Source organism: Hibiscus syriacus, unplaced genomic scaffold (assembly GCF_006381635.1).
Source record: "Hibiscus syriacus cultivar Baekdansim isolate YM2019G1 unplaced genomic scaffold, ASM638163v2 tig00112343_pilon, whole genome shotgun sequence".
In the NCBI taxonomy this organism is placed as follows: Eukaryota; Viridiplantae; Streptophyta; class Magnoliopsida; order Malvales; family Malvaceae; genus Hibiscus; species Hibiscus syriacus.
The window spans coordinates 804285-1065909 of record NW_024063306.1 but is presented as its reverse complement, the minus strand read 5'-3'; the positions used below and the strand labels follow the sequence as shown (position 1 = coordinate 1065909).

Below are 261625 nucleotides of genomic sequence, written 5' to 3'. Positions count from 1 at the left end.
TATAACGTCGACCGGACGCAAGTAGAGCGGTTTCTTGGCGGTCGTGATGAACTTGAGCAGGGTCTTCAGCAGGAAACAGCAGTTCAACTCTCTTCTCTGCCTCAAGCCTCTGTTCCAACAAAGATTCGATTTCCTGCCTGTTTTTTGGCAGCAAAATGGCTTCTACTTCATCGAATGCATAGAACACACGTTTAGCTAAATTTACGGTGCTCCCCAGCTTGTCCTCGATCTCTCTGTTCTGCTCAAAGTCTTTCATGGCCGCCATTGGAAGCAATACTGGATGAGCTAATGGTTGATGTACATGATCAGTTAAGCTTTAGTTGAACTCCTGATTTTATATCGTCTTGTCGGAATGTTCGATACACGTTGGCACAACAAGTGTTTTGTTTCTTTTTTTCAAACATCGCGCGAATATATCGCTGGAATTGAACAACATCCTCAAGGTCTCGCTAGACACGACATGATTGGTCCGAACTTTCCAGGCTACGGTTTTTTTTTTTTGTAGAAAACTTGAACATGAAGATATGTGATGTAGCTTTTGGTTTAGTCAACGTGGTTATTGACTTTAGATTTAAAAAGAAAGAAAGAGTAAACTATATATTTAGTACTTAAACTTATAATTTTTTTAAAACTATAAATAATGTTTAATTTTTGTTTCATTTTACTATCTCACCGTTAAAAACTTAACGCATTTAGTACATAAATTATCAATTTTGATATGTTTTACTATCTAAACTTTTAATTTTTTTTTCAAAAACTTAACGTTAAATTTTGAACAGTGATATTAAAATAAGGTATAATTTTAAAAAAATTAAAATTAATAATTTAAATACTAAATGCATAATTTACCCAAAAAGAAAATACAAAGCGGAGTCACAGTCAGAGACCACCAGCAAAAAGCCGAAAAATTGCGCCACCGAGTGTCAACTGCCGGTCGTGGAGAAGATCGCGCGTTGGAGTAGAAACATCGAGCTTCCCCAACAGAAATATTTGGTGGAAAATTATATTTGTAATTTATGACGTGTAAAATTATAAAATTTAATATAAATTAAATCGTTAGTAAAACATATAAAGAAAAAATTAAATTATAGGAGGATTTAATCGTATTGGATGGTGTGAGTAGTAAAGAAAGTATTGTGCTCGACTCGTACTCGTTAAAAAAAATTATTACTCGACTCGACTCATTGCTCGTTAAACTCGTTAAACTTTTACTCGACTTATATTAGTTAAAAAAATCTCACGGTGGGCAATTCATACTTGTCGGAGGTCTTCCACGGAAGTTGCTCTCAATCTAGTGTTAGGGGCAGCCTATTACTCTACCTCCCCTTACCCCATTACATATGGGAATAAGGTCAGCTAATTTTTTTATGCTAGTTAAAAAAGCTTGTTGTTCGACTCATGTTTGTTAAGCTCACTGAAAATTTTATCTTATTTTTTAACTATAGGTAAAGTCTAATAATAGTATAAATTAATAGATTAGTCATTTATCATGTTTTATTATCTATTAATGAATTAATAATTTTTGAATGAAATATTTTTTTTAAATAACTACTAAAAATTTAACTAGATTCTCGTGAACTTATTAAGTCAAGTTAGACTTTGCTCGATTCAATTCGTTAAGCTCTCGAGTCGAGTTCTAGTTCGATTCGAGTCAACCCGAATCAAGCTTTTATCAAATTTTAACCGAGTTAAATTCGAACTGCTCAACTTATTAAGCATTCCTAATTCTCTTTACAAGTTCGAGCACTTGTTTGCTTTTTGCAAGTGTGTGTTAGGCGTGGACGCACTTAGCCCTCCAAAGATTAAGTGTATACTCATTATTTTAAATAAATAGTTAAATATAGTTGAAACATTAAAAAAAAAAAATAATTTGGACCACCACGTCATTTTCATTCCGATCACCGTCGATCGTCGTAGATGGTGGTCGTTCGGTCCCAAAATGGGATGGGTCGGTTTGTTTGTACCCCTTAGTCCGAATTTAGTGGTTGTTGCACAGGAAACTGTCTCAAACCCCATGAATTTGGACTGAAACATTTTGATTTCTTCACTTTCAATCTCAAATTCGTGGACTTCGGAGCAACTTCCGAAAAAATGGAGGTCGGATTCTAACTCACGATGTCGAGGCGAAACAACCATCCCATTTTGGGACCAAACGACCACCATCTACAGTGGTCGATGGTGGCCAACGATGACATCCGATCATCTTTTATTTTTATATTATGTAACATTTTTATCATTTTAATAATAAGTATTTTTGTCATTTTAATAATATAATATTTTTTTAGATTATGTCATATAGTACAAAATTTATATTGTCTCATTATCAAAACAATTTAAAAAAATACTAGAATCAAGAATCAATATAGACTCGAATAATATTTTATATAGTGACTTCAATAGTTAAAATTAGTGTTATTTTTTTTAAAAGTTCTAAGTTTAAGTAGTTGTATTTGTGAGTATGTGTGCGTTGTCAATAATTAATAAAGATTATTTTATATTAAATAATAATAATAATAAAATGTTTACATCACCATCCATTAAAAAAAATGAGGGAGTAAATAAAATGATTTAATTTATAAAATTAAGTGAGTTTAATAAAAAAATAAAAGTTGAGTTAAGAAAATAAGAAAGATGATAGTTCATTGAAGAACGATATAATTTATACTAAAATTTAAAAATTATTTAGAATAATAATAATAATTTGGGGTATCTTATTAACTCAAAAATAAATCAGATCGGATGTGCTCCAAAATTGCAAATGAAAGAACAAAAACGAGGCAGTGGTATGTGATCCAAGAGAGTTGTCTCTAACAATCGCAGGCAAATTGTGATTGCTAAGTGACTCGGTGCTTACCAACTCACCAACACTCGCGTCCCTTTCTTTTAAGCGCTGACAACCACTTCTCTTTGTATTCTCTTTTTGTATTTTTGTTTTTTCTTTCATCGGACTCGAGATCCACTTGTTCCCCCTCCCAATTCACTCCGCGTCAACCGAGTCGAGATTCTCACCCGGCTTCCAATTTGTGAATACCCCTTAACTATTTCTTCATCCCCTTTTCAAATGTTTTACTCGCCTGGGATTCCAACTTCGCTCTCTTTTAGAGGGTAGAGATCTGATTTTACACCTTCTTTAGGTTTCAAGCTGCTCCAAGTTTGGGTAAATTTTGATGTTTTTTTCTCAGATCAATGAACTCGTTTTTTTAGACCCAGTCCGAGCTCAGACCAAATCGACGATCGTTTCCGAGTTGTGACGACGTAGAATAGAGTTATTTCCCCCTCAGAATTTGGATTCCTTTTCAAGTGTAGGGTTAGAGCATGTCGGCTGTGCGAAGATGGAGCGAGGGAATGTCCTCGGATAATGTTAAGGGTTTGGTTTTAGCCATTTCTTCAAGTTAATTTATTGGGGCAAGCTTCATTGTTAAGAAAAAAGGGTTGAAAAAAGCCGGTGCTTCTGGCGTCAGGGCAGGTACTGCAATTTATAAAAAAAACTTCTTTTTTGATGATTTGATTTCGGATTTCTTTCTTTCTTTTAATTGGAAATATCAATTAGGTTTAAACAACGTGCTGTGATCTGGGATTCTGTAAATAATAGTTCGCTCAATTTCAGACTTTCAGTGAGGTGTAAATGATGGAAATTTATTTGACCTTTGATTCTAATTCATCTATGCGTGAATTAATTGATTTGAGCTCTTGTCAATCTAGTATGTGAACTTGTATTTAGTATATAAGCTGCATGTTCTTTTTCTTCATGAAGTTTACCAGTTCTGTTTATCGAATCCCCTGGTTACTTTCGATTCCATTCATCATATTTTATTATGCATCCTTTTGATCCTGTGTTTATGTCATCCTTGAATGTATGTATCTTAAACTAAATTGTTTACGAAATTCCTCAATCTGGCCAAGTTTGTTTGTGCACAAATTTGCATAATGTTTGAAAGAAAGATATAATAGGTGTTTAGAATGCAATTGGAGTAAATGATATGTTTTCTGTTTTCCAAATTCCAGATGATATTAGGATTTGCATGTATGTTTAGCTGCTATATAACAATTTTGTTTCTATTCATATAATTCTGTTTGTATTGCATAAAATTTTCTGTTTCATTTGTAATTATACATTTTTTTGTTGTATCTCTATTATCTAAAGAACTCATAAATGCATATCATTTAGTGTTTCTTCTCCTTTTTATTCCTTAATGAAGAGTTTTTATTGTTCTTTTGCATTATCAATCCGAATGACATTAGCTTTTCTGTATTTTTAATCAGGAGTCGGAGGGTATTCATATCTGCTTGAGCCACTTTGGTGGGCTGGCATGATAACAAGTGAGTTTTTTGGATTTCTCGTTGATAATTAACTCGAGATCTTATGGGTTTTTTTAATTCCTTTTCTCATTTTTAGCATATTTTCCAAATATTATCCTTAAAAGATGATGTTATAAAAGCTATGTTAAACCAATTAAAAATGAGGTATTCTTGTCAATAATATATCTTGCATCTATAAATATATGATTTTCTTAGTTATATTCCATGCTTACAGCTCAATGCTCCGGAAGTCATCAGACTCTGCTGCCTTTTTAAACATTTAGTGAGATGGTTGAGTTTTTGCTTATGGTTCATGATTCTAGATGAAAAAGTAGTTGATTCTAACTGTTAATCAACTTTGCAACAGTGGTCGTGGGGGAAATTGCTAATTTTGCTGCTTATGCATTTGCACCAGCCATACTTGTCACTCCACTTGGTGCTCTCAGCATCATTATCAGGCATGCAAATTTGTCACTCAAATTTAGCTTTGGCATTTAAGTGTTGGTGTTAATTATCACTTCTCATGCAGTGCGATACTTGCGCATATCATTTTGAGGGAAAGGTTACACACTTTTGGGATTCTTGGTTGTGCTTTGTGTGTTGTGGGCTCAACAACAATTGTATTGCATGCTCCCGCAGAACGTCAGATTGAATCCGTAGCAGAAGTTTGGGCTCTTGCTACAGAGCCAGGTTGCATTTCTTTTGATATTGTTCTTAGCTCTTTATCATTTTTTTTCTTCTCAAAATCGTTGAACTGCAGAAAAGGAAAATGAATGTTTCCTCTTTGATATTTTTGCAGGTTTTTGTTTTACACGGCTCTGGTCTTAACAATTGTCTTTATACTTATATTCCACTTTGTTCCACAATATGGACAGACACACATTATGGTTTACATTGGAGTTTGCTCCCTCGTGGGTTCTATTTCGGTATGCATAAGAACTAGGCTATTGGTTGCTTAATTCTGTGTGCGTTCGATGTTATTGCCCTTTTTTCTCCCTCCAATTGTCATTTTTAATCATGTTCTTTGACAGGTCATGAGCGTTAAGGCACTTGGTATTGCCTTGAAGTTAACCTTTTCGGGAATTAATCAGCTTGTGTATCCACAGACATGGGCCTTTACGTTAGTTGTGGCTACTTGTGTGATTACCCAAATGAATTATTTAAACAAGGTAATGGTTACACATCGTCTTTTCTTCCTTTGGTACCCTTATCTTTCTTTTGATGCCTACATTTATGCATTTCTTTTGATTAATTTTCATGACCCTTCAAAGAAAAGAAGGTGAGAGAAACGTTGGGATGAGTGGAGAAAGATCCCAGAAGAAAATTTTTCATTTTACCTCCAAAATATTTAATATTCCCATAAAATGTTGTTTATGGATATTCTTGTCTGTGGTGTTCATAATAATTAATTTAAACTCTAAATCAGTTGAAATTTATCTTTTTATTATTTTCTTACCCTGTGAATCAAGGTCCCCTTACCTTGGTTTGTGTTGCTGATTTTCGCTAATTTTTTATTTTATCTTCATAATTGCAGGCACTTGATACTTTCAACACAGCCGTTGTTTCTCCTATATACTATGTTATGTTTACGTCTCTGACCATTTTGGCTAGTGTGATCATGTTTAAGGTAATTTCCTCTCATTAATGGTGCCTGAAAGGCTCACAAGTTTATTAATTAAAATTTTTAAAAGATCCTACTTTATACTGTCTGCTATCTCGCGCACAAATGTTTCCGCAGTTAGTTTATCTTCAACATAGAATGAGTTGCTTAATCCTCTATGTATTATATTTTCCCTTTTAAGGGAAAGGGAAGTGTGTGTAGGAGTGTGGACTGTTTGGGCATTCATGATGTTATAACTGTCGATTCCAAGTTGCAATTCCTTGTTTGATTTTAGTGTCCCTGTTCGTGACTGTTATGATATGAAATCGAACTTCTTTTTGGTGCTCTTTAGACTGCTGCTGATCCCTTTGAACCGCTCGCCTTATCTGTTTTGTTCCAATTCGGATTGACCTTGACATTACCTTAATTTTGATATTCTGATATCAGGATTGGGATAGGCAGACTCCAACTCAGATTATAACAGAGATGTGTGGGTTCGTGACCATCCTTTCGGGAACTTTTCTTCTTCACAAAACCAAAGATATGGTCGATGGTATGCTCTCATGAACCTTGAATTGTGAATCGATACTCTCTATCATTCTCCAACATCTATCCTTTTAGCAAAGAAAGAATGTATGGATGTAACTTTTTCGAAGCTCTTTCGGTGTTTCAAACGTTGATAGATTATGCTCAATCAGGCCCGAGTTTGTCGACATCTATGTCCATGCGATCATTAAAGCATGAAGAGGAGGAATTGTTAATTGAAGGCATCCCCTTAAGCGGCAGGATTCATTGAGACGGTTCAAATAGCACCTGTGGAGAAAAACCTCGAGGCCTCGATGATTGTATTTTATTACCAGCCACAGCTTATGCCATCCTATCCATTTTTTGGAGGTCCTTAGAGGAGGTGAGATGATTTTCATGGCATTTTCCCTTTTATTATTATCCCCTTGGCTTCAAGATGAGACTATACATTTCAGCTTTTGCCTGCCTTCGCCTATGCCATAGCTATCCCGGTTGGTCGATACAGGAGATACGACCCAAATGTAACATCTTGAGCACAGGTGGTTAATACGTAGTGTTATGCTTTGCTTTATTGTATCGACGACTCAATTGAGTGGAACACTGAGAATGGAATCAATACATTTTTTTTATCCACTTTGCCAATTGTGTGATGAAATATTATCTTCAAAAAGTTTTAAAATTTAATACCTAAAAATGAAATTCTATGGTTTATTGATAATATGTGCATTTCTTCCAATAACAAAGGCATCTTTTTTTTTTTTTATCTCATACAAATTAAGCTCTTAATCATAATTAAGGATATTATGCGCTTGGGGTGTTCTTTATTAGGTACCCGTATGTTCGGGTACTTGGGGTTTTCAAAGTTCGGTTTTTACTGAATTAACTGATCGAATCAAAGTTTTTTCGGTTAATCGGTTGGTTAATTTTTGTGTCGACTGGTTAAAGGTTAAGATTTTTTTTAAACTTTGAAATCGGTTAATTTAGTTCGAAATCGATTAATTAATTGGATTAATCGAAATTTTAAATATTTACTATATTATATATGTTTATATATTAGGTGTATTTAATATATATATTATTTATAAATTTCAGTTAATTCTATTAACGGAATCGATTAACCATATTTTATTTGGTTCGGTTAAAAATTTTTGAAAAATATTCTGTTCGATTCACGGTTAAGAAGGAAAAAATTTCGGTTAATGAATTTTTAGTAGTTCGATTCGATCGGGTTAACCAAACCGACCGATTGAACACCAACGGGTACTTGATCCTTCAGGTCACAGTTTGGGAACAAATCTGGAATGCTCAAAAGTTCTGGATCGATTCTTCAGGTCATAGTTTGGGAATAAATCTGGAATGCTCAAATTTAAAATGAGTCGTAATTTGAGGATGAAATTGAATATTTAAAAGTTATTGGATTGTTTTAGAACAAGATATATAGTTTGGGGATTATTAATGTAATTAACTCAAATTAATATACAAATCAAACAACTGGTTTAATCAATTTAGTAAATTACTGAAATTATTCCATTTAATCAATTACTTGCCGTCTTCATCAGTTTCCCTTCTTCCCGCTCTCAGTTTAAATCTCTCTGCATCTCTTTTCCGTTTCAACTGATTTTCCAGCATCAAACCCTAGTTTAAAAAGTTGCCAATGGAGCTAAAGGAACGGAGATTCATGCATGGTCAAAGCTTCGAAATGGTTGCGAAGTATCTTCTGTCCCAAACGAATCGATTCCCATCACCGAGCTTCATCTTCCAAGCCACCCCATAAAGACAGACGCCGTTGGAGTTTCCTCGAATCATGCCGTGAAAATGGCTCCTCCGTCGCCCCCGTCATACCCAAAAACAGCAGTAGCAGTTGCGTGGATTCGTCGTCTTTGTACGTTAATCTTCATCAACAACAACAACGACCGAAAGGCTCTGCTGAGGTAGTGGATCCTAACAAGCACGCCATCGTTGAGGCTGTCGAAGCAACCGTGAAAGTGGTGAGACTAACCAGTAGCGGCGGCGGCTGCGTTCTTGAATCCTAACTAGAATTTGCACACCATTACCGACTACACATAGAGATTTCATTTTCGCAGCTAAATTTTGCGTACACTGACTGTGTAAAATTTATCACCGGCTTCGATAGAAAGAGTGACGATATCATTGGTGTTGCATGAATTAAAGAAATTCCTCCACCCAGGACCGCTGATGGTGAACTGACCGCCACCTTCGCTCCTACAGTCGAATTTCCAAGATCTGCCATCTCCATCTCTGACCGGTAGAACACCGAACCTCCGGGAGTGCGCCGCCACGATGGTTAAACTTGAGCCTAGCTCCATCGTTGTTTTCTAAGGTGACCATGAAGATCTCAGCCCATGTTTATGATCAACAAATATTAGCCCTCACAAAGATATCTGAAATTTGATTGCAATGATCTCTGTGACCTGAGGGTTTATATAATGCGAAAGAGGCAGCTCTTATTACTGGATCAAAGTTCAAACAACACGGTGCATGTATCGCAAGCAAAAGGCTTAACTCTTAAGCTACCGATCGACATTGTAAGAGACCGAGAGTTTTCCTAGACATTGTTGGTTATTTATTGCAATAAAACTTGAAGGTTTTACGTTACTTGCATGTTACGTGTATCTTATGGTTTGCATGTAGGACTAGAAATGAGATGAGATACGTCATGAGCTACTCGAGATCGATTCGGTCAAAACTCGATAAATATTCGACTAGATTTCTTAACGAGCCGAAATAAATTACTTGATATTCGACTCAAAAAGCTCGATAACAACTCGAAAATATAATATATTAATATTTTATTTTTAAATAATAAATTATTAACAATATTAATATTTAGGTGTTAATTTTTTTTAGAAAAACGTAGTATAATATTTTCATGTAATTAAGGTTTAAGTTCGAGTTTGAGTTTGAGTTTGAGGCTTTAATCGAGTTAAGTTTAAGATTTTTTCCATTTCGAGTTTTTTCGAGCATCAATTCATGATTTTGAGTTCGAGTCGAGTTTGAAAATTTTAAATTTCCGAGTTTTCGAGTCGAGTTGAATTTCATTTTAGAATTTTTGGGTAGAGTCGAACTCAATAATACTCGAACTCGACTTGGCTCGTTTATATCCTATTTGCATGTAAGGTCAAACACCATAAACGTCACCACTTATCGCGCTACCATTTGTCGTCGGCTCTGAATTGTGACCAGCCTTTTCATTCCAAAATATGTCGAAGCATTTGACCTAATTTATGGTCAAGTCGACCCAGAAAGTTCCATAGTACCAAATAAAATTAGGGTTTCATCACCTTACACCATGCATGATTATATGATTCAGTCTTATATTTTAATTCAGTTCAATCGTTATATTTAAAAAAAATTAAATTTAAATTATCACCCAAATACCGACAAAATATGAATAGTTTCACGAGAATTAAAAATATTAAATTGAACAACGGGTTTGTTAAAGTGGTAAGCAGTTTGATATCGTTTAAATATGTCTTGAGTTCGAGTCCTTGCGTATGTAGAAAATTCCCGCTTGGTGACTCACCCATCAAAATCTGGTGAACGATGCGGGTCGGTCCAAATTAATCAGGATCAGGAGCGGAGCTCTAATGGGCCCCAAAGTTGCCCCGACCCCTGTAAAAAAATTATATATTCGATTGATTTTGATCTAATAGTATTTTGGTTCATGTAATAATAAGCATTCAAATTTAAAAAATATATAAATATTTATTAAATATTTAATCAAATATGAGTCGAACTAAAGAAAGATAATCTCATGTTCTCAATTTTTTTGGTCTAATAACAATTTAGGTTATTTTAAGTTTAAATATTAGACAAATCAAGTATTGTATTATGAATTTTAAGTTTAAATACCTAATAAATATGTATTTTTTTAAAAAACTTTAATATTTCGGTCTCTGCCAATATTTAATCCAGGCTTCATCTCTAATCAGGACGAAACCCTAAAATTGGGTGGCAAAAAAAAGAATATTAAATTGAAGGACATAACTTATAGGTAATAAACAAACGAATAGAAAACACTTTACCTGATTAATTTAATAATTACCGTTTAAATGAGGATCAAAGTTTAAAAGATAAAAAGTATAATTTTTCTAAAAAGATCCTTAAATTCGAGTCGAATAACTCAAAATTTTTAGTAATTTTTATTTGATTTTCAAGTTTGAAGCGAGTCCCTCAATTATGTATGATATATGTATATCACATATAAAAAATGAAGAAATACATACATGTATTATATATGATTATAGAAAACTATTTAAATTATAATCAAGTAATATCATAATATTATAAATATTTATAATTAAATTGAAACAGAAACTACTACGATTTCACTCGACTTAAATTTTATTAATTCGACCACATAAAATTTTAAACAGATTTTGAATCCCAACTAGAATTTGCACACCATTACCGACTACACAGAGAGATTTCATTTTCGCAGCTAAATTTTGCGTACACTGACTGTGTAAAATTTATCACCGGCTTCGATAGAAAGAGTGACGATATCATTGGTGTTGCATGAATTAAAGAAATTCCTCCACCCAGGACCGCTGATGGTGAACTGACCGCCACCTTCGCTCCTACAGTCGAATTTCCAAGATCTGCCATCTCCATCTCTGACCGGTAGAACACTCGAACCGCCGGGGAGTGCGCCGCCACGATGGTTAAACTTGAGCCTAGCTCCATCGTTGTTTCTAAGGGTGACCATGAAGATCTCAGCCATGTTTATGATCAACAAGTATTAGCCCTCACAACGATATCTGAAATTTGATTGCAATGATCTCTGTGACCTGAGGGGTTTATATAATGCGAAAGAGGCAGCTCTTATTACTGGATCAAAGTTCAAACAACACGGTGCATGTATCGCAAGCAAAAGGCTTAACTCTTAAGCTACCGATCGACATTGTAAGAGACCGAGAGTTTTCCTAGACATTGTTGGTTATTTATTGCAATAAAACTTGAAGGTTTTACGTTACTTGCATGTTACGTGTATCTTATGGTTTGCATGTAGGACTAGAAATGAGATGAGATACGTCATGAGCTACTCGAGATCGATTCGGTCAAAACTCGATAAATATTCGACTCGATTTCTTAACGAGCCGAAATAAATTACTTGATATTTGACTCAAAAAGCTCGATAACAACTCGAAAATATAATATAATAATATTTTATTTTTAAATAATAAATTATTAATAATATTAATATTTAGGTGTTATTTTTTTTAGAAAAACGTAGTATAATATTTTCATGTAATTAAGGTTTAAGTTCGAGTTTGAGTTTGAGGCTTTAATCGAGTTAAATTTAAGATTTTTTTTTCTATTTCGAGTTTTTCGAGCTTCAATTCATGATTTTGAGTTCGAGTCGAATTTAAAAATTTTAAGTTTTCGAGTAGAATTAAATTTCATTTTAAAATTTTCGAGTAGAATTGAACCCAACAATAGTCGAGCTCGACTCGTCTCGTTTACATATTTGCACATAAGGACAAACACCATAAACGTCACCAATTGTCGCGCTACCATTTGCCGTTGGCTCTGAATTGTGACCAGCCTTTCATTCCAAAATTGGTCGAAGTATTTGACCTAGTTTTGCCTAATTTATGGTCAAGTCGACCGACCGATTTCCATAGTACCAAATAAAATTAGGGTTTCATCACCTTATACCACGCATGATTATATGATTCTGTCTTATATTTTAGTTCAGTTCAATCGTTATATTTTTAAATTCATTTAAATTTAAATTATCACCCAAATACCGACAAAATATGAATAATTTCACGAGAATTAAAAATATTAAATTTAACAACGGATTAATTAAAGTGCTAAACAACTTGATATCTTTTAAATGTGTTTCGAGTTCGAGTCCTTGCGTATGTAGAAAATTCTCGTTGGGTGACTCACCCATCAAAATCAGGCGGACGATGTGGGTCGGTCCAGATTAATCAAGATGGTTGATTCTTTTTTTGTGTGTGGGAATAATGGCAACTGGATCTTATTAATAATGGAAAGAATCAAAATTACAACACATCGGAATAAAGAGATAAATTTGAAGACAATAGTCACCAAAATACTCAAACAAAACTAAATAATAAATCTAAAAATACGAAGAAAATTAAAACTTTCCATTGAGAATGACGACCAATATCAAAATCCAATAACCTTCATACACACTCTTTGTTTCTGTAGAATGAGACACTTGACGAAGTGATAAAGCAGTGTAGAGCGAACCAAATAATCTGGCAGCCTGTTTCGCTACACAATTCTGATTACATCGGCAAACAACCTTTTATCAAAAGAGGGGATCTGACTATACATAGCCACCGATTAACCGATCAAAAAATAAATGTCATGTTGGTTTTTGTGCGAGAACCAAAATGACCGTAAAGGTATGCGAAAAACGTACCGAAAAATATGAGAATTGTGCCACAAGAGCATAGGAATCGCGCGCTAAAAGAGCAGAGAAAAATCATGTCACAAGGACAAAGATACTTATTCAAAATTAAAAAGACTTAAGAAAAAAAACATAATATGAAAATTAAAAGAACTAATATTTCCCGACGATCGGCAACTAAATTTAAGATTAATATCGTTGTCGACTAAACAAAGATCAAAGAAAAAGAAGAATGTGGCACAAAAATATTAAATAAAATTAGGTTGAGGGAAAAGAGAGGAGGTTAGCTTTTATTAAAGTAATGATTGGTTGATTCTTAATTCAAATAAATATTAAATCAATAATTTTCTTATTCGTGTCAATATCCTTATAACATTTTCTTCACCATTTATCAAATCATATATTAATATTAGGATTAGAACTCACCATGTCACAAGGACAAAGATACTTATTCAAAATTAAAAAGACTTAAGAAAAAACCATAATATAAAAATTAAAAGAACTAATATTTCCCGACGATCGGTAACTAAATTTAAGATTAATATCGCTGTCGACTAAACAAAGATCACAGAAAAGAAGAATGTGGCACAAAAATTAAATAAAATTAGGTGAGGGAAAAGAGAGGAGGTTAGCTTTTATTAAAGTAATGATTGGTTGATTCTTAATTCAAATAAATATTAAATCAATAATTTTCTTATTCGTGTCAATATCCTTATAACATTTTCTTCACCATTTATCAAATCATATATTAATATTAGGATTAGAACTCTCCTACGATCTTAATTATTATAAATATATATATATATATATATTTTAAAAAGGGGTAATAAATTTATTTTTAAAAAATATATTTATGTTTTAAAAATACGAACTTTTAAATTTTCCTTTTAAAAATTATAAGTTAGTACAAGATTCGTGTAATAGTGCACAACCACGTAAGATTACTAGGGTGTAATAGGTATGCCGACCAGCTAGCAGTGTATATTCTTGAGTAGATAGGCGGTAGTGGCAAAAGCATGCTTTGTTTAATGATTCACCCGTAAATCAGCTCAGTTGGTAGAGCATAAAGTTCTTAATCTTGAGATCGTAAGATCGAGTCTCATATGGAGGACATTTCATAATTCGGAGGTCTCCTACGGAAGCTGCTCTCAACCTAGTGTTGGGGGCAGTCTACTATCTTACCTCCCTCTTACCCCATTACATATGGGAACAAGGGACAACCATCTACGATGTTTAAACCTTACTTACATATGTATGATGACGAGTGATGGGTGTAGGATTTTATATTAAAATGACGATTTTAAATTTTAAAATTTAGGAGATATTATTTTTAATAAAAATACATAAAAAATTAAAATATAAGATAATTTTAAAACACTCGTCTCTTCGATCCATCCATGATAATAATCCAAGTAAACCCTATAGATATTATGGAGCCAACAAAAACCTATACTTTTTTTGCTTGGTTTATTTCAAAGCATTAAGAAAAACGTTGGTCCAACAAATTGCAATAATTGAAATTCAAAATAAAATTTAGAAATGAATAAAGCGATATTAGTAGTTGAGGTTTAACAAATTGTTTTTATCTCTTAAAGTTCGAAGTTTGAGAACATAAATGTAGAGAATATGAGCATTTATTATCAAATGATTGAGAGTCTTTCGAACGACAATACATTATATTCACCCTAGACTAGTCAAAAAATCTAGACTAAAATTGAATTTAAAATTTTAAGGTAAACTATAAATTTGATCGCTCAATTTCTTTTCACTCATATTTTAGACAATAAAGTTTAAAAATATTTAACGGTGTTATGATTGGACTTTTGTCTTTTAAAATTGTGAAATAACCCTAAAACTTTCTCTCTTTAGTTTTTGAAAAAAGTGATTGGTTTCAAATTCTCTTTAATTTCTCGACAATGAACTATCTTCTTCTAAAGTTCAATCATGGGAATGTGGAGAAGGAGGAAGCGAATTATACATCTTGATTTCAAACCGATCAGATGCTAGAGATTATATATCAAAGTGATTTGGGTTTTTCATAAATTTTTTTATGTTGACTTTCACGAGTTATAAATTAATTTAGGAGAAATTTAAACTGATAGAGAGTGGTAGGAGATAAGAGTTTATCGACGTCTTAAGTGTTCAGAAAAGACAACAAAAAAATGTGATTTCAAACGTAACGTATTGATGAAATTATAAAACATTCATCTTTAGACGAAGAAGACTTAAAAAAGAAGAAAAATGACGTGGATGACACCTGAATGTTGTGCCAACAAAATGTAGTCTACGTCAGAACATGTCTGTTCAATGTCATTCTTCTATTTCTCGGTTAACGCTCGAGGGATCAAAATATGAAAATAAAGCTGAAGGATGAAATTTTAAAAGTGTCAGAAAACCGATACGTTTAGACATGACATTAGTGGGGTGGGGACCAAGGTAGAGCGGGTCGGCGTGTAACGGAGGCGGAATCCTGTGAATGAATGATGCAGGTGGCTGAAATTCAATAACTGTTGACAAAGTTTGGCTGCTCAAATAATATAAAAATGGATATGAAACCGAAAGGGTTAGGGTTTCAGGGCAGTGGACTCACTCACAGGGACAATGACAAACCAGACCCTTTGTCTTTCCGGTTCACCAAACTCTCACCTGTCACCAGACTTCTGCACAAAGTCTTCCCTCTTTTATTTTTGAATTAGATGTTTTCCTCCTTCATACGCCATGGTATACGCTATATGTAAATACATCATAACGACACTAACAGGGTTGGTTCAAGTGGTAAACAATTTGATATCGCTTAAATAAGGTTTCATGTTCAAGTTCTCGTATATGCACAAAATCCCCGCTATAAGACTCATCCACTAAAACTCGGGTCGGTCCATTAATCAAGACGAAGCATTGGAAATAGAAAAAAAAAATACATCATAATGACGATTTGGTACGTATGTATTAACATGTCATTAGTACTATAATTTTGATGATTTATTACTTTGTTGAAAGTTATTATTCAATCTCTTCAAATTTTCATCTCATTTAAAAAAAATGAAAATAATTTTGAAATCGTAAGTTTTGAATCAAAATTGATTCGAATCCTGAATCGGACTGAATGATAGATGAAAAAGTATTGTATTCGAATCAAACTCGAATAGATACAAAATTTAAGGGTAAGATATACAAATTGTCACTCGAATATAGAGTGTGTTTTGTTGAATCATTTGACTATTAAAAGTTATAAAATGACCCCCATTATAGAACCTGCTTTGTTAAGTCATCGACTGTTATAATTTATAAAATGATCACTCGACTGTTCATATGTTATAAAACGACCATTTTTCGTTAAAAAATTACAGATGTTTAAGCTAGACGTTAACCTGTTGACTAAGATGTGATAAAAACTATATTTTAACGATGTTTATTAACATCGTCATTGTTTTCAAACACTAGCTCAATGACATAATATTTCAAGCATTGGCTCGAAGGCATAATGTAAACATATAATCAATCCACAAAGTAAAACTTAAATGATTATGTGATAAGATTCTATAACATCTCAATTAACATGTTAATGTTCAGCTCAGACAACCACCAAGTTTTTAATAGAAAATGATGAGTTTAGAATAAACGAATCGTCGATAAAAAATGAAATAAAATATTATTAATAAAATAAATAATTAATCGAAAAATATTTATATTTCAGGACAGACACCTGGCCAAAGTCAAACGTGAATCATTTTATTACAACCCTTATCCTCTTATGTAAGGAAGGTTTAAAACACAAACTCTAGGAGCTTGTTTTTCAACATTTGGAATGGTCAATGTCTTCCTAACCATGCAAACATGTAGAAGGTCAAACTTTTAGTCTCGAAACATCGTTTAACATTTCATGTTTACAAATAAATTCTTACAATAAATCATTAAAAATGAAATAAAATTCATTTCTTAGCAGTTGTAAGAGTTTTACGATAATAATTATCTATATATATATATTTTCTCGAATCAAATTAAAAATATTTGCTTAAACTGGATTTTGAATTTAAAATTTAAGATGCATAGAATCTTCTAATTCCACTAATTGAAGTTACCCATCCGTAATGATTACGTATCATCGTCCCCCAGGTGTCGAGAATGCACAGCGTCCGTTACCTACGTCTGTAGATCCCTTCCCATTTATATATATACCCCACCATCCCTTCATTCTTTCCCTCCTAACCAAAAACCAAACCTTTTTCTTTCTAATCTCAAATTTTCTCTTCGGTTTCGTGCAGGAAAATTCTCAATTTTGCTGTTAGTAGATGAGAAACGATAAGGGCGGAACGATTATAATGGAGCAACGAAGCAGCCGACCAAATCTGGGAACTCTCTTCAGACAATCCGAACCTTGTTTGTTCTCTTTTAACAATAACTTCGATTTTGAAGACGAGCTCCCTCATCGGAAAAGCAGTGCGTCTACGGCCAGTCCGAGGTATTCCAACAGCACGATGACGATCGGCGAGGGTTCTCCTTACAATTACACCATGTCTCCGTGGGACGAGGCTTCTCCCTATACTAAATCTCCATGGATCACGGCGTCGGTGCTCGAGACGGATTTTGGCCAGGACGGGCTTATCGCGTCTATTTTAAGAGAAGAAGGTCATGTTTACTCTTTAGCTGCGTATGGAGATTTGCTGTATACGGGCTCCGACAGCAAGAACATCCGTGTGTGGAAGAACTTGAACGAGTTCTCGGGTTTTAAAGCTAGAAGCGGGCTGGTTAAGGCCATTGTTATAGTGGGTGATTTGGTGTTCACCGGTCATCAAGATGGTAAAATCCGGGTCTGGAAGATTTCAACGACGAACGCCGGTGTTCATAAAAGATTCGGTACTCTGCCGACGTGGAAAGACGTTGTTAGAAGCTCGGTTAAACCTAAGAACTACGTTGAAGTTCGGAGAAACCGAAGTGTTCTACGAATAAAACACTTCGACGCGGTCTCATGCTTGAGCTTGAATGAAGAACTGGGCCTGTTATATTCAGGTTCATGGGATAAAACTTTGAAAGTCTGGCGGCTGGCGAACTCGAAGTGTTTGGAATCCATCGACGCCCACGACGATGCGATCAATTCCGTGGTTGCCGGATTCGACGGTTTGGTGTTCACGGGATCGGCGGACGGCACGGTGAAGGTGTGGAAAAGAGAGTTACAAGGAAAAGGGGCGAAGCATTTCTTGGTTCAATCGTTGTTGAAGCAAGAGAACGCGGTGACTGCATTGTCCGTGAACGGAGGATCGGGTGTGGTCTACTGTGGTTCGTCGGACGGTCTCGTCAACTTCTGGGAACGTGAAAAGCACCTTTCGCATGGTGGGATCTTAAGGGGCCATAAAATGGCTGTCCTCTGCTTGGCCACGTCGGCAATTTGGTGTTCAGCGGCTCGGCCGATAGGAGCATATGCGTGTGGAGAAGGCAACAAGGCTGTGTCCACAAGTGCCTCTCGGTTTTAACCGGTCACACGGGTCCCGTAAAATGCCTCGCAGTCGAAAAAGACGATCGGACATCGACCAAGACTGACCGGAAATGGATTGTTTACAGTGGCAGCCTCGATAAGTACGTCAAGTTGTGGCGCGTGTCTGAACACGAGTCGGACATGAAGGAGATTAAACAAGGTTACCTTAACAGTTAAACGTCAAAGTCAAAAAGGTCAGACAAAAGATGGAAGATTCCCAGGCGCAGCCGTGGGGGCTCTGTTGATTAGTGGTCCGGTCCTTTCGTGATTGGTTCGTGAACCAAACCTAACCTTGAAGGCAACTTTTGGTTGGTGTGGACGGTGCCACGTGTAGAAAAAGAGCATTTTTAACCAAAGCCAGCTCAGCAAAAAAAGGATATTTTATAATTTTCGAAAATATGTTTGGATTATTTGATTTGTTCATTACATGTCTTAATGTGTTGTGTAACTTAAATGTTTTATTAAACATCACATGCTTATCCCCCAAGAATGTCTTTTAAAGGGCGTAGGGTCCCCTCCCCTGTTGAAAAATGAATGAAAACACTGTAGCTTGTAACCCAAGGTTAACAAATTAATTGAGCAATTTGACTTTTTGCTTCTTTGTTTCTCATTTCTTGTTAGCTCACGCAGAATATTCGATGAACTGATCGTGAATTATTCAATGTGTTCGGTTCGTTTATAAACTCGTTTATTGATATGTTTATAAGTTCGTTTATTGGGTTTTCTTTTTCTATTCTAATTTTAATATATGATGAATTTTATAGTTTAAACCATGAACCCTAAGTAGTTTAAGGAGCAGTGACATAATTTTACCATTTTTTATTGGCTTGCAAATAAAAGAATAAAAAGATAGCAGTGGCCGTCGAATATTAAACAAACATGTTTGTGAACATTAAACGAATATGTCCACAAACACTAATCACGAATACAATTTTAAAAATTTAAATGAATACGAATCAAACAAGCACAAATGAAACTTTATCTGTTCAAACTCGACTTATTTACAACCTTACAAAAATAGAACGAAATACAAGGCAAATTTATATATTGATGTATTCATTGTATTAACATATCTGTGTGCTTTAAGGTATAGACAAACTCATTATGAATTATGAGACTTCGTCAAAATATAAACTCATCTGTTACATTTTATGATGGATTACTTCAGTTAAACATCCTCAAACTATGGATTCTTAAAAGACTTTTTATCGATGATTGATGGTTCATTTCTTTTGATTAGGGGCGAATCGCAGCTAGTGATTAAACGCTGATCGATTGGTGTCATGATTCTATGTTTCCATGAAGAATGAGAGAGAGAACTTGGTGGAAAATGGCTCTAAATCCTTCTCTTGATTTTGATTAAAAAAATTTATAATGACCCTTGGTGTCGTTGTCAAGTTTAATAACTCCATCACGTGTCTATGACTGACATTAACACTAAGAGTCATGATTACTATAACTACCCATATTTAATTAATCATTTATTAATTTAGTTTAGATATGATTCAAGTTTAATAATTGAATATGTTTTTGATTTGGATCAACTACTAATTTTTATTTGAAAATAAAGAGATTTTAAATCGAACAATTTCCTATACTTAAGTCGGATCAGATAACAAGTAGAGGAGTAAAATATTCAAGTCAACCATACTCGTAACATCGTCTCGTCCTTTAAACTAACTGACAACAAGGGATGGAGCCATTCATTGTAGCTAGGGATGGATATGAGCGGGTCGAGTTTTCGATCAACCCTACTCAACTTGAAAAAAAAAATCTCCTCCACCCGAATCGAAATAAATATATTTATAAAAATTATTAATTTTATTCAATAAAATAAGTATCTAGTATCTTTGAATATAAATAAAATTATATTATTTTTCGGGTTAGGTCGGGTATTTTTTACCATAAAATAATTTTTTAATAGAAAATACATAAAAAATCTAAAATATATAATAATTTTAAAATTTTAAATGCGACTGCCCACACACTCTTTCTATATATATATCCTCAATACCTTGCCCCATTTCATGATCTTTCCTTTCAAACTTAACCTCCCACTAAACTAGAGACTTATTGTTTTTGGTAAAGTACACTTAAGATCACTAAATTATGTTAAAATGATATTTTTAACTAGTGAATTTTCAAAAATTATAAAAATAGTTATTAAACTATCAACTTATTATACAATGATCATTGTGATGTTACAAAATGATCATTAAATTTATTGAATTATTATGAAATGGTCATCAAATTTTATCTGAATGTTGTAGTTTTTAAAAGTTAAAGAGTAAAAAAGATTATACCAATGTAGTTTAGTGACCTTCAGTGTACTTTACCCCATTACTTTCTCCACGATCTTATTGGAAGGTCAAATTTTGGTTTTGGTACCTTCATTGTGCTAAAATTTAATATTTAGTCCCTATGATTTGACATGATTTTCATTATTAGTTAGTCTAGATTTGGGTCTAATTCTGAAATTCATCCTTCTATTTTACAAAAAATTGAGAAGTTAGTCCACTTTGTACTTGATGAAAATCAGGAAGTTTGTTCAATTGTTTGTAAACATATGTTATTTTATACAGTGGGTTAGGATCTACTTACATTATGTAAAACTAATAAATTTTATATTACTTTAGAGTCATTGGATTTAAAAAGATAAATGACTTAGATTTAATTAACATTTATAACTCATAATTAAATATTTCTTTAACTAATGGCAAAATAATATTTTTTTTTTCTTTTTTAGGCTAAGATTTAGGATTTATTTTCAGGATTAAATGGCTATGGTTTGGGGTTTGGGTTTAGGGTTTAGGGTTTAGAGTTTGAGATTTTAGGTTTGGATTTAGAGTTTTAGGGTTTAGGGTTTTAGGATTTGGTATTGAGGTAAAAAAGTTATTGTTTTGCTGGGACTTAAAAAATATTTATTTATGAATTATAAATTTTAATTAAATCTAATGGCTATAAATTAATGTAAAACTTATTAATTTTTAGGATCAAATTATGTGAAATTAAAATAGGACTGAAAAAGTCAAATCTCTTAACAAATAATAGACTCAGCCGTCGCTTTTCTTCCTCTTTATAAATCTCAATGCCACAAATCTTTCATCCACTCTCCTTTCGTCTCTAATCTTCATTCAAAGTTCTCCATCTCTGTTACTCTCTTTGAAGAGAGCACGCTGCAATAATGGGGATTTGTTTACCTTCTCAATACACTGCAATGGGAGACAGTTGCCTGAACCGTCCGCGCCCGCCGCCAAAATAATACACCGAGACGGAAAGCTCGAGGAGTTCAGGCAACCGATCAAAGCCGGCTTTGTTCTCTCCCGGAGTCCAAACTGTTTCCTCTGCAACTCCGAGCTCATGCACGTAAACTCGCGCCTGCCTCACGTGCATGAAGATGAACAACTTCAGCTGGATCAAATCTATTTTCTCATGTCACAGTCGAAACCTGAAGCACCACTTTCCCTTCAAGAACTATGCTCACTCGCCATTAAAGCTAGTACTGCACTATCTCGTGTGAAAAAAGCTCATATATTGCAGCTGGTACTTATCAAAGAGGCTGTACACATACCATTAGATCTGACATCATCCGGTAGTTGATGTTATTTTCTTAAAAAATCAATTATTAATTATATATTAATTTCAAGTAAAAATAAAAGTGTAATCACAGTTGCAATGCAAAGACAATGAAGCACAACATGTGAGCAGGCAAAATGAAGCATTTTATTGGCGCTCAATCTATAAAAGATAAATTCTCATTAGACATAATAAGATGCTCTAATTACATCTGTATGACAAAGAAAAAACACTATGAGATCAATCCTATCAAGAACTTCAGCTGCTGCAACTCAAAGAGCACCTTAACTCTACTTTTTAGGTCGCTTCTGTGATCGATAACCACTGCCTTCCGAACTCCATAAGTTGAAAGGTCGGTCATGTTTGACTGAACCGTAATGTGTCTTTAATAACCTTCGAAGTATATGTGCAAGTGCAAGTGCTCTGCTGTACAAATACTAAAGTATACACATACCACTCGTGCCACAATCGGATGAAACAGATTTCTCAATAGTAGTACCGGCTTCACTGTTCCAACAGACATCAAGCTCGGATGCTTTCTCGATGCCCTCAGATATGTACGGAGCTATATTATGTGTCGCACATTGGAGAGATCCCAATAGTTCATTCTCAATGCATTCATACCTGCAAGCCATAGTCTCATGCTCAGCACATGGATTTGAAAAATTATCTTCAACATCAATTACTACTTCATATATACCAGCTGTACTTACATTTTCTTGCAAAGGAAATCGGTGATGGCGGAAAGATTAATCACTTGCAGTCTTATCTCCATAACTTTATCATCAGCGTATTTATCAAAGGGCTCTTCCAAAATCATTGAGAGTTTCTCAACATTTGCCTCAAGTTGCTGTTGCTGATCCTCAAATAGATTCTGTTTTATTTGCCTTTCCTCATTTGTCATGTCATCCATGAATAATTCTTCCCCAAACATGTAGAATGCAAATGGGTACGAATATGAAAGAATCCGCCTTGATCTGAAAAGTCTGTAGAGTCCATTATTTACCCAGCTGAAATCTCTAAGCCTCCACTCCTTTTCTTCCGAAATCGATATCTTCTCCAACATAGTCTCCCTGAGTTTACCCTCGAGCTTAAAAGAATCTGTATGAGCTTTATAACGGTCATGATAGTGCGTGTATCGATGGAGATCACGCTTCGCTTGTTCAGTCTTCTTTTCTAGGTCTTCTTTGTAGCTACCACAGCTGTGACCATAAATACTTGTCCAATTATGACGCTTCCCAGTAGCTTCCCCACACAGCCAACTGCATTGTTGTGACAACAGAGAATAAATCATGTAAAATGTGACCAAAATAATGCAAAACTTAGAAAAACAATTTCATGTAATTCATGCTCGACATTGTGTAAACCATGTAGAATAAGAAAATACGACAAGTACTTAGTTCGAAGAAAAAAAACCGATGCTCAAGTTGTGCAGGTTCAAGAGCTTTTATTTAAACGAACATCAAGTTCCGGAAACCAACAGCTGATTCTTGAGAAATAATTAGTTATAACAATTACACGATGAAAGCATTTAGAATAATCTGCAGATTGAAATTAGAAAAAGCAAAACTCACCAAAATGCTTGACCGCAGATACAACTCACATGATTACATCCACCATTCTTCTCCACAGGTTTCTCACAGTTTGGGCAGGGTTTTGTATTAACAGTGATCCAATTTACCGTTTCAGACGCATCTAGGCACTTATTAGACCAAAGCTCCCACATCATACACGAACACGGTGAGTGTGGTTCCGATAAGCAACTGAAACAAAACTGCCGACCACAAGAACACTCTACCTCACATAATGCATCATCCTCGATGCGTATTGCATTTCCACAATGAGGAGTACTAGGGCACCATTTAACCATCTTATTATCTTCTATGTAAGACTCGAGAAGAAAACGATTGAATTTCTCTGCTAGATCGGGATGCATTTTACCAACTAGATTTCTCACTACAGCCTCGTCACAAATATCATTGCATTTGTGTGCCATGCACCTAATGCGCCTACTCTGACCTTCATTAATTTTCACAACAAAATGCTCCGTCCAACCTGGAAAACAAAGAGTTCGGAAATCAACTCAAAAGACTTGACATACAAGCTGATACAAATTCAATAGCTTTACGCACACACGAAGAAAAAAAACCCGATGCAGTATGGTGATGCTTCAATAAGAAAATCAAGAATAAGTAGAATGATTACAGCCGTTGCAAAAGCCATGGCCACATTCCATCTTGGTCATCTCGTCAGCAGCTAACTCCTCCATACATATGTCACACGTTGATGTAGATGACAATGACAACGCGGTTCCTGCAACCTCGACAACGGAAACACCTGCCGAGGCAAACAAGTCGGTTTTTCCTTTCTCCACGAGCACGGCAAGTAACTTCTCGACATCCCACCGGTAATGGATTAGTAAAGACCGCGCATGGTGCTCCCTTATAGATAGCATGTCCATCACTCTCCGTAAATCCTCTCCCTAGCCAGAAACCAAAACAATCAATTCGTTCATTGAAACACATAAACAACACATGCATAGGAAACACAAGAAGAATGAAAGAAAATAAATTTTTACCTGCGCAGCTAAAAGTGATTCTTTTGTAATAACCTGCATAATGCCAAAAAAGGGGTCAAAATCTCACAATTAAGTGAACAGAGGCACAAAAAGAAACAAAAAATATAAGACATCATAGACTCCATGAATCCTGATCGTTTTTCCATTAAGATTAAAGCCTGGATTATTCAGGGTAAACGTTTCAATGCACACATTGCCGTTTAGTAATGAAAAGTAGAAAACACAAGCGAGAAGTTATAAACAACAAATAGAACAGGGAAAAGAACCCATAATTTCGACCATTGTCAGCATTACTCTTACCCATCACAACCCAAAAACCCAGAACCATTGTCAGCATTACTCTTACCCATCAAAACCCAGAAAGCGAACAATAAAAAATAAATTATAAAAACCCACAATCGACAGTGATCCGCGACTAATTCAACATCAAAACCCTGTTCTGTTAGAAGGTAAAGCAAAAAGAGAGCACATTTACACTGAAAACGGAACCAAAAAATAATAATCAATTCAGGAAATTGAAACGACAGATTGAACAAAACTTGAACTTTTTAATAATCTCGAAAAGAGAGAGAGAGAGACAAATTTGACCTTGGAAGTGGGACTCTTGGAAGCAGACCCCTGGCAATCGGAGTCTACATTGTCGAGACCGTCGAGGGAGTACTGATCGGACGAACAGTAATAATCCTCACCGTCGCTCAAGTAGTCTTCCATCGACCAATCGATTAATCAAAACGATTCCAATTCTATTTAGTTATTACAATTCTTCTTGTTCAACAAAATAAACTTTTACCAAGCAAAATCAAGCGACGATCATAAACAACTACTTGCAAAAATAATTTCTTGAAACTTTGAATTGATCAATGAAATTCAAAACCCTAGAATTTTACTTTACTTCTTTTGCCGCGAAAATATAGATAGGAGAAGATAAATACAGTAGCAGCAGTAGAGAAGGACTATGAAGAAGATTTGTGCTTGGAGAAAAAGAAAATATATAGAAGTTGACAGCCAATACAATTCCGTGTTCTTATTTGACGTGAAGAAGCAAAACACTAGTGCAAATAAAATTAGGGGTTAATTGCATTATAGGTCACTTAATCATGGTTTAAGTTTTATATTATCGTAATTAAATTCTTAAAGTTTTAATAATCATACCTAATACCACATTTTGATCTTATTTTGGTCATCCGTCATTAAAAAATTAGTGGTGATATTGATGTGTTACAATACAAAATTCATGTTATTAACTTTAAATGCCCTAAAAAGTTATGTTCGAGTCCAATTGCCATTCTAATGATAGTTGAATTTCAAATATTAAACGATTGAGAGTTAAAATTAGACCAAAATGATAAGATTAATAAATATATGTCTTTTTAATGATAACATATCAATACTTTATATGTACTTGGTTGGACTCATATCTAGCTCAATCCAAATTGATCAAAAATTCAAATGTTGACTTAACCTGAAAAAATGAATAATCTGATACCGAATTAGCTCAAAATTAACATGAACCGATAGTGACCTAATCTGATATTTGACTTGATCTGACCTTCATAGACTTGAACTAAATATGAATCAGATAAGATTCGACCAAAATCGAACCTAAATCAAATGTAATCCAAGCCTAAAATGACTCGATCCGAATTGACTCTACCTGAAAAATTAGTCGATTCAATATTGATTCGACCCAAAAATTGACCAATCCAATATGGTCACGATCTGATACTTGATTTGACCTAATTTTTTATACACTAAAATTAAATTTAAACTAATTTCGATCTAACATGTAATTTCTTCAATTACACATTTGTTTTGAATTTATTTTTATAATCACCTAAACTCATCCTAGACGTTACGGTCAAATCTCGGAGATCACACATTTTAAATTATTGGAAGTCATTTGTACTTTTAAATTTACTGTCAAACACCAAAGTTCCAAAACAAAATTCAGTTTATAACTTGTAGTAGTAATAAATTTGTACAACCCAAAAGTAAAGTTCAGGTTCTCATAAAATTTGTATAACTTGTAGTAATAAAATTCACATAACTTTACCTTTCGTCGCAGAAAAAATAGGATGCGGACGTTACTTTTCGAAGAGGTACCCAAATCAAAATACAGAAATCAAGATGGGAATACTGTCCTCCGAAGAAGATCTCAATCAGAAACAAAATCAAAATGGGGATATCTCCGACAAATTACATCAATACATGAATTAAAAGTGATACAATAATAATAATAAAAAAATCAGACATATCACCACTAAACTTATTCGGAATACGAACATACTTACATATAACATCATACAATAAAATGACATGTAAGTATTAAATAAATCATTCGGGTCAATGGGACACTTCTAAATCAACTAATCAATATCGTCTAAGCTTTACGTTTTTCAAGATCGATCGTACTAGGTCCTACCATAGTACTAAATTACATTCGTGGTTGTAATTGCGGTTGCTATCATGGTGTCACAGTTTCAGGTGTTGTAGATGTTACGACATGATTTATTTCTTAAAAATAACTATGATTTTATATTGCGGTTGCACTGTCATGGTGACCTTGAAAAATGTTACGATGCGACCATTATACTACGTTGTGGCTGTAATTTTTTTTAAAAGAGTGCTTTGTATGATTAGAGATAAACTCATAAAACGAAGACGACGAAATAAGTCTCGTTAAAAAACATTCCTAAATTAAAAAAAAATCCATTTCGAAGTTGGAGCAATTATTGGTCCGAGCAAAAATGCAAACCTCAAAACATCAATAAACTCCATAATCAACCCAACAAACAAGACAGCAGATTTAGCGAATCCATTCATTAGCTAACTTCAACCCAAGCTAGGGGGCGAACAAAGCAGCCCACAGTTGTCTGAATACACAATAATACATCAAAACATAAAAAAACTATTAATTCACTAAACAATATTTACACGTATTTCGAGATAACTTGCTAAATCGAATTGAAAATGGTGTGACGAGTTTTAACTCACTGTAGCAAATATCGTAGTTCTCTAAATAATTTGCTTCGTATTATATTGTGCGAAAGAATTAACCCACCTATTATATTGGGCCAATTTTGCCTTGAGAACGGTGTTATGCCACAAGAAATTATGACCAAGAAAATTTTCCCGGAAAATTCTGAGTTGTATACATTATTTTTTTCATTACGACGAAATGGGAAAGTGATTTAACTCTACGATGAAGAGTTACATTATATATTTTGTATTTATTCGGTGGGGTGGTTTAATTCCATATATGTAAACATATAATATAGTATTTAATTAAATTCAAGCAATGCACAGCAGGAATTGTTCACGAAACATGGTAAATTTGGACAGCTCAAGGTGTAGATATCCTGTCCTGTTCGGCGTATAAATACTAATCTCCTCCTTCCCTGTAAATTGCAATTCCAATTCACTGTCTTCTTTCTGCAAATTTCTGGAAATCATGGGGAAGAAGAGCTTAGGCCGTCAAAAGGTTGAGATGGTGAAGATGAAGAACAATAGTAATCTCCAGGTGACCTTCTCGAAACGACGTTCTGGTCTTTTTAAAAAGGCTAGTGAGCTTTGTACTCTGTGCGGTGTCGAAATCGGTATCATCGTTTTTTCTCCGGGGAACAAAGTCTTCTCCTTCGGTCATCCGGAGATCGGTAATGTTATCGACCGGTATGCCAACGGAAACCCTCCGGACAATTCGAGCGCTTTGCATATCATGGAGGCTCATCGTAACGCGCATGTTCGTGAACTCAACATGCAGCTTACTGAGGTCTAGTTACACAATTCCGTGACTAATTTTTTGTTACGTGTGTGTCGGTTTGATTAATACTCGATTTTGTCACAGTTGGTGAACCAAACGGAAGTCGAAAAACAGCGGGGCGAAGAGCTGAGCCGATTGAGAAGATCGAGTCAGGGGCAGTACTGGTGGGAGGCGCCGGTCGAGGAGCTTAGTCCGCCGCACCTCCGGCAGCTGAAATCGGTGTTAGAGGAGTTGAAGAAGAATGTGACAAAGCAAGTGGAAAAGCTTCTTATTCAGACCACCAGTTCCCATCAGTTCTTCATGGGGAGTTCGAGTGCTGGGATGTTTCTGAATAACGTCGATTTCGACCCGAACATGATGCCGCCACCGGGATATAATGCTCCTCCCGATATGATACCCGGAGGATTCAATCCCAATCCCGAAGGATACCATCCTCGTCCTCCTGGATTTGGACATGCATTCTTCTAAGTAATTTGATTCAAGTTGCCTTTGTTTGGACAAAGATTTGTCACAGTGTGTTTGGTCTGCATTTGATTTGGTTTTGGAATTAGTATGGTAATAAGAGCCACATAAAATATGTGATGTGTCTTGTAATATCAACGTGGAATATTTTATCTAAAATGACCCGAAATCCGTAAAAGTGAGTTCGGGCAACGAGATCTTTAGAGTTGTGAACAAAACTCGAGGGAGGAGCCATCGGTGACGTAGAAGTTTTCAAAACAGTTCCTCCTCCATGTCGACCGTGAGCGGCCATGGCACTAGAGCTCCGGCAAGATTCCGGTGAAGCTTTGGCGTTTGGTTTTGAGGGATCATTTGAGAGGACAATGTTGTCTAAGCTGTCCGAATATATTTTGCATGTCCATGACGATGAACTTGCCTTAAATGCTACTAATTCCATCATGTGGCTGAGGTTCATCAATCACGAATCAATGTAATAAGATTTTGTAGCTCCCACGTGAATCATTTTAATCAATGTTCTTTCTATGATCTCCAAAGATCAAACGCATATATTTAGTTGCATGGTGATTATACATAAAGGATGAAGCTTTTGGTAACCTACAAAATCATGGATTAATCATACGGACAAACTTAATTAGTACAATAAAGATAGCTTAGGACAATGACTAGATAAATATTTAATAATATAAATAAACTCAATTTGCTTGTTAAGAATTATAAATCCTCCGTCTGACCCAAAAAAATACATACATTCCATCCGTCGTGAATAGACCCGATTTTTTGAGATAAAATCCGAACCCGACCTGATCCGACTCGAAATAATATATTTATTAAAAAATATTAAGTTTATTTAAGAAAAATAGGAATTTAATTGAAAGAAAATAATAAATAGAAGGGTATTATTGCAATTATCACTAAATATACAAGGTAAAAAATACAATTTTTTTCATGTTGTTTCTGATATTTTTCACCATAAACCCGACCCGAGCATAACCTTAAAAAACCAACTGACCAAAATCAGAATTTTTTAAAAAAAATCCGACCTAATCGAGTCAAGTTGAGTCAAAACTAGGGATGGCAACGGGCTGGGTTCGGGCCAGGTATTGGTCCCCCCGTCCCCGTTTAAAAAACTCGTACCCGTCCCCGCTTAAAAAACCGCTGGGATTTAAACGGGGATCCCCATCGGGTAATCGGGGAAAACCGCGGGGAAACGGGGAAAACTGTTTAGCATAAACGGTTATTTAAACGGGTATCGGGCCGGGTATATATATATTTAAATTAAATATATAAATATATATATATATATTAATTTAAATTAAATTTATTAATATTATATATATATATAATAATTATTTTTAATATTTATCGGGCCGGGTATCGGGCCGGGTAATCGGGTCGGGGATTACTAAACCCGTCCCCGTCCCCGTTTAGCATAAAGTTTTTTCCCCGTCTCCGTTTAATTCGATTTTCGATTTTCCACGTCGGATTCGGGTTTTTTTGCCATCCCTAGTCAAAACCCATCGAGTTCATATCACATGCCCATCCCATTAAATCCGACAAACTTTAACCATTAAAACCCTTTAACTATAAAGAAAACATAAATAATAATATAAGTTATTTAATATGTATGCATGTGATCTAAAGCATAACCAATGCACATTTCACTTGAGAATCAAACGAAAACTAAATGATATTAGACCTAACATATGATTACAATGAGAAGTTAAATATTCACAGGGTCGGAACTAAAAAATTATTATAAAAGGGATTAAAATATTTTTTTTATTTTTTATAAACAATATTTTTTAATTGAGGAGACCCATAAATCTTTTTTTAAAATATATATATTTCTAATATAAATTAATACTTAAAAAATTAATTGGCGAGAAGACTCTCTTGGGCCCTCATGAAATTCCGCCCCAGCTCGTTAAAATGAGGGTAGGGCCTAAGATTCATCAGAAAAGGATATACAAACCCAAAGGGAGATGTCGGTACGAGGCTAAGCTATCCCAAATGTAATGTTTGTATGAGGCTTAAGCCCAAAATACCCACTCACTAACAGTAGTCTAGAAACAGACAAAAATCTTGACAATCTTTTTTTAGTTGTCTTCCTGTTTTCAAGGCTTCCCATTTGATTAATTCGGATCGATCTATGTCGTACATCTAATTTTAGTGTGTGAGTTTTCTAACGAAAATTTTCTACACTCGAGACTTACTTAAACAATATTAAACTAATCATACAATTCCTTTAACATGCCCTCTATAAGATTACATTATGTTGTTCAATTATTGTTTTATGTAAACTAATCATACAATTAACTATAAACGACAAAGATTGGAAGGGGAAAAGGACAAGCGAAATGGCTAGTTTTCGAACATCGATCTCCATCTCCTGCCTGGCAACATTGTTCATCGTATGTACGTGCGCAGTATTAAACTCAGCAATTTCCCTCACCAAGTGGATCTCTGCCCTTTTGTAAGGATCCTGACGGGTAATTTTGCCCTGAAATTCCCACCATCGACGAACACTTCACTGTTCAGGATCCACCCTTCTACTTCTCCATATTTTTGCAGTATTAAACTCAGCAATTTACCTCACCAAGTGGCTACGATCCCGTTTCAGCAAGACGGGAACAGTTCTTCCTCTTTTTCTTCTTTGCAGAAACCGGTGGTGGCTTCTTGTTTTAGTCTTGGTAAGTCTCGGATCGATAGGATCGTGAAGGGTTCATCGTCGTGTAATGTTTCGATCATGGTTTACGCTGGTCCTGATGGGAGCACTTGTGGATTGCCTTGTAAGAAGTTGTTGGGGAAGTTGTTAGTGGCTTCTTCAGAACTGTTCCCGTTGAGATGATACAATGGATGGATTACCATAGGCCGGAATAGAAGCAACAAGGATGGATCATCTCCCCAGTTGAGTTTAACCGTTAGAACCGAACCGGACCCGAGATTAGTGTTCGGTTCGGTGGAGAGCCTGAGTGTAGTCCTCAGGTTTTCCAGGTCCAAGGAATTCTTAAACAGGCAGTTTTTACTTGCAAGTTCGGTTTCAGAAACTCAAGCGACCGGAACATAGGATCAAGGTTTGTCAAATTCTAACATAAAATTTCTAACATAAAGTTTCGTCTCAGAATTGATTTCTAACATAAAATTCTACGGACGTAATGTATTTTTAGGTCATCTTTGTTGGAATCAAAATTTTCGAGGAATTGGATACCTTCTTTGAAATCCGATAAAGATCAGTTCTTAAAGAACGAAAAAGATGGTCGATTACGATCCACAACCTCTCTGGTTCTCCGGTAGCAACGACATCAATGGTGACACCGTTTGTGCCATCTCCTAGATTGGACAGGGTCACCCGATCCAATCCATGAGCATGGCTGATCCACCGTTCCGGATGTGGAACATGGAAGCCATGGGGTCGTCTCGAAGTTTGGCGTGAGCCAGGCTTCACCGACGCCCTCGGATACCGGTTAAATCTCTTCCACGACGATACAGCCGCCACAAAAGCAACCACCACGGTCGCCATTTCCACCATCAGCACCAAACACGGCGGGAAATTAACCATGGACACGACAGCAACAACACCATCGATAACCCCACAAAGCAACGGTGATTTCGGGTCGGGGTCAAGATCGGGATCCGGTCTATATTTTTTCCGTCGATGTATGTGCCTAACGTTACGAATGTTATCATTTTAAGTGTCTCGCGTTGTGGTCACCCAACTATATTTTTAAAATCATACATAATGTTTAGTTTTTGTTTTATTTTGGTCGTTCACCTTTAAAAAATTAAAGGTGATGCCGGCACGTCACCATAAGAAAATGTCGCATCATCATTTGAAAAAAATTAAAAAAAATGTCACGTCAATAGTTGGTTAAATTTTTAATAGTTTGTGTTTAAAATGAAACAAAAACATAATGTTATGCATTATTTTGAGAAAAAAATACTTAGATGACCAAAACAGAATAAAAGAGATAGTTGAGGTACTAAACTTGTAGTTTACTTTACTTTGCTATGTTAATATATAAAGAGAAATTCAAAGTGGCTAAGTCAGGATGGCCGAGTTGGTCTAAGGCGCCAGATCAAGTTCTGGTCCTCGTGAGTGGGCGTGGGTTCAAATCCCAATTCTGACATTTAGTTATAATTTTTATTTATTTTGTGCAATTATTCATGGATAGGTTCAAATTTTCGGTCCAACCGAATTGATTTTTTGAGATAAAATTTGAATCTAACATGAAATAAATTTTTTTTTATTATAATTATTCCTAAATATATAAGGTAAAATTATAAATTATTTCGGGTCGAATATTTTTACTCTAAACCCAAAGTCAGCCCAACTCGAACACAACCTTAAAAAATGACCTAACCCGAACCCTATTTTTTTTAAAAAAAAATCCAACCCGAACAAATTGAGTCGAAACCCATTAAGTTCGGTCCCATGTCCATCCCTAGCCACAACCCATTAATCTGATCTGGGTTGCTATCATGAACTTTCACTAGATTCGATCATGCATTAAAAACCATGTCGGTAAAGGGAAATTGAAGTTGAAGAAAGAAAGGAACTTGCCATAAATTATACAGATTGCATCAACATCATATATAGTCTACATTTCCACTTCCAGGTTGAAACCGTATTCTCTAGAAACACCGTCCGTGTATCAAATTATAGTGCAAACATAGCAAGCTTTAAAGCACTTCACAAGAACTGAACAACCATACAGATCAGATTTTCATTCAGCAACAGTATCTTCATTGTTGCTCCCTTCTGTTGTAATATCTGGTAATGCGCTAAGATCCACAGCAGCATCTTTCTCTTCTTGGGAAAGCGAATTGTCGGTCGAATCAATGGGGTCATTGTGACCTCCATTCACAGTCTCATTAGAGATGGAAGTGTCTGAGCTTTCATCTGCTCCCCTTGATTCATCGTCGCCTTCTTGTTTCTCATTCTGAGTTGAATCTGTGTTCTCCTTAGTCGTGGAAGACTCGGAATTGTGCCCTTTGGCTGTTGCTTTTATCCTGGGGGTATCGTCTGACATGCCAGACTCCGTATCGGTTGAATTTGAGGATTCCGTGGTGATCGAATCTACCAATTCGATTTTGCGTGCATCAACTGTATTGGAACCAGACTGCTGACCATTTGAAGTCGTCTCCCTGGCTCTCTCTTTATATTTTTCTTCAGTAACCATACCATCTTCTGTTGTACCTTGAGCCGAAGTCCCATTCTGCAGTGAACCCGGCATTTCTGTGTTCGCTTTTGAATCCATGTTGCCTGTTTCTTTACTAACTTCTGTAGAGTTACTGCTTGCTTGTTCAACAAAGTCAATTGTGTTTGTTGTATTTGGAAGAAAGACATTCAAGGAATTATCACTTTCGGAGCGTTTACCTTCATCAACCTTCACTTCTGACTTGTTTTCATCATTATTAGAGGAACTACCACCTTCAGAGTGTTTACCTTCATCATCCTTCGCTTCAGACTTGTTTTCATCACCATTGGCTTTCTCGGTAGTATTGGCTTTGCTTTCCTTCTCCAAAACATTCCTTGTTAAGTTGTCACCAGAATTTTCCGTTTCTAATTTATCAGATTCAGAGCTAACAACTTGTGTGTCGTGGGACACTGCACTGGACGCATCATCAGCCTTATAATGCACCTCCCTCGCCTCGTGTGCCTCCCTATCACCTCCATCAAGATTCTGATCATTTGCTGAATGCTCACTTTCGTCTTGACCCTCTTTTTCATCATTTTCTTTTTCCTCATTCTCCTTATCATCACCCTCGGCTTCTCTCTCTTTATCCTCATCCATTAATTCTTCTTCATTGCCAACTTCAGCATCAGCTCTTTCTTGCTCGTTTTCATCAACCTCATCATCTCCATCTCCTTTTCCTTCATCTTCTGCTTCTTCATCCTTAACTTCAGCTTCTTGCTCTTCGTCATCACGCTTGCTGCCTTCGTCTCCCTGCACTTCTTCTGGCTCCTCTTCTTCATTGTGTTTGCTTCCTTCTTCCTGCTGCTCCTCTTCATGTTTACTTCCTTCATCCTGTTCCTCCTCTTCGTGTTTGCCTGTTTCATCCAGCTCCTCTTCTTCGTGTTTGCTTGCTCCTTCATGCTCCTCTTCGCCAAGCCTCTTAGGTTTCTCTTCCTGTTCTTCATCATGCTTATTTTCATCCTCTATTACACTTTCTTCTTCCTCGTCTTCCTCATGCTTGTAGTTCTTAGATGCTTCCTGCACACGAGGAAGGTCTTTCCTGCCAAACTTTACGATCAAATCATCGGATTGTTCTTTCACAGAAACTTTAGCATCTCTCTCATCAAATTCTTTTCTCTTATCATGTGAGTGCTTGACCTGGTAGATTAACCAGAAACAGACCCCAAGTAGCAGACAAATCTGAAGGACATGTTTCGTCCTGATACCCTTCGATCTTTGGTTCCGACTAGACGTCTTCTTGAACATGATGGAAATCAAATGATCCCGAACACGGATTTCCTTTATCTTGTTATATACGTATATATCAAGCGACTGAAAATGATTAAAAGGACTAGTTAACCATTCGAGAAAAACAAATTGCATGTCTACAAAATGGTTGTAACTAAACGTTACACTTTTTCTTCAAAATTTAACTTTCATTCATACTCGAGTGACCAAAATCATACCTGGATGCTGAATTATAAGGTATCCACAAATTCTCAGCAATATCTTAGACATAAAACCAATTCAGAAACACCACAATCTACATTCTACGTCTATATTTTCGAAACCTAAAGACCAGAGTGATGAAAAAAATATGGACTTTGAGACCACAATAACACAACTAGTTGAGATCAATTTGAGGCATGCTCAAAATTCTAATAGGAACAGTGTACCTGCTCTTGAATTAATTGCGAAAATAGGAGTCGAAACAAGTGAGGTCAAACAGACAAACACAACCACATGTCCTGTTTCGGATTTCAATACGATTTCTTAATAATAGAAGTGTGCTCTTCAAAAGTAACACTGCTTAAAACCGGAAACTGGCAGTTTTCGAACCTTATTAACTAGTGATAGAAACACAGAACAAGCATTATGAACCCTACAACTACTCGTGACAGGGGAAGGGTTCACAGTCCCAAGGCTGGAACCCTCGACTTGGTGCCGACAGACTTGAAAATCAGACAAAGTCTTGCCACCAGAGCCAGTTACAGGCTTGCTGGCAACAAGCCATCGCACTTAACAAACGAAGAACCGAAACTAATACCGATTATTTGTTCTTCCCTCATCGTCTTGCTCTTACGCTCTTAGCAATTTGCATGACATTCAATTACATGATCTGGGATCAAACATAAGCCTCCTTTACCGTCCCATATGGTACAAAGAATGCCTTAGCATATGAAAGAAGCTCAACTAGGGGTACATACTTGGGTTGCATAAAACATATAAACTAGCAATTCCACTTCAAATGAAGCAAAACCCATTGTTTCTTTCTATATGTATAAACAAAAACCTAATCCCACCTAATTCAAATCCACATCACAAGCTATATAGCACCCAAAAACTGAAAGGAAACCCCCATGGAAACCCTAAGAAGCAAAATAGCACAGTGAAGCAACAACAACAACAAACCTCAAAATTTAGAGACCCATTCCCCACCCCCCCCACAAAAAAAAAGCAGAAAAAAGAATCTAAAGATGCAAATCATGCTGTAATTACAAACAAGGAAGTTGCTTACAAGATTCAAACAAAAAAACTGAAGAAACAAGCTCAAAGGATGATGGTAAAACAAGTAATAACCTGGAGAAAGAAAAAAGGGCTCTCGAACACTGCCCGCCCTCACAGACGCCCACTGGTCATTGTTTTTTTGGGCTTCGCCGCCAAGATTTGCATTTCAGTCCTTCACGCGGTCACTCCCACGAAAAAATATTTTAGCTTCGGTTTAATTTCATTGTACATCCTTATACTATGAATTATATTTTAAATTAGTCCCTAAACTTTGAAATGTTTTAATTATATCCTCAAAGTATCAGTATTGAATCAATTAAATATTTCCATTAGTTTAGATGCCAACTTGAGAGATTAATGTTAGTTCGGACCTTATGTGAAGCATGTTTAAAGCAAGCAATTTAATTATTTAATACATAATAACAAACTATTCATACAATACATATACACGTCTTTAAACTTTGATTTACAGTGGCGGATGTATATTGAACCTAGGGCGGCGCGTGCTCATTCTGCAATCTAATTTTTTTTAGGTTAGTTGTTCATTTTACTAACTCATACGAAAAATTTTCGTTATTAATGCATATGTGTCTACTCTAAAAAATTTTTCTGAAATCCGAATTTCTTTATATTAATTTATGTACGTGTTTCGTGTCATATTTGAATAGGTATTTAACATAGGTCCGACAACTAAGTTAATAGAATGATATGATTCATATAATACTGATATTTTGATGGCTTAATTAAAATATTTTATAATTTGAGGTCAATTTACAATCTATGTCACTTTCATAAGATGTTTAGTGCAATTAATCTTTTAGTTTCCTTCCTTATTTAATCTTCAAAATGTGTCTTGAAAAATTGCAAGACAATGCCAAAATAAAGTTAGTAAAATGTATTATATCTTTTCAAAAACATTTACTGAAAAATATTTTATGGTGTTTGGAAGATGTTGTGTAAACCATTTTTCACAAGTTGATAAATTTTTTAGAAATTATTTATTGCAAATATAAAATATAATAAATAATATTATTTATTATAAAAACTTAATATTATTATTTTAAAAATATTAGAATAATTTATTTAATACTATTTATGCCAATATTATTATTAAAATATTATTTCTATAATTTTATAAATAAAAATATTAACTATTGTATATTCTATTAAAATAAAAATATGATAAATTATATTGAATATCTATAAAAATATAAATATTATATTATATTTTAAAATTATTAATAAATATATTTTAAGGAATTTTTATAATATTATTAGACTATTATATTAATATTAAATACATAAATAAAAGTATTCACTATTAAAAATTCAATAATATTATTTTTAAGAAATTCATAAATAATATAACTTTTATTAATAATTTATTATATATTATTAAAATAAGAATATAATAGTATCATATATTATTATAATATTGTTGAGTTAATCGATCGATGGAAGCGACCAAGAGGGGGTGAATTGGCAATTAAAATTTTGGTGGAAACTTTTGCAGAAAATTGAAAGTAATTGCACAACGATTTAGAGTGGTTCGACTTTCTCAATCAAAGTCTACGTCCACTACCTTAGCTATCCACACTAAGGATTTTCCAACAAATTCACTAATTTGTTCTTTCTTTTGAGGCCAAAGAGATAACCTTACAACTCCCTCAAGAATATACCTCAATTCTTGAGAACACTCTTTCTCAAAGAGAATATTACAAATTTGCAAACTTACAAGGAAATCCTCACAAGGTAGAATGTTTGCACAATTCTAGAACAAAGAAAAGAACACTAAAAAATTAATACAATTGAGTACAAGTAGTGTTCTTGAAAGCAAAATGAATATTGAATGAAAAATAAGCTTGGAATGCTCAAACTTGAGGTTTGATGCTTTCTCTTTGATTCTCTCTTGATTCTAGTTGATTATTGTTTCTTGTTTTTGATCAATGGCTTCTAAGCTTGTTTAAATACACCTTCAAATGATTCTGAACGTTGGGGATGCTTAGTGGAGTCAATAGAGCCGTTTAAGTGTGAAAATAATTAATATTAGTGGTTGGGAGCGTCTCATGCATCGATGCATACCCTAGGTGCATCGGTGCATCAAGTGTAAAATTCAAATATTTTGACCATTGGACTCTCGGTGCATCGATGTATAAAATGCATTCGATGTTTTGAAATAGCCTGAGTGCATCGATGCATGGTCTTGTGCATCGATGCATGGTACGTGCATCGATTCATAAAATACATTAGATGTTCAATTAATTCCATGGTGCATCGATGCATGGATTGGTGCATCACTTTGAAAATTTGATTTTAGGCTTGATTTTGGTTCAAAAGACTTTGTGAAAATTGTTTCAAAAATAGTTTAAGTATAAAACACAATTTTACACATTTAGTAAGGTTTGAAATGATCTTGAAAGACTTGGAGTAATAATTTGATATTCGATTAATTGAATCGAATATACTTTAGAAAATCATTTGTAAATTCTTAAAATTCATTTAAACTTAGTTTGTTATATCGAAATATCAAAATATTTTCAACAATCTCCCCTTTTTTTATATAACAAAACTCTTGAGTAATTTTAAGATTTTCTTTGAAAATAAGTTTTGAAATCAATTTTGAAATTACTCCCCCTTACTATAACACTTAAAACTTCTCCCCTTTTTTGTTAAATCAAAAATACTCAAAAACTGAGTGAAAGAAGGCTTTGAAAAATATATCCAATTGATTAAACATTTTAATTGAATATAGCTTAAGCTGCTAAGATCAAAGATCAAAAGAGAGGTTAGCCATTAGTGTTCATAATCAATATTCAAATCAAATGTGAAATGGTAAATTGGTCATAATGCAACTAAGATATCAATAATACAAAATAAATAAAAAGTTCAAACATCCAACATTAGTTAAACAATTCAAAAACAACAAAATGTTTTAACAATCCAAGTTTTAAGTTTTAATCCCAAATACAATCAAAATAAAATAAGTATAGTCATTCATAGAAGGATCGGGAGGCGGAGGAGGAAATCGGGCTTGCATCTCAAGAGAGAGAGCATCCATGCGTGCAAGCATCTCCCTTTGAAACTCCATATGACGAGCTTCCAAAGTGTCTAAGCGTTGATTTACTGCTTCATGAGTAGCAGTCAAGTGAGATTCGATGGAAGCATACCGTATATCAAATGTCTCCAAAAACGAACGAAAATATGGAGGCATTTGATCCTCTTGTGGAGCTGGTTCCGGTGCAGGCTCGTCATTGGGTACGTGATCATCGATGTCTTGCATAAGCTGTTGAAATTCAGGATCATCATCAGTAGCCGGAGCCGGAGGAGGAGGAGAAGGAGCTAGGAGCAGCTCGTGAGGAACTAGCTCCCAGAGTTTGCTTACCGGGTCTAAAAACCCATTGACTAATTACCTCGTCTTGTTTCCAATCCACTTTCTTCAAGGATGTGAGATTGATTGGGTTTTGGAGAGGAATAGGATTGTCAAGAGAGACATCCAGACCGAGTTTGATAAAGAGATTGCTAAGAAGACAACCATAAACTAATATTTCAACATGTTTGGATGGGATAATGTTTACGGTATCGACTAGCACACTAAAGATAATATGTGGAAGATTTATTTTGATCTTATTCTTAATACAATATATCCACCATAAATCCCTAGCACGAAGAGTGGAGTACCTACCAGCGGATGGTCAAAACCATCACGAGATCATTAAATGAAGAAAACGATCGTGATGAGATCGAAGGGTACTAATACTAGTGTTTGGGAGATATGGATATTCCACAGTTTCTTTTTCGTCATATACACCATTGTCATCTAACCCAAATTTTGAAGCTATAGTTGCAGAATCAATAAGAATATATTGTCCTAAAAGGTAGGATCTAATTCCTATAGTTCCATATTGAGTTTTGTTTTGAATACAGACCACATTAGAATAGAAAATACGAACTAATTGATGAAAGACGACAGGTCTAAGAGAAAACAGTTTATCAAACTTCCATGTTCTAAGAATCGGGAGGTATTCAAATTTAAAGTCTATCATAGCTTGTAGAGATGAAATACGTTCTTCCCTAATTCTATAAGATTAGAAAGAATCCATGTACCTATGGTACAATTCTTCTCTCTGACATTCAGGCATATTAAAACATGTACTAATTATGGTCTTTTGAGGATTGTTTGGATTTTGTGGTGGAGGAACGGGAGGATGATTTTGGTTTGACCGACTCGAAGAGGACCTAGGAAGTTTGAGATTTGACATGATTTAAAGATTGGAAAAAGGAAAGAAATAGATAACCTGCAAATTGAAAAACATGTATGCACAATAATCAATCCCAAAACTCAATTGAGTCTGCAATAATCAAGGTTCTCTAAAACAATCCTAATGGGCAAAGTTTTGAAAACTATTTGAAAATATCATTGGAAATATTGCAATACATATAGTTTTCATAAAAACAATATAATGAAGTCAAAAACATCAATGATTTTCGAAAATATTTTTTTTAATTTCGAATTTCAAAGAAAATTTTGAAAAATTGTGTGTTTTTGATGAAATTTGTTGTAAAATCTAGTTTAGAATCATCATATAACCAATGCCCGATATAATGTTCATCCTAGAACTAATCAAAACTAGCCCTAAGATCGAAAATTGATAAAAATGAGTTTTTAGAAAAGTTTACCTTGAAATTTCAGATTGAGAAGGGTGTATTGATGTATTGAAGCAGGATTAGGAGTTGAAAATATCGAAGATTCTGATAAAAAACCAAGGATTTGGAGCAATTTTGAGAGTAGGAAAGAGAGAGGAGGCGAACGGCTAAGAGAGCTTAGTTTTAGGTTTTGAAACAAATGAGAAAATAAGCCTTTTTAACCTAAAACCCAACGGATGCATCGATGCATGACCCTGTGCATCGATGCACATTCAAGGCGTGCATCGGCAAGATGAATCGATGCACATTCAAAGGGATGCATCGATACACTGTTAAGTGAATCGATGAATTAAGCACAAAAATGTCAAAAATCCGTTTTAAACACTCAAAATGCTAAATTAATTAGCTCTAGTGGTTTTGGTAACTCATATATTGAAAATTAATTATGTTCAATCAATCAAATTATTCCTTAAACTACATTTGAACATAAAATTAATTTTCACCAAATAACATAAACTCCCCCTAACTAATAGCATAGAATGCAATAAAAAATTATTATTATAAGCATTTTTCATTTATTCTTAAAAGTGCTAAAATTATTTTAAACACTAAGTGAAGATAGGTTGGTTAAACCTAATTCTCTCCTAAGTGTCCAAAATATTTCCTTGTCTAAAGGTTTTGTAAAAATATCCGCTAATTGGTGCAAAGTATCAACAAATTCTAGAACTACATCTTCCTTAGTGACATGGTCTCTAATGAAGTGATGTCTTATTTCAATGTGCTTAGTTCTAGAGTGTTGGATGAGATTTTTAGTAAGAAAAATAGCACTAGTATTGTCACACTTGATAGGAATGGTACCTACTTCAATTCCATAATCAAAAAGTTGTTGTTTCATTTATAAAACTTGTGCACAACAACTACCGGCTGAAATATATTCCGCTTCAGTGGTAGATAATGAAACACAATTGTGTTTCTTTGAAAACCAAGAAATCAACCTATTTCTAAGGAATTGGCAAGTACCGGAGGTGCTTTTCCTATCTAATTTGCATCCTCCATAATCCGCATCAGAAAAGGCATGCAAGCTAAAGCTAGAGTCTCTAGGATACCAAAGTCCTAAACTAGGAGTGTCCTTAAGGTATCTAAAGATTCTCTTAACAGCTAGTAAATGTGATTCCTTAGGGCATGATTGAAATCTAGCACATAAGCAAACACTAAACATAATGTCCGGTCTACTTGCAGTTAGATAGAGCAAAGAACCAATCATTGACCTATATAATTTAACATCCACACATTTACCTCCTTCATCCAAATCAAGCTTTGTAGAAGAGCTCATTGGAGTGTCATGAGGTTTCCCATTTTCCAGTCCAAACTTTTTGAGCATATCTTTGACGTATTTAGCTTGATTGATGAAGATGTCGTCTTTTCTTTGCTTGATTTGGAGTCCCAAGAAAAATGAGAGCTCCCCCATCATGCTCATCTCGAATTCGCCTTGCATTAGCTTAGAAAATTCTTGGCAAAGAACATCATTAGTAGAACCAAATATTATATCATCAACATAAATTTGAACTACTAATAAATCTTTACCTTTATGCTTTAAAAACAATGTAGTGTCAACCTTCCCTTTTGAAAAACCTTTTTCAATTAAAAAGTTTGACAATCTTTCATACCAAGCTCTAGGATCTTGTTTTAAACCATAAAGTGCTTTTGTCAATTTAAAAACATGATCCGGAAATTTTGAATCTTCAAAACCTAGAGGTTGTTCCACATACACTTATTCTTTAATAAAACCATTTAAAAATGTACTTTTAACATCCATTTGATATAATTTAAATTCATGAAAACATGCAAATGCTAATAACATTCTAATTACTTCCATCCTAGCTACTGGAGCGTATGTTTCATCATAGTCTATGCCCTCTTCTTGAGTATACCCTTGAGCAACAAGTCTAGCCTTGTTTCTCACTATATTACCACTCTCATCAAGCTTATTCCTAAATACCCATCTAGTGTCCAAATATTCTTAGGTTCATCAAGTCTAGCTACAATAGATTTATTACTAGGCCTTTCAACTAGTGTCCAAACTTTACTTCTCTCAAATTGATTTAACTCTTCTTGCATAGCCATAATCTAATGTTCATCATTTAATGCTTCTTTAATATTCTTAGGTTCTATGCATGAGATAAATGCAACATAATTACAAATATTTCTAAGAGAAGATCGAGTTGTTACCCCTTTGGATGGATCACCTATGATTTCACCATCCTTGACATAGTTGTACTCTCTTGGGTAAGATACTTCCCTTTCTTCAATGGTTGGATTTTAGAGAGGATCATGAGTTTCCTCATCTTTCATTTCTTCATTTGATGATGATTCTCCAACGTCATGTCTAACGTCATTTGTGTTTATAATACATATATCATCATTCAAACAAGAATCCTTCCTCGGAAGGAGATTATCATCGAAAACAACATGTATAGACTCTTCTACAACTAAAGTTCTTTTATTAAATACTCGATAAGCTTTAGAACTTAAGGAATAACCCAGAAAAATTCCTTCATCACTTTTAGCATCAAATTTGTCAAGATTGTCTTTACCGTTCTTTAAAACAAAACATTTACATCCAAAATGATGAAAATAGCTAATGTTAGGCTTTTTATTTTTAAAAAGTTCATATGGAGTTTTCTTCAAAATATGCCTAATCATTACTCGATTAATAACATAACAAATAGTATTTGTGGCTTCCGTCCAAAAATATTGGCAAATTGTTTTCACAAAGCATGGTTCTAGCCATTTATTCTAAAGTCTTGGTGCTGAAAAATTATGACTAATACCATTAGAATTACAAAATTCAGTAAATCCAAGATTTTCAAATTCAGTTTCATGATCGCTCCTAACACTAGTTATAGAGTAACCTTTTTCGTTTTGGATTACTTTTGAAAACGTGATGAATTTTTCTAATGCTTCATCTTTAGTACTTAAGAATAGAACCCAAGTATATCTAGAATAGTCATCTACCAAGACAAATGCATATTGGTTTCCACCCAAGCTACTAGTTCTACCAAAAAGATCTAAATGGATCAATTGCAATACTCTACTAGTTGATACATCATTAATGGATTTAAAAGAAACTCGCTTTTGTTTTCCTTTAGCACAAGCATCACAAATTTTATCATTATCAAATTTCAGTTTAGGCAGCCCTTTTACTAAGTCTCCTTGAATTAACCGTTGCAAAACACTCATACTAGCATGTCCTAGTCTCCTATACCATAACCAACTATCATGCTCATCCTTAGCAACTAGGCATAAATTAGTCATATCAATAGAGTCTAAATGCACCATGTATATGTTTCATATTCTATGACCAACAAGCATAATTCGATTAGATGCAATGTCAATAACTTTACAACCATTGGTTTCAAACATGACATTGAATCATTTATCACATAATTGACTAATACTCAAAAGATTATGCTTTAATCCATTCACATATAAAACATTCTTAATTTGTATGGAAGAGGTATTATCTATAGTGCCTATACCTTCAATGTGACATTTTGAGTTATCACCAAAAATCACTTCTCCTCCATTTTTGGCGTTAAGCTCAATAAACCGGCTTTTGTCCCCGGTCATGTGTCTCGAGCATCCACTATCAAGGTACCATGAATTTGAATTTGTTTTCCGTGCCTTGTAGCAATTCTCCTTTTCCTACAAACATAGATTAATTTCTAATTTTTGGTACCCAAATTCTTTTGGGTCCATATTCATTAGTTTCCAGAATCCTAGTCCCCTTAGGTATCCATTTGTGTAGGATATCTTTATCTTTAGTAGTAATGAGTCCTTTAGGAACCCATATACTTCTAACGATTTTTCCATTAGAGGTTCTTCGGGGACCTCTATGTTTGTAGTTTTTAAAACTTTTTCTAACAAAGTTGGATTTTGAATTTTCTCCTTTTTCAAAACGTTTTATTCCAACTTTATCAAAATAAGCTTTAAGATCATCAATTTTCTTTTGATGATCATCATTGACCTTTGAAAGTAAATTTTGCAAATCCGAATTTTTCTTTTCAAACTCTTCTAGTTTTATTTGCAAATCTTTGATTTTACTTTCAAGATCGTTGTTGGTTTTGGAAATGAGTTTATTTTCATTTTTCAATTTTGAAACATCATTTTTATATTTTAAAAACAATTTCTCATAATCCGAAGCCACCCATTATATTCCTCTAATAGATTATCATAAGATAAATCATCAAATTCAGATGAGTTAGAGGTTACCTTAGAATCTTCCCCAAATGCCATCAAGCACAAGTTTGCTACTTCTTGTTCCTCTTCATCGAAACCCTCTTCATCGCTCCATGTAGCCACATGAGCCTTGTGCTTGTTCTTGTGGGCAATCATATTTGACATGCCCTGACTTTTTGCATTCATAGCAAATGATCTATAACACCCTCAACCCGTATCCGACCCGAATACGAGTCTGGGGTGTCACATTGACTTTTCAAACTTTGACTCTTGACAAAATTCAAAGAAAATTTAAAACTTTCATTAAAATAAGAACTGTTTATTTACATAAATTGACCAAAATAACCAAAATTGATCAGAGCATATTCAGCTCAATCAATTAGTACATGCCAACTATGTTCAGATTAACCAAACACATTTAAATCATTTATTTTCTGATCTGAAACTTTGTAAGGAAAATGTTGACCTGTCTTGCTCCTCTAAACTTCTCTTCTTGCTTTCCAGAACCTACGTGTGAAACACTCACACGCTAAGTCTATGACTTAGTGAGGCATTAAACACATTAAAGTAACTTTAACTACTTAATCATGCATGAACATATCATATCATGCTATCATACAAAACAATATAGCATTTCATGTAATCAAATGTACACATATACACATCATCATATCAATCATATAATACAATTCATATCACAAAAGAATATACTTTACATGTAATATATATGTTTATTATTATCTCTTTGTTAGCCCATGTACATCTGTGAGAACTGTAGATATGTGAGTCTATTGAGGTTGTGCACTATGCTGTCACCACAGCTCGTATGGGGACCCACTAGGGGATATGAGATTTGTCCCAAATGACCTATGTATTGTATTTGTCCCGAAGGACCACTCTTTAAGAACCATATACATATTTCAATGTATCACATATGTGTCTCATAAGACCCTGTAAATATTCCAAAGAATACATATATGTCCCGAAGGACCACGTAGAACCCTCGACTCTTGGCATGCCAACTATGCCTCTAGCTCTCTTTACACATAACATGTGCATTAACAATCTATCATGTCACATATTCACATGTACACTTTCATATCACGTCATATAAGCTCATAGCTTCTTTTCATATTCTCATAAGATTACATAGCTTATATCTTATACTTTGTTTTCTCATGTTCATATATATCCTGTCATATGGCTCATATATATACATCACATAGCACATACTTCTCATATCATTACATTCAAAAGCATGTTAACACATATAATCATGCATACATATAATTTATGTCATGCATATATGTATAATCATATATTCATGCATTCAACATAGGAAATAGACTTGTCACAAGTCTTGTTTCCATTTAGCACCATAAACGAATTAATATGCACTCACCTGAGCCTCACTAAGTTCCAATCCACTTTTGTGATTTTTTTCCTTTCTTTCGATCGAATCTTAACTTGATGATCGTTCCGGAACTTGTTCGTGTTCGATATCTACATAATCACATATTGATACATATCAGTATCCAATTGATATACTCTAATCTATCATTTCTTAGACTAAAAGAAATGTCTATTTCAATTTCCCCTTGAAGTGCAGCGATGCATTCTTTAACATGTGCATCGATGCACTACCCATGCATCGATACACAAATTACCTTCAATGTTTTCATTTTAAGGGGATGCATCGATGCACTCCTTATGCATCGATGCACCAATTGCATTCAATGTTTCTTCTTTAAAGAGTGCATCGATGCACATTGAATATGCATCGATACACCTTGCCCAGAATTTGCATTTTAGCACGAAAATCATCAACTCTTCCCTTAATTCTTCTATTTTAAGCCTATAATATGTCATTAAACTCAACTACCATTACTTAAACCAACTTGTATCCATGTAAATCATCTTTAACCTCAAAATCATATCTTCCTTATTAAATTCAATAATCATACTCAATTTCTAACATGTTCCAAATTCGATTCAATTGCTTCTAACTTCTTAATTAGACCCTTGACAAGTCAAATCCAACTTTAGAACTTCAAAAACCTTTCTATAACAAAAGTCCATTTCTATACCCTTCATATAATTTACTTTTTAATTCTCTATTCTTGATGTTTAAAGCTTATATAAGCTTTCCTTAAGCTTATATAATACTCAAAGAATCAAAATCAACTTATAAATCCAAGAATTAAACAGCTGAAATTAAACTCACCTTTGCTCAGCACGTTGGAGAAGAAGAAAGCAAGAAGAAGAAGAGTTTTCCAGATACTCCTTCCCCTCCCACGTGTTTATCTCTTCTTAAAGAGATAAAAAAAATATCTTTTATGACAAATGACCACTTTGCCCTTAATTCCTTTAATAATTACTAACAACTTTCTGGAAATATTCACAAATATTCTTCTACTTTAGTCACCAAATCCTGAAACTTTACAATCTAATCACTAACCCGGTATTGAGGATGTTACATGATCGGGTCCTTCTCTTTTGGTTCATTTTTAGGCCTTCATTTCGTTTGAATTTTCTTCCTCGGTAAGGTCTCATCATTTTTCTGAACCGTTTGGCAAACAATGCCATTTCCTCGTCATCGTCATCTTCATCCGAATCACTCTCTTCTTTTGTGGATTTGAGAGCAACTCCAATGTTTTTCTTCTTCTCCTTCTCATTTGGTGTCTCTTCAATCTTATCGAGGTCCACCTCATCTTCAAGCATCATTTCATGAGTGAGGAGGGAACCGATTAGCTCTTCAAGAGTTAAGGACTTTAGGTTCTTAGCCTCGATGATTGCAGTCTTCTTGGATTGCCATGATTTTGGAAGTGAGTAAACTAACTTCCTCACAAGCTTTTCGTTTGGAATGGTCTCTCCATATGATTTGAGACCATTGACAACCGTTGAGAATCTATCCGTCATAGCTTTGATATCTTCATTTGGTTTCATCCTGAAATTTTCATAGCTATATGTTAGAAGACTAATTTTAGATTCTTTTACCTCGTCGGTGCCTTCATGAGTGACTTGTAGTTTATCCCATATTTCTTTGGCGGTTGTACAAGATGAAACTCTTCCATATTCATCTGGTCCAAGAGCACAAAATATGATATGGATGGCTTTGGAGTTGAGCTGGAACATTCTTGTCTCTCCTTCACTCCACAATCTTGGATGAGTGAGAGGCTTGATATATCCGTCTTCTACAACATTTCATGCTCCCATATCACTGGCTTGAATGAAATACATCATACTATTCTTCCAATAGGCATAGTTAGCTCCATTGAAGAAAGGAGGCTTGTTGACGGGCATCGAATCGAGACCGGAGTCGACGTTTGAAGTGGAGGCCATTAATGACTTTGATTATCGATGTAACTCTTCCCGAATCGACTCAAGAGGTGATTAAACCTTTAAATGAGTTAGGCTCTGATGCCAATTGTTGAGTTAATCGATCGATAGAAGCGGTCAAGAGGGGGTGAATTGGTAATTCAAATTTTGGTGGAAGCTTTTGCAGAAAATTGAAAGTGATTGCACAGGGATTTAGAGTGGTTCGACTTTCTTAATCAAAGTCTACGTCCACTACCTTAGCTATCCACACTAAGGATTTTCCAACAAATTCACTAATTTGTTCTTTCTTTTGAGGCCAAAGAGATAACCTTACAACTCCCTCAAGAATATACCCCAATTCTTGAGAACACTCTTTCTCAAAGAGAATATTACAAATTTGCAAACTTACAAGGAAATCCTCACAAGGTAGAATATTTGCACAATTCTAGAACAAAGAAAAGAACACTAAAAAATGAATACAATTGAGTACAAGTAGTGTTCTTGAAAGAAAAATGAATATTGAATGAAAAATAGGCTTGAAATGCTCAAACTTGAGGTTTGATGCTTTCTCTTTGATTCTCTCTTGATTCTAGTTTATTGTTGTTTCTTGTTTTTTATCAATGGCTTCTAAGCTTGTTTAAATACACCTTCAAATGATTCTGAATGTTGGGGATGTTTAGTGGAGTCAATAGAGCCATTTAAGTGTGAAAACAATTAATATTAGTGGTTGGGAGCGTCTCATGCATCGATGCATACCCTAGGTGCATCGGTGCATCAAGTGTAAAATTCAAATATTTTGACCGTTAGACTCTCAGTGCATCGGTGCACTAAGAGTGCATCGATGCATAAAATGCATTCGATGTTTTGAAATAGCCTGAGTGCATCGATGCATAAAATGCATTCGATGTTCAATTAATTCCATGGTGCATCGATGCATGGATTGGTGCAGCGGTGCATCACTTTGAAAATTTGATTTTAGGCTTATTTTGGTTCAAAAATACTTTGTGAAAATTGTTTAAAAAATAGTTTAAGTATAAAACACAATTTTACACATTTAGTAAGGTTTGAAATGATCTTGAAAGACTTGGAGTAATAATTTGATATTCGATTAATTGAATCGAATATACTTTAGAAAATCATTTGTAGAATCTTAAAATTCATTTAAACTTAGTTTGTTATATCGAAATATCAAAATGTTTTCAACAAATATAATTGAGTATATTATTGTAATAATATGATTATTATATTATACTATTAAAAATATTAATAAATATGTTAACAATTAATATTTTTTTTAAATGATACAAAAATATCATATTATTATTAAATTTATAAAATAATATTATTTTGAGTATTTATGCTTTGAAGTGAAAAGTTTGGAAAATGACTTACGGAAAATTAAGCCGTAAGTCATTTTCCATAAAACGCAAAGGAAATTTTTGTTGAGTAGGAAAATGTTTTACATTGACCAATATGTTTTCCTCCAACCAAACACTGAAAAGTGAGGAAAACGTTTTCTGAAAAATATTTTACGTGAAACAAACGGACGAACTTTTGTTTCATGGAAAACAGATTTCGAAAAATGAATTCCATAAAATAAATTACATTTTCTGAAAAACATTTTCTAAAAATCATTTTATGGTGTTTAGATAAGGTTGTGTAATTCATTTTCATTGGTTCGTAAAATATTTAATTTTTTTTATTATAACATCAAATACAATAAATAATATTATTTATTAATAAAATAATAATAATAATTATAAAATATTAAAATAATTTATTTAATATTATTTATGCCAATATTATTATTAAAATATTATATCTATAATTTTATAAATAAAAATATTAAGATTATTATATTTTCTTAAAAATAAAATTACTATAATTTATATTAATTTATTTTTAAAATAAGAATAATATATTATTAATTATATTAATTACTTATTAAAATAATCATATTATTAAAATATTAAAAATTATAATATGAAAATAAAATATTTTATTTTATTTTAAGGAGTATATTTTAAATAGTCAATAATTCTATAATATTATTTCTATGAAATTAATAACTAAAATTAATTTTATTAATAATTAATTATATTATTAAAATAAAAGTATAATATTGCATTATTAAAATTATCAATAAATATAATTTAATAATTAATAATTTTATTAAAATGATATTAAATAATATATTAATATTAAATATATAAAATAAAAATATTTTGAGTGTTTATGCTTTGAAGTGAAAAGTTCGTAAAATGACTTACGAAAAATCATATCGTAAGTCATTTTCCAGAAAATACAAAGGAAATTCAGTTGACCAGGAAGATAAATTACATTGACCATCTATTTTCCGTGAACCAAACACTGGAAAATGACATAAACATTTTCCAAAAAATCAATTACAGGGAAACAAACACACCCTTAATTATAAATAGATAAATGGGTAAAGTATACAATAGTCCCTCGACTATAGGATATTACTTTGTTAAGTCTCTCGACTATTAAAAGTTAAAAAAATAGTCCTTTGACTATAGAGTGTTATTTTGTTAAGTCCCTCGACTATTAAAAGTTGCAAAATGGTCACCCAACTATTCATTATGTTCCAAACTCGTCATTTTTCGTTAAAAATTGACAGTTGATATGATAAAATTTGATCCTAAAATCTCAAACGACTATCATATCTCAATCATCATGTTAATGTCAAACTTAGACAATAATCAATTTTTTAACGAAAAAGGACGAGTTTAACACATAATAAATAGTCGTATGACTATTTTGTAACTTTTAATAGTCAAAGGATATAATAAAACAACAATATATAGTCAGATGATCATTTTGTAACTTTTAATAGTTGATGGACTAAATAAAGCAATATACTATATAGTTAATGATAACTACATTTATAAAACACGTTAATCAGATTTAGAGATAGTCGTAGGTCAAATTGGTCGAGTTTTTGGTTCATTTGAATTTGACTTAAGTATAATATTTTTTAACCCTCAATTAATCTGATTTGGATTTAGAGAAAATTCACTCAACCTAATTTATGAGATAAAAATTATCGCTCGATATGTTCCGATCTAGAGATATAAAACACTATCAATTTTATTAAGTAAAATAGAAAACTAATTTAAAAAATATAGAGAGAAATTATATAACAATTATCTAAATATATAAAAATTAATTATGTTATTATTTTCGATTAGATTAGGTTAAGCTTTTTTTTATAAACTCAATTTAACCTAACTCGATCTGAATTTAATTTTTTAAAATAATATTATACAATTATATCAAATCAAAACATGTCCGAATCAAATGTCTATTGATGGAAGTATAATAGTGACTAACATGATTAGTTAATCATTGTTCTAATGATTTCGTGCAAAATTAAGCAAAAATGATTTCAACGTGGATCTTGCTTTCCGTGTATATTATGCCCATTGAATAATATTAAAACACGCAAATATATTTTTTACGTAAACTACATATACAATATTTAAACTATCCGTTTTTGTTTGTTTTAACATTTAAATTTTTGATTTTTTTAAAATCATATGTTATGCTTAGTTTTCATTTTATTTTAGTACCTAATGTTAAAAATTTAACATGTTTAATACTTAAACAATCAGTTTTGATTCATTTTAGTACCTAAGCTAAAAATTGTAATCACATGTACTAAAATAAAATAAAATAAAATAAAGATTTTGATTTTTTTAAAAAGTTTTAATACTAAAACGGATAAACTGATAGTTTATATACTAAATGTGTAATTTATCCCAATTTTTACAAGCTGTCACCTTTGATCATCCATTTGGCGTTTGAGAAGAAACAGAAGGCAAATTAATCAATGTGATAATCAGAGATGATAGTTTTAAATGAACTTTTTTAGGGTAAATTATGTTGTTAGGACTTAAATTTTCAGTTTTAGTTTGTTTTAGTACCTAAACTTTTAATTATTTTCAAAATCATATCTAAAGTTTAATTTTTGTTACATTTTAATACCATTGTTCAAAATTTAACATTAATTTTTTAAAAGATTGTAGGTACCAAAATAGACCAGAACTGATAGTTTAGGTATTAAATAAACACATTAAATTTTTAACGACAGATACTAAAATAAAACAAAAACTAAACGTTAGGTATAGTTTTAAAAAAAATGAAAGTTTATGTATACTAAAACTGATAGTTTATAGACTAACTATATCAATAAATTTTTTAGTGAAATTTTAAAATCGGGTTGTGATCAAACTTGGATCAAAAACCATACGTCATAACTAATTTATTCATGAAAATGCTTTTTCTTGTTTTATAATATTTTTATACAATATATTTAATTACTTTTTATATTTTTTAAAGAATTAAAAGAAAATATTTTTAATTCATTAAAATTTCAAAATCAAATTAAACCTCATTAAAAAGTTAAAATCAAAATATTCATAAATCCAACTTATTGAACTCTTGAAATGATTTCAATGATAATTTTTTTTTTATTTTATTGTTGTTCTTAGAGGTTATGAATTCGAATATATGCATTAATGTGATTGAGCGTTCATTATCAAACGATTAAAAATATTTAGAACATATATTATTTTATAAGCACGTTAACTTAATCAAAAATAAATCAAAGGATAAGGCCTACGAGGAAATGTACAAGAGATTAGACACCAAAGAATGACAAAACGACATCTTCAGGCTTGCAAAATACATGGAGAATAGTAAAAAAGATCTAGGTAACATTAGGTTTATTAAGGACAACAATAATGTTCTTTTAGTGAAAGATCATGATATTAAGAGGGTTTGGGGTAGTTACTTATTTGGCTTATTTAATAACGGTGACTCTCCCTGCAGAGATAGTAACGTTGATGGGTCAGCCGACCATCATACTACGACCAATGACTGTCCTACAAGTAGGATTGGGATTGAGGAAGTCAAAATGGCCCTTAGAAAGATGGGGAGGGACAAAGTTGTCGGTCCAGATCAAATTCCTATCACTGTGTGGTTGACCCTAGGAGAAGAGGGAGTTAAGTGGTTGACCAACATCTTTAATATTATTTTAGAGTCTGCCAAGATGCCAGAGGAGTGGAAAGAGTCTACGGTGATACCAATCTATAAGAATAAAGGAGATCCCCAACGTTGTGGTAACTACAGAGGTATTAAACTAATCATTCGTACAATGAAGCTATGGGAAAGAGTGATAGAGGCTAGGTTGAGACAGGTTACTAGGGTTTCGAAAAACCAATTTGGCTTTATGTCAGACAGGTCTACTACGGAGGCGATTCATCTACTTCGACGGCTTATAGAGAAATATAGGGGGAAAATAGAGATCTTCACATGGCGTTCATTGACCTTGAGAAGGAGTATGATAGCGTACCCCGCGATACGATCTGGAAGACCTTGGAAACGAGACGAATCCCAACTGCTTATATCCGGGCGATTCATGATATGTACTGTAGATCTACTACATACATCAGGACTACAATTGGCGACACCGAGGCTTTCCCAGTGGAAATCGGACTCCACCAGGGGTCGGCTTCTAGCCCTTACATCTTCGCCTTGATTAAGGACTACATCTATTGTGCGACACCAAACGGTGTTCCATGGTGTATGCTTTTCGCTGACGACATTGTCCTAGTTGCTAAAATAAAAAATGAGTTGAATAGTAGACTTGCTACCTGGAAGACTTCTTTGGAAGAAAAAAGTCTGAGGATCAATATTGAAAAGACAGAGTATTTATGTTCAAACTTCAGTGTGAACCAAAACGATGAAGATGTAGAAGTATGCATCGAAGGACACGTTCTCCCCTCAAAGGATTGTTTCAAGTACCTAGGGTCTATGATATATAAATATGGGGTTGTAGATGATGACGTTATGCACCGCATAAAGGCGAGATGGCTAAAGTGGAGGGCTGCTACTGGAGTTTTGTGTGACAAGAAGGTGCCTCTAAAACTCAAGGGAAAATTTTATAGAATGGCAATAAGATCAGCACTGCTATATGGATCAGAATTTTGGGCAATCAAGAAGGATCACGTAAGGAGGGCGGAGGCCGCAGAAATGAGAATGCTTTGATTTGCATGTGGTAGGACTCTGTGGGACATGAAACTAAACTCTGCTATTAGGATGTCCTTGGGGGTGGTGCATGTATCCGAAAAATTGAGGGAGGGAAGACTACGGTGGTTTGGGCATGTCCTTACGCGACAACCATCGAATGCGGTCAGGAAGGTTGGTCGATTACAGTCGATGGTGCCAGAAGGGGAAGACGACCAAGGAGGAAGTGGGTAGACTGCTTGAGATCTGATTTGAAGGATTTATCCCTTACCGAGGACATGACCTCTGATAGGAAAGTATGGAGACTTAAGACCAGGGTAGCCGAGTAGTGTGGGTCAACAGCTATAGAGTGTAGCATCTCTGTCTTCTTTTTAATTGTCTTTGTAGTAATTTCCATGGCCTCTACTTTTTATACGTTTCTATCATTGGAATTTATAAAGGCTTAGAACTAAGGTAGCGGAGTAGTGTTGCCTTAGTTTAGGTTTTAATCCATTTTGACTTTATTCCTTCTCGTAGCCTGCTATCGCTGACTTCTGTGTATCATTCTCTTCATGTTTCCTCTTTTTTAATTTAGTCGGGACTTGTGTTTCTGTCTATATGCAGAGATTTTTAGGCAGGGATTTATTTGCAGGGATTACTTCCCATTACAGACGCACATATGAATGACTGCATATGAAGACTGTTCAACTATGTATTTATTTATTTATTTATACATGCATTGTATTTTATCTTTATTTTTAATTTTCTGACAGCCAGAGGTCTTTCACAGAAGCTGCTCTCAACCTGGTGTTGGGTGCAGCCTACTAACCTACCTCCCCTTACCCCATTGCATATGTGAATAGGGTTTTGTTGTTATTGTTGTTTGTTGTTGTCAAATTCCATTTGTTAATGGCAATAATAATATCGTTATCCATTCAAAATATAAACTTTTTACATACTGCATCACATATGGCGTTGTTATCAAATGCCTTTTGAAGTGCAATACATTCTTTCATATATGCTTCCCTTCATCATCAGGGGCGTGGCTGGGGCGGCGCGAACTACGCGACCACGCAGGGCCCCCAAAAAATGGGGTCCCAAAAAAGTATATATATAGTGGCGTTTTTCCAATAAACGCCACTATAGATGGACCTATTGCGACGTTTTTTCAAAAAACGCCACTATTATTGTGCAGGCCCCAAAAAAAATGCCCAAAAAAAATATATATAGTGGCGCTTTTCCAATAAACACCACTATAGATAGACCTATTGCGACGTTTTTTCAAAAAAAACGCCACTATTGTTGCCCTAAAATCGAATATATCTAAAAAATAGGGCCCTTTATAAGAATTTGTACAGGGCCCCCGAAAACCTAGCCACGACCCTGTTCATCGTAACTTTCAGATTTATGATCCTTCTGTTGGACCTTTATTAGGCTGGAAAAGGTGGAGAACTGGCGCATGATGAGACAACAATTATAGCTGGAGCACTTGAGCTCACTGAGAAAGAAGCTAAAGATGCCATGACTCCAATATCTGAAACATTTTCAATTGATATTAATGACAAGATTGACAGGTTTGATTTTCTGTAAATTATCAAGAAAGAGGGCTTTTGCATTTCTGTTTCAACTCGCATTAGATGTTATAAATTGCCATTACATGCTTGCTATGGACAGGGAATTGATGAGTTTAGTTTTGGAGAAAGGATATAGCAGAGTTCCAGTTTATTATGAGCACCCTACAAACACTATCGGACTTATTCTGGTAATCATTTTTCTTCGGCTAAAACTAATATCATTTACAGTTTGCTGAGTGTTATCATGTAATTGTTTCCTACTTATCTTTTCACTCTCCTTCAAACTGCTCCCTTTTATGCCATATGAAATGACGGGCTTTCAGTTAGCCCCTGCTAAATTTTACATGAATCATTAATGCATCCCACCACCTTTGTACCCCATTTCTCTATAGATTTCCCCTCAAGTGCTTATTATCTGATGGTATATTTAGAACGAGTCCCCTTCTGAACATTTAAAATTTTCTTACTTTTTTTTTATCTTTCCCAAATCCTTAGGTTTTTACGTTAAAATGTTTTTGGGTGTTAATTGTGTTTTTATTAAACACCGTTTATCTTTTAATCTTACAGGTCAAGAATTTATTGACTGTTCACCCTATAGATGAATTGCCTATGAAGAGTGTCACCTTACGAAAAATTCCGAGGTATCTTACAGTAAATCAACTCTAAAAGAAATGGACAACTCGTATCTGTGTGTTGCTCTGCAAATAATTAACTGTCCACACTACACTCATTGGTTGAGCCTATATATATGTGCTTGTTACAGGGTTCAAGAAACATTGCCATTGTATGATATATTAAATGAATTCCAAACACGTCATAGCCATATGGCTGTTGTTGTAAGACGGTTCAAAATGACGGAGCAGCCACCTTTTAAGGAGGCGTCGATGGGTGAGTAATACCCTCTATTTATGCCTGTCTGCCATTTTGATATTTATTGCTTAATATTTTTCTCTTTATCTGCTTGTTTCTGTCTTAAAATAGGCCCTTTTCCGGAAGTGAAGGTCGACATTGATGGTGAGAAACAGAAACAAGATAATGCTTTATGACGTAAACGTTCACTGAGAAAGTGGAAGAGCTTTCCTGCTACACCTAATTCTTTTAAAAGTGGTCCTCGGAGCAGGAAGTGGTCAAAGGATATGAATTCAGACATCCTACATCTAAATGGCAATCCACCCCCAACACACCCCGAAGAAGAAGATTCTGTTGGCATAATAACTATGGAAGATGTCATTGAAGAGCTTTTACAGGTACCTAGTACCCATTACTAATGTCAGTATGCTTCTTAATTTTCATTTTTGCCGACCATTTCTCACACATTTGCCTTATACGTGACCTTGGCCAGGAGGAGATCTTCGACGAGACAGACCATCATTACGAGGACTCATGATATTCGACTTGCCTTGTTGTGAACATTTTTCACGTTAGTGAGTGATTATTTACGATTCTTTGTTTGGCACGTAGAATTTTAGGCACACTTGAGGCTGAATTGAGTTGTATGCGAAATGCATTAGATAGTTGAGTGAGGAACATATTTTTGTAAGTACGACAAAAACAAGCAGTTCGTTTATAAATGTATGGTTATTTAAAAACCTGAAGTTATGTCCACGTAGACCATACAAGCACTGAACTGAAAGGATTTCATTAGTAATCAAATTAGTGTCTATAAATTCACAAATTCTTTGGTCCAAACGCTCATTTTCATCATAGAACAAGGAACGACCCGTTTTTACATGCTACAACCGATCATTGATTATTGCCAAATAGTACATAGATTGATTTGATAAAACTAACTTCTGTAAATCCTTTGCATAACTCACTTGCCATGTTTGCTTCTTTTCTCCTCCTTCCTCTTCTTTTTCTTATCTTTTGGTTTTTCTTTAGATCTGTGCTTCCGTCTGTGCTTTTTATCTGAGCTTTTAGAGAGTTCCTTTTCTTTCTTCCATCTATGTTCTCCATCAGAAGATTCATCCCATCTCAATGAAGAAGGCTTCCCAAGGCCCAATGTGACACGATGGTCCCTTGCAACAAAGTTTGTTGATGCCATTTTCGGGGAATCAAAGTTTGCTGGTAGGTATGGTCCTGTCTCATCCATCCTTGAACCTATAGAACCTCGACCACGCTTTACCCTGTCATCATAAAACGTGTTCATGCCAGTCCAAACCATTAACTCTTCACACAGTTTTTTAATATAAGCATAGCTGGTTGAAGTTACAAACCTTGACTGAAGAAATTGCTCAATCTCTTCATCCCTTAGACCTCCATCTTCCCTTGAATAAGAACTCTCAGTCATCCTCTTACTTGATGAGCATGAAGCACTAAAATCGCTGTCATGCTTCTCACTGGTCATTCTGGAGGAACTGCAACTGTCCCCAGGACTCTTGCGGTGTCTGGTGTCGTTTTTTGATCTTCCTTTTAGCCTATCATTTAGCTCCAACTCCTTCTGTCGAACTCGCCACATTTCATTCACTTCAACAACTCGATTAGCTAATGAGAAAGAGGGGAAAGAAACATACACAGACAACACACATTAGCAACAAAAATCTGAAAGGGAACAATAATTTACAGGATAAACATTTAACTAAGTTCCACAAGAATATCAATAGATTTTATTTCTTGTTCAAAATTATCAGATTACAATATACAGAAAAACACAGGGCAAGGGGGCAATTGAAAGATTGCCATTTTATTTTCAACTATTTTATATGATTCATTCCATGCTCATAGCACCAAATTGCGACCGCATTGTAATGGTTTTCAAGGTCGTCACGACACCACAACTACATCCACAATTTAGAATCATAATCTTTTTAAATCACGCCATAACATCCACAACCGCATCCCATAGTACTAAATGGCATGCCCTGTACCATAATTATACTTTCGAAGAGCACCTAAGCAGAACACTAATTTGTTTTAGGCATGTGAAAGCACTCTCAGTTCTTCTCTCATACGTTCATACAGGAATTTATAGAACTAGTCAATGTTGTTAGTAAAATCTAGCCTCGCTCTAGAATTTGACAGCAAGTAAAGAAAGTGAGAACCTAACATCAATAACAAAGCACTTAAACCTAAGAGCATACAACAGAAAACGCAAGCTTGCTAAAGCTACAGGACGACTAACCTTGCTGTACACCAAGAACAGTTGCAGTGAGGAACCGTGAATTCGGCCGACCCCTTACTATAGGCTGCCGAAGATAAACATGAACACCTTCTCTGTCAGCTTGTCGTCTCAATTCTGCCGCCTCTTTTTAAGAGAATAGAAGCTATTCTGTTTTCGGTTTCCAGATCCATCTAAGCTGTAAGATCATATTCAAACCCAGCTGAGTCAACAGATTTCCCATTGAGAACACAGATGATCTAAAATCACCAAAAGAAAATCTTACTTATAAAACCCAACAGGAATTTATCCATGACAAAACTAATGTACACAAATTTGAACAAAAAAGCGCTGAAACCAAACAAGATCCATTCCAAAGCTATTAGAAACATTTGAACTTATCCACACGCATCGGCACATAGGAAAAACTATACCTTTTCGTTAACATCACACTCCAAGGAAAACCCAGCAGTTCAAATCGAAAAAGTACTCAAAAAAGATATTAGAAACTCGTTTTCTCACGGACAGCATCGACAATAAGGTTTCTCCGCAAAATAAACATCAAGAACAAGAAAAAAGAGAAATCTTACACAACCGATGAACGGACTGATGCAATTCCAAAATGAAAATTCGAATCAATTGTAGCAACCGCTGCGATTCTCCTTCGAGATCGGAAACCCTAATCCTGAGTTTATTCTAATCGAGAGAGCCTTTTTCGCTTCTAATAGTATTTATTTGAAGGGTAAACCTTTTAATTTAATATTAAATTTAATTTTAATATATTTCCTAACGTTTTTAGTTGTAAGTATTAAAAAAATAATATTTTCGATTTAATCGAAATGTTAGAAAGAGTATAATATTTTATATTTTGTTCAACCGAAAATGTTATATTTTTTATCACGTTTATTTTACCATTTTTTTACATTAAATTAGATTGTTGTTTTCTAAACTTTTTCGAATTAAACTCTTAAATTATTTTGTGAATTTCAGTATGAATATCTTTAGAAATTTTTAACATTTAAATTTTACTTTGCTTATAAGTCTTATTTTTATTAAAAAAAATCTTTTTTATCTATCATTGTTCACAACAATATTAATATTAGGGTAAATTACACGGTTCCTCACTCTACTTTACTATCTTTCCTATTTTGCTCACCGAATTTTTAATTTTTCTAATTTGTTCACTGAACTTTACATAGTTAATCATTTTGCTCACTCTGTCGTTAACTTTTTAATGGCGTTATGACACGGCACAGGAATCAAAACGACGTCGTTTTGAAAAACTCAAATATACTCTAAAACGACGTCGTTTTGGTGAGTAAAAATATGAGATAGAGTAAAGTTTAATGACTCATCTGGTGGTTGTTTCACCGGAAAAATATCCCAAAAACTTGTGAATTTAGATTAAAATGTTTCGGTTTCCTCACTTTCAATCTTAAATTCGTGGACTTCGAATTAATTTCCGACAAAATAGAGATCGGATCCGAACTCACGACGTTGAGGCGAAGCGATCCATCCCATTTTGAGACCAAACGACCACCATCTATGGTCGTCAACGATGGCCCGACAGTGGCATCCAACCACCTTCTATTTTTTTTTTATATTAAATAACCAAAAAACAGCTTTTAGAGAGAAAACAGAGAGTGAGCAAAATTATTCAATTTATAAAGTTTAATAAGCAAATTAGAAAAATTGAAAGTTTGGTGAGCAAAATAGGAGAGAATAAAGTAGCATGAGAAACGATATTATTTACCCTTAATATTAAAACATTTACAGTTTTTTTTCTTTTTTTTTCTATTATATTGATTTTTTTATAAAGCTTATTTAAAAAGTAGTGAAAATTATTTAAAAAAATTGACGTTTTTAAAGCTTCAAATTTATTTGAAGATCATCTGATAAGATTAATTTTAAGTATGTTATTTGTCATTTCAAAATAATACTTATTATTGTTTTATTTTCGAATAAATATCTCAACTCCTTAAAATATTAAAAAAAATCTAAATTTAAAAAATAATAGCTTTCTTTTGTTTATTAAATGATTTTAAAATAAATTTTTTAACAAAACTAAGTCGATCAAATATAGAAATAGTAAAATAAATTCGTCGATACTTAGTTTGGTCATAAAATATGTAAGGGAATGATAATTTTTTTACGACAATTAAAAATGAATGAAAACTCTAATTTAGATGAAAAAAATATGAATTGAAATAAAAAATATATTTTTTATTATACATCGGCATCAAAACTATTATATCATTTTACTATTAATAATTTAAGGATTAGTTTTAATTGAATCTAAAATTAAAATCGAATCAATTTAAATTTTACGATAAAATTGATAAAATTAAGATTTTTTTTTTACAAAATATAAACCTTATGGGGGTGTTCGGTTCACGGAAAAAATCATTATCAAAGGAAATGATATTTTTCAGAATTGTATTCTCACGTTTGATTCACGAAAAATATCATTATCAGGTAATAATTTATCACCAATAATAACATTTTTGGGTTAAAATGGTGGAAATGTCAATACCTCCAATTTCTTAGGTAATGAATAATTTCTACCATTGGACAAAAATACCCTTGAAATACTATTTTTTCTTCATAGATCCTTTTCAATTTTTATCTTTGTGCTTTACTCTAGATTATAAACTTAAGAATAACATACAAAGAGTTTAATTTAATAAAATATTAATAGTTTGAATAGTTAAAATTATTTTATATTTTATATTTTAATATTTAATATATTAAATATTTTATAATTTTATGAGATGAAAATATTATTATCGTAGAAATATCAATATTTAAAATAATATTTAATTTTGAATTATTAAAAAATAGATCTTATGCATTAAAAATAATATATTTATCTACTAGATATCATAATAATATTTTTCATGTTATATTATATTTTTTATAAGTAAATATGTTACTTATGAAAATTATTTAAAATTATAAGGTGTATAGGAATTATATTAATTATATTTAAATGTATTTTTTTAAAATGTAGTGTAATAATTAAAATTTTTAAAAAAAAAATTCATTCATATTTTATAATTTAATATTAAGTTTTATTTGTTCGACGTTGAGGCGAAGCGATCCATCCCATTTTGAGACCAAACGACCACCATCTATGGTCGTCAACGATGGCCCGACAGTGGCATCCAACCACCTTCTATTTTTTTTTTATATTAAATAACCAAAAAACAGCTTTTAGAGAGAAAACAGAGAGTGAGCAAAATTATTCAATTTATAAAGTTTAATAAGCAAATTAGAAAAATTGAAAGTTTGGTGAGCAAAATAGGAGAGAATAAAGTAGCATGAGAAACGATATTATTTACCCTTAATATTAAAACATTTACAGTTTTTTTTCTTTTTTTTTCTATTATATTGATTTTTTTATAAAGCTTATTTAAAAAGTAGTGAAAATTATTTAAAAAAATTGACGTTTTTAAAGCTTCAAATTTATTTGAAGATCATCTGATAAGATTAATTTTAAGTATGTTATTTGTCATTTCAAAATAATACTTATTATTGTTTTATTTTCGAATAAATATCTCAACTCCTTAAAATATTAAAAAAAATCTAAATTTAAAAAATAATAGCTTTCTTTTGTTTATTAAATGATTTTAAAATAAATTTTTTAACAAAACTAAGTCGATCAAATATAGAAATAGTAAAATAAATTCGTCGATACTTAGTTTGGTCATAAAATATGTAAGGGAATGATAATTTTTTTACGACAATTAAAAATGAATGAAAACTCTAATTTAGATGAAAAAAATATGAATTGAAATAAAAAATATATTTTTTATTATACATCGGCATCAAAACTATTATATCATTTTACTATTAATAATTTAAGGATTAGTTTTAATTGAATCTAAAATTAAAATCGAATCAATTTAAATTTTACGATAAAATTGATATAAATTAAAGATTTTTTTTTACAAAATATAAACCTTATGGGGGTGTTCGGTTCACGGAAAAAATCATTATCAAAGGAAATGATATTTTTCAGAATTGTATTCTCACGTTTGATTCACGAAAAATATCATTATCAGGTAATAATTTATCACCAATAATAACATTTTTGGGTTAAAATGGTGGAAATGTCAATACCTCCAATTTCTTAGGTAATGAATAATTTCTACCATTTGGACAAAAATACCCTTGAAATACTATTTTTTTCTTCATATAGATCCTTTTCAATTTTTATTCTTTGTGCTTTACTCTAGATTATAAACTTAATAATAATAACATACAAAGAGTTTAATTTAATAAAATATTAATAAGTTTGAATAGTTAAAATTATTTTATATTTTATATTTTAATATTTAATATATTAAATATTTTATAATTTTATGAGATGAAAATATTATTATCGTAGAAATATCAATATTTAAAATAATATTTAATTTTGAATTATTAAAAAATAGATCTTATGCATTAAAAATAATATATTTATCTACTAGATATCATAATAATATTTTTCATGTTATATTATATTTTTTATAAGTAAATATGTTACTTATGAAAATTATTTAAAATTATAAGTTTGGTATAGGAATTATATTAATTATATTTTAAATGTATTTTTTTTAAATTATGTAGTGTAATAATTAAAATTTTTAAAAAAAAAATTCATTCAAATATTTATAATTTAATATTAAAGTTTTATTTGTTAAAAAATATTTATCACAAGGACAATTTGGTAAAACATGCATCCAAGTAATATTATATTCATTTAACCAAACATTGTAATTTACATTCATGCTAAACAAACCAAACAATGTAATACAATATTCCCAGAGTAATGTTACATTTCGGTAATTATATTCCCAAAGATAATCTTACATTCCGTGAACCAAACGTACCGTAATGTTAAGTAACAATTAGCGTAGTTTTTCTTATTAAAAGTTAAGGGTTATTTACTAGATTGATTACTTTTGTTTATGTTTTGTCCACGTTTCCTTAATGATTTTCAAAAAAATAATATTTGACTACTTTCTTTTTCATTTGATTAAGATATAGTCACCGAAGGTTAATTACCGTTAGACCTTTAATTGATTGATGATGTGACACGATAGTAAAAGGATTTAATTTTTATTTTAATCCTTTAATTTTAAATAAAATATTAATTATGGGCCTTTTTGTAACTCAAAGTAATTTAGAGACAAAAAAAATTAATTTAACCATTTTTATCATGTTTTTCTTTTCAATCCCTAGCTTCTTGGTGTTCATCTTCCCGATGTGTTCACCTTCTTCGATAAAAATTAATCCTAACCCATAAATACTTCCAAATGAATAAGAATCATATACCTTTCTAAAAAGGCTACTAAAAGAGCAAACCCCATAGCTATAATTAATATTTTATTTAAAATTAAGACATCAAAGTAAAAATTAAATATTTTTACTAACGTACGTCAATAATTCGTTAAAAATCTAATAATAATTAATTTTCAGTTATCATATCTTAATTAAATAAAAATAAAAAGACCAAATATTATTATTTTGAAATCGATGAAATTTTTTTTACAAAAACATAAACAAAAGTAATTAATTATATAATTAATCCTAAAATTATCATATAATAACTCTTAAATATTTGACATTTAACTCTTCCTCCTTATATTTATCTGGAGACCTAGACTAGCAACAATTATTCCACCGCTCGTTTGATTCATGCCTGGATCACGTGCGTGCCAGGTCGGATAAAAACAAGACAAAGAAATAGGGTCCCACATGACGTGGCACAAGGTGACTGAGAGAATATTTTTTGACCACAATTGACCGGAGGAGCGAATGCCAGGGCAAGGCGGGTAGAGTTTGAATAATCTCTGGTTCGGCCTAGAACCGAAAAGCCGTCACTTTTTTTTTTTTTGTAGTTTTGGCCTCATAAAAAGGTAGCAACTTTTTCCAGTATTTTTGGAGGAGAAAAAAAGGGGGTGAAAATCTGAAAGATGTCTCTGATGAACAATCTATCAAATTCAATGATTTATTCGTCTTCCTCTGCTTTCTTGGCTCCAACCAGTTTCAATTCAAGGTACTATATTTTTGATGTTCTACTTTTGATTTTCTTGTTTCCGTTTGGTTTCTGAGAAAACAAAATGCCACTTCTCTTTCTTTTGATCATATCAATCGTTGCATTTTATTGGGGTTTTTCTTCTTCGTTGGGATAATGCTGCAGAACCCATAATGTTTCGGTTCCGCTGAAAAGCCCCCGTATAGTTAAATGTATAGCCACTCCTCAAGAAGAACAGACTGGTGATTTTCTTATTCTTTTTTTAAAACTATTATTGCAATTTTTTGGTCATGTAGAAACTTGAAATTTGTTGCTTCAAAGCTAATGCCGAGTAGTTGAGCTGGTGATTATACTAAGAGCAACAGCTCATGAGTAGTAGCAGAAATGACTTGGTGATGACATTTATATTCTGTAATTACTTCTAAATTTGAATATGACTAAATGGAGCTATTTGTTTTGAAGCTTACAAGACAAAGGTTTCTCGCAATGCGAACATAGCCAAGCTTCAAGCTGGTTACCTGTTTCCAGAGGTCTGTGGTCCTTCTCATTAGTCTAATCGGTTTCTTTGTTGCCGTCGGTGTTGTGAATAGAGTTTTCCCTCGAGATACATTTATGTTTTTCGTGTTCTGTTTCCCAAAATGCTCTGTTTTGATTGTGTTCTTATCTTTTTAAATAAGAAGATTTATTTGTTTGCCTTTGAGAGTAGTTCTTTTGAATGTTTATCGTGACAGGTTGCTAGAAGAAGGGCTGCACACTTGCTAAAGTACCCGAACGCACAAGTGATTAGCCTTGGAATCGGTGAAACAACTGAACCTATTCCAGATGTTATTACTTCTGCAATGGCTAAGGTGATTGTTCCTTGTTTTTGCCGTTTTTTGGGGTTGAATCTCTATTTCATTCCAATATTTCTCGCAACCATCGTCGATATCTGTTCAAGCATATGTAGTAGGAACTCTGGTGCAAAGAATTTATGTTTCCAAGTAGTGCCTGACTCAATGGACGAATGTATAAGAGATTAAGCTGATATCCATCTGTATTATTTTGTATTTGGCAGAGATCTCATGCACTGTCTACGCTGGAGGGTTACAGTGGTTATGGAGCTGAACAAGGTGAAAAAGTATGTCATTTTGAGTCTTTAGTATAATTATTCCTGACTTCAAAAATGAAGCTCATTAATAATGTTGTAATTTAGTTCTTTTAGTAGTAGATACATAATTTTTTTGGGGAGGAATTTTGTAATGCTAGACGTGGATACTAAGTTTCAAGTCACAACTTTAATGTTAGTTTCTGCAGGCATTGAGAGCTGCGCTCGCTTCAACATTTTATGGCAACCTTGGCATTGAGGAGGAGGATATAGTTGTCTCAGATGGTGCTAAATGTGACATATCTCGCCTTCAGGTTTTATTTAATTATTCTCTGAAAGTAATTTACCTCAGTCGATGACTGATTTAATCTTGATCTTGTCGGTTTTGATTTCACCCGGGGCCAGATTGTTTTTGGATCTAATGTTACAATGGCAGTGCAAGATCCATCATACCCGGTAAGGCGGTAACTTTCCTTTGTTGTTTTATTGTGACATTCTTTTTCAATTTATCATATTCATATGTCAAACTATCATGTTTGGTTGGTCTGGTCCTCTGCTGTATGAAGCTTCAATGAACAAACTTCTAATTTGTTTATTTGAAAGGGAGGTGAACTTGTGAAATTCTGATATAGATATTCCTGTCACACTCTTTATTAAGACAAGGATCACTCAGCTTTTTCCATATTTGCACTTGTTATGTCGGGCCTGGATCTCTTACAAGACTTGAGTTTTTGTCTTTCTAAGTTTTGCTATTCTGTGCAGGCTTATGTAGATTCCAGTGTTATCATGGGCCAGACTGGGCACTTTCTAAAGGACGTTGAGAGGTTTGCAAATATCGAGTATATGAGGTGTACGCCAGAGAACGGGTTCTTTCCTAATTTATCCAATGTTGCCAGAACCGATATTATATTCTTCTGTTCACCAAACAATCCTACTGGAGCTCCTGCAACAAGAGAGCAATTGACTCGATTGGTTCAGTTTGCAAAGGACAACGGGTCTATCATTGTATATGATTCTGCATATGCCCTGTATATATCAGATGAAAACCCACGTTCTATCTTTGAAATTCCCGGAGCAAAAGAGGTAACTCTGGAGTTAACAATGTTTTCTTACTCGTGCTCGTTATCTAGTGTGGCAATTCTGGAGTTGACTATATGTTTGACGTGTAAATTTCCTTATCGGTATTCTAGGTTGCAATTGAAACAGCTTCCTTTAGTAAGTATGCTGGATTTACCGGAGTTCGTCTCGGTTGGACTGTTGTTCCAAAACAGCTTCTTTTCTCGGATGGTTTTCGTGTTGCCAAGGACTTCAACCGTATTGTTTGCACTTGCTTTAATGGTGCGTCTAACATTTCCCAAGCTGGTGGCTTGGCTTGCCTTTCACCTGAAGGGCTTGAGGTTAGTGTCCTTGCCTGGCTTTATTGTTAAAACATATTCTGTGAATGCTGTCATCCTGATTTTGGATTTTCGTTTCTCGTCAGGCAATGCAAGAGGTGATTGGTTTTTACAAAGAAAATACCAAGATTATAGTAGAGACATTTAACTCGCTCGGGTTTAAAGTGTATGGAGGACAGAATGCACCATATGTGTGGGTCCACTTTCCTGGCCGCAACTCGTGGGATGTGTTCACCGAGATACTCAAGAAGACCCACATTGTCACTACACCTGGAAGTGGTTTTGGACCCGGCGGTGAAGGTTCCATTAGGGTCAGCGCATTTGGTCACCGGGAGAATGTCTTGGAAGCCTGCCGAAGATTCAAGCATCTTTACAATTGAATCAAATAGCATTTGACCTGTTGCCTCGATTTTAGTCCCGAAATGAAATGCCATCTGGTTTATGATTTAGTCTCTGTTCTGTTAGTAGCATTACTCGTTATATCGTATCGGATTCTATGCCGAGAATGGAGAGCATTTGTGCTGTAACATTCACTGAATCTGGTTTTTCAGATACATAAATAAGTGCTTGCATTTTATAGGAATTTATAGTTTAGTTTCTTGTTTCTTAGCTAGAAAAAGTAACAAAAGTGGCTGATTATCCAACTCTGTGTTTGGTAGCGAGGAAAATGAAACTGCAAATACAAATTCTTTTGCTTGTAAAAACAATTGGCTTGTTCTTAATTTTCATACTTCCATCCATTTAATCAACCAGAGGAGCTCTGTAATATGCTGGCACAGTTGCAGGGAAAAACATTTGTCTAATTCCTTCTGCCCTGATAATAGGGAAAATAATGCCCGAGACACCCTGGAAATATAAACGAAAAAACAGTCAGTAAAGGAAACGAAAACGAGGTCATATAAAACGACAAGGTTTAGAAGATAAGATACAGACCGAAATCAGTCGAACCCCCGTCCAGATGCGTGCTGGGGAAGGAAATGGAAGTAACCAACGGCCAACACCATATATTGCCACGGAAAGGAAATGTATCACTAGGCTTATGGGATGGGGACCTATATCAGAGAGTAGAGATATAGGTCCGGTTGAAAATGAGCCTCCGAGGCTCAAGTAGACGAAACATGCTTCCCGCATCTCCTCCATTGCTGCATCAGGCGAGACACTAAAGACCTTCTTGTATAGGGCACCAGCCAATGTGTTTATGGTGGATGCCACTGGCTGCAGATCATAAACCAATGCCATTCAGTATGTGGTCTTAGAAGATCTCTTAGGAGAACAATATCAGATAGTGCAACAGTCATCCCTCCTCCGGTCAAAGGATGTTGCATATTGAACGCGTCCCCCATTAAAAGTGCACCGGGAGTCGGCAGCGGAGCTGCAGGCATGCTTCTTATGTTCCCCTTATTGACTGCTGTGATAAAAGCAGTGTACAGTTCAGAAGGTATCTGATATGCATAATCCACTTGGTTAGAAGTCAGACCAGAATTGAACACTATGATTCGGCTCGTAACAGATAAACCGAAGTGATAAGCGAGAGGCACGAGTACCTGAGGAGCCACTGTAGTTTTCTAGTAATGCGCCATCTCACCGTTCGGAACGGATGGTACTTTTTGGCCAGGTACATCGACCAAGCAACGAACCTCTGTGCTGCTAATAGGAAAACAAGATAGGTGAAGGGTCTGCCAATATAACATGTCCATGATTCCCATGTGGAAGCTCACAGTTCTCCAGAATCAAACCGACAAAACACGAAGGGACATTGACCTAAATCGAAAAACAAACATCTTTATGTAGTCAACCAGACACCCTTCCTTAACGCAAGATTCCGATGAGGGATTCCTCACCTTGGGGTTGCAAAGAGCATGCCGCAGATTCGAGAAACCGCCGTCACACACAATAGTAAGGGGAGCATAGGCTGAGAACTCTTCACCACCCTTAGTTTTGTACTGAACTCCTTTGACGGTCCCTTTTTCTTCTAACAGAGATGTGACCGATCCTTGCTCTAGACTCACTGTGAAATGGGAACGAATACAAAAACACGTCGAATACGAATATTTTACGAAAAAAATAAGAGGGTCAGATAACAACATACACAAAAGAAGTAACAGACATCATTACTTCGGAAGATTAGCAGCTTTGTGCCGCATCCTTTGAATGAAACGTCCATTATGAAAGGTTCTTCCTGCAACATCGGATCGAAAGTTTTCGAGTGGATACGACAACTTCGCGTTCTTTCCAACTTTGAACAAAGCGTAACCGTAAACTCGTTGAGCATCAATCGTTTCTACACAATCTGAAAGAACAAGAAAAACAATGTCAAAAAACCTTTAAAAAGATAACATGGATCAGATGAACAAGTGTCTTTCGGTACCTTCAAGTCCCAATTCAATCAACTTAAGATATCCCCCTGGTTGCAGAAGCTCACCAACGACCCTGTCAGGCTCATTCAAGTCCCTCTCGATCACACGCACTCGCCGTCCATCCTGAATCTGAAAAAAAAAACATGTTATCAGTAGAAAATACAAAGAAAATAATCGAAAGTTTTATAAAAGAAAAGACGTAATCAAGGGAACATGAGTGATGCAGGGACCTTTCCAAGTGTATAAGCAAGCGCAGCACCGGCAACTCCGGAACCGAAAATGATAACGTCGGTCGTATTCCCGGCATCAACCTCCACATTTCCGGTTAACTCTACACAGTTTTCCTCTCCAAACACGGAAGAAGAAGCTTTTTCCTTGCCGCTGGTTATTCTCTTGTACAAAAAGGCAAACCCCAGTAAAGAAACTATCACTGCAACTACATACTGGTAAGCCATAATACGAAGATCAGTGGAGAAGAAAGAACAATGTGTGAATGATTGGTTTGGGAAATAAGGCAGCTTAGGGTAGTTTATATATAATGAAGAGGACTTGTGTTTTAAGTTCCTGAAAGGTTCTGTTTTCTGTTTTCATTGTGATTTTAAAACGCCATTACTGCCAAACTTTGAGACCTCTTAAACTCGGTTTGGCAGGCGTCCATAGTTTAGTGATTCTGGTAAAGGTTCATAACTTTGTCATTAGCTTCATTTCATTATTCTTGGTTCGTTTGAAGTTTGATTTCTAGTTTTGGTCCAAATATGTTATCTGTCCCTGTTCTTTATCAAAGTCTGAGATTTAATGTTAGAGATGGTCAAAATACTAGAAGCCGACGGCTTCCGACCGACCTTAGAGGGACGAGTTTTTTTTAATTTGGGGTTTAGGGTGGGACGAGGTCATGTTTAAGGTGAAAAATACTTATCCGACCCGACCCGACCCGACCCGACCAAGTTATATTATGTTATCAGTCCCTTTTAGTTTTAAGGTCATTGGGTCCCATTCTTTGGCAATTTCGGCTCATTGTTTTAATGTTTTTCAACGTTTCCTTCCGATAATACCCCAATCAATCATATCAAAACCCAATCTCTAAGCTGTAGTTGGAAAGAACCCTAGAAAAATAATGGACTCAATAGTTCAATGTGGCATTTGATTTTGACTAAGAGTCTAGGTTGGCAAAAAAACTCGAACCCGATGGGGAAAATCGAATTAAACGGGTCGGGTTCGGGGATGATAAACGGGGACGGGAACGGGGACGGGGAAAACTCATTTATTTTAAACGGGGACGGGTTTGGTAATCCCCGCCCCGATTACCCGATTACCCAACCCGATAAATATTAAAAATAATTATATATATATATAATATTAATAAATTTAATTTAAATAAAAAATATATACTTAATTTAAATATATATATATACCCGGCCCGATTCCCAGCCCAATACCGACCCAATACCCGACCCAATACCTGGCCCAATACCCGTTTAAATAATCGTTTGTGCTAAACGGGGATACCCGTTTCCCTGCGGTTTTCCCCGATTACCCGAAGGGGGATCCCCGTTTAAATCCCCGCGGTTTTTTAAACGGGGACGGGGACAGAGGGATCAATACCCGGCCCGAACCCGGTCCGTTGCCATCCCTAACTAAGACCAATCCATTTCCCACAATTAATGGAATAGATATCTATACAGGGACGGATTTATAAAATTTCAGAAGGAAAAAATAAATTTTCAATATAAAATATATAAAAAAATTAAAATATATAATAATTTTAAAGTTTTAGAGGACGACTACCTCTCCATCATCCCAATATCTATATATGAATTACATTGACTCAAAAGATTTTAGCATATGAATTTAGCCAACCCCTTGTTGGGTATAAATAGAACAATGGGAGTAAGATAGTTGTAAATATGTAACTAGAGGCATACACATAATTTTTTTGTTAAGGGGTAAATTCATAAAATTTTAGAAGGGACGGACTTATAATGTTTTGAGAAAGACAAAAAAAAATTTATCAATAGAAAATATAAAAAAATATCTAAAATACATGAGAATTTAAATTTTTTAAGGGAGATAATATTTCAATTCTTAAGATTATTACATATATAAATGTAACTCATTAAAAAGTAAATAAAAATTTAATTGAATAAAGTGGATAACGAATTCAGATACTTGAATTCAATACGAATCCATTATCCATAACGGAAACGGTTGTTGTCTCAATTATTCGATATTTACAAAAACACCCTTGTAATGCAAACTATATTACGATCATGTCCATAACGGCTAGTTCCAGATACTGCAACAAATTTTAAAAAAAATCGGCTCAGGGGAACGTCTTCCAATGAACAAAAGAGATAATACTAAGTGCCAAACTCACTCTACCGGCTAGTTTACGCTCCTCTTAATCGGATCTTCTACCTACGGTAACCGCAAAATGGACGAATTTCAGATCAACGATGCCGGCGGTGAAGAAGTAATTGGCGACGATTTCTACGAGGAGATTGAAGCTCCGAAGTTCGTGGACTTCTCCGCACCTGATTGTTGCCACACCGAACACGATGATCGTTACTGGTTCTGCCTCCGTGTCGGTGAGTTTTGTGTTTGATTGAAGCTATAATCGTTTTTTAAATAAGATAAAGCTAGAATTTGTGTTCGGGTTTAATAACTTTTTGGTTGAAACAAACAAGTGTTCGTTGTTATGCCCCAATGATTGTTTCTTCTTGTTCCTCAGGGTGTGATCAAAAGCACGAAGAAGAAATGGACTCTGAAGCAATTTATAAGAATTTTGTACTTAGGGTTAGTACATACTTTGCCCCCTTTTCCCCCTTCATATGAATCGCATCTCATCATATTTTCAAGTGATTGCTGAACTTAAACAGTTGAATCTTTCAGGTTATGGCAGCTAGAAGTCCAAGTGTTGGGCTTCGGAAAGCTCTTTGCAAAAGAGATTCGAGGTATATTCATGGAAATCTTTTTCTGTTTTTCTTCATTGAGACTTGCATTTTTGTTTTCTTCATTGATTTGTTTTTTTTTGTGGTTTTAGGTCGAAATTGGAATGCCCCCGTACAGTTCCTGCTAAGTCTTCAAAGTCTAGAGTGTCAAAATTGGCTATGATCTCATCCATTTCACAAAAGATGGGGGAAGCCAAAGTGAAAGTCAGACATGTTCCTAAGCAGAGTTCAACTACCCCAAATGTGAAGGCTGTAAAGCAGTCATCTACTAAGGCCTTGACTACACCAAGGAACCGAAAAGGGCTTTTGAATCCCGGTACTTTTCGAAGTGTTCGGAACCCGAAACTAACTACAATTGAGGTACCAAAGGATAGAGTGGTGGCAAAGGCTTTGGTGTTTCACTCTCCAAAGAAGGTAGTGAAGTTGAAGAAGTCTGTAGAATGGAGTAGTTCGTTAAGGAAGGCATGTGCAGGGATGAAGAAGCTTGAGATTAATGTTGGAAGTAAGAAGAATGCATTGGGGTGTAATAATAAACCTTTAGATGTTCCAAGGAAACAGTTGAGAGGCAGAGAGATTAAAAGCCGAGTGTACGATTCTTTGCATTGCCGGAAGCAGAAGAATGAAGAAGCTAAATCTGTAAAACCTTTGAACAAGAAGAACAGCAACAAAGACTTTCCGTTGTCCAAGGCTCCTATGCATCGAAAACCACATGAAAAAGACTCGGTTGAGAGTCCTTCAGATAGCTTGAAGCAAGCAGTTAGCGAGAATATCAAAATTTCATCTCCCACTAGCAGTAAGATGGCCTCCATTTCAGAGTCTGAAGGGGACAATGAAATTAATGAGAGGAGCATCCATGAAGAGAACATTGAAACATGTTCTGACAACATTGAAATCCCCGAAGAAACAGTGAATGATGAGAAAGAAAATGCTTTGGCAACTAACATCCGAGTAAGTGAAAACAATAAGGAAAATAAAACTGCTTCTGATGAAAATAGGTATGAAATTCATGACTTGTTCTTTTTTCCCCATGATTTTGTTTATTATTATTCACTTGCATTCACCATTGAATTTTCACTACAATTAATTGCAGACAATTGAATTGTGCCAAGGGAAAGCCGGTGCAAAAGGATGTTCTTGGGAGGGGCAAGACTTCTAAAAACATTCAGAAGGTAGTTTATTAAATAAAGTCATATTCTTTGTAAGTGTAACGTCTGTTTCTTGACATTTTGTGCGTCGCCATTTGACTTTATAATATTCATGATTATGCAGGGTGCTAAAGTAATGAATAAGACAATGAAAGAAAACTCCACAGCTGATAAAGGTGCTCTAGGGATGAAGTACAGAAAACCAAAGCTTACAAATCCCAAGCCTTTTCGTCTTAGAACTGATGTATGCATTGTTTATGGAGTAGATACTATTGAAATGATGAAAAGAGGTTTAAATTTTTTCCATGTTATCTGATAATTTTCTTGCTGTTCAGGAAAGAGGAATCTTAAAGGAAGCGAACTTGGAGAAGAAGCATCTTCAAGCACCATTGAAAGAAACAGCCACCTTTCCAGGATCCCAAGGTGGAATTTCATTGAGGAAACATCAGAATGTCAAAGTGAGTGCTTTGAGCTTAGACTCATATACCATGCCCTGGACTAATGGATTTCCCCCCTTGATTACAGATAAATGAGAACAGTGACAATGGACCAGATACAGTAACACTTCAAGATCAACCGGTAAGTTGGTTTTCTCTTTGCTTTCCGTATCTGTCCATTGGTCATCTAGGTAATTTAACAAGTACTCTTATGGCACTATACTTTGTAGCAAACCATCAAGACCTCTAGCTTGAAGAAACCACAAGTATTGGCGAAAACAAAGATTTCTTATGGTACTCCACAAAAACGTATTGTTCCTATGCATCAGAAGATGACATTCCCATCACTGATGGAAAAAGGCCAAGACAAGGCAGCTCAAAAATCCGAGGGCAGATTAGAGAAAACTAAATCACCAATCGTCGAACAACTAGTGAGACCACGAGGGTAATTAGCAATCCGGAAACACCCTTTGCTTTGTCATCAATGAAGATTAATCTAAATGTTCTGTAAAGTTATAAATCATATTCCCAATTCTTACAGGGTAGCATCAAGTAGGAAGAAGCCTGCTCAAATCAGTGCAAATAAGGAAGATGCCCTGATCATAATGAGAAAGGAACTTGCTTAGCCAAGAAGGCATCATCTCAGCGAAGCATACAACCATTCCAAAAGAGCCAAACTTTCATAGCCTTCATGCACCGAAAAGCTGCCAAAGAGAGTAGCATAATGCACGTGTATCATAATCGTCTCAATCATTAGCCACCCTTTTTCTTTAAACATTTTTTATTTACATGCTTGAATTAGTTTAATAGCAGTGTTGAGGGAATTCCAAGTTCCTTTCTAAGTTATTGTATTTAAGCTGTAACATTTGTGCCATTAGAATGATACATGATGAATTCATTTACAAGACGCAAATTTTCAAGATTTTGTCTGAATTCATTTACCGTGGTGAATGTTTTTGATTCTCTTAAAATGCTGCTGCTGCCAAGAACTTGGAAACATGGTTTCCTGCATCTCGGATTTATAGAGAATTGGTGCCGTGCTCGAATAGTACAGATGACCAATCGAGGCAACTCGAATTTGTCTTGTTACACTCGAAGAAAGTTCTATGCCACAATGCCAACAGAAGAGTGAACATGTATGCTATACGTTTTTTAGTCAAAATTAGGGTTAGTTTCACGATGTTAATTTATGTATGTGTTTTGTCTATTTTTATCATTGATTTAAAAAAATAAAATACACTCATTTTCGTTTTTATTTAATTAAGTGGTCACCCCGAGTTAATTGTCATCAACAACAGTTAAATATTTTGATATAATCACACGTTTGGACATTATTATTTACATATTCTCTCAATTTACTCATACTTTTAATAAATTAAAATAAATTTAATCCTCCAATCGAGTGATGCCATATGTCATGCAGTGTCACCATTCGGTTTGAGGACTAACTTTATATTAATTTAATATATTTGTTTCCATCAATAAAAGAGTGACACGTGTCACCCTCTGGTTGAAAGAAAACAAAGGAAATCAAATTGGAACAAAAAAATTCAAACCTTGGTAACTTAGAAAACAAAACATGTATCTAACCATTAAGCCAATATCATTGTTTGGTTTAAAGTAGACCAAATGATGTGTATATTTTGTATCTTAGTGTGTAAATACTTAAATTCATAATTTTTAAATATATATTAACTTAAAAAATATTTTTTATATGAACTTATTAAATATATTTTATTATTAACTAAATTTAAAAATATTTATTTATATTAAAATTTATTTAAAAATATAAATAAATTGAGAGTTTATGTAAATAACAGAAACCAAATGTGTGATTATACACACTATTATATCGCATATTCTGTTAAATGTTAATGACAATTAACCCGTGATGACCACATCTTAATTAAATAAAAACGAAAATGATCATATCTTAATTAAATAAAAACGAAAGTGACCATATCTTATGTTTTTTTGAAATCAGTGACCAAAAGCAAACAAAATACAAACATAAGTGATCATCCGTATATTTAACCCTAAAATTTAAGTTAAATTCTATTACAATTCTCCTCGTTAAAGATCATTTGATTTATAAATTCTTATAAAATAAAAATTCTTTATAATTAAATATTTAACTTTATAGATAAAGACCATATCTATTCTCGTTTATGAGATTTTGGTGGTCCGAGATGAATTTAAAAATTGGTCCCTAATAATAAATGTAACACCTCAAATTTTCGGCTAGTAGTTTCGAATTTACCCAAGAGGTAAGTGAACCCTGTAGAAATTTTAAATTAAATCGTTGAGTTTAATTGGGTTTGAGTCGAACCCAATTACCCATTTAAAGGAGATTTTTGAACAATGGAAAAATGGGAAGTACCGATTGAGTAATTTTCCCTTCCTAAAGAGATGAAAGGCTTTTTGTTTCTCTTCACCATTTTCTTCTCTTCATTTTTTCCTATTTTCCCATTTTCATCTCTTTCTTCCTCTCCCAAAATTTCCATTACACAAAGGTAAGTTATTAAGCCCATTTCATACTTCAATTTTGTTTTCAATCCTTCCAACAACATTATTTCATTGAATCAAAGTCTTGAATTCTTTCTAGTTAAGGAAAAAGGTGTGGATTTCATCCAAATCACCAAGAAATGTAGGTGGTTAAGCATGTAGCTTCATTTCGGGATCCTAGCATCAAGGTGGTGTATTTCTAATGCATAGGAATATTATAGTCGCATTTAGATAATGCACAACAATTACAGTCATTAGGGTTACAGACCCTTTAGAGGTGTACTCATAACGAGGTCCATAGCAGAGGACTAAGGGAAGCTTGAAACTCCTACTTTAGCGACAGAACAGTAAAACCTTAAGTAAGTAGCTCTTGATCTAGATCATGCATGTACCTACTGTTTAGTACTATGTCTTCAGCATGCTTGTGTTTATTCTTATGCTACTCTAGATTAACGATTATACTGCTGGGCTTTGTAAGTTCAGCCTTTGGATGTTTTCCGTTGGTAGGTCAGTAACTTGAGCAGTTTGTGGAGCACCGTCACAGCAGGACTCCTAGCATCTCCTTCAGAGTACTGTATTGTAATTTAGTGGGCATATGCATTCATGGAACCTTACTCGTGTATTCGATTTATTAAACTCAAAGTTTGTATTATTTTGGTTTTAAATTATATGTTACTAAGTTCTAGTTTTGTAAAATGTTTTACAACAATTATTTATGTTAAATTATGATATCATTTGGTATGTTTGAAAAGGAAATGAACATGTTCTGAAAATCATGAGTTACCCCGTAGCCCAATGTGACACTTTAGGCTTAATAAAACATAGGGTGTTACAATAAATATTAAAAAAAATTTAAGAATATAAAAACAATTTCTACGACCACTTGAATCGTCGTCGTTGAAGTTTTACCTCACTTTTAAATAAATTAATCAACCACAAATTACAAATATACAAAAATGGGTATTTCAGTGGGGTGTTTTACAAGGTTTTAGGGGAAGAACAGTCTGTGGGTTTTTCAGTTGGTTTGTTTCGGGTATTTTCAAGAACAAACATGTTGGCGGGGCTGACTTTATCCAATTAATAAGGGTAAATTACAGTATTAGTCATTTTTGTTTTAAGGGTAAATTACAAATCCCATAACTTAGTTTTACTCTCTCAACTGTTTTGCTGACTGAACTTTAAAATAAACTTAATATGTTGGATTTTGGTTTACTAAACTTTACTCTTACTCCTATTCCAGCTACTCCGTCGTTAAATAGTTAATTGCGTTAAAAACGATGTCGTTTAGTAAAACAAAATTTTCATCAAAACAACGACGTTTGCATCTATATAGCAGCCCATTTTAACGTCGTTAACTATTTAATGACCGAGTAATAAAAAACCCAATATATTAAGTTCAGTGAGGAAATTGAAAAAATTTAAGTACACTAAGTGAAATAAGAGAGAGTAAAGCTCAGTTATCAAATTTATAATTTAGTCTTGTTTTAATTCTATTATATTTTTTCATTAAATTTAAAAAATATAATATTAAATTATGTTTATTTTTATTAATTAATATATAATCGCTTTTATTTACTTTTTACTTTTTCACTTATGATATTTGAAATTTAAGTGATTAAACATTTAAAATTTGATAAGTGATTACATTTTAATTAAATAAAAAATATAATTATACTTTAATTAATATACTATTTTAATTAACATTAGGGACTAATCTTAACATCACGCCAATATATTTACTTATAAACGTATTGTTCTAAATATTCTTAGACGGTTGGAGTGAGTTTATCTTAAATTAAGTTCAAATTTTGACTTTTTCTTTTATAAAATTCGACTCGACTCGTTTCGAATCGGCTTTTAGAAAGATTATCTTATAACATCAAGTCAAAACCAATCGATTTCGATTTTTTATTTAATCCAGTCGTGCTTCTCTGACCATGAAACAATGTTCTAAATGATGAAAATGTAAATGTACAAAAAGAATAATTGCTCCTTGTGCATTATATTGATAGAGTACACATGGAGGTGGGGGTGTGATTTCAGAAAACTGAACATGAGCAAAACTTTTCAAGCTTTGTTGTTTCTAATGTCCGTCACAAGGTGTTGACTGTATTTCCGACTTCGTCGCCGTGATGTTTTCGGAACGACGTTCCCTCTTATCTATTTTCACCGTACAACACGGATTCCGGGTTCTCGGACCGATTAAGTATGCCGTCGTTCTTTTCTAGATCCACTTCGGCCACTTGAAACAGGGGTACTTTAGTTAAATCCGTCAGGTTTTTTCCCGATGATTCGCCTTCGGACGAGGTTAACAAGTCATCCGTCCGATCACCACCGCCTTCAAGCCTGGAAACCTGAACTCCATCTATCAGGCTTTTCATAGTGAAGCTATCGTCGGATGCGATCGGTGATGTCAACACTTCGGCCTTGGCCATTTTCGCCTATGCAAAGTTAAATTCATCAAGTTCATCAATTGCCCGATGATGGTTAAAAAATGAACCACATCTATCAAACTGTATATGTAAAAGCATTCTGCGTACCTGCAGTGGCTTCATAATATCCGGCTCTCGATCATCGCTTCTGCTGAGTTCTTCTTTGGCTTGTAACTCCATGGAATCTCGAAAAATCTGACGCAGAAACGTCACGTCATCGGACATGACACCGAATCCTTTCAAAAGCTTGGATCCAAGTTGTAAGCTCGTCTGCATGGGGTAAATACGATGTAAGGGAGCTGAAGCATGGCAGTTGAACCTTGTCATAATAATGCAATGCAGGGGGAAGCAGAATTTGTAGGTACCTCTGTATTCTCTAAAATCGCATCGGTTGCACCGGCTTTTTTCAAGTCTAAGAGATGTTTGAGGTCTTGAGCCCTTGCGTAGATCGGAACCTTCTCAAAAGCACGTTTTAGCCGAAGATTAGTAGTCCAGCCAGGGGACAAAGTTTCGTTCTCTTTCAAAACAAGAGTAGAGAACAAGTTGGAGAAGGAGCAACTAGTAGTGAGCCTACTCGAGGTACGAATTTCAGGTGAACGTGAAATAAAGCGTGAAGCGACCGACAACGGCCAATGAACCGTTGTTACAGACAAATGAATATATATATATATATATGTGTGTGTGTGTGCGCATTTACAGATCACAAAGCCGGTGGGAACAAGGAAGAGAGGCATTACCGAAGGGAAGGCAAGCCGAAGCCTTTGAACAGCTTCAACTGTCCTCTTTTTTCCTCGGTACATAATCATGACAGCTTTCGGGGACTTGATACCAGCAGATTGCAGAACACCCGGACGTGACCCGTCTCCGTAGAGAATCGGGAAACCAAGTTTTCTAGATGCCTGCAAATGCAGTAACATATCTTTTCAATACCATGACCAGTCGGCAAAGATGTAGTATATACTCGGTTTACACAATAAAATTTGGATACCTTTACAACAGAAAGATTGAGGTCGAAAGCGATATAACGTAATCCCATGAAGTCACCATCTACTCCAGCAATGAGCGGAGTCGACAAAAAATTTGCGAGTACCTGCAAGTAAAAACTATATTAGTCGCAGCCACATGCTCATAGTTGCTGTTACTGCGTCATAACGGATGTACCTGTCCCATTTGCCCAAAGCCAATGATAACAACTGGTTCACTTGCATCGAAATTCACCGTCTCATCTTCATCACCCTGTGAAAAATTCTTCTTTAAGTTCACAGATAAAATCGTATTTGAAGCGAGATGATGAATACAAAAAATAGCCATCAATGAAACCAAAACGAAATACTATCATGAACATACATCTTTGTTGAACTTGTCTTCGACGAAATCAGCAGCCCTTCTTCCGACTTCGTTAAGCAGTGGGGTTAACGCCATCGAGAGTACCACGACAATGATAAGAAGCTTATTAAGCTCAAGCGGTAGGACTCCAAGGCTGCTCGAGAATGGCAGAAGACTTTATAAGCATAAAACAAGTGTTGGTAAAGAGATTAGTTACTCCATTGATTTGAGCTCCGATGAACCTGTTAGCTAGAGAGAAGACGACAAACGCAAACTCGCCTCCTTGTGATAAAAGAAATCCCACTCTTACACTTTCCTGCAAGGTGAGTCCAACACGAGGACCTATTGCTGTAATGATCAATGTTTTGATGACAATCAAACCAGACAAGAGCGCAAGGATACTCGGCCACTCTCGGTAAAGAAGCTGCAAAAGAAGCAAATATGAACTGCATTAAATCAAACAACAGGAAGCATCAATACTGCACACATTACTTATGGTGATAGCTGCATTTACACATTCGAAGGTAAAACCACATAAATTCATGTGGTCGAATCTTTCTAGAAAGCATAGTTGCTTGAAATGGTTACTATACCATACCTGCAAGTCAATCGAAGTTCCGGTAGTCACAAAAAATAACCCAAGTAGCAAGCCTCTAAATGGTCGTATATCAGCTTCGATCTGTGTCCGGAAATTTGTTTCTGCCAGTAATGCTCCAGCCAGAAATGCTCCAAGCTGCATAACGAAATCGAATGTAGTTTGATACAAGGCTTGAAATGCATCAATCAACATTATCAGCTATAGAGAATACATATCAAACCGTATCACTGAAGCCCAACTGTTGGGTCATAAGGGAAGTCCCGGCAACTGTTAGCAAGCAGAGAGCAACAAAGGCCTCGGAGCTCCTTGTTTCGGCAACAACCTGAAAGCTTAAGAAACCAAGGTTAGTTGTTATACAGGAAACGAAAAGTGTGGTCTTTTTGTTCTTTTTTCTCACTTTAGTAATAAACTCGACAAACCTCGAAAACTCTCCTAAGAATGTATTTTCCTCCAAGAGAAAGCACACCAAGCCCGAGTAGCGCCTTTAAACTTTCTTGAATTAGCATTGGCAAAATACTGCCCTCTGTTATATTCTGCAAAGTTGAAAAAGATACTGAAAATGGTCAAGTCTCAAAGACAACAGTGCCTCCCAGATATATCTGATGATCACATACAAAATATCATAATCGCTTTGAAGCCGAGCAAATAAACGAGAAAAAAAGAGACTGTTAACCATCACAATGGTTAAAAGGTTTCCCCTAACGAAAACTTGTTCCAAGAATGATATTTCTGGACTTATTCTCATCCAAGTATCATAATACCGGTATCTGATGTTTTCATAATATCAATTCTTTAATCATGCACATGAAATGAGAAAAAAGAACTCAACTAAAGGAGAAACGATGCCTGTCTAGACAAATGAAAGAAATAAATAGACGTTAGCGACCGAAAACCAGGGAGAAAAGAAAAAGACTCCTCTATACCTGGCTCTCGAGAACTGGAAGTATGACTAAGAGAGGGACAACGGCTATGTCCTGCAAATATCATGAAAAAGTGTCCAAAAGAGGTTACTGGCATCCTATTTCGATGTCTACTTCGCGTTGAGTCTAGAAAAAGCCCACAAAATGGAACAAATGAGGCAAGCATGTTGACTGTAGGCAAGAACCTGTAGTAGTAGTATCCCCAGAGTTGCTGAGCCAAATCTTGTTGGCAGCTCACCCTTCTCTGCAAGAAGCTGTATCTTATGATCGTAAGCTTTACAATGCTCTATCAGGCAAGTATATTTCACATATCAGTGGAAGGAAACAATTGACATCTAAAAGCACCGCAAAGCGAGGAACATTTTCGACAAGTAGCAAATCTAAATTTATACATATCCATTAATAATGAAAGAAGTTGCAAAACAAACCAACCACCTTAGATATCGACAATAAGAATACCTGTAGAACAAAAGCTGAAGAAGATAGAGATAGAGCAGCTCCAATCACTATCGCTTCATCAACGCTTCTGATATTAACCTACAAAAAGGAAAATTAAGCTAAAAGGGATGACTCTAATATGTTGTTAATAGATTGTTTCCAATATATAAACTGCTGTCTAAAACATTCACATTATAAACATCACTACTAACTAATTCTGAATTAGCTAATGAAATCAAGCAATCGATTTCCCAACCGAAAACAACATGGAAAACGGAAAGAATAAAGTATGAAACCGATCATAAGTAGCAGAGAATGATTAAAGCATTAGGCAAATAAAGGTGGGTACAAGAAGGATTAAACAGCCTGTGATGAAGTGTTCTCACCAGGTCTGATCCAGAGTGAAATAGGAACTGCAAAATTTTGGTTCCAACCGCCCCATTAGGTGGAAGTTCAAATGCAGTGAACGCAAGGGTGGAAAAGAAGACCTGTAACATGTAGAAAGAGGAAAAGAAAGTATCATTCACCTAGCATCCGAAGGGAAAACATAAAATAAAAGTGCTTCCATGCTGTAAGAAAGATGGAATAACGGCTTTTATTAAATCACAATGCCAGTCAAAATGGTCCATAACTGAACCTTACTGGTACACCCTAAATATAGTGATCTTATATCTGTAGCCATAGAGTAGTATTATTCCAAGGAACTTGTCAGTGTCCTTCAAACAATTGAAAGAACGAAAACAGATACAGATTCCACAACATAAATTTGATTGCTCCTCCAAGCACTATTGCTAAAGAAGTAAAAAACTCATCCGAAATTAGTTCGGAGAAGTATTTCACTTAAAACGTAGACCATGACCTGCATGTTCTAACAATTTAACTCATTCTCTGTCATTTCCATTGTATCATTGCTTGGTAGTTTTACAAATGTGATTTATACGCAATGCGAAATTTCCGACCCCGATGTACTATTGGATTAAAATAACAGTTCCACAAATATGATTTATACCTGAGTCAACCCCATGCCAAAAGCAAATTTAGCAAGAGCTTTCAGGCGCGCAAGTGAAAGCTCTAACCCCATTTCAAACAGCTAAAAAGGAAAATGTATTAGACCAAAATTACCAGAAATAAAGCAAAGAAAAATGACATCTTACCTAGTTAAGCAATTGAACTTACCAGAAAAAGTATCCCCCATTCAGACAGGACTTTGACATCTGTAATATTTCTAATCAATGCAAACCGATTCAGTACAACCCCGGCAAAGAAGAAGCCAAGTATCTGGAAGCAATTTAGAATTTACATTTTGTTATTACTAGGGGTCGAAGACTATCAATCGATAAGAACAGCATCTATAGTTTCTTCCATTTTGAATAAATATTTAAAGATTCCTCAAGTAACTAATGAGACATCGTGCTTTACAAGTATATAAGTTTTCCCTTGGATTAAACCTAAGCACATATCTACATTCTTATAGATGTAGGAGGAACTTGTATGTGATGCCGGTCCGTGAAATCGCAACGGGGAGGGAAAAAAAGAATAGTTTGTGACACTAATGCTACTCGAATTGTGTAGTCTTACAGGGCTTGATCTAAATATCTTGAATGTAGGAACAACCAAGACGGTCACAGCCAAGAATGTCAGAGTATCCAGTCCTAAATCATTGATGACATCAAGAGCACTTGCAACCTCAACTGTCGCATGGATTCGTGACCTTCTCCGGCGGAGCAGTCTATCATGGCAGAAATTGAGTCCTCTCAAATTAGATGGTACCAAAGGAGGAGAAGGCGTGCCACCGAATACATGCTTTAAATCATGAGTGCAATTGTTCGTTCCGACTTTTACAGATAATGATCGAGAACAGAAGAGCGTGCTATTGACATACGGTGCGTAAGAAGAATGCCCGGAAAACCACGATATAGCTTGAGAGTATGTGCCACCGCGGCTCTTTCGTTTAACAAAGTCATAACCCTGCAATTGGGATGAAAATGATGAATCAAATAATAAATTAAAAGGTTTAACCATGAGCTAACACGAAACTCATTAAGTAGAATCGTGTACTTCTATTGAACTAGTGTTCTACAGAATCAAGTTCTCAACACATTTTGGCAGCAAAAACTGATTTCCAAACAACTACTACAGCTCTAAAAAAATTATAGAAATAGCTGAAGTTATGTCCTTGAAATACCAATAGATCACACTGAATCCAAATAAAAGACGTTTTAACCAACATAATCAGCATAATATCCAGAACTTCAAACCAGATATGCAAAGCCTGGCCTTGGAAAACTTGGCAAAAGGCTCAAAAGAGGGCACAAAACATACATGTGAACCATAAGCTCAAATCTTTCTTGAAAAGAAACTTAAAGCAAGAACAACCATGGCTTGGCACGTAAATCGTTCAAGAAAAACATAAACAAAATATCAACGACAAGAGATTGCATACCTTGGGGCTGTGGCAACAAGATACCGACTCCAACATGGTGCTAAAAGGGTTCAAAGATTGAAGGCTCAAGACCCTGAAGCAGACAAATTCGAAGGCATTTCCCTGGTTCCTTGAGAAACACTAAAGATTCAAGCTAAGAATTGTTAACCTCGAAAACAGAAGGAAAAAATGAACTTTGGGTTTTTTTTAATATATCCATTAGTTAATGTTTCTTGCGTGTATTTTAAGGGGATGAAGAAGAGAGGATGGAAAGCGGCCACGACATGGCTGAAAGCTGTGTTCTTTGAGCTCTTGTTAAATCTCGTGGAAAGAATTGAGCTTTCTCGACCAGTAGTTTGTGTTTTGAGGACTAATAGGAATCTGTTCGGTTAAAGACAAGTAGGAAGTGGCATCCGTTTGGACTGCTGAATGGTGGGGCAGTGTTTGTACACGTGGCGGATACTGGTAAGACCCGAAGAGAAAACAAACTTGTACGTTGGAGGATAAGGTTCAGATTTTTATCATCAAAACCTAGTGTACTTCAGCTCCTCCATATATCTTCCCAATCAAACGTGATTTCAGTGAGTTGTGTTCTAAGGATTTTTCTTTAGTATGTGTAGTTGAATATGAAAATTTTAGGTTAATCAAAATGTTAATTGTGTGATAATATGGCATTTCTTACTGATGTCATCGCTCATCATCAATCATCATTCATAATAAAATTGGTACAAAAATATTACATTTTACTATTCTATCTTCTCACATTGTTTTTTTCACGAAACTCACTTAAGACCGATAAAAAATCATCTAAAAAACGCTCTAATGCTTTGATATCCTCCGACAATCATTCCATGAGACTAGTTTCCAAGTATTTAGTTTGTATTCTCAAAGAAAAAAAATACTTACCATCTTTCTGATATTTGAATAAACATCTCGTACTCCTCAAATCCCAAAAACAATAAATTGTATGTTTAACTTTGTGAATTTTAAAGATATTTTGAAAAAATTCAAATCGTTAAAATTGTGGAGGACATTGAGACAAATTTATCGGTACTTAGGGTGGTCACGAAAGACAGACAAGATAAACCAAAAGTTTAATGACTAATGTAATAATTTACCCAAAGATTTAGAGAGAAAAAAATGTCGTCAGATGGCCCTTGAGCAGGCAAGCCATTGGCAGAGGGCCGAGCAAAGCCTTCCTCTTGCCCTCAGGTGGACGAAAGCATGACAAAACCTTCTTGATCCAAGTAATTTTCGATGAACGAAAGATTATGTATAGTGAAATTAAACATATTTAAATTGAATTATCAAACAATTAAAAGGAAGAGGAAAGGATAGACATATATGATACTCATCTGAGTTCTGAAACCAGGTACCATCTGAAACAGCACGGCAAAGTAAACCATATCCATGAAGTTCATCTTTACAGACTCCAAAACGCCCGGGATGTCATCTCCCTCCCGGTGACCATATCTAACTCAACGACGAAACTCGGAAAACATTTTGCATGGCAATGCAAGAAACCATGAAGTAATACAAATACAAAAGTATAATTCAATCCAGAATTCACATCAGTTCTTATTAGAACAAGTTAACATCTAAAACATCCCCACCACGGCCATGTTCTTATACAGAATGAATAGCATCAACATGATTAACTACCCAGAATTTGCAGGAACAAACTTGAGTGATATGCTATTGACACAATGGCGCTCGTCCGTGGGCGTCGGAAACCTTTCACCTTTAAATACATGGCCTAAATGTCCGCCACAAGCTGCACAAGTGATCTCTGTCCTCATTCCATCAGGGTCCGGCTGGTTAAACATCACACTCACATCATTAGTAAATTTTACATGAAAGATACACCGGTATTACGATGACACGGAGAAACACCGGATTATATAGAAGAAAACAAGCAAGAGAGGGCGAAAAAGGAGGAAGGAAGCTCACATTGCAATTAATGGCTCCAGGGAGACCGTCATAGAAAGCAGGCCAACCACACCCAGAATTGAATTTTGTAGTAGATTTATAGAGAGGACTGCCACATCCGGCACAGTTATAAACACCCTCCTCAATGAACTTGTCATATTCTCCAGTGCCTGGATACCTATACAGCATGAAAACATGGACCGATGCAGAATTTTATTTCATGTCAGAGGATAAAATTAGATCATCAATAGAAAATATAAAGAAAATAACAAGTAAATCATATTAAATATCGCTATGTCGCTCGTGTAAAAACTTTGAATGAACTTCCTAGAAGTTATTCCATGAACAAGACAGCTAAACGAACAGATTTTTGCACATCGAAAGCTCAAAATGATCCCAAAAATGATGTTAATCCTCCATGTAATTTATTATATTACAAACTTTAATTGATCCGAAAACAACAAAAGCCCAAAATTATACAATTTCCCCTAGAAGGGTTCTAATTCAACGGTGTCAGTAGCTTAAAATGAAAACTTACTCGGTGCCCTTTTGTCTCAAAATTCGAAACTGCTCAGGGGAGAGAATAGCACGCCACTCCTCCTCAGATTTCTGCAGCGACCCAGAAGCAGCCATGGCGACGACCACGCTCCCACGGTACCTGCGCTTGCTCTGGTGAAGGAACCCACCGGACCCAGATGAAGAAACGGAGCAGCTAATGGCCTTCGGCGAAGAAAATGGAAATCTCAAGCGAGAATTACACGGAAGAACAGGATCAGAAGAATTTATCGAACAAGAACTGATACATCTAGCGAAAGTGGCCGGTTTCACATTGGTAAGGAGTAGAGCTTTGGAGAAAGAAGAAGAAGAAGGAAATGGTGTCATTTTGAGGATATTAAGGCCCATAAGAGAATGATTTCGAGTTTCTTCGCGAATAAACAGGTAGATAATGCAAAGCAAAAATGGCAAAATCTTTGATACAAGTAATTTATTAGGGAAAAATTGGCCCAATATCCAGACGGATGAAAAAATTAACCTTTAAAATTAATTTAAAAAATTAACCTTTAAAATTAATTTGGGATCTACGATAAATATTATAATACAAGATAAACTAGTTACAATGAGTTTATTCAAATAATATTTTTTATTTAAATTTATCAAATCGAGGTAAGAAATTATAATAAAATATAATTTTTATTAAAATTTTATCGTGTCAAAATGATAAATTCTAATAAAAAAATATACTTTATTAAAATTTATCACTTCGTGATAAATTCTAAATCATTTTAGTAAATATTATAGTTCTAAAAAAATTAATCCGTATTGGATTAAATAATTAACCCGCGTACAGTATTAGGTCAAAATGACCATTTATTAGACCAAGAGGCTACTGCAACAAAACGGTAGTCTAAGGGCCTGTTTCTTTTTGGGCCTAGGTCCCTTTGTTTAGGCTCCCGGAGTGTGGTTGCCCTTATTGGAAAGGTCCTTTTCAAGATTTGAACATGAGTAATCTTTTTAAGAGTAATAATCTCTTGTAGCTGCATCCAACATTCTATGTGTGTGGGTGTAAACGAACATAGCGTTTGATGAATTATTGTGAGTTTTACGTGAATTATTCGTTTATTAAATTAAATAAATGAATACGAACAAAATTTTTATGTTCATTTAATAAATGAATGAACACAAACAAATAGTTTGTTTGATCCGCTTATATTGAAAACTCATTTGTTGGATCATTTATAAGTTCATTTATCAACTCACTTATAAGTTCGTTTACATGACTTTCCATTTCCTCTTTTTATATTTTAAATATTAGTAAAGTTAGGGACTAAATTAAATATATGGTAAATTTTGGAGTTTAAACTGTGAAGCCTAAGAAGATTAAGGACTAGTGATGTAATCTCACTATTTTCTGAATATATAAACAGAACATAATGATGAACATATTAATGAACGTTAAATGAATGAAATACAAGCAACTTCAAAAATAAACAAACAGATACGAACCATTTCAAGGCCCGGGTCTTCAAATCTTCTCCTATTAACCCATTAGGTTATCTCGAAAAATAAGTTGGAATCCACGATAAATATTACAGTATATGGTCGTCACGTTCATACAATGAGTTATTCAAATAATATTTTTTTTATTTAAATTCATCACGTCAAAGTGATAAGTTTTAATAAAAATATATTTTTTTATTAGTCACGTCAGAATGATAAATTCTAATAAAATATATACTTTTCACTTCGACATGACGAGTTCCAAATCACTATAACAAATAATGTAGTTCTCAAAATAAAAAAATCTGATAACACGTTGGAATAAATAATTAGACTGCGTACGACATTGGATCAAAATTACTCTCATCAACTACTTGTTGGGTCACTGGTTCAATGACCTTAAGTTTACCAAAATGACTCATTCGATTGATAATGAGTTTGAATCTTAAGGTTAATTTAATCTTTATTATTAACACAAACTAAACAATCTTAGTAATAAAAAATTTATTGTTATTCCTCGAAATTATGAGTTCGAGCACCAAGAACGTCAAGTGTATGAGCGTTTAATGTGAAATGATTGAGAATTATCTTTGAACATATACGACTTTATACTTACCATATATTAATAAAAAAAATCTTTATTAAATTTATGAGTTCTAATCTTCAACATACAAGGAAAAATTACCTATGGAAACGGATCTTCGACTTTGTATACAAACAGGGGCGGATCCAAGCCTAGGCCATGCCCCCCCTCATGCCAAAAAAGGGGAAACTACTTATTGAGTCACTTATAAATTATTTACTTTTATTTTAGTCATATAACTATTATTTATTTTAAATCACGCTTAATTTACATTTTAGTTCTGTTTTGGTCACTTATCTTTGAAAATTTAGCAGTGAAGGTAGCGTGTCATCATAAGATAATGACATATCATGATTGAAAAATAATAAAAAAATGGCATGTTAACATCGTTAAATTTTTTAATGGTGAGTGATCAAAATAGAACCAAAATGTAAGGTTAGCTATGATTTTAAAAAAAAATAATAGTTAAGTAACCAAAACATAAATTAAGTAATAGACGGACGACCAAATAGTTAGTTTACCCTAGATAAAAAATTTGTATGAATTATGTTAGATAAAAATTTTATTATGTTTATATTGGCATAGTCTATAAATTTTTTTAGATTCGCCACTGTATCCAAACATTTTGAATATCGAAAAAAATCTTATAAGAATTATTCAAAAGATTTTTTATTAAAAGAAATTAAATTATAATCCGATCTGGCTGCTTGTTTGATTCTTCCCTATAGCGAAGCTTTATTCTACTAAAAACGTCTAGATTTACTTGAATAATCCACGTAAAAAGTTTGTGCATTATCATTTCGTTAAATCAACTAATCAAAGATGTTGAAAAAGATGTGATAAATTAGGAATTTTTTAGGTATATTTTCTAAGAGTAAGGTGAAGATTCGAATAATCAATTTATTGATTCATATTTCATTCCACGAGATCTTTAGAACGACATCTCATATGCTCAAAATGATTGAGTGATGAATGAAAAATTGATGCTCGAAATAGGGTACACGTGAATTATGTTGTGTTCATATATTTCATCCCCAAATCTTTATCTCTTTCCTACATGTACATAAGGAGTGAGCGGTTATTCAGAAATTACTTTAAGATTGATGAATCTTATTGGTTGAGACTATGGATGATGTGGTGAGTCGAGTCCATCAGATAATATCTCCGTATAATAATATATTTCCTTTTCCTTTATGAAGTTATAATTTATATGTTCTTAAAATCATTCATTATAAATATTTATTATTAATTAATTAATTAACTCGAATATAATTTGCACAAGTAAAACTTCAACAAGAACCTTCGAGAATATCTACATAATGCACGTGTGTTTGTTGTTGGCAAAATTCACAAATAATTTTTTTTATAGAAACAATTAATTTTATTGAAAATAAAAAATATTTCAGATTACAATAAAGATTTACAATCATAATCGTAATTTAAACAAATAATTAGGAAAATTTCCTATAATCGTTGAAACAAAACTAATAACTTAAGATCGCATAAAGGCCATACAAAGAAAGATTAAATTTAACTGATAAACTTAAACTAAGATATATACAAACAGATCTGATCCCATCGGTAAACGAATCACAAAAGGGGATCAAACTATTGAAAAATGACAAACCGCAAATCAGACTCGGGCGACGTCTAAAACTATCCACGAATGCAAATCGGGTATCCAAATCCAATATGAGGGTCCAAAACAGGGTATATCACAAGATATTAGATAAGCGTCATCTGAATCAGTCGTGACGATATCAAATCAATCATTAGAAAAAAGATAAATAAAAAACGGCTAAAGAAGCGAAAAACATGCCAAAAAAATAAGAAAGCGTGCCATAAAGGCAAATAAAAACATGCAACATAGGCAGACTTACTGAATATAAAAAACAAAAAAAATAAAGATACGATATAAAAAAAATAAAAAATAAAAAATACCGGCGATAGACCATTAACATTAAAGTTGATGTCGCCGTCAATCAACAAAGACGAAAAAGAAAAGAGTTGAGCAGTACACCAATGAGAAAAAAACTAACTAATAATAATTTTAACATTCAACTATATAAAACTAATCAATATGAATATGTAATTTTATTCATGTTACTTTATATTCTATTATAACTATTTTATTGATATAAATATTATATTTTTATTTAATAATTAAATAAATTAAACTTTTAAAGAAGATGTTTTTATCAATTATTTTATTTTAAATTAAAATTATTTTGATATCATTCACTTGCATATTTTTAAGATCGAACATTTTTTTAAATTATTTAATTGTATATAATAAATAATTATAGAAAGAAAATATTAAAAATTCAACTAAACAAATTAGATAAGTTATATCGTTGATTTTAGATAAATACTATCAACACTAATAATGATATATATAATACTGATAGTTCGTTGATAAATTGACATTACCATAATTTAACCGATTATCAAATTTTAATTGAAACTATCCTATATTTTTATTAATCTAGGGTAAGTATAAGACAATATATTTTAAAATATAATTCTTAACAATTTAACATTAAAAGTTCACACCCTTCTCTTCAAGCTCTAGTAGAGAAATACTCTGGGACCATTCTCACGATAGCATGGAGAATTCAAAGGGCGGATTGTTCACCGTCGATGACTTACATGACAATTTCCAAGCAGGAAGAAAGCTAGAAATTTTCTTCCCTAACAAAGACCCAGCAATATCACCGTTTTTGCCTAAGAAAGTAGCAGATTCCATCCCTTTCTCATCAACAAAACTCTCAGAAATCCTCCGGCTCTTCTCCATCTCCTCCGGTTCTCCCCTGGCCAAATCCATGGAAGATACACTTTCGAAATGCGAATACGCACCAGCTCAAGGAAAGACCAAAACCTACGCCACTTCCTTAGAATCCATGGTTGATTTCGTTAGCGGCGCTTTTAAAGTGACGCCGGGAGATGCGAATTGTTGATAAAATAGACTGGTGTAAAACGAGGTATTAGCACTGACATGAAAGATATATATTGAAATATATAAATAAAGAACTGATTAATCGTGTCGTGGTATTAACCACTGCCTTAGAAATGAATTCCCCCCAATGTGTGTAATAGCTGCAGTAGGCGGACCGTCCCCTGAGGTTAACATGGTCGCTCCGAATTCCGTACACTCGAAATCGGAGTGGACTTCTGGTGGTATTGCACTTCTGATCGGAAAGCACGGAGAGAACAACTTTCGAAAACACTTGGAGAGTGAATTCTAATTGTAGAGAGTGTGTGTTGAAAAGCTGAATTTAGCATCTATTTATAGGCTAGAAGTAAGGGTAAATCTGTCCAACAAGAAAATCAAATTAAATTTGATTTTAATTCTAAATTTAAACCCTTTTTGTAACTCCTCTTGATGAATCTGGCTCAAAAAAGAGTCCATGTTCATTGCATAAAAATTAAACAGTTATAACTCCTGAAATTAAATCATATAACTCATGTAACTCCTGATATTAACAGTTTGTCTCTCCCATGAACAAAGCTAGAAATCAGTCCAGATACATCTTAAATTATGATTTAATTTAGAAAAATAACTGTTTAATTTATTTAATTTCAGACAACTAATAATCAGTTGTTATCATCTTAAATATTTAAACTTTAACAGTCTCAGTAGCCTATAAATATCAGATGAATCTTTCACATTTTTCATTTAATCTTTCAAAGAAAAATTCCTTATGAATTTTCTCTAAAAATATAATATCTATGTGAATGTGTCAAAGACACGTATTACCACACTTTGTTCTCTATCACTCAACAAGTAATAGAGAATGTAAACCTTAAATACCATTCTCACTAGTATTTCTAACTCTATGTGAGATTGAGCATTACCAACACGAAGTTCGTCATCACAGCCCAGCCGACAATGCATTCTTCTTCGTTACAAAAGTATAGGGTTTTGGAAGCTCCGAAAGAGATCGAATCGTCGAGGAAAGTGGCTTGTCACCCCATGCCTTATCCTTACGCGGTGTTCTTCTGTCACTACGACGATGATTCGAGTGAGACCAGAGTTTGTAAGGTTTCGATCGGAGAGAATACTAAAGATAGAGTGGATGCTGCTGCTGCTTGCCACATGGACTCGGCTAGTGCCGCCCTTCTTAGCCTCACCAACAAGCAAGGCAAATCTCCGATGTGCCATTTCTTCTCCGCCGGCGACCTGATCTGGGTTCAGTGATCGATGATTGCTTCCCTGTCTTGTCGTGCATGAAGATGTTGTGTGATATTACAAGCGTTATGATCCCCAAGTGTTAAACTGAAACCCTACTATATATTTGGTATTTGTGTGTGTATGTATATGTATGTATTCATGCTTGCATGTATGATGTAATAAAATCTGATGGGTATTCTTGAATCCTTACGTACAAGGAATTGAAGGAGATGCTCAGACTGTAGAGGCTTGCAGTGTGAATCATCTTTGTTCCCCCTTTTATATATCTATTATATATATTATAAAAGAGGATGCTTCAAAGTTTATTTTGTATCTTATGGTCGATTTTAATTGGGTTTTTTCTCAGTAAAATAAATTTTTATTTAAAAAATAACTTCAACTGTATGTCTTGTTAAAAACCTTTTAATTTTAAACGAATGTCCGACTAATAATATTATTAATTGAGACCACAAAGAAAGTAAGAAGTCGGACCGTCTAATAATTTTTCTATCATACGACTCCATGGAGTAAGATTTAACTCTTATGTAGTGATTGGTTTTAGGTTTGTTTGTTTCACTATAAACGAATTTCTCAAAATTTATTATAAAAATTATTTCTTTAATTTCTCAAAATTTATTTCATCAAAACAAACGAATTTTTATTGTGTTATATAAATTACAACTTCATCGCTTGGTTAGGCTTAGTTATGCAGGCCTATATTAGTGGCTCAGTTGGGGTCACTTTGAATCACCACCAAAATCTCGACAAAATTGGGCCAACTTCGTAGGCGGGTTAATTACCTAGCTCAATACGGCACCGAATTTTTTATTTTATAAATTACGGTATTTATTATAGTGATTTGGAACTTATCATAATTATGAGACGAGTTTCAATAAAATATATTTTTTTATTAAAACTTGTCATTTTAATATCACAAAATCTAATAAAAAAATTATATTTTATTGAAACTTGTCACTTCAACGAGACGAGTTTAAATAAAAAATATTATTTAAACAAACTCGTCATGTTGGCGTGACGAGTTTGTCTTAGAAGCAGATCTTCCCTATAGTGAAGCTTCATTCTAATAAAAACGACTAGATTTATTTGAGTAACCCACTTGAAAAGTTTGTAGATTTGATCTTGAATGGGTGAAGTTCACTCCAAAGATTTTAATCTTTTATTTACTATAATTTATTTTATATCGTACACTATCGTTACAATGGACTCACCCGAACCTGTTGGTTCAATCAACTAATCAAAGATGTTGAAAGTTTGTGAAAAATTGAGAATTTTGAGATATATTTTCGAAGAGTAAATGTGAAGATTCGAATAATAAATTTATTGATTCATATTTTATTCCATGAGATTTTTACAATGGTATCTCATATGCTCAAAATGATTGAGTGATGAATGAGAAATTGATGCTCAAAATAGGGCGCGTGTGAATTGTGTTGTGTAAGGAAAATGAAAAAAACTCGTACCCCACATTGGTGGGATAGCAAGCATGAGAATGATTCATATACATTAACCCACTTGCTAATTATTTAATGACTTAGGTTGAGAATGTGTCTCACGTGTAGTTGTAGGGGGTGTAAATCCAAGTTTGTCAAATCTATCGGGATTGGGGTGCATCAGCAAGACTTGGGCAGCGCGAATGTTCGAATTAATTGGGTCCTTCAAAGTCGCCATTATAAATATTTTCGACCAAAATCAGAACTCATGTCTCACTGCTTTGGTTTTTCTTATGCTTCTCAACTACACAAACACCAATTTTATTGTTATACTTCCGGAGATATATCGAAAAATCTCTCATTCTATCAAATATTTCGATCGAGAAATCTCTCCTTCTATCACATATTCCGATTAACTTATATCTCCTAAATACATACTATTAGTAAACTACAATGCATAAATAAGCCCTTTATATCTCCTAAAAACACATTCTATTAGTCAACTACAGTGCATAAATAAGCTCTTTGACAAGTTTACGTGATGCACAAAAACAAAACCTAAGATCTGAATATCAAATCTTTCTAGTCTAATCAACCTATCAATAATCATCATTATCCTTTGGTCAACACGCGTGCTAAAGACCACTATAAATATTTTTGACCAAAAACAGGAAAAAGGGATAAACTACCTATAACTTGTAACACCCTAACCAGAAGATCTATGGATTACGATGCCACACGGAACCATCAAAATGGTCAATCCAAAAATTTCTTTGAAAATAATTGTTAACATCAAAATAAATCACACTTGCAATGGAAATCAAATCCAATGTTTACAAAATATAGGAGTCCTCCAAAATACGTACAACATAACCATAGAGTTTAAAAAACCAAAATAGAGTTATGACATGATTATACAAGGTCTATACTGAATACATGCCCTCTAAAATAAATTCAAGTCATACTCTACTAATTTTCTGGTTCGTAATGTACGAATTCGAAAGCCTCCTCTACGATCCCTTATACTAACCTGAGCACGGAAATACATTCCATACACTGAGCTTACAAGCTCGGTGCCACAAAAATTACTAAACGATACTACATGCATTCACTACATGAACATGTTGGTATGCATAGTCATAAACATGCATAAGTACATATCAAACATGATATAGGCCAAGTAATGTGGTCAGAGGAATTACGTACATCTCGGATAACACACTAGCCTATCTAGAACGTGATAGCTTCGTGGTGAGAACTGGAATTTACATGCATTGATACTTAAAGCCCTTAGTCTACCTAGGATCCTCGAGAGGTCAGGGGAGGTCCAGAATTTACGTGCATCGGAAGCTCATATCCCATTCCTAATCGAGCATAAAGTACAATTCCAGAATTTACATGCATAGGAATTTGTACCGGTACGACACGAAATTTAATTACATCGGATGCATACCCAAAAAAAAGATATTCAGATATCAACATAACATAACAGATAAACATCATAATGCTAGAGTAACTCAGGTGTCCTAGTCGTTTCCCGAGTATCGAACAAAGGCTAGTTTTATGTCACTTTATTTCATATTAAGGGTTATTCATTAAGGGTTTAAGTATTTAAGCAAATCAATTTATGGACCAAATTGAACTCATTCAAACATGTTGAGGTTAAGACCACATTTCTCAATACTTCAGACCCCTAAAGAATACAATTTCACCCTTTTTCATCGAGCAAAACAACGAAGGGATTGATCTTTTTTCCCCGAGGGATCGATCCTATGCACAACAGAAAGTTTGGGATCGATCCTTTGGTCGAGAGATCGATCCTTTTTCCTGAGTGATCGATCCTTTTGAAAAGGGATCGATCTTTTGTTGGACATTAACTTTGGGATCGATCCCTTTGGTCGAGGGATCGATCCTTTTTTTGGGAATGACTTACTTAAGCCCAGGAACACCCAAAAAATCAACCCAACAATTCCCCTAAGACTAGCAAACATGCTTAACGTCTTATCTAGTGTCTTAGAGGTTAAAAGGTACTAATTTTCATGCTTGCAACACACAAATACGAATCTTGCCCTGAAAATTACTCTAGCATACTTCATGAACTAAACAAACCATAATGCACATACAATGAACTACATGTGGTATGGACAAGTCAGAATCGTGTTACCTTGAGTTTAGATGATTGAAAACACCCTTGAATCACCCAAAGGGTAAGCTTTTCCTTGCCTCTAGCCTTGGATGTCTCTCCTTGCTCTTGAACTAATCAAAACAAGTTTAATGAGTTGTTAGCTAATTTTTTAACCTTAGGGGGAAGCCAAGAACATTTTCTTACCAATCAAAACCCACAAAACAAACCAAAACTTAGAATCTCATAAACCCTCACTAAACCCATTTTTGTGAAACTTGGCCAAAACTTACCAAAGTGGGTTTGAATGAAAGCTTGAAGGATGAAGATGATGAATCTTACCTTAGAATTAACTTAGGAGGCTTGAATTTCTTAAATATCCTAACTTTGTTTGGTTCTTGAAGAGAAAAAGTAAATAGTAGAGAGAAATAAGACAAAACAATGGTGAAGATTATTATTAGTTCAAACAGCCTATGATGTGGTGGTGGTGTCGCTCTTATGCTTTGTTTTCCTGTGATGGTTTTGCCTTGATAGGCGTTATCTGGAGTTGCTTTTAGATACTGCTTATATGCCCGCTACTGTGTTTGTTCTTTTGCATTTTGTGTTCCTTGATGGCATTCCGACAGGTGATGGAGCGATGAATATAGCGTTTTCGTTGATGGTTTGAATCCTAGGTTGCAGGAGGTTTCTGCTGCAGTTGCTGGTTTTGAGTTCTAGTAGTGGTTATGAGGTGGTTGTCGGTTTTAGTTAGTGTCGTTTGATGGGTCGTATAGTCATTGTCTGAGATTTTTTGGTGTTTCTGTTATTTAGGGTTTATTTTTTTTAGAAGTCCAACAATTTAATGATGGACTTTAGGTGGTTGGTAGAGCGTGGCATGCAGTCATCGATGTTACGGCGGTTGCTTTTGGGTTCGTAGTGGCTTGTGCAGAACATGTCCCGAGAAAGATGGTATGGGGGTGTGCAGCTCTAGGCGTTAGGCCAGAGGAATCTTTTCAATAGTGGATTGTTGGCAGCTAGTTTGGTGCTTGAAGTTTATTGTGTTTCATTAGAGAGGCAGCATGGTATGGGGTTTAAACGGGAGCTCGGCCTGGTTGGCATTGCAAGTGGTGGGCCTCTGGCGTTTAGTAAAGCTACCGCACATGTTTTTGTAATGGTTTGACAGCTAGTTATGGAGCTAGTGGATTGTGAGGTGGAAAGGAGGGTTGTTGTTAATGAGAATAAGCTTGATTCTCTTATCTTTGATTCTGTTGGACATTATTTTCAGGTTGGTGTCGCACGTGGTGGGCCTCAGACGTTTATTTAGCAGTGGGCGGAGGACTTTGCAGTAAAAACATGCATGGTGGAATTAGTGCAATCCCAGCAGTCCTACCTGGTTTATTGTGATTGGAGTTTGTTGCTGATTGGTCGGAGATAGAATAATGAAGCGAGGGCAATGCTTCGCGTTTTTTGTTTGTTGCATGGTTTTGTTCTTTGTTTTGGATGTGTTGTTCATTTTTGGTTTTCATTCAGGGGTAGTGTGTAGCTACAATGTTGTAGTCTGTTTCGAGCTGTTCTAGTGGTGTTGTTCCCGGTTGTTGCTGCTGTTCTTGTTCCTGGGTTCATGTTGGACCTTCTTTCATCCCAAAGTTTACTCTTTTTCCTCTTCTTAGGATTAGAGAGGTTTTTTAATGAGGTCCTTGGGGTGGTGTACTTTGTGAATTCTAATGCAAAGTAACCATTTTTCAAAAAGAAAAAAGAAAAAGAGATAGCATAAATATCAGACGTGAGATCATTCACAATTAATTGGATTCAACCTTTGTTTTAAAAATTGGGTTAATTACTTCCCTAGTTCTCCTTCATTTGATGCATGATTAAAATCATCCCTTTTCAAGCTTGTTGGGCTCATCCCAAGCCCAAATCAAATCTACTTGGGTCCAACACTTCATATACTACATGAAAATTAATCTAAAGCCCATTCGCATAACCCGAAACTCTTAACCCGTATTTCGGGGCGTTATAGAATTGGACGACCCTCATTTGTCTCCTTCGTGATAAATTTTCTCTCTCTCTCTTTTCGACTCATGGTCGCATTCTCTCATCGATCACCATTCTCTGTCCAAATTTGAAAAAAAAAATCAAACTTAATTCCATCAACAATTATATTTCTAACTTCCATTGAAATAATGTACTTTTAACCCTGTTTCAACGGTCAGGTGTCGGTCGAATTGTTTATGTTCGGCATTGTCTGGCCTGTTGGCTATATTCTACACCAGATGTAAGTAATCCTCAGAAAAACCACTTTCCACAAAGTGAGCTAAGCAAACATGGCTTAACCTAACTTAACTAGGGTTAAATTGTGAGCTAAGCAAAAAAAAAAAGTTCAAATCTGCAGAATAGTTGACTATCAACAGTGGAGTGCCCTAGTGCAGAACGTACCTTGTCATGTACACAATGAACATATGCATGAACATTGTTCATTTCTTCACTGCAATGATCAAAGATTGAACAAGGGAGCTGATGGTCCATTGAAAATTCTTATGGAGGAGATTCATTTCTCTTTGATATTTCACGAATAACGTATCCGATAATATCGTATTAAGTTACAGATGTTGATATTCGAATTCGGGGTTAAATATTAAACTATATATGCACAGTTTTTGCACATTACATAATATAATATCATCCACATAACATGGAAACTGGACTTCTTTTTCTCCTTTGCCTAAAGTTGACAATGTGAACGATTGACCTTTCTTTAGACTGATGAAAGTGATTCCATAGCTCCACAGCATAAAAGCGACCAATAGAACTTTGACTGATGTGTTTAAGGGAAACTTCGGGGAAATCCCCATTTCTTTTCCTTCATTAAAGGTCACACTGCTTTAAACCTTTTGCTTTACTTAGTTTTTTTATATTAGGATTACAAAGTAGTATCTATTCTAAATACTTTCAATTATTTGAAAATGAACGTTCAATCATACTGCTGCAGTCATTGATGCTCGGACCCGTAATCTCTAGGAACAACAAGGATTCCTTTAATCACTGAGCTGGTAGGTTGGTTCGTGCAGTTTTCTCTTTTCTTAATAATGAAGCAATCAAAATATCAGAGATTCCAAACATGTAACACGGATATGAAAGATAAAAACGAATTATTTTTGTAATTAATATAGAAAAATAGAAGGAAAAAAATTCAAAAGGTGCAATCAAGCTTACATATTTGATATGTAAATGAAGTTGAATTTGGCATATGAGGCCAAGACAGTGATCATGTGCCCAGCAAATCATGGCATAAGTAGCCATAATAAAAATGTTAAAGATTAGACCAAACTATATGAGAATAAAAATAAAGATGCTGTGTGCATGAACCAAATGGGAACCAGAAAAAGAACAACTAGACAAAGTCTTTGATAAGCTCAAAATAGACAATTGTGTATGAAGTTGACTTTAGCCATGGAAAGAGCCAACTTAGAGTTGTAGTGGGGTCTCAAGTGGAGTGATTATTCGAATCGAGTGAAATTACCCTTTTTAATCGAGTTTATAAAATTTGAGTCAAGTCAAATCAAATATTATTATTCAGTTTTTGATTATAATGTTATGATACTGATCATTTTCAAGTTAAGAGATTATTGTTAATCATATACTATATATTTACTAATACTCTTTTTCATATGTATAAGTAAGACCTAAGATTTATAATGTTATTTATTAAATTTGAAATTATAGATTATATTCATAATGATATTTTTTTAAAGAAGATACTCAAGGACAAAGAATTTATGAAAGCATAAATGAGTCAAGTAATTAATGAGAAGAAAGAATTTGCAAAGAATTACAGTCAAAGGACCGAATCGAATAAAATTAAAAGTTGAGGGGCTTAGTTGAAAAAATAGGAATTTTGTTGTAAAAAAATTAAAGTTGTACATTTATTCTACATTGATTCGGGAGATTATCGTTCAAATTTGGTTAGAATGGACTTAAACAAAGGAGGAATCAAAGAAACAAGAAAACTAGAACCAAATCACAAAACAATTAAATTACTTAGCTAAACCCAAAGATAAAAAATGATTATAATTATAATATTCAATTTTTCGATTATTCAAACTCGATTCGAACTCGAAATTTAGACTACTAATCCGAGTCATCTCAGATAATTCGAATAAACCAAACCAATCAATCGAAGTTTACTCATCCTTAATCTGAAGATTCTCTATGTATGTAACCTTCAAAATTTCTCCCCATCTGTAAAGTCTCGTCCACTTCTTAGTGCACTTAGAAAGCTTAATTGTTTTTGCTCAGCTGATAATCAACAACAGGATCATGCAAAAGTATATGAATATATATATATATATATATAGGCCCATCTCCATGATTGAAATAGGAACATATCACTAAAAACAAGATGTACAAGTCTTTGAATTGAAACCTTTTTTTATACTGTATCTTACCAAATTATATATGCATATCGCTATAATCCTGATAAAACATACTGGTTAGGCTATGTTTCACATGTTGATAGGCATTAAATGAGTGAAGGTAATGTTTTAATTAAGGTTGTAATAATCATAATGGAAGGTCAACTTTCAACAGAAGCTTATATATTAAGTTTTCTCATGGTGTGTAAGCATGACTTTGCAATCGCATCATTGCCGAGTATCTTCATTTGAGAGTCAACTTAAGACCAAATGATCTTTGAATTTGTTCTATACATTACGTACATACATACATGTGTGTGTGTGTATATGCTGTTCTCCAGTGTGTCTCTATAAGTGCATGAAAAGGACATTAACATCAACTGTTCACCAGAAAGGAGAAAAACGTAACCTGCTTGCTCTAGCATTAGCCATTAGATGATGAAATGATCAATCTGTTTAAGTCAACAAATCACTAAATGCTGCATGATAGGATAAAGTTCCACTCAGAAATCCTTTTCTAATTTGCAACAAAGTACAGAGATTGCAGATATCGCTTAATTTAATCAACAAGCCTGAAAATACATCAAGTTCAAAATTGGAGACTTGAGGTCTTCAATAAAACAGTGGAAACACACAGTATAATAATCTCTTGCTTGTCCTTTCGTTAGTTAATAATCTCTTTCTTGTCCTTTCGTTAGTGGCCTATAAATGGTTGGTCAGTCTTGAGCAGCTTACAATATACAGAATAGCAAAAAACTAACCCTTGTTTTTCAACTGCCTAGATATGAAGACTTTCTTCTCTTTCATCATCTTCTGCTTTCTGCTCCTGGTAAGCAAAATCAATAATTCATCCGTTTCTCTCTTCCTATAGGGTGATAATTGACTTGAGCAGCCCGAATGTGATTGATGTTCGATTCGAGTTGGCTTGACTCAAACTCGAGATCGATTCGAGACCTTAATGAGTTGAGTCGAGTAAGGTCCAACACGACTCGATAGGATCATGAGCAGCTCGTTAATTTCTTTAGGGTTGATTACGTATTGTTAAAATTCTTTTTTATTTCAAGAATGGTTGTAATATGTTGGTTTGGTGTATTTGTGGAATGTTAATTTAAATTTTAGAATTTGAAATTGATTTCTACACTATTTTGATAAATTTTTCTATCAAAATTGTTAATTTATGTTTACATTAAGCTCTATATAGTATTATTAGATTTTATGTATATTTTATAAACTGAAGTAAGAATTCTGGTGAGCTTAACGAGCAAAAAGTTAAGTAATGAGTCGAATAACGAACACGAGTTGAGTAAAATTCTATTGAACTTGTTGAGTGTCGAGTTAAGTCGAGCCCGAGTCAAACAATTTCCAAGTTAAGTCGAATATTTTTCTGACTTGCTCGATAAGAACCCTACTTCCTATACATCAATTATTTTAATCTGGTGTTTTTCTTTTCTGCAGTTTGTGAATCTCAGCCATGCAAGAAAAGAACCAGGGGAGTACTGGAGAAGCGTGATGAAAGATGAACCAATGCCCGAAGCAATCAAAGGGCTAATACATGAAGATCCGAAAGGCTCGGCCATGGATTCCGGCAAGAAAATGAAACAGTTCGTCAGAGATTTCGACAGTCGGCATAGCCTTATAATATACCACAACAGCCCCGAGTCCAAGCAACAAGGCAAGACATTTGCCGTGACATCTGATATAAAGAACTAGACAGCACAAGTATTTGTCTGATCCAGCTGGTAGTCTGCTTGGTTGTTGTGATTAGAAACACCAGCTGTTTCTATGGGGGACTAAACATGGATCTTTCCATAGTTATTTTTCAACCTTTCGTCTTCACCTAGTTTCACTGTTGAAGGAGTTTTTTTTTTTCTTCCTTATCTTAACCGTAATTAACTAAATATCGATTAAGTATTAACTCGGCGTCAAAGCTCTTGTAAATTCTTAGATATTCTATGTTCGAGTGTGTTTACTTATTCTAATGTCATCATTGAGTGAATATAATAATTAGTTAAGTGTTTGAATTAAAATTAAGTCCAAGTTGCACCAACCAAGCGACCTTAGTGGTAAATAAATTGTCGTTATTTCTTGAGGTTTCTAGTTCAAGCATCAGGAATGTCAGAGGTGTGAACGTTCGACCTTGTACTTATCCTAGATTAATAAAAAAAATTAACTCTAAGGTTTTTTTACAGGAGTCGCTAATTTTATTAAAAATATAAAATATCCAAATTACAATCACAATCGTAAATTAAACACATAATAAAGATATTTTACTAAACACGAGAAAACTAATCACTTAAGATCACAATGATCATACAAGGAAAATGTTAAAAAACTAACCAAATAAATTCGGATAAAAGGTAGATACAAAAATATATAACCTCATCGGCAAACGAACCATAAAAGGGGTGAAGTTATTGGAAGGCCACTGACAAATTGCAACTTAAAATTGAGCGACGTGAAAATATTATCCACGAATGCAAATCATGTATCCAAATACAATCTGATGGTCCTAGCATGGTAACAAATAATGTCCATCTTGATCAGTCGAAGCGATATCAAACCCTAGAAAAAAGAATAAACAAAAATCCTAGCATGGTAACAAATAATGTCCATCTTGATCAGTCGAAGCGATATCAAACCCTAAAAAAAAGAATAAACAAAAATAGCAACCAAATGATCGAAAACATGTCGTAATTTTTTATCGAACATAAAAAGCAAATTTTGGCCCATGTAGGTCTCAAATATGTCATAAAGATAGAGAAAAACGTGTTATAAAGATGGAAGGAGAAGAAAGGCAGAATTGTTAAAAATAAAAAAATAAAAAAATAAAGATACAATATAATAAATAAAAGAAAAAAATAATGAATACCAACAGTCGACGATCAGCACCAAGACTGATGCTGCCACCGATCATAAAGATAAAGAAGAAAAGAGACTATCAACATCTAAGGAAAAAAGAGAAAAAAATAGAGCAAACATGTATATAAAAATAAAATAGGTAAATTACACGCTTACTCGTTAAACTTTACTCTCTTTCATATTTCACTTACCGTACTTTCAATTTTTTTCAATTTAATCACTGAACTTTAGACATTGAACCTTTTTTTATCACTTCGTCGTTAAATTTGTAATATCATTATGATGCGGCTCAATTAAAAGATTTTTGATCTTTAAAACACGGGTCAAGGGTCAAAATGCTCACACATAAGAGCTTTCAAGGGAAAAAAAACAAATACTAAAATGGAAAACTCTTTCTTTCTTGTTCTTTCTTTCTCTATCGTCGAGCAGGGAAAAATATAGAGTGCCTTTCTCTTTCTATAACTTCATATGTTTTCACCCTTCAAATCACCATTGATAGAAACAACAAGCCTTTACACCTCGCTTATCTTTCTCTTTCTTTGTTTTCCTTATGTGTAATGATCATAATGGTGAAGGATCATTAGGAATTAAATGGAAAGGTTGATATTAATTCTAAGAAGAATTCATAATTAGTAAATTGAATGCAAAGTTTGTAAAAGTTGAAGGGGATTAATTATGAAAATAAATATGTATGGATTTGAATGAGTATTTTGGGAAATCTGAAATTATGGCAGACTTATGATTTAGATTATGTATCGATTTAGTATCGATCACGTTTATAGAATTTATATTTTCATCAGAGTTAGGTTATGTTAGTAGAATACTAACATATAGTTTGGAAATGATGTATATATGTGATGTCGCACATACTACGTCAAATCTTCTAATTTTAGTGATTCAAAAGAGAAGGACAAAGTACGCGAAAAAGAGAGAGAGCATCATAGGAAAGGTTTAGTAGCGAGGCAAAGGTGAATGTAGCTTATTCATATAATTATTCTGATGGAGGGAGACTTGCGATAAGTCAACGTCGTATGATTTTTAAAGTGTGATTTAATTCTAATTATGGGATAATTCCATAATGTTTTTATAAAGGTTTTACAATTGATTTATGATTTAATTTGGGTATGAATTACCCAATATGTTTTTATATGAAATTTTCTAAAAAGTTGTTTGAATGAATTATCAGAAATGATTTTCGGGTATGAACTGCCTAAATTACCAATTTTTATAATGATGAATAAAGAATGATTATAGTTGGAAATACTGATGTGTTTTAAATGAATATAATATGGTTTGAAAAGCCCATTGTATGTTCCATTGAGAGTCGTAAGTAAAATTGGCATGCCACGAGGTGGAGTGATTATGATTATGATTTAGTACATTTGTGTACATTATGTGTAGCACCGTTGGTGCAAATGATATGAATGCACTTGGAGTGGATATTCTGATTACGATTATAGCACTGAAGTACTAATTGAGCACACTCATCTGAATCGCGTACATTGCATTCTCTTACATATACATTGCATTCTCTTACATATACATTGGGCTAAAAATATGAAAGATAAAAGCTTTGAAATGTATTTAAATGAAATCTGAAAGCGAAAGTTCTGGAACGTGTCTTAATGTAAATGTGTCTGAGGGACAAAAATCTGAAATATTGATTACTATGATTCTCATAAAATTATGAGATTATGATTTTCATGTTTCTAAGGAACAAAAGCGACTTGAATAAGTCGGTTTGGAATTTCAAAAAATTCATTGAGTTTAATTTTAATGTTTTGAATTGTTATTATGATATTTTTATTTTAAACTCACCTTAAGTAGTTATATTGTCTCGCTAAGTTTTTATTAGCGTGTGATGATTTTTAGGCATAGGTTTAGATAAAGGAAAGAACGTGAAGCGAGGAGCCTTCTGATGCATCTTTGCAGAAATCGACCTACCTACAGTATCAGTAAGAAATATTAGGTATTGATTCGATTTTAGTGGCATGTATAAGTTATCTAGTTAGTAGCTCTGATAAATTTCTATTTCAAATGGCCTATAATAATAAAGTAGGGTTGTTTTATTTTATTTAGCATAATTATATCCGATAATATGATCGAATAGTACTATATCATAAAATGTTTTAAAGAGGAAGAATCTAGGGGTGTTCAAACGGGTAATTCAGTTAACCGACTGAATCGAATTACCCAAATTCCATTAACCGATTTTTTTCTCCATTAAGCGTTAACCGAACCGAATTTTTTTCTAAAAAAATTTAACATAACCGAACTAAGTTCGATTAATTGATCGGTTAACCGAGTTAACTAAAATTTATAAATAATATATATTATATATTTAATATTTTTTGGTTTATTCGGTTAATTTGGTCGGTTAATTTAGTAAAAATCGAGTTCAAACACCCTTAAAGCTAAATAATATATATAATAATAATATATTAAATATGTAATAATTTCGATCAATTCGGTTATTTAACCAATTTCGAACCGAATTAACCGAAACTTAATTTTTTTTAAAAAAAATCCATTAATCGTTAACTGTCCGAACCCAAAATTAATCGACCCGATTAACCGACCAAAATTTTGGTTCGGTCGGTTAGTTCGGTTTTAACCGAACAGTGAACACCCCTAGAAAAATCCAATGATTTTAAAGTTAGCAACATTTAGACTGTTTCATAAGTGTAGTGAAACAACACTACATTGCTTAATTGTTGTCTAAAACCGGTTTTGATTTGAATAATAGATTATTAATTTACAACATTACTCGACTATCGAGACTGATATAATTTATTAAGCTGAGTTTTTAAAATAGATCAAAATTTTAAGAATTTCAATTCAAAGAAAGTAGGAATGTTTAATGTGACATCTATAACTCGTATTTAGAGAAGTATATGGATTATGGGTGTTACATTCTTTCTTCTTCTTCTTCAGATGACAATGTTGATAATAGTAACAGTGAGATAAACAAACAAACCACGAAACATCTTCTCCGGCCGATCACATTCACCAAATTACCACATAAATTCTAAGACAAGCAGAGCAAGCATAACATCAGGCAACGTCTCGTCTAGAAATGGAATTAGGAAAACCCCATTATTGCAAAAAGCTTGAAATCTAAGAGGTCAACTTGTAACCATTTCGTTCTCTAATGGCAGCCATATCCTGATTGTCCATGGATAGTTTTCCTTGATTGCAGAGAGGCGATGAAGAATTGATGACCATGGGTAGTTTTCCTTCACATTTAGAAGAAGACAATGGGTTATAATTTTTAATAAATATAAATCTTACGTGGCTGATTTTAATATTAAAATAAGCCCATAATCAAACCGTTATTGAGTAAACGATCGAGTGAGCAAAACTTCAATATCTAAAGTTCAATGATAAATTGAAAAAATTAAAGTACGATGAGTGAAATAGGAGAGAGAGTAGAGTTCAGTGAGTAAGCTTGTAATTTACCCAAATAAAATAAATTAACTCCAAGTTAATTACTTTAGCATCCAAATTAGGACATATTTTAACACTTCGACAACTGTAAATAATAATAAAACGGGAATCAGGTCTTAATTATTAAGCTTCAATTTAAAATTTAAACACAGGAATGGAATGGACCAATTTGTCTAATTTTGAAATTTGTAGGGATGTAAGAATTAATTTCAAATCATTAAGATCTCAGAAGTGTTTAAATAAAGAAAACTAAAAATATGATTTATTTCTATCATTTCAAAATTACAATGACCTAAAGAGAAATTGTACCCTTTTTATTTTCAAATCAATCAAATATTTTAGTTTGTTTAGTTATATAGTGTAGAATATATTAAAAATACGCAAATAAAATGTTAAAAATGTACGTATTCACCATGTGAATTATTTAAATTTATTGTGTATGTACAATACGTTTAACCCTTATGTTAACATTAGAATGATAAAAAAAATTGATAAGATATCGATAGTTTGAGAGTTTAATTAAAATATTTTAAAATTTAAAGATCGATATAAAATTCGAATCGTAGTCTGATAATGTTTATTAAATTAACCCTAAGAATCCACATTGATTTTATCGGGCCACATAAACAAATTGTTGGGCTAGGTTGGGCCACACAATGAATGTACCATGAACCAGTAGTGGGCCATGCAAGTCAATGCTCCTTTTGAGTCTGTCACGCTCGACGAGCATCGGTAAACACTACTAACGTTGAGCACCACTTAACACCATTAAATTAATTTGTAAAAATTTAAAATTCTAAAGGGCTAAACATATAATTATAAATTAGTTAAAGATTTAAAGGTAAATTGTTTAAAATAAAATATTTAGAGTTTTTTTAATTTAGGGGTTGGTATTCAATCCAATTATTGTTTAAAAAGTATGAAAAATAATATAATTTATATTTTATTTTAAATTATTTACCTTTAAATTTTTAACTAATTTATAAGTATATGTTTTGGCATGTGTAATTCTATTGTACTTACCCTATTATAAATCACATAACCTAACCTCAACTATTTTATATATATATATATATATATATATGGACTCTCTTCTTTTATATTTTTATGCAAGAATTAGAGAACCCTCCATCTTAACTATTATTAAACCTTAAACCTCAAATATACACGTAATATTATACCATTATCATTTGACAATGAACGTTCAATCACCATACTGTGGTCGTTTGTGCTTAAACTCATGACTTCTTCTAAAAATAATAACCATTCATTTAACCACTGAGGTAGTTTGGTTCGTACATATTACATGTGATTGTTTATGCATTAATGAATCAAATATAAATCTAATATATAAGGTTTTATAAGATTATTTTCTTTTCCTTTTTCAAGTACTAGCATGACTTAAGGTTGATAAGAAAGATTATTTTATTTTCTTCACTATGCTAGGGAGATCAAATGGAATGGAGAAATGAAGAAACAAGCTGAATGCTTTCTTTTACATTTACATACACACATATACATACGTGCAAGGACCAACTTACTTCAGTTGTCAAAAGAATCGTTGTTTTTCATAGCGGTCACGGGTTAGAGCATTAACGGGTCACTACAGCAAAAGTGTTCTGTAGCGACGTTTTCAGCGGCGTTTTATGATAAAACGCCACAAAAGTATTACATATAGCAGCGTTTTCATTTCAAACGCCACAAATTGAGACTTTCGCGGCGTTTTTTGTGAAAACGCTGCAAAATAGTATAAATATAACGGCGTTTTTGTGAAAAACGCCGCCATAGGATGGTATATAGTGGCATTTTTTCAACAAACGCCGCAATTAATAATAGTTTTTACGTCGTTTTTAGACAAACGCCACAGAAAGGTTAAACAATAACGGCGTTTATAGTAAAACGCCGCAATATAGTAGACATTTAGCGGTATTTTAGCTAAAAACGCCGCAATATAGTGTAATATAGCGACGCTTATTGTATAAACGCCGCAAAAATATGTGATATAGTGGCATTTTGTAAAAACGCCGCAAAATGTTAAATATATTATCCTCCATTTTCTCCCACCCAAACCCTAAAATCATTTCAACTCTTCTTCCCTCACAGTTTCTTCTCTGGTACAACAACAACCCTCACACGATTCCAAGCGACGTCGTCTTTTGTCTATCCCGGCGACCAAATCGGCCCTCTCACCGACGAACTATAACACAATTCCACGGTTTGATCCCTCTTATCTTAGCTCCTGGTCTTTTTCAATTTTGTTTTGGTTGGTATTCTGAAAATGGGGAAAACCCAGAAAGCTAACATATTTGAGAAAAAAAGAGCAGGTCTTGCCTTGAGTAAGAGAAATTATCGTCGGAATGTTTACGTGGCGTCTTTGCTCTGACGATGGATCAAATTATCGCTGGGAGGCTATCGGTCCGGTTTCGCCGTCGAAACTCGATGATGACTCGACAAGAACTCATATTGCTCCATACCCTTCCATGGCCGATCTCCTACTTGAAGGTAAAATTCTATGAATCTTTATGCCGCTATATTTCCTTTTTTGTACGGTCACTCAAATTTCATAGATCGTACGCATGTAGGATCTTCGAAGGGTATTGAGAATGATGATAGAGAAATGGAAAAATACCTTATGTTTAGAACCGAATTTGGTAACTCTGTGGCGTTGAAAGAATCTTCAATTGCAAAAGCAGTATCGATCCTCAATGAAGACGATGTTGCCTCTACTGTTACTCCAAGTAAACATTTATATCATCTATTTAAATATATTTTAATGTTTGATTCAATTCCCAAGCACCTCCAATCAAGTTTTATACTGTAGGTGGATGGTCGTTATCTATTTCAAGTGAAGCACTGAAGCGCGCAAAGAGTCTTCTTGGTGAACCGGAGGTAGGAGATTTATTTGGTGAAATGGATGAAGAGTTTCTCCATATAGAATTTACACGGAGGAAAAACTTAACGATGCGTCGTCAAACAAGGAAAACAGCTTTCCTACGTCCTTTTCCCACGAAAGAGCAATGAAGACTAAATTGTACTGAACAATATGGTGAAGACTGTTTATGCATAAGTACTTTAATGTTTCTAAATTATAATGTATTTTGTTTTTAAGTAGTTTTATGCATAAGTACTTTAATGTTTCTAAATTATAATGTATTTTGTTGTTATAAGTAGTTTTATGCATAAGTACTTTAATGTTTCTAAATTATAATGTATTTTGTTGTTAAGTAGTTTTATGCATAAGTACTTCTGTTTTAATTAAAATGTATGGTTGTAACTTTAGGTTATGTATAGAAGAAATGAAATATTTAAAATATGTTAATCTAATATAAATAAAGGTATTTAGCGGCGTTTGTATCCAAAACCGCCGCTATATATTAAACATTTTGCGGCATTTTTAGATATAAACGCCGCTAATGAGTATTACAATAGCGGCGGCTTTTTACAAACGCTGCAATAGGTGTATTATATAGTGGCGTTTTTATAAAAAAAGGCCGCAAAATATTTATATTTTAGTGGCGTTTGTATGAAAACGCCGCTACGTCCTTTCCTACTTTAGTGGCGTTCGTATGAAAACGCCGCTATAGCCTCGTACTTTAGTGGCGTTTTCGTAGAAACGCCGCAAAGTATTAGTAATTTAGCAGTATTTTTCTAACAAACGCCGCAAATGATGCGTACTTTAGTTGCGTTTTTAATTAAAAACGCCGTAATTGGTTACCCTTCAGTGGCGTTTGTATATTTAAACGCCGCAAAGTCCGTTTTAATTCTCCTCTAGCCCTAGCCCTCTTTTCCATCACTATTATCCGTTCCCTCACGCCAATTACAGAAGCCATCTCCTTCACTGCGCCCAGCTTCCTTCGCCTCCAACGTCGTCGCAAGTAGTACACCATTCTTCGGTCGATAAGTAAAATCCCAAATCCAACCCAGCATTTCTTAACCCTTCTTCCCTTGTTTCCCTTCGATTTCTCTCTGATTTCAGACTCGGAACAAAAATTACGCGACGAAAATGAGAAGCTTTTCGCGATACCCAGGTTAGGCTTTCTTTCTCTTAGTAGTTGATTCAACGTGAGATGCGCATTAGCATGTATTATGGACTAAACTGAGTTAACTTTTCTAATGGGGTTGCTATTGTCAGATTTACCTTGATTTTGCAGTTCTTGTTGAAGCAGAAGGAGAAATTTTAGACAACATCGATAGTCAGGTTTGTTCATATTCTCAAATCTCTTAGAATGGGTGGTTTACCAAGTATTTATTAGTATGCATATTAGGTCGAGTGGTGTGTTTTTGCTTGGCATTGTGCGTTAATGAAATCTTGTTCAGGTTTCAACTACAGTCAGTAATGTCCAGTCAGGGACGGTTGTCCTTCAAAAAGCAAAGAATCGACAGAAGAGTACACGAAAGAGGATGTGCATCGCCATTTTGATTCTCCTAATCATAGTTGCTGTTATAGTTGTTGGAGTCCTTAAACCTTGGAAGAGCAGCTAAGGTACTTACTTGCCTTCGTTCCTCTTTATCCTTTAAATCAAGTGAACACTGGGGGGAAAAGGAAACTGATGGTCTTCTTTATCGCCATAGAACATTATATTATGTTTCATGAGTATGTGACTATGATGTGTGTGATATGAAATCTTGAAATAAATAAATTTCGTATGTAGTATGAAATAAAATATGTTATAATAAATTCTATGTGTTCATAATGTGTACTACGCAAGCATGCATTATGTGAAGCTTTAATGTTATGTTAGTCGTAAGAATGAAAATAACATAATATGTGTTAATTTCAGTGGTGAAAATACATTTTATGACATGTTCTTTGAAAATAAGGTAAATTGTGCTGAAAATCCATGAATAAAAACTATGTGAATGATAAGGAGTTAATGCTCAACTATGTTACTAGGTAAGCCAAGATAAGAAACCATGTGAATGATAAAGAGCTAAGGCTCAACTATGTTACTTGGTACGCCAAGATAAAATTCGTATGTGACAAGTTTAAAAAGAATATGTCCTTGGATGTTAAGTTAGTTTGGATAAATTGGCATGACATAGAGTCCATTTGAGCTTATGATAGGGTTGGATTACGATTCATGGATTATGATCCTTACTTGGCGACAATAAGAGGGATATGTTGTTAGTCATTGGCAATAATTTAAAGGGATAAATAATTCTATGTTATTTAGTGACAGTTTGGGTGGGGATTCGTGTGTCCATAGTTACTTATAATCCAATAGGCTAAATAATGACTCTAAATGATATAAATCTTACTATGAAATCCAATCGGTTAAGTTAATGAATTAATACAATTATTATACCATGAAAAGAAAATTAAACTATGATTTGATTATGATTTTCCATAACTTAAGCTATCGCTAGGCATATTATATAAGTCCATGTCATGGAAGTTCATGCTATGATACATGTAAGGTCCAAATATTAAAAAACTTAAAGGGTTTTACCCTAGAAGTCAAACTCTCCTAATCATAACACATAGCAACCAAACAATTATTAGAATCCCAAGGAGCTTTGAATTCCATATAAGAATTAGTAAAATGGTCAAACTAGTAAGCATTCACTAAGACCCTCTTAAGTTTCATAACAAGAAAGTTTGTATCATACTTGTTTTACCAAGTCCTTAAACTAGTAAGCTAAGGTCCTTAAATCAAGTGAACACTGGGGGGAAAAGGAAACTGATGGTCTTCTTTATCCTTTATTAGCAACTTCCAAGTTCCTTGTTAATGTCTACATGGTTAGTTTGAGGAGTTTTGAGATGTATTTTCGCTTGATCAAACAGATGACACTATAAACAATGTTAGAACGTTTATAGATTCTGCCGGTTGTGCTTCTTTAAGACCTCCATGTCTGCTTGAACACGTTTATCTACATATCTATTTTTCTTGAACCTGTCTGACATGGAACAAAGGTAATGAACTCCGTTGTAAGTTCTTCATGCCTCTATCTTGACCATTGAAACATGAGTTTGTTTAGATATAAATGCTTGATTTCGATGAAACATCTGTGAAAATGATTAGTTCTATACTATGCAGTTTTATATATTCACCCTTATATTTTTTATAAAATAACATAGATACACTTGCTCCCATACAATTTTAGTAATTTAAAATTTCATAATGTAGGAGTGATTATTTCTATATTCATCTTAATATTATTATGCACTAAATAGGAAGTTCAAAGCTTATGTTTAGGTTCTATTTGTTCTGTATAATATTAGCATAACATTTGTAATTGAAACTCCAGAAAGACGAAATGGGTTCGGGAGGACGTTGATGAAGATATTTATGACAACTGACATTACATAAGACTGTTGTACGATTTTATATCTTCATTTATTTATTTATAATGTTATTAGCTTTAACATGTTATCTTTCAATATATTCATTAATTAAATCATTTTTTATTACTCATGTTTGTTTATTACAGATATAATGCCGAGGAGAAAAATAACTGATTTGCGGGTTGTTCGAGCTTCTGAAGACCATGAAGAAATAAATAATGAGGAATCAAATGCACCTAAGTCTTCTCAAGTTCCTGAAACTGTTGAAGAAGTAGACATTCAAGGTAATATTCGAAACTTTATTTACTACTTTGTTCATTTTCAACACTAACATTTAATAATTTCTTATATAGTTGAAAATGCTGGAACGCGCAAGACTCGGGGACGTACAACTTTGAAGGAATTATACCAACTTCCTCCTGGGCATCGTGTCAAAGTTTCAAGAAATGATGTCGGTCAACCTATTGGCCCAGAATCACGTCTTCTAGCAGGTTACTTAGGCATAGTTGGACGTAATGCGAATATGTTACCGATCAATTATGAGTCATGGCGCGAAATGCCTAATAGTAACAAAAATCAAGCATTGGATTTTGTTAAGGTAATAATGTCATTATAATAGATACTCTATAGAAATTCAATATTAATTTATACTTACGGTGCAAACTTATTTTATGTATAGGAGAAATTTTTTTTAGAGGTCTCTGACGATTATGTGAAGCAAGCGTTAGGGAAGAGATGGAGGGACCACAAGAGCTCCTTAAAGAAGAAATACTTCAAGAATGATCTCAGCCTTGAAGAGAAGTTGCAAACAGTCCCACCAGGAATGCTCAGGTACCAATGGGAAGATGCAGTCAGATTTTGGAGTTCCCAAAAAGGACAGGTATGATGTATTTTTTCGTAAATAGTTGTCACGAAATTTAAATCATCATTAAAAGTGGTTGTTTGACATTGTAGGACCGAGAGCATGTTGGTGTTGCTAGCAGACAACAACAAAAGTTTACGCACACGGCTGGATCGAAGAGCTTTGCTTGTATAGCTCATGAGGAGGTATTATAGATTATTGAAATTATTTTATTTATTCCATGTACATACTACCTCATAGTAATTACATTATGATACATTGTAGGAAAATACATCCGGTTCTAAAGTTGGTCGAATCCAACTCTTCGACATGACACATACGAAGAAGGATGGCACTCCTATGACTGCTGACGCTGCAGAAATTATGGTACGTTTATTGGGTAGATGTTTTAAATTTACCTTACTTATTTATATTTGTACCATGACATTTTTATTTTAATTAATTATTCACTTTATTATTAGGAAAAATTGAGGGAGAAAAGGGCGGAGTATCATATTACTACTTCGAGTCAAGGTATTGCTAATGATGATTACATTGAAAACCAAGCTATTAATGACGTTTTGGGTCCTGAAAGATATGGTCGGGTGCGCTGTCAAGGATCATTTGTTACTCCCACCAAATATTTTGGATCTAGTTCATCACAGTACATGTCATCACAGTCTCGATCTTCCCAATTAGAAGTTGGTCGTTTAAAAGAAAAGTTGGCTGAGATGGATCAACAAATGGCTAACTTGAAAGCGGAAAATGAAGCAAGGGAAGCAGAGAGAGCAGCAGCGGAAGCAGCCAGAGCAGCAGCGGAAGCAGAGAGAGAAACAGTGGCAGCACAAAGAGAGGCAGCGACAGCACAAAGAGAGGCAGCGGCAGCACAAAGAGAAGTAACATATCAGCAGAGATGTGAAGAATTTGAAAAACGACTCAATGATATGATGCTGATGATACAGAAAACGCAACCTCAGAATCCACTATCGTAGACTCATTTATGTTATGAGCATTATGTTAATGTTACTGGACCGTGTTTCACTGAACTTATATTATGTTAATGAAAACTTTTATTTATTATATTGGATTTGATGTTGCTTGTTATGGATATAGATTTTGATGTTATTGTTGTTTTGTTTGTTGGATAATGGAACAGGTTGAAAAAACAGATTTGGGGCATTCAGCATAATTTTTAGAACTGTTAAATTATGTGTAATTTAGCGGCGTTTGTATTCTAAAACGCCGCTATATATCGATCTTTAGCGGCGTTTGTATTAAAGACGCCGCCAAATCAAACACATATTGCGGCGTTTAAGCTAAAAAACGCCGCTAAACCTTAACACTTATTGCAGCGTTTGTGATAAAAACGCCACTAAAAATCAACACCTACTGCGGCGTTTCTGAGAAAAACGCTGCTATAAATCGAAACCTACTGTGGCGTTTGTCTTCCAAATGCCGCTAAATATCAACATCTATTGCGGCGTTTGTCTTCCAAACGCCGCTAAATATCAACACCTATTGTGGCATTTGTCTATCAAACGCCGCTAAATATCAACACCTATTGCGGCGTTTTTTCTTGAAAAACGCCGCAAACTTTAGCGACGCTATTTTCAGCGACGCTTTTAGCGGCGCTTGTAAAAACGCCGCATGTGTTTTTAGCGACGCGTAAAAATGCCGCTATAGGTAAAAAAACGCCGCAACAAGCCAATTTTGCTGTAGTGGGTGCAACAGGGTGACTCAACGTTTATTATCAAATGGTTTACCGTATTTAGAACATTTACTACCTTTGTAATGTCTTAGTTTAATCAAATATATATAACAGTTATACAGACTGAACATGCACATTCAACTGCGTACACACATACCACATACGTACATGTGAAGGTGAATTAATTATTAATTATGTATACTTATGACCACAGATTTATCATTTATGTTTGGAAGATTTGCAATGAAACAAAGGGAGAAAAAAAAGACAAATTAAAGGTCCACAAAAAAGAGGAGGCAAAATTAAAACCAAGTCAATGACATCTTTTGATCTTTGTCCGTTAGCATTTCCGACAAGTGGGTCAAACGGATTCCATGCAACAACAACAGCATCTCCTGACAGGAACAGGTCGGAGGAAGTGTTTGGTTGACGGGAATGAAGCCTGGTCCGAGATCATATAGGGCTAAACATATGTATCCAGAAACTTTCCCGGAAAATAAAAAGTAAATCCAAGAAAATCTCATGGAAATACAAAGATCGTCAACCTAGATGACCTCGAGCCAAACAACATTCCCATCAACCGTTTCTCCTTGATTTTCTTCTTTGATCATCGCTCGAATTCTCCGGCGGAGCCGTGAGGAATGAAGCCTGGTCCGATACCTTCACTTTGATCATTTCAAAACCCAAAGCTCAAAGCCCTAGCATCGAGCCAGCCAACATTCCTCTCAAAGACAACCCATTTCCATCAACTTTCTTGCTTTATTAACCACTAAAAAGAAAACCCTAAAAGGTTTCTTCTAGAAAAATTCCGGGGCAAGAATTAAAGAAAACGGGTCAAAGCAAGGAAAAACACAGAGCTCTTGTTCTGTTTGTCCAGCTAGAAGAAAACCCTAGACTGCTTTGATTTATAGAGAGAAATTAGAGGTTAAACAATACGTTCTGTGCTGACATGTCTCTACACTCTTGAAAATAAGCTCCCACTCATCGTATAGCGCGTTTCTCCACGCTCTTAGTTGGTTTTTTAAATTATTAAAATATATATTTGGACCACCTTACGAATAGGTTATTATAGCATAATTAAAGTTTTGAGTTCGAGCATCAGCTTCTATTAAATGTTCTTATAAAATGGTTGAGGGTATTTAGAAAATATATTGTTATACAATCCGAGACGAAAATAAAAAAACAAATTTTATTAATAAAGTAGAAGAAATAGTTTAGAGTAAAGAACCCGAATAATAACAAGATATCGAACTCGAATCAGGTTGAGGCATGCAACAACGCAATTTCCTTAAGATAGATTTTCGACCACTCCTTGGTGCTCAAGATATCTTGGTCGTTTGTTTCCCATGATACAACAACAATATGATCAGCGCACAATAACACAACTTGCAAGATCACTAACCAAATCTTGCTAGAGACTATCACCGAAAACGAGAGAGAAAAAATAGATTTTTTGAACCGTGTTTAACCTAGTGGGTTAGCATGGTATTTATAGTGTTTCACAAAGGGAGACGAATTGGAAATAATATATTCGGGCTATTAATTGTGTCCGAATAAATCAGAAACAATCAATTAATAATGCCATAAATAAAATTCGGCTATTTAATTAGCATCTGAATAAAATAAAAAATAATCCATTGACACCGTATTATATCGAATATATTTTTGAATTGCAAGTCCTACCATATTTATTATTTAAATTGAAAAGAAACCTCATAATATTCTTTTTTTTATTCAGAATACTCAAAAAAATTGAACTTAAATTCTTTACTTAAAGAATGTAATTTATATTATTATTATATACAAAAAATATATTGACAGATAGATTTGTTTAACTTTATAAATAAAAATTATATTCTTTAATAAATAATTAAACGTTTCTTAAGTAAAATTTTAAAGCCAAAAAAGGGTTCAGTGGATTTTAACGTTATAACCAAACCATAATAATTATGAAAACAACTATGATTAAATCATGTCAAATCATTAAGATCAATAAATACTAGATTTACGGAAGTATATCTATATTAATTGACGAGTTAAAATCTTTAAGCCTTTATTTGGTTGTGATCTTTCAAGAAGATAGAGTTCATTTAAGTATAAACTCTCTGACGGTGATAAGAGTAAATACGAGAGGATCTATTTATTGAGGACCATAACCCTTTTATATAGTTGATTGAATTATAAATACAACTTTAATAGTATCTATATTTTTATTTCCATGACATTTCTAATATCTTATGACTTTATAACATAATTAATCACTTAATTTATTCATATTTTATAATAATAATAATAAACATTATAAATATATGCACATAATTATGAATTTTAATCCAACTTTTATCTCCATATGTAATTGAAAGTTATGTAGGCAATGGACACTTCGGGTTTAGATATTAGAGAGGGTATAGAAACACTTAAGCGACTAAAATAAATTTAATACTTGATTTATAATTAAATAAATTCCATATACATTTTAATATGTAGCTCATGTGACATTAGTTTAAATTTTTTTATATTTTTACATTAAGAAGTTAAATAATTTTATCGGCAAAATTAAAAGAATAATGATCAAATTAAAATTATTAATAGTTCATTGATCAATAGTTTAATTTAGGTTAAAATTAATCAGAATAAAATATATTCAGAATATAAATGAAGCACATTAAAGTTTAATATATACGAAAGTAAAGTTGTTTTACACCCTAAACATTTGACATGTAAATCATTACAGTTTTTAACAAGTGTCATCTTGATCAGTCGCAGCGTCGTCTAATCTTATCTTGAGCAAACATAAAAAAAAGAGATGTCAAACGACCGATAAGTCAGAGATAAACGTACCACAAAGATAGAGATAAGCATGCCATAAAGGCATAGATAAACTACCATAAAGGTAGAATTGTTTTTATTAAAACAAAAAAAACAAAGGGAAAAGAGAATTGGAGGTCAGCAACCAGCATTAAAACAAATGTCGCCATCAACTAAATAAAATCGAAGAAGAAAAAGCTGGTATGATATATAACAAACGATACAAACTAAAAAAAATCGAAAAAGAAAAGAGAAAGGAAAGGGAGAGCGACTTGGGTTAAGTATTATAAAAGTTGTATTGTAACTTAACCCTATATTTTTAAGATTCTTTATTAAATATTATTTTTCAACAAATACTTAATTTTTTTTATTAAATTAAGGTAATTATAAATTAATATATATTTTAAATATTTTTAATTATTTAATACTAAATGTTAAATCACTCATACTATAATCTTTGATGCTCGAACACTAAAAAAAAAATTAGTTATTAGTCTGAAAGGTTATTTGAATTCGTGGAATGGGACGAGTTTGTCAGAACAAGCAATTGGAAATAGCCCGAGCAACGAGGGACCGAATTTAATCGCCGACGTCGACGTTTCAAAATATACCTAACCTCCCCCTCTCCACGCTCTCGCCATGGCGCGTGAGTGTGGGCCACCAAAAAGAAGGAGATAAAACCATCTTGAAGAGCTGGAACACGTGTCACCGTATGATTAGACTGAAATTCTAGTGAAGGCCCCACTCGGTCCCCACACACTGTCCCCTTAGCTTTGAGGAGGCAATTATGCGTTAATGATGAAGATAGCGAGAGAAAAATGAACCGAAAAGACGTTTCAGTCAGATTTGACAGTGTCTGAATTGAATCGCTCAGTTGACTCGATTCCCACAGGGATTAACTCAAGTAAAATGCCTCAAACCATAACTTAATTTTAAATTGGTACCAAAACTTCAAAATCTTCCAATTGAGACTTCAAATTAATATCAATAAAATCCTTATGAGATATATATATATATATATATAGATGTTAAATTATGTATACGAGTGTACGTACTACATCAATAACTTAAGTTTCATATAAGTTGAACATACACTATATCATATTCAAATTGATACTCATTCCGTCTCATTATTTGTGTTTAATATTGGCTATACACATAGTTTTAGAAGATATATTTAATTAAAATAAATGACAAAATTATCCCTAAAATATTATTGATATATTTGACAGATTTGTTTTGATAGTCATAAAATAGCGAGATATAATGGTAAAAAAGAAAATATAAATATTGTTATTTGTTGACTCTCCTAATAAGACACTTTGAACGAGATAACTTTAAAAATCAAAAGAGACACATTTAATGGGATCGATGGAGTATTTAATACATAAATTGATTGTCAGGCTTACGAGGGCATCTATTTAATACTATTTTTATGACATAATTGGAATATTTTTAAAGTTTAAAATCATATTCAAATACGAGTAATAGTTTAGAAATATTTTATGTAATTGATCTTTACTGCTATTTGTAAATAAAGTACCCACAATGATTTCTCCATTCCCGCCTATTTTACTTCACATGCCTTATTTACGGCAGGGGCCCTACCCCATTTAATGAACCTATTTATTTAAGTACAAGATGATATTTATTTAAGGATAACTCTCGATTATTGTATATTAAACGTTTACACTCTTAACATGTCTAATGCTCGAGCCCGAGATTAGATTTCAGAAAATAACAATTCTTTTATCATCGAGGTCGCTTGGTTCGTGTAAAGTTTTGAATCCTAATTTGCTCCGTACAGCTACTATTATTATCTTCTTCATTTGTGCTCACCAACCTTTCATCTATCGTTACATAGACCCATCAAAGGCATATTTAATTATTTATTGAGTACGATAACACATAAAATATGAGTACTACAATTCATTATAAAAGTAGATGTCATGTTTGTGTGTTAAAATAATCAACTAATAGCTTAATAATATATAATTAATCACAGTAAATAACTCTAAATTATAACCCATTTTTGATTAATTTTTAAATTCTAATACATTTTAATTAAGTTAAAAATTATTAATATTGAATCAATATTAGTGAATTAGTATCCTCTGCTCTATATGCAATTAAAATATGTTCCAAGTCCCTCAATTTTCATTTTTTTAGAATTTAATTACCATACACTTTAGATTTAAAAAATTATTAGTAGTATTATAAGTCATAAATATATATTTTTTTAAAATCATACCTAATACTATGTTTTGGTTATATTTTGTTTATTTTTCGTTAAAAAATCAACGATGATTGTATTATATCACCATAAGATAATATTACATCATCATTAAAAAAATTATCAAGTCAGTGGTATTATTTTATTTAATGGCATGTGACCAAAACGTAACAAAAATATAATGCTAGATATAATTTTAAAAATAGTTTAATGATCAAAACTGAACTATGAGAACAGATAGGTGACTAAATACATAGTTTACCCTATATTTTAGCAAATGCATGCTCTCGGTTGGGCCGTCGGTAGTCTACCTGCAAGTAAGTCAGAGACGAGGACTTTCATTAATTACTCATTCATGTCACGTCCTTGATAATAAGACAATAATTCTTCTGTGATCCATTATATTGTATTAAAATTCAATTCAGTCCAACTGTTTAGCATGCGAATCCACACCCAACGCACTATTTAGTTTGAACCATCTACAGGCTTTTAGATGATAGAATCTATGGCTATAGCTATTGCTCCCAGCTTCTTCCTCATTCGCTCGCCTATCTTAAAGTAATATATTTATCTCTTTGGTTCAAGGATGGTGGGATTCTCACATGGGATCAGAATCCCACATTCTCATATTTGGTTGGCCGGGAATCTTATTTCCGGTAATGTTTTATTATTAATAGTAGATTTTTTGGGGTATATTACCGGGAATGTCATTACCTCCCTTCTCTTATCTATTGTAACATTACCGGCGTTTTGGACTAAAATGCCCTTAAATTTTTATTTTTTTTCAAAAATATCATTCTTCTGTTATTGAATAATAAAAATTCTACGAAAGTTAAATTACAAATTTATCCTTAAATTATTTTAGATTTACAAAAAAAATCTATAATTAAAATTTTATATAAAGTTCAGGGGTTAAAATTTTTTTACCCTTTCATTAAACCTTTTTTATATTTTTAATTTTGTAAAAAAATTTATATAAATATTATGAATTTAATTTTTTAAAGAAAATATATAAATATTTTACAATTTGTAATATTATACAAATATATAATAAGAACAATTTGGTCAAATATACATTCCAATAATATTTTATTCTTTTAACCAAACACTGTAATCTTACATTCTTGCTAAACCAACCAAACACAAAATACAACATTCCCAGTAATCCTATTCCCTGGTAATCTTTTATTCCCACTGGTAATCTTACATTCCGTGAACCAAACGCACACTTATTATGTTATTATATCACTATAAGATAATATCACATCATCATTAAAAAAAATTATCAAGTCAGTGGTATTATTTTATTTAATGGCATGTGGCCAAAACGTAACAAAAATATAATGCTAGGTATTAAAAAACACTATTTTTTATTACTTTATTAAGAAAATACCTTAAATATAATTACAAGAGAATAAATATTAAAAAAATTGAAGACTAATATTTGATAAATTGAAGACTAATATTTGAAAAAAGAGAAAAACAAGATTAAATTAAAATTGAATGAATTAATAAGAGAACGAAAAGAGGGTAAAAACAAAACAATTTATGAAATTATAGAAAAAATAGGGCTAAAGAGGGTTGGATTGGGCCATAGGCTTAAGGAAAAAGAAAGGGTTACTAAATTTCCAACTATATTTTAAAAGTGATTGTATGATTTTTTTTTTTTTTTGAAATAAAGCTTTCAATTCATCCAATAAGAAGGAGAAGAGTTGATCATGGGCCCAAGGAGCCATGAGAGACACGCTTAGGTGATTTTGGGCTTTGATAGGAGTTATTGAGCAACAGCTACAGAATTTTGGGACACTAGTAGCTGCACAAACTAAGAATGAAGAGCACTCACTGTCCATCAGGAATCCAGGATGAACATAAATGGATATGATGTTGATGGTTTCATAGAACAAGTCAAGCAATCCACCATTAACTTTATTGGAATAATTCAGCAGCACTTAGTAATCCATACTCAAAGAAGTCAAGGCAATGCACTAACCAACCTATCTAAGTGGTTAAAGGAATCGTTGTTGCTCCTAGAGGTCACGGATTCGAGCACAAGGGACCGCAGCATGGTGTTGAAAGTACAAAGACATGGTTGAAAAACCATGCAAAATACTCCATAGTGTTTCTTGTTAAGTCGAAGGAGCACCAAAAGATACACAAATAAGCATCATCTTTAACACCAGAGGAAAAGAACTAAGACTTGGTTGCATTCAACTGAACCCCGAAAACTGGTAAAAAACTTTAAGAAACCCTCAAACACTTAAAATAGAACACTAACAGTGTCATTGGAGAAAACCAGCAGGTCATCGGCAAAGCAGAGGTTAGTAAGCTAAATCCTATGGCACTTTGGGTGATACCGGATAGCACCATGCTCCGTTGCTTTATCCAGCAAATTCGATAAGAAATTCATAGTGATCACAGAAAGGTAAGGGGACAAGGAGTCTCCTACTTCACCCCTTTAAAAAAACCAACCAATCTGCCGTTGAGGGTAGCAAGTTCTATAATCGTATGGGCTAATTCATAAATTTTTTGAAAATTTTATACTTCTTTAAAAGATTATATTCAGTATTCAAGTCAGGCAGATTCCAATCTCAGCTCATATTGAACTCAGTGAAAACCAAAGAACCCTAAACAAATAGATGAATTCAGTAAATCGGTAACTGCTAAAGTTTCGCGGTTGCAACTATTTTTTTCATTGTTCGCCGACGGTTTTACTGCGATATTACCCGTAATCACGGTAAACGCAACACATGAAAAACTTGAAACCCAGTTCATGGATTACAAAACAGAATTCATAGAAACCCCCGTAAGGTCCCTTTTAAATCATACACGTAAATCACAGAAGAAAACAACATAAATAGGTTTTTTTTCATGAAGGATGGACCTTGTTGGTGGAAAGCCCCTTGAAAGCAGATTTCATGGAAGCAGTAGCAGAGTTCATAGCCGCCTCAACGTATAATTTAGAGGCAATAGTCGCTCCTTTCTCCATCAAATTCCCCATCTTCCTAGCCTTCTCCGCCGCATCTTCTAGGCCGTCGGCTTCGTCCTTCGAATCGCGTTCCATTTCCTCCTCGAACCGCCTGAACTCGTCCATCGCCGTCTCCATCACCGAGTCGAGGTAGTCCTCGGCTTCCTGCATGGTTATCTCGGCTTGTTTTAGTTGCTCTTCCTGTTCCAGCTCCATGGCCGTCCATGCCTGGTAAGTCTCGATCTCGAAGAGCTTCATTAGGTCTTCAATGGCCGATGGATCGAAGTTCTTGTCCTGTAAAGCTTGATCTGATAGGAAGGTGAATTGGGAAAGGAGAGCTTCCATTTTCTTTGCTGTAGAAAGAAAGCTTTGAACTCGAACGCAGATCTACCGTATGAACAATAATTTGCTTCGATGAAGATAAAGGAAGTTAGTGGGTGAAGAGTCATATAATGTATGCCTACTTAAAAAATATTATATCGACCCGACTCACCCGGTTATCCGTAGTCCTAATTAAAAAGGGGTGGACAAATATTTAGAAGTTATGTTAAAATTAATAGATATGATTCAAAGAAAATCACGAATGATATAGTAAACCGAGTTCATAAAATAAATTATTTTATATTTTAGTAAGAAATAGATGGACCGAAAAACTTAACCCGAGTCGACCGATAAACATTCTTACGTAAAACTGATATTTAAATTAATATAAATCCACATTTTCTAAAATATATCAACCAAAATAAGATTTGATCAAAATCTTAATTAAATTTACTTTTTTATCCAAATCGGTGGTTTGAGGAAAGTGGAGGAGTGGATGGCGTTGGTTCCTTATCCCTATCAAAGGACGGGAATCTTTAACATAGTGAGAAAGGTAGGCCATGGCCATTTGATAATGTCAAGCATCTAAATTGAGAAAAAGTGTAGGGCTTTTAATGTTACCAATAATGTAAATTTAGGCCATGATTTTTGTGGGGGAAAGGGTCTGATTTTATATCAAAACGGATCGAAATCCGACCCAACTAAAAAATATATATCTTTTACTTGAAATTCAACTTAATGAGTTTAGGAATAATTACATTTAACTCAAACCTGAATTGATTTTTTTATATAAAACTTGAATTCGATATGACTTGACCCGAAATAAATAAATAAATATATATATTGAGAGAGTTATTGTTGCAATTATTTCTAAATATATAAGATAAATTTAATTTTTTTTAGGTTGAGTTCGAGTTTAGGGTGAAAAATATATAGAGGGTTATTATTGTAATTATTCCTAAATATATAAAGTAAATTTAAAAATTTTTCAGGTCGTCTATTTTTCACTTCAAACCCGAACTCGAACCCGATCCAACCAGACATATCCTCTAAAGAACCCGAATAGATCCGACCCGAACCCATTTTTTTTAAAAAAAAAATCCGACCTATTCAGATCAAGTTAAAATGTTTGAATGTGTATTTTGACTCCAAAACAAATCTAGTTAAAATTTAATTGATGATATTATAATTATGACTTCTTACTCATTTTTTATTAGACCAAGTCGATGGTGTTATATTTAAAGCGAACAATGTTTTTTAGTTTTTTTTAAAATCAAAATCAACTATTATTATATGTATTATATGCGATTTTCATATTTAATTTTAATTCTCTGATTTGATCATTTTAAATCGAAGTCAACTATTATTTGGATTATAACTAAGATTTTAAAATGCAAATAAACAAACAAACAAATAAATAAAAATAAAGGAGTGTAATTGATCAAGTTAGATTTTAGGACAATCAATAATTTATTTACAATATAGGGACTAATTGTATAATTTGACCTAAATTAAACTTAGAATTTAGGGCAAACTACGCATTTAGTATCTAAACTACTAGTTTTGGTCCTTTTTAGTGCTTAAACTTTGAATTTCTTCAAAATCATACCTAATTTTTAAATTTTATTTTATTTTAGTACCTCGTCGTTAAAAACTTAACATGTTTTTTAATTTATCATTTTAATTGATTGCAAAGTACATCCTTGGCTTACCATTGGTCCGCGTGTGTTGTTTCTATTGGTCAGCCTGTTCTCTCCCCCACTAAATAAAAAAAAAAGAAAATTAAATTAAAAATGATTATATAGAAAATAAAAATAAAAGGAAGTTGAAAGATATGTACCGTCTACCAGGCAAGTGAGTGGGGTGACCCTTTTGTATATGTTTCTAATGTCAATTGCCACGTTGCTTATAATTCTAATTTATTAAATTATTACAAGTTAAGATTAATTTAATAAAATGCGTAAAAATTTTAATTTTACAATTTTTAAGATCGTTAGATGAGTGAAATCAAAAACTGAGATTAACTCCTTATTTTTTCAGTAAATATCATATTATTTTTTACTATTAATCTTAACTTTTAATTTTCTATCATCCAAGATCCTAAAATAATAAAAAAGTTTTAAATTTTCTCTCACCTTGATTCACGTGACATCTATTAAAAATAAGAGTAGAGTACACAAATGGTCATTTGACTATAAAATATTACTTTTTTTAAATGTCTCGACTATTAAAAGTTAAAAAATAATCCTCCGATTATATGGAGTTGGTTTTTTAGTCATTTGACTATTAAAAGTTATAAAATTGTTAATCGATTATTCCTTATGTTCCAAATTCACCCTTTTTCATTAAAACTTTGACGGCAGACTGAGTTGTACGTTAACTTGTTGACTGAGAAATATTAAAATATGAACTCATAATCTCAAACGACTATTATATCTAAGTTAGTATGCTTACGTCCAACTCAGATGTCCATTAATTTTTAACGAATAAGAACGAGTTTGGAACAGAATGAATAATTGATTTACCCTTTTATAACTTTTAATGGTCATGAGACTCAATAAAGTAACTCCCTATAGTTGAGAGAACATTTTGTAACTTTTAATAGTCAATGTGCTTAATAAAATGAGAAAATAACTTCAGTGATCGAAAGTGTCTTATAATATACGATTTTAACCATCTTTTTTTGGATTTGCGAAAATAACCAACAAATTCGCAACGCGAACTCCAATTTCGCAACATAGTTTCCAAATTCGCAACTCAGTTTCTGCAATCGCAACGCGATATCCAAATTCACAACACGGAATTTCAAATTCGCAACTCGATTTCTGAATTCGCAACGCGAATTTCTTTTTCGCAATACAAGTTTCCTTTTAGCAACAAGATTTTCTAAATCGCAACACGAATTTTGTTTTCGCAACTTGATTTTTGAATTCGCAACACAAATTTTAATTTTGCAACAACTTTTATTTTCGCAACACAAATGTTTTGGGTATATAAACTACGCAGCAGCAACAACTCATAACTAAAATCCCTAAATCGCAACTCATTCCATCTCCATCTCCCACTCTCTCCGGCGACATCCGTTCCTATATCTAACAATATCCTTTCTCATATCTAATTTTTTTTTTACATAATTTATTTCTATATAATTTTTTAATGATTTCTCTCTCAAACTATCAACTATCAACACAAATGTTTTGGATATATAAACTACGCAACAGCAACAACTCATAACCAAAATCCCTAAATCGCAACTCATTCCATCTCCATCTCCCACTCTCTCCGGCGACATCCGTTCCTATATCCAACGACATCCTTTCCCATCTCTAATTTTTTTTACATAATTTTATTTCTATATAATTTTTCAATGATTTCTCTCCCAAATTATCAACTATCAACTTAATAAAGGTATGTTTTTCTCTAAGTTAGTGATGATATCTAGTTTATAGCTCATTTGTTTAGTAAATTAATTTACAATTTGTAGAATGAAATCATCTATTGTTGATCATGTTTGGATAGATTTGTGTTTTGGAGGGTCATGGGAGAATGTTAATGGTGTTTTACAATATATGCCTTTAGCTATGAATCTTCAACTCAAACTGTCATTAAGAAAGTTAACTTATGAAACTCTAATGTTACGTGTTGTGAATTTGGAAAATCGCGTTGCGGAAAAGAAATTCGAGTTGCGAATCTGGGAAATTCGCGTTGCGAATTTGGAAACTGTGTTGCGAAATTAGAGTTCGCGTTGCGAATTTGTTGGTTATTTTCGCAAATCCAAAAAAAATTGGTTAAAATCGTATATTATAAAGTATTTTCGGTCACTGAAGTTATTTTCTTTAATAAAATATCCTATAGTCAGCGGACTATTTGTGTACTTTACCCTAAAATAAATGATAAAATTATAATTGATTTAAAATTTTCAAATGATATATTTTGATATGTTTAACATTTTATAATATCATTAATTATTTAATAAAAAAAATGTAAATAAAAAATTTTAAAATTAGAAACATCTGATATTTAAAATTAACATAAACAAAAAATAAATTTAGAATCAAATTGAAAGAACTATAAAATTTGAGAATTAAATTCTATTTTCACTCCAATAATTTACATTTGACTTAAAACTTGGAGTCCAAACTCCAAACTCTAAAAAGTCGGTGGTGCATCAATTTTAATAGAAAAATTAATTAAAGATAAAAATAAAAACTACACTTCAAATGCAAAAATTCGTACCTTTTTAAAAATTTTAAATACAAGTAAACAAAAATGGCAAGACGAGTGTTAGAGATAGCAAATAAAAGGGTATTGTCAAAATTGAAGATAATTACACGGGTTACCACCGACTATGGTCATAAATCATTTTGAGCACTAAGGTTGGAAATGATCAAATAGATCACTCAACTATTTAAATGGTTCATTCAAGTCACTTTTGTTAATTTTTAACAGATGTGATGATGTGATAATTAATAAAATTGACATAATTATATATTTGGTTCTTAATATTCACATATTTTATCAATTTAGTCATTATTTTAATTCAATTAAATAAATTTAATCCTCTAATTCGAAGGTGCCACGTGTCACTATGTGATTATAAGTTAAATTTAATTAATTTAATATATATGTAAAATACAATTTATTTATTATATTTTTTTAATTAATTTAATATATATGTGTGTGTGAAATACTATTAGCTTGGCCTTGTGGCAAAGGCTTGCCCAGGGAATCGAATCCCTCCCCACCCCATAAGCTGCTTTGTGTGTTAAATTCTGGCATTGGTCATACTATTAGTATATGTATTATTGTATATCTCTTAACACAAACGATGGTGTTAGCTTAGTGACTCCACCCTGTATCTTTCATTTGCGTGACTCAGGTTTGAGTTTGCCCAAGACCCAAATTTTACTTCTTTGTAACTTAATTTTCTTCTAATTAGGAGGTGACATGTGTCACCAATAACACATATCATGATCATGTGTTAACACATGTCAGATCCTGATTAAATGATTAATTTATTAAATTTTATTTAATTTAGGACCAAATTGATAGTATATATAAATAATTAGGTGGTAACACGTGTCACCAATGACACGTGTCATGATCATGTGCTAACACATGTCAGATCCTAATTAAATGATTAATTTATTAAAATTTTTTTAATTTAGGACCAAATTGATTATATAAATAATAAAGACAGAATGTATAATAATGCCAATTCCTTTTAACTGCCACATCATCATTTTTATTAATTGGTAACGACTAGTGGCTTAGTTGAAACAATTAAATAATTATGTGGTATGATTGTTAAATTTAAAAGATCGATGACAAAAGTAAAAAGGGCTAGATAGTTAAGTTATCAATCGAGTAGTTTACACTTTTATTTATACGTCAAAATAACATTTTATAAATTTAAAATTCGAATTATTTTCAACATCTTCTATATCCTAACTACTTTTTTTAATTAAAAAATTTCTTCAACAGATAAGAATTATACTATTATATTTATATAAAAAAATATGTATCACATGAAATAAGATAAAATTAAATAATAATAAATTTGACATAATTGAATTTAATTTAAGTATTTTGGAATTTAGGGTTTAGAATAAAATTGAATTACTTTGGAAATTGGGGTTTAGAATGAAATTGATGACTGTTTTGCAAGTTTTAAAAGTTAGGGGACCTAAATTCAAGTGACTGAAAAGTTCAATGACCATTTATATAATTTATCCTAATTTTCTAACTGTGGTTTAAGTGGGGGACCATATTGTAAACGGAATAAATGTTGGGAGACTGTATTGCAAGTTTTAAATGTTGGGGGATCTAAATGCAAGCTTCAGAAATGTTCAGTGACCATTACTATACTTTACCCAAATTTTAAATACAAGTAAACAAAAATGGCAAGACGAGTGTTAGAGATAGCAAATAAAAGGGTATTGTCAAAATTGAAGATAATTACACGGGTGACCACCGATTATGGTCATAAATCATTTTGAGCACTAAGGTTGGAAATGATCAAATAGATTACTCAACTATTTAAATGGTTCATTCAAGTCACTTTTGTTAATTTTTAACAGATGTGATGATGTGATAATTAATAAAATTGACATAATTATATATTTGGTTCTTAATATTCACATATTTTATCAATTTAGTCATTATTTTAATTCAATTAAATAAATTTAATCCTCTAATTCGAAGGTGCCACATGTCACTATGTGATTAGAAGTTAAATTTAATTAATTTAATATATATGTAAAATACAATTTATTTATTATATTTTTTTAATTAATTTAATATATATGTGTGTGTGAAATACTATTAGCTTGGCCTTGTGGCAAAGGCTTGCCCAGGGAATCGAATCCCTCCCCACCCCATAAGCTGCTTTGTGTGTTTAATTTGTTTTCCCTTTACACAGGTGGTGAACATGTCACCACCTGATTCGTGGGAAAATTATTTAATTAAAATATTAAAATAAATTAAATTCAATCTCCAATCGTATAATGACATGTGACACATCCAGATTGGATGATTAAATTTATTTAATCAAATTAATATAGTGACTAAATTGATAGAATATGTGAATATAAAAGATAAAATATATAATTATGCCAATTTTATTAACTGTCACGTACCACTTCTATTAAAAATTAACGTATAGTGGCTTGAATGAACCATTTAAATAGTTGAGTGGTCTGTTTGATTGTTTCTAAACGTTGGTTGTCAAAATGATTTATGACAATAGTTTGGTGGTAACTCGTGTAATTTACCCCAGTGGTTAATACAGAGAGAGAGAGAGAGGGGCACATGCATTGCCCACCATTAACGCTCGTCTCTCAATCCACACCCTCTCTTCCCACAATCCTCTGCAAAGTTACTCCTTGTTGTTGTTGTTGGTGTTGTAGGTGAGTGGAGATTTCCAGAGAGAGGAAGTGAAAAAAGAAAAAGTAAAGAACCCAAGGCAATCAGACAGAAAGAGAGAGGTAGAAATATTGTTGGGTATTTTCCCTTTTTTTCCCCAGATGCACTTTCAATGGGGAAAAATGAGGACCGAAGTCTGCAGCAACAAAGAGAGCAGGGTCTTGAATCAGGGAACAATGAAGGGCACTTATGTGGGAGATGTTGGCGGGTATTGTCGAGCCTTTCTAATGAGTTCAGTTTCAGATGTGTTTTTGTCTTGTTCCTCAGCTTGTCGGTTTTGTTGCCTGGGATCTTCTGGATCCTTCCTATACGATCAGTGAATTCTGGGTTCGATGCTAAGCAAGCTATTAAGCTTAGTAGTAAGGCTTCTTTTCAAACTTAGTTTTTCATCTTCTTCGTGTAATTAGGGCTTAATTCTGGGTTTGTCTGATGTCTCTGGTAAATAGATTTTTTGTTTTTTCATTGCATTTTTTTGCTTAATTTAGATCCTCGATTGTTTAGAGCTATTGGGTATTTCCCTGATTGATCTATTATTTACCTTGTAATTATATTGCAATCAGGATTCTTTGATGGCCCTTGTTGTAAATTGATACCTGATACTTTGTTTACCCTTTGGAGCTTGTGAATTCATAGATTCAAAATTTATTTTAAATTTGGAATTTTGGTGTTTTAGAATGACATTCAGGTGGGGAAATTGCTGTATTTATGATAAAATGTGGTTCCAATTATAATTGTATCATAGGAAGTGATTGTTTTCCTATAGTTAGAGTATTTCTCTTTTTAGCAAAAGAAGTGAACACTTAATGGTTTGATTCAATGCTTTCCTCCCCCTTATTTCTTGTAAATAAAGATGTCAAATTTGTGAGACAAGGGCTATGTTTTATTGTTTTTCATACTTTAAATTGATAACCGGTTGATCGGCTTAGTAACTGGTCATTTGATTTGTTTCTTAATTGATTCCAACCGTCTTCCATGACTTGCGATAATTTCCCGTAAGTTATTGATTCCAAGCTTCTTCTCAAGTAATTTTCCTTGTTTCTTGCTTATATATTCATTTACTCTTTGCAGCTCCGATTCATGCATGTTTTACCCTTCAGAAACCAGTTTCGGAGCTTGTTCAGCATATTGAACAGTTAGAGTATGATATCTATGAAGAAATCTGTGTTCCGCAAACCAAGGTTCTACTCTCAACTTCTTCTATCACATTACTTATTTACCTCTATATATTATTGAAAATTTGATCTAAAAGCTACTCATTTGACAGATAGCTATCCTATCCATTCACCATTCGGGTGTTAACTCTACTAAAGTGGTATTTGGTGTTTTATCTGATCCCGTAAAGAGTCCGATAAGTCCAGTACACCTTAGTGTGCTGAAATCGTCGTTGGTTGAGCTGTTCCTTCGACAATCCAATCTGACTTTGACGACATCAATTTTTGGGCATCCTTCTGATTTTGAGATCTTGAAGTTTCCCGGGGACATCACTGTAATCCCTGTACAATCTGCTTCCATCTTTCAGATAACCCAGTTTCTGTTTAATTTTACTTTGTATAACTCGATATCTGAAATAGATGACAAATGCGTTGAGTTGAAGGATCAGCTTAAGTATGGACTACGCCTGAGGTCTTATGAGGTACGACTTAAGCTGTATAACAATTTCACCAATGCTTTTGTTTTTGGGTGAATCTATGGTAGCCTTATAACCCTAGTTTAGGAAATTAGGGCCTTGAAGTTTCATCATCGCATTGGAATGGAAATTCTGGGTTGTGGGTTGAGGGAATAGTAGGTTATTTGCCGTATGGATTTGTATCCTTTGACGCCTTGAAATTTGGTTCCTATTTGTTGGTTGTGTTTATAATTATTTTGAGTTGTTCGTTGCAGAATTTGTTTGTGCAATTAACAAACCAAAATGGCTCCACTACGTCGTCACCAGTCATAGTTCAGGCTTCAGTGATTTCTGATAATTATGGTAACCTTCTGCCTCAGAGATTAAAGCAGTTGGCTCAAATCATTACTAACTCTCCTGCAAGGAATCTTGGTCTCAATAACTCGGTCTTCGGTAAAGTTAAAAGCATTAGTTTATCATCTTGTTTGAAGGGTACACTTCACGGTACCCCTCCTACTCCTTCACCGGTTTTGGCTCCAGGGCCATCGATTTCACCGCGTTCCAAGGCTGTACCACCTCAGGTGCCAGCATTGTCACCCAATATTCATCATTTTCCACCCTGTCCTAATTGCAATGCTGTTTCTCCATCTGCTCATAGTCCCCTGCATTCACTGGATCCTAGAACCGTCCCGTCTCTTCCCCCTTCAATTTCACCTGCATCCTCTAGTGTAGTGACTCCTGCCCCGCCCCCTTGTCCGTATTCTCGTCCTGCAAGCCCTCCATTAAGATCTCATTCCAACGTAATTCCTAAGCACCCACCAGTAATTAGTAGTCCCCAGTCACAGTTTCCCCCAAGTCTACCACCATTAGCTTCAGTGTCTTATGGATCCCGTCCCGGCCAAGGTATGGAGCGTACAAAAGGACCAGTTTCTGCACCAGTAGCTAAGCCTCCATCTGCGCAATCTCCGTCATGTAAGCATCTATGATAAGCAAACTATGTTATGCTGCTTAAGCTCTGTTTTCCGTTTTATAAAGAATTGTATTACTTAATACATATTTGTTCAAGCTTGAAGGTCGTATTGCCGTATCAAAGTTTTCAGCATTCATCAACATTCTTCCAGCTTGCATCTATATATAGCTTGTTAATGGTGGTTTCAACCATAGAAATGCCAATTGGACATGCTCACATGCATTTGTTTTTATCATTCTTCAATTATAGCTAATTGTAACGATTGTTTTTGTGATCGTTGTCCTGCAGCCATAGCAGTACGTGTTTTCCCCGAGGGATTCTGTTTACTAGGAGTTTCGGGATTCTTAATCTTCCATCTCCTTTTATGATCGAATAGATCCATCGTGCCATACCACCCCGAGTTCCAAAAAGACTGCCAGGTGATGTTCATTTCCAATTTTGATATGGCAAGGACAGTAGAACCACCTGTGAATAACACACCAAAAAGCGTCCGAGTTTTTCATTTTCCTTCAGTCTATGCAATCAATATATACATATTCGAACAAGATAGAAAGATGAACTGCTGGTCAAAGCCAGAAAGTTGGCAGGCCATTCATCTTGCTTCGGATACGATGTCATCACGCAAGAGAAACGTGGGATGTTTTTCCCCAAGGGAATAACTCCTAGAGATGGTTTGACTACTTAAGAAGCCGGCATACCGTCTCCGATATCGATTTAAGTGTAAAGATTATGAAGTTTCATTTTGAGCAACTACAATGTAGGCGAAATGTAAAAGACTAGTGTTTTATAATAACGAGGGATAGATAAGAGAGAGAGTATATACTTGTATTGAATTGAGCATGTTGATTTGATTCTTGTAATGAATGGAATTCTTAAATGGGAGGATCAAATTACAAGTCGATGAACCTAGAATGTATGGTTCAGGTCAATGCTGGCCTTAGCTTAATATTTCCAGACAGGTCCATGCAGCCAGGACACAGGTGTAAATGAACTGAACTTAGATTGACTGAATAAAGTTGTGTTTGTGTCCGTTTTATTTATTTTTAAATGTGTTAATGTTCGTTCATTTAATGATTGTGAACATGTTTGTTTAACGTTCGTGAATATGTTCATCTAATGTTCGGCAACCAACATTTTTTATATCTTTTAATTTGCCAGCCAAAGGAAAATGGTGAAATTACTTCACTAGTTCTCAAGTTTTTTAGGCTTTACAATTTAAAATCTAAAGTCTACCTTATATTTAATTGGCTTAATTATAAAATAAAATTATACTGTTTTTCCTCAATTAGTGCCCAAATTTTTTTTAAACATTAAGGTGTCTTATAAATGTTATCACTTTAAGTGTCTCGGTCCTAACAGCCGTTAAAAAAGCTCGATAAGTGACACATGTCATTATCTAGTAATTTTGAAAATTTTATTCTTTAAAAAAAGTTTAAAATGTTTTATTTTCGAAAAAACCTCAATTCTATCTAAAATACTGAAAAAGCCCCAATTTTCAAAAATGCCCCCAAAAAAACCCCAATGGTTCATTGGAGTTCACCGACGGCTACAAGGAGACGACATTGACAATGGGTGGCCGAACAACAAACACCCAGATCGGCGACAAAGGGTGAGAATCTGTAGCAAAGGGCAATGCCGTCACCGTCACTTCTCCTTTGTGTTTCTCTTGCATCGTGGCAACATCGGCCATGACCTTTGTCGCATTATCGAAGCCCATCCATCAATCATCAAATTTCAGTTCCGGCCAACCCTTTGTCACCTACGAAATAGGAAATTGGGTTTTTGGTGACGTTTGGTTAGTTGGAATGTTTATAAGAGAATTAAAATCTGTAAAGGAATTAGAATATGTAGGAATTGAAATCCAATTCCATATTATGTTTGGTTCGCAGACATATCAGATGAATTTGATTTCAGTAATGTAAAATAATATATTTGTCATTCTTATTTTTCTCTCTTTATTTTAGATTATTTTACAATTTACATGTAATAATATATTATAAAAAATTAAAAAAATATTAAATTTTTATTTTATTGATTGATTATTCATTTCAATAAATTATAAAAATCATGTTAATAAAAATTATAAGTTAAAATCATCGCAATTAAAATATGTTAATAAGTTACCAAAAGATAGAGCAATATTTCGATACATTCCAATCGGAGTATGTTAATTAGTTAAAAAAATACCAAAAAATATTTTTATTCAATAATTAGTTACCAAAAAATATACCAAAAACTATTTTTATTCAATATATGAATTAGAAACTCGACCCGACACGACTCAAAATAATAAAAAAATTATTTTTATTCAATAAAAACATTGACTTAATTGAAAAAAATTATATATAGAGGGGTATTATTATAATTATTCCTAAATATATAAGGTAAAATTATATATTTTTTTCGGGTCGGTCCGGTTTTTTTCACCCTAAACCCGACCCGACCTGACCCGAATATCACACTTAAAAAAACCCGATCCGACTCGACCCGAATATCACACTTAAAAAACCCGACCTGAACAAAATAAAGTTTCATCCGACCCGACCCTAATATATGAATTAGAAATCCGACCCGACCCAAAATAATAAAAAATTATTTTTATTTAATAAAAATAGTGACTTAATCCGACCCGAACCGAATTATATATTTTCGGGTCGGTCCGGTTGTTTTCACCCTAAACCCGACCCGAATATCACTCTTAAAAAACCCGACCTGAACAAAATAAAGTTTCATCCGACCCGACCAGAATATATGAATTAGAAATCCGACCCAACCCGACCCGAAATAATAAAAAAATATTTTTATTTAATAAAAACAGTGATTTAATCTGACCCGACCCGAATTATATATATTTTCGAGTCGGTCCGGTTTTTTTCACCCTAAACCCGACCCGTCCCGAATATCACACTTAAAAAAACCCGACCCGACTCGACCCGAATATCACACTTAAAAACCCGACCCGACCCGAACAAAATAAAGTTTCATCCGACCCGACCCGAAATAATAAAAAAATATTTTTATTTAATAAAAACAGTGACTTAATCCGACCTGATCTGAATTATATATATTTTCGGGTCGGTCCGATTTTTTTCACCCTAAACCCGAACCCGACCCGACCCGAATATCACACTTAAAAAAACCCGATCCGACCTGACCAAAATAAAGTTTCACCAGACTCGACCCGAATATATGAATTAGAAACCCGACCCGAAATAATAAAAAAATATTTTTATTTAATATATGAATAAGTTACCAAATGATTGATGAGGGTAGTATGATCAAATTTCAATTCTCTCCAACAAATGAATTGAATTCCATCTATTTTTGGATGAAATTCACTTTCCCTCATTTGATGGAATTAAATTCCACCAGGGATTCCAATTCCCTTGCAAAACTTGAACCAAACATGGAAAAGTGGTGGAATTGAATTCCAATTCCCACCAATTCCAAGTGATTACATCTAACCAAACGCCATCTTAGAGTTTTTATGAATTGTGGGGTATTTTTGTAAAATAGAAAAGTTTAAGTTTTTTTTAAATATAACAATATTTTAAAGTTATTTTAAATTAAAATTTTCAAATTTACTAGATTATGATACATGTCGCCGTTACGTCCTTAGCACATAAAATGATAATATTTGTAGTGTTAGACACCTCGATGATTCAAAAAAAAAAGTTTAGATATCTATTTAGAAAAAATGATATAGTTTGAACATTTATTTTATAATTAAGCCTATCTACTTTAATCTCAACTTTCACCGATATTTAAAACGTAAAATAAAATAAAATAAAAGGAAAATCAAGTAAATGAACTTATAAAAGATCTCATAAACGAGTTGATAAACTAACTAGTTTATGAACATAAACGAACTAAACAGTTATATTTATGTTCATTTATTTACTAAACGAATATAAGTTTTCTGTTTGTATAAACGAAAGTTATATTTTCTGTTTATATTCTTTTATACAAACTGTTGGTCGAATGTTAGGTTTATTTACACCCGTACAAGCAAGCAACAGACAGCACAGCTTCCCTTGTGTTATCAGCTAACTGTGTGCATCAAAAAGCCTGCAGATCAGCATAAGTTAGTCTTTGAAGCTAGGCAGTTTACACTGATAATTGAGGGTTCCTTGTGGGAGGAGCGGAGGAGGAACCCTATGGCCGAGCCGGCGGCGTAGAGAAGCTGCCGGGTACTTTGTGAATAAATACATGAATATATCAGTTGTGTGTTCTATGAAACTATGATTAAACACGAAACCATGAATATTTACATGAACATAACACCCATTTTGTCTTCATGTGGTGAGAAAACTGCAGATACATAAACACAAGTAAGAAATTTGCTAGCAACAACAAGAATGATGAAACCATGAAACAACTTGATCTCCAATGGAATTTTGTTTTTTTCTTTGCCGAAGGTGAATTGGAACATGTTGCAGAACAGACACGAAAGGAAAAGAACAGTAACAACATACCTGACAAGGCTCCAATATATTGTCATTTTCCCATAAATATTTTTTCTTGAAAGTATAACATATACATACCTGCCATCCAAAGTGTTGGAAAACATTACCAGCGGTTGAAGGCGGGTGATTTCTTGACAGAAGCTATAGAATGAGCCAAGATGGCCACCAGGAGCTAGCTGTGGTAAAATCATAGCAGCTGTGTTACAGAATTGCTATATAAATGTATGTATGTGTGCATGCATGGATTAATTACTCATAAATGTTAATAGTATACATTCATGCATATATACATATATATATATATATATGTATGTAAACCATAAGCAAGGAGAAGATTAAGCTCTGGCGATATATCCTACCCCCGCGGGAGAGATACCGGTATGTCCAATGAGAGAATGCCTGAAGTGGCCCCGAAGAGAGGAACCGAGCTCGTAACCGGGTCAGTCCATTGGCAAGATCGTCGACAACGAAACCGATGTCCCGGAAAAACATTTCAACGGTTTGATCATTGTTGTTGTATGCGGCGGCAGTGTCAACCGTGTCATTATCGTCATTGATCTCGGAGCGACAAACGGGGCAGGTGTTGTGAATGCTCAGCCAAGGCACAATGCAATCAGAGTGATACAAATGGTTGCACGGCAGCTCTTTTGCTTCGCCATCGACCACGAATTCCTCCTTGCAAACGGGACAATGCGCCGCATGGATCAGATGGTTTTCCGTGATTTTCACCATCGGCAATGCCTCGATGGCCGAAGCAGCTGCCGGTGGAGGCACTGGCCTGTCTGTCTCGAAGCCATCTAACTCATTGCCTGTATCTTCAAGTGCATCAACAGCACTCGGCTGCTGTCGAGGTCGTTCGACGAGAGTGATAATCATAAAAGGGTCGAGGCCATGATCGGCTCGAAGCCTAGGCCTTATGACATCAAGCTCGTGACTAAGTTGACGACAACAATGGGAACAAAAACTTCCAAAAGGGTTTGAATCGGTGAACCTTATGGTTCGTTGGCAACGGAGACACCTGAAGTAATGATAAGTTCTCATCGTTAGGACTCCACTGACATTAACACGAGGACGAAGATGGCTGCTTAAAGACATGTTTTTTTTTTATGAAAATGGGGATTAATTGTGTGTTTTTAGAAATGCTTTTTTATTTTCCTCTTCAGATCATGGAAGAAGAATTCACAGCTTATTATATACGTGAAAAGGAGAGAAGAGAATAGCTTTGAGACATAAAATGATAACATTTGTAGTGTTAGACACCTCGATGATTCAAAAAAAAAAGTTTAGGTACCTATTTAGAAAAAACGATATAGTTTGAGCATTTATTTTATAATTAAGCCTATCTACTTTAATCTCAACTTTCACCAATATTTAAAACGTAAAAAAAATAAAAATAAAATGAGAATCAAGTAAATGAACTTATAAAAGATCTCATAAATGAGATGATAAACTAGCTAGTTCATGAACATAAACGAACTAAACAGTTATACTTATGTTCATTTATTTACTAAACGAATATAAGTTTTCTGTTTGTATAAACGAAAGTTATATTTTCTGTTTATATTCTTTTATACAAACTGTTGGTCGAATGTTAGGTTTATTTACACCCCTACAAGCAAGCAACAGACAGCACAGCTTCCCTTGTGTTATCAGCTAGCTGTGTGCATCAAAAAGCCTGCAGATCAGCATAAGTTAGTCTTTGAAGCTAGGCAGTTTACACTGATAATTGAGGGTTCCTTGTGGGAGGAGCGGAGGAGGAACCCTATGGCTGAGCCGGCGGCGTAGAGAATCTGCCGGGTACTTTGTGAATAAATACATGAATATATCAGTTGTGTGTTCTATGAAACTATGATTAAACACGAAACCATGAATATTTACATGAACATAACACCCATTTTGTCTTCATGTGGTGAGAAAACTGCAGATACATAAGAACACAAGTAAGAAAATTTGCTAGCAACAACAAGAATGATGAAACCATGAAACAACTTGATCTCCAATGGAATTTTGTTTTTTTCTTTGCCGAAGGTGAATTGGAACATGTTGCAGAACAGACACGAAAGGAAAAGAACAGTAACAACATACCTGACAAGGCTCCAATATATTGTAATTTTCCCATAAATATTTTTTCTTGAAAGTATAACATATACATACCTGCCTTCCAAAGTGTTGGAAAACATTACCAGCGGTTGCAGGCGGGTGATTTCTTGACAGAAGCTATAGAATGAGCCAAGATGGCCACCAGGAGCTAGCTGTGGTAAAAATCATAGCAGCTGTGTTACAGAATTGCTATATAAATGTATGTATGTGTGCATGCATGGATTAATTACTCATAAATGTTAATAGTATACATTCATGCATATATACATATATATATATGTATGTAAACCATAAACAAGGAGAAGATTAAGCTCTGGCGATATATCCTACCCCCGCGGGAGAGATACCGGTATGTCCAATGAGAGAATGCCTGAAGAGGCCCCGAAGAGAGGAACCGAGCTCGTAACCGGGTCAGTCCATTGGCAAGATCGTCGACAACGAAACCGATGTCCCGGAAAAACATTTCAACGGTTTGATCATTGTTGTTGTATGCGGCGGCAGTGTCAACCGTGTCATTATCGTCATTGATCTCGGAGCGACAAACGGGGCAGGTGTTGTGAATGCTCAGCCAAGGCACAATGCAATCAGAGTGATACAAATGGTTGCACGGCAGCTCTTTTGCTTCGCCATCGACCACGAATTCCTCCTTGCAAACGGGGCAATGCGCCGCATGGATCAGATGGTTTTCCGTGATTTTCACCATCGGCAATGCCTCGATGGCCGAAGCAGCTGCCGGTGGAGGCACTGGCCTGTCTGTCTCGAAGCCATCTAACTCATTGCCTGTATCTTCAAGTGCATCAACAGCACTCGGCTGCTGTCGAGGTCGTTCGACGAGAGTGATAATCATAAAAGGGTCGAGGCCATGATCGGCTCGAAGCCTAGGCCTTATGACATCAAGCTCGTGACTAAGTTGACGACAACAATGGGAACAAAAACTTCCAAAAGGGTTTGAATCGGTGAACCTTATGGTTCGTTGGCAACGGAGACACCTGAAGTAATGATAAGTTCTCATCGTTAGGACTCCACTGACATTAACACGAGGACGAAGATGGCTGCTTAAAGACATGTTTTTTTTATGAAAATGGGGATTAATTGTGTGTTTTTAGAAATGCTTTTTTATTTTCCTCTTCAGATCATGGAAGAAGAATTCACAGCTTATTATATACGTGAAAAGGAGAGAAGAGAATAGCTTTGAGACATGCAGCAAGGGATTCCATTTCTCATCTAACATGTTTCTGTCCTTTCCTGGATATGTGTTCTTAATTTCCCCAGTTTTTATCATATCTTGTAGGGAAAGCAAAGGATGAATTGAATTAATGGGTTTCTATATATATATAGAAATAACTAATTTTATTTAAACAGTAAACTACTTCAATTACCACTCACTTTTAAGCTCGGGTTTATTTATTCAATTTTATCAATTTTAACACTGACGTTTAAGTTTAATTGTAATTATGTCACCCTGCCGTTAATGGCTTAACGGCATGATGACATGGCATCTCCGTGCCGTGTTGTTGTTGACGTGACTCCCTCACTAAAATAACGTTGTTCTGACGTAACTGTTTTGATACTCAAATGAAAAATTGCTTTTTATAAGATTCGAATTGAGGTTTTTCATGAACAAAAATAAAAAAAACCCAACCACCAAACTAACTTGTGAACTTATTATATTCTTAACAAATCTAATATAAAACTTCCCAGCCAAACAATATCTTTCAAACAATAACGTCGAGTATCAACTGATCGAGTCGGGATAGGAGCTTGTTCACCCATAGCAACAGCCAAGAATTTACATTGAAACAGAGCAACCATCTTTCTTCTTCCTTGTTCACCCATTGCTAAAAGCTCGAGTTTCCCAGTAAAGCAAAGAGACTAAAGAACAAAAAGTGGATACTTTCTAGTTGACAAAGGTGGGATTAGGGATGGCAAACAGGCGGGGTGAGTGTGGATATCTCTTTCCCAACCTCATATCCACATAATATTTTTGTACTCACTACCTACTCATTACCCAAGACGGGTAAAAATTTTAAATTCATATCCGCCCACACTAATACATTATCAAATCCATCGCTACACCCATTACCCAACTAGATACCGACTATCCATCTCGTACCTGTCTGTACCTAGGGATGTTTAAATTTTCGAACTAATTCGGTTAACCGACCGAACCAAGTTAGTTCGGTTAACGGTTAAGAAAATTTTTAGAATTCGGTTAAAGGTTAATTCGGTTTGAAATCGGTTAATTAACTGAATTAACCCTTAAATATTTTTTATTATTTTTTTCACCCCATAATATGCTGCCTCCCACTTCCTGCTATTCGGTTACCAATTATTTTATGTCTTGATTTGTGTAAGGTATGGGCACGTGCATGGGCAGGTGGAGCACGCGTTTGACATCATAGGAACTTACAACCATTTCTTGAATGTGTAATTCATTAATCTAAACTTTCTGATCTTCCCATCATGCATAGTAGATATATTTGCATATAATTTCCCTAATGCATCCAAAAGATCAAATAGTGAATGATAGTAGTTCTTAGAATTTCTCTGAAGTGGGAAAGATAAAAGATACAGTGCTACAAACATTTCCAACCAGCAGCAGAGTGAACCTTCCTCACCAACCTTGCCACTGCATTAGCCTAATCTCGGTCGCCACCCAGATTTATGCCATCTCCGATCACAACTTTCTTGCCTTCATCATCCACTTCATGTTCAAGAGGCTTGTGCAGTAAGTCCTGCACAAAGGAGCTAGCTATCTTCCTGATTGTAGCATAAAAAAAATCAAGCATTTCATCTAGCAATACTGCAATAGTAGCTGTCGAGTTGCAGTTAGCACAACCTTCATGCACCATTTATTTTGTAGAATTTCAAATTTGTTGGTTTGTTTGAACTAAATTGATAGATATAAATATCTTATTTTAATATAATGTTTAAATCAAATTAATTAGATATTGTAAACTGTTTTTTAATTAAAAAAATATTAAATTCGAAAATTCTAAAAAATTTCGGTTAATTCGAAAATTAACCGAAATTTATTCGGTTCGGTTAATATTTTCGAAAAAAAGTTCGGTTCGGTTAACGATTAAAGAAAAAAAAGTTCGGTTAATTCGATTAATGGTAGTTCGGTCGGTTCGGCCATCGAATTAACCGAATGAACAACCCTATCTGTACCCGCTCATACCCACCTGACAGCTACCTTACGAACTACATAAGCAACAAAATATAAAACAAACACGTCCATTAAAAACATAATAAAATAAACCAATGATTATCTGAGTTAAGGATTAACATAGATTTTAAAATAAACTAAAGTCTTAAACATAAAACACCGTAAATAAAAGACATAATTAAAGTTTAGAAACATAAGTGACAAACACACAATATTTTTGTTCTTTGGCACAACATTCTCAAATTTCAGGAAATATTTGTCACGTCTGTTACTTCAATATAACAATCATCATTTTCTATGTCCTTCAATTGAGAACGCTCCAATTAAATTCACCAGTACCTACATTGAAAACCCAGAATTTAGATGAAAAAATATATACAGATTTAGAAGGAAAAAAATGTATATCTTTTGTTTTATTTGAAGGAATGTGATGTACTTTAAATTTACTTTAAAATGAATATGCGAAGAAAAACTTACAAGAGAAGACAAAGGTAGAAAGAAAAGCACGAACGGAGGCGACAATCACTAGTCCGATAAAGAAAAATTGATTCTAAAGATGAAAAACTGACTTTAAAATAATGTATACATTTGGTTAAATAATAAGTCATATTCTATAAAATTTTAAGATTTATTAATTTGTCTATGAAATTATACCTAAATTCATAATGGTCTAAAATTTATACAGTAGGTAATTAATCGGGCGAGCGGATTCGAGACAGGAGGATGCGGGGCAGATAAGGTCTTAAATCTATCACCTACTCACTACCGACGGTGGGTATGACTTTTACATCCACACCTGCCCACTACCCACTAAACTCATACCCATCTTTGTCCCAATTGAAATAGGTACGGTACAAAATTCACGAAATTATACTCATCTACCCTCCTAGGTGAGATTTTCGTGGGACACAAATCGTGAAAGCTTTTAATGGCGAAAGTATCAGTGTCAAAGATTTATATATAAAAAAATGAAATCAATAGTTTGATTTGAAAAAGAAGAAAAAGATCGGAAAGAAAGATAAAAGACTTATTGGATTCTTGTTTCTAAATCCACTTTCTTTTATTGCTTGCTTCTCTGTGTTTCTCTCGTTGATGATGGGGTTTACTTTTTCATCATTTTGGCTTGTAAGGAAGTTTTATCATATATATTAATTTTGTTAAAAATATAATAAGTTATTAAGTAATTTTTCAATCAAATAACTAACAAAACGATATTGTTTTGGGTTTTTTGAGCATCAAAATAGTTGTGTCGAAATGATGTTGTTTTAGTGAGGGAACCACGTCAGCAACATCACCATGTCATCATATCGTTAAGTCATTAACGGTAGGATGACATAATTGTAGTTAAACTTAAACGTCAGAGTTAAAATTGACAAAATTAAAACGTCAGTGGCATAAAAGAGCCTAAACTTAGATGTAAATGGTATTTGAAGTAGTTTACCCTTATTTAAAATAAGAAATATCCTAAATTATAATAAAAATTTATAATAATAATAATAATAATAATAATAATAATAATAGTAAATTAAGTATATAATTAAGATAATTTCTTATAATAATTGAAACAAAACTAGCAACTTAAAATCATATAAGGATCATACAAGGAAATAATTAAACCTAACTAAGAAACTCAAACAAAGATAGTTATAAACAGATTTGACCGCATTGACAAATGAACCACAAAAGAGGACCAAGCTATTGAAGGACCATCGAAAAACCGTAAATCAGATTCGAGTGACGTGAAAAACTATCGGCCACGACCGCATAACTGGTATCGAAATTCATTCCTAGGGTCCAAAGCAGGGAAGATTAACAATATAACAAATAAGCAAGATTTTGATTAGTCGTGACGATGTCAAATCAATCATTAGAAAAAGATAAGTGAAAAAACGGTTAATCGATCGAAAATGAGACAAAAGACAAATGAAAACATGTTGTGCTGATGAAACATAGTGTATCTCTTATCTTCTTTGGAAGTAAAAAAGGGATAATTTTATCTCAAATGTTTTTTTTTTTAATTTTATACGGTTTGAATACATATATTATTTATACACGTTTTCTAATAAAATAAGTTCCAAATTAATAGTAGAAAATAAATATTAAAGTATACATTGGAACATATTTTATATCATCATTTTCAACATAAAATATCGTTACATTTTTATTTATTTATACATGGTGTTAATATTATATTAACACTTTAGCATATAAAATATGATATGCCACCGATAAATATTAATTATTAATTAATTAATAATTTTTATATAATAAAGAGATTATCTTTATCTAAAATAAAATGTTCATATCTAAAATACTTAAAAAATAAGAACAAAAATATTATCGGTCTAGTATTATTTTAAAATATAACGTTAAATATGATTTTAAAAACAAAAAATAATTGAACGACCAAAACAGAACTACAAAAATATACGAGTGACTAAATACATAGTTCATCATTTTATTTATTACATTAGATCAAATGATGTGATTATCAATAAAAATGAAATAATTTATTTTACATTTTCCATTGCGTGTTTCAATAAAATTACAGTTCTCAGCGATTAAAGAAGTCGTTATTGTTCGTGACACTGTTTTATAACAAAAAGTAAATATAATTTTAAAGAAAAAAAATACATGTGACACCACACAAAAGTATCTCTGTGTCAATGATATCTTTGTATGGTATCACAAGATAATAAAATTATACATAGAATTGATGTGTGACAACACAACAATGTCACGCGACATTTTTATGTGACATTATTTGTCAATAAAAAATAAATATTTTGATAAAGCTAAAAGTCAGACCATCAGCAAATTATATAACATAAGGTGCAGGGGTACTTACAAGTAGGTTTTTTCCTTTCAAAATATGATGTCGGTTTGTTTAGATTGAGCTTTGATGTCTTTCAGTTTCTTCAAAATGTTGGTGAAGTAATCCTGCAGATACTTCTCCAGTGTAACTATATCCTTCGAGTCGACACCGAGGAGATTGTACGTCTCCGTCATCGGTGCCGAGAAAACCGTGTCGCTCGTGAGAACCTGACAATGTGCACGGCATTAGTATCCTTGAAAAGGATCTAGAGAACGATGATGACAAGTATAACCATCTGACACCGGGATAATGCCGAGCAGACTAGAGAAGAGACCACTTATTTACCTCTGAAAATGCCAACCGATCAGCGACGTCGTTCGTCCACTCGAATAACCGAGTCAGCTGCCGTGTGAATCTTAAGATGGTGACCGGAACCGTGGTAACGTTTGCATCTTGCCCTGCGAGCCTCTCGCATAATGCTATCACCTTAAGTATAGGAAAATTTAACACACAATAAATCAGTGGCTCCTTTTTCCGAGAGTTCCATATGAGCTCTTAGGAATGGCAATATGTTAACATGATAAGTCAATATCCCAAGGATATTAATGATATGAAAGCTAAAGCTGCACTATCTTTGAGAATAATCGCCCGAATCGTCACCGGTGGCGAACGAGCAGCCACAATACACGCTTACATACCTCTTGGGTTGTCCAAGCACGAGGACCAGCAAACGTGAGAAGCTTGCCGGTAACTTTCTCGTTGCGCAAAGCTATAAACGTCAACCGAGCAATATCCTAAAACCAAAAGAAAACCAGAATAAATACAGAAATCCCACGATTGATAGCAACAATCATGCCATATATACACGAAACCAATCCGAAAAACAATTTAAGCATGTGCAACCTGTGTGTCCATGTAGGCAATTCTAGTCGGAGCATCTGTCCCCCATACGGACTTCTCTTCCAGTATAGGTACTGCATATTGGCCGATAAGCCCCTGACAAATTGGCAACAACCATTTACAACAACACAGCTTAAATACGAAAAACAAACGACTTTCAAACTTCAAACACATACATTAACTCAATCATACTGGTTCTTCCAAGATATCATGTTCACTAGCAACATTTTTGCTAATGATTTTGGAAACATGTATATATACACATACAAATACATACTATCGGCAAAGATCGAGTTTTAGATGACATTTACTTGCATGAAACCGCAAAGCCGGATCGTGATGTGGGGTAAGCCGGAGTCCTGAAGGAACTTTTCGGTGCAATACTTGATCTCCATTAGTGGAACTTCGGGATGCTTATCACAATTGTGAATGGAAAAGAACACATATTTCTGAATCCCCATTGCTTTTGCACATTGTATAAGAGCAACTTTTCCTTCCCAATCTACCTAAACACAACACATGAAAATTAGATAACCTTAGATTTTAGCAACAACAAAAGAAAAAAAAAACACAGCAAGATTAAGCATAATTATTCAACAATACCGTCTTGATAGGCTCTTCAGGACGGCCCGTGGCACAATCGATAACAGTATGGACACCGACCAATGTTGCAGGTATTGTCTCTGGTTTACCAAGGTCTGCCTGTTCAAAAGTATACAATGAAGGGCAAGTCTTAGAAAGGGTGAAAGCAATAAATTTGGGTAAATTGAAGTATAAATTTTCGAAGAGCATTGGACAACTGACATGTGAATTTACTATACGTTGTAATTTTCAGAAACAACAGAAAATTTTCACATGATTACTTGAACAGAAACTAGTAATGTCATCAATTTGGAGCTCCTAATAGGGTTATAGATTATAAAATGGAGAGACTAAATTATGAGAGATTAAAGTACATGGACTAAATTTATAATTTCAAAATAATAGAGGGATTAAAAGCATAATTAGAACGAGATCCTACGTTGACAACAGTGGCGCCCCAGTCACGGAGGAAGTCGGCAGGAGCGGGTCTCGGCCGAACAAGGCATCTAACGTCGTACCCTTCGTCGAGCGCGCGTCTTACGATTTGTCTCCCGAGAGTTCCAGTGGAGCCAACGACTAGTATGCTGGTCGGCCTGACGGGAGTCCCCGGAGACAAATTCACAGCCTGAACACTTCCACTAGCACTGCAAGTCACCATTTGTTGCACATGCGATTTCTCTGCCGGAGGAAAAAAGAAGAAGAAATCAATACGAAATATAGTTTGATTTGAAGCAAAATGAAGAACACGAGGTGCTTACTGGTGGTTAGAGAGGTGGAGGAGGAGGGGATTAGTAGAGCGTCCGGCGTTAGAGTCCACCGCCATGAAAGCACGGTGGTTGTTGCGGTTCTGGAGTTGTTGTTGTGGTGGTGGTGGTGTAATGTGCCACGTGTCGCCAGCTGAGTGGGGAGTCCCAACGCCATTGCTGTGTTTTACTTTGCTGGTTGTGTGAATGTGTATTGATTTTGCTCTGCTCCTTTTTCTCTGCTGAGAGAGAGAGAGAAGGAAAACCAAGGATGTGATGTGAATATTGCCACGTATACTTTCACTAGCCGTTCTATCATATTGCTACTTGCAACGATGTCGTTTCATGCCAAACGAATAGATTGATTTAATTAAATATTAAATACATCATTTTAATTTTTAAAATATATTTATACCATACAATAACTGTATAAAGTACATTATTTTTAAAAAAATTATTTTAAGTTCAAACAAGTGTGTATTTGTAAGATATCTGTATTCATTATCGATTAACTAAAAAATATTTTAAATAAATATTATTGTATAATAATATTAAACGAATAATTTTTTTAATTAAAATTAAATGACAACATGTTTTATGATTTTAATTTTGTAATTATATTTAGGGTAAAGTACATTAATAGTCCCTTGACTATTGAACATTGTTTTATTAAATCATCTGATTATTAAAATTTATACAATGATCACTCGACTATGGGGAATTGTTTAGTTGCGTTCTTTGACTATTAAAAGTTATAAAACAGTCATTTGACTATTCAATATGTTCCAAACTCATTCTTTTTTGTTAAAAATTTGACGATAGTCTAAGTTGTACGTTAACTTACTAATTGAGATATGATAAAATTTAATCTCATAATCTCAAACGACAATCATATCTAAATCAACATGTTAAAGTCTAACTCAACCGTTAATTTTTTTTGCCAAAAAAACGAGTTTGGAATATAATGAATAATCGAGTGATCATTTTGTAACTTTTAATAGTCGAATGACTCAACAAAAAACTCTTTATAGTCAAGGGACCATTTTATAACTTTTAATAGTCAATAGACTGAAAAATCTTATAATCTGGGACTCATTTATATACTTTTCTGTTGACTTTATGGCCAAATTATCATCTTCCTCATATACCTCCACAACAGTCTTCTTAGATCCGTCACCGGGAATTGACTCTTTTCTTCAGAGGGACATTCTTGGTCCTCCTTGTATTAGAACTTAATCTTTGTACTGGCTTTTAGCCTGTTTTCCATTCAAAAACATATACATGCATCGAAGTTCTTGAGATTCAAACATTATTTCAGTTGAAAATCAGTAAAAATATATTTAATTTAAATGAAAGGAAAATATACATGTATGTTGCCCCCTAAGTTGATGTGATTTTATTGAGATCATATTTCGTTTTTCTAAATCATAATATGTTATATTGAGATTAAAAATTTAAAGCGTTATATATAAATAATTTAGATAAGATTAGGGATGGGTATGAGATCCGACCTCGACGGGTTTCGACCCGACCCAACTCGATTAGGTAGGGTTTTTAAAAAAAAAATCATATTCGGGTCTTTTTTTAATGTGATGTTCGGGTCGGGTTTAGGGTGAAAAATACCCGACCCGACCCGAAAAATATATAATTTTACCTTATATATTTAGAAATAATTACAATAATACCCCTCTATATATTATTTTTTTCAATTAAGTCACTGTTTTTATTGAATAAAAATATTTTTCTTATTATTTCGGGTCGGGTCAGGTCGGGTTTTTAAGTTATATATCGGGTCAGGTTTAGGTCGAGTGAAAACTTGTTTTGGTCGGTCGAGTCTCAAGTGGAGGACTCATTGTTCTCGGGTTGGGTAGGGTTTAGGGTTTAGGGTCGGGTCGAGTGGACCAAAAACCCGACCCATGTCCATCCCTATATAAGATATGTTTAAAAGAAGAAAAAAAAGAAATAACCATATTATATTAATGACTTATTTTACTTTTTAATATGATATATTTAAATTATTCTTGTAATATATATATATAGATATATTTTTAAAAATTAATACATATGCATTTAAAAATTATTAAATTTGAGATAACAATAAATGCTCGAATAAATGATACGCAAGAAAAAATATTAATAAAATCAAAATAGTTGTTGGATGAATTAAATAAAATATATAAAACTTTGGACCAAATAAAATTTAAACAATAATTTCGCTTATGATGCAATTATATTTTAATAAAAATATATATTATAAATTTTGTTAAAATTAGGAGAAAATATATTTTAATAAAATTTTAGGATATTTGAATATTATAATTTGATTAATTTGATCACAATGTACTTATTATATTCTAATAGAATCCCAAATTACTTGTGGAGACTGGAGACGGATGTTCAGAATTACACGCAACTACAATAACTAAAGGTTCCCTTAAGGTGGTTAAATTATATTACCAGTCCCTAAACTAAACGTAAATTAAAATTTAATCTTTATGTAAATATCAGTCATAAAATTTGTTAAGTTGAATTATTTAATTTATTTAATGTATTACACTTGAGTTCTAGATATAATTTTTATTCTCTAGTTTTATATCCTTAGTCATTTTTATTTAATTATATTATTCTTGTAGTTAAGACAGGAATTTTGAAATTGAAACTAAATTAAAATATAAGAATCAAATCCACATATCTGGTACAGTACAGGGACTAATAACAAAATTTGATACCTTAGACGTAGATCCTTGTTTCTAAAGGGGCAATAAAGTAATCTAGCCCATTAACGGATGAAAAACACAGATCAACGGGCAGCGTATGTGTCGGAGCCTTTAACATTTCGTTCTGACTCCGAGTCCAAGCTAGTTTTCTTCAAAATTTCCCCAATTTAAAATCCTCAATTTTTGAATCAAACAAGAATTGGTGGTGATCTTCGGTTGATTTTGATATTTTTTTCAAGAAAAATAACTTTGGAAGCGGAAAACTAATTATGCTGATTATCTTCAAAGTAAAAGGAAAAGAGTAGCAGCTGATGAAGATTACAGATTATTTATCGAGCTATTCGCCTCCTCTTTGGGCGACTTCGATAGCCGGAGTGATTTTAGTCATAACGCTTTCGCTTTCAGTATATCTTATCTTCGAGCACCTCGCTTCTTACAAAAATCCTGAGGTAAGTTTTTTTTTTTGGTTAGAGATTTTAGTCATTTTTAGCTTGTTTAAGGCTTTTGTTGACTTTTCTTTTCGGTTTTGGACTGACAGGAGCAAAAGTTTTTGATCGGAGTTATTCTGATGGTTCCTTGCTATTCCGTAGAATCAGTGAGTTTTTTTATCGGCTTTGACTTTTTTCTTAGTTAGGTGGAAGCTTTGAATCATAAAGCTCGATTTTTTTGTGTAGTTCGGATCTTGCAGGTCTTCGACATTAATTTTTAAGTTTGATGAAAATTAGTGTTTATGATAAATGCTGGAAAATTTTGCTTCTAAAGGTGCTTGCCGTGGGAAATTTCTGTTGTTAAACTTCTTAAAATGAAATACCATGCTTGACTTTTGAAAATTTTAAGTAAAACATTTGGTGTTGGAAACTTTAAGTTTAAATTGCTTGATTTATATATCAAAATCATGTAAAATCTTTGTCATGAATCTTGAATGGTGTTGTCTGATATTGTTGATAGGCTTGCATTAAAGGTGTGGTAGTTTGTTTTTATTTAATTCTAATTAATGTGTTCATATGGAATTTTCCTTATATTCGGCTTCAGATAAAATTTAAATTTAGCGTGCCTTCGAGTCTGTGGAACTTTTAGCATTTTAGGTATAACTTTCACACTGTATTCTACATGTTCCTTTTTTTTGCAGGATATATCTTGTGAAATATATTTTTAATGTCCGTCTTGCTAACCCACATTCCTTTAACAGTTTGTATCACTGGTGAATCCATCAATTAGTGTTGATTGTTCGATACTACGTGATTGCTATGAATCATTTGCCATGTATTGCTTTGGAAGATACCTTGTTGCTTGCTTAGGTATGTCTACCTCAAGAGCCTTGAAGTTCAAATAAATATCTCATCTCTTGATTCTGAATCTCCCTCCCTTCATTACATTACACTTTCTATAATGGCATCTTCTTTTTGTTTGCCATTATCTAATCTGTTGATGACTTATATAAATCATACTGACATGCATGCACAAAGTAAAATGGAAGTTCACCAAATAGGTACTAAATGAGATTGGACTATTCTGCCAAACTGTATACATGCTAGATTTCATCCATTTGACATTATGGACCTAAAATTCTAACCATTTCTTTCAAAATATTCTGAAAGTAAAAGCCTCTGCATTGCATATGCACGTCTGGTTTGTACAGTTTGCAAAGGTCCATTATACATTATAAAATTTCAGAGTACAACACTAGGTTTTGTGCTCGACAACCCTCATTAAATGTTTCATTTTGCATTTCTCTTCTATATATTTTATAGTGGTTTTCATTTTTCAAAGTTGGCTGCTATTTATTTTTATGGCTGATATTGAGAAATTTTATTTTCTTTATTACAACTTTCTTCCGATTTCTGCTTTTAAGGTGGCGAAGAGAGGACTATTCAATTCATGGAAAGACTAGGGTATGCAAGTTCTTTAGCTCCACTATTGGAACTTGATTGTGAAAAGGGAACTGTTAAGCACCCTTTTCCTATGAATTATATCTTAAAACCATGGAAACTTGGTCAATGGTTTTACCAAGTTGTCAAGTTCGGCATTGTCCAATATGTAGGTTCTCTTCAGCTTGTTTTAATGAATTATAAATTTTGCCTGTCATTGGTTCCTATTTTAACACAGTTTTATGCTTTGTTGGCAGATGATAATTAAATTATTGACTGCACTTTTAGCAGTAATTCTTGAAGCTTTTGGTGTATACTGTGAAGGAGAATTCAAATGGGGATGTGGGTAAGATGATCTTAATGTAGAATGGTACTTATAATTGTAAAGATTTTCTTTGGGTTATCAGTAGGAAGCCTTTCTCTAAGTTCGAAGAAATTAGTTTTGAAATTGTGATTCATATTAATGCCTCTATTAGTTCTTCACCTGCTTAGCAACAAACTCCAAATATCAGAAGATATGATTTCACTAGTGAAACAAGATTTTGTAAATGACCCATCTAAAGAAGTTTCCCTTTTCTTGGCTTTGTTCCTGATTTTCAGGTATCCTTATATGGCTGTGGTTCTCAATTTCAGTCAATCATGGGCTTTGTACTGTTTAATTCAATTTTATACTGTCACAAAGGATGAACTGGCACACATACAGCCATTGGCCAAGTTTTTGACTTTTAAATCCATTGTGTTTTTAACTTGGTGGCAAGGTGTGGCCATCGCCCTTTTTTACTCTCTCGGTTTGTTCAGAAGTCCAATTGCTGAAAGCTTGCAGCTTAAGTCAAGTGTCCAAGACTTCATCATTTGTATAGAGGTAGATGTCTTGAATCACCAATGTATTTCTTCTTGGTAGTTGTCTTATTTACTATAGGTATGTGGATGTGTAGCAATTAGGCAACCGATTTACCTAATGGTATGTAAGCTGGAATTCTGTCATCTAAATTCAAAAAACTTGTAAATTCTACGAGTCTTCTTCTGATATAAAGTATGAAAGTTTGACATGTCATGGTATTCCTCCAGCGCAGATGGGCATTGCTTCTGTCGTTCATCTATATGTTTTCCCTTCCAAACCTTATGAACTAATGGGAGATCGCATTCCCGGAAGTGTTTCAGTCCTTGGAGACTATGCATCTGTTGATTCCCCTCTGGATCCTGATGAGGTTAGGGACAGTGAGAGACCGGCAAAAATACGCCTGCCGCAACCTGACATAGAGGAGGCTAGAGGTGGAATGACTACCATCAAAGAAAGTATGAAGGATGTATTCATTGGCGGTGGTGAATATGTAAGTCTTCAGTTTTATAGCAATAGAGCAGTTTAGTGCATGATTGGAGATTAATAGCTCCCTAAAAGTTCTCCGTGGTTGCATCCCTTGAGGTGGATGGAATTCATTAAGTTGCTAATTAGTTTTCACCATATAATAAAAAACCTGAAAGTATGATGCATATTGTCTCCCCCATGTTCGAAATTCATAAACCTTTGATTTTTACTCTTCCTGCCTATAAAGTCAAATCTTCCTAACATCAGAATCTTTTATTATTATTATTATTATTATTACTGAATCTGCTCTTTTTGCCTGTTCAGATTGTAAACGATGTAAAATTTACGGTAAACCAGGCAGTTGAGCCCGTTGAGAAGGGAATCAACAAATTCAATGAGAAACTGCATAAGATCTCTCAAAACATAAAGAGGCATGGCAAAGACAAGAGAAAGACAAAGGATGATAGTTGTTATTCTGCATCTCCGCGGAGGGTAATTCATGGTATAGATGATCCCCTCTTAAATGACAGTTTTAGTGATAGTGCAGTTGCAAGGGGAAAGAAACATCGTGGAAAATCAGGATATACCCGGACAAAATCAGGGCATACCAGCGGGGAAAGTGGAGGAGAAAGCAGCAGTGATCCAAGCTATGGTGGATATCAGATTAGGGGCAATAGATGGATTACAAAGGATTAAAGCTCGGATGAATAATCATTACTATATGAACTTAAGACACTTGTGAGAGATTTGGGGAGAAATCACCCATCCATCGGTAGCTTGTTCGTTTCTACATAATTCAGCTCAGGTTTCTTTCGAATTTACCGATGTTGGTATAATATCATCAACCGAGCTGGTTGCTTATACAAGGCACTTGTGGAAACTAGAGATGTAGTGTAATAGATGTCATGTTGTATAATGTTTATTTAGGGCTTGACCATCTCATACAATTAAGAACTGAGTTGCATGATTGGGACATCTTTGCTCATTTTTTTGAGTTGATGTCCTCATTTTAAATGTTTTAAGGTCGAACCGAGCTCGGCTATGTCCATAATCATTGCCCAGAAAGTTTTGAACAGTGAATTGCTAATGTATTATTGCCCTGAATATATATGCACGGCACTTGAAATGATAATTATTCATGTTATTTACTGGCCTTATTGATCCATGTTTTCTGCAGAAACACGGCGCTACCCTCTACTTATCGACAAGGTTTGAAAACCTATCCTTGATGTCCCGCCCGTGTATTATTCTTGGCTGCTTCTGACAAGACTTTAAATTCGGATTTGTTCTGTAGGATTTCAAAGGTTCGTTTGTGACGGATCGGAAAGTTCAGGGATAGTTTGTTGTCGAAGAACAAGGTGGAGCTTTTGCGAGCTCATTTTGGAGTCCGTATTTGTGTATCCTCGACCGGAATTTCGAGTTCTCAGCTGGGATACACCGTGACTTTTTAGGCGTCGTCGGCTTGCACATGTTATTCTTGGGTCGAAGCTCTCTGTATGTATGTGTTCCCAAACTACTTTTTGGAACAAGGAAGGCCACAACATGAGCAGTGTTGCAAAGTGAAATTGCTACATTTTGGTATAATTAAGAAAAAGCATGGGGGCCAAAGGCCTAATGTATGTATCTGTTCTAAATACTTTCAGCATGATGATGTTCAATTCAACTTATTGCAGTGTTAGTGTTTGAACCCGTGACCTCTAAGAACAATAATGATTCCTTTAACCGGCTAAAATCCAACTCCTCTCATCCATCCTTTCAACAATTCTGGAAGCAGTAACAAACCGGCAACTTGAGCTGGCAACATTAATTGACTCTTCCACTTGACCAACAAGAATCACATTCTTACTATTCCTTCACATATTCCTCTGCATTGAAACCAACTTTTATTTCATTATTTTCTTTTTATTCAAGAATATTTAGATTGAAGTTTTCTTGTGTCTTTATGAAGATGAAATTAAATTGGACACTAGGTTTTGAGATCAAATCGGGATCGTTGATAGATCAATGAGAGATGAGGTGGTAAATTCTAGAGAAATTAACTAATTTCTTTTATTATTAATCGAGTTTTATTATTTCATGATATAAACCGACTATGGGGTTCAATGTTTGCTTTATCCCCCAAATTGTAATTCAGTTGTTCATTCTTTAACTTCCTAGGCTCTTTGATCCGGGTCTTTTGTTTTGATTCGATTTGTTCCGAGTTTATTGTTCATGATGTAAACAACAATGTTGGTTATTCGTAATAAGACACTTTTTCCCCCTTATAGGCCTTAGAAAGAGTTTTTAACGAAGCTCATTTTTTTCGGAAGAAGAAAAAGAGTAGAAATATTTCAGCATCAAACACAAAAATCCCTAATGTCCCCTAACCTAAAAACAAAAGCAAAAACGGGTGGGTACTAATTTTACCAAAATAGATACAAGAATTGCATGTGAAACGGGGTCGTTTTGTCAGAAAAGGGGTAAATTGCGTGTTTAGTACTTAAACGATCAGTTTTGATCCGTTTTAGTATTTAAACTTTTAATTTTTTTCAAAATCATAATTAATATTTAGTTTTTGTTTAGTATCCCACTATTAAAAATTTAACGTGTTTAGTACCTAAGCTTTCAATTGTTTTCAAAATTTTACGTTAAATTTTGAATAGGTGTATTAAAATGAAACAAAAATTAAAGTTTAGGCATAGTTTTGAAAAAATTAAAAATTTAGATACTAAAACGGATTAAAACTGATAATTTAGATACTAATGTGTAATTTACCCTAAAAAATCCGCGTGAAGCGCATAACAGTTTTTCAAATTTTACTTTCGGTTTGTCTCCTTTCCACTCTCAGTAAACCGGAAACCCCGCGAACTAACCGTTATTATAACACCAGCCCGTATGAAACCGCCAAATTATTAAAAAATAAAAAAAATCAATCATCATGTTCATAGATACTTTATTTTATTAATAAATTCATCAGTGGATGACCCCCTCCATTATTTCCTTCTGCCTTTTTACGTTTTTTTGTTTGTTTTCAGTGAAAGAATAGAAAGGATTTTCGGGTATCTTTTCAAGAGTTGAACTTTTCGGTGGTCGCCGATGGAGAGGCAGACGATTCCGGCGGTTTCGGGTTCGCCCGAAGTCGGAGAAGAGAGTGAAGTGGTGGTTAGGGAGTTGATTGAAGTGATACGGACCGTTGGATCTTATGATGGATTTAGGAAGACTCAAAGGAAGGATTGCTTGAAGTTGGCGAGGCGGTTGAAGCTTTTGGTTCCACTCTTGGAGGAGATCAGGGATCAGCTTGGTAACCCATCAAATGTCTCCGGTTCGGGTTCGAATTATCTGGTTGGTTTGAAGAAAGCATTGGTTGGAGCCAAGAAGTTGTTGAAGAACTGTAACCATGGAAGCAAGATATATCTGGTATTCACATGGTTTTCAATTCCCCACTTTGCTTTGTTTTGCTGTCTTGTGTACTGACTGCAGATTATGTGTTCGACAAAATTAGGCAATGGAAAGTGAAGCAGTGATGAGCAGATTCCACGCTGTTTATGACAAATTAAACCAGGCCCTTGATGGCATACGTTATGATGAGCTTGGAGTTTCAGTTGAAGTGAAAGAACAAGTAATTTTTTTTCCACCTTTCATTTCCAATCTGATTTCATAAATTGGCTTTAGAAATCCAACATTTTAAGCTTGGATTAACAAACGTTCTTAGATTTTGTTCTTGAAGCATCTTGAGGTCTTGAACAACAGTTCGGCCGAGTGTTTCTGAAACAGATAAGTTCTTCAAAAGGTCAAATTTTGGTTTTGGTCCTTCGACGTTTCTTGAATTTGGGATTTAGTCATTATACTTTAATTTGGCATAATTTGATTCTTTTGCTTTTATGATCCCATTAGTTAACCAAAAAGGTAACACACTTAACTATTCAAGACAAAATGTTGACTTGAATTTTTCTTTTAACTTCTTATTTGGCTGACATTGTTAACCATTTGGACTAACTAATCACATTATAAAAGTAGAGGGATCAACTTATTGTTATGCAAATTAAAGCACGAGGACTAAATCTTGAAGTTTGAATATAATAGAAGGACCAAAATTATAATTTGATTTTCGTGTGAAAGTATCCGAAATTCCCAGTTTTTAGCTTAGAGTGTTCTTTGGCCTTAGGTTGAACTAATGAGAATGCAACTTCAAAGAGCAAAGGGACGAACCGATACACAAGATATGGAACTGGCAATGGATATGATGGTCGTTTTCTCGAAAAATGAGGATCGGAATGCAGACATTGCTATATTTGAAAGACTTGCTAACAAGCTCGAACTGCATACGATTGCCGATTTGAAAGCCGAAACTGCAGCTATCCGGAAACTCGAGAAACGTAGAGGTGGACATAGTGACACCATGAAGCGAATCTTTGATCTTCTGGGGAAGTTTAAACAAATTGCAGGGATCGATGAAACTGTTTCGCTTGACGGTCCGATTTCGACGAGAACTCTTCAGAGGTGTCAATCTTCATTAATACCTAATGAATTTCTCTGCCCCATCGCATTAGAGATCATGACAGATCCTGTTATTGTGGCAACTGGACAGGTAATCTTACAGTAATCTCTGTATTGAATGTATGCTTGATTGAAACTGAGATGTTTATTCTCTTTTTGAAGACTTATGAAAGGGAAAGCATTACTAAGTGGTTAAACTCGAATCATCGGACATGTCCGAAGACCGGACAAACCTTGGATCACTTGTCTTTAGCACCGAATTTCGCGCTACGCAACCTTATTCTGCAATGGTGTGAGAAGAACAATTTCGAATTGCCAAAGAAGGATAGCTATGCATCTTGTGAGAGCTGTTCATCTGAACTCATGGAAGAAATCTCTTCATTGGTTCGAGACCTATCTTCGAGTCAGCCAAATGCGAGACGAGATGCTGTCGTGAAGATCCGAATGCTGTCAAAAGAAAACCCAGAGAACCGAATTCTCATTGCCAACAACGGAGGAATCCCGGGTTTAGTTCAGTTATTGTACTATCCAGACTCCAAGATCCAAGAACACACTGTCACTGCACTATTGAACTTGTCAATCGATGAGACAAACAAAAGGCTAATAGCCAGAGAAGGAGCCATTCCAGCCATTATTGAGATACTGCAAAACGGGACCGATGAAGCAAGAGAAAACTCGGCTGCAGCCTTGTTTAGCTTATCGATGCTCGACGAGAACAAAACTCTCGTCGGAAACTTCAATGGGATCCCACCATTAGTGAACCTCCTACAACACGGTACCACCAGAGGTAAAAAAGATGCTGCAACTGCACTCTTTAACTTGTCTTCAAATCAATCCAACAAGTCCAAAGCCATTAAAGCCGGTATTATACCCCCTTTGCTTCGTTTACTCGACGATAAAACTCTGGGTATGATCGACGAGGCACTCTCGATCTTGTTACATCTTGCATCGCATCCCGAGGGACGGAACGAGATAGGCCGGCTGTCGGTCATCGAGACTCTGGTGGAAATCATCAGGAACGGGACTCCGAAAAACAAGGAATGCGCCGTATCGGTTCTTTTGGAGTTGGGGTTGAATAATTCGGCTCTTGCTTTGGCTGCACTTCAGTTTGGTGTTTACGAACCACTGAAAGAGATCACCATAACCGGGACGAACCGAGCTCAAAGAAAAGCTAATTCATTGTTGCAGCATATGAGTAAGTGTGAACATATTCCTTGAGCTTCCCTCCAATGGTTACTAATTTATCTGTAAGTTCATGCCTTGTAATATTATTGGCTGTATGAATATAATGTGCATTCGTCCAAACTTTATCAGTTTTAAGTCTCGATTATATCAGAAATCAAGTTAATTTTGACACAAAATGAAATGAAAATTTGTTAACATTTTCTTATCATCGAAAGAAATATCAATTTTTTTTTGACACTCAAATTTGGAAAACATTGGCCTCACGCACAAAAGAGAAAGGCAACAGCAACATTATATAATTTTCTTGATGTCAGGGGGGAACATATAAATATCCAAAAGGCTAGGGGGGCATCATGTAATATTCCCCTGAAAACTATAAATTAAAAAAGCTCAAAGGTCAAACGGTAAATAAAACTACTTCGTCGGAGGCGAAGTTCCTTGGCTCTTGATACCGGCCTTTTCGCTCTTATTTTTCTTTATTTCTCCGCGTTTTAAATGAGCTAAGGTAGATGTGTTGTCTTCCTTTTGGTTTGATTCAAGGCTTTCTTCCCCCTTGTTTTTCTTTTTGCAGCAGTTATATTTTTCCTTAATCGTTGCCTTTTCGTTTAATTTGTTAGGTAGGCTTGAGTGTTTTGAATATGATCAAACTTTGATAGCATTGCACTCATATTTCGTTTTTTTTTCTGCTGATTTCTGCATTTTGATTCAATGGGTATTGTTCCTTTAATGCATTTTTAGAACCCATGTCCCGAAAAGTTGATTAATTTGTGTTAAATGAAGCACCCTGCAAACCGGGTCTTTGTATTTTCTGCAATTTGTCATGCCTTTGTGTTCTTTGTTTTTTTTTAATTGGTATGATCTTTAAATTCCTGTTTTTATTGAGTTAGAATGTTTTTTGTTTGATTTCTAGTGAACTTAACCTAATCTGTTTTACTTTGTATTGCCAAATTTGTATCTTGTTTCCTCGAAAGCTAAAATTATAACTTAAAGTGCATGGAGGATGTATGTAGTTGATCACATTGCTTTCCCTAGTTCTTAGTATACCTAGGTAATGTTTAATGAATTCCTCGAAATCTTATGGAGCTTATTGAAAATCTATAGTTAGCTTTGTTTAGAATTGAGATATATATGTATATATATTGATTCTAAACACGAGGATTCATTTGTAAATGTATTTAAGTGTAAACTTTATTTTCAAACGATACTATATCCGTTTCCGATGACTTTAATTTGGTGATTACGACCCTAGCAATAACTTCTCCGTATGTGGTGGTTGTTAATAATCAGATATAACTATTTCAAATTTGACAGTGGTGAGGGCGGCATCTTGATATTGTTAGCAAAATAAGTTCCGGTTCTGCTAAGGTAGTAATTAGCATAGCATGCATTTTGTTCCGATCATTTTCCTTATTTATCTTCCCTGTCGGAAACAATGTGTAATCTGGAAAGAAACTATTGTGGGTTTTATTTGCACTAATTGGGGTGGAAACACAGCCTGAGACCGTCATTTTACGGAACATAGGTAGTTTCCCTTGATCCTTAGTATTGAATTGTTATGACTTATGATATTCGGCCATAACCACAAACTCGAAGAGATTTCAAAAACTGTCGGTTATTCACTTCCCTTGAGACATGTTCTGCCTATGGTCGAACTCCTTGCATGAAAACACTTCAGCTTGTGAAAATCATCCATATACTCTCTTCTTTTGTAATGTTTTAAATGCCTGTTGTGTATTATGGTTATCCCGAATGCTGTATATGATAAACAAAACTTGATCACGTTCGTAAAATTTCAATTGATGGAACTATCCTATTCAGTCTCTATAGAATTTGGTTTGTAGGATTGTTTTACTTACAAATTTGGAACATTTATGACGATATTATCGAATAATATAGAGACAGTATAAGTGGTGGTCACACGCGGTGGTCGTATGACCGCCTATTCATGTGTGAATTAATGGCTGACAAAAATATGCATATCTTATCAATAGTGTTTATGCCATAGTTTGCCTGGCTTGCATGAGTCCGATCAAGTTTCATTTGTGATCTACTATCCGGTACTGATTACTGCTTTAGGTTGCTTAGTTTTATTTAGTAGTTGTTTTCGGTTTAAGCCGAATGCTAAGCTTATATACTTAGTGTTCTTAGCTCTACCTGGTCAATTATCGAAACCAGTATGCATTAGATTCCACAGAAAAAGATATATTTGGTGATTCGGGTTGGAAATTTTTTATCTCCAACAATCTCGGTTTCCTTCTTTATTTTGAGAACCATGCCATTTGTTTTAATTTGATTTCTGTTATCATGATCTAGTCTTCTTGTTACCAGAATAAAAAATCATCAGTGAATACGGACTGCGGAATCCCGAAAATAACTCGCCAACTTGTGATAAGCAACCTCCAGTTGGTGCAAAGAAGACACAATTGAGAGATCTGCAGAACGAAAATAGAACCGTGCCTTACACTACGGGAAGCTCTTCAATTTCGGAAGAAAGAGTACCAGATAGTGATCCTACTATGGTTTCTGGAACTAAGAGACCATCCCCTGAATGCCCAGTGAGCCCTTCGTACTGCCAATCTCCGAGCACTAGTTCTATAAACGGGCATCTTTTCTATGTACGTAGAAAACCCGAAGCTGAATTAGGGAAGAACTGTACTTTTGACTGTATCAGCACGAGTAATTGCCAACAGCCGAGGCATGCTGGTCAAGTAGAGGGAATTAGACAACAAAATCCAGAAATAAAGGAGCCTAAAGTTTCTTGTCTCCCAGCATTTTCACCAGTCCCGATGACATCCTCGACAAGTTCGTCTGCCAAAGCTTCTGTGCCTTTACATTCCGGAAAGCCTGCTATGAGATTACCATCGTTAGAATCCAATCAACATCCAGTCGTTTCTGCTGCCTCTGGATTGGATAGTCCAAGGGGAACTAAAAAGCTTCACTGGGAAGAACGGTATTATCAATTGCAGATGCTATTGAAAAAGTTGGACCAGTCCGACCTAGAGGATTACGCTCGGAGTATGTGCATGTGTTTCGTGAATCAGTTTTACCATATCTACTCTCTCTACCGTAACGATATTATAATACTGATAAAGTTGTTTGATGTTATGTTGTCAGTGCTTCGGTCGCTTTCTGCAGTTGAACTCAGTAAACATGCTGTTGAACTCGAGAAAAGATCAATTCAGCTATCACTGGAGGAAGGTAATTTATCCGTGTGTTTTTTCTTTTCCGCCCGGGGGAGGCTTTTCCCTTGTGGTTCTATCCATATGCACACATAGATGAACTATGTTTATGAATAATAACATTCCGTCACCGGAGAGCTGCTAATTTACAAGACTCCGGGAATTTAACTCTAACAATTTTCTCCTTCCCGGTTGTTGCAGCGAAAGAGTTGCAGCGTGCTGCTGCGTTTTAAATGTGCTGGGAAAAACTATGAAGATGGCTAGAGCACCCTCCAATCAACCGGACCAATCATACAAAGAGGATCGCAAGGTATCTTGTGTTGTAAGTTGTGATAGAAAGCCGTCGCAAAAACGTGCACGCTTTGTTCAGATCTTCCTCTCTCCCTAGTTCCTCTGCATTCGCCGGCTAATATGATAATTTACTGTAGTTTTCGAACTCGAAATTCCGTGTACTTTGCGCCAGGTGAAAAGCTATGGACAGTATCAACTTTAAACTGTATTCTCTACAAATGCAATACTTCCACCACTTTGTACACTTTCTTTTTGCTCCTTCGGTTCTTCATTGTCTCTTCTGTTTTTATCCCGAAAATGACTGAAAACGTCGGTTCCGATGATCCCGGCTTCCGATTCCCTTCTTCTCCTACCCTACCTAACACCCTTGACTTGCCTTCTTCGTCAAGTAATGCTGTGAAATATGATCCGGACGGTCTAAATTAACGAAGATCGACACTGGTCAGTTCCCATCACGTCCAACTCCCATTGCCGGGCCTAAATATACCAAAAAAACCAGTCCCCGCTGCACCGATGATCATGCCGCCGTGTAATACTCTTTGGAAACATATCATTGTTCGAGATCAGATTCGAAATCTAATGTGAACTCAGTTAACTTATTGATAAGAAAATAGGAAAATAAGAAATTAAAAAAAAAAAAATCAACGTCAGCAGCCAATTATCCAACAATTTGAAACCCTAAGAATATCAATTTCAACTATAAATAAAATTCCTGAAGCTATTATATTAAATAATTGAACGTTTTAAAAGTACAGACACTATATCAATAAATTAGACAAATTTCCAAAGCATTCGTGTCATTATCCCTTAAATTTATTAACTTTTAAAAGCAATTTGTATGGGCGTGTAAGCACCCTTAAAAGGCAGTTTTTTAGTGGCTGAAATCAGCATTTAGAATTTTTGGACGGCGGCCATAGGTTTGGCTAATAGAATTAACATTTTATTTCTATTTCAATGACTAATCATGATCATTGATGCTATATTCTAAATCAACTATATGTCATTGTAGTAGTTGTCGTCGTCTTCGTAACCTACGTCAGATATCACTAAATTTTAAGAGTTGTAGCGTTTTAGGTACTTAATGAATTGAGCATCTTAAATTCGATTCGATCAAAGCTCGGTAAAAACTCGACTCGACTTAAACTAGAGACTTTAACGAGTTGAGTCGAGTAAAGTCCAACTCGACTCGACAAGTTCGTGAGTAACTCTTTAATTTTTTTTTTATAACTTTTTAGTAGTTATCTTAAAAAATTATTTCATTAAAAATTTACTAATTTACTAATAGATAATAAAATAGATGATAAATTACTAATCTATTAATTTTCTAATAAATAATTAAAAAAACTAAGTTAATAATTAATAATAATTATTTTATTACACCCAAAAATCAAACACTAATTATTATTTTAATATATTTATAGATTGTTATTTTGGTGTTTAGACTTTGAATTTGTTTCGTACGCTCTTTTAATAAATTTTTGGTTAAAATTTTTAATTTATGTTTATATTAAGTTATATATAGTATTAATAGATTTTTATTTATAGTTAAAAAAATAAAATAAAAATCCGGTGAGCTTAACGAGTATAGTTAAAAAAGTAAAATAAAAAATCTGGTGAGCTTAAGTTAACGAGCAGTGAGCTTAATGAGCAGCGAGTCGAATAACAAATTTTCTTAACGAGCACGATTCGAATAAAATTTTAATGAGCTTAACGAGCAAAGAGTTTAGCAACAAATTTTCTTAACGAGCACAAGTTGAGCAAAATTTTAATGAGCTTAACGAGCAACAAAATTTTTTAACGAGCACGAGTCGAGTACTTCCCAACTCACGATCGACTCGCTTGATAAGCACCCCTAATTTATACGACTGAATTTTTAATTTTGTCAATTATAGAGCTGAACTTTGATTTCCGTTTTGATTATGTCACTTAACCATTGAATCGTTAACGACACAATCACGTGGTTGATTGCTACCGACGTAGACATCTCGCCAAAAAAACGTCATTTTGATCCGACCGTTAATGATTTAATGATCTAGTGATATAATTGAAACAAAAACCAGAACTCAATGCTATAATTGACAAAATTAAAAATTCAATGGAGATATCCGACGTAGTTTACCCATTATTATTATTTTGTTATTGTTCCTTGAGAAAGCAACAAGTTGTAGGGCCGGCCTGTTTTCCTCAATAAACCAGGTGAAGGATTCCACGTTTAAACCCTAAACGTGTACTTTAATTGTTTAATCAGACGATTAGTTAATAATGAATGGTTAAATTTCTAATACAGTTCATCGTACGCGGCGACTCGAGCGAAAAAAAACACAAGACAAAGAGAGCTCGGCCATGGCAGGAGAAGCCATGGCCTCCCAAGATCTTGAGAGCCACTTTGCAAAAGAGCTTCAACTGTTTTCTTCATGAATTCCAAGATTCTTCGACTCACAACCAAAGAACCAAAGCTGGGTTTTCTTTTTCTCAAAGATTCTTTGTAAAGTGAATAGCTTTCATTTTCTTCATGAGTGAGCAAATGTCCCTACTAGGGGTGGCACAACCATATAATTTCATGGATTTCACATCGTATTCACTTCGAAACGCAGATAAATATAAGTTTAGTGGGTAGTTGGTAGATGTAAAAAGTCATACCCACGCTAGATAGTGTTTAAGTGATGAGTTTAAGACCTTACCCGTCCCGCATCCGCACGTCCACTAACTTCTTACCACGTAAATTTTGGATTATTATGAATTTAAATATAATTTCAGAGATTATTATGTAAATCTTAAGATTTTATAAGAAATGATTTGTAATTTAACAAAATATTAGGGTATAAACACTTTTAGAGTTGGAGATCGTCGTTTTTCTTATTTCAAATTAGTGAGTATGAACGGGTACAGACATATACGAGATGGTGGTGGGTATCTAGTAGGTAGTGGGTGTGGAGATGAATTTGAGAATTTTTTCGCGTAAATGAGTGTAAATTTAAAAATTTTATCTGTCGTGAGTGGTAGATACAAAAATATTAAATAGGTATAAAGATAAAAGAAAGAGTATATGCACCTATGCCTACCCATCCCTAGAGATAGGCATAGGTCGGGTTTTGGGTCCACCCAGCCCAACCCGAAAACAAGGAGTCTTCCACCCAATAATCGACCTGACCAAAACAAGTTTTTACCCGACCCGATATATAACTTAAAAATCTGACCCGATCCAAAATAATAATAAAATATTTTTATTCAATAAAAACAATGACTTAAATAGAAAAAATAATATATAGAGGGGTATTATTGTAATTATTCTTAAATATTTAAAGTAAAATTATTTTTCGGATCAAATATTTTTCACCATAAATTCGAACCCGACCCAAATCTAATTTTTTTAAAAAAAAAATCTGACCCAATCAAATCGAGTCAAAACTTGTCAGGTTCGGATTCCATGCACATCTTTCTCCATCCCACTCTCCCGTTTGTGATCCGTAGTCCCGAGTTTTTCTTTTTCAATTTTCTTCATTTTTATAATGATTACTCTGTTGCATGCGTTATTTGGTAATTGACTTTTCATTTTTCAGAAAAGGAAACTAAATATACATAAAAAAAAACCTTTGAGAAGAGCCAATGGTCATGCATTTGTTTATTATGTTACTCATTTGTCACATAATGAGACCTGCTCTTTCCTCATATTCTGGTTTAAATAGAGCGCATTTTTTTAGCAGGCCGTTGATCCAAGGAGCTCCCATTGCTTCATACTCCACCTAGTGTTGAGGTTAAAGTGGATGCCGACGATCCGACGAGGTTTCCGCCTTGGATTCCGCTTGCTTCGTGGCCGATGAAGGTCTTTGGGGCTTCGTAGAGGCGTGCTCCGAACGTCACCTGTTCGGCTAAGACGAATTGTCCCGCTACGAAGCACGTTTACTTGATTGGTTGCGGTCCTTTTGGAATTATTCTTATCGAGATATTGTCGTGACGGCGGAGCACAAAGGCTTATGCTGAACACGTTGTCCTGTTTACACAACTGGCTTGCCGGAGCTTGAGGAAGAAGTGATGCTTTCCAGTTAAGGAAATGGTAGTTAGTTCGGGTTCAAGATCAGACCAATTTAGGATTGCTTCGTCGGAAAATAACTCTCCGGTGGAGTCATCATGGATTGCGCAAATGATGGAGGCCCAACAGAAGGGAAAAGGTGTTCAAATACCGAAAGAAGAATTCAAGGTGACAACCTATTGGGAAGAGACACGGCTAGAGTTACACAATAAGAAGGTACTTTTGGATTTCGGACATGTTCACCGGAATTCCGGAACCGAAGCTAGTGTCGAAGGAGGTGGTGGCGACTCTTCTTCCGGCGGGCACCGAGTTTTAGCCGGTAAAAAAGCAGGTGAGAAGAGACGAAAGAAGACAATCAGCTTGCAGGATCTCCGGCAGTACTTTGCAGGGAGTCTTAAAGATGCTGCTAAGAGTATTGGTGGTATGCAAACAGTTCATTATAGTTACAAGCCTTGTATTCTTGTCTTCATTTTCATTTAAGGAAAACATTTTTCGGAAAACCAAATAGCTCGAGTAAACGATCGGAAAACATTGACAGAGTACCGAGTCCGTTCGAGTCGCTTACCGAGTTTATTCTATTGCAGTGTGCCCGACTACTTTGAAAAGGATATGCAGACAACATGGGATCAATCGATGGCCGTCTCGAAAAATTAAGAAGGTAGGCCACTCTTTAAGAAAGCTCCAAGCTGTTATTGATTCGGTTCATGGTGCTGAGGGAGCCATTCGAATAGACTCGTTCTATTCAAGCTTCCTGGAACTTAGCTCGCCAAACTTGACATCAGAACCTCAACTGGACAGCGGCATGTTCATCCGAGGAGCTGCTTCTTCGAAATCTAGATCGTCTTCATCGAGTCAAAGCTCCGGTTCGAGTACTTGTAGCTCCACAAGAGCTAAACAGCAGAGTACCAGTACCAATGCAGTGGAAGATCCTGGTGGAACACTAAACAGCGTTCTCGGTTATGCTGAATCGCACTCCCCGAGCCGTAAAACAATAGGTGAGCATCCTAATTTCGAGACTCGACCTCGGTTCCTGAAATCGTTTGGCCGGAATTTATCGACCGGGGGCGCCTTGAGAGTGAAAGCTATGTTCGGAGAAGCTAAGATACAGTTCGTCCTGCAACCAAGTTGGGGTTTCATAGACTTGCAACAAGAGATCATGAAGCGTTTTAACATCGAAGATACCGGCAAAATCGATCTCAAGTACTTGGATGACGACGTCGAATGGGTTCTCTTGACGTGCGACGCCGACCTCGAGGAGTGCATAGATATATACAAATCAGCTCAGTGCCACACCATCCGAATCTCCCTTCATCAAGCATCTAATCCGAGTCTCCGGCAGCAGTGTCACCATCAATTATGCTCCTTCTGGTAAGAGGCATCCGCCACCTCAAAGGTGTCGTTTTATGGCCGAATCTTATCGAACGGAGCTGTAGAAGATGAGATGGAACCGAGATGCATGAATCGCATAGATTCTGTATACAATATAATAAAAGCGTGAGGACGATGGCAGAAGATGACCGAGAGAGGACTGAGAATAATATTTGATGCCATGGCTTTGCTTATCATATGTTTGTATTTTAGGTTTAGTGTAAAAAAGAAAACGATTCATTGAAGATTTGGAAGCAGTTTAATCCATGCTATGTTTGTCTCTTCTTGTTTAAACGTTTGTGTAAATGGATTAAGATTCGGATGCGATTTTGATTCATCGTCTTTAAATCAAATATTTATCATATGAACACTCTTCACCGATTTTGATTCATCGTCTTTAAATCGAAAAATTATTACATGAACACTCTTCACTGTACCGTTTATAATCTCAACCATTAAAGTATATCCACTTCACTCATTTTTCACTTGACTCATCGTGTCATTTTTTAAAGGTTTAATACCAAAATAAGTGTCTAAACTATATTGTTTTTCTTAAATAGGTGTCTAAACTATTTTTTGACTCATCCATGTGCCTAAAGTTACAAACGTTACCCATTTAGGTTTCTGGGCCATCAACCGCGTTAATTTCAACCTTTAAGTGACACGTGTCATAATCGGATGAAAAACTCCAATTTCTCTTAAATTATAAAATAGCCCTCAAATCCCTAAAATCCCCAAATCTTAACCTTAACCTGTTGTTGTTGCCTTATCCGACCACAACAACCGCCGTCGACGTAGCCTCTGCCATCATCCTAGTCATACGCCGTCGTAATTGCCGTCGAAATCACGAGGGATTGTGATTTTCAACCTAGGGTTCGCAGAGTATAAAACATCAATTCATCGTTGAACGACCGTCGATCGGTCACGATTTCATAAGGGTTTTGGTCTGCAATTGGAGAGGAGGTCGGGTGGAGCTTCTTCGACGACTGGCTTAGGTTTAGGGGTTGAAATGAAGGTTTTCAAAGTTTTTGGTTTATTTCAAATTTTGTGTTTTCTTTTTTAAATAAATAAATAAATATATATATATATATTATTTTATTTTTTTAATTTTAAATAAAAATTGAGTGTGACATGTGTCGCTTAACGGGAAAATTAACACCGTTGAAGGTCCGGGCACCTAAATGGGTAACGTTTGTAACGTTAGACACCTGTATGAGTCAAAAAATAGTTTAGGCACCTATTTAAGAAAAAACATTATAGTTTGGGCACTTGTTTTGGTATTAAACCTTTTTTTGAATGATGAACCTTACTTCTTTAAATATGAAACTAAGTGATTTTTAGAGAATTAATGGCATGAAAAAAAAGGTGATTACGAGTGAATTAATGGCATAAAAACAAAGTAAGTCATTGACTCTTTGAAATAATTTCTGTCCAACCATCCTAACTTTTACCCGACATGATGATATGACGTCAACCCATTGGGTCTTTGAAAGTCCACGTCATCAAATGACGTCATCTAATTATACTCCGTTTTGATTCTTTGAATTGGATTTTTGGACGGCACGATAGCACGTTGTATGGACTTCGGATACCCAAATCCACGAAAACACCTAATTTTCTCGGCAACCAAACAAGGACTTTGGATTTGGGTTGAAATTTATTCTAGATGTAAAAAGCCGCTGCAAACTGACATTGCTCGGCGTTTTTTGTTTAAACAAGGTGATACAAGACAAGAGGCTGATATTCGAAGAGCAACATGCATTATCCGAGAATTGATCAAAGCATTCAAGATGACCAGTTGTATGCAAATTCCCAGAACCCTGTTTGTCCGTTCAGTCCATTCTTCGGCCGAAACCAGACATGAACATTGGCTCTCGCATCGAGCAAAGTCCCTCTGAAAGGAATACGAGTCGAAATGATATTGCTGCACCTCGTCCCACCCAATATCACAGTAAAACAGCGTACTACCCCACACATTGACGGTGGAATCCCATCCGAATTCGCTCCCGTCGCCGGCATTGCTGTGCTTTCCTTTCCAGCTTTCCCTGTGCACAAAATGAGAGAAGATGACATTTCCATGATGACAAAGCTAGTACATCTTGTTGACGCCAAGGCATAGTGGTTGAAGTCTCCAATGCCTAATAGAAGGTTGTCTTTGTTGTTCTCCATCTGACCCATAATTCAAATCCATAATTTAATCATTTCTCAACAAAGTTGACTCGTGACACCAACTCAGTCAGAGAGTTTATATATAGTATGGATAAGCTATTTAAATAGCAATACAAAATGGCATTAAAATGATCTGGTAAATGAAGAAGGATATACGATGCACATATTCAAATCATCGGTATCTAGGAAGATGAACCCTAATGTTGTAGTGCAACAGCAATACTTCCTTGATCTAAATTTATCACAAAAGTACCTTATAACGAAAAATCGCACGAATTTCTGAATTAAATATGAGACAATTGTCAGAATTATTGACTCGTTGACGGAATTGTTGTATTAATTTATAAGTTGAGAGGAGAGATGTGAGGAGATGTGAGGAACTTAACCGGGGGAGAAGGGTATTTATAGCCGAGAAAAGTTGTTATAATTATACAAGGCGCGATACATGTATTGCGCCTTATATAATTATATCAGTTAAAGGTATGGCACGGCCCCTGCCCCGCGCTATATATAATTATGTCAGAGAATTAAAGGTAAGGCGTAGCCCCTGACCCGCGCTATACCCTACGTGGCATAAGACGCGCTCCAAGGGCCGCGCTGCAGTAAAAGATATTCTATGATATTGTACTTCAAAACTCCTATAAATTAGACATGGAAATGGCATTTAAGCAGAGTTAGCAATGCTCCCATGCAGGAATGGACCTAGGCGAGGGCGGGTCGAGACTGTATCCCCCTAAAAATCTAAAACTACAATATATTTTAAATCTTTTTCTATATATTTTCTATTGAATATTTATTTTCGTCTCCTAAAATTTTATAAGTTCAAATTTATCTCTCTAACATAAAATTCTGCAATAAAATTATGCGTGTTCAGATGAGTGCATAGCTTCCAAAGCTGCTAAATGAAACCTACCATCTGCCACCAAAATCGCCACGAAAACCCACCATCTGCTAAACTTCACCACCTCAATTATTTATTATTTAAATTTATTTTATTTTTAAAAATAATATATTTAAGTTTAAATGTTTATTATTTGAATCTATTTTTAAAATAATAGATCCGGATTTAAAATATCCACGTCCTTTAAAAAAATTAAATAAAAAATATTTTTATCGGATCATACCAGAATCTGTTACATCCAAATTAAATTATCATCTCTAATCATGTTAAATTTGAGTTACGATTAACTCTCAACGGAATTTTATCTTATGTAAGATTTTGTATTATTTTTATATTACTTATACCAAAATATCACGTAACTTAATAGGTTAACTTTTAACGTCGGTAAAACTGTGGTGATTATATCTTTAATAAGTAAAAATAAAAGTTATCATATTTTAATTAAATAAAAACGAAGTTGATCATATCTTATGTATTTTGAAATTAGTGACTGAAAGTGAAAAAAAACCAATATAAGTTATCATTTAACCCTAATAATTATTTATCGAAATAAGATTCAATAATCGAATCTGACATTATTATTATTTATTTAATGTGGCCTAAATCACAGCATAATGGGAGCAGTGCTGATTGTGGTGGGACTATATGGTGTGCTGTGGGGAAAGGACAAAGAGATGAAGACGATGAATGAATTAGTTTCTTCCAACAATGGAGCTATTCAGATTACTGTTGCTTCATGTGATGATACCATTACCGATATTAGTAACAACGATGATATTGAATTCTAAATAAAATTATGATTTAATTTAGGGACGAAACTAAAAATTTTAAGGGTTTGTTTATTTTTCTGTAATTGATTTTTTTAAAAATGTTTTTCTTATTTTTCAATATTTAGTTGTCGAAAAATAGATGGTCTAATCAATTAAAATTTCTTTGTATTTTTTGAAAAATAACTTATCGTCTGATTTTCTATAATTCATTTTACGAATTTTTCACTTCAAAGTAAAAACACTGAAAATATTATTATTTTGTATATTTAATATTAATATATTATTTTAATATATTTTAGTAAAAATATTAATTATTAAATTATATTTATAGATGACAATTCTTTTACACCGAACGGGTAAATACGTTGACGTGGCCAGTAACATGCGTCCCACTTTCATTAAAGTCAATAACCAACCGCAACCATCAGATGTGATCTACCGATTGCGATTTGACATTATTTAAAGTGGAAGCGTTGAAAATACGACGCACCGGATCCAGTCAAATCCTATGGCTGTGTTGCTTACTACCATACATTCGCATACACCCTATAATTACTCTAATATAATTTTTTTTTTATTTTCTCTTGATTTCGAGTTTTTTTTTTATTTTTGGGCAAACTACATATTTAGTAATTAAACTATCAGTTTTAGTCCGTTTTAATATATAAACTTTCAATTTTTTTAAAATCATACCTAAATCATAGTTTTTGTTTCATTTGTGTTAGATCAGTTATAGGCCTGGCCTACCACACCTCAAACTTCAGTTTCTCAATAGGACTTGCACATGGGTAAAAATCTAGATCAAGCTTGAAACTTGGTTTCAAGCTTATTTTTGGGTTTTTGATTTCATCTCTCATACCCCACTTCAGTTTCAGCTTGGTTCTTGCAGTTATTTCCCATAGCTTCAATAATGGACACACCATTGACAAGAAAAAAGATTAGGAGCAGCTGCCAAACATTTACCATTCCATAGAATGAACACGTTTTATTACACGACGTGGTCTTTGCTTCTCCACGACGGGGATCAAGTTCTCCTTCAACTGAATTTGATATAAACCACAGCAAGGTGTCGGAACTGGATACCAGCATTATCATCATCATTCAAGCAAAGAGGACAATCATTACTAGGTTTTACCAATAGCACATTCTCGAATACAAATCATTATTATGGCGACACAGTCATCAACTCATCATAGTGACGAGCTCTTAACTCATGAGTATGATGTAAAGAAATCTACTGCAAAGTGAAAATGTATTTCAGTATTTAGTCGATGTTTGCTGTGCCTGTGTGTTCTTTTACTAGCAAATAATTGATCACCATATTAACGATGGGATTTTTAAGAATTCGTGATTCGTAGAATAAGTTGAAGAAGTATTGAAACATCTGAAGCACATAGTGCAGTAGAATTGAAAGATTAAACAAAGCTACATACCTGCTTAAACCTCTCCTTGTTCAGCTCAGCCTGCAATGGATGTTCAGAAATCAAAACGGAACAAAAACGTTCATCGATATTAACAATGTTCAGAAATCAGCGAGGAGAGCGGAGAGCATGGGGATGGATTCGTCTGTGACGTGGTCGTAATCACCTTAGAAGACGCCATGACACCCCCGAATTTTCAGTTGTATTTTCTCCTCCTCTTTGCTCACTTGTCCTTTCTTTTTTTTTTCCTTTCCGCTGATTGGGTGAGAGGAAATTTTTTATTTCAGAAACGCAGAGCAGATCAAAACAAGCAAATCAAAGACCTGAGAGAGAGAGAGAGAGAGAGAGGACGAAATAAAGTGGAACCTCAACCTGCGCTGCAACTGCAAGAGAAGAGATACATAACGTGTTATTCCCGGCTATAGCAGTCATTTAGTCACACTGGTAATAAAACATAGGCTCAATATTATCATTTCGTTTCTAAATATAAATCATCAAGCTCCCCTTACTTTTTAAAATAAATAAATAAATGTAGTATTCGTATTATTTTTTTCTCAACGTGTTATAGGTGAAGTAGAGGAAATGGAGGGGAAATGGAGGAGTTATCGAGTTTAAGGGGCTGTTTGTTTATTTCAGAATGATTAAGCGTTGAATGATTCAAATGCTGAATGATTCAGAGGCTCTGTATGAATTAGTTCTGAATGTGACATGCTGCTTGATAATAGCTCTGAATCATTCAGAATGTACTTCTGTGTTGAATCATTCAGTACTGTTTTACTGAATCATTCAAAGATGCAAAACAAAAACGCTGAATGTTGAACACTGAATGATTTTATTTTGAATCAAACAAACAGCCCTAAATATAGTTAGCCAACCTATAGAATTGGGCCAGTTTTACCAAAAACCCCGTTTCCCAGCAAGCCCACAAGGCCACGACCCAAGGGAAAAAACCGGCTACTGGGACCTAACCAGAAACTAGTATCCACGATCCGAGCTCCAGTAGTTCCGAAGCGCAGTGATAGTCGCTGCTTAAACCTTCCCCTTTGTTAAACCCTCTTTATCTCCTCCTAAGCCTGTCCACTCTTCACTAAGTCTCTGAAACGGAAGAGTGAAAAAGCCATGGCCGTGGACAAGGACAAGCTTCAAGAAGAAGCCTTCATTGTCCGTTTCTGTAAAATTATTCTTGGCTGGGACTATTTTCGCCTCCTCAAATTATCTAACGTACGTTTTTCTCTTATTTTTCTCCTTATCAAATTTTCAATTTCCTTTTGGATTTGTTTTTTATTTATTTTTTTAATTTTGGATTTGGAATCAGAAAAAAGGCGAAGACAAGGCAAAGTCGGCTCTAAAAGAAGTGAAGGATAAGTACAATGATGTCGATGATTACTTGGCCACTTTCGAGCCGCTTTTATTCGAGGAAGTTAAAGCTCAGATCGTTCAGAGAAAAGATGAGGAGGAAGGTAAGCGTTTCGCTCTGTTTTGTTCTCGAGTATTTTTTTTTTTTGCCTAAACAAAACCTTTCTCTCTTTCTCATGTTTTGTCATTAAGCATTGCAGTGACTGATTGGAAGCTGAGGTTGGTCATGGAATTCAATGAGGCCGATGGATTTTACTTACCTGCCATTACTTACGAAGCAGGGGAGGAAGAATCAATATCGCAGAATGACCTTTTGCTGCTTTCAAAAGAGGAGGTAATTAAGCTTCAGTTGCTATCTAAAAAAGGGTTCTATGAAATTGAGACAATAAATTGATAAAAATAAACAAATTAACTACTAGTTGTTCGTTGCAAAAGTAAAACATGCATTTTTTCTTCTCAAAATGGTTCGATTATCAAAAGAAACTATCAAGAAGAATAAAAATGATGTATTTTGTTATGGTTCCGTTATGGTGCTATAATTGTTTAGACCCCTCTTTTAGGTATACAATTTCCTTTCATTGTTATTGGTGCATTGCTGACTTGAATTTATTCAGTTAACTTAGTATAATAATGGTAGATAGTTATAATCTTAGCCATGTTATTGGTTTTTCTTATTCATGATCTTTTCCTGTTATTTGGCGACCAAAGGGATTTTTATTTCTGTAATAAGGGAAACATGTTGAGTCTGATGAATTTGTTAGATTCTTGATTAGGCTTTTACTGTTTTAGTTTAAAGTAGGTAGCAAAAAACTCCCAACAACATATGCATTTGCATTGGTGGAGCATAGACAAAAGAATACGCTTAGACTCAGAATGTATTTAGCTGGAGAGTTCACACAAGTAAATCCTGATGTTGAAAAAAGTTCTGCAAGGTTGATGCGTATGCAGGCTCTTATCACTTCTACTGCTACTGCAGTGGAGAAACGTTTGTTCAGCATAAAGGTAATAAGCTGTGTCTTACCTGCTTTGACCATGTACGGGTTTCGCTTCTGCCCTTTATGCATCAAATACATCACATTGATGGATGGAGGTGCAACTGAATCCACTGGCTGCTGAGACATATGGTTAATGTGTTTGTCTCTGCAGGTTTGTAGTTTATCAACTATTGCGCGAGAATATATAGCTCTGTGTTCAGTTGGTTTTCTCCCTTTCAAGGATTTAATACTTAAAGCTGCGGAAAGAGATTCTGGTTCTGAAGACCAAGCCTGGAAAATATCTGAATCCCTTCATGATTATTTTAAGGAGAATCTCAACAACTCTCAACAGGAAGCTATACATGTAAGTCTCTAGTTAATTTATTAAACTAGTTATTGACCTGGTGATTCTCTCCTTATTTTTATGATAGTTCATGCAGTTTTAGCTTAAGCAACTATTGGTTTGGATCTACCTTGTTATTGACCCACTCATAACCAAAGAGTTATTTCATCCTCTCTGTTGCAGGCGGGTCTATCTCGTAAAGCATTTGTCTTGATACAGGTTTAGCATCTCACTTGGTTTCTTCTATTTGTTTATTGGCTATTTTCTAAAAAAAAAAGAACTCTTTCTTTCTGTTAGCTGACCATGTAGTTTTTTCTAGGGGCCACCTGGAACAGGGAAGACACAGACCATCCTTGGTCTCCTGAGTGCTATTTTGCATGCAACTCCAGGAAGAATGCACTCTAAGTATGATTTTTTTCTTTATTTCCTTAGATCTTGGGCAATGTGCCACTTGTAGAAATAAACCTACAATAGCATATATTTACGTTCACAGGGGTGGATTGCTTGAACTAAAGTGTGGACCAGAACTACCCATTGAAGAAAAGTATGTGCTGAATCCATCTTTCATCCCTGCATCGAATCACAATTGACCATGGATGTCTTGAATTGCTTTATCATCTCGCATACATTTTCAGTTGGAGTTTGTGTAGAAAGGTTTTATGTTTTCTCAAATGGCCATTGATCTTCAAATGATAATGCACCTGAAAGCTACCCTTATATGCTCCCCTAAAGCTTTTCTTTGTCAAATACATATTTTAAAAACTATTCCATTTCTAAGTCAATATAAATAGTTCAGTTGCAATGACAATCTTAAGTTTACATTTTTATTTTCATAGAGTGGCTGTTTTCAAGATGCTAGTGTTTTGTGCCTAAAATAGCATCATACAATCGAGTCTGACATGCATATTTTCTGTTGACCTATTGGACCCTAATTATTATGTGTTATGCAGATACAAGCATTGGGGACGAGCTTCTCCATGGTTAATGAGTGGCAATCCCAGGGATCTTATCATGCCTATTGATGGTGATGATGGTTTCTTTCCCACCACTGGAAATGAGATGGTATGCTTAAGTCTTGATGTTGGTTTGTTAGCTTTGAACAATTTGATCAATTATTATCTTCCATCTTTAACTGCTGTGCAGAAACCAGAAGTTGTTAATTCCAGTCGGAAATACCGGTTAAGGGTGCTGGTATGTGCACCGTCGAATTCTGCTCTTGATGAGATTGTTTTTCGCCTTTTAAAAACTGGTATGACTTTTGCTCACTCTCTTTTACTTCTTTAGAGAAAAATAGCTGGTATAAGTCATAGATTGTACTAGTTAACATTTTTCAACATTCTTTGGTGGTTCCTTTTTTCTATTCTATTGTACTAGACATAATGATCAATTTTTGTGTGGAATGGATATTGTAGTTTAAAGCATATTATTGTTCATGAAACATGAACACCAGAAGCTTATTTATTACTGTTGTTCATTAACAACTTAATCCAGCATTTAGCTTGATTTATGTCTCTCTAGTAAACTTGATTTAATATATATATATATATTATTGCATGTTCAATCTTTTTCTCTATATTAAGTTCTTCAAACTAAAATGAAAAGGTGACAATACTAAAGAAGCATTCATCTGAAAGTAGTAAATGAAACCAGTTAAATTGACTTTGACTTTGAGTTTTCTACATATTATTGTTGGTTTGTAAGTTGTCTGAAATGTTTTAAAGTCTACGTGCTTTTATCTGGCCATCATTCTTGATATAGTTATACTTTATATTTTTCTATTTCATACAGGTGTTCGGGATGAAAATGTTCGTGCATATACTCCTAAAATTGTTCGCATTGGTCTTAAACCACACCATTCTGTAGAGGCAGTCTCTCTGGATTACCTTGTATGTATTGTAGTTTAACCTTTGGAACTTCGGTTATTATTGGCACGGAGAGTGTACTCCTAAAATTGTTCACAGTGGTCTTAAACCACATCATACTGTCGAGGCAGTTTCCATGGATTACCTTGCTTACATTTACTTTAACCTTTGGAACTTAATTTATTTTTGGTAATGAGCATGATCAATCTGCACAAGTGTTAGGTTGAAGTTCTTCCAAGTGGACCTTCAATAATTATGACTTATGAGGCAAGAACTGTCAAAACCATCAAAGCATATAAAATTCTATCAATTCTATTATAACTTAAATGACACGATGATTTAATTGGCTAAGGAAGAAGTATATCCTGAAAGGTATCTTGATAATTCCAATTCAATAATGATGATAAGGGAAATTTCCTTTGCAGGTTAATCAAAAGCGGGATTTGGTTGACGATAATAAGCAGAAACAATCTTCCTCGGCAAGGGAGGATCTAGACAGTATTCGTGCTGCAGTTTTAGATGAGGCTGTTATTGTATGTTAATCTAATTTCTCTCAACTTTTAAGTCCAACCTGTGTTTAAAGCTTAACTGCATCTTTGTAATCTTGGTAGGTGTTCTCCACTCTCAGCTTCAGTGGTTCAGCATTGCTTTCTAAACGGAATTCCGGTTTCGATGTTGTTATAATAGATGAAGCCGCTCAAGCTGTAAGAGTCTAAAATTACTTTTATTCTTGTAGGACCTTGAATAATCTACAGCAGTTAATCCTTAATCTGTTTTATGCTAGTTTTTCAAATTTTGGGAAGAGACTGCTTTAAGTTCTCTGAATATTTTCTCACGGGTATTGGACATTGTTTTTCTGTTTTTCAAAGGCATCGGAGGAGCTTTCCTTTTTCAAAAAAGCTCTTGCTAGCCGGTCACAACTTTCTACTTGGGAATTTTGTGTCCCTTGAATACATTTGCTAGTGATTTATATGATACAATTCTACCCCTTTATTCTCATATTGTGCTGTCATTATTATCTAATTGTATGTTCTTGAACAGGTAGAAGCTGCTACTCTTCTTCCTTTGTCCAGTGGCTGCAAACAAGTATTTCTGGTAAAATTCTGATTCTTTTGTGTGGCTTTCTATTCTCTAGTGTCTATATTTATGTTTTAAAATCATTGAATAATAATTGTTGTATTTCTCAAAGATGCTGTAGATACTTCTAATATTTCTCTTCATCTAACAGTTTCTTGATAGGATGTAGCTATCAAGTAATTATAACCTGAAATTTGTAATTTATCATCATTTTACTTGAGCATATTGAAAAAACAATGAAATTATACGGTGGTTGAGTTGAGTGTTGCAGTGGAAATGGTGTGGTATAAAATCATTAAAATAGTAGTTCTGGTGAATGGTGATGGTGGTAATAACCTGCCTTAAAGATGAGGGTTGGATTATGTAAAGGGAGTGTTTATGTGTTGTTGTTAAACATTATGTATATTGTGGTTTTTAATGAATCCTAAGGCACTCTTTTCCTCCTTCCGCTGATTGAGAAGCACTTAGTGTTCCATTAATCATGAAGGGGGTTTTTAACGAGGCCTACATTCCTATAAAAAAAAAATAACCTGCCTTAAAGATGAGGGTAGAAAATTTTTGGCCGGTGTAATGGTAATTTAGACTGGTGCTCTAGATTCTGCTGTTCTCCATAGTGGCAAATTTTTGTGATTGTGATGATCATACAGGAATTGAACATGTTAGGATCATAGGGAGACATTGATGTAGAAATGCCCATAATTTCTGAATGACAGATTCTATGTCGATTTTCAACTTGCAAGATACATTTCTAGTTTGCACTCATGCAAATTTGATGTCTAACATAAAGAAAATAGCCATTTGAAACTTGTAAATCTATCCTCGGTTTAAAATCCTTTTGTAAAGACCTTCATTCTACAATGTCTAGAAAACCTTCACTTCTCATGAACCAACTGTTTGATATTAACATTATTTACCATTGCATTTACTTGGGAAATGCCATTAGTGAAGTTCTTTAATTTACTAATTTTCCTTAGATAGGTGATCCAGTTCAATTACCAGCTACTGTAATTTCGCCTGTTGCTGAGAAACATGGGTAAAACACTTAATAATGTACTTAAGTAACTTCCTTTATCTTCTATCCCTGTATTTTTGTCTCATACACTTCTTAATTTTGAAGCTATGGCACAAGCTTGTTCAAGAGATTTCAGAGGGCTGGTTATCCTGTAAAGATGCTGAAGACCCAGTATCGTATGCATCCTGAGGTAAGAAAATAAATGAATATTGATATTACTGATCCAAAGGAATAAAATCATATAAGTTATGTTAACTAATTATTTGTGGAGCTATAATTCCTTTTAACTAGTAAAATATCGGTGATATTAAAGATGTCAATGGATATGTGATAGCGGTAGAGATACCCTATTTGGTGCAATGAGACGGCAGATTATAGATAATTGGATATGCCGTGCTGAACTGCATCAACTTATTTAGCAGCTTTATGTTTTAAAAGATTGTTAGTGTTTATTAATGGTTCCAGCTCTTATTAATAATGCTTCGTTTGCATCATGTGGCTGTATGTTAAGGATTAAGACAGTTACATAATCCGGCTGCGACTTAGCTTTTATGAGTTGCTTTGTACAATGTGTTGTCTTCGATTAGATAATCTATTTGTGGAACAGATAAGAAGTTTCCCTTCAAAGGAGTTCTATGATGAGGCATTAGAAGATGGCTCAGATGTTCAAGATCGAACTACTCGTGAATGGCACAAATACCGCTGCTTTGGACCATTTTGCTTTTTTGATATACATGAAGGGAAAGAGTCGCAACCCTCAGGAAGTGGGTCCTGGGTAAATAATGATGAGATTGAATTTGTTCTTGCTATGTATAGTAAGTTGATAACCATGTACCCAGCACTTAAGTCAAGCTCTCAATTTGCAATTATAAGCCCTTATAGACATCAAGTGAAGCTTTTGCAAGAGAAATTTCAGGAAACGTTTGGGGTTGATTCGAAAAAGGTTGTGGATATCGGTACCATTGATGGTTTCCAGGTAATAGTCTTGTTCTCTTATTTAAGTAGAAAAGCTTTTCATGCACTTACGTCCGGTTTCCAGGTAATATTTAACATACTAGATCTAAGATAAATGCATTCTCTGTTTTTCCTTTCAGGGACGGGAAAAGGATGTTGTAATATTTTCTTGTGTTAGGGCAAGCAAAGATAGAGGCATAGGCTTTGTGGCTGATTTTCGGCGAATGAACGTTGGGATCACCCGAGCAAAGTCTTCTGTACTGGTACTATGATATAACAAATCTAGTTGAATTTGATGTTTGGATGAATCATGTACTTAACAGATTTGGTTGTTTCTGCAGGTTGTAGGTTCAGCATCAACACTGAAGAGGGATGAGCATTGGAGCAACCTAGTAGAAAGTGCCGAGAAGCGAGACTGTCTCTTTAAGGTGGTAGTCTTTTTAATGACCTACTTAACCGACGATGTATCAGTTCGGTTAGTTCATTTAAGTCCCAAGTTAGTAGTCAGATAGTCGGATAAAGTAGGGGTTGGTTTGGTAAGCGGATTTTTTCAATCATTTATCCGAACCGACTGGTTGGTCTCCCTATTGGGGCAAATGGTTAGGTTGAAATGAATGCATTTGAATATAATGCTAAGAAACACCCTGTGCAGGTAGGGAAGCCATATGCATCATTCTTGAATGATGAATATCTGGAGTCGATGAAGGCTGTTACCAAGGATGCACAAATGGTGGATGAAATGGACGATGAGGAAACTAATGTGCCCTACAATACGGGCGGAGCCGATCAAGCACCGGTGGAAGACAATGACTATGGAGAAGGATACGGAGATGGAGACGTGGGGGGTTATGATGATGACTAAACACAACTTTCGGGGGGGGGGGGGGAAATGGTAAGCTTTTTGTTGGCCCATAGAAATTTAAATCAGAGACTGTAATTTATTTGTTATACAAAGCTAATTTGGGTCTCTCCTTCCATTGCATGGTTGGCCATATTAAATGATACTATAAATCTTATTGTACGATTGTGAAAAAAGAATATATATATATATATATGAGTTATGATGCACTTACATTTAGGGGACGTTTGGTTCACAAAGAAAATTATTATTAAGGGGAATAATTTTTTTTCTAAATTACTTTCACATGTGATATTACCTCTACATTATTAAATAAAATTTAAGCAATAAAATATTATTTATATATTCAATGTTTACTTCTTATATTTACATATGCATATCTTCTCTTGTCTCGACATTTGCGTTGTACTGCATCTTGGACCGGGATTAAAAATAGAGTTAATCAGTTTTATTTTTTTAGTATTTAAACTTTTAATTTTTTCAACAAAATTGTACCTCATGTTTAATTTTTATTTTATTTTAGTATCTGTCGTTAAAAACTTAACGCATTTAGTATATAAAATATCAGTTTTGATTCATTCTAATATATGTCACTTACTTTTTTCAAAGTTTAACATTAAATTTTGAACAGTGTACTAAAATAAAGCAAAAATTAAATTTTATGTATAATTTTAAAAAATTGAAAGTTTAGACATTAAAATGAGTTCAAACTAAAAGTTTAGGTGTTAAACGTGTAATTTACCCTTAGAAATATAGTATATGTCCTTGTTGGTCAATAAAAATAAATAAATAAAGCACGTAATTTTTTTAATCTCATCCTGAAAATTAAAGCTTTTATGAACATGTGGGAGTTGTGAAGAAGCGCTGTGATAGTTATCAGATTTCCAGAACAGGGGAATGGGTTCCCAAGCCTTTAATACAGCATGGCAAGAATACCACATAGAACCACGGAATGAGAGAGAGAGAGATACTTTTGCCAGTTGGATTAATATCAGGAACAGCCCACTGCACATGCTGACTTTACAATTTCCCCTTCCTTCAAACCGAAGAAACCAACACACACACACACACTAAGAGCAAAAACCCTGGGGTTGTGAGGGGACACCAAAATTTGATCCCTTTTTTCTTTTCCCATTCAGAATCTTCTCATCATCTTCTTTGCCTGAGCTTTTACTTGCAATACTCAAACCATGTGTTCCTCTGCCCCTCTCTCTCTCTCTCTCTCTCCCCCCCCATGAATCCCGTCTTCCCCCCCCCCTTTTACAATGATTTTTTTTAAAACTCAGATCCATTTGTGGATGAGAGGATGGAGAACAATGAAAGATAATTAAATACCCCTTTTTTTTCCAACCAATGTGAATATATTAAAAAAAACTTGGGAGTTTTAGGGTTTTAAACGCTCAATCCATCAAACCCACATTGATTGTAAGTGAGTGATTGCTTCCTTGGACCGATCACTATTGCACAATCCACCGATACCGGCCCATTCCAGCACAAGATTAATTCAGCATAATGAAGATCACGACGCATATATCATCATCAATGTAGTAATCCGACAAAAAACGATTGAACGTCCAAAGATTTTGTCATGAACATGATGCTATGCTTCCCCACCGGAGTGCATGTGGAGAGATCACATGGCAATTATCGGAGTATAGATTTGAGGTCCATGAACATGGGTCCCTATACCATACGTGAGGTAGAAAAAACACCTGCATCGTGGCTAAGCAACGTCATGTGAGATTCCAAGAAGGTTCCATAATGCATACTTATGTTACCCGAGATCTTCGAGCGCATATTCAAACATGAATAGAATGATATAATTCGGTTTAAGACCCGATTTCAGGTATCCATAAGGGGATTGATTACGCCCGACTCAAGTCGGGTTAAACCCCGATTTGGGGAGAAATTCACTCGATATCGTTTTCCATCCACAAGGCTTATCACTAGATATATAACTTAATCTCGACTACCATAGATATGATAAGACGAGATTTTCGAGCCCTAGTGAAATTTGGAAGAGAAACCCAGGGTTAAAAGTTAAAAAAAAAAAAACTTGTGGATCACACAATAAAATAAATTCACGGGCGGTGGATCCCACGGTTGCAGAGAAGGGAGTAAAGTGGGTCCAAGTGATAGCCCACCATTTACCCAAAATCACATGGCTTGAAACCAGCGACAAAACAAAAATGCCTTTCTCATCTCTAACCCCATTAAATAACTAAAGGGTAAAGCACATTATAGCCCACCGAATTATAATCAAATGATCGTTTTGGTCACTAAAATTTTAAAAGCTACATAATAGTTATTAAATTTATCAAATTGTTACTAAACGATCATTGCAACTTTACATAAGTGTAAAACGTTGATAAATCTAATGAACATTTTATAATTTTTAAAAGTTCAATGAACAAAATGAAGACTTGAATATAATTCGCTAATACCTGATGTACTTTGCCCTTAAAATTAAACCACATTTATTATATATATTTTATTCAGTTTTATGCCACTACTACAGCAACAACACCATCATGCTCCTACAATTTAAAAATTCCAAAAAAGAATAATCCTAAATCCGAAATGAAAAATAAATAAATCCCAGAAACCAAAGGATTGATTTGTTTAATTTTAAGAAATATATCGAATAATTAGACCGATTGACCGAGCGCGGTGGTGGGGATGGCGGTGGCTATAAGCCAGCCACTGCCCACCGATTGACCGAGCACCACCTCTTGCGGTGCTTTCAAACAGGTTTAAAATGTAATTCTAAACTTAACGGAGGACAATGCTGTAATTAGAAGTGGGGTTAAATTGTTTCGAAAAGAAGAGAAGTCGAAGACGTGACCTGAACGCCGGGGGAATCGAAGTCCATCACACGGATCTTGGCGCCAACATCACCCAAAACCCGGAGCTCGACACGGTCGTTAAGCGAAGCATCTCTGATCAAATCAGCTGCATCGGCTTGCATCAAGTTAGCTCGATCGACGGCGATGGTTGCATCCACGGTTTTGGCGCTGTGAGCTTCTTGGTAAAACCCGGGGACAGAAGCTTTCCCCAAAGGAATCCCGCGGTACGTGACGGTGAACCGGGATTCCCCGTACTTGATCCCTACTTTATTGGGATTCACCGCCGTGAAAATCATGCGGATGGTCAGAGACAAAGAGGCGGTAGTCGGGGTGGTCGAGACGGCGGTGGCGGTGGCGGTGCCGTCGAAGGAGGAAGTATTGGACGTGGAAATGCCCATGTATTGAACAACTACTTGTTGGAGATCGAACTGGGGCTTCTTGGGTTTAACGGCGAGGACGATTACGAGGACGACGGCGAGCACTAGAAGGGCTAAGAAGGAAAAGAGAAGGAAGATGCAGCAACAACAACCTTTGAAAGAGGCGGAGGTGAGGAAGAACGGTGAGGGTAGTAAGTGTAGTCGCGTTGGAGAGGTGGGGCGGTGATGGAGTTGCGGTGGTCGCCGTTGGCGGTGGATGAACGCCTTTCAGGGGCATGGTTTCGATGGGCGTTAGGTGGCATTTTTGTGCTGCTTTTCAAAGGGAAGAAGAAGAAGCCTCCCTCTCTCACTTACTAACTCGGTATCTCTCTCGATAGCTCTATGGAGCTACAGTGGTTTATTACTTTTGAAGGAGACAGAGAGAGATGGAACCCAAGAAAATTCGGTGCCTTTTTCTTCCCTTCATTTTTAGTGACTTCGCATGCTGTGAGAGCGACTCCGGTGTGTGTGACTACAAAAGTAAAAACAAAAAATAAAATAAAATAAATTTTAAATCAAATCATCTTATTTTAATAATAAAAAAATTATTGTTATATTTAAATTTAGTCGAGTTTTACATTTCTATTTATATGCAGATATTTTTACGCAATGATTTATTTGTAGGGATTACTTCCCATTCAGACGTGCATATGAAGACTATTCAACTATTATTTATTTATTTATACATGCATTATATTTTATCTTTATTTTTAATTTTCTGACTGTCGGAGGTCTTCCACAGAAGCTGCTCTCAACCTGACGTTGGGGACAGTCTACTATCCTACCTCCCCTTACCCTATTGCATATGAGAATAGAGTTTTGTTGTTGTTGTGTTTATATTTAAAAATTGAATATTAGTAAATATTAGATATGTAATCATTTAATGTTAAATGACTGAGAATTGTCCCTCGACATATGTTAACTTATATTTATTTAAAATTAATATAAAAAAAATCAAATTGCAAACTATAACATTGTGAATTGACTTCCATTAAATTTATTAATTTTTTTATAAATATATGTAAATATAAGTTAATATATGTTTCAAAAATTATCAATCAATTGATAAAGAACGCCCATACATTTTTCCGTAAAACTCAAAAATTTTGAAAATAATAAGTCTATTAATCATTATGATGTTTTGATTCATACTTAAATAGATAATATTATAGAGTTTAAAATTATAATTAAAACATTAAAGTTGAAGTTCACGACACATTTAAAATATAGTTGAAGTCAATTAACAAATTTATAAATTCCACATTTAAAATATAGTTGAAGTCAATTAACAAATTTATAAATTCAATTTTAATTTTTAATAAACTAATTGTAGGATTGACTACAAGATTGATTATTTATATTTATATTTTATTTACTTTTAATTAATTTAAAAAAACATAATATATGATTATTTTAGTTTTTATTTAATTAAGAATTAGTCAACACAAGTTAACTTTTGTTAATTATTAATAAATTAGGTTACGTGGTCTTTAAATATTTTGGTATAATCACACTTTGATATATGATATTTATATATTCTCTCAATTTAGTATTAGTTTTAATAAATTAAAATAAATTTAATCATTTAATCAAAGAGAAAATAACCCCAGTGACCAAAAATGTCTTATAATATACGATTTTAACCAACTTTTTTTGGATTTACCAAAATGACCAACAAAATCGCAATGCGAAATAAAAATCGCAACGCGATCTCTAGAATCGCAAATCAGTTCCCAGAATCGCAACGCGATTATGAAGAACCGCAATGCGATAGTACAAATTAGCATTGCGATTTTCCAAAATCGCAACGCGAATATGAAAATCGCAACGCGAACATATAAATCGCAACGCGATTCTGACTATCGCAACAAGTATCCGTAAAATCGCAACGCGTATCCGTAAATCGCAACGACAATACGTAAAATCGCAACGCATATCCGTAAATCGCAACGAGATTCTGACTATCGCAATACTGAATTTCAAATTCGCAACTCGATTTCTGAATTCGCAACAGGTTTTAATTTCGCAACACAAATGTTTTGGGTATATAACTACGCAGCAGCAGCAACTCATAACCTAAATCCCTAAATCGTAACTCATTCCATCTCCATCTATCACTCTCTCTGACGACATCCGTTCCTATATCCAACGACATCCTTCCCCATCCGGCAACAGGTTTTAGTTTCGCAGCTCGTTTGTTTAGTAAATTAATTTACAATAATGAAATCATCTAATATTGATCATGTTTGGATAGATTTGTGTTTTGGAGGGTCATGGGAGAATGTTCATGGTGTTTTACAATATATGCCTTTACCCATGAATCTTCAACTAAAACTGTCATTAAAAAAGTTAACTTATGAAACTCTAATATTACGTGTTGCAAATAAATTGAATTTAGAGCCCCTAAGTGGATTTAGGCTATCTTATCAGAGAAATGGTAAAGTTTATTTGTTAACCTACAATGAAGATGTTGAACGATTAATTGCTTACATTAGTGTTTCAAGTGATGATGTTACATTGTATGTTGTTAAACCTAGAAGTAGTGAAGTTTGGTCAGTAACGGGTAGTAATCAACTAAGTTTTTCAACCCCAGTTTATTGTGCTCAAAATTTAATGGTTCCACCACAATTTCATCACCAAGCAAATATTGTTTCACCACATTTCCAATACCAAACACAATCTCAAAACCCACAACCTTTCCCTAATCCAAATCCCAATCAACTTTCAGCACCAAATTTCGGTTTTCGTATTGACCAGTTAGACGATGATGAGCCAACAGAAAAAATTGTGAGTACTAGTCAGTATTCGAAATTTGATCTTGGTCAATACTCGGACTTTGATCTTGGTCAATACTCGGATTTTGATGATTTTTCAGAAGAAGAAACAGACCCTGCGTGTAATGATTTTGATATTGGTCAATACCCGAATTTTGATGATGAAACAGCCGTTGCCGAGGAAGATGTTGTTGATGATAATGAGGAGGAAGTTACGACTGTAAATGAACATGTTGAACATCCATTCTATAATTCATATAACACTGAAGAAGAAAAAGAAGAAGAAGAAAAAGAATAAGAAGAAAAAGAAGAAGAAGAAAAAGAAGAAGAAGAAATCCCCAAAGAAAAGTCCCCGAAGAAAATGCCATGGGAGTATAACTGGAATATGCCAGAATTACTTCAGATACCGGAAGAAGAGTTGGTAAAGTTAGTACTTTTATTGATAAACATATATGTTCAAGAACCCAAGTTTTTCCTCACCATAGACAGGCAAACAAAAAGGTGTTGGGTGGTTTTCTGGCTGAGTTAATGTTTTTTGAATGGTAGGGTATATCGGTGACATGAATGCTCGGTTCAAGATTAGTATCTCATATTCTCAAGCTTGGAGAGCCAAATGTTATGCCTTGGAATTGTTGAGGGGGTCTCCAGAAGCATCGTTTGCCCAACTTCTGGCTTATTGTCACAATTTAAAGTTGAAAAATCATGGGTTGGTAACTCATATCAAAACAGATAGAGATGGACGCTTTGAGTTGCTGTTTATCGCCATTGGTGCTGCGGTTAGTAAATCAATATAATTTTGTTGACTCATTTTTGTTAGTTACATGCATTTCACATTTAAATGATTATATTTCTTGTGTATATGATTTTGTAGATTCGTTCGTTTATTAATTGCATGCGCCCAGTTATTATAGTTGACAGAGCACATTTTAAAAGGTCGATACCTTGGAGTAAACTTATTAGCAGTAGCCATGGATGCTAACAATGGGATACTGCCAATAGCTTACGGGGTTGGCAAATCTGAAACCTCTGATTCATGGACATGGTTTATGGGGCATCTTAGGGATTGCATAGGTCCTATTAGCAATCTGACAATCATATCCGATAGGGCAAACTCAATTGACAACGTTGTTAGAAGGTGTTTCCCAGACGTTTTTCATGGACTTTGTGGTGTTCATTTGTATAGAAATCTAAAATCAAGGTCTGCTGGTATAAAAAATCACAAATGGACATACTGGAAGGCTGTAAAAGCTTATCGGGAAGTGGATTTTAATAATAATATAAACTGTTTAAGACGTATTTTGCCTCAGTGTGCTCAAACACTAGAAGATGTCGGGTTTGAAAGATGGTCAAGAGTACATCAACTTGGAGCAAGATATGGTTTCATGACGTCTAATAGTGCAGAATCAATCAACGCTCTAATTCGTCATTCCCGAGAATTACCCATTACTATGTTAATAGAGTTTTTTCGAGCCTCTATTCAACAGTGGTACTACAAGAAAAGAAACCATGCATGTATTATTTCTTTAAATTCGTAACTTATCATATATTTTACTAAGTATTATTTATTTAAATTTACAGGAACATTGGAACATCGTGTTACACCATGGACAGAAAAAAAGATAACGAAACGTGTTGTGAAGTCAACGTCATGGAGAGTTGAACCATGCTCAAACACTTTGTTTGAAGTACTGGATAATAACTTAAATGGGTTTGTCGATCTAAATGCAAAGACGTGTAGTTGTATGAAATGGCAAACATCTGGTTATCCGTGTGGCCATGTTATAAAAGTTTCTCTTCATCTAAACCAAGATGATTTAAGCGCATACGCTATGGATTGCTACACTACAGAAGTATATCGACAGACTTATGGCGAGATTGTCTACCCTATTCCACATCCTTCTGAGTGGGACATACCAGATGACTTACAAACAGTTTTTCCACCAGCCATTGACAGAAGGCTACCTGGCCGACCAAAAAGTCACGATCGTATACCGTCTAAGGGTGAAGAGAAGAAGAGATCGACATGTAGTCGGTGCAAGGAAAGTGGTCATACAAGGTTGACATGTGGATCACCAGTGCCATCACAATCATCTTTTCCTCTACAAAAATATGGATCCTCATCAAAATTCAAATCTCATATAGTGTCAAGCAAAAGGCAATCAAAATCGTAATCATCTTTAAAATCCCAATAATAACCGGCTTCACCTTTTGGGACTGTTAACTTAGGTGATTTTTAAATGCAAACGTTGTATTATGTGGATTTTATGTGTGAACTTTTAACATTTTTAGTTAGGCATGTATTAGTAACTTGAGTTTGAAAATTGCTATGATCTGTTCAGTTGTTATCACTTATTAGGCATTCATTTGACTATCGCAACACGGAAATGACGTTCGCAATCATCTTAATGTCTATCGCAACGCGGAAATTATTATCGCAATGAGATAATCGCAATGCGAAATGAAAATCGTAACGTGAAAATCGCAACGCGAATATGAATATCGCAACGCAGAAATGACTATCGCAATGCGAAATGAAAATCGCAACGAGAGAATCGCAAAGCGAAATGAAAATCACAACGCGAATTTAGTTTCGCATTGCGATTTTCATTTCGCATTGCGATTCTCTCGTTGCGATTTTCATTTCGCATTGCGATAGTCATTTTTGCCTTCAACATAATGCAGATTGAAATCAACAAAATCAACCATTACATTTCAATCAATTAAACAAGAACAAATAAGAATTATGTTCACATCAATTAAACAAATTCACTTTTACAAATCATCTTTTACAAATCAATTAAACAATAAAAAAAATAAGCAATAATTCTTATTTCCTCATCTACTATTGAATCAATTTTTGCAGCCATACATCATTTTCACGCAGGTCACTTCTGAGATTAACCTGCAGAAACCAAACATTTGCTCAAACAACACTTTCTACACATCTAAAACCTACAAACAACAAATTATTGAATTCTAGGTACTTAACCAAACATTTTCAAAACAAAAGCCTATAAACTTACCAATTGTTTATGGACATTTTTATAACGCGGATGCAGGTAGGCAGCATCTCATATATATATCGATCTAGCCATATAATGCCGAAACCACAAGCCTACTGCAGCTCTATCTCTATCGGTGGGAGGTACATACTTTATACTTCCTGTGATCAAACGCTCCAACGCCAAGCATACGAGAGGACCACAATCCCCTCTGGCTCCTTCCGTTTGTTGTGGTGCGGTCTCATCTCTGCTAACTGTAATATTGATCTTCTTTGGCTTCTTGTTTCCAGAACGAGTCCAATAATTTATCGCATCCAAGAATTTAGCCAAATGAGAGCTCCATCCCTTAATAATATCTCTTAAATCAGCCAATGATACGTAATTTATCATGCTGTCATATACTATTGCCTTAAGGGATGGGAGTTGAAGCTCGACGAGAAGCAAATGTTTACGTTCCAAAACAGGGATAAACACCTGCAATCATAAGTAATAATTCATTCATTTGCGCACTTATTTATGAATACCTTTAAACTCAATCTAAAATAAATACTAACCTTATCGACCTCCCACCATGCAGGATAAAGTTTAGCTTGTCCATTGCCCAAAGCAACTGATTCATCTCATTGATTCTTCAAGTGAACGGCGTTAAAAGACGTCGGTATAATTGTATATCGTGTATTTCTTTTATTTTTCTTAAGTTTCCTAATTATTAGAATACGTGACACCCACGCATCGATATGCTGTTTTACAAAAAAAAGACATATATTAGTGACTTACATAAATTTAAAAAAAAAAATAATCAAATTGAAATATAAGAAAAATATAAGACTTACCCCTCCATTGAAATAGCCATTGTCTTCGACCCCTAATTATACGCCCCACCAAGACCGATCAAGCAACAAATAGATATCATCGTTGAGCTTGCATATGTCAGTGAAACACCCCTGGCTCCGCTCATGTAGATAAAAATCAACTGCGGTCTTAGCCCAAAGGGTGTTATCCAGAATTGTGTCCGGTAGTTGTCTCCTCTCCACTTCAGATACCGGAATGGTACTGGCCGGTAACTCATACGAGAGCCAACTCTCATCCATCATGTCCGGCACGTCAGAGGGTTTCTCAAGAATCTTACATATGACGCCATGTGAATCGGGCTCTTGAATGGTGGGAGGGACCTCTTCAACGATGACAGTGGCCTCTTGAATGGTGGGAGGGGACTCTCGAGGAATGATAGGGGCCTCTTCAACGATAGGAGTGGACTCTTGAGGGATGACAGGCAAGTCGGGCTTCTTCTTGCGGTGTCTTCGCACTATTGGGGTGTACGAAGACTTAATAGCAGGTGCACACCGTCTGATGCGTGAACTCCGTCGTGCAAGAAAAACCCGACGTAAAGCATCCACCTTATCGGGTCGCTAAATAATTAAATACAAAAATCAGTAAATAAACAGACATGATATTTAAACAGTGAAAACAAAGACAAATATGTTTCAAACTTGCATTGTATTCACCCAAGTCATTATTCTATCATAGTTCACAAAATGCATCAGATAACAAAGACAAATATGTTTCAAACTTGCAACACTGTCAAGTTAGTATTTGTCTTTGTCTATTGGTTGAAGTAATGCAATTCATTCAAGTTTCAATTTGCAGAAGAAGAATAGTTTCTGGAACTTAAAATCGTAACGTGAAAAATGACTATCGCAACGAGAGAATCGCAATGCGAAATGAAAATCGCAACGCGATTTTTATTTCGCGTTGCGATTCTCTCGTTTCGATTTTCATTTTGCGTTGCGATTTTCATTTTGCGTTGCGATTTTCATTTCGCGTTGCGATTTTCATTTCGCGTTGCGATTTTCATTTCGCGTTGCGATTTTCATTTTGCGTTGCGATAGTCATTTTTCACGTTGCGGTTTTAAGTTTCGTGTTGTGAAAATACTATTTCTTCTTCTGCAAATTGAAACTTGAATGGATTGTATTACTTCAACCAAAAGATAAAACAAAGACAAATACTAACTTCATAGTATTAAAGAATACATAGTTTAGCAGAATTGACAGCAACTGAACAAATTTACTTTCAACCAAAAGACTAAACAAAGACAAATACTAACTTCACAGGGTTAAAGAATACACAGTTTAGCAGAATTGGCAGCAATCGAACAAATTTACTTTCAACCAAAAGACAAAACAAAGACAAATACTAACTTCACAGTGTTAAAGAATACACGGTTTAGCAGAATTGGCAGCAACCAAATAAATTTACTTCAACCAAAAGACAAAACAAAAGACAAATACTAACTTCACAGTGTTAAAGAATAAACAGTTTAGCAGTATTGACAGCAACCGAATAAATTTACTAAGCAATCTAAGTGAAATTACGAGTAAATTTATCATCAAGTTAAATATGGAAAATCTTAAACTTACCTCGTTGCGTAGAGTATGAACCTCATTCTGCAACGATACTACCATCTCACGTAGAGTGGCAACCTCACCACGTAAAGTAGACACCTCGACACGCCATGCACCATCGTTATCGCGTAGAGTACCGATCTCCTCACGCAAGGCATTGACCTCATCACGTAACTCCCTTGACTCATCCCGTGGAGGTGGAGAACGGGGAGATAGAAGTTGTGGCATCTTTGCCGGTCGCCTATCATGAGGTGATGGTGGAGAAGAAGCTTGATGATGTGACGGGATAGGTGATGGCTCTCGTTGTAGAGGTGTATAGTCGGGTCGATCAGGTGATGGCTCTGGGTGAGGTGATGGCTCTCGAAGTGGAGGAAGTGGAGGCTGCTCATCATTCGTGCCATCAAAAAAACGCTGACTAGCTTGCCACCAATCAGTGGCAAGCTCAGCCTCCGTGGGTGTCAGTCTCTGTAATAGAGTGTTGGCCTCCTAAAAATATAAAAACTCAAACAAAGTTAAACGTCTACTATTAATAACTTGTTTATATATGATAGTATTTGTGTTAACTTACATTATTTATTGTCGCATATGGTATTAAGTCTTCCCAATCCAACAGACGTTTCCTCTTCCAGGAAATAGCCCTAGGAATATCATTTGAAGTTTTTAATGCATATATCTGCATGCTGGGGAAAGCCTCGAATATCCAAATCTACAAACAATATAATAACAAACATTAGTAATTGTTAAATAATTAATTATAATTTTGAAAACATTATATAGAAATTCTTACCTTAAAGGCCCAAACAAAGCCTGACAAAGTGTATTTCGACCCATCGCCACGCAAACGTTTGCGGTCATCAAAGGCAGACGACAACTTAGTCCAGGTAGCTTTCCATATATACGAACCCCACGGAAACAGATTACATGCATTTAGGTCCTCTACCAATAATATTAGCTCATGAGGAATAGGTTGTCTGGCATCTCTGCCTAAAAAGTCGGCATACAAAAATACTAGAAGGCATACTCGGACAACATCGACGTCATTCATCCGAGTAAAACCATCTTTCGTATTAAACAATTTCTTCAGGTCATCGACGTGTAAGTTCGACTTCTCTATTGACTCATCAGGAAAAACCCGGGATAACCATGATGGGCGGGTGATATGACGAGTATACCGGCCTACATCATCGTGTCCGAATCGTAGACCAGTGATTAAGCAGAACTCCTTCCGCCCAAAACAAGTATACGCCGGTGGAAAATGAAACCATATCTCTTCCTCACCACGTTGTATACTGTCGGGTAGATCGCTAGTCATGGTCTGAAGCCACAAATGGGTCAAATTAGCATCTCCACCCAGATGTTGTACTCTCAACCATGGCCCGAAGCAGGTTTCCTCAAACAATTTTCTTTGTGCAGGTGAAAGCTTCGAAGCAATTGTAGTGGCTAGGCTAACTTTATTCCTTAATGTCAATGAAGCCGAAAAAAATTTCTACAAAAACAATAAACATACTAAGTTAGATATACCAAAAACTACACTGTGAAGATATACCAAAAACAATAAACATAAAGTGTAGTAGTTTATTCTTGAAACTAAAATTTGCAACACTGTTCTGTCTTTTGGTTGAAATGAAAATCGCAACGAGAGAATGACTATCGCAACGTGGAAATGACTATCGCAACGCGAAATTAAAATCGCAACGAGAGAATCGCAACGCGAAATGAAAATCGCAATGCGATTTTGGTTTCGCGTTGCGATTATCTCGTTGCAATTTTCATTTCGCGTTGCGATTTTCATTTCTCTCGTTGCGATAGTCATTTTCGTGTTGCGATTTTCATTTTCATGTTGCGATTTTAAGTTTAGAAACTATTCTTCTTCTGCAAATTGAAACTTTAATGGATTGCATTACTTCAACCAAAAGACAAAACAAAGACAAATACTAACTTCACAGGGTTAAAGACTAAACAGTTTAGTAGTATTGGCAGCAATCGAATTAATTTAATAAGAAATCTAAGTGAAATGGTTAATCTATTATTGAAATTACCAGTAAACTTATCATCAATTTCAATATGAAAAACCTAAAATAATGCAAAATTTTCAAAATAAAAATAATTAAAAAAACTAACACTCGGAGGTTGATTTTCCATTTCTGAATGATTGTGAGGGATTTCTGATCGTGAATGGTTGTGAGGGATTTCGTCGGAGATGGGGACGGAAATCTTCGGAGATGTGGACGGATTTCGCCGTAGAGAGTGAGAGATGGAGATGGGACTGAGTTGTGATTTTAGGTTTTAGGTTATGAGTTGCGATTACGGGATATACTGTGGACGGTTCAGTGTTACGATAATTAATATTCGTGTTTGGAATTTGAAAATAAAATACGCGTAGCGATTCTAATGGCGCTTTAAAAATCGCATTGTGATTTTACGTATTGTCGTTGCGATTTACGGATACGCATTGCGATTTACGTATTCTCGTTGCGATTTACAGATACGCGTTGCGATTTACGTATTATTGTTGCAATTTATGGATACGCGTTGCGATTTTACGTATTGTCGTTGCGATTTACGGATACGCGTTGCGATTTTACGAATACTCGTTGCGATAGTCAGAATCGCGTTACGATTTATATGTTCGCGTTGCAATTTTCATATTCGCATTGCGATTCTGGAAAATCGCAATGCTAATTTGTACTATCGCATTGCGATTCTTCATAATCGCGTTGCGATTCTGGGAACTGATTTGCAATTTTGGAGATCGCGTTGCGATTTTTATTTCGCATTGCGATTTTGTTGGTCATTTTGGCAAATCCAAAAAAAGTTGGTTAAAATCGTATATTATAAGGCATTTTTGGTCACTGAGGTTATTTTCTCTTTAATCAAATAATGTCACGTGTCATTGGTATCACGTGTCATGTGTCACTATTTGATTAGAATACTAACTTTATTCTAATTTAATATATTTATTTTAATTGAAAGAAAAGAAAACAAAACAAGTTGGAGCCAAAGGAATTTGAAACCTAGGTATTTGGACCCAACTATTGAATTAAGACCAATACTTAATCTAAAATAGATAACATAATATATATATATATCTTAGTGTATAAATACTTAACTTAATTTATAATATTTTATATATATTAACTTTTAAAAATATTTTTATGTTAACATATTAAATATATTTTATTATTAACTTAATTTGTAAAATATTTTTATTTTTATTTTATTTTAATTATATGTTTTATTTTACAATATTTTGAAGTTGCAATGAGAATAAAATATATTTATTAATTTAAAGTAATAATATGAATATTTAGTAAATTAAGATAAAATATATATTTTCTAAAGTTAAAATAATAATAAAATATATTTTTAAAAATTTAGATAAGAATAAAATATATATTTTTAAATTTAAATTAAAATAAAATATTTTAAAATTAAGTTAATAATAAAATACATAATAAGTATAAAAGAAAATATTTTTTAAAGTTAATATATATATATATATATAATATTATGAATTTAAGTTAAATATTTATATACTAAGATACATAATATATACATCATGTTATCTATTTTGGACCAAGCATTGGTATGGACTTAATTTGGTATATGCTTGGTTTTTCAAGAGGCCCAAATTCGAATCCCTTTAGTCCCGATTTGTTTTGCCTTATTTTCTTTCAACAAAAGTGTCACCCTCTAATTGGTGGAAAATAAATATTTTAAATTAAAATAAAGTTAGTCATCAAATCAAATGGTGACATATGGCACGACATGTGACATTGATGTCACTTAGTATCATTCGATTAGAGGATTAAATTTATTTAATTTATTAAATGTGTGACTAAATTGAGAGAATATGTAAATAACAAGGAGTAAATGTATGATTATATCCAAATATTTAATTGCCATATCACCTAATATGTTAATTGTTAATGATAGTTAACCCGTGGTGACCACGCCTCAATTAAATTAAAATGAAAGTGATCATATCTTAACTAAATAAAAATAAAAGTGATCATATCTTAATTAAATAAAATGAAAGTGATAATATATTATGTTTATTGAAACCAGTGGGGAAAAGTGGATAAAACACAAACATGAGTGATCAATATATAGTTAACCTTAATTGTATCATGTCTTTAAATTATGATTCTCATTTTAAATTGATCTCTAAGTTTTTAAATATTTTGATTTTATTACCAAGCTATGACTCTTGTTCTAAATTAGTCTTAAAATAACATTCTAATTCCATACTCAAATTATGATCATCATTTTAAATTGATCTCTAAACTTTTGAACATTTTAATTTCATTCCAAACTACTGCTATATACTAATCACATTCATAAAATAGTTGGGTGAAGCTATATTATTAAATGTTTGAAAAAATAGATTAAAAATGTTGGAAACTAGTTACATACTCGGGTGAATTTGATGATAAAATTTGAAGATTCGATAGTTTGGGACTAATTTAGAATGATAGTTATAGTTTGAGAATGAAATTATAATATTTAAAAATTTAAAAATTAATTTAGTATAGAGTCATAGCTTGAGACTAATATTGGAATACTAAAAATTAAAATAATCAATTTAAAAGAAAACATAATTTGAGTACGTGCTATACAATTAATTTATTTTCAAATTAGTAATTATATAAACAAAATTTACAGAATTAAAGTCCAATTTCACTTTATTTTAAAACTTTAAAGAATTCAGGGACCAGTGACAGGTCATAAATGAATAATGCATAAAACAAAGGGATCTATAAAATTTTCTTTTTTCTTTCTTTGGCTAACATATACTCACTATTCACGACGGCTAAAAATTTTAAATCCACAATCGCCCACATAAATACATACTCAAATCTATCCCTACACTCACTATCCAATTAGATACTCACCACCCATCACGTACCCGTCTATATTCATCTATACCTACCAATTTGAAATAGAAGAAACACGGATCTTTAACTATAAAAATGTTTATAGTCTAATATTTGATTAAATTACAAGTCATGTCCAATAAAATCTTAAGATTTACAGAGTAATCTCTAAAATTATACTTAAATTCATAATGATCCAAAAATTTATATGGTGGGCAGTTAGTAAACAGGCTGATGTGGGGCGAGCAGGTAAGGTCTCAAACCCATCATCTATCCACTATCCATAGTGTATATGATTTTTTCCATCTATATCCGCACACTACCCATTAAATTTATACACATCTCCGTACTAATTGAAATGAATACGGTACGAAATCTACGAAATTGTACCCGTACGTCGTCTCTATATATCATTACTCATTGATTGGTTGTCAAATATAAAATATGGAGTGTATTTTGTGGCCACTTATGAACTTGTGGACCGCACAAGAATATCCTAAACAAAACTTTAAGATGAGGAATGAATTGAATTCATATTAATAAAAGGTTAAAATTGGTAATCAAAATCAAGGATATGCATCATTACACTATTAGATCATACATAGTAAGATGCATTTAGGCTTTTACTTTAATTCAACCTCTTAATTAATTACAAGATTATCTTTATAATTATTATTACTGACTTGGGCATCCCCGCCCGATGGTTATTAATTATACTTTCTTAAACTATTACTTTCATCTTATCATTAGTCCTCAAATTTTTTAATGATCCAATTTCATCCCCAAACTCATGAATGGTTTTAGTAGACATTAGGTTGTTAATAATTTTGGGAATCAATTTGGAGGAATAGTCACAATTTAGGGACGAATTTAGGATGTTAAAAAGTTTAAAATCAATTTAGGATAAAGATCTCTCTCAACTCAATGTAAAATGTCAATTATTTTAGGAAATAATTAATTTTCTATGAATTTAATAACTGTTGTTAATAAATATTCTTTAATTTATATTTTCTTAGAACAGAACTCCTTCATTATAAGGAAACTAACTACTTCAATTCATGGATAATTTTTTTTTTAAAAAAATGTTCTTTATATTTCTAAATAATTTAATTAAATATTTACCACTAAAACAAAATGTAATTTAATTTTTTGATTGTAGTTAATTTTAATCGACTTAATTTTATATATTTTGCAAATTTTCAAAGTTTAAATCGATTTTGATATCTTCTTATGTAATTACATTTTTTTATAAAGCTAAGATGATTATAAAATAGTATATGTTCTAAATATTTTTAACTATTTGACAATAAACGCTTAATCAACTCACTTCAGCTATTGGTGCTCGAACCCGTGACCTCTAAGAACAACAACGATTCATTGAACTAACGAGGTAAGTTGATTCGTGCTCTTATATAATTACAACTAATTATAATTAAAGGGAAAATGAGATGTTTTATTGGATAAATGGAATACATAGTAAAAACCAGGAAATGCTGGAGTTCATCATTTACCTATAACTCCATGCAAGGAGGGGGGAATGGAAGAACATACGATGAACATTTCCTGTAAATAGTTCCGAACATGTCGAAAACGCTGCCTGATCACATGTCGGATATAAGAGAAAGTGCTTAGCAAGCCTGGCCTTTTTTGCAGCCAAGTACGCCGGAATCCTTTGTGAGTAACGGCGTCATTTTACCAGGCTGGTAAGAGAGCATTACGTCGCTGCCGTATTTCTTGCTGACCCACGAACTGCCGGACTCGACGAAGAAGGCACCATTGTCGAACTGATCACCTTGGGATATCCAGTTCCAGTTCTTCCACTCTGATTCTGGGGCGTAATCCCTCTTGGTCACTTCTTTGTTTACTTTTTCCGATGAGGCGGAGTATCGGTTTCCCTGGCTGACATAGGTAGGGTGGCTGCTGCCGCCGATGGCGTACATCAGCCAGTGAGTGTAGTCGTTGTTTACGACATGGATGAAACCGAACCGGCTTCTCGGCATTCTCTGTACTAACCCTTTACCGAAATGGTTCAAAGCGACGGTGATCTGCATTTTCTCGTCAAGGTCGTACGAGTCGTGTGCTCCGAACAACATCACGTCGTTGTGATCGGTGAAATGACAGTTGGAAATGGTGATGGCGGTGGAGCCCTGGATAGCGTCGATGAGACCGTCGGAGCATCGGTACATGGAGAGATGGTCGATCCAAATGTTGGTCGATCCGAAGATAGAGATCCCATCGCCGTCACTCTTCGTCCTAATCCCGGCGTGTTCTTCACCGTCCTTGATCGTACCACCTTCACACGCCACCGTGTCGTGGATACGAAGGTTATGAATAATAATATTCTTCGCGAACTGGATAGTAATACCGGCGCCGTAAGCGATGTGCACTTTAACCCCCCTTCCGTCGATGGTTTTATCATTGGTCATAATAAGAAGCTCATGTTCCGGCGTGATCACCATCGAATGCTGGAAGATGATCCAAAGCGGCCTCGTCTGGATGACGGCGTGGCGAAGGGTTCCGGGCTTCGGGTCAAGAACATCATCGGAAGAATCGGTGACGACATAAAACTCGCCGCCTTTTCCACCGGTGGTGCCATGGCCGAATCCGAGGGCGCAATCGGCAAGCTTCATCCTATTAATCTCCCAATATTCATCGCACCGCCAACACTGATCGATGGGGTTAGACGCCTCGCAAGGACCACCATTCTTCTTCTTCCCCCTCATATCGCGCCTCGTGGAATTCAATCCCATCAAAGTCTTGGCCGCATGGTCGTTGTAGTGATTAACAATCTCCTCCGGTGCAGGACGGTAAGCCTTTTCCAGGTTCTCTTTCGCCATTAACTCTCTTTCCCTCAAGTAATCATCGTATTCCCCGATGTGAGCTTGCAGGGTTTGCATTAAAACGAAAAACGACCACCAGAATCCGAGGATGCTACAACTACTATATCTGCTGGAATCACCCATCGTCGTGCGTTATTCAGCCAAACCCAGCAAGTTGAGCTCAAGCTCGTTGGTGACTAAAACTGGGATTAATTTTATTCGAGTTGACCATCATGATGGGGGGAATGCATCGCTCTTTTATACTACACGATACACACTATTTTTAGTCATACCAAGGAGAGGAGATCCTCAAATTGTTAACAACCAATTTCCTCAAATGTCTCTTTTCATCCATACATGTTTGCTTATAATAAAACCCGCGACTAAATTTATAACACTATCACGTCTCTTTTAATTATATTATAAATATAGACATGTCTCCCAAATAACGATGAACACCGCTAAGCACTATTAATCTAATTTATAGAAATTTAAAATTTAAAATTAGTTAAAATTGTAATGGTAAATTATTTACAATAAAATGCTAATTATATTTTTATATCTTTTAATAATAATTGGATCACGTATCAACTCCTAAATTAAAAAATCGTAAATATTTTTTCTTCCCATTGAAGCCGCCGCTATTAACCTCTCCCGTCGGCGAGATAATCATGTTCGTCACTCCTTGCATGGTTGTCGTTCCCCATCGTTCGCGCAACCAATCCGGTAATGTAAACTTTCTTTAGTTTTATTTGGTTTCGAACTTGGGCGACCGTCCAAGCCGTCACCGGCGGTTAGCGCCTTCAACGGCAATGGCTGCTGCTGGCCGTGTGCGACGGCCACCATCGATTTTAATCTTCCCCTAAACACCTAATCCCCAAACCCTAACCTCAACCATAACCCTAATTTTCTAATTAGGCTAATTGGAGATCCCTAATTCCCAAATTAAGTATTGTAATTCTCAAAATAGAACACAATTTCCAAACTTGAACTCTAATTTTTATATTAGAACAGTAATTTTCAAATCCAATTTCAAATTCCTAAATTAAAACCCTCAACCGTACCGTACATTGTTTCAGTTGTATTTTTATATAAATATTTAATACTATATGAACATAGGAATGAGTATTAATCCAGTCAGATTGGAGTTTTGACTCACTTGAATTCAACCCAAGTATTATATCATTTCATGCAACATCCGACCTAACTTGAACTTAGGGAGTTTCACTCGATCTAAAATTTGATTGAATTTTATTAGGCAAAATAAGAATTAATTTGAAAATAATATAGAGAGATAAGTATTATTATAATTATCCCTAAATATTTAAGGAATAATTATATTATTATCTTAGGTTAAGTCAAATATTTTTCATGCTGAATCCGAACTTGACCCGACAGAGTCCAAATTTTCAACAATAAAAAATCAATCTTGTAGTCAGGTCAAATCGAAATCCATGAGATTTAAATCAAATATCCATCCCAATATGAACAAGGATTACATATAAAGCACAAGCAAAAAAAATAAATCAAACATTTGATCAACCCAAAACCTTTACATAAAAGGACAAAAAATGCAATTTAAAACAAATAACAGTGTGCTTTATGTGAATCAGCTGCGAGAAGCAACCTAGTTGTTTGAGCAGAAAGAGAAAAGACTAACCTTAATCATAAGATCACAGATTATCAGTTTCTTACCACTACCTTGCACTGGCACCACCACTGATCTGTACTGGTAAGGAACCCTTATAAGCCTCCGATACCACGGCAGCAGTTTCGGAGAGACTAATCCTCATCTCCGAAATTTTCGATTCAACATGTTCTTTATATTTAGACACCGAATCAACCACCATAAAGAGTTGACGTGCATGCATCTGGATTTCCTCTTCAGTTTGTTGAATTGTTTCTTGCAACCTCAGTTGGGAAGCCTTCATTAAAGGAAAAATAGAAATTTTGATTACTGAAGTCTATTTATTTATAGCCAATGAAGCAAAATATCAATAAAAAGGCCTACCTTTCGGATCTCTGCTGCTTCTCTTTCTGCGATATCTAAATTATGAGCTTCAAACTGGACATCGTCGACCATTTTCTTGGCTTCTGCATTATTTCTATGATCACTTTCCTGCATTTCCTTCTTGCATAAATTTATTTGGGCTTCGACCTGACAAGAACGATTAATATAGGAGGTTAATTTAAAAAAATGACCCTTTACAATATATAGGTTTGAGCATTACTTGCAAGTTTTATTTGTATTTTCAGCATTAGCACCAATGAAATAGAATGCAAACAAATATTAGTGATAAAAAGGGTAAAAATATAAGAGATTAATCTGGGAATGAAGGTTAATGGAAGAACAAAATTAAGGTCAAGATGGAATAGAGTCACCCTGAAAGTTCTGTTTCAAGATTGAGAAATTCTTGGATCTGGGATATTCAGTGGTCAGTTGCCTTTTGAGGAATGCAACAAGAATTTCCAAGAAAGCTATAGTTTTTTCTTGTGTTCATCGTATTTTCCACAAGAACTGAACATTTTAGCCCAATTAAACAACATAAACGGGTTGTGGAAACTAATACAGGCATCATCTTGCACTGCTGACATGCTTAGATACCTCAAAGTAGCAAAATAAAGATCTGGATCATCACGCTACTGTCGGGGATAATTTAAGTGATTTATATATCAAGAGAGAGGAGACTGAGCCATCAAGCATAACTTTAAGCATGAAGTTATATGGCTATTTGCCCCAAAATGTATGGCTATAGAATTTCAATCTTCGTAAAGGTCAAATTGAACAAAGGCTTTGGAGTGAGGAAGAAAACTTGGTGCAGGGGTCAAAATCCTGACATATATACAAGCTAGTCATGATATGCACCAAAAAGGAGTCAAACAAAAAAATCATATCGGTAGACTGGTAAAATGCTACTGTACTAAGCAGACCTGATTTAAAATTACTTACTCCATCAGTACGGGATTGAAGTGCAGCAATAGTGGTTTGCTTGTCCTCAATTGTGGCAGCCATTTCTTTTGATTGTTGTTGAAGGACGATCAAGTCTTCAAACTTTCTCTTAGAACTCTCCCTTATTTTATCAGCATAGCTTTCGAGCTCAGGCTTAAGTGTAGTTTTGTAGTCAAACCCCATCACCTCAGCAGGTGATGAACCTTTGGCGTTCAGCTCATACTGAAAATCATTACCAATCTTCAACCTAAAACCACAAAGAAAAATGAGAGCCTCACTATTAATTGTTTACCAACTCACAAGCGGAAAACGTACTTAAAATAACAAATCCAGGCATACCAAAACAATGCACAATACAGCAAACACAAATTCAGAAACTTAACATAGACTTCACAGAACAGAGTCAAAGACAAGATCTAGAGCAGAGCGGGGGGGAGAAACTCATCCAAAACCCATGGGCAAAAGAGCATAAAAGCTCTTAAAACAAGTTCATTGAGTTCTTAAACCCCAAAATAAAATTTCGCAATACACTGAAACTCAGTTTCCATTACCTTAACTTTCAGCAGATATGACTAAAACTATTGCATCTAAATTCCACTTTTAACCACAAGAAAGGATTCACTAATCCATAGTTTGAACTTATTAGTAGTAGAAAACCAAAGTCCAGATCAAATGCATAAGCAAGACGTCAAAAAAATCATGAGAAATGTAAATATAAAACACAGGATAAAGAAAGCAAACTAAAAGCTCAGGAAACCTCCTAATTGCTTGGTTGCATTCCATTGCAAGCGTCGTAAGCTCCTTAAGCTTCTGCCCTATAGCACAATCAAGATCCCAAGACTTATCCTCCCACAAATTTCTCGCAACCTCTGCGTCCACAATTTCCTTCTCCACTGCATCTCCCTCTTCATCCTCTCCACATCTCTAGCGTTAAAAGTTTGCAACTCCACTCTATTCTTAAGCTCCTCGTTCTCCTCACAAATCCGATTCCTCTCCTCTTCCTTTGCATTCAATTCTTTCTGCTTCTCCTCCAACATCTTCTCCAATGCAGCAACCCTTGCTGTAAACTCAGCAATCATTGCCTGAAACTTCTTTACATCTTCTTCCAACACATTCTTTTCCTTCTCCAACGTTTCCCTCTCCGTTGGCCCGGTCCTTAACCCCTCGGCTTGAGCTTCCAGTTCTCCAACACTCTTCTCCAAAGCCCTGCAATTCTGTATCACATGTTCCTTCTCTTTCTCAAGCTTCTCCACGAACTCCTTATCCAAAACCTCCACTATATCATCCTCCCTTCGTAAAAAACGTGTATAGCATTCCAAAGCATATTCAATCATACTATTGTTTTGAGCAAAGGAAGTAGTGTTGCTCTGAGATAAAATTTCATTGTGGATTGAAAGCTGGACCAGCCAGTGAATGGTACCAAGCCAATTAGGCCAATAGTGGGGGGTATTAGGGGCACGTAGAGAAGATTTGTTGAAATTTAAGGGGCAATTAAGAGATTTCAGTAGTAAACCTAGGCGTCTTCGAGTTTGGTGCAAAGGAAACCGAGAAGAGAAAGACGGGAGGTGAGGATATTCGAGAGGTCTTTAGCGGAAGCTGCCAGAGATGGTTTGGTGGAGATGGGTGGAATTGAATGGGAAGAGAAGAAGGCGTTAATATAACGGATTGTCGCCTCTTGGAAGGCGCGGTCGGCGTAGAGTTCGACGGCGGAGATGGCGCGTCCCGCAGTGACGGAAGAGGGCCGGCTGCTGGCAAAGCCGGCATCAGAATCACGGGACTTCTGTGCTAGTGGCGGGTCGAAGGAATCATTGTTACGGCCGCGTCCGGTGGCCCTCATTTTCCTCCGTCACCTTTCTTCTCTAAAAAAGATGATCGTGATTTGTGAGGAATACACACTTCTTCAGCTTTTCATTTTCCCGCTGGATAGCGGCGTAGGGATCCCAACTCGAATGTTTTTTTTTTTGGTTATTATAACTTTTGGTACCTCCTTTTAGCATTGATGTACAATGTGGTCCTCAATATTTTTTGTATACATAGTATTTTTTTTAATGATGATCTTAAGTAATTACTAAATTTTTTTAGTGCAACTAATAAGCATCCAACTTCATTTTTTTTTATAGAAAAACGTTAATTTTATTAAATAGAAAATATCCAAAATTTCAATGAAGATTTATAAGTATAACATAAACGTAAATAAAATTATAATTAATACATTCTCCTATAACTATTGACACAAAAACTAGTAAACTAGATTATACAATGACCAAAAAAAGAAAATATTAAAAAGTCTAACCAATACTCGAACAAAATAACGATACAAACAAATATGACTGTATCGATAAACGAATCACAAATGGGAATGAAGCTATTAAAGGCAACCGAAAATTTGTAAATCAGAGTCAATTGACATGGAAAACTATCCACAAACGCAAAACGTGTATCCAAATCAATCCGATGGTCCAAAGCAAGGAAGATCATCATGATAACAAATAAGTGTCATCTTAATCAGTCGTGACGAAGTCAAATCCAACCCTGAGATAAAAGATAAACGAAAACAACGACAAAAAATCGTAAGCTACCAAAAGAGAAAGAAAAATGTGTCACAAAGACAGAAATAAACGTGTTATAAAGACAAATAAAATGTCACAAAGACATAATTATTCTTATTAAAAACTAAAAAATAAATAAAAAAATAATTTACGGGCGACAACCAATATCAAAATCAATGTTAAACAAAATTAAAGGAAAAAATTAAATTAATAAATCGACACAAGTTGTAAACACAATTAAAAAAAAGTTAGATTAACCATCCAACTTCAACAGTTATATATATATATATATATTATATTTCATGATAATCAAACTTGGAAATTTAACGCTCAACTTTAAAATATGTGACAAGTATTAATCTTCTAACTAAATGAAATTAAAATTATAAATATGAATCAACTAGAACTGCGCATATGCAATTAATTGCATCAAGTATTTCATCGGTGTATCGCTAAATTTTTTTTTATCTTTGTTGATCGACGGTGACATTAATTTTAGTGTTGGTTACCGATTATCGGTATTCTTTATTATTTTTTCTTCTTTGTATTGTATCTTTATTTTCTTTTGTTTTTTCATTTTCAATAAGTCTGTCTGTATTGCACGTTTTCTTATGTGTTTTGACATGTTTTCGGTTCTTTTGTTGTTTTTTCATTATTTTTTCTAAGGATTGATTTGACACTGCCACAACTAATAAGATGACGCTTATCTGATATCTTGTTGATCTTCCTGCTTTAGACCCTATGGTTGGATTTGAATACCCGATTTGCGTTCGTAGATAGCTTTTATGTTGCTCGAGTCTGATTTACGATTTGTCGGTGATCTTTCAATAGATTAATCCCTTTTTGTAGTTCGTTTGCAAATACCATCAGATATGTTTGTATCTATCTTTACTCAAATTTCTTAGTTAGATTTAATATTTCTTTGTATGATCTTTTATGTGATCTTAATTTGCTAGTTTTGTTTTAAATATTATAGAAAATTTTCCTAATTATATGCTTAAATCTTTATTGTAATTTGAGAAATTTCCTATTTTAAATACCAAAATTCTAAATATACCATCTTAACCTTACAGGTAAAAAGAGAAAAATCAAAAGGGCCCATTCCATTGACCCCAAAAGTACAATTAAATGTTTACTTGCATTTGAAGACTTCTCAATCTGTGCATAGTCTTCCCTGCATCCCCATCCTGTGAAAAGGCCTGGGGTTTATTTTTTTGACAATACAAGTCTATATACAAAAGATAGATGATCAGCAGAAGTTTAAATGAACAAATTACATGCTTTCCAACTAAACATAAGGAATTATGAATACACCCAAATGATTACAGAACAACAAATGATGAATTCAAGGTCTATTCTTGTGTTTTTACCTTTTCTTTTGCCTAACACAATGAGGATGTGTAACCTTTCTTGTTTCCCCTCCTTTTTTAGGTATAAGTTTTCTTCTATAATTGGCCTCCGGTGGCTTCTCTTCGTCTACGTCTCCTACCTGATCGTCCTAAAAGAAGTCTGCCATGCTGGCGAAGGCGGCTAACCAAAGAAGTATCGCCGCCATCATCCTCGTCATCTTCTTGACCAGAGGAACCCGGATCCTCAACAGGAGAGGTGTAGCGAATATCGACAGCATCCTCATCTGCTGCTTGTGTGGGTTGCGTTGGTTGTCTAGCAAGGTCATTATTACCTGATGGCCCGAATGCATGCAGCAGAAGAAAGAAGTTTACGAGATTACTACTATCTAAGCCTACTTCAAAACTCGCATTCCTTTCTGCAGGATCTGCATCAAGACCATCCTCTTCATCTGTCTCAAAGCGACGATGATTTCCTTCTATAACATAATCCCCAAAAACCACTGCCCCTGGCATAGCTGACCTTATTGTGCTGATGACATCCTCTCTCTCACGCTCTCGTTCAAGCCTTCTCCATTTCTGTTCAAGAGAAGGGTCCACTTCGCGTGGCCTAGCACAAGGATGATCTGCTTTCATGTGTTTCCTTAGTTCCTTAAAAGTCCCAACAAAGGTGCAGTCATCCTGCATGCAGCTTCTCCGTTTGGCATTTAAATATTCCCTTGCAGGTTCCACCACGGTCCATCCTTTCACTTGACCCCTGCAAAGTGGACATGCAAGTTCTGTCATTTCACACTTCTCAACCCCTGGTGCTAGAACTGGATTGCCAATAGAACTATGCAAAGATTCTTCATGATTGGAAGGGACTACTTTAGTGTAGAACTTCTTGTACTGGTCAAGGCAGTTTGAGTATCGGAAGCTAGTTCCGCACATGTAGGGACGGCAGCCCTTGTCATGCGATGAACAGAGAAGAAGAACAGCATTGTGAGGACACTCTATGCAAACAGAACATGTTACATCTTCCCAATCTTTCTTATCCAAAAGTTTGGAAAATTTTTTGTGGTACAAATCCCCGGAGATCCCTTGACGATGTGAGGACAATGGGTATGGGGTTGGCCTGATTTGCCGAAAAGCAGTTCTACGCCGTCCTTTGCTTCCTTTTGCCATTTGCAAACTACACCTCAAAAAAATATTGCGCGATCAAAAAATCTCATGACAGTAGAAATAATCTTAAATCGACATATACTGGTAAAAACATATTTTTTTATTAAGAAGGGTAACAAATAACACCACCTCAAGGACCTCATTAAAAAACCTCCCTAATCCTAAATGGAGGAAAAAGAGTGTACCTTAAGGTGGTCATGATCAAATACACATAACACTATTACATGGTTCAAACCAAACCCCCGCCCTACCACAAGCCCCAATCCAACACATAACTAACACAGGCAAGCCGACAATATACATAGAGAACACACTGAGAACCATACACAAACAGCTAAGCCCAAGGTAAGAACCTAATGGCACTAATAAAACACCAGGACAAACCCCACATACTAAACTTGGATCAAACCATATAAAATAACTTAGCTTTTTGCCAAAAGTGGGAACACCACCCATGCCTCCCATGCTAGTACTACAGCCAAACAAAACCACCCATACTTCCACTAACTCTCCACTCCCTACTCCACTCTAACGCCCATACCATGCTCACCCTAAACCAATAAAAAATCCTTGAGGCATCGAAAGAGCTACCAATCACCCGACAACCACTTTAATTCCACCAAAAGGATCAACATGCGGGAATCTGCATGTCATAACACCAACTTCACGCCTCTTACTACGTGTAACATTGAAACTTCCTACATTAAAGACAACCTCGAAACCAACAACTGCAATGGAAACCACCTGCAACCCAGGAAACCTCTCATCACCGTCAACTGCTGTATTCACCGCTCCACCACCAGCCAAAGTGACATCCAATGAACACTCTTTCTTCTTCATGAACCACCGAAAGAGTTTTGAAGGAACAACCCTACCATTAATGATAACAGAACATTACTCCGGTACCACCGAAGCACACTGCACATCCAGAAGCAATCTGGCTTCATCAGAATTAACTCTATTACTTGTTTCTTTAAGGATTGAAAGAAACGACCCCCACAACGATCCAGAACAAACTGAACTGCTGAAGAGCACACGGAAAACTAAGACAGTGAACAACTGAATAACACATAGAAAACTGACATAGTGACCTGCTGAAGAACACAACCCAAACCATAGAACACTAAGTAAGAGTTTGCCTTGAAGGAGCAGAAATTATCGAACCAAGAAGCTGATTCCCCCAAAAGAAGTTGAGAAAAGATCCATCACCCAGAATAAAACCTATATCTTGGTTTTGTACTTTGATCACGTCTTCCCCAACTCTAGTAAAACGCACGTCTTTGAGCCTTTTTTGGATCTGCGCTTCTCCTTGCTTTGTTGGATTGATGAAAATATGACATGCTTTGAAGAGCATGGAACGGACATGCGATGAAAATAAAAGAGTGGGAACAAAGATGGCGAAGGAGAAGATAACCAAACAAAGGAACACTATCTAAGCTGTTTTGTTGTGGCTTAGCCTAGTTGAAAGGAGGGAGTCAGGCCATGATGATTTAGCCCAAAAAACCGTAGTTTCTGTTATGGTTTAGAAAAAAGCCCTCTGTGTGTCATTTCAGTTGTTTTATTTTCACATCGGGCTATTCTGTTTGAAGATATCCAAGATAGTTGTGAAACAGATCATGCGTGTTCACAGTAATCTCTTCCTCTCTCTCTTATAAACTCACTACCAGCAATGACCTAAAAGAACAGTGAGATACTATGATTATTGAGGCAACAGACACCCAGAGTTCTCTTTCTCGCATAAAAACACAGACAGGCACATTTCTTTCTTGTTCTCTCTTTTTTGTACCCAAACCACACAATGTTTATCAAAACTAAAGGAGGAATTGGGATAAGAGGAGACTTAACATTCCCAAACTTGATAGAACAGGCTATCTAAAGATACATCGAAGGTGGCATGCAACCTTGATCAATATAAAAACTCTGAATTACTTGCAAGTAACCTTTTGGCTGCTAAATTGAGCACAGAAACTGATAATTAACAGACAACAAACGATATCCAGCTGTTAACACTAAGTACCTCGTGTCGCACGACAGAAAGAATATACAATAGTAACCCCATTCTAATCTCGAAATGCCAAGTACGAGCGAACTTTGACAAATCTATAAAAAAAATTAGCTACATTATACCCCAATCCCCCTTATTTATTACACTGAATGCAATAGATGTTTGTAAATGAGACACAAATTTCTAACATTGAAGGAACTAAATCATGGCGACTATGACGGCTGTAAACCAATATTTCCAAACCACAAGCTATTCTCACACCATCAGGAAACAAAACCTCCCTGCGCCTAGCCAATTACTCTGACCAAATCTATCAAAAAGTACTTTAGCTACATTATTATACCCTAAGCCACCTCTTTATTACACTGATACGCCCTTTTCTAATAATGAAATGTTTGTAATTGAGCTTTCTAACATTTAACAAACAAAACCGAAGCTAGGGAGGACTGTAAATTCTCGTTTCCAAACCACAAGATATTCTCACACCATCGGGGAACAAGACCTCCCTGTGCTCACTATGCTTGAAAATTGCTAAAGAGCAATCCACCAATGACTTGATATTAAAGTTAAAGATTAAAGCAAAGTCTAAAAATGCGAAAATTCAAGATCCATAAACCGTAGGCATAACAAAAACCCAGCATGCACCTTATCCTTGATAAAATTCACATCCCACGTTCTCATCATACAAGTGAATTAAATCATCTACCATAAAAAATTAACAAATCAATCAAATCAGCAACAGAAAAGAAATCCCTTGATATAATTGACATCTATGTTCCTTCATCCACGTGAATTAGATCATCCTTCATTGAATTTCGAAAAATGAACGACCCTAATCAATGTCCAACCCAAATACGACGGGAAAATTCATAATTCAGAAGGATGGATTTCAAGGAATCTCACCTGTTTTCGCGCCGCGGGGTGGGGGTGGGGGACTGTGCAAATCTAGATCGAGATGACGGGTTAGTTGAAGATACAAAGTCTCATCTGATAACAGAACACCCAGAGTTAATATATTTCTTTATATAGATAGATAAACTTAAATGAATCGAAACAACGTGCTTTAGCAATAGATTCACACGATAATACAGTTAATTATCTGATTAAATAATCAGAGGAGAACATGAAACTACAATTTATCCACATGGGGCTTTTAGACTTGATCCATCTAAGATCTGCAATTACCGAATTCAATATTTAATTTAAAAATTAAAAGACTAAAAAAGGAGGAACTTGGAAGTATTTAAGATTAAAATAATTTTATTTAAAAAGTAGGAAAAATCCAAAACAAATCTTCAAAACTTTAAAAGTAAAAATGAAGCTTCCTACATTATTTTCTTCTCCGGTGAAGCTAATTAAAAGCTCGAAAATACGACGGGAAAAGCAAAGATAAAGCGGCGGACGTACCGGGGAAATGGATTTGAGGAATTTGAAATAAAATTAGGGTCAGAAACAGAGAGCGATATGAGTTTAAGGATTTTTTTTAGCAACGAAACCAGAAGAATTAGCGACGAAATCGATGGAATGAAATGAAAGAGGGAGCGATAAGCGCCAAAGGAAGATTTTTCAGAGAAAAGGAAAAGAGTAGCGTGGAAATGACTCGAGGAATCCGAATTCGGGCCGGGTCAATGGGCATTTTACACGTGTTGTTAAGAGGCGGTAGAATCCACGCTCCAATTCGTTTTTTCCCCCAAAAAAATAGATTTGCGGGATTAGGTTTAGGCGCTTGGATGGTCTGTAGATCACGCTTTCGCGGGATTTCGGTGCGGTTTACGCGAATCATGCGGAGGTTGTTGAAAGACGCGCCGTTTATTGGTGGCTCGGTGGGTTGGAGTGTATATGACGTCAGCCTCGTTGGCGATTCACGCGCTACCATGAAAAAAGGGATTGTTAACGGTTTACGTGCCTATAACAGTTGAGTAAAGGGGCGGCTTTATGCTGCGCTGTCTGTCGTGGCTGCTTTTCTTTATTTGAAAGGGCAAATTATACTCTTCCCCTAATAAATTTTACTTTCTTATTTTACTAATCGTATTTTTAATATTTTTACTTTACATATTAAATTATCTTATTTACTCTATCGTTAACTTTTAACGGTATTATGACATAACACAAGCATCAAAATAACATCATTTTGAAGAAAAAAAATATATATCAAAACAATGTCAGTTCGAATTATCTTCTTTTTCCCATTATCTCTCTATTTTACAAATAAGGTGACTGGTTGTCATCGCCTAACCACCACTTCATTTTTCATTTCGACCACCGTCTATTGTTGTTGAGAGTGGTTGTTTGGTCTCAAAATTCATGGGTTGGTTCGTCTTGACCCACTGAGTCCGAATTTAGTGGTTGTCTCACCAAAAAATATCCCAAAATCCGTGAATCTTGATTTAAACGTTTCGACTTCATCGCTTTTAATCTCCAATTTGTGGATTTCAGAGCAAGTTTCGATAAAATAAAATTGGGACCCATGAAATATGGAGGTCGGATTCAGACTTAAGGTGTCGAGGCGAAACGACCCATGAAATTTGGAACCGAACGACCACCGTCTACTGTGGTCGACGTAGAGTAAAATAAGAGAGGGAGTAAAATTCAATGAGGAACGATGTAAATTAGCTGACCCTTATTCCCATATGTAATGGGATAAGTGGGAGGTAAGATAGTAGGCTGCCTCAACACCGGTTGAGAGCAGCTTCCGTGGGATACCTCCAAATTATGAAATATCTTCCGTGTGACTCGATCCCACGACCTCAAGGTTAAGAACCTTGTGTTCTACCAACTGAGCTGGATGGTCCCTAAACTATACTTCGATTCTGATATTCGTCCTTAAATTTTCTAGTTTGTATTATCTCTAAACAAACAATTTGATACTAGCTTATCCAATTAAAACATAAAAGCCAATAAGAACGTAATGCGTAGCATGTCTTTACTGGATTTCACTCGCTTTCGAGTAAAATTAGATAAAGAAGATAGATATTACCAAGATGAAAATGGATTATTGTTTATTACTTTGATGATAAATTACTTTATCAACGCTTCGACCAAAAATGGACCAAATTTTAACAAAATGTCCATTTTACAATAGGGATCAAAATGCAATAGAACGTAATGTATAGGAACTGTTATGTTAGTTTTACCCATATCTAATGCAAGTTTGTCACAATTTGGGGTATAATGGAATGATAGGCGAATTATGCTGATAAAACTACTAATCTAAGTTGGCAAACGTACAGGTTTTAAAGCCGGCGGTTTGTATAGGGGAATGTGAAATTTTCAGGAAATATATTCTCCTGTTTGGTTTGGTCGGAAATGTCATTCACGGTAATATTTTATTATCAATAGTTAATTTTTTTGAGTATATTATCGGGAATAAAATTATCTCCATTCCTTTAGGTATTATAATATTACCGTCGTTTTGGATTAAAATGCCTTTAAATTTTTTTCTCAAAAATATCATTCTTCTGTCATTGAATAATATAAATTCTACGAATGTTAAATTACAAATTTATTCTTAAATTATTTTAGATTTACAAAAAAACCTAATTAAAATTTTATATAAAGTTTAGGGGTTAAAATAAAATTTTACCATTTCATTAAACCTTTTTTATATTTTTAATTTTGTAAAAAAATATATAAATTTTATGAAATTCAAATTTTTTAAAGAAAATATATAAATATTTTTCAACTTGTAATATTATACAAATATATATAATAAGGATAATTTAGTCAAATATACATTCTAATAATCTTTTATTCTTTTAACCATACACGGTAATCTTATATTCTTGCTAAACCAACCAAACACAAAATACAATATTCTCTGCAATCTTATTCCCTAATAATCTTTTATTCCTACTGATAATCTTACATTTCGTGAGTCAAACTTACATTTCGTGAGTCAAACTTACATTTCGTGAGTCAAACGCACCCAAAGATAATACTTAAATATGGCGATATGCAGGAATCCGAATTCGAAGTGTCACTTTTAAAACAAATTCTCCGATTATAATATATACACGTGATTGAAAGTAAAATATATACACGTGAATTGTTACCATCATCTAATCAACTTATTAACGAAAAATTATGGATAATCAACTAATTTTCGTCTCATCCATACGCCTAACGTTACAAATATTACCCATTTAAGTGTCTGGGCTAGTAACGTTCCGTTAAATGACGTGTCATAACATGGTAATTTTAAAATTTTTATTTAAAATTAAATATATATATATATATATATATATTAAGAAACATAAAACAAAAATTTTGAAATAAACCCAAAACTTTGAAAACCTTCATTTCAACCCCTAAACCCACGTTGGTCGCCACCTTTTATCATCGACGAGCCTCCACCCGACCTCCCCTCCCCCCGCCGACCAAAAGTCCCATGAAATCGTGGTTGATCGACGGTCAATCGACGACGAATCAGCGTTTTAAACCGCTCGAATCCTAGGATTAAAATCACGATCCCACGTGATTTCGACGGTCAATTGAAGGAAAATATGATAACATATGAGTAGGAGGATGGTATGGAATACGTCGGTGGCGGTGGTCGTGGCTGGAAAGGCGGCGACGATGGATTAAGGTTTGGATTTGAGATTTTAGGGCTATTTTATAATATAAGAAAAGTTAGTGTTTTTTATATAAATATCATAATATTTTTAATATTTAAAAATATAAATTTCAAAATCACCAGAGTGTGCCACGTGTTACTTAATGACAGAAATTAACTCATTTGATGGTCCGGACACCTAAATGGGTAATAGTTGTAACATTAGATACCTGGATGAGATGAAAATTAGTTTAGGCACCTATTTGGGTTTTAGGATATAATTTAGGCACTTGTTTTGGTTCTAAGCCTAATATAAATGAAAACTTGAATTTAGAAATAAAAATAATAAAAATGTATTTGATATCTATTTTTTAAAAAAATAAATGAATAAATAATTATTAAACAATTAATTTAAACTATAATCATTAAAGAAAATTCATTACATTAATTTAACATGTTAGTTATGCAAATATAAAACAATAAAGTTGATAAAAAATTTCATAACACAAAAATTATTTTAGTTTATAATAAAAATATAATATTAATTCATATTGGACATCAATTAAATTTTAAAAAATACACAAAAAAATATTGTTGTAATTAAAAGAACACAAAAGTGTTATTAAAATGAAAAATATATTTAGTGGTAATTGAAGCCCTCAAACTATTGGAGAAAAAACTAATTTAGTCCCTAAACATTACTTTTAAACTAAGTAAAAATTAATCTAATAATTTGACCAATCTCGACGCCGCTTACATGGCAGTTCGCGAAGCTTACATGGCAATCTATAATATAGATGTAACAATTCACAATTTTGTTGTGACAATACACATTGTATGATAATGTGGTAGATATGCTTAATTGGACATAATTTATTTTTTAGAAAATTTGAAGAATTATTTAATTTATTTAAAAAATAAAAAAATCAATTTAAAATATATAATATATTCAATATATTAAATATAAAAATGTGACAAAATCAAATTATTAAAAAAATCACTTTAATATTAAATTAAGTATAAAAAAAGGTTCAAGGACCACATTTTTTTTTGCAAAATTTTAAGAGTTTAAGATACCATTAAATCAAAAAAATAATAATATTAGAAGGATTTGAACTCGTGTAAGTTAAGTTAAAAATTTAGATATCATATGTTCCTATTTTTCAAATTTTCAAAATAATTTTAATGAAAATACTGAAAACATATTTTTTTGTTTTCATATTTCCACTTATTTTTGTTTTAATTTTCTAATTTTACAACCAAACACGTTTTCTATTTTCTAAGAAAATGAAAAAAACAAATATTTCTAGAACCAAACAGACACTAATTTTTTAATAAAAACTTTAAAACTTTAAATATCATTAAACCAAGAAAAATATTAAGAGGATATTATTTAAAACTCTTATTATTATATGAATAAAGCGATTTCAGTGATTAAAGAATTTGTTGTTATCCTTTGAGGGTTCGGGTTCAAACATTTTGTATACAATAATATGAACGTTCATTGTCAAATGGTTGAGATTATTATAAAAAATGTCTTATTATCACGTTTTTTTTATTAAGCTAAGGTGACTACCAAGTAGTATCTGTTCTAAATAGTCTTGAACCATTTGACAATGAACGCTCAGTCATTCTGCTGCAGCCGCTGGTGTTCGAACCCGTGACCTCTAGAAAAGACAATTATTTCTTTAATCACTAAATTAAGTTGGTTCGTGTCTTAGTATCACGTTAATATATAAAAAGGTTTGTTATTATAAAAAAATATTAAGCATATGCTCAGGGTCGGCTCTGAGTAGGGGCAGAAGGGGCGCCCGCCCAGGACCCATAAAATTTTATAATTTTTATACTATATATTTTTTAAGCATAGGACCCATAAAAGTTTTATAATTTTTATACTACATATTTTTTAAGCATAGACACATCAACATCGCCATTTGAAAGAGGAACGGAACCCTGGGTCGGGGCAAAATGGTTGCTATTATTTGTTTATTTTAATAAAAAAATATCAATTTTATACTATATATTTTTTATAATTTTTTAAAATTAGGGTCTCATTTCTTTTATTTTACCCCCGGGCCAAAAAATACCCAGGGCCGACCCTGCATATGCTAAGCAGCACGAGGCTGTGCTTGAAAAATATTGAGGGCGAAATATGAAGGCAGACGATGGGGACGAGTCATGTGCGGAACGTGCAGCATCATGCAACCCATGCAGATAGCAATAGGTAGCCCCTCTTCTATCACCCCTGAAAATGACTGCCAAACATTTTTCACATGATCAATCTATTTTGATAAATAACTTATAATATTACATTATATTACACTACTGACTTGGGTAACATAAATATTTTATATTTAAAATTACATTTATGAAAAATATTTACTAAATAAATATAAATAGACACGTAATTTTAGTACCTAAACTATCAGTTTCAATTCATTTTAGTACATAGACTTTCAATTATTGGAAATTATACCTAAAGTTTAGATTTTTGTTTCATTTCAGTATATCTGTTCAAAATTTAAGATTAAGTTTTGAAAAAAAATCGAAAGTTTAGGTACTAAAACGGATAAAATCGAAAGTTTAGGTATTAAAACGGATAAAATCTGATAGTTTAGGTACTAAACGCGTTAGGTTTTTAAGGGCGGGAACTAACATGAAATAAAAATAAAAAAATTAAGTATGATTTTGAAAAAAATAGAAAGTTTAATTACAAAAACAGATCAAAATTAATAACTTAGATACTAAATACATAGTTTATCCAAAATTATATTATAGGACTGATATAAAACTAAAAAAATATTAGTAAGTTAATTTTTATTTTAGTTTTTTTAGTTTTGAAGGGGCTAAAACTAAAGAATTCAATTTATTTAAAGATTAAAAAGGATTAGATTGAATTTTTAAAGTTTAAAATAAGACTAAAACTGCAATTGTTCCATTTAATCAGTTTACAATTAGATAAATGCTTAATCTTTTAGGTGCTTAAACTATACCATAAATTAATTTTTAGTGTTTAAATTTTTTTTCGCTAAAAGTGTCTAATTTTTTTATGTTATATTTTTAGGTGCATATTGTTAAAAAATATTAAACGACATATGTCATATATATTTTTTAAATAAAATATTATTTAAAAAAATATATTTTTAAAATATCTAAACGTGATATATGTTTTTTAACTATAAAAATTTAAAAATATAACAAAAAAATATATTAAATACCTATTTTTAACTAAAACTGTCTAAACACTTAAAATTAATTTAAAATACAATTTTTGCACCTAAAAATGTATTATCCCTCGGATAAAAAGCGGGTAATGCAGCAAGCAATTGCCAACTCCCAGCATGAAAGAAAGCCCGCGCATTTATCTGTCTTGTCCGTTGATGAAGGTTCCCGAATCCTGACTCAGTGGGGACTCAGCCTTCTATTCTCTTCTTTTAACCTCTTCCTATCTCCCACAACGCGCGTGCGCCTCACATCCTCTCCCTTCCTCCATTTTTAACGGTTCTTACTTCCTTTTTTTCTCCGCAGGGACCTCCACTTCTTTTGCGCTCTTCAGACTCCATTTGGTAAGCAAGAATCCCCACCTTTTTCAATGTGTTATTCCATGGGAGTTTCAAAGAGGAAGAGTAGTTTCACATGATGGGTTCTTGTTCTTAATGGAGCCGTAATTACATTTTCTTTTCTGGGGTTGAAATATTTGTTTGTTTCGTTCATGAAGTGTTCGTATAAATGCATGCATGTGTTATGTCGTCTTGAGTTATTCGGAAGAAGAAAAGGGGTTATTTTTTCTTCACTGTTTAGCTGAATAACTTGTTTTTGTTGCAAGATATTGGTTTTACTCGTTTACAGTTGTGTTTATTAGTCTCCCATAGTTAACCTTGCTGCTGGTTTTTGCTCATGAATTCTTGATCAGCTATTGAAAGATATTATTGAGGGTTTTTAGATTTAATTCTTGCTAAGAAGAAAGATTCAAAGGTTGTACACTATGTGTAAATCAAAAGTAGGTAGCTTAATCATCATATAGAGAATTATTCAGTTCAAAGAATCCGAGTGTACGAGTTTTTTTAAATAATCTTAGATGATTACAAGTATTTGTTCAAAATTTTTCTTAGCCTATTGACAACGTGAACACATCCTACCCAGCTGCTCGAATCAGGTCCTCTAGGGAGAACAACATTCCATTTTACAACCAAGGTCACTCCATGAGTTCGAGTGTATAAGGTTAGGTGCACTGAATGCAGAGATATCCCATGTTGGCCCTCATATTATATATGGTTGTTGGAACGTTTTATTGTAGTAATTAAAGCACACGGATCGTTTTTGTTTAATTCCTCAAAGATTGGGCATATAGATGATATTCATTGTTTACCTACTGATAACTAAGCTTCTTTTGCCTGCATTTTTTTGGATTGTGAATTAGGCTTTGAATTGTTTCTTGAAATAAGAAAATTCACCAATCTTTTCATTCAATACTGTGATCTAGGAATAGGTTTCATATAAACAGAAGTTTCAGGAAAATTTGTTGGGAAACTCATCATGGCAGACGCTACTGGCCCATTCCCGAGTGTATATAAAGTTTCTGGTCCCCGAGTTAATCAACTAAATCAGAAAGCGGCAGACTTAGCTTCTGCAAAGGATGGTGACAAGGGGAACACAAGGGAGTCCAAAAACAGAGTTGCTGTGAATTCTGGGTTTCATCAGGATTCTACATCTAATGCATGGGGACATCCAAATGTGATTCAGAAACTTAGGATGCAAAGTAATAGTGGTTCCCAGAAGGGTACTGCCAATGCTGGGTCAACTCAGAGTGCTTCTTCTTTGAGTTCCTGCAGACTTGGTAGTGCATTGACCCGACTAGGTGAAGGAGCCTGTCCAGCTCAAGCTGATTTCACTTTGTCTGATAGTTCACTGGATAGTCGAGTTAAAACAGAGCACCAAGTTGGTGAAAATTTGGATTATGATAATGTAGTTAATGAATATGACAATAATGATCCTGATGTTGTGTACGATAGCGATGATTTTGATGACTATGGTTTTGGTTCGGATGAAGATGAGAACAGTCATGAAGCTCGTAAGAAGAGCAAGTGGTTTAATTCATTTTTCCAAAGATTAGAGAAACTAACTGTTGAGGAGATTATTTCACCGGTTCAGCAGTGGCACTGCCCTGCGTGTCAAGTTGGACCAGGAGCCATTGACTGGTATCGAGGTGTGCAGCCCCTACTGACTCATTCCATGACCAAAACAACGCGGAGAGTTAAGATGCATCGAGTATTTGCAGAACTTTTGGTTGAGGAGATGCGCAAGAGAGGAACTTTCATTAAACCAGATAAAGATGCCTTTGGCCGGTGGGAAGGGCTTAATGATAGAGTAGCAGATCATGAAATAGTTTGGCCACCAATGGTTATCATTATGAATACAAAATACGAACAAGATGAAAACGGAATGGTACTTTACTGCATATTTTCTGTTAGAAAAAATAATGCCAAAGAAAATCCTACGTAGTATATTTTTACCTTTCTTTAGTAAAACACCTATTTTATTAATATACTGCTGATTGCTTAGTACTTACTGTTATTTCATCAGTGGACTGGAATGGGAAATCAAGAGCTTCTCAATTACTTCAGCTCATATGCTGCAGTAAAAGCGAGACACTCTTATGGTCCACAAGGGCACCGTGGGATGAGTGTTTTGATCTTTGAGAGCTCAGCAGCTGGGTATTTAGAGGCTGCACGCTTGCATAAGCATTTCAAAGAGCAAGGGAGGGATAGAGATGCTTGGGATAGCTCACGGGTTCCATTCTGTCCTGGTGGGAAGCGCCAACTCTACGGCTACATTGCCATAAAAGAAGACATGGATGTATTTAACCGACACTCTCAAGGTCTAATCGCTCTTTCTCTCCCTCCCTCTTATCCCACGTAATGTTGTGTCAATTTATGTACATGAGTGGAAGCATGTAGAAATGTTCATAAGACGGTAAATGTGGCTTGTGAGGACAACAGGGTGAATAAATAAGCTCCAATATAAGGTTTATTGAGAAGCAAAATGGCAAAGGAACAAATTATTAAACTGAAACTTTGACTACTTATGATTGCTTTGCAAATATTACTTTTGTTAATTCATTGTTTTCAAACTCTTAGAGGCGTGCCACAATTGGAAGAGATGATTTATAATTCCTTTTTTTTTTACTTTTCTCTTCATCTTCATTCGAAAAATTTTATGACTTTGATAGCCGTAACCTCACTTGAGCAATGATTAAAGAGTTATTTCTAAGATTATGCTTTTAATTTTTGGATGATCAACTGATATGATGCTTCTTTAATTCACAATAAAATTTAAATCTTTTGCATGAGTGCTGGTGGAAGGTGAATAATTTCCTCTTTAGCGGCAATATAACTTTCTCATGTACGATACCCTATATGATCAAGCAGGAAAGTCGAAGCTGAAATTTGCGATGAGATCGTACCAAGAGATGGTTGAGAGCCAGATAAAGAAGATAAATGACGATAGTCAGCAGCTCACCCGGCTTAAAAAGAAGGTTGCTCAAGAACAGCAGCAGTCACAAGTCCTTGCAGAGTCTCTAGGTCGACTGAGTTCCGAGCTCCACCAGACAACAAAGGAAAGCTGTACCATGATGCAGAAAAGTAGATTTCAGCATGAGCAGAACAAAAAGAAGGTAGCATTTTTTAACTTTATCTTCCCCTACTTCTATTTCCAATCAAGGCTACGCAAGTTAGAAAATAGATGCTGGGACCCCATTTTCTGCGTTTAACTAGAACAAATTGATCATCACACGCGGTGGATGGTATTGCAAATTGATGATCATAGCTGATTACTCTTCTTGTAGCTCGCTGGTATACTTGACATTGAGTTTTTTTGAGTTGTTGCAATGCAATGATTTTCTAGTTGGCTGCTAAAGAAAAATACATTAAGGAGAAAATCAACAACATATACCAATCCATAGACACCAAGGAAGATAACTTCGAGAATGTACAGAGGGCAGCGATGGAGAAACTTGAGCGGTCAAATACAAATTCGACAAATAATGAAGATGAGTTCAGGTAACAGATATCTCTACTTTATACTGTAATGAGGGTTTTTTCTTTAGAAGTCATATACATTCTTATTTACCTTGAGAAGGTAATGTCAATCCTTGTTTATGCTGATCTGCTGCCTAACAAGCCGCTTGCATTTGTATCTTATGTAGTCGAAAGTGAAACTTGTTGATTTTGAACTATAGCAGTAAGCTGACAGGGTTTTTTTAACATTTCTCGAACATTCAGAGCTATAGGGACGGATGAAAATGCGAGTTCCATAACAATTCAAGAGAAAAAGATGAAGGAATTCGAAGTAGAGAGGGAGAAGCTGATGAAAAGTCGTCAAGACAGAAGGCTGGCCATCACACAGCGGTATTGGGAGGAGCTGGTGGAGCTAGAGAAAGGGTTCGAAAACGAATTGACACTGCTCATGGAGAAGTACACCCCAGATTGCCTAGAAGTAGAGACCACTAAATACAATCTTGAATAACAAGACGACAGAAACAAGAGATGAGGGAATGTAAGACACAAAAACACCACCATTGACAAAGTGAAAGAAACAAAACAATCTTGTCTCATAGGTAAAGCATAAACCAGTTTTGTTTTATTTGGTCCGATTCCGTGTCCGGTAATCACTAGGGGTTGTTAATGAGTTAAACAGCTCGTGAGCAGTTCGAACTCGACTCTGTCAAAGCTCATTAAAAACTAGACTCTGATTGACTCGACTCGAGACCTTAATGAGTTGAGTCGAGCAAATTCCAACTCGACTCAATAAGTTCGCGAACAGTTCGTTAATTTTTTAATATATTTTTTTGTAGTTATCTACAAAAATTATTTCATGCACTCAAAAAATTAAACTTTATTTATTATTTTAATATATCTTTGGATTGTTATTTTGAAGATTAGACTTTAAAATTATTTCATACACACTTATGATAAATTATTTTTGTTAAATTTATTAATTTATGTTTATATTAAGTTCTATATAGTATTAATAGATTTTACAGGGAAACGTTTTGGTGAGCTTAACGAACAACGAGGCTAGCAATGAGCATCAAGCTTAACGAGTAACGAGCTTAATGAGCAACAAGTTTAACAAGCAATGAGTCGAGCAACAAGTTTTCTTAACGAGCATGAGTCGAGCAAAAAAAGTTTTTAACGAGCACGAGTCGAGCATTACCCAACTCGTGATCGACTTGTTCGATAAACATCTCTAGTAATCACGTGAGTTTCGAATATATTCATAGTCAAGTCGGGTCACACTTCGAAACGGGAGGCAAAGCTCACCCAACGTTGTTCTCACTATGAAAACACTTCAATAAGTTAATGGTGATGTCAAAAGAGAATATTTTGTGATGTCAAAATCCTAAAAATTAAGGTGAATATTGATTTTCTAGGGATGCGACAGTATGACTGATTTATTTACTTACCTAAACAAGCTATTCGCCAGTTCAGTGCCATATTTTCTGGGGTAAAATTAATTTGCCTCAAAATCAGTGTCTTCTTTCCCCAAATGGAGGGCCCCAGAGTTCACTGTTTACTCTATAAATTTCACATGCATAGTAGAAAAAAAAAGTAACTCGTAGAAGTAACGAAAATGGCAACAACAATCCTCCCAGCAGCAATATTGGCCATCATCATATTGCTTCAGTTTCAGGCCATAGATTCGAGTCCAGTCACTTATCATGTTGGCGATGAATTTGGCTGGGACCTGGTCATCGACATGCAAAGCTGGGCTCGAGGAAAAAAATTTCATGCCGGCGATTTTCTCGGTAATATAGTTTAGATGTTTTCTTTGTAATATTTATATTGTGATTGTTGTTGTTGTTGCTGTAGTTTTTTTAATACGATGATTGTTGCTGTTGGTGTAGTTTTTGAATACGATGATCAGAGGTACGATGTGGCGTTGGTGAATGAAGAAGGGTTCAATACTTGCACCGTTAACGACGGGGCTAAAGTGTTGGATTCGGGGAGCGATAAAGTCCAACTGGCCTTCGGAGCTAATTATTTCATCGATAGCGTTGCTGATGTATGTGCCGGCGGTATGAAGATGGCCATCAACGCCACTGCACCGCCACCCTTGTTTTAGAAACCCTAAACATACATGCATGCATGCAGTTTTACTTTGTTTCCTCGGGCATTAACATCTGCAGGAATTTAGATTTGTTTCAATAATAGAAAATCAATAACTTCGATTCGAAATAATTGAAAAAAATAACTCGAACCTAAAGTGATTCCTAAAATAATTTGGACATATAATGACTTGACTCAAACATGCGCGACCTCGTTCCAAATAAAACCTCAAACATGCATGTGATAAATCAACTTGAATCTGAAATTGTCTTACTATTTAATTGATGAGCCAAATCTTCGATAAGGGGTTCTTCTTATAATCCGAGTTTGGTGGAAGAAGGAAGAAGGATCTAGCCAACTTTGTACTCAATATTAGGGGTGTTTAAATCTGGTACCCGCATTTCGGGTATCCTAAATTACATGAACTGATATGTTGATCAAGAGCCTTCAACGTACTTGAAACGTGCACCCAGAATTAAACTGCTTCATAGTGGACTCAAATTCCACCTTGCCTTCGATAAATCTTAAGCTCAACATTCCATGATTACCAAATGCTTTCAACATCATGTGAGATCAGATTAATTGAGTACCGAACTTACGATCCACTGCTGCAAGACACCAAGCTTTGGGGAATTCTGGTCTCGACATCCCGATAACTAACAACCATTCTGCTATTGACCTTATCCACCACCGCACTTGAAGAAACCGAGCAAAATCAACAACAGTGTTTTAGCCACGGCTGAATCTAGATGAAACCACACAACACACCAGAACACAAAATTGCATAGCACATAAACAAATGATCTCTAACCCATCAAACCAACAAGACTAATTAACCAAAGCCACTTCCAACCTTTGCTGCTATTATAGCAATGCCAATTGGAATTCTGCTCCTGCGAAGCAATATACATCACCTTGTAGTACCAAGCGTCAATATCTTTAACCACTGGACTTCGACAACTTAAAACTGCCCTTATAACTACCGCTTGAAAGGAATTTTATGAAAATCAAAGAAACACGACAAAGCTCATTAATCATCATCTAAGGATCAATAAATTTTCAATTCCTAAATGCAAACCCCACGGTAAAGGAAACTCAACCATCTCAAAATCATCAGCTATGTATAATCCATATGGATCTTCTAAATGACAATACAAACAACCTCATGCAATCTTGATACTTTTTAAAATGCCTTAAAACCCACAACAGGTAGCTACACCATGGAGCTGTAACCGGAATTTGAACCTAAGTAACCAAAACTTCCGACTGAACTTGTTGAAACGAAGACAAATACGATAACATGCCAACTCCTCCTCGTGGCTTCTTCACTCATCGATTCCAAATACTCTTCTTGAAAAACATAATAGGACAACCTGAGGGAAAAAAGGAACTACTTTTCACAGTGCCGAATCCTTCACGAGACAAAACGATTAACTTTACTGAGCTGCTATCCACACCCTTCATGCAACTATCACCGGTCAGACCAACTTCAATTCATTTCTAGTAATGCTAATTTATTCACCACCTGTAGCTCATCTCCTATTATTTGGATTCTTAAACTTTTTCCCAAAGCCAAAGTTTTCTCAGCTTCTTTCTTTGCTGCAAACCATCGTCAATATCCTCTAAACCCTAGCCGCTCTCTCCTTTGTTTTCCTTTTTTTTCCTTTGAGTTTGTATCGTTTTTCATAGATCAAATCAACTTTTTCTTCTTCGGTTTTTTTAGCAGACGGCAACATCGATTTTAATGTTGATTGTCGACTGTCGATTCTCTTTTTCTTTATTTTTTCTTTATTTTTTAATAAGAATAATTATGTATGTGTTGCAAGTTTATTTTGCTTTTGTGGCACATTTTTCAGTTTTTTCTAAGTCATTTGTCCGTTTTTTACTTATTTGAAATCTTGTTGATCTTCCATACTATGGACTTTTGGATTGAATTTGGATGCATGATTTTACATTTGTGGATAATTTCTCACGACGCTCGGCTCTGATTTGCAGTTATCGGTGGTCTTTCAATAGTTTAATTATATTTTGTGATTCGTTTGTCGATACAATCAGATTTGTTCCTATATATTTTTGTTCAAGTATTTTTGTTGGATTTTTAACCTTTTGCATGTATGGTCTTTATATGATCTAAAATGACTAGTTTTAATGTTATAAGAAAAATACAAATTATATATTTAGTTTACTATGATAATTATAAATTCTTATTATAAATTTGAATATTTTCACTTTTTTAATAATACAAGCTGATTATATTAAGAAAACAATTTTACTCTTAATCCTATCGACACAAACAATTTCATTCACTACTACTCAATAGGGTGGCTATGCTTACATCGAGGCACAATGGTCTGGGATCATGACAAAGTATTAAGTAGGGATGTTCATAGTTCGGTTAAAATCGAATTAATCGGTTGAATAGAAATTTCTGTCGGTTAATTAGTCGATCGATTAACGGTTAATATTTTTTTTAAACTTCATTTTTGGTTAATTTGGTTAGAAATCTATTAATTAACCGAAATTATTAAATATTTAATATTATATATATATTATTTAGCTTTAGGGGTGTTTAAACTTCGTTTTCTTTTATCGAATTAACTTAATAAATAAAAAATATTTAATATATAATATATCATTTATAAATTTCAGTTAATTCGATTAACCAATCACTTAACAAAACTTAATTCAGTTCGGTTAACGGTTAAAAAATCGATTAATGAAATTTAGATAATTCGGTTCAAACGGTAAACCAGATTAACCGTTCGGACACCCCTACTTATACTCTCCTCTTTGCTCCATAATAACCTACCACATGATAAACATTTCCCACTTTTTATGATTGGGCAAAGTAAAGTTGTCTTTCTGCCTGGCATCAAATTTGCAAATTTCCATTAAAATAAAACACCAAAAGTTACATCAGACAAATCAGTCAGATGTAAACATTTATGCAAAACAAAAATTGATTTTGATTAGCAGAACCGGCAAATGCTTCCCAAAGCTTGAAGCTATAAAAACACTCATCCTCCTAGTCTCAAGCTACAACAACAAACTAAACAAGAGGAAGATACACATAATATCAGGGACCTAAAGCCATATTTACACAACATCAAGGGGGTCTAAATCAATTAGTCCTTTCATCACCGTGACTAGAAATGCAAGATGTTGGCATAAGTTGTGAGATTCTGAAACAAGGGGCTGTTGAACTGAGCCCAGAACTGATCCTGCGTCCAGTCACTGAGCATTTTGGGCAGTTGAAGCTCTGGTAATCTCTCACTACCCAATGGAAATTGCAGAGATGCGGCAGAAGATGGTTTCTTCTCTGCTGCTCTCTCTTCTTCCATTTCTTTCTTGAAGAACACTTGGGGTACAATTGATGGCAATAAACCATCCTTTGGTCTGCAGAAAGAAATTGTTTCCATTGAAGACGACGATGGAGATGTGTTGCTGTTCTTCGTTGATTTCATCTCTTCCTCCATTGCTGCTCTTTGTTCCAGAACTTTCAAGGAAGTTGCCTTCCTGTATACTTTGCACAAAACTACATCCTGGATAGTAAAAAAATGTATTTAAACTTATAAATTGGGAAATTTATTTTATATGTACAATAATGTATAATTTTAAATTTGGTCCCCTCGCTTTAATACTGAAATTTTCTTATTCTTTTGTACTCTTGTCTCCTTAATTAAGATTAATTATATTTGTAATATGAAATTTTTTGAATGTTGATTAAAATTTTCTCATTCTTAATGTTAATATTAATTATGTTTATATAACTATTTTAGAAGTTTTGGGGTTTTTTTCTTCAAATTTTGACCCTAAAATCAAAGTTTTTCAAACTTGATCACTAGTGCACATTAAGAAAGATTGTGATGGATTTTATTTAAAAAATAATATTGAAGTCAAAAGTCAAGTCTTTTTAGTTTGGCAATGTGTTTTGTAGGTATAATTACGCCTCATGTCCCTATAATTTATGGGCTTTTGAAATTTATTATACCTTTGGCAAGGAGCAACCGTCCGGGAGACGATACTCGTTCATCACCCAATCGGTCTTGTTTCCTCGTGGAGCTCTCCCTTTATAGAAAACAAGAGTCTTTTTCAGGCCGATGAAGCGCTTTGGCTCCGACAGACTCACGATTTTCCGGTCGGAGCCAGTGGCTTTCCAGAACCCGTTCTCGGTTGTCCGGTTAGGCCTCCCACCGCTCCCATGCTTCCTATCTCGTGGCACGAAGAAATACCATTCCCTCTCTCCGATCTTCGACAACCCTACGAACGGAACACAGAAACAACAATGTAATCGTCTTCCCATCTCTGTCGAACAACGAAACAAAACCGTACGCACGTGTTTTTTCACTTACCAGGCAAGTCCCAGGGATCATGGCGGTAGATGTTGAGGAATCCGATCACATCGTGATGGAACTTGTTGTCGTAGATCATGTTTCTGAGGTAAAATTCGAGGAGTTCTTCCTCTGTCGGATGGAACCGGAAGCCTGGAAGCTCGATCTTTGAGGTGTTTTCATCCATACTGGATTGGCTGCTCATTGTGATCCTATAGAATATAAGACAGAAAATATGAGAAATGTTTGCTGCATGCAAAGGACACAATGGTTGGTGCATAAGCATCTGCTTATTTATAAATGTTTATAAACTGGAAGCGTTTACCAAGTCAAGTTTGTTTCGTGATAAAAAAAGATATCATCGAAATCGAATAGGTATAATGATAAAATTAACAACCCAACTTTTGTTCAAATGATAATTTTGTTTCCTAATCCTTTTTTAAGCAATTTACCCCCAAACATTTATATTTTTAATCAAAATAATCCATGCCGGATGAGAATCACTAGTTAATTAACGGTCTACATATGTTATTGACGTGACATTTTTAAATATGTTTAATCGATGACACGGTATATACCATGTGATCACTTTGGGTGACATGTCACATGTTATGTTATTATGGATGACAATGGGTTGAGTTAGGGTTGGGTTTTTGATCAACCTGACTCGACCCGAAAATATGTATCATCCACCCGACCCTAAAATTTTATATCGTCCACCCGATCCGATAAATATATATCTTCCACTAGACTCTGACCCGACCCAAATTTTTAGAGTATAAATCTAAACCGACCCGGTATAAAATAAGAATTTAATTAAAAGTAATAATAAATTTTTAAGAAATTTTTTTTAATGATAAAATTAACAACCCAACTTTTGTTCAAATGATAATTTTGTTTCCTAATCCTTTTTTAAGCAATTTACCCCAAACATTTATATTTTTAATCAAAATAATCCACTTTGGGTGACATGTCAAATGTTATGTTATTTATGGATGACAATGGGTTGGGTTAGGGTTGGGTTTTTGATCAACCTGACCCGACCCGAAAATATGTATCATCCACCCGACCCTAAAATTTTATATCATCCACCCGACCCGATAAATATATATCATCTACTCTACTCTGACCCGACCCAAATTTTTAGAGTATAAATCCGAACCGAGCCGATATAAAATAAGGATTTAATTAAAAGTAATAATAAATTTTTTAAGAAAATTACAATATTATCCTCAGGTCGGGTCGGTCAAAGTTTTTTCACCCTCCACCTGAACCCGACTCAACCTTGCCCCTTAAAAAATTGACCCGAACCCAATTTTTTTTTTAAAAAATATGACACTATTGAATCGGGCCGAACCGGTCATATTCAAGTTAAATTTTCATTCCTACATGTTATTACTTTGAGTGATGTGGCACATACCATATCATTATAACGAATGACATTTGACATATTATGAATTAAGCACATAAAAAGATATCATGTTAGTAATATACACTGATCATTAGACAATTAATGATTTTTATCTGAGATGAATTATTTTGATCAAAAATTAAAATGTTAACGAGTTAAAAAAATTAAGAATCAAACTGATTATTTAAACAAACATCGAGGTTTAATCTTGCCAATTAAATAATACATGTACCTTTTACGTAATTTCAGCCAACAAAACCTAGAAACAGAAGCCTGTGTAAGAAATGAGGGGACTGATACTGTGAAGTCATCGTTCTTGAATGGTGGAACCCACGCGCTTATAGCACAATAAAGTCACCAGTGAGAAGGGTAGACGTGGTTGTTTTCTTCGCTTGACTCCTTTACAGCTAGCTTTTGCTGGGAAATTCCTGGGGATTGCTAGCAAGCAATATTTGTTTTCCGAGAAAATCTTGTGCCATGCACATAGTTTGATCTTTGAACGACTGAGCCAAGAGATAGTAGATGAGCCATCTAGTCGTTCCAAACTTTTGTGATTTAGCTTTCTTTGAATTGGTCTCATAGGTTACTATTATTTGTTAATCTCACTTATACCGTGTAAAACTTTTTTCTTACGCACCTTAATATATATATATATATTTATTTATACCGTGTAAAACTTTTTTAGAGAATATCTTTACATTTTCTACTGTTAATCTCAGCCGTTAATTCTTCTAATCTAATAATCTTAAAAAAGTGTAAAACTAAAAGAGTTTTACACTGGAATTGGATCATGTCCGGTATATATAAATAAAATCTTTTTTAAAAGAAATTCTTGGGTTTTGATTGAATCATTTTTTTGGAATGATAAAACTATTAGATTCGAGTTTAAGGTAAAAAATATATAACCCGAAAATAATTATATAGTTGATATTTATATATTTAGGAATAATTGCTAAATTACTTAGCTTTATCTCTATATATTTCAATCTCGTCCTTATTTTACCTAATAAAAATTAGAATTATATAGATGAATATATATTTTTGTCGGGCATAAATCTTCACCTCAAAAATCGAATTCGGTCTTGGGTCAAATGGAATTTCCTTAAACCTAGATCGAGTCAAGTGACGGGCAAGAGTGTTATACTTGGATCGAATGGGCCAAAAACTTGGCTCGATCCAACTTTATATTAATATAGAATTAGACTCAAGGATAGGCATGCAATATGAATGTAATTAATTTCGATATGACCTTATAGGATCTGATTTTTTTAAAACGAGTCTGACTTTTTAAAAAAATTATAAAATCTTACCTATAATTAAGGATGATTGTAATAATACATCTCTATATTTTTCAATTAGATCGTATTTCATTTAATAAAATATATATATAGAGAGAGAGAGAGAAAGTCACTTGTTAAAGGAAGTCTTATTTTTTTTTTCCAAAATAGATCTCAAAAGAAATTTGAAGTGGTCAAGCCGTAATTTCGGAGATTGATATATTATATAATACGGAACCAGATAACATGTGTGTGAACATGTTACTTGAAGCACTACTAAACTGTTGACTCGACGACTCCACTCAATATCAAAAAGGGTATATTACAAATTTGACAATTGTACTTTACTCTTTCCTCGATTTTCACTCGTTATACTTTAAATCCTTTTAATTTTCTCACTAAACTTAATACATTAAATTTTTTTGTCACTCGGCCGTTAAATAGTTAACGGCGTTAAAATGAGATGTTATATAGATATAAAACGATATCTTTTTGGTGAAACTTTTGTTTTTATAAAACAACATCGTTTTTAACGCCGTTAACTATTTAACGACTGTGTGACTAAAATAGGATAGAAAGAGAGAGTAAAGTTCAGTGACAAAAAAACTCAATGTATCAAGTCGGTGAGTAAATTAAAAACTTATAACGTTCAGTGATAAATTCGTAGTTTACCCATATTAAAATGGGATTATTTCTTAAAGATGCTTGTGGGAAACTAATAAACAAACCAATATCACAATTAATCAATTAATTAAATGTAGTGCTTCTTAGTAGGAAAGTAATTAGTGGTGGGTCAATCAATTTCTTTTTATAAAATATGATGCCCCATAATGACTCATACTCTAAATTAATTTTAAAATTTACATTCTAAAATTTTAATATGTTTTTATATCATTCTTCAAATTTTATTTTATTTCAAACTATATTTTAATTTTTTAAAATATTTTATATCAATTCTAAATTATTAACATCATTCTATTTTGATTATTCCTTAGTGTATTATTAATTTGAATATTTAAAAAAATTTAATCTTTTTTTGAAGCTCATCTGAACTGAATATGTGACCTTCTAAAATAATTAAGAACTTCGAAAATAGATTAATCTTTCAAAATTAATTTTTTTTAGAAAACCAAATATTCAATTACATGACCTTCAAAAATTAATAGAACTAAAAACATTTTTATAGAATGTTGAAATGAAATAATATTGATAGTTTGAAAATTAAAATATAATACTTTAAAATTTATAGACTAATTTAAAATAAGATCAAAATTTAAGGGTTAATATAAAATATTTTAACTTTAAAAATTTATTTAAAATAAATATCATTATTTAGGTACATTCTATGTAATTAAATCTTATATAAATAAAGACTTTCATATTTGTAATTTGTCTTTTTTTTTGGGGTAAAGTACGTAAATAGTCATTCAACTATAAAGTATTGCTTTATTGAGGGACTATTAAAAGTTATAAAATGGTTCTCTGACTATAGTCTATTGCTTTATTAAGTCCCCCAACTATTAGAAATTATAAAATAGTCATCTAACTATTCATTGTGTTCCAAAATTGTTATTTTTCATTAAAAATTGGCAGTTGCCTAAGTTGAACATTAACATGATGACTAAGATATAATAGTCGTTTGAGATTCTAGGATCATATTTTATCATATTACAGTTAGCAGGTTAACGTTCAGCTCAGAATACCATTAACTTTTTACCAGAAAATGACGAGTTTAAAACCTAATGAATAGTCAGATGATTTGTAACTTTTAGTAGTCGAGAGAGTCATTAAAGTAACATTCTATAGTCGGATGATCATTTAATAACTTTTAATAATCGATGGACTTAATAAATCAATAACCTATAGTCGGAGATCATTTGTCTACTTTACCATTTTTTTCAAGATGTCAATTAAAAATAGAAAAGAAGCACCCCGCGTTCTTAGCATAAATTGTCTCAAATATACCACTACTTGTTACAAATTTAATTACTATTTCGTAGCATGTCGTTGTCATGTTTTTTTTCTTATTCTTGTTTTTTTTGTACAATATCTTTCGAATTAAATCATATTAATGATTAACATCGTTTTTCTATTTTTTTTTTGCTAATACGGTAACAAGAAATTGCTTAAAAAAAGTTAGTGGGGATGTTTAAGGTACGTCAACTTTAATATATGGTTAAGGAAAGACGTTACCGGAAATGTTAATATATTTTTTAACATTTTCGGTAAAACGCTACCTAAAACATTATTTTTCTACTGGAAATGTTAATATTGGGCGCTACTTAAAATGTTTAACATTTCCGAAAAAACGCTACCTAAAACATTATTTTTTCTACCGGAAATGTTAATATTGGACGCTACCTAAAATGTTATTTTTTCCAAATTCTAACATACAATTAACAAATTAAAGTATAATAATTAACTTTTCAATTTTCATAAAATCAAAACAGAAAGCTAATTATTAAACATAAAAAATGGTGGAAGCAATGAAGGTAGCTTTCCTGCAATTTCCCAGAATTGGCTTGCTGTCACTGGGGAAAGATCGAATCTGATTAGTACACAACACGGTTTCATTTTTCTTTACCAATGCTTTTAAACTGTCGTCGTATATTTTCAATCAATATTTATTACACATAATAATAGATTATGGTTGTTTTTAGAAGTTTATAATCGATATATCGAATAATAATTTTTAGGGTAAAGTACATAAATGATCCCGACTATAGTTACAACATGATCATTTGATTTTTCATATGTTTCAAACTCGTTCTTTTCTGCTAAAATTTGACGGTCGTCTGAACTGAATGTTAATATGTTGAGTGAGATATGATAAAATCTAATATCAGAATCTTAACCTATTAACATTGCACACATCTTATAAACAGAACTACAAAAAAAAAATTCTTTTTACCATTAAAGTCGTATCGTAATTCGGAGAGCGACTATTTCTAATTATATAAACCAATATCACATTCATATATATCAAACCATAATTGCGATGCATATTTCCACGTAGAATAATCTTTTGAATATTGGAGTCGACCATAATTATGAAATTAACTTAGTCGGTCTTTGCATTAAGGACTTGGTGAACAACGACCCTTGATTTTGAACCTTGAAAATTGACCGTTAGGAGATTTTTTTTTTCTTCCATTAGGTGTAAATACAACGAATTTTTAATGTTTTTATTCTTGTTTTTCTATGGCATATGATGACTTCAAATTAACTCACATGATTTTTTTTAACTCTTAAATTCATAACTTGTATCAATATTATTCTTTAATCGGTAGAACGTACGTACGTTGATTGTTATGTATAATAATTTACAATATTAACGTAATGGTTCATGACATTAATACACTTATAAATTTATCGAAAAAACAATAAAATTTCTCTGTCACGATATCATTTTCAAATGAATCGTCATATGAATAAAATTAAAAACGACAAATAATATTATTGATTTTAATTGTAAGAATAAAATTGATCCTTAAACTTTGTCGAAACTATAAATAAGTATTATTGATTTTAATGGTCCATTCCACTTGCATCTAAGTATTATTGTGATAATTACTAATTAGTAGTAAAATTTGTTATTTTTAATTTGTTTCATATTCTTTGCTCTATATAAAGGCCAAGTCCCTTGTTTAAATCGGTTGCTACCAATAAAGACATAGTTTTATGATATAGTTTTAGGGATGAGCATGGGTCGGGTCATGTTTTTAGTCCATCTGACCCTACCCAATAAAAAAATCTTCCACCCGAGACCCGACCCGACCAAAATAAAATTTCACCCGACCCGACCCGACATATAATTTAGAAACCTGACTCAACCCGACCCAGCCTGAAATAATAATAAAAATATTATTTTTACTCAATAAAAATAGTGACTTAATTGAAAAAAATATATATAGAAGGGTATTATTATAATTATTCTTAAATATATAAGATAAAATTATATATTTTTTCAGGTCAGGTTGGGTCGGGTATTTTTCACCCTAAACCCGGCCCGACCCGAATATCATATTTAAAAAAATCCGACCGACCCGACCTGAATCCGAATTTTTTTAAAAAAAAATCTGACTCGATCGGAACCCGTCGGGTTCGGGTACAATGCCCATCCCTATATAGTTTCCCTAACATGATTTTATCTGAAATGGTATAATTTCTTTATAGGTCCCTGTACTATAATGTATAATGCGTTTTAATCCTTATACTTCTAAAACGATTAAAATATCCCATAAAAAATTAATGTCTAGCACATGTGGCATACACTATCACCACAAAATTTGAGATGATCTCAACGCATAAACAAATGCATTGAACATTTAGATTATTTTATTAAGAATTTATTACAAATATTTATAGCATACCCATAGCGCAAGGCATGCAATTATTTAGATATTATTCAAACCATGCATAAGAAGGTGATTCTTTTCTTTCATCTTCATCTTTTTAATCACCAAGTCCCATAATCACAAGGAGAGCAATTCTCCTGTGCAATGTCAGTGATTTGAACTCCAGTATCATATTAGGACATATTATTTGTTAATTTAATTATATGTTTGTTAGGTTAACTGTTTGTTTGTTTTTCCTGTTAGCTTTGATAGTTGTTAGCTCATAGTGCTTGTATATAAATAGCTTGGTATATCACTTTTCATAAATGAAAGATGAGAATTTCATTCTTTCATTGCTTTCTTGATTCTTATATGGTATCAGAAGTTTTGTCTCTTTTTCAAGCTTCATCATGGCTACTTCGTTGAGTGATAGCTTCGACAAGGGGAGTAATCCCTATTATTTGCATCTGATAATCCCGGTGTTGTTTTGGTAACTCAACTGCTATCCAACGACAACTTCCATAGCTGGAAACGTTCGATGGTGCTTGTTATCTCTGCCAAGAACAAACTCGGATTTGTTGATGGTTCCATTGCAACTCCTGATCCGTCCATGGTAGATCTGTTGAATGCTTGGACTCAAGCCAATAATTTGGTGAACTCTTGGATTCTGAATTCAGTTTCCAAAGATATTATTGTCAGCTTGCTTTATCACACTACAACGGCAAAGAATTGATTGATCGTTATAAAGCCGACTAGTCGCCAAGGGTTTTACGCAGGTTGAAGGGATTGATTACATGGATATGTTTTCGCCCGTTGCTAAAATAACTTCTTTTAGGATGTTGCTTGCTCTTGTGGCAGTACGAGGGTGGCATTTGCTCCAATCAGATGTCAACACCGCTTTTCTAAATGGGGTTCTCTATGAGGAGGTTACATGAAATCGCCTCTTGGGTACAGGCCTGACCTCAAGGGTGGCAACATGGTCTGTAAACTTCACAAGTCTATCTACGGGCTCAAACATGCATCCCAACAGTGGTTCAATGCTTTTTCGAGTGTCGTTCTCAAGCTTGGTTTTCAACAATCACCTGTTGAACATTCCTTGTTCACTAAAGGATCTGGTGACGCTTTTGTTGCTCTCTTGATTTTTGTGGATCACATTGTAATTGCTGGTACATATTTGCAGTTGCTCTATAGGATTCAAAGTCTTCTACAACAAAATTTTAAGCTAAAGGAGTTGGGCACTTTACACTATTTTCTTGGGTTTGAGGTAGCTCGAAGTGCATCTAGAATTTCTTTATCTCAGCGAAAGTATGCTTTGCAGTTGCTCGAGGATGCAGGATGTTTGGGTGTGAAACAAGTTGATTCTCCCACGGTTCATTCCTTGAAGTTGAAAGCTGATGAAGGAGAACCATTGCCTGATTCTCAAGAATATTGCCGGTTGATAAGTCGAATTCTCTACTTAACTAACACCAAGCCTGACATTGTTCATATGGTGCATTTGCTAAGCCAATTTGTATCTTTTCCTCGTCTACCTCACACGACAGCTTTGAAACATCTTCTCGTTTGTATAAAATAGTCGCCTGGGCTTGGATTGCTTTTTCCAGTTCACTCTAGTATTCAGTTGAGTATTTTTGTTGATTCATATTATGGTTCTTTCTCGGATACTCTACGTTCTACATCAGGGTTTTGTGTGTGTGTGTGTTTTTTGTGATAGCCTTGTCTCTTGGAAATAAAAAAAGCAAGCCATTGTTAGTCGATATTCCTGTGAAGCAGAATATTGGGCTATGGCAGTAGCCACTTGTGAGCTGGTTTGACTTACTTCTTTGCTGTCCTCTTTTCATATCTTCATCGATTTTGTACGTTTGTATTGTGATAACCAAGCTGCAATTAATTTGGCAACTAACCAAGTTTTTCACGAACGAACTAAACACATTGAAGTTGATTGCCACTTTCTACGCGACAAGGTCAAGACTGGTTTTTTGAAGTTCTTCCACGTTCGTTCTTCAGATCAGCTAGCTGACGTGTTTACAAAGACTCTTTGGGCTCCCATGCATCGTGATTTTATTACCAAGCTGTGTATTCTTAATATCCATGCAGTCCCATCTTGAAGGGGTATTAGGATATATTATTTGTTAAGTTAACCATCTCCTTCCATACCCAGAAAAGTGCACCATTGGGGAACCTGCTTGAATCCCAAACTGCCCCATAGTTCCTATTCATGGAGCTCCATCTCGAAGAAGACCCGACCCGAGCTACATAAATGGCTACATCCTCAGTCTGACTGCCTTGGTACAGCAGTTTAAGTTGCAGGTAGTATGGTTTATGGCTTGATTCTTCGACCCTAACAGCTAAGTTCTGGTTTTTGTATTCACAAGGCATCCTTTTGTATTCGACGTCCACGATACCAGCTTTCAGAATGTCTTGAGCCTTGCCCTCGTTAGGCATGGCCATGAAAGATTTGTTGCTAAGAACAAAGTCGGTTCGGTTATCGTAATTGCATTAAGGACTTGGTGAACAACCACCCTTGATTTTGAACCTTGAAAATTAACCATCCGGAGAATTTTTTTTCTCCCATTAGGTGTAAATACAACGAATTTTTAATGTTTTTCTTCTTATTTTTTCTATGACACATGATGGCTTCAAATTACGTCACATGATTTTTTTTAAATCTTAAATCTATAACTTTATCAATATTATTCTTTAATCGGTAGAAAGTACGTTGATTGTTACGTAATAATAATTTTCAATATTAATATAATGGTTCATGATGTTAATACACTTATAAATTTATCGAAAAATCAATTAAATTTCTCTGTCACGATATCATTTTCAAATGAATCGTCATATAAATAAAATTAAAAACGACAAATAATATTATTGATTTTAATTGTAAGAATAAAATTGTTCCTTAAATTTTGTCGAAACTATAAATAAGTATTATAGATTTTAATGGTCCATTCCACTTGCATGTAAGTATTATAGATGTAGTTTTATGATATAGTTTCCCCAACATGCTTTTATCTGAAACGGTATAATTTCTCTATAGGTCCCTGTACTATAATGTATAATGCGTTTTAATCCTTATACTTCTAAAACGATTAAAATATCCCATAAAAAAAAATTAATGTCTAGCACATGTGGCATACACTATCACCACAAAATTTGAGATGATCTACACGCATGAACAAATGCATTAAACATTTAGATTATTTTATTAAGAATTTATTACGAATCATGGATACAAATATTTATAGCATACCCATAGCGCAAGGCATGCAATTATTTAGATATTATACAAACCATCCATAAGAAGGTGATTCTTTTCTTTCATCTTCATCTTTTTAATCACCAAGTCCCATAATCACAAGGAGAGCAATTCTCCTGTGCAATGTCAGTGATTTGAACTCCAGTATCATAAACAACTCCATTTTTCCAGTCAGCTGGAAGCACATACTTTGCCCAAATCCACCTCTTTCCATACCCAGAAATGACCTTGAATCTGAATTGCAGTGCGCCATTGGGGAACCTGCTTGAATCCCAAACTGCCCCATAGTTCCTATTCATGGAGCTCCAGCTCGAAGAAGACCCGACCCGAGCTACATAAATGGCTACAACCTCTGTCTGACCACCTTGGTACAGCAGTTTAAGTTGCAGGTAATATGGTTTCTGGCTTGATTCTTCGACCCTAACTGCTAAGTTCTGGTTTTTGTATTCACAAGGTATCCTTTTGTATTCGACGTCCACGATACCAGCTTTCAGAATGTCTTGAGCCTTGCCCTTGTTAGCCATGGCCATGAAAGCCTTGCTGCTAAGAACAAAGTCGGTTCGGTTATCGTAATTGCGATCAGTTAGTGTCACCTTTGTCCCTTTACCGTTGCACAGGTATGGATTCTTACATCTTATCTGCAAAAAAACCATGTTAAAAGCATTCAAAACTCTGATATTTTACACTATAATAACAATCAAGAAACAATGAAAATCAAACCTACAATACAAACCTGAAAGCAGGCACCACAACCAGCTCCGTTTTTGAAGAGGGGAGAACCACTACCTGCGAGGAATCCATTGCCGAGGCTTAGTGCCAAGGATCCATATCCACAAGCTCCGGCTGCACATATATATCAAACCCATAAAACAACTGTTACCCGCCAAATATTTCTGAAAACTATTATCTGCTGGGTATTATTAATGAAGATTGAACCAGGAAAGGTAATTACATGAGAGTGCCTCGACCGAGGAGACAAATGTAGCCTTGGATTGATGCACGCATCGATCACAAGCCGTGGCAAAAGAAACGAGAAGGAAAAGCAACCAAACAAAGTGAGCCATTTTTTTACTGTTTTGTTGAGTTGAGAAATGTTAAGGGAATTTAGCTTAGAGATAGGGTTTATTTATACATGAAGATTAGTATGGACAACTGTTAAGCATTGGAAACCCATGGATTGAGAATATGATGGAGTCGACATGAATATTTCGACAGGAACAACTTCCGGCTATGTCAGTATTTGGTTGTTATAGTCAAATCCCAGATTCATTGCTATAAATTTTAATGGAAACTTTGAACATGTTAGCAACCACGGACTGTTTCTGCGTCAAGTTTCAGGCAGCTGGATAAAAGCACAAATGGTGTGCCCACGTCAGAATCCGTTGACCCAAGTTTTGATGCCAAAACTTGATTAATTTGACTTTATCAGAACATATGACTCTTAAAAGTGCCCCTAAATGTTTTTGAAATTAAAAATGAAGCCCCTATAGTGTTGAGACTTTGACTCTGTAACACCTTACACCGATACGACACACAGTCGATCGATTTAAGGTGTTACACGGAACCATCGAAGTGACTAACCAACTTTAAACTTACATGTTTTAAAACGACCATAAAATAAACTAAAATATAATAAAAATATTTTCATTGAGGAGCTCCAAAATAAAATATTTACACTTGAAAAATATAACAGTCCAACTTGACTGAATGTACGACTCAATTGGACAATAACGCTTACAAATATACATGTCCAATAAAAACGTTGAGACATACATCTGATCTGCATTGGACTGATCTAAACTTTGGTTTATCTACTGCTTCCCAACTGCTTGATCTACTAACTTGCCCACGGAAACATCTGAAGGCTGAGTTAACTAGCTCAACTCCACACTAACGACTAAAATATACTAATTGTAATTCACCTAAAGGCTTAAACATTCAAGTTTATTGCTTTTCAATCTGGTCTACTGATCTGTTATGTACTGCTTTAGTGAGTATACTTGTATACTCACAATCTACTCTATGGTAGACATCATGGTGCGGCTAAGGGTTATGCATCTCGGAGCTCACACACCCCTCTAGTCTACCGAGAATGTGATCCCTGGAATCTCTGCATCGGACACCACACTCTCGACTAGCCCACTGAGTGTCGGACCTTGCGCCCAAACCAGTCAGCTCACTACAGCAAAAATGGTTTTTAGCGGCGGATGTAGCGGCGTTTTTGAACAAACGCCGCAAAATACTATACTTTAGTGGCGTTTGTATAAAAACGCCGCTAAAGAATCGTAATGTAGTGGCGTTTTTATACAAACGCCGCTATAAACTAGTATTTTAGTGGCGTTTTTACACAAACGCCGCTATAGACATGTACTTTTGTGGCGTTTTAATACCAAACGCCGCTATAGACTCGTACTTTAGTGACATTTTTACACAAACGCCGCTATAGACACGTACTTTTGTGGCGTTTTAATACCAAACGCCGCTATAGACTCGTAATTTGATTGTTTACTTCAGAACGCACCGTTTCTTTTTGCTTGGACTTGGGAGCATTTTACTTCGCCTAAACCCTTCACGTTCTCATATTCTTCAAGCTCTAATGGCAACTCGCGCCTTTTTAAAATCAAAGTTTCCAATTTTAACGGCGATCCTCCTTCAGAACCTCACAAAAAACGGCATAACGAGATCTCTGTTTCTTCTAAAACCTCAAATTTCACCTCTACTACCCGTTATCCATAAACCAATTTCAGGGTTTAAGCAATATCATGATGGGAGACCAAGAGGTCCCCTTTGGAGAGGTAAAAAGCTGATAGGGAAAGAAGCCCTTTTCGTAATATTAGGTTTAAAGAGATTTAAGGATGATGAAGATAAACTTAAAAAATTTATTAAAACCCATGTTTTAAGGCTGTTGAAGATGGATTTGATTGCGGTTCTTTCAGAGCTTGAAGGCCAAGAGGAGACTTCTCTGGCTGTGAAGGTACTCGTATTTTTCACTTCTATTGATTTTTTTAAATTTTTCTTATTTGGATTGTATCTTAAATCTGTCGGATTCGTAATTTTTTTTTGAGTTTAAGTGAATTGAGATTGCTTTTATTCTGTTCGATCAAATGCTCGAAAAAGATTTTGATATAGTTTTTAAGTGAAATGATATTTTCTTTACCTTTATGATTGCAGCCCCCTTTGCCTATTTTGTTACCAGCATCAACTGGACAAGGTTTGCAAATCAGTGCACAGTTAACACGACAAGATGATCAAATATTTTACAGCTTGCTGTTTGAGAATAACACACAGATCGCTCTTGATGGGTTCATGATTCAGTTTAACAAGAATTCGTTCAGTCTGGCAGCTGCGGGACCTCTTCAGGTAATCACAATTTGTGTGATCTTTACACTTTTGTTAGTTTATTGTTGCATTTTCGGGATATAACTGGTACTGTCTGTTAGGGGTGCGGTGCAGTGCATGTCCGTTTTAGTTCCTGTTAGTTCTTAACTCAATTGTCCCAGGGTCGTTTCCTACTTTTATGCCAAAGTTTCTTGTTGAGAGGAGAGGTAATGGTTAGATCTAGCTAGTTTCGAGTCTGTTTTGGCCGGGATGCATCGTTGTCTGTTTTTTAGGTGCATTGGTGAGAGTTCGATTTGTGTTTTTTTGGGGTGGTTTGTGCTATATGTGTGAAGTTTGGCCCCGGTTTGTTTAATTGGGATTTTGGATTCGGTTGTTTGCTTTTACGGTGTAATTTTTGGTTGTAAAAAGTTTAATCGGAAGTAAAAAGTTCCCAGGTGCTAATCTATATGTTTAATTAAAAAAAGCAAGTTGCAAAGGAGAAAGAAGAAATTTTTGTTATGTGCTAGTTTCATAGCAGAGTTCACTGTATATTTAACTTTCGTTGGTGATTCACAACTTCATTGATATAAAAAATGCTTAAACATATTTATCCTTGTATGTATTATCTGATTTGGTCATTTCCATCTTGATCAAAATATAACTTCTTGTGCTTCACTGGAATGTTTCACTCATTTGTTGTTATTATGTTATGATGTTATTTTGGTCTGTACTGGTGAAACCAGAATTACTGCTTTCTTCATTTTAAATATGATTGTCTTCATTGCAATGCGGAGTTAGTTCATGCTTTTTCCATGTTTATTGTTCTTTAATTGTTGGTTTTGTTTTGTTCACTTTCTCTCATATAAATGTATTTTTCAGTATAAATGCTTGTAAATGTTCTCTTTATTTCTGACTCATGTATTCTTAATTAAATTTTCACAGTACCATTATATGATTATATTACGAATACTTGTTGGCTTGTAGCCTTTATGCGGTTTTGCTATGATCATTTCCTTTTAATACAGAAGCATCATTTTTCTATGTTGTAACGTGAAACTGAGAAACTTCCACTCTCCCCTGATTTTGTAAAGCCTTCTTGATCCTTGAATGTTTACTTCTTGATCCTTGAATGTTTACTTTTTGTAAAGCCATTGCAATATATTTAAACTAATTAGATCTAACAACATTTGTCTATGTACCTTGTTTCAAGTAAAGAATATTGATACTGATCGAGTATATTCAAAACGAAGAAGAAATAACAGTTAAAATGCTCGAAACTTTGCTAAGATAGCCAATTGACTATGATGCGTGGACTGTACAAGCTTTGAAGTAACTTTTTCCTTTTAGTCGTTTCATACATCAAAACCATTGATCCACTTCTCAAGGAATTTGATGAGATTAATCAACGGTACTTGTGATGTGGGATTCATATGCATCTGTTTACAGAGTGCTAGCCGTCTTAACTGAACATTTGGAAACAAATGTTTGCGGTTTAGCTTGTATTCTATCGGGATTACTTCAGTTATTTCTGGTATCTTGTTGACTGTTTTGGATTCTTTGACATACCATCCAACCATTTCTTTTAGTCTTGGATTTTACTTTTTGCTATTGAAGAAACTTTTGTTTTAAATATTTTTTAGAACTGAATTTTTTAAGGACGGTCTTCATAAAATCTTCATACATGACTTTGTTACAATTATGACATCGGGACTAAAATGTATGGTTTTGTGCAGTGCCCAGGAATTTCAGATTGCTGGAAGAGCTTGAGATGGGCGAAAAGGGAATTGGGGATGGAACTGTTAGCTATGGAATGGATGATACTGATGATATATACATGCAGTCATGGACTGGGACTATTATTGGCCCCCTTAATGTGAGTCCCTCTCTCTTATTCTTTTCAGTAACCGTTGTGTTTGATTTCTGTGATTGTGCGAAGGGGGTTTGAAGAACTTTTGGGTTTATGTAATTGTAAGATAGACCCTAGAAACATTAAATTGTAATGCTTTTATTTCTTCGTTTAGGTTGAACTTCAAAATCAAATAATATGACAATATCATTGAGAGGGACAGCGATTAAGAAATTGAACAAAGAAGTTACTGCATGCACGTGAAATTTTAATATTCTTATTTAAGTATAGGGATTTAAGTATGATTTCATTATTTTAGCATATTTGTCACTGTTGACCTATCATTGGCAATGATATTCTACTCTATATTAAGCTTGGTAAATGTTGATTTATGTTTTCCGGATAACTTGTGTGGTTTTGATAAGTTCGTTCCTTCAACATCTGCTCCAAGGCTCCAACCATGATTATTACTATATATGACTGTTTGATATTGTTCAGTTATAACTGGCTGCAATCTCTAGTGATGTATTTGTGTCCTATTCATCAATGTTGAATAGTGTTTTTTGTTTCCAATTGCAGGTTAGTTAAAATGGCTATGGAGAACACTAAATTTCTGCTGGCTGCCCAATCAGTGGATACAAAAGTTCGGACTGAGGCAGAGACTATTTTGCGGTAGTTCCAAGAACAGAACATGCATCTTTTCCTTCTTTTTTTGTCAGTTGAGCTTTCAATGATATTCTAGTGGCCAATGTTGAACCATGTTATATTTTAATTTTATTTTATAAATTTTGATTTATTTTTCTACATAATTTGTGTCGTAATTAAATTTTAAGTTTATTGTTATTAGATAATGCTATAGAATATTAAATTTACGTAATATAAAATAAAAAATGATATATGCGAAATCAGATAACCATAGCGGCGTTTGTAAATAAAAGTTACCAGAAGTCAGGTTCTTTTGCGGCGTTTTGTGAAGAAAACGCCACTATATACATAGTTATTAGCGGCGTTTTTTTACCACAAACGCCGCTAAATATCATAACATGTAGCGGCGTTTTCGATAAAAACGCCGTTAAATCTCAACGCTTATTGCGGCGCTTGTTTGAAAAACACCGCTAAACAACAACACCTATTGCGACATTTTTGGGAAAAACGCCGCTAAACAACGATACCTACTGCGGCGTTTGGGGGAAAAACGCCGCTAAACGACAACACCTATTGCGGTGTTTTTAAGACAAACGCCGCTAAATAGCAACACCTATTGCAGCGTTTTTTCAACAAACGCTGCTATATATCGTCACCTATTGCGGCGTTTTTCGTTAACAAACGCCGCGAACTTTAGCGACGCTATTTTCAGCGGCGCTTTTTGCGACGTTTGTCATAACGCCGCATGTGTTTTTAGCGGCGCTTAAAAACGCCGCTATATGTAAAAAAAACGCCGCAAAAAGCCAGTTTTACTATAGTGGCTTAAAGTTCCTTGTGTACTCCCTAAGGATATATCTAGATTGAATCTATACTTTCGGCTCTGCTATCTTTTCTAAAGGAATTCGAGTGTCATGGTCATTTTCTCGAGCATTCAAACAAGGTTAGTATTATTTAATCTTACCATATTCTTGTTTCTACGTTTGAATTAAACTTTCTTATCGTTCTCACTTATAGTCTTATTTGACATAAAGAAGTGTTGGGGCACCTCGAGTCTGATTCCCTTAAAAATTAACATTTTTCCCAAAATAGACTGAAAGTATCGATACTAGCCCAATAGTATCGATACTCCTACAAAAGTTTCAATACTTTATATAAGTATCGATACTTTTAAACATTGTGTTTTGCCAAGTTTCAAAATTTTCTTGGAGGTTCAAAACTATGACACAAAGTTTCGATACTCTTGAAAGAGTATCGATGCTCTTGCCCAGAAACTCACTAATTTGCCCAAAACGAAGAACAATCATCGATACTCTACATGCAGATATCATAAACAAATACCAAAAAACTCTATTTCTCAATCCCAAAGACCTTAGTGAGGTCCCCAAATATGCTTAAAGTTTTATTTGATCAACCGTGTTCATAATAGAGGCTTATAACATCAAAAGAACAATTTACCATGGAAATTGCTAAACATGCTTTAAATTTAACTTTCTAACACATCTTAACTTTCCATGATCTACACTTGGTATGAGAAAGCTATAAATGTGTTATATTATTGCCTTGGCTGCTAAAGCACCCCTTCAATCAACTAGGGGCCACCCTACCTTCAAGAAAAAACCCTTTTTGAAAACAAAATATACAACTCACAAAATGGAACTTGAAACAAAGCTTGAAGGATGGAGAGAAACATTTCCACCTTAGCTTAGCAACCTCGCACTTAGAACTCTTAATATCGAAACTTGGAAGAAAGAAAAAAAATGAACCATGGAAGAAAGGAGAGAAGTATTTGGTGAAGAGGTAGTGGGGTGGTTCACTTATAAGATGTATTAAGGAATGGGTTTCCAACTAAATAACTATAGGCAAACTACATTATTAGTCCCCCAACTTCTAAATCATAAAACTCTTATCACTTAACCACAATTCCCTTGGGCCTCAACTCAAGCTCACTAACACAAAACTTGGTTCAACTAATTTATAAAGTCTTTTGGGCTCAACTTTGGGTCTCGGGTTGACCCGAACTACTAACTCGAGATTCGAGGTGTTACAGACTCCTTTGCAGTTTTTTATTCAAAACTATAGGGGCTAAATTTAAATTTAAAAAAAGTAAGGGGTTGTAGCATAATTAAACTGTTTTAAAATAGTGGGATTAATGAATATGTAAGTGAAAGTTTTGTCACTTCTAAGAGTTATTGGCTTTAAAACAGTCCTGGTTGCTAACATGCAAGGTTTCAAATTGCGGGCTGAAAACGTGATATCGGCTGTGATATTGCGGTAGCGCTGCCGTTAGAAATCAATTTTCATGATTTTTGATGTGGGTAACGGATTCATACCAATAGCTGTATGTTGCGCCCGTAATTTAACATGTAGCAGTGGATTGCGTCGATCACGGGACACTATAAGCGTTATTCCAACCATGATTTTAACCGTAATTTTTTCTTTGTTTTAAAAAAATGAAAGGTCGGGGGAGGAGGAAGGGGAAGGGGAGTTGAGAGTGAAAGCATTTTTTTTCAGACAATGAAATCGGGGGGAGGAAGGGGAGGAGGAACGAGGAGGGGAGAGTTGAGAATAAAAGAAGAAAGGTCGGGGAAAGGGGAGGGGGAGTTGATTTATTTCTTTTATTTTTAAAATAATTTTTTAAATATATTTTTAAAGGATATATTGATTTGACATCCCTTCCACTTAAAGAATTTATAATTTAATCCCTAGTTTAAAATGTAAACTTTAATTTTTATTTAATTTAGTCTTAATTTCAGTAATATAAATTTTTACAATTTAAATTTTACAATTTTATTTTAATTATATTTAATTTAGTCATTTTAGGGTAAGTTGTGCGACATTTAAAAAAATTCACGATCGCGATACCCGCAATGACATCCGTTATGTCCGCAACCATGATAAATGCGACGCGACAAAAAATGTGACTGCGAACGCTATTTAAATACCTGCTAACATGTTCAAAGTTTCCATTTGTGCTTTTATCCAGCTGCCTTAAACTTGATGCAGAAACAGTCCCTGGTTGCAAACATGTTCAAAGTTTCCATTAAAATTTATAGCAATGAATCTGGGATTTGACCATAACAACCAAATACTGCCATAGCCGGAACTTGTTCCTGTCGAAATCTTCAATGTTGACTCCATCATATTCTCAATCCATGGTTTTCCAGAAATGCTTAACAGTTGTCCATACTAATCTTCATGTATAAATAAACCCTATCTCTAAGCTAAATTCACTCAACATTTATCAACTCAACAAAACAGTAAAAAAAATGGCTCACTTTGTTTGGTTGCTTTTCCTTCTCGTATCTTCTGCCACGGCTTGTGATCGATGCGTGCATCAATCCAAGGCTACGTTTGTCTCCTCGGTCGAGGCACTTTCATGTAATTACCTTTCCTGGTTCAATCTTCATTAATAATACCCTGCAGAGAATAGTTTTCAGAAATATTTGGCTGGTAACACTTGTTTTATGGGTTTGATATATATGTGCAGCCGGAGCTTGTGGATATGGATCCTTGGCACTAAGCCTCGGCAATGGATGCCTCGCAGGTAGTGGTTCTCCCCTCTTCAAAAACGGAGCTGGTTGTGGTGCCTGCTTTCAGGTTTGTATTATAGGTTTGATTTTCATTGTTTCTTGATTATTATTATAGTGTAAAATATCAGAGTTTTGAATGCTTTTAACATGGTTTTTTCGCAGATAAGATGTAAGAATCCATACCTGTGCAACGGTAAAGGGACAAAGGTGACACTAACTGATCGTAATTACGATAACCGAACCGACTTTGTTCTTAGCAGCAAAGCTTTCATGGCCATGGCCAACAAGGGCAAGGCTCAAGACATTCTGAAAGCTGGGATTGTGGACATCGAATACAAAAGGATACCTTGTGAATACAAAAACCAGAACTTAGCTGTTAGGGTTGAAGAATCAAGCCAGAAACCATATTACCTGCAACTTAAACTGCTGTACCAAGGCGGTCAGACAGAGGTTGTAGCCATTGAAGTAGCTCGGGTCGGGTCTTCTTCGAGCTGGAACTCCATGAACAGGAACTACGGGGCAGTTTGGGATTCAAGCAGGTTCCCCGATGGTGCACTGCAATTCAGATTCAAGGTCATTTCTGGGTACGGAAGCAGGTGGATTTGGGCAAAGTATGTGCTTCCAGCTGACTGGAAAAATGGAGTTGTTTATGATACTGGAGTTCAAATCACTGACGTTGCACAGGAAAATTGCTCTCCCTGTGATTATGGGACTTGGTAATGAGAAGATAAACAAAGAAAGCGAGATAGGAAAATATTACTACGGTTTGAATAAATGACGCTTACCTCTGAGGATTGACGTCGAATATAATTATATACTCATGTATGTTTTACTCAAATTAATTATCTTTATAATAAGATTTTAATAAAAAAATTGATTAATATATGAAAACAAAGGAAAAGTATTTAATCTTGAAGTTAATATATTGTTGAATTAAATTTAAGTTTAACATATTTAAGACGTAATTACACAAAAAATATTAAAAAATAAATAAAAATATAAGGTAAACTGCACAAATGATCGTTAATGTTTAAGTAAAATTTCGTTTCTCTTGCTAAAATTTCAAAAATAATGTATTTATCACTATCGTAATAACGTTATCAAATTTTAATAAATAGTCACTCTACCATCATTTCATTGATGACGTGACAAAAGTTTAATATTTAGATTTACTCCTAATCATTTATGAAAATATCAAATAAATCTTTAAATAATAAATTTATATCTAATTTACTCTAAACAATTATAATTTTTAGTTTTTTTTTCATATACCCACCACATCGTACTCCTCCCCTCCTGCCTCTCCCACTTCCTTAGCTCTCAAGCCTAAACGTCGACACCATGGGTCAATTCGTACATATATTATTTAAGTATTTAATATATATATATATATATATATATTATGTTTAAAACATGTTTAGATTAGAATGTAATGCAATTTGTAATTTACATTTTTTTGTATAACCACTAGTATTCGATCTATTAATCGAGTAATTCGAATCGGGTATTGAAAAGGCAAGGCGGCCTCCCATTTAATTTACTCCATTCGTAATTGTCAAGATTTTAACTCCTAACAAAAGTTTTAATACTTCATCCCACTCGACCGACTGATTATCGGTAACGAGTGTGGTCTAGCGAAGGAATTGACAGCCTTAGAAGTTGCTTTCATAGGCTGGCAAAGGGGGAAGGAGCTCGAGCTGGCTCAGGGAGTTTGAAGCGGGACAAATAGGCGATTGTAAATTAGGTTGTAGGGTATTTTATTCTAATTTGAGGATTATCTCATGGAACTTCCGAGGTCTTGGTGCAGGGGTTAATTCGTTGGATTCTCGAATGTTGTTGAGAAATCACAAAGCGGATATGGTGCTAATTCAGGAAACCAAGAAGGTTCTGCTGGAAAAGGCTGATAGAAGAAGATTCTGGTTGGTCGATGATTGCGAGTTTGAAAGTGCGAATGCAGAGGGAAGATCAGGGAATTAGCTATGAGAGATAAGAAACTTTCATGCTTCGGGCCTTTTAACAGAAGAAGTAGGCTTGATTGGTTTTTGGTGGATGAGAAGTGGTTCTTAGGAGGTGATAATTTTGAATAGTATGGTCTTAAAAGATCAGTGTCGGATCACGCTCCGGTAATGCTAGTAACTGGCGATGTGCCCTTGGTACAGCACTTTAAGTTGCAGGTAATATGGTTTCTGGCACATGTAGCATGCACTATCACCACAAAATTTGAGATGATGTCAACGCATAAACAAATGCATTGAACATTTAGATTATTTTATTAAGAATTTATTACAAATATTTATAGCATACCCATAGCGCAAGGCATGCAATTATTTAGATATTATACAAACCATCCATAAGAAGGTGATTCTTTTCTTTCATCTTCATCTTTTTAATCACCAAGTCCCATAATCACAAGGAGAGCAATTCTCCTGTGCAATGTCAGTGATTTGAACTCCAGTATCATAAACAACTCCATTTTTCCAGTCAGCTGGAAGCACATACTTTGCCCAAATCCAACTCCTTCTAGAAATGACCTTGAATCTGAATTGCAGTGCACCATTGGGGAACCTGCTTGAATCCCAAACTGCCCCATAGTTCCTATTCATGGAGCTCCAGCTCGAAGAAGACCCGACCCGAGCTACATCAATGGCTACAACCTCAGTCTGACCGCCCTGGTACAGCAGTTTAAGTTGCAGGTAATATGGTTTCTGGCTTGATTCTTCGACCCTAACAGCTAAGTTCTGGTTTTTGTATTCACAAGGTATCCTTTTGTATTCGACGTCCACGATACCAGCTTTCAGAATGTCTTGAGCCTTGCCCTTGTTGGCCATGGCCATGAAAGCTTTGCTGCTAAGAACAAAGTCGGTTCGGTTATCGTAATTGCGATCAGTTAGTGTCACCTTTGTCCCTTTACCGTTGCACAGGTATGGATTCTTGCATCTTATCTGCGAAAAAACCATGTTAAAAGCATTCAAAACTCTGATATTTTACACTATAATAATAATCAAGAAACAATGAAAATCAAACCTATAATACAAACCTGAAAGCAGGCACCACAACCAGCTCCGTTTTTGAAGAGAGGAGAACCACTACCTGCGAGGAATCCATTGCCGAGGCTTAGTGCCAAGGATCCATATCCACAAGCTCCGGCTGCACATATATATCAAACCCACAAAACAAGTGTTACCCACCAAAATATTTCAGAAAACTATTATCTGCAGGGTATTATTAGTGAAGATTGAACCAGGAAAGGTAATTACATGAAAGTGCCTCGACCGAGGAGACAAAAGTAGCCTTGGATTGATGCACGCATCGATCACAAGCCGTGGCAGAAGAAACGAGAAGGAAAAGCAACCAAACAAAGTGAGCCATTTTTTTTTACTGTTTTGTTGAGAAATGTTGAGTGAATTTAGCTTAGAGATAGGGTTTATTTATACATGAAGATTAGTATGGACAACTGTTAAGCATTTCTGGAAAACCATGGATTGAGAATATGATGGAGTCAACATGAAGATTTCGACAGGAACAACTTCCGGATTTGGCAGTATTTGGTTGTTATGCTCAAACCCCAGATTCATTGCTATAAATTTTAATGGAAACTTTGAACATGTTTGCAACCAGGGACTGTTTCTGCATCAAGTTTAAGGCAGCTGGATAAAAGCACAAATGGTGTGCCCACGTCAGAATCCGTTGACCCAAATTTTGATGCCAAAACTTGATTAATTTGACTTTATCAGAACATATGACTCTTAAAAGTGCCCCTAAATCTTTTTGAAATTAAAAATGAAGCCCCTATTGTGTTGAGATTTTGACTCTGTAATACCTTACACCAATACGACACACAGTGAACCGATTTAAGAAGCTACACGGAACTACCGAAGTGACTAATCAACTTTAAACTTACTTCTCATGCTTTAAAAGGACCATAGAATAAACTGAAATATAATAAAAAATCTTTTCACTGAAGAGCTCCAAAATAAAATATTTACACTTCAAAAATATTACAATCCAACTTAACTGAATGTACGACTCAACTGGACAATAATGTTTACAAATATACATACCCAATAAAAACACTAAGACGTACATCTGATATGTGTTGGACTGATCTGAACCTTGGTCTATCTACTGCTTCCCAACTGCTTGATCTACTAACCTACCCACGGAAACATCCGCGCCACACTAACGACTAAAACATACTAACTGTAATTCACTGAAAGGCTTAAACATTCAAGTCTACTGATCTGTTCTGTACTTCTTTAGTGGGTATACTTGTATACTTACTCTCTACTCTATGGTATACATATTGGTGTAGTTGAGGATTCTGCATCTTGGAACTCACACACTCCTCTAGTCTACATAGAATGTGACTCCCAGAATCTCTGCATCGGACACCACACTCTCGACTAGCCCACTCCTTGAGTGTCGGACCTTGTGCCCAAACTAATCAGCTTAAAGTGTCTTGCGCACTCCCTAAAGATATATCCAGACTGAATCTATACTTTTGAATCTACTATATTTTCTAAAGGAATTCGAGTGTCATGGTCGTTTTCCCGAGCATTCAAAAAGGCTAGTATTATTTGATCTTACTCTATTCTTGTTTCTACGTTTGAATTAAACTTTCTTATCGTTCTCACTTGTAGACTTATTTGATGATAAAAAGAAGTGTTGGGTACCTCTAGTCTAATTCCCTTAAAAACTGACATTTTTGCCCAAAAACAGACTGAAAGTATCGATACTAGCCCAAGAGTATCGATACTCTTGCAAAAGTTTCGATACTTTATATAAGTACCGATACTTTTAAACATTATGTTCTACCAGTTTCGAAACTCTTTGAAACTTTCTTGGAGTTTCGAAACTATGACCCAAAGTTTTGATACTATTAAAAGAGTATCAATACTCTTGCCCAGAAACTCATTAATTTGCCCAAAACGAGATACTCTACATGCAGAAGTCATAAAACAAGTACGAAAATTTCTATTTTTCAATCCCAAAGACCTTAGTGAGGTCACCAAACATGCTTAAAGTTTTATTTGATCAACAAGGTTCATAATAGAGGGTTATTAACATGCTTACAACATCAAAAGAGCAATCTACCATGGAAATTGCTAAACATGCTTTAAATTTAACTTTCTAACACATCTTAACTTTCCATGATCTACACTTGGTATGAGAAAGCTATAAGTGTGTTACCTTCTTGCCTTGGCTGCTAAAACACCCCTTGAATCAACTAGGAGTCACCCTACCTTCAAGAAAAACCCTTTTTGAAAACAAAATCTAAAACTCACAAAATGGAGCTTGAAACAAAGCTTTAAGGATGGAAAGAAACATTCTCACCTTAGCTTAGCAACTGACGCCAGACATAATAGTGATTATCCTGCAAGCGCTCCAACAGATGATTCACAAGAGAAAATTCGCCCAAAAAAATCCAGAGAAAAAAAGTCTCTAGGGTTTAATAAAATATTATTAAATCAAACAATCCAAAATCAGTCCACAAGCCGGACTGTTATAGCCAAAAATCGTCTTTATTCAAATTTTGCTAAAAATAGCAAAATCCCGAAAATCACTCTAAATTGAAATTCGAAATAAAATAAGCAATCTCCAAAAAATCCGGCCTAAATCAGATTTAAATTGACTTCCTAATTGACAATCGAAATATTACCATAAATAGTAAAAAAATATCTAATTCTAGTGATTTGTAGGGGAAAATGGCAGAATTTGAGGTTGAAAAAAAGGCCACATGGAGCATGTCAAAAAGAGTTTTCCGGATTGGGGTCTTATGCGCGATTCTGACACCTGCAGCCAAAGTTATGGCCAAAAGACTGAAACATACTCAAAACGACCCCAATGAGGAACATGTCACAATCAATTCCCGCCTTTGCGCTGATCTGCCAATTCATGGTATCTCAGCGCCATCAAGGTGCAATCTGACAGCTCAGCATCATCTGTCTCGGATCCTCCTGCATCAGCAACCCCACACTTAGAACTCTTAATATCTCAACTTGGAAGGAAGAAGAAAGAAAGGAATTATGGAAGAAAGAAGAGAAGTATTTGGTGAGGAGGTAACGGGCAAAATACATTATTAGTCCCCCAACTTCTAATTCATAAAACTCATATCACTTAACCACAATTCCCTTGGGCCTCAACTCAAGCCCACTAACACTAACTTGGTCCAACTAATTTATAAAGTCTTTTGGGCTTAATTTTGGGTCTCGGGTTGACCCGAACTACTAATCCGGAATTCGGGGTGTTACAGACTCCTTTGTAGTTTTTTATTCAAAACTATAGGGATTAAATTTAAATTTCAAAAAAGTAAGGGGTTGTAGCATATTTAAACTGTTTTAAAACAGTGGGATTGATGAATATGTAAGTGAAAGTTTTAGCACTTCTAAGAGTTATTTGCTTTAAAACAGTCCATGGTTGCTAACATGTTCAAAGTTTCCATTTACGCTTTTATCCAGCTGCCTTAAACTTGATGCAGAAACAGTCCCCGGTTGCTAACATGTTCAAAGTTTCCATTAAAATTTATAGCAATGAATCTGGGATTTGACTATAACAACCAAATACTGCCATAGCCGGAAGTTGTTCCTGTCGAAATCTTCAATGTTGACTCCATCATATTCTCAATCCATGGTTTTCCAGAAATGCTTAACAGTTGTCCATACTAATTGTAGACATCCGTTTTTGTCCGGATTTTAAAAAATATTTATTTATTTATTATTAATATTATTAATAATAATATTTTTTTAATTTTTTTTCAGGCCCAATTTGTAACAACTCCCACTATCTCATTAACCCCACACCATCACCTTACACGTCTCTCCTCAAAAAATGCAAGTGAGGACCTGCCTATTGATTCAAATGAACTTTAAATTCAAGAGAATGCATCCAGGGAGAGGGGAGGAGAAAAAGGAAAAATGGCAAAGGGTGGTTCAATGCAATCCAATGACGGATGGGGCCTACTTCGTGGGAAGATCTGAGATTCTTGCTTGGATCAACTCCACCCTCTTCATTTTTTTCTTCACCATTGTTACACTTTTGTAACCACACTGCAAAACCAGAAAGCTTCCACCTTTTTCATCTTCTACCTCAAAGTTTCCATTTTCCACCTCCAAACTATATTCTCAACTTCGAAAATGGTTCGCACGTGAGGAAGCAGTTGTTGTGAACTTGGAGCTGGTAACCCTCCGATGGATAATGGAGTCTGAGGAGAAGCTTGGTCGGTTTTCCACAAGCGACGACGAGTCTTTGTTCAAGGAAGAAATGGCAGTCCCTCTGCTGTTCAAGAAGATTGTGAAGAAGCATGTCAAGAAGTTCAAGAGGCTTCAAAGTGATCGCAAGATCTCCGTCAAGGTTTTCTTTTAAATTAGCTTTCTTATGGGTTTGTGTTTACTCTACTGTTTCATTGCTACGTATCATTTTTAGTTCCATTTATTGGAAGCTAAGAATTCTAATTGTCTATATTATTTTATTGGACAAATCACTTCCATTTACTATGTCAATTGCGTAGATTTTTGTTAAGATCTTACTAGGTGCATTTCTTGTTTATTTTCCATGGAAATGCATTGGCGAACTAATTGTTTGAAAGTGCTACAGTGACCGAATGCAAGAAGTGTTATTTCAATTTTGCGATTTAGTTATTATGTATTTGTGTGTGGATGGGGGAACTGATTTCCGAGGATTTTCATGGAACTCATTAATGGTTTTATTTCATTCTGGTTTATTTTGGATTGGTCCCATGGGTTTAAAAAACCCTGATTCATTCGCTTCATGTAACCCACGTGTTATAAAGTGATAAACCTTGGTGTAATCCTTCCATCTTTGAACACCATTCATTTTGGTCCTTTTTATTTATTTTTTTTATTTATTTTTTCTTTTTCTTTTTTTTACTAACTTTCATTTATCTTTGTTATCTATTTATTTTATTATTATTATATTAATATTTTTTTCTCTTCTTTTTTCATGTTTATTTTCATTTTACAATCTAACAATATTTTCAACTTTAGGGATACTTTTCAACTAATCAAAGGTAAGTAATTCGAATCGGGTTCTTAAATTTTAATTTTAATTTTAATTTTCACGAATAAAGACAACCGATAAATTAATGGGTACCGAAAGGGCGGTTCAAGGGTGCTAATCCTTCCTTGACCGTAACCGACTCTCGAACCCGACATGTTTCTGGTACAACGCAGATAAGGTAGATGGTGTCCGACCCACCTAAATTCGTTTTAAAGTGGTCGGTGGCGACTCTAACCCAATCAATCCACGTCGAAGTCCAATTTTGGGCCCAACCAAAAGACGGTTGCGACACTAATCTTCATGTATAAATAAACCTATCTCTAAGCTAAATTCACTTAACATTTCTCAACTCAACAAAACAGTAAAAAAATGGCTCAATTTGTTTGGTTGCTTTTCCTTCTCGTTTCTTCTGCCACGGCTTGTGATCGACGCGTGCATAGATCCAAGGCTACTGTTGTCTCCTCGGTCGAGGCACTATCATGTAATTACCTTTCCTGGTTCAATCTTCATTAATAATACCATGCATAGGGGTACTTATCGAGCGAGTCGATCGCGAGTTGGACAGTGTTCGATTCGTGCTTGTTAAATTTTTTTTGTTACTCGACTCGACTCGTTGCTTGTTAAGCTCGTTAAAATTTTGCTAGATCCATGCTCATTAAAAAACTTGTTGCTCAACTCGTGCTCGTTAAACGCATTCCTCGCCTCGTTGCTCTTTTCGTTGCTCATTAAGCTCACCAAAATTTTTATCTTATTTTTTTAACTATAAGTAAAATATACTAATACTATATAGAGCTTAATATAAACATAAATTGATAAATTTAACAAAAAAATTATCAAAAGAGTGTATGAAACAAATTGAAAGATTAAATTCCAAAATAACAATCAATAAATACATTAAATTAATAATTGAGGTTTAAGTTTTGGGTGTAATAAAATAATAATTATTAATGAATAATTTAATATTTTTATTATTCATTAGAAAATTAATAGATTAGTCATTTATCATCAATTATTAAATTAATATTTTTTTAATGAAATATTTTTTTAAGATAACAAGTAAAACATTATAAATTAACAACATGCTCGTAAACTTATGAGTTGAGTTGAACTTTGCTTGACTCGACTTGTTAATGTCTTGAGTCGAACTCGAATTCGAACTACTCACGAGCTGCTATCATTAAGCACGCCTAACCGCATATCATAGTTTTATGAAATATTTGGCGGGTAACACTTGTTTTATGGGTTTGATATATATGTGCAGCTGGAGCTTGTGGATATGGATCCTTGGCACTAAGCCTCGGCAATGGATTCCTAGCAGGTAGTGGTTCTCCACTCTTCAAAAACGGAGCTGGTTGTGGCGCCTGCTTTCAGGTTTGTATTAGTTTTGATTTTCATTGTTTCTTAATTATTATTATAGTGTAAAATATCAGAGTTTTGAATGTTTTTAACATGTTCTTTTGCAATTGCAGATAAGATGCAAGAATCCAAACCTGTGCAACGGTAAAGGGACAAAGGTGACACTAACTGGTCGCAATTACGATTACCGAACCGACTTTGTTCTTAGCCGCAAAACTTTCATGGCCATGGCCAACAAGGGAAAGGCTGACGACATTCCGGAAGCTTGGATTGTGGACGTCGAATACAAAAGGATACCTTGTGAATACAAAAACCAGAACCTAGCTGTAAGGGCCGAAGAATCAAGCCAGAAACCATATTACCTTCAACTTAAACTGCTGTACCAAGGCGGTCAAACTGAGGTTGTAGCCATTGATGTAGCTCGGATCGGGTCTTCTTCGAGCTGGAACTCCATGAATAGGAACTATGGGGCAGTTTGGGATTCAAACAGGTACCCGAACGGTGCACTGCAATTCAGATTCAAGGTCCTTTCTGGGTATGGAAGCAGGTGGATTTGGGCAAAGTATGTGCTTCCATCTGACTGGAAAAATGGGGTTGTTTATGATACTGGAGTTCAAATCACTGACATTGCACGGGAAAATTGCTCTCCCTGTGATTATGGGACTTGGTAATGAGAAGATAAACAAAGGAAGCGAGAGAGGAAATTATATACTCATGTATGTTTCACTCAAATTAATTACCTTTATAATAAGATTTTAATAAAAAAATTGATTAATATATGAAAACAAAGGAAAAGTGTTTAATCTTGAAGTTAATATATTGTTGAATTAAATTTAGGTTTTTTTAGTACGTAATTACATTAAAAAAATATTAAAAAATAAATAGAAATATAAGGGTAAACTACACAAAAATATCGTTAATGTTTAAGTAAGTTTTTCGTTTTTTACTGAAATTTCAAAAGTAACATATTGGTCACTAACGTTATCAATTTATAATAAATAGTCACTCCCATGGATGCCGTGACAACATTAACAAAAGGTTAATATTTAATTTTACCCCTAAATTATTGTTAAAATATCAAATAAGTCCTTAAATAATTATAAATTTATGTCTAATTTACTCTAAAAGATTATAATTTCTAGTATTTTTTTCATATACCCATCACCATCGTAATCCTCCTCTCCTGTCTCTCCCACCTCGTCAGCTCTCAAACCTATACGTCAACACCATATGTCAATTTGTATATACATTATTTAAGTATTTTTAAAAAAAAATAAACTTATATTGTTCAAGTATATATATTATGTTTAAAACATATATGTTTATATTAGAATATAATGCAATTTGTAATTTATAAATCTCTCCGGATTTCCAGTCAGCTGGAAGCACACTCTTTGTTGCCCAAATCCACTTTCCATCATGCCCAGATGTTACCAGAAACCTGAAGGTCAAGGCACCATTTGGGACACTGTTTGTGTCCCACACTGCCCCATAGTTCCTACTCATGGAGGTCCAGCTTGAAGACCCAAAGGAGTATTAAACACTAGAGACTTTACGAGTTGAATCGAACTCGAGTATTGTTGAGTTAACTTGAGCAACATCAATGGCTACAATCTCAGTCTGACAGCCTTGATTAGAGCAATGTTAGTGTTATGAGTAGTATGAGTTGTGTATTTATAAGTTTGT

General features: G+C 34.5%; 27 protein-coding genes, 1 long non-coding RNA gene and 7 pseudogenes across 35 annotated transcripts; 16 read left to right on the top strand and 19 right to left on the bottom strand.

Annotated features, from left to right (window-relative positions):
* The first annotated feature begins 2801 nt into the window (after nucleotides 1-2801).
* On the top strand, nucleotides 2802-7001 carry LOC120178069 (annotated as a pseudogene).
* Nucleotides 7002-17058: 10057 nt separating this feature from the next.
* LOC120177881 lies at nucleotides 17059-18700 on the top strand (annotated as a pseudogene).
* A 3417-nt stretch (nucleotides 18701-22117) lies between these two features.
* Nucleotides 22118-25438, bottom strand: LOC120177879 (probable E3 ubiquitin-protein ligase ARI2). Of its 2 annotated transcripts, none has more exons than XM_039183864.1 (7): nucleotides 25046-25438; nucleotides 24458-24490; nucleotides 24085-24361; nucleotides 23454-23934; nucleotides 22593-23141; nucleotides 22334-22503; nucleotides 22118-22246 (listed from the first exon to the last, which is right to left on the bottom strand). In XM_039183864.1, the coding sequence occupies exons 1-7, from the start codon at nucleotides 25166-25168 to the stop codon at nucleotides 22170-22172; spliced, it is 1710 nt and encodes a 569-aa protein (XP_039039795.1). In that variant the 5' UTR covers nucleotides 25169-25438; the 3' UTR covers nucleotides 22118-22169. The 2 variants fall into 2 exon arrangements, with proteins under 2 accessions (XP_039039795.1, XP_039039796.1); XM_039183865.1 differs by having other exon boundaries at nucleotides 22148-22272.
* A 2470-nt stretch (nucleotides 25439-27908) lies between these two features.
* LOC120178053 (agamous-like MADS-box protein AGL62) lies at nucleotides 27909-28685 on the top strand. The gene is made up of 2 exons (XM_039184009.1): nucleotides 27909-28226; nucleotides 28302-28685. Exons 1-2 carry the CDS (start codon nucleotides 27909-27911, stop codon nucleotides 28683-28685), a joined length of 702 nt encoding a protein of 233 aa, XP_039039940.1.
* Nucleotides 28686-33253: 4568 nt separating this feature from the next.
* LOC120177878 (cilia- and flagella-associated protein 251-like) lies at nucleotides 33254-36511 on the bottom strand. Of its 2 annotated transcripts, none has more exons than XM_039183862.1 (2): nucleotides 36437-36511; nucleotides 33254-35188 (listed from the first exon to the last, which is right to left on the bottom strand). In XM_039183862.1, the coding sequence occupies exon 2, from the start codon at nucleotides 35120-35122 to the stop codon at nucleotides 33404-33406; it is 1719 nt and encodes a 572-aa protein (XP_039039793.1). In that variant the 5' UTR covers nucleotides 35123-35188; nucleotides 36437-36511; the 3' UTR covers nucleotides 33254-33403. The 2 variants fall into 2 exon arrangements, with proteins under 2 accessions (XP_039039793.1, XP_039039794.1); XM_039183863.1 differs by having other exon boundaries at nucleotides 33254-35161; nucleotides 36436-36454.
* Nucleotides 36512-57854: 21343 nt separating this feature from the next.
* Nucleotides 57855-64323, bottom strand: LOC120177974 (pre-mRNA 3'-end-processing factor FIP1-like). Of its 3 annotated transcripts, none has more exons than XM_039183947.1 (4): nucleotides 59857-59979; nucleotides 59291-59460; nucleotides 58386-58653; nucleotides 57855-58295 (listed from the first exon to the last, which is right to left on the bottom strand). In XM_039183947.1, the coding sequence occupies exons 3-4, from the start codon at nucleotides 58625-58627 to the stop codon at nucleotides 57983-57985; spliced, it is 555 nt and encodes a 184-aa protein (XP_039039878.1). In that variant the 5' UTR covers nucleotides 58628-58653; nucleotides 59291-59460; nucleotides 59857-59979; the 3' UTR covers nucleotides 57855-57982. The 3 variants fall into 3 exon arrangements, with proteins under 3 accessions (XP_039039878.1, XP_039039877.1, XP_039039879.1); XM_039183946.1 differs by having other exon boundaries at nucleotides 59291-59465; nucleotides 59857-59978; XM_039183948.1 differs by lacking the exons at nucleotides 59291-59460; nucleotides 59857-59979 and adding an exon at nucleotides 64319-64323 and having other exon boundaries at nucleotides 58386-58504.
* An 883-nt stretch (nucleotides 64324-65206) lies between these two features.
* LOC120177946 (LL-diaminopimelate aminotransferase, chloroplastic-like) lies at nucleotides 65207-72777 on the top strand. The gene is made up of 11 exons (XM_039183924.1): nucleotides 65207-65312; nucleotides 65457-65533; nucleotides 65754-65821; nucleotides 66023-66139; nucleotides 66346-66408; nucleotides 66585-66689; nucleotides 66781-66831; nucleotides 67138-67458; nucleotides 67566-67772; nucleotides 67856-68218; nucleotides 72767-72777. Exons 1-10 carry the CDS (start codon nucleotides 65230-65232, stop codon nucleotides 68147-68149), a joined length of 1386 nt encoding a protein of 461 aa, XP_039039855.1. The 5' UTR covers nucleotides 65207-65229; the 3' UTR covers nucleotides 68150-68218; nucleotides 72767-72777.
* Nucleotides 68366-70673, bottom strand: LOC120177947 (annotated as a pseudogene).
* On the top strand, nucleotides 72512-75572 carry LOC120178052. Its single transcript, XM_039184008.1, has 10 exons — nucleotides 72512-72711; nucleotides 72855-72919; nucleotides 73016-73077; nucleotides 73167-74069; nucleotides 74165-74243; nucleotides 74344-74463; nucleotides 74555-74677; nucleotides 74745-74798; nucleotides 74887-75101; nucleotides 75198-75572. Exons 1-10 carry the CDS (start codon nucleotides 72558-72560, stop codon nucleotides 75280-75282), a joined length of 1860 nt encoding a protein of 619 aa, XP_039039939.1. The 5' UTR covers nucleotides 72512-72557; the 3' UTR covers nucleotides 75283-75572.
* Nucleotides 75573-79088: 3516 nt separating this feature from the next.
* Nucleotides 79089-85479, bottom strand: LOC120177892 (K(+) efflux antiporter 3, chloroplastic-like). The gene is made up of 19 exons (XM_039183877.1): nucleotides 85319-85479; nucleotides 84454-84843; nucleotides 84052-84153; nucleotides 83885-83965; nucleotides 83262-83363; nucleotides 82897-82974; nucleotides 82623-82691; nucleotides 82441-82491; nucleotides 81937-82050; nucleotides 81738-81839; nucleotides 81518-81652; nucleotides 81162-81343; nucleotides 80941-81073; nucleotides 80755-80829; nucleotides 80582-80683; nucleotides 80331-80492; nucleotides 79959-80048; nucleotides 79702-79863; nucleotides 79089-79602 (listed from the first exon to the last, which is right to left on the bottom strand). Exons 1-19 carry the CDS (start codon nucleotides 85352-85354, stop codon nucleotides 79318-79320), a joined length of 2451 nt encoding a protein of 816 aa, XP_039039808.1. The 5' UTR covers nucleotides 85355-85479; the 3' UTR covers nucleotides 79089-79317.
* Nucleotides 85480-86784: 1305 nt separating this feature from the next.
* LOC120177890 (peptide methionine sulfoxide reductase B5-like) lies at nucleotides 86785-88166 on the bottom strand. The gene is made up of 3 exons (XM_039183875.1): nucleotides 87765-88166; nucleotides 87248-87404; nucleotides 86785-87111 (listed from the first exon to the last, which is right to left on the bottom strand). Exons 1-3 carry the CDS (start codon nucleotides 88127-88129, stop codon nucleotides 86956-86958), a joined length of 678 nt encoding a protein of 225 aa, XP_039039806.1. The 5' UTR covers nucleotides 88130-88166; the 3' UTR covers nucleotides 86785-86955.
* A 14465-nt stretch (nucleotides 88167-102631) lies between these two features.
* LOC120177958 (organ-specific protein P4-like) lies at nucleotides 102632-103910 on the top strand. Its single transcript, XM_039183935.1, has 2 exons — nucleotides 102632-102771; nucleotides 103398-103910. The coding sequence occupies exons 1-2, from the start codon at nucleotides 102727-102729 to the stop codon at nucleotides 103650-103652; spliced, it is 300 nt and encodes a 99-aa protein (XP_039039866.1). The 5' UTR covers nucleotides 102632-102726; the 3' UTR covers nucleotides 103653-103910.
* A 12355-nt stretch (nucleotides 103911-116265) lies between these two features.
* On the top strand, nucleotides 116266-135901 carry LOC120177975 (arp2/3 complex-activating protein rickA-like). Its single transcript, XM_039183950.1, has 6 exons — nucleotides 116266-116271; nucleotides 132387-132693; nucleotides 133403-133512; nucleotides 133599-133967; nucleotides 134216-134912; nucleotides 135199-135901. The coding sequence occupies exons 2-6, from the start codon at nucleotides 132447-132449 to the stop codon at nucleotides 135276-135278; spliced, it is 1503 nt and encodes a 500-aa protein (XP_039039881.1). The 5' UTR covers nucleotides 116266-116271; nucleotides 132387-132446; the 3' UTR covers nucleotides 135279-135901.
* On the bottom strand, nucleotides 124860-125547 carry LOC120177978. The gene has a single exon (XM_039183954.1). The coding sequence runs from the start codon at nucleotides 125432-125434 to the stop codon at nucleotides 124991-124993; it is 444 nt and encodes a 147-aa protein (XP_039039885.1). The 5' UTR covers nucleotides 125435-125547; the 3' UTR covers nucleotides 124860-124990.
* Nucleotides 135902-139177: 3276 nt separating the features above from the next.
* Nucleotides 139178-140471, bottom strand: LOC120178051. The gene is made up of 3 exons (XM_039184007.1): nucleotides 139695-140471; nucleotides 139455-139552; nucleotides 139178-139385 (listed from the first exon to the last, which is right to left on the bottom strand). Exons 1-3 carry the CDS (start codon nucleotides 140469-140471, stop codon nucleotides 139178-139180), a joined length of 1083 nt encoding a protein of 360 aa, XP_039039938.1.
* Nucleotides 140472-140985: 514 nt separating this feature from the next.
* On the bottom strand, nucleotides 140986-142542 carry LOC120178050. Its single transcript, XM_039184006.1, has 3 exons — nucleotides 141766-142542; nucleotides 141560-141628; nucleotides 140986-141033 (listed from the first exon to the last, which is right to left on the bottom strand). The coding sequence occupies exons 1-3, from the start codon at nucleotides 142540-142542 to the stop codon at nucleotides 140986-140988; spliced, it is 894 nt and encodes a 297-aa protein (XP_039039937.1).
* Nucleotides 142543-147486: 4944 nt separating this feature from the next.
* On the bottom strand, nucleotides 147487-149878 carry LOC120177977 (protein HIGH CHLOROPHYLL FLUORESCENCE PHENOTYPE 244, chloroplastic-like). The gene is made up of 8 exons (XM_039183953.1): nucleotides 149701-149878; nucleotides 149382-149620; nucleotides 148964-149062; nucleotides 148672-148866; nucleotides 148364-148456; nucleotides 148159-148254; nucleotides 147806-147946; nucleotides 147487-147687 (listed from the first exon to the last, which is right to left on the bottom strand). The coding sequence occupies exons 1-8, from the start codon at nucleotides 149861-149863 to the stop codon at nucleotides 147511-147513; spliced, it is 1203 nt and encodes a 400-aa protein (XP_039039884.1). The 5' UTR covers nucleotides 149864-149878; the 3' UTR covers nucleotides 147487-147510.
* Nucleotides 149879-152491: 2613 nt separating this feature from the next.
* LOC120177976 (protein LAZ1-like) lies at nucleotides 152492-156680 on the top strand. 2 transcript variants are annotated; one of them, XM_039183951.1, is made up of 8 exons: nucleotides 152493-152851; nucleotides 152941-152997; nucleotides 153592-153700; nucleotides 154255-154439; nucleotides 154528-154616; nucleotides 154871-155132; nucleotides 155344-155601; nucleotides 155901-156680. In XM_039183951.1, the coding sequence occupies exons 1-8, from the start codon at nucleotides 152714-152716 to the stop codon at nucleotides 156270-156272; spliced, it is 1470 nt and encodes a 489-aa protein (XP_039039882.1). In that variant the 5' UTR covers nucleotides 152493-152713; the 3' UTR covers nucleotides 156273-156680. The 2 variants fall into 2 exon arrangements, with proteins under 2 accessions (XP_039039883.1, XP_039039882.1); XM_039183952.1 differs by lacking the exon at nucleotides 155901-156680 and having other exon boundaries at nucleotides 152492-152851; nucleotides 155339-155542.
* Nucleotides 156681-158594: 1914 nt separating this feature from the next.
* Nucleotides 158595-161356, top strand: LOC120177888 (U-box domain-containing protein 15-like). Its single transcript, XM_039183874.1, has 4 exons — nucleotides 158595-158972; nucleotides 159058-159174; nucleotides 159721-160143; nucleotides 160215-161356. Exons 1-4 carry the CDS (start codon nucleotides 158652-158654, stop codon nucleotides 161268-161270), a joined length of 1917 nt encoding a protein of 638 aa, XP_039039805.1. The 5' UTR covers nucleotides 158595-158651; the 3' UTR covers nucleotides 161271-161356.
* Nucleotides 161357-162986: 1630 nt separating this feature from the next.
* Nucleotides 162987-164884, top strand: LOC120178049 (annotated as a pseudogene).
* Nucleotides 164885-168450: 3566 nt separating this feature from the next.
* LOC120177927 (protein NLP2-like) lies at nucleotides 168451-170269 on the top strand. Its single transcript, XM_039183914.1, has 2 exons — nucleotides 168451-169158; nucleotides 169322-170269. The coding sequence occupies exons 1-2, from the start codon at nucleotides 168759-168761 to the stop codon at nucleotides 170107-170109; spliced, it is 1188 nt and encodes a 395-aa protein (XP_039039845.1). The 5' UTR covers nucleotides 168451-168758; the 3' UTR covers nucleotides 170110-170269.
* Nucleotides 170270-174775: 4506 nt separating this feature from the next.
* Nucleotides 174776-175458, bottom strand: LOC120177926. Its single transcript, XR_005521483.1, has 2 exons — nucleotides 175379-175458; nucleotides 174776-174985 (listed from the first exon to the last, which is right to left on the bottom strand). It is a non-coding gene; the product is annotated as an uncharacterized LOC120177926 (long non-coding RNA).
* Nucleotides 175459-176372: 914 nt separating this feature from the next.
* Nucleotides 176373-183817, top strand: LOC120178067 (probable helicase MAGATAMA 3). The gene is made up of 20 exons (XM_039184019.1): nucleotides 176373-176587; nucleotides 176682-176826; nucleotides 176923-177056; nucleotides 177512-177724; nucleotides 177869-178060; nucleotides 178223-178258; nucleotides 178359-178444; nucleotides 178533-178583; nucleotides 178990-179101; nucleotides 179183-179288; nucleotides 179828-179925; nucleotides 180327-180434; nucleotides 180513-180605; nucleotides 180943-180996; nucleotides 181953-182011; nucleotides 182096-182180; nucleotides 182598-182966; nucleotides 183085-183207; nucleotides 183286-183372; nucleotides 183597-183817. The coding sequence occupies exons 1-20, from the start codon at nucleotides 176486-176488 to the stop codon at nucleotides 183804-183806; spliced, it is 2463 nt and encodes an 820-aa protein (XP_039039950.1). The 5' UTR covers nucleotides 176373-176485; the 3' UTR covers nucleotides 183807-183817.
* Nucleotides 183818-186482: 2665 nt separating this feature from the next.
* On the bottom strand, nucleotides 186483-187343 carry LOC120177968 (annotated as a pseudogene).
* Nucleotides 187344-201687: 14344 nt separating this feature from the next.
* LOC120177985 (pectate lyase-like) lies at nucleotides 201688-203099 on the bottom strand. Its single transcript, XM_039183960.1, has one exon. It carries the CDS (start codon nucleotides 203082-203084, stop codon nucleotides 201750-201752), a length of 1335 nt encoding a protein of 444 aa, XP_039039891.1. The 5' UTR covers nucleotides 203085-203099; the 3' UTR covers nucleotides 201688-201749.
* A 1476-nt stretch (nucleotides 203100-204575) lies between these two features.
* Nucleotides 204576-207727, bottom strand: LOC120177987 (annotated as a pseudogene).
* A 2067-nt stretch (nucleotides 207728-209794) lies between these two features.
* On the bottom strand, nucleotides 209795-214483 carry LOC120177991. 3 transcript variants are annotated; one of them, XM_039183964.1, is made up of 3 exons: nucleotides 214359-214483; nucleotides 213855-213938; nucleotides 209795-210956 (listed from the first exon to the last, which is right to left on the bottom strand). In XM_039183964.1, the coding sequence occupies exon 3, from the start codon at nucleotides 210947-210949 to the stop codon at nucleotides 209885-209887; it is 1065 nt and encodes a 354-aa protein (XP_039039895.1). In that variant the 5' UTR covers nucleotides 210950-210956; nucleotides 213855-213938; nucleotides 214359-214483; the 3' UTR covers nucleotides 209795-209884. The 3 variants fall into 3 exon arrangements, with proteins under 3 accessions (XP_039039895.1, XP_039039893.1, XP_039039896.1); XM_039183962.1 differs by lacking the exon at nucleotides 214359-214483 and having other exon boundaries at nucleotides 213855-214102; XM_039183965.1 differs by lacking the exons at nucleotides 213855-213938; nucleotides 214359-214483 and adding an exon at nucleotides 213597-213830.
* Nucleotides 214484-221822: 7339 nt separating this feature from the next.
* LOC120177943 (protein SUPPRESSOR OF GENE SILENCING 3-like) lies at nucleotides 221823-225160 on the top strand. Its single transcript, XM_039183920.1, has 5 exons — nucleotides 221823-222948; nucleotides 223087-223381; nucleotides 223932-224176; nucleotides 224407-224561; nucleotides 224784-225160. The coding sequence occupies exons 1-5, from the start codon at nucleotides 222040-222042 to the stop codon at nucleotides 225025-225027; spliced, it is 1848 nt and encodes a 615-aa protein (XP_039039851.1). The 5' UTR covers nucleotides 221823-222039; the 3' UTR covers nucleotides 225028-225160.
* Nucleotides 225161-226134: 974 nt separating this feature from the next.
* Nucleotides 226135-226626, top strand: LOC120178048 (basic blue protein-like). Its single transcript, XM_039184005.1, has 2 exons — nucleotides 226135-226309; nucleotides 226409-226626. The coding sequence occupies exons 1-2, from the start codon at nucleotides 226135-226137 to the stop codon at nucleotides 226624-226626; spliced, it is 393 nt and encodes a 130-aa protein (XP_039039936.1).
* Nucleotides 226627-229604: 2978 nt separating this feature from the next.
* LOC120177918 (NAC domain-containing protein 6-like) lies at nucleotides 229605-231195 on the bottom strand. Its single transcript, XM_039183906.1, has 3 exons — nucleotides 230963-231195; nucleotides 230602-230870; nucleotides 229605-230152 (listed from the first exon to the last, which is right to left on the bottom strand). The coding sequence occupies exons 1-3, from the start codon at nucleotides 231144-231146 to the stop codon at nucleotides 229757-229759; spliced, it is 849 nt and encodes a 282-aa protein (XP_039039837.1). The 5' UTR covers nucleotides 231147-231195; the 3' UTR covers nucleotides 229605-229756.
* Nucleotides 231196-238048: 6853 nt separating this feature from the next.
* LOC120178047 lies at nucleotides 238049-240456 on the bottom strand (annotated as a pseudogene).
* An 824-nt stretch (nucleotides 240457-241280) lies between these two features.
* LOC120178046 (expansin-like A1) lies at nucleotides 241281-242292 on the bottom strand. Its single transcript, XM_039184004.1, has 3 exons — nucleotides 242181-242292; nucleotides 241962-242071; nucleotides 241281-241866 (listed from the first exon to the last, which is right to left on the bottom strand). The coding sequence occupies exons 1-3, from the start codon at nucleotides 242290-242292 to the stop codon at nucleotides 241309-241311; spliced, it is 780 nt and encodes a 259-aa protein (XP_039039935.1). The 3' UTR covers nucleotides 241281-241308.
* A 7986-nt stretch (nucleotides 242293-250278) lies between these two features.
* Nucleotides 250279-251308, top strand: LOC120177935 (expansin-like A1). The gene is made up of 3 exons (XM_039183916.1): nucleotides 250279-250415; nucleotides 250525-250634; nucleotides 250730-251308. Exons 1-3 carry the CDS (start codon nucleotides 250304-250306, stop codon nucleotides 251285-251287), a joined length of 780 nt encoding a protein of 259 aa, XP_039039847.1. The 5' UTR covers nucleotides 250279-250303; the 3' UTR covers nucleotides 251288-251308.
* A 1636-nt stretch (nucleotides 251309-252944) lies between these two features.
* On the bottom strand, nucleotides 252945-253968 carry LOC120177936 (expansin-like A1). The gene is made up of 3 exons (XM_039183917.1): nucleotides 253825-253968; nucleotides 253605-253714; nucleotides 252945-253509 (listed from the first exon to the last, which is right to left on the bottom strand). Exons 1-3 carry the CDS (start codon nucleotides 253934-253936, stop codon nucleotides 252958-252960), a joined length of 774 nt encoding a protein of 257 aa, XP_039039848.1. The 5' UTR covers nucleotides 253937-253968; the 3' UTR covers nucleotides 252945-252957.
* A 4984-nt stretch (nucleotides 253969-258952) lies between these two features.
* LOC120177899 (expansin-like A1) lies at nucleotides 258953-260610 on the top strand. The gene is made up of 3 exons (XM_039183885.1): nucleotides 258953-259064; nucleotides 259845-259954; nucleotides 260053-260610. The coding sequence occupies exons 1-3, from the start codon at nucleotides 258953-258955 to the stop codon at nucleotides 260608-260610; spliced, it is 780 nt and encodes a 259-aa protein (XP_039039816.1).
* Nucleotides 260611-261625: the final 1015 nt, after the last annotated feature.

Bases quoted from the DNA above. Each gene is read 5' to 3' on its own strand.
- LOC120177978 (XM_039183954.1), bottom strand. From the start codon at position 125,434: ATGGAAGCTCTCCTTTCCCAATTCACCTTCCTATCAGATCAAGCTTTA.
- LOC120177888 (XM_039183874.1), top strand. From the start codon at position 158,652: ATGGAGAGGCAGACGATTCCGGCGGTTTCGGGTTCGCCCGAAGTCGGA. The intron at 158,973-159,057 runs GTATTCACATGG...CGACAAAATTAG, and splicing joins ATGGAAGCAAGATATATCTG to GCAATGGAAAGTGAAGCAGT. The intron at 159,175-159,720 runs GTAATTTTTTTT...CTTTGGCCTTAG, and splicing joins CAGTTGAAGTGAAAGAACAA to GTTGAACTAATGAGAATGCA.
- LOC120177878 (XM_039183862.1), bottom strand. From the start codon at position 35,122: ATGTTCAAGAAGACGTCTAGTCGGAACCAAAGATCGAAGGGTATCAGG.
- LOC120178050 (XM_039184006.1), bottom strand. From the start codon at position 142,542: ATGTCTTTAAGCAGCCATCTTCGTCCTCGTGTTAATGTCAGTGGAGTC. The intron at 141,629-141,765 runs GTTTACATACAT...TTTTTACCACAG, and splicing joins TAATCTTCTCCTTGTTTATG to CTAGCTCCTGGTGGCCATCT. The intron at 141,034-141,559 runs GTAATGTTTTCC...TGATGCACACAG, and splicing joins TCACCCGCCTGCAACCGCTG to CTAGCTGATAACACAAGGGA.
- LOC120177977 (XM_039183953.1), bottom strand. From the start codon at position 149,863: ATGGCGTTGGGACTCCCCACTCAGCTGGCGACACGTGGCACATTACAC. The intron at 149,063-149,381 runs GTAGGATCTCGT...ACTTTTGAACAG, and splicing joins GGGGCGCCACTGTTGTCAAC to GCAGACCTTGGTAAACCAGA. The intron at 148,867-148,963 runs GTATTGTTGAAT...TGTTGTGTTTAG, and splicing joins CTGAAGAGCCTATCAAGACG to GTAGATTGGGAAGGAAAAGT.
- LOC120178051 (XM_039184007.1), bottom strand. From the start codon at position 140,471: ATGTCTTTAAGCAGCCATCTTCGTCCTCGTGTTAATGTCAGTGGAGTC. The intron at 139,553-139,694 runs GTTTACATACAT...ATTTTACCACAG, and splicing joins TAATCTTCTCCTTGCTTATG to CTAGCTCCTGGTGGCCATCT. The intron at 139,386-139,454 runs GTATGTATATGT...GAGCCTTGTCAG, and splicing joins TCCAACACTTTGGATGGCAG to GTATGTTGTTACTGTTCTTT.
- LOC120177927 (XM_039183914.1), top strand. From the start codon at position 168,759: ATGGTAGTTAGTTCGGGTTCAAGATCAGACCAATTTAGGATTGCTTCG. The intron at 169,159-169,321 runs GTATGCAAACAG...ATTCTATTGCAG, and splicing joins TGCTGCTAAGAGTATTGGTG to TGTGCCCGACTACTTTGAAA.
- LOC120177976 (XM_039183951.1), top strand. From the start codon at position 152,714: ATGAAGATTACAGATTATTTATCGAGCTATTCGCCTCCTCTTTGGGCG. The intron at 152,852-152,940 runs GTAAGTTTTTTT...TTGGACTGACAG, and splicing joins CTTCTTACAAAAATCCTGAG to GAGCAAAAGTTTTTGATCGG. The intron at 154,440-154,527 runs GTAGGTTCTCTT...CTTTGTTGGCAG, and splicing joins AGTTCGGCATTGTCCAATAT to ATGATAATTAAATTATTGAC.
- LOC120178046 (XM_039184004.1), bottom strand. From the start codon at position 242,292: ATGGCTCACTTTGTTTGGTTGCTTTTCCTTCTCGTTTCTTTTGCCACG. The intron at 242,072-242,180 runs GTAATTACCTTT...ATATATGTGCAG, and splicing joins CTCGGTCGAGGCACTCTCAT to CCGGAGCTTGTGGATATGGA. The intron at 241,867-241,961 runs GTTTGTATTGTA...GTTTTTTTGCAG, and splicing joins GTTGTGGTGCCTGCTTTCAG to ATAAGATGTAAGAATCCATA.
- LOC120177991 (XM_039183964.1), bottom strand. From the start codon at position 210,949: ATGGCAAAAGGAAGCAAAGGACGGCGTAGAACTGCTTTTCGGCAAATC.
- LOC120177958 (XM_039183935.1), top strand. From the start codon at position 102,727: ATGAAGACTTTCTTCTCTTTCATCATCTTCTGCTTTCTGCTCCTG. The intron at 102,772-103,397 runs GTAAGCAAAATC...TCTTTTCTGCAG, and splicing joins TCTTCTGCTTTCTGCTCCTG to TTTGTGAATCTCAGCCATGC.
- LOC120177892 (XM_039183877.1), bottom strand. From the start codon at position 85,354: ATGTTGGAGTCGGTATCTTGTTGCCACAGCCCCAAG. The intron at 82,692-82,896 runs GTATTCTTATTG...CATAAGATACAG, and splicing joins CTTCAGCTTTTGTTCTACAG to CTTCTTGCAGAGAAGGGTGA. The intron at 80,684-80,754 runs GTACATCCGTTA...TTTTACTTGCAG, and splicing joins GCTTTGGGCAAATGGGACAG to GTACTCGCAAATTTTTTGTC.
- LOC120177879 (XM_039183864.1), bottom strand. From the start codon at position 25,168: ATGGAAGACTACTTGAGCGACGGTGAGGATTATTACTGTTCGTCCGAT. The intron at 23,142-23,453 runs GTGAGTTTTGCT...ACAACAATGCAG, and splicing joins ATCTGCGGTCAAGCATTTTG to TTGGCTGTGTGGGGAAGCTA. The intron at 22,504-22,592 runs GTAAGTACAGCT...TATGGCTTGCAG, and splicing joins GATTTCCTTTGCAAGAAAAT to GTATGAATGCATTGAGAATG.
- LOC120177918 (XM_039183906.1), bottom strand. From the start codon at position 231,146: ATGAGCAGCCAATCCAGTATGGATGAAAACACCTCAAAGATCGAGCTT. The intron at 230,871-230,962 runs GTAAGTGAAAAA...TTCCGTTCGTAG, and splicing joins TGATCCCTGGGACTTGCCTG to GGTTGTCGAAGATCGGAGAG. The intron at 230,153-230,601 runs GTATAATAAATT...TTTACTATCCAG, and splicing joins ACGGTTGCTCCTTGCCAAAG to GATGTAGTTTTGTGCAAAGT.
- LOC120177974 (XM_039183947.1), bottom strand. From the start codon at position 58,627: ATGTGGCGAGTTCGACAGAAGGAGTTGGAGCTAAATGATAGGCTAAAA. The intron at 58,296-58,385 runs GTTTGTAACTTC...TTATGATGACAG, and splicing joins GAGCAATTTCTTCAGTCAAG to GGTAAAGCGTGGTCGAGGTT.
- LOC120177985 (XM_039183960.1), bottom strand. From the start codon at position 203,084: ATGGGTGATTCCAGCAGATATAGTAGTTGTAGCATCCTCGGATTCTGG.
- LOC120178052 (XM_039184008.1), top strand. From the start codon at position 72,558: ATGGACGAATTTCAGATCAACGATGCCGGCGGTGAAGAAGTAATTGGC. The intron at 72,712-72,854 runs GTGAGTTTTGTG...CTTGTTCCTCAG, and splicing joins CTGGTTCTGCCTCCGTGTCG to GGTGTGATCAAAAGCACGAA. The intron at 75,102-75,197 runs GTAATTAGCAAT...CAATTCTTACAG, and splicing joins CAACTAGTGAGACCACGAGG to GGTAGCATCAAGTAGGAAGA.
- LOC120178053 (XM_039184009.1), top strand. From the start codon at position 27,909: ATGGGGAAGAAGAGCTTAGGCCGTCAAAAGGTTGAGATGGTGAAGATG. The intron at 28,227-28,301 runs GTCTAGTTACAC...ATTTTGTCACAG, and splicing joins TCAACATGCAGCTTACTGAG to TTGGTGAACCAAACGGAAGT.
- LOC120178067 (XM_039184019.1), top strand. From the start codon at position 176,486: ATGGCCGTGGACAAGGACAAGCTTCAAGAAGAAGCCTTCATTGTCCGT. The intron at 180,435-180,512 runs GTATGTTAATCT...TAATCTTGGTAG, and splicing joins TTTTAGATGAGGCTGTTATT to GTGTTCTCCACTCTCAGCTT. The intron at 183,208-183,285 runs GTACTATGATAT...TTGTTTCTGCAG, and splicing joins GAGCAAAGTCTTCTGTACTG to GTTGTAGGTTCAGCATCAAC.
- LOC120177975 (XM_039183950.1), top strand. From the start codon at position 132,447: ATGGGGAAAAATGAGGACCGAAGTCTGCAGCAACAAAGAGAGCAGGGT. The intron at 133,968-134,215 runs GTACGACTTAAG...TGTTCGTTGCAG, and splicing joins TACGCCTGAGGTCTTATGAG to AATTTGTTTGTGCAATTAAC. The intron at 134,913-135,198 runs GTAAGCATCTAT...GTTGTCCTGCAG, and splicing joins ATCTGCGCAATCTCCGTCAT to CCATAGCAGTACGTGTTTTC.
- LOC120177943 (XM_039183920.1), top strand. From the start codon at position 222,040: ATGGCAGACGCTACTGGCCCATTCCCGAGTGTATATAAAGTTTCTGGT. The intron at 224,177-224,406 runs GTAGCATTTTTT...ATGATTTTCTAG, and splicing joins ATGAGCAGAACAAAAAGAAG to TTGGCTGCTAAAGAAAAATA. The intron at 224,562-224,783 runs GTAACAGATATC...TCGAACATTCAG, and splicing joins AATAATGAAGATGAGTTCAG to AGCTATAGGGACGGATGAAA.
- LOC120177890 (XM_039183875.1), bottom strand. From the start codon at position 88,129: ATGGGCCTTAATATCCTCAAAATGACACCATTTCCTTCTTCTTCTTCT. The intron at 87,405-87,764 runs GTAAGTTTTCAT...CATGCTGTATAG, and splicing joins TTGAGACAAAAGGGCACCGA to GTATCCAGGCACTGGAGAAT. The intron at 87,112-87,247 runs GTGAGCTTCCTT...ATGTTTAACCAG, and splicing joins CTGGAGCCATTAATTGCAAT to CCGGACCCTGATGGAATGAG.
- LOC120177935 (XM_039183916.1), top strand. From the start codon at position 250,304: ATGGCTCACTTTGTTTGGTTGCTTTTCCTTCTCGTATCTTCTGCCACG. The intron at 250,416-250,524 runs GTAATTACCTTT...ATATATGTGCAG, and splicing joins CTCGGTCGAGGCACTTTCAT to CCGGAGCTTGTGGATATGGA. The intron at 250,635-250,729 runs GTTTGTATTATA...GTTTTTTCGCAG, and splicing joins GTTGTGGTGCCTGCTTTCAG to ATAAGATGTAAGAATCCATA.
- LOC120178048 (XM_039184005.1), top strand. From the start codon at position 226,135: ATGGCAACAACAATCCTCCCAGCAGCAATATTGGCCATCATCATATTG. The intron at 226,310-226,408 runs GTAATATAGTTT...CTGTTGGTGTAG, and splicing joins TCATGCCGGCGATTTTCTCG to TTTTTGAATACGATGATCAG.
- LOC120177936 (XM_039183917.1), bottom strand. From the start codon at position 253,936: ATGGCTCACTTTGTTTGGTTGCTTTTCCTTCTCGTTTCTTCTGCCACG. The intron at 253,715-253,824 runs GTAATTACCTTT...ATATATGTGCAG, and splicing joins CTCGGTCGAGGCACTTTCAT to CCGGAGCTTGTGGATATGGA. The intron at 253,510-253,604 runs GTTTGTATTATA...GTTTTTTCGCAG, and splicing joins GTTGTGGTGCCTGCTTTCAG to ATAAGATGCAAGAATCCATA.
- LOC120177899 (XM_039183885.1), top strand. From the start codon at position 258,953: ATGGCTCAATTTGTTTGGTTGCTTTTCCTTCTCGTTTCTTCTGCCACG. The intron at 259,065-259,844 runs GTAATTACCTTT...ATATATGTGCAG, and splicing joins CTCGGTCGAGGCACTATCAT to CTGGAGCTTGTGGATATGGA. The intron at 259,955-260,052 runs GTTTGTATTAGT...TTGCAATTGCAG, and splicing joins GTTGTGGCGCCTGCTTTCAG to ATAAGATGCAAGAATCCAAA.
- LOC120177946 (XM_039183924.1), top strand. From the start codon at position 65,230: ATGTCTCTGATGAACAATCTATCAAATTCAATGATTTATTCGTCTTCC. The intron at 66,409-66,584 runs GTATGTCATTTT...TAGTTTCTGCAG, and splicing joins GAGCTGAACAAGGTGAAAAA to GCATTGAGAGCTGCGCTCGC. The intron at 66,832-67,137 runs GTAAGGCGGTAA...TATTCTGTGCAG, and splicing joins TGCAAGATCCATCATACCCG to GCTTATGTAGATTCCAGTGT.